The 241551-nt window shown below is 44.1% G+C and overlaps 8 protein-coding genes and 1 long non-coding RNA gene across 14 annotated transcripts; 7 read left to right on the top strand and 2 right to left on the bottom strand.

Moving 5' to 3' along the window:
• The first annotated feature begins 2284 nt into the window (after positions 1–2284).
• LOC4801461 (pollen-specific leucine-rich repeat extensin-like protein 2) lies at positions 2285–4510 on the top strand. The gene is made up of 3 exons (XM_001358516.4): positions 2285–2636; positions 2981–3133; positions 3216–4510. Exons 1-3 carry the CDS (start codon positions 2500–2502, stop codon positions 4384–4386), a joined length of 1461 nt encoding a protein of 486 aa, XP_001358553.3. The 5' UTR covers positions 2285–2499; the 3' UTR covers positions 4387–4510.
• Positions 4511–8209: 3699 nt separating this feature from the next.
• LOC26533525 (uncharacterized) lies at positions 8210–9018 on the top strand. Its single transcript, XR_001451688.2, has 2 exons — positions 8210–8666; positions 8742–9018. It is a non-coding gene; the product is annotated as an uncharacterized lncRNA (long non-coding RNA).
• Positions 9019–13472: 4454 nt separating this feature from the next.
• LOC4801462 (uncharacterized) lies at positions 13473–14868 on the top strand. The gene is made up of 2 exons (XM_033377275.1): positions 13473–14757; positions 14855–14868. The coding sequence occupies exons 1-2, from the start codon at positions 13473–13475 to the stop codon at positions 14866–14868; spliced, it is 1299 nt and encodes a 432-aa protein (XP_033233166.1).
• A 1150-nt stretch (positions 14869–16018) lies between these two features.
• LOC6897220 (uncharacterized) lies at positions 16019–18632 on the bottom strand. Its single transcript, XM_002137356.2, has one exon. The coding sequence runs from the start codon at positions 17837–17839 to the stop codon at positions 16019–16021; it is 1821 nt and encodes a 606-aa protein (XP_002137392.2). The 5' UTR covers positions 17840–18632.
• A 6391-nt stretch (positions 18633–25023) lies between these two features.
• On the top strand, positions 25024–34658 carry LOC6897221 (trichohyalin). 2 transcript variants are annotated; one of them, XM_002137357.3, is made up of 11 exons: positions 25025–27705; positions 31152–31303; positions 31359–31493; positions 31560–31817; positions 31880–32219; positions 32279–32365; positions 32434–32584; positions 32645–32954; positions 33018–33117; positions 33805–33948; positions 34072–34658. In XM_002137357.3, exons 1-11 carry the CDS (start codon positions 25070–25072, stop codon positions 34505–34507), a joined length of 4749 nt encoding a protein of 1582 aa, XP_002137393.2. In that variant the 5' UTR covers positions 25025–25069; the 3' UTR covers positions 34508–34658. The 2 variants fall into 2 exon arrangements, with proteins under 2 accessions (XP_033239996.1, XP_002137393.2); XM_033384105.1 differs by lacking the exons at positions 33805–33948; positions 34072–34658 and adding an exon at positions 33322–33611 and having other exon boundaries at positions 25024–27705.
• A 1839-nt stretch (positions 34659–36497) lies between these two features.
• Positions 36498–211244, top strand: SKIP (Shal K[+] channel interacting protein). Of its 5 annotated transcripts, none has more exons than XM_003736475.3 (18): positions 36500–37456; positions 85250–86097; positions 195284–195652; positions 196011–196315; positions 196676–196725; positions 196837–196943; positions 198397–198483; positions 200475–200531; positions 203897–203954; positions 204410–204606; positions 205930–206093; positions 207395–207476; positions 207903–208118; positions 208791–208983; positions 209898–210061; positions 210135–210439; positions 210514–210635; positions 210758–211244. In XM_003736475.3, the coding sequence occupies exons 2-18, from the start codon at positions 85738–85740 to the stop codon at positions 211216–211218; spliced, it is 3297 nt and encodes a 1098-aa protein (XP_003736523.3). In that variant the 5' UTR covers positions 36500–37456; positions 85250–85737; the 3' UTR covers positions 211219–211244. The 5 variants fall into 5 exon arrangements, with proteins under 5 accessions (XP_033232422.1, XP_003736523.3, XP_033232420.1 ...); XM_033376529.1 differs by having other exon boundaries at positions 210779–211244; XM_033376530.1 differs by lacking the exon at positions 195284–195652 and having other exon boundaries at positions 36502–37456; positions 210779–211244.
• A 9-nt stretch (positions 211245–211253) lies between these two features.
• LOC117183254 (uncharacterized) lies at positions 211254–213677 on the top strand. Its single transcript, XM_033376533.1, has one exon. The coding sequence runs from the start codon at positions 211270–211272 to the stop codon at positions 211591–211593; it is 324 nt and encodes a 107-aa protein (XP_033232424.1). The 5' UTR covers positions 211254–211269; the 3' UTR covers positions 211594–213677.
• Positions 213678–215401: 1724 nt separating this feature from the next.
• On the top strand, positions 215402–219469 carry LOC4801468 (carcinine transporter). Its single transcript, XM_001358518.4, has 10 exons — positions 215402–215750; positions 216209–216579; positions 216642–216760; positions 217107–217269; positions 217383–217559; positions 217666–217815; positions 217919–218143; positions 218289–218416; positions 218547–218968; positions 219179–219469. Exons 2-10 carry the CDS (start codon positions 216284–216286, stop codon positions 219284–219286), a joined length of 1788 nt encoding a protein of 595 aa, XP_001358555.3. The 5' UTR covers positions 215402–215750; positions 216209–216283; the 3' UTR covers positions 219287–219469.
• A 6642-nt stretch (positions 219470–226111) lies between these two features.
• LOC13036449 (uncharacterized) lies at positions 226112–238426 on the bottom strand. Its single transcript, XM_003736479.3, has 7 exons — positions 237470–238426; positions 232475–233064; positions 230210–230473; positions 229914–230091; positions 229517–229623; positions 227348–227425; positions 226112–227261 (listed from the first exon to the last, which is right to left on the bottom strand). The coding sequence occupies exons 2-7, from the start codon at positions 232844–232846 to the stop codon at positions 227121–227123; spliced, it is 1140 nt and encodes a 379-aa protein (XP_003736527.1). The 5' UTR covers positions 232847–233064; positions 237470–238426; the 3' UTR covers positions 226112–227120.
• Positions 238427–241551: the final 3125 nt, after the last annotated feature.

The raw sequence follows: 241551 nt of genomic DNA on the forward strand, positions 1-241551 counted from the left end.
TTAATGTAGCCAAATGATTTATGCACTCACACAGATACTCGTACGCACACACAGACACACAGAGAGAGAACGAGGCATGCATTGGTAGCTTCATATGCGATAATTGATGTGGCATTGCCCGGGTCTAGGCCTGGTTTTGATACCCTTTCGGGGCGGGGTACAAGCGCATCTTTAAGAAGCATCTTTTCACATCCATTTTCTTTCAATCTGTTCACATTTGAGCCATCATTCTATATATTTATTCATCTTTTCTCTCATCTTTTTGTACTCTCCCGAGTCCCTTTTAACATTTTAGCTTATTATTCCCCTATAAATCCATCAGTTAGGGTATTTACTCCTTCGACTGTCCTGGCTCTACCGTTTTCCTGTATAATTTAATGCGCCTACGTGTTAATCACGGCAATTAATGTATGCTCTCACACCCACCTCCACCTCCACCTCCAGCTCCAACCCTGGCCATGCCTCACGGGGCCCAGTCCACAGGCCTGGCTCCCCTCAGAGACAGAGACAGACACAGACACAGATACAGATACAGATACAGACAGAGACCGACTCGACCGAGATACAGATGCAGACCCATAAATATTAGCGGCTGACCGGGCACGTTTGCGAAAGGAACTTTCTTTGGCACTTGGCTTAAATGCCTCATTTTCCAGTCATTAAATTCTGGCCGGGGCGCGGGACTGACCAATTTTGCTGGCCATAAAAATCTTATAAAAATCTTGTAGGAATATACCATTTTCCCACCCTCCCCCAGCCCCGAAAATGTGAACTATGGGCACAATATGGGAGAAGTCGCGTTATTATTGACTCTCTGTCTGAGGCCCAGGCCGAGGCTCGCTTGAAATATGTTGACAATGGCGCCAGGCAACAAAAGCTAAATACAAATACTCCCACCCCTACACACTAAAACATGGGGGGGAAGGTCCCCCTACCCACCCCCACCCCCCTTATACACATTCCAGCCACTCTCAAATTTTGCAACCCCTCAAGGCATTTGACTTTTTGATTTGCTTTCCTTTCCTTTCCTTTTTTTTGCTATTTCTTTCTTCTTCTTTTTGGGAGCATCAGCAAAAGTTGTATAGTTTTTGTGTTTTTCTATTTTTCGCCGACATTTCCTGAGGGTTGGGCGTTGGGCGGTGGGCGGGGGGTTGGGCGACAAATCAAAGCCGAAAATGTGTGGAAAAGTTGCAGTGCAGCAGCATTTGACAATTTATTATATGCTTTTGATTCAGCAAATGTTGTTTTTTTGTTGCTGCTGCCACTGCGGAAATGTTAAATATTTGCCATTGCAGTGTAATGTTTCCTGTTTAGGGAAGACAACAGCCCCGGACTTGTTAGATGTTGTGGGTAATTGATCGAATGTGTAATACCATTTTGGGGTTGCAGTTTGCTGGCTAAAAAGTGAATGAAAGAGTCGAGATATTTTCTTAAAGATTTTCTGAGTTTTAGGGAGTGGAAAATCTATAGAAATCTAGGGAAATTCCTTCCAATTTGAAGTTATTCAGAAGCATCCACCAATGCCTTAATTCTTTCCAATTTATATCTCCTTTAAAACGCATATGCCCCGACAATACATACCATAAACATTTGCTGGCAATGAAAACTATTAGCCCAAGTCATAAATCTTCAACGGCAGAGAGATGGAATCTCCCTCCATAAACCAACCGGAGAACGTTCCGACTAACCACACAAAAGACCGCAAGAACTGAGCTCCATTTGGCAGCTAAAACCAAAGGCTGTGGCAGGGAGGCAGGGTGGCAGACTCAGTGCCAGACATGGCACAATTATGACAATTTCTGATGCATAACGCTGCAGCCCAGCCATAGAGCTTTAATGCAATAAACAAGCGACTGCAGCAGCGTCATTAACACTGACAGGAGGGGGGCACCGAGGGCCCCCAGAGGGAGAGAGTAGAGTGTGTAGAAGCATTACTGGGCCGCCTTTTATGTCGTGCACTAATTGTCTGCTGGCCAAAATGTGCAACGTGGGTTGGGACGTGGTAAAACGCTCCAGTTCAGGTGTGTGTCAGTTGGTCGATGTCACCGCAAAACACTTTACAGGCAATTGTCAGAGCCGGCAGTTTGCAGTAGATGCAGTTTGCAGTTTGCCGCTTCCCGCTTCCCGCTTGCCGCTTGCCACTTGCTGCTGCCTCATTCAGGTGCTAAGATCGTTGTTGTTGCCGTTGCAGCTCAAACTCACTTAACAGCTGACAATGACAGGCCCGGACCGGTGCCGGTGCCGTTGCCGGTGCCGGTGTTGCCCCTGTTAATAGCTGCCTGCCAAGTGTCTGGCAAAAGCCCAGTCGCCTAAGCGACATTGTCACTTGCGGTTTTGGGGCGCCCCTGCTGCCATCAGGCACTCCTTTTGTGGCCACTGCCTCTGGCAGTTGAGTGTATCCGCCGCTTTATGTGAAGTGAGGTGAAGTGATAAGCATACGCGCCGGAGAGAGAGAATCAATTAGCAATTAAATTTGCTGAAATTTCAAAAACCAACGGCATGTCTCTGGCAAATCACAGTCAAAATTTGCAACTTCAGCTGGAGCAGTTGCGAGAGTTGCAACAGCTACAGGAACAACAACAACAGCTGGAGGGACAACATCCACTGCTGTCAGCAATTGCGGAGAATAATTATGCGTAAGCCGAAATGACAGAAAGTGACACTCGCCGTGACCCCGCGATGAAGACCCCAACCCCTAAAAGCAGCCGCAGAGCTCAGGCACTTAACGAGGACATTCACAGGATAAAGGGTGTCCCGAAAGATGGAGGACATATGTGATTCAAGAGAAAGTGATAAGAGAAAGCCATGGGAGAAAGTACGATGAAGAAATGTGATTTTAAGTATGCAAAGAAAGTCCTTTTATTACAGGGCCAGGCAGATCCCGCACAAGTTTCGGGACACCCTCTAGTTTGAGTCTCATTTGCATCCATTCGGAGTACCTTTTTCCCAACTCCCTTTTCTCGCTTTCCATATTTTCCAGTCAAACGCAACGCGTGCATTATCCCAACCATTACTATCCGAGCAACCATTACCATTACCAGCAACAGGGACGACCGCTGCTGGCCGCCGCTGGCAGCAGCCACAACGGTGCTTATGCAGGCACTGCCCCGTACAGCGGACACTCCGGCCATGGGTAAGCAACGGGCCAGACCCCAAACCCCAACACACAGAGAGAAAGAGAGACCGAGAGGCTAATGCAAGTTTGAAATTAGCAGCCACATCGAGCCATCGGTGGAGTACGAACTGCAGCAGACGCCACCCTCGGGTGGGTTCACCTCGTACCATGCCAGTGCTGGGAGTGCGCCCGCACTGTCCATGGGCATGCCCCATCCGCCGCCCCATCCACCCCGACCGCCGCCCCATCCTCCAGCAATCCATTCGTACTCGTATCCAAAGCCACCGCCACCCACGAGGGGCTCCGCCGGCAAGAAATCGAAGAAGAACTCCAGCGGGGTGATGTCCGCGCTGACGCTGCTCTCGTTCTTCTTCTTCCTGAATCTGCTGCAGAACTGCATCAAGGATCACATGTCGGATATGAATCCCACCGTGATGGTGCTCACGGACACCGGCAGTCGCAATCGTTTCAATAAATTAGCCGAGATGAACTCACGCGAACAAACCTCATCGCCGACCCCATCTTGGCAGCAGGCTGCCTTGGTCCCAGTGCCGGACTCAGGACCCGGTTCCGTTCCCGTCTCTAGTCCGGCCCCCGTTATTGTTAAACCAACGGTGGTGCTGCAGTCGCCATATAGTGGAGCTGCTGCTTCTGCTGCTGCCGTGGTGACTAATAAGCCCCAGTATCACCAGAACCAGCACCATCCTCACCCGCACCCGCACCCTCACCCTCACCCCCACCCCCACCCCCACCAGCACCATAATCACAATCCAGCCACGGACTCACATCATTATCCACCACCCCCTGGTGATGATGATGACGATGTTGATTATAATTACGGACATCGCAGACCCCCACCAGGACCGCCCCAGACCAGCGCCGCGGACTTCTATCCTAATCGCACAACACACATTGACCACTCGTCCCGTCCCGACTTTGACTCCGATTCAGATTCCGATTACTATCAGCATCACTACTACCCCGAACGGCATCGCTACTCGGACTCCCGTTACAGCCATCCGCGGCGTCCTTGGTCTTACGTTGGCGCCGCCTCGCATGCCGGCAGCGGCAGCAGGCAGCGCTACTCATCCGCACCGTGGTCTTCAGCCTCGTTGGGCGCTCAGTCGGGCGTGAGCTCTTACTTGGATAATGCCCAGCGCCGTCAAGGTGATGATGATGATGCTGCTGCCGGCCATGGCTTTGACGCTGACGATGACGATGGTCGGCATCATCGGCGACGCGGCGATGCTTTCTATACACGCATTAATTGAATGCAAGAAGACCATGCCACGCGCCCACAATTGTGGGCTAGGCTATGGAAAAATATACACCAGCAGCACCAGCAGAGCGCACAAGAATTGCATGGACCTTAACCCATTGGCTGGCATTGGGGGTGGAAAACGGATTTGGAAATTAGAAAATTTTTAATTAAATAAAATCGTATTTATGACCTTAAAAATTTCTACATATTATAATTATAATATATTTTTAGTTCATTTAAATTAATTTATTAGTTTAATTTATTAATTACTTTAATTTATCCAAAGCACTTAAAATAAATTAATAAACACCATAATTACAAAAAAAATTTATATTAAAAATGTGAAAATCCAAATAAATTTTTAGAAATTATCTTTTTGTTTTTTTGAAAATATTAAACATTTCAAATATTTTATTGGAATTTTGTATTCTCGAGCATCAGTGTTAAAATTTTATTTAATTTAATTTTTTGTTTTATATATAGGACTTAAAGTAAAAAACTTAATACTATAATTTAAAAAAAAAAAAAAATATGAAAGAAAGAAGAAAGCAAGATTTGATACCAAAATGTGAAAAAATCTAAATTATTTTTAGAAATTATTGGTTTTTTTTTTTTAATTAAACATCTAAAAATTTGTATTGGAATTTTTATACTCGAGCATATATATTTAGCTTTATTTAAAGCACTCAAAGTAGAACACAGAATACTATATTTTAAATAAAAATATATATATAAGATTTGATAACAAAATTTGAAAATCGAAATAATTTTTAGAAACGATCGCTTTTTTTAAATATCAAAAATTGTATTAGCTGTTTGTAATCTCGAGAATCAGTTTTCCTTAGCATTTTTTTTTCTTGGGATCGACTGATGCACTTCGCCGAAAAGTAAGTATTTTCTGCACCCCACCGAGGACTGTTTGGTAGAGTTCTATGGCCGATTCTTTGTGTCGATCTTTGCTGATACTTTTACGAATTATATGAGGGAATATTTCTTTAAGACTTTTGCAATGCCATGGGTTAATATTGCTTGTAGCACATGTATTTATAATTAAAAGCAAACAAAGAGCAGACGAAAAAATGAATGGGTTGAACATGGGAGCATATGGGAGTGAAGGAGGAACAGCACTAAGCAGAAGTTGAAATCCTAATGAAAATAAATGCTAATTTGTTGCGCAACAAATTAAATGTGCCCCCAGTTTCTGGCTGTTGCATGGGAACTTGGCTAAGACTTTATTTTATTGCCTGCCACAGCAACTAAGTTGCAATTTCCCAGGATCCTTGCAGCTCCCTCTCCCTCCCTCTCTCTCTCTCTCTGGAGTATGCTACCCTGCTCCTTCTGTTGGCTGCCACTTTTCTAATTCAAATCTGTTGCATTTGTACCTGGGCTGCTTTGCTTATTTATTTATGGGGCGTTTTTTTTCTGGGGGGCCAATGAAACGCGAAAGCAAAGTCATGTAAGGGACGGAGCCGCTTTAATTAACACATTTAGCGCACTTTAAAATGCATTTTGCCATTTTGCCATTCGCCGGCGTGCACTACAAACAATGCTATCAATTTCAACAACTTTGATTAAACGTCATTTGCAGTTTTGCAGCTTGATGTGGCACGGACCGAGGCTGGGACTGCAGGATGGCAATTGGCATTGTCAGCGCTTTGGCTGGGTCTGCGTCTGGGTCTGGGTCTGGTTCTGGGTCTGCCGCTGTTGCCTCAACAGCTCTTGCTTCATTTGCAATTAAATGCATGCAACGAAAAGGGAATGATGCAGCTGCAGCTGCAGCTGCAGCTCTTCCACATTGCAGTTGCATTTCGGCCTCAACCGTCGACACTCAAAAGCGTAATTTAAAATTCTCTTGGCTGCCATTTTTCGAGGCAGCCTTTCTTCACTTTGTGTCGGTGATATGGCTGGCTGGCTGGCTGGCTGGCTGGAGTGGAGCGGCACGGAGCGCTTGCTGCCTGCCACGCACCGCGATTCACTCGGCACACGGTGCGTATGAGTTATGCAATGACTGCATGGCAGAGGCAGCCGTAGCCGTAGCCGTACCCGGGAGCACCCCGAAGCAGCAGCCGTGGCAAAATGAAGTTAATATAAATTTTGCTTTACAGCGGTGCCGTCCAGCCCCGTCCCCCCCTCTCTCTCTGAACGTGTGGGGCTTTCGCGTTTATACGTATGCAATGCATGTGAGGGGAACCCTCATATATTTAAATAAATTTATGACTTTAAGTGCAAACTGGCAGCTAATGCGTGATTTTTGGAGCCCCACCAGAAGCACGTGACTCGCTCAGATTGGGCTTGTGGCAGGGAGTGTAGGATTGGAACGTGAAAGGTGCTTGAAAATCAAAGCTTGATGGCAAACTTCGACGAATGAAATGTCCTGCCAGACATAAGGCTGGATTTGCTGATAGTTGCAGGTCTTTTACGACTCTCCTGTCCGGTGGCTAGCGGGGCAGATCGTAAAAGTGAAATTACCACGTTATTGCCTGCCTCCGGGTGGCAGTGGCAGCTTGTTGCTGCTGGCCTGCAACTGACGCATTATCCACAATTAAACATGCAATAAATTCACTTTAAACATGCATAAATTTATAATGTAAGAGACAGGTTTTTTATCCGCTTCTCTGTTTTTGTTTTTTTTTTTTGTAGTTCATTAAAAAATAATTAAAAATTGTAACCGAGGCAGTTTTGTGCTGCTACTACTGCTGCTGTTGCACAATTATTTATGCCCATATAAAGCACAAAATGAAAGGGCAATAATTTGCTATCGTGTCAACTATAAGTGTGCGGTAGATAAATTAAAAGTAAACAAGTAAATAAATTTTACAAAAATTGTTAAAGTTTTTACGGCACTCAAAAGAGAGAGAGAGAAGGGGAGAGGGAGATAGAGATGGTCCCACAGGGATATTTAAGTTTTTATTTACCATCAGGCGTAAAGCAAGCTAGAAATCCTTTTACGGCAGCTGCCAAAACATAAATGGCTCAAAGCAAATACCTAAAACAACAAGAATTTTCCTCTCAAAAGTTCCCACGAGACAGAGACATAGACAGAGACAGAGAGAGAGAGAGAGCTCAATGTTATTTGCTACAGTTTTATATGGCAAACAATTACGGTAAGTAATTTATTTCTGCTCAACTGAATTAGAAATCTCTTAGCACTAAGCCAGTTTCCTGGAGGGTTGTCCCTGCTCCCTCCTTTCCGACCTTCTTGCCACGTTTGTGTGCTTGTCTGTTTATGAAGATACAATAAGATATGCAAAGAAAATTAATAGTACTACATTTTTTACAACACTTTTGTCTCGACTGCTGCTAGTGCGATAATTCATTGCCTGCTCTGGCTCTTTGTCCCGTCTCTGTCTGCCACGCCACGCCACGCAATTCCTGCTCGACTTTCTTGCTCCAGCTCTGGCTCGCCCCCCACTCTCCACCCTCCACCCTCAACTCCCCCTCTCTCTATCTGTCTCTCAGACATTTGCCGTTACTTTCGTGCTATAATCGGCTTAGTCTACGCTTACGGTTTGCTTTTTGCATTGCCTGCGCATTTGTGTATGGCTGGAACTTTTGTTTGGGGGTATAGAGAGAGGGGGTACCCCTCCCCACCGCTCTCTGTCTATTCGGGCGCCAAAGGTGTTAAGTTGTTATTTTATTGCATTTTCTTTCATTTAGCTGGCTGTGTGAGGCTTTCTATACGCCGAAAGCGTATTATGACTTTATTGTTCAATTGGCAAAGGAGTATTTCAGAATGAAATGAGAGGGGTTTGCAAAGCCCTAACCGTATTTCATGTACAAATGTATAAGAAGAACTTTTCTGGGAATTTTTCCATTAAATATAAGGCCTAGATTTTTAAAGCAGCCACTTAAAGGCATCCCGGAATTGTCACGTGCCTGGACTTGGCTTTTCTTGGCAGGCTTCATTTATCACACACACACACAGACGCAGAGTCAGATGTGTCAACGTTGCATGCAACGGTTGCAGTTGCCGCTTGAAGAGCCATAACTCATAGACAACACTCGCTGCCTCTCTGTCTCTGTTCCGCACGGGTCCTGTGTCGGTCGAGTTGGTCACATAAATGTCACTGCATGTGGCACAATTGTGTCGCAATTGTTGTGGCAAATAAACACGTCATAAACCGTTGACTATCTTCAAGTGAACCCCCTCCCCCCCGACTGTAGGCTGCTGACCAACATTCAACATCCAAAATCGGATGTTACCGCCCACAAAACAAAAAAAAAACGCCACCCGAAAAAGAATCGAGACCCCAGCACTTGGCAATTCAATTACACTGCACGAAAATCGATGTATGTATAGCAGGAGAGAGGTATAAATATTTTTCCACACACACACAGAGATAAAATATCTATTAATGCCCATAGATTGCTCGAGTTTTAAGCTTGCTACAAATTCAATGTGCGCACACAATTCAGTGCCAAATGGGATTTTGGTCAGGAGCAGAGGCAGAGGCAAAGGCACAGCAACAGCCACACAAATGGGTGTAAGCCTTAGATGGAATAGTAACAAACGCAACAAGAACAACCTTAGAAAACTACACACATTCAGGCGATAAGCCGACTATGGCATACCCCTGAAAATTGAAATTCTACAGGCGGAATGTAAGCCATAAATAAAATAAAAACATAGCCAAAAAATTCACATTCAAATGGGTTATAAAAGAAATCAATTGCGATTTAGGGGAGTACATTTTTAGTATTAAGAATTCAGGTAAATATCAATAGGATTGTGACTTTTTGTGCCTTAAATATATGTAAATAAATAAATCCCTTGTACATATGTAAATATATATACTGCAAATCTTGTTAGCCAATTAATGAAAGCCACTGTCAATGCCTCTTGATTTGGAAACGGGTATACTTCCGGCCAGCTGCTAAAATAATCCAATACCACGAACAAATATTTATTTCCACTGTCACTGATTGCTATATCCATTATAAGCCTCTCTTTATATTAGACCGACATAGTTCTAGCTATTAGAGAATTTTCTAGAATTTTCCAGAATTATCTGGTATTTCCTGGAATTTTCTGGCCAAAAAACCCCCACAAGACTCTGAAGGCGATGTCCTCCTTCAGCCTTGGCCACGATAGACCTATATACCCGCTTCGGCCTACAGTTACAGGGTCTAAAAAACTGCACAGAATCGACTAAACTTTATGTTCATGCTAAGAAAAGTGGTGCAGGAGAGTCCGGAGTCCGTAGTCCGTAGTCCGTAGTCCGGAGGAGACTTGTCGGAGCTTGGTCGTTGGGCCAACGGCACCACACGGAAGTGAAAACGTTTCACACTCCAGTTGCTGTCCCAGTCTCTGTGCTACCCCTCTCCCTCTCTCTCACTCTCTCTCTCTGTGTGTGTACTTTCTATCGTTTTGGCAAACTTTACGCTGGGACAGCAGGCACATAAAATAGTTTTAAATAAGAAAAGGCGAAAGCAAATAAACAATTCCATTTTTCTGCCACAGAGAGAGAGTGAGAGGGAGGGGGGGGGGGGCAGGCAGGGCGTGTCAGAGGCAAGCAATGAATGTAAAGCCTTGGCGCATGAAACTGAAAATATTTCGTAGCATACTTCTTGCAACGCTGCGGCGCGCCGCCTGCATTGGCATACTAACACAGACACAGGCACAGGGGCAGCCATTTCCGTTTTAGCTGGCCGTGTGAACTATTTACACACACACACAGACGCACACAGGGAGCACACACACTCTTGTCTATCTGTGGTAGACATATTTAAAGTTTGCCTTTAAAGAGCTGTCGTCCCCCCTGCCTCCCCTCCCACCTAATGACATTGTAAATCAGAAATTCCCACACAGCCTGAAAGGAACAGAAACGTGGTTTTCGCTGACCAGTTGATTTAAATTTAAATGCGCGCCCGTTTGTAATTAAATTGACTTTTCCCAATGCATTTCCCGCTTTTTTGATGCTGATGCCCGACCGCTTTTGTTGCCCATTTTGTGGGCACAGCAAAGGCCAAAAATTATGCAACTGCAACGGCGAATGCAACGGCAACAGCTGTTGACACATGCCGCCAGCGGGCATTGTTGTATGGCCAACACCAATGCTGACAATGCCTGACAACGCGCACCAGCACCGCTCCCCCCAAGGCCCTCAATCAGCCGGCGCCACCACCTCTGCGCGTTGCCCCACGCATGCAGCACGTGGCGTCCGTATTAATGGTGGCGCCACAACAGCACATAAATGCCATTGAGATTTGCCTTCATGCAATGTTAACGCTTCAGGGCACATGCACACACACCCATAGAGAACGCGAGCGAGAAAGAGACCACAGCTGAAGCAAAAAAAGGGACACCAATGGCGCGGCAGTGGCACTGAAGAGGAGGCCTCCGCGCATAAAAGGAGATTTTTGGCCAATTTATGACTCCATTTTAATATAATGTCCAATGTTGTTTGCCTTTGGCCCCATGCACATTTTCAATTTCGTTTTCAATCTATGAAATATTTGGAAATGCATCATCGAAAAGGAAATCGGGCGAAATTTTTAGACGTCTCTTTTTTCTTTTTTGCTACCATTTTTGGCCACAAAATGGTTCATTATAACGCCGTCTGCCATTGCTGTTGCTGAATTTTGCGGTTGCTGAACGAACACCCCCCCGAACCCGCCCACACAGACCCAAAGAAAAATTTAAACAAATGTGTACTCGTATATGGCACATCGAAGGCAAGTGTCACGACTTTGGGGTATACCTTTATAAATTTCTGAATCGATTATGGGATTTCCCATAAGCCACTCAAAACTGATTTCCATTTAGTTTTGTCCTTAAATTTTTTTCAAAATTAATCGAAAAATTTATATCATTGACTTTAATCTGAAAAACAATTAAAGTTAACTTTTTCGGTAATTTTTTGGTATTTTTATGGTAATTTTTCCCTTTACTATTTTCTCCTGTAAGAAAGTTGACTTTTGATAAAAGTTTTTCCTGAAAGTCTTTTTTAAAAGCCAAATTAAGTTGTTAAGGAAATCATATTTCCTTCCTTCCTTGCTAACATTCGCTATGGGCGAATGTGAAGTAATAAAGTAAAAAAAACCACATGGAAAAATCGTACGTCCCCCACTGGTACTAAATTCAATTTAAAGAACACCAATAGATATATTTTTCTTATGTAAATTCTCGATAGAAACCTACATAAATCCTCTTTCAAAATAAATTTACTACTTTAGAATATTCAGTTCCGTTTTGCCGATTTTTCATTTTACCAGATCAAGCCAAAATGGACTTCTATTTAGCATACATTCGGGACCCCAAGTTTATTGCTTTCTTTATAAAAACTAACTATTATATGAACCCTATCTTTTGTACCAAACGTAAAGTTAATAAAAAATTCGATAGCAATCGATAAAAAAAATCGGAGGAAAATTTGTATTTTCTATATTTTTTGTACATCAAAATCTATATTTAATAAAGCAAAAAAATCTAAAAAAAATTTTTTAATGATAGTTTTTATGCCTCCTAATTTAAATTCATGGAAAAACTTTATATTTTAAATATAATTAGGGTTTAAAATAATTAGCTAAGAGCTGTTTTAAAAGCGTTGCTACCAAATATCCCATCTATACTCCCTTTTAATCCCGTAGCAATATACCAACGTAGATCCTTATAAACCCTTGAATTGATTCGCATGAGGGGTACAAAAATCTGATACATGGTCGAAATTGGAACTCTGGCGACAGGCTGCCATTTGCATTTGGTCCAGTCCATAGATGCCTGCCATCTAGGCATAAATTCTATTATAAATAACATTTAGAGCGAGAGCCGGAGCGCCGAGCGCGGCTTTTGCATTTGTCAGCAATGGAAATTGGACTGAGAATATATGTATGTGCCACTAAATGTTTGTGTGTGTGTGTGTTTGTGGAGGGAAAATACAAATTGTGGTTTTCTAAATTGAACAGCGAACACAGAGTCTGAGGAAAATTGAGAGTGGTCTCTGTATGCGATGCATAATCAGATTTGCTGATTTAATTTTTCATGAAATTTTCTTAATTTTTCTGCTGTGCGGTTTTTGAGGCTACCACAAATGATTGACAGTCCGGACAGCCGCACAGATTGGATATCCAGTACAGATTTTCCCCAGAAGCCTTGCACGATATATTTCAGTGTAATATTCAGCGTATAAACTGATTTATTGGCCCTTGACAAGCTGAAGATGTGGCTGCCACACTGTCTTCGGTTCAATCAGCATAATGAAAATGCTGTGCGTCAATTAACAGACACCCAAACAAGCCGACTGCCTGCCGGCAAATTACCGCCGCTAATTAACGTTTCATAAACTGTATTGCACATTACGTATACGACGTGTGTCCGTCAGTCAGTAGTCAGTGGATGCATCAGGGCAAAGGGAATTTAATGAAATTAGCAATGGTTGAGCCCAAGCGAACGACTTGTAAACGCGGCACCAACAATCGCTAAATGCAAACAATCATATGTGCGGCGGTAATAACCAACTGCCGACAACGAAAAAAAAAAAACAATTACGCAAAATTGTCATAATTACAGCATCACAAACACAGACAACAATTGCCACAAATTGTGACAATTTGCCGCCTGATTAATGACCGTCTGTGGCCATCCACCAGACACAATAGACACACACACACAGATGTGAGATTATTTGCGGTAATATTTTATGGCCATCAATTGAAAATGATATTCGTGGAACAGCGGAATCCAACCATCAAATCAAACATTAGCAAAAAACGATCTATTAGAATTGAAAATAAAGTACGTGCACAGATTAATGAATCAGTAGCTGCCACAGAGTATTTATTTATTCATTCATCGGAATTGGGCCTAACGCCTTGGCCAGTGATCGACGGGGGCAGCATTGATCCAATTTTAGATGCTTCAGCGCCTCAGCCACAAAAACAAGTATCGATTGACCCCACATTTCCACACAGAATTATAAAATTAGCGAAAGGCAAATAAACTTTCTGATTAAGCTAAGTGAACACCAACCTATCGGAAGCAGACAGCTGTCAATAACCATCTGCAGAGGGCTCCTTCAGATTGTGGTGCCACTGCCTCAGCACAAGCACGGGACATTCAGTTCATCGCTTACTCCAAGAGCTGAAAGTAATACCGAAATGATGCAGAAAATAAAAGTTGTGCTGCTGCTGCTCCTAGCTCAGGCAGTGCCTGGGAAAACCGAGCAGCCCCAGATTACTTTCCTCACCAATCTCATCCAAAGTATCCACAAAGAAGTACCGATTCGGACCTTGCTCATGCTGCAGCACCATCAGGACAAGGACTGCTCGATTCAGGATTGGAATCCCGATGGTATTCCCATCGTACGAGTCAACGAGCTGATAGAAATAGACATGAGGAAGCACTTCAATCACATGTCGGCGGCATTGGTCTGCCTAGAGGAAACCTCCCACATGAGTCTGCTCCTAGATGCTCTGGCCAAGTCATTCGATCATTTGCGGTATGTGCGAACCATACTGTGGACGCAAGGGAATCCAGCAGAGGAATTCCTCAAACAGATCTCCGACAAGGCCGAGGAGCATAAATTTCTTCAAATGATCGTTCTGGGCTGTCATCAAAGAGGGGAAGTTTCCCTCCATCGTTTACGTTCATTTCCCAGTCCTCAGTTTGAGCGGATTGAGAATATCTCGAGCATTGCAGGCTCCACATTCCACCCGCGTGAACTTAACTACCTAGGAAAAAAGGCACTTGTGTTTCCAAATCGGGACTCACCCGTAAATTACACCACCAAGTATGCACCAACGGGCGAGTTCCCCGTCACACGGGCGGAGGACAAGCAGATCATTGAGTTTGCTTTGAGATACAATTTGACACTGGTACTAACGGAGAAGCAGGACTCCGACGTGGCTGATCCGTATTCCGATATTCAGTTAAATCCTCGCCCAGTCTTGAGTAACGATCTTGTCGACCAAATTGAATGTGTTAATACTTTCTCTGTGTCCTCGCTGATGGTTGTGGTTCCCTGCGGCAGGGTGACGAACATCACAGATGTTTTCCATAAGCTGGACCTGAGGACTTGGTTCCTGTACATCCTATCCGTGTACGCCACCTTCGTGGTGGCGGAGAGCGTCATTTTGGTTGCAACCCATCGTATCTTAGGCCGTTCCTATCGTCTAACCAACCTGAATCCCTGTGTGAATATGCGCGCCTTCAGGGCCATCCTGGGACTCCCCTTTCCCATTGGCCCCAGACTGACCGTCTCGCTCCGCCTGCTTTTCCTGGCCATGAGCTTGTTCGGGATGATCTTCAGCAACTTCTTCAGCTGTAAGCTGAGCTCCCTGCTGACCAAGCATCCCCTGCAACCTCAGGTGGAGAGCTTCAAACAAATGGAGAACAGTGGTCTGACCGTAATTGGAGAGACATCCATGCAACCCTTCATCGAGAGTGAGGTTGATGAAGAGTTCATCAGGCGATGCTTACCAAATATAAAGTACCTAGACGCTCTGGACGTATTTAAATTGATAATTCATTCAAACGGCAGCTTCGCCTTTGTAGTTTTTACAGAGTTTTGGGGAATACTTGACTCTTTTCAGCAATCGATGGAACAGAAAACTGTATGCGTATCAAAGAACCTATCAATCATACGGAACCTACCGATGATGTACAAAATGCCGAAGAACTCCATATATAGGTGGCCAATGAACAAGTTCTTCATAACATTGTTCGAGTCCGGAATCCCTTCACATTGGCTACAATTTTTACCAACTATTATTCGAAAAAACCTCAATATCACTTTTCAACCGGATCTTAAGCCAGAGTTCGTTCCTTTATCCCTCCAACATTTGCGATGGCTGCTCTGGATCCTTGGCTGTGGCTACGGACTGGCCACTTTGGTCTTTCTCGTGGAAGTCTATATGGGAAATCGGAAGAGAAAAGTTGAAAGCAAGGTACCTGCTTCTCGAAGACACCAGGAGGGCCCTGCAGTCTAATTATCTGCTTAAAATTGTAAACATTGCAAGAAATTACTAACAAGAATGCACTCAAATCTCACTATATGAATCTCTTTGGCAGTCACAGATTGCACATTGCCTATTCTTAATGTATCTGAAATATATTTCAATAAATACGTGTATTTTGTTAATGCTTCTTTCATGGTTCCGAGTCTCGGTGTTTAGTCTCCGCCGTACAGTTGGCTCCACATATGGTATACCGGATTCTGTCTCTCCGTAATTGTGGTGGGACAGACAAGGCAGACCACGATCTCTCTCAGTTTTGCTTGCCCTTGACACGAGATAGCCTTTGGTATAAAGACGGTCGTCCAACGCCTTGAAAACGGTTCTATATCGGGTATATCCGTGAAAAGGACAAATAAATACATCGGTTTTCACTTTGAACTCCTTATCTATCAGCTTTTAAATTGACACAAGGACAATTCCTTATAGTTTTCATTACATTATCGGCTCCATCAATTGACATTCGACCACTAAAAGGTAGCTGTCATATGATGAACCTGCATTGACGTTTCGCTTAGAGAAAACCATTTGGAAATTAAGCTCAACCATTGCTAAATCTTTATTAAGAATGTGCCATTAGTAAATTTGAAGTATATACGAGTAAGATACATAATTGGGATTAATTTTTGCTAACTTTTTTGTGTGTTTCTGTAAGGTTTACAATGAGTATGTTGAAAATTTAAAGTGCACAATTAGACCGCGTCGATCTCCTGGTTTCCTAGAGGAGCAGGTACTTTGCTCTCCACTTTTCTCTTCCGATTTCCCATATAGACTTCCACAAGAAAGACCACAGTGGCCAAGCCGTAGCCACAGGCAAGAACCCAACCCAGCCATTTTAGGTGATGCAACGACAAAGGAACGAATTCTGGCTTAAGATTCCGTGGAATAGTGACATTGAGTCGTTCTCGGATATTATAATGAAAAGTGTTTTTCCAATAAGAGGGGATTCCGGACTCGAAGAACGTCATAAAGAATTTGGTCAGATGCCACTTATATATGGAACCCTTCTGCATTTTGTACATCTTCGGTAGGTTCTCTATGATGGATAGGTTTTGTGACTCGCAGAAAATCTTCCTTCCAATTATCTGCTGAAACCTTTCGAATCCTTTCCAGGTGTCTCTAACAACTATAAAGGCGAAACTTGTGTTCCCTGCGATCAGTGCGTCAGCGTACTTTAGAGTGTCCAGAAACTTCACATTGGATAAATACCGCCTGGTGAACTCTTCATCGATCTCGTGCTCGATGAAGGATTGTATGGTGGATAAGCCAATTACGGTCAGACCACTCGTCCGCAATTGCTCGAAGCTCTCCACCTGAGGTTGCAGTGGAAGCTTGGTCAGCAGGGAGCTCAGCTTACAGCTGAAGAAGTTGCTGAAGATCATTCCGAACAAGCTCATGGCCAGGAAGAGCAGGCGCAGTGAGACGGTCAGTCTGGGGCCAATGGGAAAAGGGAGTCCCAGGATGGCCCTGAAGGCGCGCATATTCACACAGGGATTCAGGTTGGTGAGACGATAGGAACGGCCTAAGATGCGATGGGTTGCTACCAAAATGACGCTCTCCGCCACCACGAACGTGGCATAGACGGATAGGATGTAGAGGAACCAAGTCCTCAAGTCCAGCAGACGATAGACCTTTGCAATGCTTCTCTCCTTGCCGCAGGGCACTACAACCATCAGCGAGGATAAAGTAAAGGCATTCACAGATTCAACTCGCTGGAGAAGGTCGCTCTTTGAAACAAAGTGCGGACTCAACTCAATATCGACGTACGGATCAGTCACATCGGAGTCCTTTTTCTGAGCCCTTGTCAGAGTCAAATTGTATTTCATGGCAAACTCAACGATCTGCATGTCCTCGATCCGCTTGATGGGAAAATCGACAGCCGGTGCATTCTTGATGGTAAAGGGAATATTCAGGTTTTGCAGCACGGTCGCCGTTCTTCCTTGGAAGTTGAGTGTAGGCCGGTCGAAAACGGATCCCTTTATGCACGAAACATTCTCGATCCTCTCAAAGCGGGGACTGGGAAATGGTTTCAATCGATGCATCGTTTCCCCCCTTTGATGAAGTCCCAGAACGATCATATGAAGAAACTTATGCTCCTCGGCCTTGTCGGAGATCTGTTTGAGAAACTCCTCTGTTGGATTCCCTTGCGTCCACAGTAGGATTCGCACATACCGCAAATGATCGAATGACTTGACCAGAGCATCTAGGAGCAGACTCAGGTGGGAGGGTTCCTCTAGGCAGACCAATGCCACCGACTTCTGATTGAAGTGCTTCCTCATGTCTATTTCTATCAGCTCGTTGGCTCGTAGGATGGGAATACCATCAGGATTCCAATCCTGAATCGAGCAGTCCTTGTCTTGGTGGTGCTGCAGCATGAGTAAGGTCCGAATCGGTACTTCTTTGTGGATACGTTGGATGAGTTTGGTGAGGAATGTCATCTGGGGCTGCTCGGTTTCCTCAGACACTGCCTGAGCTAGGAGCAGTATCAGCACTACTTTTATTTTGCCAAACATTGCAGCGATATCCTGTTTGATTCCTACAGCGGTTGGATTAAAGAATGAACTGAATTTGGTATCAGAAAATGGTTTTCCAATAGCTCTAAAGGGTCTCTCTCTCGTGTAAACTTAATCAGATGACAGCTGTCTTTGAGGCGATTGATATGATGGACATTCATTCACTTTACTGCTCAAAAGTAAATTAATGAAAGTTTTGCAGTTTGTCTCTTATTTTTCTTTCCCATCCTATAGCATGAACCAATCCTTGAGTCTTTTTAATTATTTTAAGATCTTCTAAGCTTCATATCTGCTCTTGTGCACCCCACAGCTGGCGTCAATTTCGTTTTGAAAGCCGAATATGTTCTCCTCTTTTTGTGCTGCTGATCGGTGGCATGTTTATGGGTCACTTGCTGAATTTATTTGTGCAACAATTGAGATTTCATTCGGAGAAGCCGTTTCCATTTGGTCGCTGATCGACGTCGAGAGCGACACATTTTCTCAGACAGACACCGCCGAGGCAAGGCAGCGGCGGCAGAGGCAGCGGCAGCAGCATTCTGGCCGTGGCAGTCGCGAACCGTTTGTTGTGCCGTTTGGAACGAGCGTTGTGCGCGTTTGATGAAAAGTGAAAAATGAATTTCCCCATCGCATTGGATGCGCCGGTGCCGCCTGTCAGCGACTAACAAGTGTTGCCCCCTACCGCTGCCCCTGCCACACGCCTCTGGGGCGTGGGCGAAGCGGAAATGAGAAATTTACGAAAACAATTATTAATTATCACGTTTTGTCAAATCAAATTGAAATAGTTCAGCGTTCCTGTGTGTTCCCTAAGAGTGTGTCTGTGTTGTGTGTAAATAAACCCAAAAAAGTCAAACAAAATCCGTGTAAGTTGTGCAGCATTAGCCGGAGCTCTTACGGATATGCAAATCAGACAGTCATCAGAAAGCATTTCCGATCCTAAAAAGTATATATATATACGAGTGTTCTTGACATTTCAACAAGAGTCAGAAAATCATCGAAAAAATAATAGATTTCTTCGTACCTTTTAAAATATTCTTAGTGCTTTCTCTTTTGTTTAAAAAAAATTGTATAATTTTTTATTAAATGTATATACTGTTTTGGTTAAATATATAGCAAACAAAAATTTTTTAAAAATCTTAAGTAGTGTAGCAAAAATAATTTCACTCAAATTTTGTACTTATTTTGGTTTTAAGAGGTTTGAAATGGAAGTATATTTAAACAAATTAAAAGCTAGACCATAAAATAAATTTTTTCAAAATTTTCCCACTTAAAGAAAGAGAATTTCAACAGTTTCTATGGGGTTTGCCATTTCCGGTCCACAAAAAGTGGTTAAAAATAGGTTCCTCCAGCACCAGTAGCCCCACCTATTGTAGGTATCTCCCAGTAGAAGTTGCCAGAATAATCTTAATCTATAGAATGTCTTAATCTATAGCAACAACAAATAATTTTTAAAAATTTTAGTTTACCAAAAATGTATTTTTTTATATTTTAGGCCTGGGAAGAAAATAGAAACACACTCAAATTTTGTACTTATTTGGCTTTAAGACGTTTAAAATGGAATTATTTAAGGAAATTAATTATTTCAAAAATTTTTTCCACTCAAAGAAGTTTCTATGGGGTTATCCATTGCCGATCCACAAAAAGTGGTCAAGAATAGGTTCCTCCACTACCAGTACCTCTACCTGTTATAGGTATCTGCCAGTCGCCACATACCATTATTATTTGTGTCTGTTGGTGGCAGCCTTTAGTGGCACACGCTCAATTAATTCGCTCAACACCTCACATGGGGCATGTGGCAATAATTTCAGCGTCGCCATTGCCTGTCGCACGCTTTAATAGTTCCACTAATTTTCAAATTTATAAGCGCTCCACGTTGTGTCTTACAAATCTGTTTTATGTATAGTCAAACATATGTATCACCTTCGATAGGGGAAAGGCCAGCGATGTTTGGAAACTCATAATCATCAGAAAAAATAGGTATACCCAGGGTCGGAGAGCAAACAAAGACCAGTTGAATCTCTGGTGTGCTCTCTGCCCTGCTGCCAGGTTCTGCCAGGTTCTGGCTGGTTCTGGCATCAGTCAATGTCAGTTGGCCCAGTGCCAGGTCGACCGCGTGGGCGTAGACACAACAAACAAACGAAAAGCAGAGCGGAAAAGCTGAAAAGCGCAAATGAAAAGGGAAAGTGTCCAACTGTTTCGGCCACAACGAGACCCAGCCAGGGGCCAGAGATGTCTACAAGAATTTCCTTCCTTCCAAAACAACTATTTTCAAGTGGTATTCAGCCTCCACGCGTCAAGTATCAAGTGTTTTTATGGCCAGAAATACAATGAGACATATGTACACAGTGCGTTCTATAACTATAGGCTATAAGGAAAAGGAAAATTCCCGGAAAAAACTGTTTTTTTATGAATTTTTGTAGCCATCGGCCACTCTTACATTTCTGCCCTGCACTGTATACTCTTTTATCTATAATGAACATAAATTTGGCCACATATATCCGCTCGATTGCAAACATATGTTTCAAAAAAAAAAAACAGCATGCCAAATATTCGTGGCATATTTTCTTTGTGGCATTTCTGGCGTATTATTTTAATTTCTATTAATTTTTCGCCGCCCCCATCAAAGCCACTCGCCAAAAAGAAAACCAAAAATTATAGCCACATTTTTTTATGAGAATTTTTTAAATGGCTTTTATCGAGCCTATTGTACCCTGGCCCAAGTGCAAAATTTATGATTTCATTTATCATTCAAATTGGTTTTTCCTCACGCTTTTTGGTTCTGTTTTGTTTCACCGATGAAAAACATATAGACTTGGAGGATTTCTGGACTTGTGCAATAATTGGCTTGATATGAAATGTAAATAACACAATGATATAATGTCTGATGCCATCTGGTTGAAGGCTGAAATCAGCTGTAAACTTGAACCAATTGGGAAGTGGGTCAGGGGGTTTTTCCATATCAAAAAGATTTTCTCTACTAATTATTAGCAGCTCTAAATGGATACCATACCAAATTGATCTTGATCTTTGTTAGGGAAATGTCGATTCCATTTTCTATTTTATGCCACTGCATCATTTCCGTTTTCAAATTTCGTGCCAAAAACGTAAACGTCATGCACTTGGCCAGACCCGAACCCCATCCGATCCCAGCCGATCTACTCCTCCCTGTGCCATATATTCCTTTTGTTGATTTTTTTATGTGTTTTGAAAATAAATTCAATTCAATGGAAGGCAAAATGTGTGCAAAATGCGCCGCTAAATTCGCGTTAATCTCCAAAATCACGAGCTGTTCCCTGGATCATCCATTTCTGTCTATCTATTTAGAGACTTTAGTGGATTCTTGGCTTTTGGGGGATCTGCTTAATGCAGTTGAATTAGATACACATTCATTATCTGTCGATCTGTTTGTATATCAAACAAATGTACCTTATCTGTCTGTATCTATTGGAGTCTTTGCATTCATCTATATTTATACCCGATACTCAAAGACTATAGAGATATACTAGTTCTGTGTAGATTTGTGTAACACACAGAAGAAAGCGTCTCCGATCCAATGAAGTACATATATACGTATATTCTTGATAAGTAGATGGGAGTAGAGTAGATCGGATCCTTGGTATAGCCATAAGGAAGAGCCAATAGTCAATGCAACAGGTAAAATATTATAATATTCGAATCAAATAGGTCATTAGGTGGTAAGAAGATAAACAAAGTGCAAGAATTAACATTAAAACATAGAACTAGAGGTTCGTGGTTCCAATATCTGTCTAGGTTTTTTCCATATCTCATGACAAGTCATGAACCCTGATGTTCTGGTTTAAAGTCTATGTTTAAAAAGCTAACTCCTTGAATCTAACTGGCTATAAATATTTTAAAATCTTTCCGTCTTTCCTTAAAGATATCCTTATGGTTGCCTCTAGATATTTTAACAAATACAAACTACACGATCTTGATCTAAATAATATATTTGTATTTATGTCTCTGCATTTCGATAAATCCATCACCTTTAAAACTCTATCTCTCTAGGGAACATCCACCTATCTTCTATCTATTGAATCTACTTAATCTGCTCAATCCATCAGTCTTCTCCTATACGATATATCTCTTACAATGATCCGGCGTCTGCCTTCGCCTCATTTAAGGTGACGTCAATGATCAGAGGGCCCTACGAGATCCACGTTTTTATACCCGATACTCAAAATGAGTATTGGGGTATATTAGATTTGTGGTAAAAGTGGATGTGTGTAACGTCCAGAAGGAATCGTTTCCGACCCTATAAAGTATAGATATTCTTGATCAGCATCAATAGCCGAGTCGATTGAGCCCTGTCTGTCTGTCCGTCCGTCCGTCTGTCCGTCCGTCCGTCTGTCCGTCTGTCCGTCTGTCCGTCCGTCCGTCTGTCCGTCTGTCCGTCCCCTTCAGCGCCTAATGCTCAAAGACTATAAGAGCTAGAGCAACGATGTTTTGGATCCAGACTTCTGTGATATGTCACTGCTACAAAAATATTTCAAAACTTTGCCCCGCCCACTTCCGCCTCCACAAAAAGCGAAAATCTGTGGCATCCACAATTTTAAAGATACGAGAAAATCAAAAACGCAGAATCGTAGAGAATGACCATATCTTTTAGACTGCGGAATCTGAATTGGATCGTATTATTATTATAGCCAGCATCATGTCACAGCTCGCGCACTTTGGTGACTCCAATTGAGTCCCATCGACTGCTTGAAGGTATTCTATTCAATTGAATGCTCTCACTGAAGGTAATTCTTCTGCGGACTTACCATAAAAAGAGTTCCATGTTATGATTGAGATGCTCAACAGACTTACTAGAACAAATTTAATAAACATCTCTGATGAAGAATTTTGTTATTTTTATTTGGTTTCTTTTTGGAAAGGAATCTCTCTGTGTATGTAGGTAGTTTGACTGCACTGGAAATTTCCTTTATTATACCCGATACTTAAAATGAGTATTGTGTGTAATGTCCAGAAGGAATCGTTTCCGACCCCATAAAGTATATATTCTTGATCAGCATCAATAGCCGAGTCGATTGAGCCCTGTCTGTCTGTCCGTCCGTCCGTCCGTCCGTCTGTCCGTCTGTCCGTCCCCTTGAGCGCCTAATGCTCAAAGACTATAAGAGCCAGAGCAACGATGTTTTGGATCCAGACTTCTGTGATATGTCACTGCTACAAAAATATTTCAAAACTTTGCCCCGCCCACTTCCGCCCCCACAAAGGGCGAAAATCTGTGGCATCCACAATATTAAAGATACGAGAAAACCAAAAACGCAGAATCGTAGAGAATTACCATATCTTTTAGACTGCGGAATCTGAATTGGATCGTATTATAATTATAGCCAGCATCAAGAAAACAATTTCATTTTGTCTCGCCCTGTCTCTCTCTAACACACAGGTAGCATAGGCGGCTTTGCTTAGAGTAAAACATTAGCGCCTAGATCTCAGAGACTATAAAAGCTAGAGCAACCAAATTTGGTATCCACACTCCTAATATATCGGACCGAGACGAGTTTGTTTCAAAACACATCCTGAACTTGAAATAGAACCATGGAACGAATGCTTGCGAGGGAAGGGTGGAAGGGTAGGAGCATGGTTGGGAGGCCCGAACTGCAATCGGATTATGATGTTGTGCTCGAGGGACCGTGATTGGTTTATTTTTGGCACGTTCCCTGCAATTTGAACTTTGCTTTGAATGGAAAAGTCTAATGACTGAGGAGTGGCGCTGACTCAAAAGGCGCACTGACTCCAAAGGTACACTGTAAAAAATGGAAAATGGAAAGGAAATATGTTTCTAGTGCGATATTTTCTGGATTTTATTTGGCATACTTTTGGGAGTTAACAAAAAGGAATATTCTAACCAAATTGTATCACATTTTCTTCAGAATTTGTGGTTTAAAAGGTTTTAATGTTTATTAAGATACAATCCCAGCTGGAAGTCTTAGCAAATAACGTATAAATTGAATATCTCTGAGACAACATTTAACAATCAAATCGGCGCATAATATTTACTTTCGGTTGGAGTATATTCCAGCTGTCAATAAGACCCCCAACAGAATTTTTGCGAGCAATACGTCATTGTTGTTGAGTGACACATAATGACGCATGGACAATGGTTGAACATGTTTATAGGACTAGCAGCAACAGCGGCTTTCCCTACCCATCAATTAATATTCATAAGCAATTATCCGGCTTACCCATAAGCATTGTCAATTTCTAGGCATTGAGTGTGTCTGTGTTTATGATAATTAAAACATTAATTAAAGAAGAGATTTGAAGGGTCGAATATTTAGATACCCTAGGCGATTGATGTTTTCTATGAAAGCAATATGGGAGAATAGGGATCTGATCTTTAGGAAAGATCATATGAAACATATGAGAGGGAAATTTATGAATAGAATCTTGGGGTACCTCTAAATTAGTTGGATTCCTCATTTCCACTTGGGAAAACTTGTGGAATGAAGCGAAAAATATCCCATAAGCGACAGGACTCATTCTTTATGGACGAGACGAACCTTCTAGATCTTAACCAATGAAATATTTAAGGTTAATTATAAAACATGCATCAGCTATATCCATATCCCAATTTTCAAAACTGTCTGAATGCCTTATCCAATCGGAAACATTTTCTGCTTTGTGTTGCAAGCTTCCCCTCGAACCGATCATACCCTCATCCAGGGCATAATAATGAATTATGCCATGTGTGTTTTTGTCGAGTGTACTCTCACACACTTGCACTTACAGGGCACACTTACACACTTACACACTTACACACTTGCATGCCGTTGCTCATATTTGTCCAGCATTGTCATCATCATCATGCATTGAGCGGAGCGGAGCAGAGCAGCGACTGAGCCCGCGCCGCCAGTCGCCGTTCAGCCGCCAGCAAAGTCGAAGCTGCCCCAATCCGCCGAAAATGTACGCTTGCACTGACTAACAGTAATTACAGCCAATTGAAGAGAGTCTTTATTGAGTGAACGGTAAACTAATGCATGTACTTTTTCTGCCAACAGGTTGAAGGCATTTAATCAACAATAACAATACTTATTTGACGCGAAATAACGATTTGTTTGTGAACGAAAAACGAACGCCAAGAAAAACCAAAACAAAATCTAATTAGAGGAAATTTAAAATAATTAATAGAAGAAAATAAAAGATTAAGCAAAGCAACGAAAAGCAAAGAGACTGTAAATTAAAACAAAAACAAAAACAACAACGATCATGTTTAATTTGCTGCGACGCTCGCGTCAGAGAAAGACGACGAACAAGAGCAAGAGCCACGACACGAGCGACGAGGAGGACAGAAGTAATAAAGAGAGCAGCCCTAGCAGTCTAAGCAGCTCTCTTAGGCAAAGAGAGAGCGAGAACAACAGACGGCAAGAAGAAGAGCGCAATGGAAGAGCACAACTCCCGGCCCACAGGCGGGCGGTGATCGAGGAGCTGGAGGACTTTGCCGATGACAGCGACGAAGAGCCGAAACGACGGCCGCCGTCGCTGTCGTCGTCGCTGCCGCCTTGTGTAAAATTAGCAAAAACAGCTGCTAATGGCCGCCACTCCGAAGCGGCAGCAGCACTCTCTCCGCTCCGCTCTGACAAACGGTATATAAATAACACAGCAGGACAGGAGGCGGTGGCAGGGGGAACTGCCGTTCTTGCTGTTGCTGCTGCTGCTGCTCTTGACGATGATCCAAATGCTGTGGCCGCCTCTGCGGACAGTCCAAACGAGACAGCAGCCAGCGCGAACGCGAATGCTAACGGTAACGGTAACGAGAGCGGCAGCCACTACACTGAAAAGGTGGCCAATCAGCTAATTGGCAATCGCCATAGCCCCCCGCAAATTGGGCCACTGATCGATGGCCGGCCAAACGACACAGTAGTCGCCCGTCGAGAGCGTGCCGCAACGAACGAACGACAATCATCGTCGCGTCTATCCCTGGGAAGCATTGTTGCCCTGCCACTGTCGGCCCTAAGTGGCAGTAACAAAAACGGTACAAACAAGGACCTTGACTGTGAGACGACAGCAACAGCAGACAGTGTGACCAAGAAACGAAAAACTCTGCAAAAGAGTCGCGATTTTCTCAGTGAAATTTTCATGGCGCGAGGACGTAATCATCAGCGCCAGCAGAAGCAGCAAAAACAACAGCAAGTGCAACACAGCAGCGGCAAGTGCAGCAACACTGCCGCAGAGAGCCAGAAGAGTAACGATAACGATAACAGTAACCACGTAATCGGTGAGGCAGCACTGGCCGCACGCCGTCTCGCACACCTTGAAACGAACTCCGACCCCGCCACTGCCACTGCCGCCGCAGCATCCACAAATAGTTATCAAATGACTATGTCTAATAATAGACCAGAGAAGAACGGCCAGAGAGCGGAGCAGCATCAGCATCAGCCAGAGAGCGAGCTGAAGCGAGAGCGTCGCAGTAATTCAGCTGGAGCAGCAGCACAACCACAGAATCCCCCAGAGAAACGAGAGCGCCAACGGCCAGAGAGTGGAGAGAGCAGTGGACGAGCGTTGGGGCGATCAAGCAGTGCCGAGCCGCGAGATGGCAGCGCCAACAGAGACTTCATTCAAGCGGCAAACGTCGTCGAGTGGCGGCGAACGGTGGCCCGGCACGCGGAAGCAGCAGAACAACGCCATCAGCCAGGCAATGCAACATTGCAGCAGCAGCAGCAACAGCAACAACAACAACAAACAAGTGACATAATCATGGGCCAAACCAGTGCCAAGCCCAACGAAACGGCATCGGCAGCGGCATCGGCGCACAGCTCACGAGCCAGCACGCCGCGTGAGTTCCGTGAGTCGATCGTGTCTCAGCCAGCGCCCCAGGCACCGCCGCGCCAGCACAAGTCCTCCCAGGATGTGCCACAAATAACCGTGGAGGACTGCAGCTTTGAGAGCTTCAGCAGCAACGAAGAGCAAGAGGAGCCGAAACCGGAACCGGAAGTCTACCATGACTTCGATAGCGGCCTGAACATCGAAGAACTCAACGAAGCAAACATCGAGACGCTCGAGGATGAGGTCTTTGCCGCGGATATACCCTCCACCATCTATCAGAATGCCAATGGCAGGCCCTGGACACGCCTCAGCCACGTCAAGCTGGAGAATGTCCAAGAGGAAGCAGAAGAAGAGGAGGATGAGGAGGAGGACGAGGACGAGGATGAAGTGGATGAGGCGGTGGATCTGGAGTATCACCACCACAGCCAGGCCACGCCCAGCGGCAACTCCAGGCAGTCGGCCAGCAGCGAACGGAGCGCCCTGAAAAGCGACTCCAATCTGAGCAGCAGCTATGCGGATTCCGGCATTGGGGTGCACGACGAGGAGCAACAGCAGCAGCAACAGCAGAAGGTGCAACCGCCACAGCCGCCGCCCCGCAGCTCATCGGCCACATCGGCGACCCAGCCGCTGCTGCAGCGTCGCGACAATCGCTCGCCCTTCGCCCGCGACGGCTACTCCACGGACTGCGAGGAGACGCTGCTGCAGTGCGACGAACTCGATGACGAGCGCGATCTCAGCGAGCGGCTGGTATGCATCGAGAGCATTAGCCTGCCGGATGTGGTGGTTGAGTCAACGACCGCCAGCACCACAACAGCCACAGCCTCGACCACAAATGGCAGCAGCAGCAGCGGCACAGAAGCACAGATCAATATCAATATTGCCAACGGGGCGGGGGCCAACAGTCTGGGGAATGTGCACTTTATACCCATCCACGTGGAAGGACGCAGTCGCAGCAACAGCCCCAAGCAGCGCAGCCGCGACGACAGCTGTCTGGGCGAGAGCCTGGAGATCACCGAGGATGGCAGTGTCCTGAACAAGCCGGCCCTAAAGGAGCACTCCTATGAGACACACGAGCTCAGGTAAGGCTTGATTGGATCCTAAAAGAGGGGGGAATACAAGATGATCTGTGGCGTATACGTGATGGAAGTGCATCGTGTGGGTCGTATACTTCGTGCCGCAGCTGTGTGGCAGCCATTGCGACGTATTTGAATCGAACCGATGCCAACAATTTCCCCAAAAACATCTGCTTGTTGTAGCCAATTTATCTTGATCTTCATGTCATGGAGCACGATCACTTTCAAGTGTGATTTTGCTCTCCCGAAACTATAGATAAAGTGCAGCAAATGATACGAATTTTTGGGTTAAAAGAGGATTACAAAAGCTATTAGTTTAATGCCAGGAAATGCGGAATTTTGGTCAAAGATGGCTCCATTAGATAGGAATCTTTATGCCAGCCTTGGTTGCATTTTCCTGTGTGAGAATTTCCCTCTACACTTTCCGGCATACGTTTGCAATTCTATACATTTTATTTCTGATTTAATTATGCATATATTCCGTAGATATTTTGGCATCTGTGAATGAAACGTACGATCTTTATGGAGCATTCTGCACATTAATATTTTCTCTCTGGGATTTTCATTCCCTTGAATTTCTCTTTTGATTGTCTCTCTCTCCCGCTCTCGTTTTTTGTTTTTCTAATTTTGATTTTCCAGCCAGGGCGCCATACCCTAGATATATATTTTTTAAATAGAACAAAACATATACAAAATTTGGGCAAATTTTTCGGAATAATTCTGTTGGCATCTGCCCATCAAAATCCCTATACAGAAAACGAGTCAAGTGATAGATGAAACGCCTTGAAGTGCTTGATGGATACAAGACACCCAAAAATTTCTGAGGAAAACCCACTTGTTCAACGCTACGTATACGCAATGGGAAAACAATCGTTTTGTGGCCATTGTTTGGCCTTCTCGGGGCATACGAAATATGACAGATTGTGACAGCCGTGCGGGCAAGTGGCGCAAATTATTCCTACAATTTATATTCATGTATAAATTGTTCAGTTTCAATATTTTAAAATTTTGACTTTTTTTTTATTTTTGGTCAAAAATAAATTCACTTCGTCATTTGCGTTGTTTTTGGCAACATGTTGGCCATTTCCCACGCTTGTTTACCCTTTTCGAAGGAGGGTATGGATGATCCATCATGAATATATAAATGTATCTTTGGCTGCACAGAAAGAGCATCGAAATCTTCGCTTTTCTTTCATATTTTCTCATGTGCATAGAACACGATCTGCCTGCTCTAGTTTTTCTAATTTTCCCCCGCTTATTTTCGTCTTGTTGCAAAAAGAAAAATCATAAAAGTGTACGATGTACGATGTACGGTGTACATAATTTAGAGCAGGGGTTGGGGACCTGCACTTGTGGAATTTTATTTGGGTTGTTCTTGATTCTGTTGGATAATTGATTCGGCGTTTCCGTGAGTAGTGGCTGGCCAAAGTACATGTCTGTTAGCATTGAAAGATTGTTTATAAAGGCGCAAGGCGCACATGCGGCGTATGCGTAATTTCCTCCCACTAACTTATGGGTAATACTTTGCCTCCTCCCCCTCCCAGGGGTTGTTTATCCAATCCAATTTGATGAGCAACTTGGGAATAAACAACAAAAGTATCCAAACACCCAACTATTTGCCGGGGAAAGTTCTCAGAGGCTGAGCCAGAACTAGAGGCAGATGCGGCGATGCCTTTGCCAAAAATAATTTAAATAACTTTCAATCTAAGTGCACGCGATGCATCTGTCTTGCTCTGTCCATACCCCTCTCTCTCTCACTCTCTCGCGCTCCCTCTCTCCCCCTCTCTGTCTTCATGTCTTTCTCTAGAGACAAGCCAAGACCGCGTGTCACAAAATTTTGATAAATTCACTGCCCATTGTCTATACTAGACATTTCGTACGTTTCGAATATTCTTCTACTTTGGCATACAGTGCGTGACGGTACAATAAGAACAGACTACATATAAAATTACACAGGAAATTATAATTCCATTCGATAGCTGGATTACTTATCAATTAAAATTATAATTACTCAACTTTTATCAGAGACCAAAAATAATAAAATTAAAATTAAAAAAAAAATTGTTCAAAAATACAAATTGAAAAAATGTGACCTTTATAAAATGGTTAGGATTAGCTTTTATTAGCAATTTTTTTTAAATTAATTTTTTTTTATTATTTTTACTATTATTTTTTTTTTTTTTTTTGAGAGTTGTATTTTTTTTATAAAATAATAATAGTAATAAAATTTATTGCTTGCTAGTACCAAGTTTTATTATTAAATTGTATACGTTATTTTTAAATTTGTATAATTCAATTCAAAAACATCTCATTATTTAAAATTTAAAAGTTTTTAATATGAAATTGCTTTTTTTATAGTCAAATAGCTTATATTATACTTTTTTTATAATGCATTATAAAAAATAAAAAAAATAAGAGTCACACCTGATTTTAGTCATACAAATTTAAAATATATTTTTTTTCGACATAAAAATGTACAAAAATAATTTTTTTTTTTTAATTTCAACATATAAGTATACAAAAATAATTTAATTTTTATTTTAAAATAAGACTAATTTTTTTTAACATACAAGTTTTGGTTTGTTTTTAACAGAAAATTTTTTATTATTTAATAATTTTTGTATTATAAAAATTAGAAATCTTCCGATATCGATAGGTTTCTAATACTCAATGTACTTCTATGACACTCTTGAGTGGCATCTTAACCTTTCGCTTATGGGATATTTGTACAGCAATTCAACATCAGGGGCCTCTATAAAAAGAAAGAACATCCCTCCATCATGGAATTTCCTAGGTTTTTATTAGCCCTATTGTCGCGAAACGCACCGTAGAGAATAGTAAGAGAGAGTGAGAGAAAGAGTTGGCAGAATGTACGTACCAGAAGAAGGCAAAAAAAAATACATATCGTGCGATTTAAAAATAAACTTTGCGCATTTTCGCAGCCACAGGAATCGACAAAGATAAATTCAATTAAAACGTATTTCATTCTGCGTTGAAAGCCAAAACAAAACAAAGCAAAGGCACAAGCCACAAGCCACAACAAACTACATATTATATAAAATTCTATAGCTGTATCTGACAGTCTGCGTATCTGGTATATATTGTATCTCAACAAATTATGGTTGAGGAAGACATTCCCCATACCCCAGTATTTTTTTACACCCCATTACGGATTTAACGACCGACTTTTCCATTCGAAATTGCGTCAATCAAATGTCAAGCGATAGGTGCAAAACGTGTGTCTCCATTAGAAATATTATTATTATTATTATTTAGATTTTTCTAAAATATATTTATATTATTTTTTTGTGGTGCTGGTGATCATCACGTTTGTGAATCATTTTGTTTTGTGTGCTGGGGATTATACTCAGACAAGATCTCTGTGACAGCTGATCTATTGCTTCCCTACCCAAACTATTAGTCACTCCTGATGGAACCATTGTTTTTTGCAGAAAGGAGATTAAACAGCAGAAGGCACGCTTCAGCAGCCAGCTGGACGAGGCCCACAAGAATGTCCATCAGCTGGAGGCCAAAGTGGGGGAAATGCATCTCAAGATACAGAAACTGGAGCAGGAGCTCTCCCTCAAGCAATGGAATGTGGAAAGTAAGTCAACGACACGCCTAAGATCTGTGGAAAATACTAACAAAATTCTTTAAAGGACTCCAGGGGGAGCTGAGTGCCGCCCATACGGATGATGAATATGTGCGCAAAAAGCTGAAATTTCTGGAGGATGAAAAGGTACACTTGAGGCACAAATACAGCGAAGATCAAGATGAATATCGGCTCAAATATGGTCTGTAGAAAAGCCCACACTTCTAGAGCTTTCTGTAAAAGTTAGTTGTATCTTTCCATTGGTTAGACGAACTCGAGGCTCAGTACAACGATCTGACCGAGAAGTACAAACAGACCCAGGGTCTGGCCAGCAGTCTGCAGACCCAGCTGGCGGGTGCCCAGGCCGAGGCCCAGGAGTGGCGCCAGCAGGTGGACACCATTCGCTCAGAGCTCGATGAACAGATACGCATACTGAAGAACGCCCTGGAGAACTCGGAGGCAGAGCGCAAGATATGCGAGGACAAGTGGCAGAAGGAGTTCGAGATGCTCAGGACACACAATCGAGGTGCGCCTCAGGCTTTACGCCATGCCAAAAATACTTTTATTCTTATTTGTATACCCTTTTAGAGCGCGAGGAGTCTCTGATGACGGACTGCGAGTGGCAGCTGCGGCAAATGCAGCGTCAGTGCAAGGACAAGATGGACAAATCCAATTACGAACGGAAACAGGCCTCAGCCAAGGCCGAGGAACTGGAACTGGAGCTGCAGTCGCGTCGCAAGGAGGCCGAACATTTGCGGGTGTGCCAGGCGCAGGTGAACTCCCTTCGAGGCGTTGTGGGCGAGCAGGAGCAGACCATTCAAACGCTCATGGATCGCATCGAGAGTCTCAAGACCGATCTGGTCACTGCCAACGAGAGTCTCGAGGCCCAGATCGAGGCTGTGCACAAGATCAAATATCAGTGTGATAAGTGAGTAAATCTTATATAGGAGATGGGTTCCATCCATAGATCTTGCCCCCTTTTTGCAGTGCCATCTATGACAAGGAACGTCAAATGATCTACAAAATCGATGAGGTACGCAATGAAGCTGCCGCCTTCTGGGAGAACAAACTTTAGTAAGCTCCAAAATCCATATAAAAAAACGATCCCCAGATCCTAACAGTCTCTACTTTCGGTACCTTAGCACAGAGATGACAAGACTGACAAATGAATTGGAGTCCGTTTATGTGGACGAGCGAAGGGATGCCCTGGATAAGCTGCAGAATGAGCATATAGAGGAGCTGCGAGCCCTGACCAATCGATACACGGCCAATGAGGACGAACTGCGAGCCGAGGCAAGCCCTAAACCAGCAAAATCTTCCCTTATACTTCTCTAGAGGGACTTTCTCTTCTAGATCGATGAGCTGCATGAAAATCTGGAGCTTAAGAAACAGGATTTCCTCACTCTGCGCGAACGTTCCGACAATGCCCTGCTGCAGACGCGCATGCATTTGGATCGGGCCGATCGCGAGTACCAGAATGCCATGTGTCGGGAGGAGGATCGTCGCGTGGAGCTCGAGGAGCGCCTCAAGAAGGAGTTCGAGGAGGAGAAAACCGAAATGGAGGAGAAGTTCCGCGAGCGGCTCGGCCAGGTCAAGGACGAGTTTGCCAAGGAACTGCAGCTGTCCACCCAGGACATGGTAGAATCTCATCGCAAGGAGTTGGGTATGTTCAAAGGACCCTAAACCACAATTGAGTGATCGATTAATCGATCCCTTTCGATAACAGACTCGCAAAAGGCCAAACTTCAAGCGGAAAGAGACGAGGCTCTGCAGGATCTTGTGGACCGACATCGCGCCAAAATAGCCGCTGCCGATGAGCGATTCAAGTGAGTGTGTGTGTGGCATGCAACACGTACAGCCCTACAACCTGCCTGCCTGACCTTTGGCTTGAATTGAATGCCTTTTTGCCTCTCACTGTCCATCACACTCGCACTCGTACTCGTATTCGCATTCATTTTCATCTCGACTCTCATGTTTTTTGTTTCTCTTTTTCCGCACTATTTGCACACCTTTGCTCGTGGATCGTGCAGCATGCTGCAGGGCATAGATGGTGCCACAGCGAGACGTACCGCCTTGTGGGTGCTGGCCAGGGGCGCGTGTCCGTACACGCCCACACTCTATGTGCTATATCTGACCATGTCGCCACTGATCGCCCTCGCATGCTTAGTGTTCAATATTCTGGCTGTGCTCTATATCAAATATCGACATCTGCTCAAGCGCCACTAACTTCGAAAAACCGTTCTCTTCAAAAAAAACTAACAATAGAAATTAAGTTTCGTTATGGTGTATGGAATACATAGATACCCTATAATATCGATTACTTTTACTTTCTCTTTCTCCTCGCTATATGTTACGTGTGTGTTGTGTGTGTGTGTGTGTGTGTCCTGCCAAACCACCAATCGAACCAATATACCTCTGCACACCCTCTAAAACGCTCCGAAACGTGCGAAAACATCCCGAAAACGCTTCGAATCCACTTCGAATCCGCTTCGACTCCACTTCGAATCCTGCAGCGATTTAGAGCTTCGGCACCAGCGCAATCTCAAGGACCTGAAGGCGGCATACGATGCCGAGAAGGCGGCGCTGGATAAGCGGGACATCAGCAATGCCAACGAGATCGAGCAGCTGCACCGCAAGTGCCGTTGTCTAACGAACCTGTAAGTCCACCTTTCTCACTCTCTCTCTCCCTCTTTCCGCTTAGCCGTGTTGTGGCTCCCTTGTCCCCTAATCTCTCTCCTTGCCCTTGCCTTTTTGTACTATCGTTTCTCTCTGTTTTGTAGATTCGAAGAGATGCGCATGCGCTATGAGCGTCGGGATCCTCGAGCCGAGGATCTGCGCGAAATCTCCGAGCTGCGAACGCGCTGCGAGAGCCAGGAGCGGGACCTTTATGTCCTGACAGATCGTTTGCGGGACATGCAGAACCAAATGTCGGAGATGCAGCAGAATGGCAAGGCAGGCGGCAAGTCCATCAAGAAGCCACCGCCCAAGACACTGCCCACCAGCTGTGACGTCATCTATGAGGAGAACGAAGAGCGGGAATCCCCCGAACAGGAGAGTGGCAACAGCCAGGAGGAGGATGACGAAAGGGAGGAGGACGAGGAGGAGGAGGAGCACGAGCAGGAGCCCAGCGACACGGAGTCGAACCACACGATCGAGGTCAACGGCAAGGGCCCGCGCCTCAACGAGGACGACGCCCACCTGATAACGGCTGTCTAAACGATCCCATCCGATCCGATCTGTCACTTCCAAAACCAAAAAATCTTTGGCTGTTTTTTCAAAAGAAGATTTGCCCCAGAGGGTCATTTGAACCATGCGACAAATACAAAAAAATTGAAAATAACTTTTTGAATTGGTTTTTGAAACCGCACCAAAAAAACTCAAACAAAACAAACCAGAACGAAATAAATGTAAATATTTTTAACAGAAACATCTCTTTTCTACATCATTTTTACACATTCAACGGATTCTACATCGTATTTACATCCTTATCAGTCCTTTGGCCCATCTTCATGGTGTGCTAGAAGTCGGGGTGGACTTTACTTTGCATTCGTTGAATTCGGCTGGGTGGTTTTGGCTGCTGTACATACCTTATTTTATTTTGCCGGCAGCCCATTTTCTAGCAACATGTGGCCGTTCTCTTCGAGGCCCGAAGCGAGCCGGCAGCAGGACCGAGGTCAGCCGAAGCTCATATTGGAACGCAAAATGAGCACGTCTACTCTCTTTTTCGAACCGAACTGTGGTGGGCTTTGGAAAGGTATGGACCACAGGCAAAATCGGCACAGCAACATTTCAGCGACTCACGGACATCACCTCATATAAGATTTTCAGGAAATATTTTTAGGTGCCTTAAGAACATGAATCCGAATTGTTGTACTAACATGCGATGCATCATGCGTTTGTTGCCGAGCAACATTTGAGCTCGGAACGATTAACCCATTGTAGACCAGTGACCAGATGATTTTTACCGTTTTACCGAAATTTTTGACATCTAAGGCTCCAATAAATACAGAAACTAGTCAGTTTCTGCCTATCACATTACAATTTTGCAATTGTAGGTCTTAGTAGAGAGATAAGAATAGGAATTGTGATCAAGATATTTATAAAACATATAAATTTGACAAAATCTTTTCGGCTCCGCTCTCACTCTCTGAGCCGGTTAAATTCGCTCTCAATGAGTGAAAATTCGACCTTTTGCTAAAACCCTTTTTTAAACAAAATCCAACAAATACAATTATTCTAATTAAACAAATCAAGTAGGAAATTGATTCACCTAAATGTTCCATATATGTAGATAGTATTATTCAACGGAACAAAGAATATGAGTAATTGGTCGTCGAATTTGAATTCGCCGCAGTTCGCCGAAGTTCGCCGCAGTTCGCTTTAGCAACAATGAGTCTCGTTCCAATGTTGCACATTCCATACACACTGTTGCGGCAACATTTACTTGAAACCCGTATTTTAGTCAAAATAAAATACATTAAGGTAATTAAAAGAAGCAATCTTGTAAAAAATGCATTTATCTATGGGATAAAGCTATGTGGGCATCTATATAGCTTGATATAGGCAATACCCGATTCGCCGCAGTTTCGCTTTAGCAACAATGAGTCTCACTCCATACACAAACATGTTGCTAATTCCATGCACACATACCCTGGGGCGAAATGGATGTTATAGAATTGCGGAAATGTGTGTCATCCCTGGCTCTAATTAATGCAGAAACTAGTCAGTATCTATGTTAAACGATATTTTGCAATTAGTGGTCTTCTTACAGAGACCAAGAACTGGTACTGGGATCAGGATTTATTTACAAACACCTAATCGAATACATGAATAGACCAAAAAAATGCAATCTAAGACAAGGTCTTTACTAATTAGATTTGAAAGCAAGTTGGAAAACAGTATCTTTATATAATATTCACGAAATAGGGTATACAACGGCCATACCCTGGTTGACAACAAAGAGTCTGCAAATGCCAGCAACATTGACGACACAACCTGCGACATCGAACATTTTTGTTGAAATCGTGTTTTTGTCAAAATAAGAAACTTGCAAGTACTTAAAAATAGTTAATCTTGTTCAAAATTGATTCAGCAATCATATAAAATTATCTGGGCAAAAATAAGATATCTATTTAGCTGGGAATATTCGACGGAAGAAAGAAAACGAAGAATTCGTCAATTGGTCGTCAACACATGCAAAGATGTTCGGCTCGCATAAGCACCCGAACGCCAGAGCCGACGTCACGATGCATGTCCAAACATGTCTCATTCGTGTTTCAAATTTTCGAGCAGCGCGGTTGCTGTGCTGCGCGTCGTCAAGAAATTTAAGAACGATATCGTACTAACGTATATTTCGCATTTACCGGAGCGCGCGGCTGAAAGAAACCTATAGTTCCGCCGAAATTCCGAAAACGGCCGAAGAATCCAATTTTTAAATCGAATGCAACGGTTATTTCGCGGGTTGGCTGAAATCGCGATAAAAAAGGAAACGCATCAAAAGCCGGTAAAAGAACGGAATTAAAAAATTAGAAACAAATCGAGATAATAACTATTCAAAAACAAGAAGCCGTTTAAGAAATTGTGATAATTTGTTGATTTTTTGTAAATATCTCGCTGCATCGTGGGTGGCAGAGCAATCATAAATTAGAATAACAAAAACGAACGGAGCTGCCGGCTGCAATTATGAAAAGGTAGAAAGCAACAAAAACGAAAAAACGAAGAGTAGCTGAAGAAGCGGAATCTGGATGGGGCAGAGATTTTGTGGCATTGTTGTTTGCATGTCCCATGTCCCTCCATTTATCTGCCGGCAGAGAGGTCGTTGGCGCTAAGGTCACGCCAGCAAAACCAACGGAGCAGCGGGCGTTTGTTTCGTGTGGAGTGCAAGTGACAAAAAGGAAAACGACAACAACATAAAACCAAAAAAAAACGTAGACGAGAACCAGAGTTCTAAGTTCTCTCCCCTTCCGGGCTCTAAACAACAGCGAAAAGAACGTGAGTGAGTGTGTGTGTGTGTGTGTCGCATGGCTCAAGCAAACGGTTAATCTTCATAGCCCCAGCTCCGCTCCGCTCCGGGTGTGTTTGTGTGCTGTGTTATATTTTGTGTGTGTGTGCTACCGCCACCGCGCTCTCTCCCGCGCAATTTAGCAAGGAGCGAAAATCGAAAATGTAAGTGCCGCTACTTTTATTGCTTTTCTACGTTTAAGATCTCTCCTCCTACCTCCTACCTCTACCTCTGCCCACGTTTCTTGTTCTCCTTTTGCCTTACTATTCGTTTGTACGTGTGTGAGTTGCTGCAGCCTCCACCAAGCGCCGCATTTAAAGGATATTCCTAATCCGTTTTATTGATTGCCGGTCGTACCAAAGCAGGGTGCCGGGTGCAGGGTGCAGGGCAAGGCAGGCAGAAACAGCGACAGCATCACAGCTGGAGTGCTTCGTCTCTGTCTGTTTCTCTCTGCCTGCGTGCGTGTGTGTTTCTGTGTGTGTGTGTGTGTTCTTGTTCGGGCAATCTGTGCTGCCCTCACCCCCGCCGCCATAACCATCTCTCTCTCTGCTGCTGTTTTTCTTTTTTTTTTTAATGTTTTTTATACCCTTTGCAGAGGTTGTTACGTTTTCGAGCAGATGCTCAAAAATTATATTTCAATCGGCATTATATTGATATATTCTTGATCAAAATCCACAGAAAGGTCTCTATAAAGATGCTTCTTGGCTTAGAAAAAAAAGTTTTCTGAAGGAGAAATTTCTTCCAACAAGAATTCGATTTTTTAGATGAGTTTTCTTTTCGAATATTCCTGTGCCTCAAAAATTATTCTTTTTCCGTAGGAAAAAAAGTTGAAAATTTTCAATGCCGCTTAAAAAAAAGTGTATTTTCAGTCTCGGACTCGACTGCCGCTTCGGGCATATTTTTCCTTTCCTTCCTTCCCTTTTATGCGCTGTCTTTGTTTCCCCCGGAGGCTTCTCCCTGGGGATTTGCTGACAAATGTTAATTATTTTGGCATTGCTGTTGTTCGATCTTCTTCTTCCCTTCTGCCTTTGCCTCTCTCTCTCTCCTTCCGTTGATCTTGCTTAATTCTGCTTCTTATCTTTTTGCTTAATTCCTGAGCATTTCTGGAAATAACTTTATTGTTGGGCAAAAATTAAGAGAAATATGTGCGGCACCTGCCACCGTGGGGCATAACTCAATAATCACATCAAATGTCATCCAGCCCCACCCCCCCTCTCCACCTCTCCCTCTCCCCTGGCATCACTCGTTTTGCTGTGCAACACCTCCTTGAGAGGTGTGTCCAGCGCCCCCCCCCGCCCCCGACCCCTCGCTGGGGCTAATGCCGCACAGCTGCGCGCCATTTAAGTCGCGGACAAGTGTTTTGCCGGCATTCGCGGAATGCGACGACGGAGGACCCCGAGCCCAGGGCCAGGGCCAGGGCCCGAACAGAAGCCGCAGCAAAAAAAAAAAAGTGGCAGGCAACATTGCCACCAATTATGCGATAAGCAAGTGGAGAGCCACTACAGATGCTTGCCCCGCCTAGCCCCTCCTCCTGCCTCTCTCTTAAAGTTTTGCCTGCTTAAAGCTTTAACGGTGGTTTCTGCCGCTCTTTAAAAGAAGAGCGTAAAGCCTTGAAAGAAAGCAAAAGTTGTACTCTTTCAGGACCCTTTGAATAAAGTAATTTAAATCCCACATTCCCCAAAAAAAAAAAGCACACCCATAATAATAATAATAATAATAATGATCAAAAATTGCGACTGGAAAAACTAACAAAAGGCCGCGTGCTTGGAGCTCTCAGGCCGCGGCGCTGTCTTCAAACGAAACGAAAAGCGTGCAACAAGAGGTGGAGGGGGGAGGGGCAAGAGGCAGGCAGAACCAGAGCAGAGGAATGACCTTATATTGCAACTGCAACGCAAACAAAGGTCCGCTAATGGGGAGGGAGAGCAGAAGAGAGAGAGAGAGAGGGAGAGAGAGAGAGAGGGAGAGATCAGCGCCGGCAAACCGGTCGATGGGTGCCCATTGGAGATGGCTACGGCTCTGGCTACTGCGGGGCAATTGGGCCAAAAGCATAAAAATCAGTCAAGAGTCGCCGTTGCAGCCCAGCGTCCAGTGCACGAGCATTAAAAGCGACAAACAAACAAACAAACAAACAAACAGAAACGGGACGACGGACCTGCGGACCTGCAGAATCCTCCTCCTCCTCCCGCTCCTCCCCGCTCCACCATGGCTGCCTCCCAAAGGCCTAGGCCCTGGCCACAGAAATCGATTTTCTCGCAAAACTTGGCCAGGGCTCAGGTCCGAGTCGGAGTCGGAGTCGGAGTCCGAGTCCAGTGCCGCAGGGCCCAGGGCCCGCCACTTCATGTTCCTGCCTGCTCCTCCATTGCTCCACTTCTTCCACGGCTCCACCTCCTCCTCCTCCTCCACCTCCTTCTTGCTGCCGCTCTCCTTCGCCTTCTCCTTCTCCTTCTCCTTGTGCTGTAATGGATATGGTTCAGGCGCGCGCGGTTTTTTGATGATGATACTCTTGATAATGATGATTGAAATGATGATGATGATGATGCCACGTTTCGGTTCGCTTCGGTTCTGTCGTCGCCGAGTTGTTTAGTTGTCTCTCTTTCTCTCTCTATCTCTGCTTCTCCTTCCTTCCTCCTCCCTTCCTGCTGTAATTGCAATTGCAATTTTCTCCGACTGCAACTTCCCTGCTGCTGCCGCTGCTGCTGCTGGAGGGTTAGTAAATCTGCAAATTGCATTCGCCCAGGAAATTTAGTAGCCTCATGGAACACCACATGGAACCACAGCCTCAGCCTCAGCCCCAGCATCGTCGTCCAGACTCGAGAGTTATTTAATTTGTGTTATAAATAAATTTGTTTAAAGCAATAATTGCCTCGAGGGGGACCAACTGTAAATGTTTGCTGAGAGCGGCATGCGAGAGCGAGAGAGAGAGAGAGAAAAGCTTAGAGCAGAGACCACTCTCTGACAGATCTTTTTACTAATTGAAAACCCATGCAAAGAGAGGGGGAAGGGGTGGAGGGGGGTGTGTAGGTGGAAGAGGATGAAAGGCCAAACCAATTCCCGAAAAGAACAACATAATTTGAGGGGCCTAGACACGCAACAACAACAACTACAGCAACAACAACAACATTTGCATGACCAAAGCAGCAATTACTGGCTCTGATGCTGCCCTCAAGCCTTTGCCACCTGCTCTCTCTCTATCGCTCCCTCTCTCTTTGCTCTGCTGCGTGTGTGTTCGCAGCAGCTAAACTGTCAATAGAAGGGGGGGGGGGGGGGGGGGGGAGAGTCCCCCTGCCTGTTTTTCAAGTTGTCTGCAAACGACACCCAACGATGACATCGTCCGTCGCCTTTTGCACTGATTTTTGCCCTGCCCTGGCTGGCTCATCAGCAAAAAAACAACAAATCAACGAAGAAGGGAAGAGCAAGAGGCTTCAATGACAACCAAAACAACAACAACAACAACGAGAGCGGAGTAGACCTTGGACTGATGGTTGCATCATCCCTCCTCTGAGTCCTACAACTGTTTATTGCATCCCTATCTAGGGTGAGAGGAAGGCCCGACCCGCAGCCGCCCATTGAAAGAGAGGAGCAGCCGAAGGAAGTAACAGAAGCAGAGGGAGGGGGAGGGGGAGAGCTTCAGTAGAAAAGATGCAGCGGCGACAGAGCTTTTGCATGCTGCATTTTTACGGTTGTTCCTCTCTTCCTGTTGTGCTTGTACTCTCCCTCTCACCCCGCCCCCCCCCCCCACTCTGGTGGACTCTTCTTCTTATTTGGGTGTTGTTGTTTTTGGCATTGCTTTAATTATTGTTCCGTTTCGTCTGCCATTTGCTGCTGCACTTTTTCTCGTCTCGTTTTTGTTTGTTTCTTGTTTGTTTTTGTTTTGCTTCCCGTTTTTGTTTTTGTTTTTATTTTGCTCGTCGTTGCATTGGATGAGGGGGGGTATGGATAGCATGCTGTGGGTAAAATAATACAATAGGCTCACCGAATCACTTAAATCATTCACTCACACACACACACACAGCTTGAGAGTAAGCAAACGGATATGGAGGTAATGGATATGGCTGATTGAAGAGGGAAATGTTGAGAGGGATCTCTTTGGTACAGAGTGGATTTACTTTAAGGCTTACATGTGGAACTTTTGTTAAGGCGCTGCCAATCACTTTTGTAGTTCTGCTTTTGATCGAAAGATCGCTGCCTCTGCCTCTGCTAATGGTCTGCTGCTGTTTAGCTTTTGTATGGCCGCTGCTCTGCTGCTGTTTAGCTTTTATAAGGCCGCTGCTCTGCTACTGTTAAGATTTTGTATGGCCACTGCTCTGCTGCTGTTAAGCTTCCGCCTCTGTTCTTTTCTCTCGTATGGCTACTGATCTCTGCTTCTGTTAATCTTCCGACTCTGTTCTTATCTCTCGTATGGCCGCTGCTCTGCTTCTGTTAAGCTTCCGCCTCTGTTCTTATCTCTCGTATGACCGCTGCTCTGCTTCTGTTAAGCTTCTGATTATGTTATTGCTCTCGTATGGGCTACTGGGCTCTACTGCTGTTAAGCTTCCGACTCTGTTCTTATCTTTCGCATGGCTACTGCTCTGCTGCTGTTAAGCTTCCGATTCTGTTCTTTTCTCTCTTATGGCTACTGGGCTCTGCTTCTGTTGAGGCGCTGCTGAAGCTCTGCCTCTGCTTATCTTCGAATTTGATCTTCGAATTTCAAGCTCAAGGGCATCTAGAACTAGCTCTTTCTCTCTCTCTCTCTCTTTCTCTTTCCCACAGCTCCTGAAGCACCTGCAAAATGAATTCGAATTGTAAATGATTTTCATGGCCCGATTCATCTCCAACATTTGTTGCATTCCTTGTTGCACTGCAAACGAGAGAATTCTCTTGCATGTAATTATTTTAAATCGTTTTTCCACTCTTTATTTTTTTCTTTCCTTTTGTTGTTGTGTCTGTGGAAATGCAATTGCATCCCGCCCCCCGCCCCCCGCTCCTCCTGCCCCCTGCCCCTCTGGCAACATTTCTAAAAAACCCAACCGCCGCCCCAAAAACATTTCACTTTTCTTTGTGCAAAACGAATCAAAACAAAACAGAAACAAAAATACAGAAAAATGAAAAAAAAAAAAACAAAAACAAAATGCAAAGTTCGAAGCCCCCGGAACGCTTTAACGGGAGTCTTGGTGGGGAGGGAGGGAGGGGGGAGGGAGTGGCAGCAACAAAAAATAAATAAAAAACAGAACAGAATTAAACGAATCAAAATAAAAGAGAATGAAATGCAGCCGAGGACTAGGACTAGGAAACCAGGAGGCGGCCAGGAACCGCCGCTGGCAGGAGGTCCTGACGTTGCAACGTGCCACAGCCCGCCGTACCCGTCCTCGTCCTCGTCCTCCTGATTCTGCTGTTGTTGGCCATTTTTGTGCGACTTAAATTGCATTTTATTTCTGCAACGTTGCAAAACATTTATTTACTTTCATGGTTTGTTGAGTATTTGCCAGGCCACAAGGAACTACTGCCACGGCAGGACGACAGCGCGCCAGGGATACGGCTAAGGATAAGGACGATGATGATGTGAGCCAGGGGCAGGGGCAGGAGGCAGGAGGCACGAGGCAGGAGGCAGGGAAAGAAGTCTGCAACGGAACTGTTGACTGCTTTTGAACTTGTGCGTCGTCGTCCTCGGCAATTGCATCCTTAGACAATGACACAGAAAGAGGCAGGAAGAGAGAGATGAACTGCAGACATTTTAGGGAATGGGTGGCATCCATGGGTTCCTCTGGGAAAGACCTTTGGATTCCGTACTTGCGGCACATGTGCTGGAATTTTTCTTTTTGTGAAAATATTCTATTTCCCTGATAGAAGCTTTGTTTCAATATGTTTTCAATCCTCAAAGATTGAAATTGATGGCGATGGCCCGAGGGTACGTCGGGCTGCTGCAATTATGCGCTAATTAAATGCTACATAATTTTTGGAATGCCGCGAAGACAGCTAAAAAATGCATAACATATGTTGAACAGGCCGAAAAATCGACCAAGATCGAAAGAAACCAAGAAACCAAGAGCCCAAGAACCGCTTTCTGTGGCCTCATGCCGCGGGCTCTTGGGGCACACAAGAAACAGCAGCAGCCATAACCATAACATGTTTTGTTATTAATTATAGTTTACGCAATGCAGGGGACAGGCCGAAGACAACAACAGTCACAGTCACTCAGAGGCAGAGCCAGAGCCTGCCACGGATCGAGGCAGGCAGGAAGCCCAGAAAAAAAAGAGTTCACTTAATTTGACGCACAAATGTCAGTCACAGTCGGTCGTTCCCCTGTTCCACCGTTCCTCTGTGCCACTCCTTCGTTCCTTTTTTTCCTGCTGCTCAGTGAACCGCCGCCGCCGCCGCCGCGCGTCAGTTGGCGGCTTCTCTCCGTCGTTCCTGTCGTTCCTGTCGTTACTTTAGTTGTGAAAATAACTCAATAACTAATCCTTTTTGATGCCATACCAAAAAAAGGGTTGTTTGCCCAAGGCATTCCGCACAAGAGAGAACATGTGGCAGAAGGCTCGGGACTGCCTTTCGTCTTTGACTTGACAATAAAAATTATCATAATTATATTTAAATTAATATGCAACAAGGCAGCGGCAATTTCCGTGCTCTCTCTCTCGACAAATTACAGGAAATGCCAAACACCAGAAATACCAGCGGCCATGCCCCCGTTGCCCCCGTTGCCGCTTCCCTTCTGTCTGCCACTCTTTCTGTTCACAAAACTGTTTATATTAATTAGGAGACTCACACCAGACTCAAAAGCAGAGCAGCATCGGACACGGGTCTCGGGTATTTATGACAGAACCCTAAAAAAGAAATAGGAGAAATGCCATCGTTTTTTATGACGTTTCATTTGAGTGAATTCAATTTCACACCTATCAATATTTAATAGAATGTTGGGCCATCAAGGGAGGGGGATAACAGAACGAAGAAGACTAAGCCACAGTGGGAAAGAGAGAGCCAGAAAGCGGGAGAGGGAGAACGAGCACAATCTGGACTCTAAACCACACTGGATGGAAAAGAAAGAGATAGAGCACACACGCAATGCTAAGCCACACTGGAAAAGAGAGCCAGAAAGGAGAGGGAGTACAGGCCGGATACTTGACGGCTAAGCCACACTGGAGGAAAAGGAGTAAAAGATCACACGCACTGCTAAGCCACACTGGAAGAAAAGGAGAGAAAGGGCCACACTGGAAGCAAAAGAGAGAAAGAGCACAAGCACTGCTAAGCCACACTGGAAGCAAAAAAGAGCGAAAGAGAGATGGAAACAGCTACCGCGGAACTAACGAAATGTTCGTGAAATTATATGGAAATTTCCAATGATAATTAAATAATTATCCACCCTAAAAAACACAGCAATTATTCTGGTATTATAATTATATAATTACCATAAAAAATACCAAATACCAAAATCAATATCGAGGCAAGCTTTGACCCAATTTTGAGCAACTAAATATCATTTTCTATGATAATCCCCCAGGCCCCCGACCAGCCCCAAATGTCATTAACAGTCCCTCAACTGCTGCTCCATCGAAGATTTGGAGCTGTTAAGCCCCCAGATTGAGAAGCGGGGTCTTAAGCGGAGCTGATTAATCTGAAGAGCCAGACAAATTCTGGCTAACAAATGTGTAGGACATTAATTATGCAAACAGAAATGGAAACAGAAAACAGAAAACCGACTGAAGACTAAAGACAGAACTAGATTGTTCTGCGTTTGTTTTTGTTTTTTCCTGAAGCATGGGTAACATTTTAAAAGTCATTTATCATCGGGCAGAATACACAAATTTGGATAATAAATTATGCAAGAAATTCGTATGAAATCATTAAAATCACATTGGAAGCGTATGTAAAATTAAGTTAATTATTTAATTTATGGCAACAAAATCGCTGTTGTCAATCGGAAATGCAATAAAATCGAATGGAAAACTGGCAAAACATTTGTCAAAGCCAGCATTTTCGCCAGTGCAATTAAGAATTTGCATAAATTTACAATTGTATCGCTGGGATGTGGCCTCGACAATATTAGTTTTTAATTGCCATATAAATTATAAATAAATTCAGCAAGCTCCCTCTCTCGCTCGCTCTCTCTGAGAGGCACTTGTCTCTAATGTGGAAAATAGTTTTGCATAAATTACGAGCATTTTGCCTGCTGACTGACACCTGGCGAAAGAATGGCCCCGAAAAACTGCAACACAATGTAAATTAATTAAAATATTTATAAGTCTGTGCGGCACGGCGTGTGTGTGTGGCGCTGTGTGTGTGGCACGGCTAATTGATAATTAAATGTCAAATGCATGCAAATATGGAATAATTAGGGGAAATACATTTCAGACGCGCATACCAGGTATTTTATCGATTATTAATCGATTACATTGCGAATTGAAGTTAATAAAGAGGGCAATCGGGCACAGAAATATGGAAATAAAATTGAATGAAGAGCAGGAGCATATATTGGACATCGATTATTTATCGATTTATATTTTTAGAGATTTTTCGAAAGGAAAATTAAGGGTATTTTGTGTATTTTTTGGGTGTGGAGAGCGCCATCAAGTAAAAAATATGGAATTATTAGTGTATAAGATTGAATTAAAAGCAGGAGCATTTATTGTAGTCATCGAACTCGTTTTTGTATCGATTATTAATCGGTAGGTAGAATATTTTGTGAATTAAAGGGAATGGGGAGTGCAATCAAATGCGAAAATATAAAATTAGAAGAGCAGAAGCATATATTGTATTAATCGAGTTAGTTTCTGTACCGATTATTAATCGATTTACTTTTGTAGATCTTTTTCCAGGGGAAAATGAAGGACATTTTGTGAATTTAAGTGAATTCCATTTAGTGCAAGTACAAAAGCATGGAATTAGAAGATCAGGAGCATTTCTTGTAGTTTCTGTATCGATTATTAATCGATTTTAATGCTTAGATCTTTTTGGAATGAAAAATGAAGGGCACTTTGTAAATTTAAGTGAAGTTTAAGCTTAAAATCTGTGAAAAATTAAGCAAGATAAATCATTACCGCCATCGAATCGCGTAATCGATCGATTATTTATCGATATACATTTGGCGTTCTTCTTTTAGTGAACAATAATGGGCACTAAATCTGATTTAACATTGACTTACAGCTCCGTAATCCCCGAAATTACCGGGGGGTTTTCGGTTCCCATCGTTTGAGCACTACCAAAATCCACTCCGCCATTCGCTGTGGAAAAGCTCATTAGCTTAAACACTGGACTAGGTTTATTATTTATGGCTTTCATTAGGCTTAGACTTCACTCCCCTCCCCTCCCCTTCGTCTCTGTCGTCATTATTATTTTAGTAGCATTCAAATAACACAAAAACTAAAAACAACAAATAAATTAAGCTTTTTGTTAAACATTACACAAATTCATGTTAGTTTTATATTTGTTTTTTTTTGTTATGTCTTTCTGTTTTTCTGTGGGGGGGGGGGGGGGGGGGATGGGTGGCTGGGTCTATAATTTATTTAATGATGCTTTTAATGTGGCTTTTTCGATTGGAGTTTCTGTGTTTATTGACAGCCAACCAGGAGCCAACCATAATAACAGTGTTTAGTGGGGCTTTGGGGCCATTTGAATAGCAATTGAATACATGAAAATCGGTTAGAACACAGATTTGCATGCAACGAGGGGAATTTTAGTAGCTCTTTCGTTTGTTGACTTTTCTCTCAGTGTAGGCAAGTGTGGCCTACAAGCCGCAACAGCAGCTTGTGACATTTAAGCCCCGTTTTCGTGTCAAATTAAAACCAAATAAAAATCGGAGACAGTTGTTGTTGGGTCTCTTTTTTTTGGTGGGGAGGGGGGGTGGGGGTTACATACACGTACATGGTCTGCCAGGAGTCACTGCGCGATTTAGATAGCAATAAAAATGCAGCAGCAGCAGTTCCCCCCTCCCCCTCCATTACACCATTACCGATTCAGAAATGTGTGTTCGGTGGCGGCATGATGTTGCCAGCAACCACGTCAACAACATGAGAGAAGTCACGAACTGCAACAGGAACAACGGCAGGCAGGAGAAAGACAGAGATAGAGGGAGAGAGAGAAGCAGCAGCAGCAGCAGCAGCTAAATTGTAAACATAAACAAAACATTTATGACTATTTACAGTTTGAGTCGAAAACTGAATTCGAATTCGGCTTCGGCTTCGAACTGCGAGCAAGATGTAGAGTTGAGGGTATATTAGCAGAAAAGGTAAGCGGCCGTCGGCACAAAGAGTAAACGAAAACAGCAGATGAACACACGAGAGGGAGATGGCCTTACCTTTCAATCGACTAGCAACGGAATAGACGAAGTGCGGGAGAGCGGTAGAGCTGGCGAGCCGAGCGAAAGAGCTGGAGAGCTGGCGAGCCGAGTGGCAGATCGGGAGAGCGGTGTAGCGGCCCAGCGGCAGAGCGGGAGAGCGGACCAGCGTTTGTTCTGGAGAGCGGAGTAGCGGCAGATCAGTATAGCGGGCGGGTGTGAGAGCGAGATGGAGGCTTCTGCCAGCTCATCTACGTGTGAGAGTGTCTCCCTACTGCCGTCCACTACCTACTTTTACTTCTATTCCCCCTCCCCCTCCTCCTCCTGCTACTTTTGCTACTCTTTGCTGTTGTTGCTGCCAGGGCAATGCTGTTCGAATGTTCAATGAGGAGGTTTTCGGGTGTGAAAGGGTCAATTGTGTAAATAATAACGAAAAAGTGTGAACAGCAAACAGCGCGGCAGCGGCAGCGGCAGCAACGAGAACGTGTATTGAGCGACAGCAGCAACTGAAATCGAAACTCCAGGGAGGGGGGCGAGGAGCGGCAGACAGAACTCATAAAAATATCACACGCATATAGAAAAAGCATTTCCGATAAGCAATGCACTAGACAAACACAAGCGCGAACAAATGTAAACAGGAGAGAGGGGGACAGATAGGTAGTGCGAGGGTGGGAGAAAGAGAGGTCTATGGAAGCATGGGCTGGCTTCGGGCAGCGCAGCAGACAGAACGTCGCGGTCGCTCAGTGATGCTCATTGATTGGAAGGGGTAGTATATGCATACCGTATGCACTGGAAATAATCTTATATTAAATTTAAAAAATATAATTATTATATAATGATTTTCCAGGGTATCTCAAGTGCCAGTGTGGCATTCCATCGCCTCTTCTTTTCCATTCTGTTTTTTGTGTGTGTGTGTTTTTATGGCTGCAATTAAATATTGTGTTTAATGCATTTGTAAATAATAATAAATAAAAAGCATTTACTACAGCAATCACGATAATGCTGCAGCTCCAACGAGGAGGTGGAGGTGGGAGGGGGTGGTGTGGCACGGCGATAAAGCGATAATGAAGTTTGAAGTTTTTGACTGCAACAGCCACCATATGTGGCACGGGTACGAGTATATCGGAGTTGTTTTATTTGCTGCCATAAAAATTGTCATGGCTGCCCCGACTGTCTCTCCGACTCATAAATGCATGTAAATAATGGGGCAAATCCATAGACACAGCGGCAGTGGCAGTGGCATGTTCTTGAGCCCGGCCTGAGCGCACTTAATGGGGCAGCAATTTGGTTTTATGGCAGCCGTCAATTGTCATTAGAATCGAGCATTTTCGAGGCTTCTCTTCTTTAAAAGCCTCTGCTAATTGATTATTAAGTATATGGGGGCACAAAACGGGCTTTAATCGGCCATCGACAAGGGATTATCGCATCACAAATACCGATCTATGGAAATTTTGGGGGGATTTTCATATTTTCTTGGCATTATTTTGTCAATCTTTTGTGCTGGTTGCCTCGGGGGGGCATGTGGCAAGCTGCAATGAAGAGAAAGTTTCGGCAATTCGAAGGAAGTTTTGCGCACAGGAAGAAAGTTTGTGGCATGCAAGTTTTTTCGGAGTTTAAGAAACTGTCAGCACACGATTTGTGGATAAAACGATGAAGGGTTTTCAATAGGGAATTCAGAAAATTTAAGAAAAGATATAAATAGATTAAGGAATTATGGAATATCGAGGGATTCTCTAGGTAATTCTCTTAGTTTTAGGAACCCATTTCATTCAGAATTTAAAACTTAATAAAAGATAAAGATAGATTAAGGAATTATGGAAAATATTTCCAAAGGATATCGAGGGATTCTCTAGGTAATTCTCTTAGTTTTAGAAACCCATTTCGTACAGAATTTAAGAATTTAAAGCTTAATAAAAGATAAAAATAGATTAAGGAATTATGGGAAATATTTCCAAAGGATATCGAGGGATTCTCTGGGTATTTCAAGCAAAATAAATGCCCCTCCTTCTTTGTTTTTACTGCATATTTTAAGTGCGTTGCATGCTGCACAATGGCGAGCTGTCAGAGATGCAAATGTTGAGGGTTTTTTTTGTGGCATGCGTAGCCCCAGAGGGTTTGTTGCCACAACAAAACCCTCTTTGATGCGTGAGCTGTTGACTCTCTCTCTCCCTCTCAATGGATGCCCTGCCCCCTGCCCCTCGGCCTGAGTGTCACATAATACTCAATCAAATTATGGGGCTCAAGTGGAGGCAAGTAATTAAATCGAAAACCAACAATTGCCCCACTTGAAACCCAAGGAGTCCGCAGACGCACAAGCAGAGCAAACTATCCCATAAATAGCAACAATTTTCGTATTAATTTTCATAATTTTCCAATGTTGACAGCAGGGTAAATATAAATACACGTAGGCAAACAACAACAACCCCCCCTAAGGAGGGGTGCTGTGTGCTGTGTGCCGACAAGAAACAAAACAAAACAAAAAAAACGTGAAAAGGATACACTTCTCTCTCTCTCTCTCTCCACACGGAGGCCGCAGCAGGGACCCTGGACTGGACTTGAACTTGTGGCGTGTACCCTTTCTCGTCCAACAGGGTAGGCTCTTTTCGTGGGGAAGCTTGTTCAAAAGAGGTGAAGAGAATGAAGAGGCAATGACAGGCAATGACCCCTCACGTGTGCCTCGAGAAAAACGTTTCGATTGGTCTTGGCCCTCAGGGAAGTTCTTTTAGGGCAGCTTTTGGGTGGCTGCGGGACTCGACACGCCCAATAGAATGTTGGAGAAAAGACTGCCCGAGAATCGGAAAAACAACATACATGACTGTGACATTATTATGTAAATATTTCTTAGAAATATATTTCATATAAATATTAACTATTTTCATACTTAAAATAAATATATTTCCTACAATGTGAATATATTATATTTCTTTAAATTTTTGTACGTAGAAAACAAATAAATTTTAAAAAAATATTTAAAAAAATAACAGCCATTTAATGTAGAAAAATATGAAAAAAATGAATAAAAAACCAAAAAAATAAAATAACAAAAATAAATAAAATCAATAAATAAAAAAAAAAAAAAAAAATAATTAAATTAATCAAATTAAAAATTTTTAATAAATAGTAAAGTTAAATAGATAAAAAAAAATTATAAAAAAACAGAATACAAAAAAAAACCATAAAAATTAAAACGAATCGAAAATAAAAGGATTAAAAGTAAAATAAATAAGAAATCAAATATACATGAAAAATCAAAATAAAATAAAAAAAAATTAAAAATAAATTAAAAAAAATTAAAAATAAATAAAAAAAAATTAAAAATAAATAAAAAAAATTAAAAAAAAATAAAAAAAATTAAAAAAAATTAAAAAAAAATAAAAAAAAATTAAAAATAAAAATAAATAAAAAATCAACAAAATGATTAAAAAGTAAATAAATTATAAATACAAAACAAAATAAAAATAACATATGGGTGGTAAACGAATTTTTAATACTTAATATGAGTGGTCCTTTTTTTCTCCGTCTCATGTTTTAGGGCATTACCCTGTTCAATGTTTTAGGGTATTACTCGTACCATCCTACTTCTTGTCGATGTTTGCTGTTGGTCAACGACAAAAAACAACAAAAGCAACAACAACCTGCCACATATATGTATCTATATCCATGTTGTGACAATTTCCTTAATAACCCCGCCCCAAAGAAGGGGGTTAAGGGGCGCGAGGGGGGGGCACATGCCTGTGCCTGGGCCTTGGGGCAAGGGGCAAGGGCCCCACTCTTTTGCGGTTCGTTGTTGAACTGTTGACTTTGCGGCAAGCACTTTAAATTGATTAAGTTGAAATTTGTCTAGCGGCGCCACCGCCTTGCGGTTTAAGGCCCGTCCTCCCCCAGCCATTAGCTCCCCCCACGCCCCCCCCCACCGTCTGCCGCAGAGCCACAGTGCCACAGTGCCACAGGTACTTAATGCCACATGAAAACTGCAGCTGCTCTTTGATTAATTCATTGCCTTTGAGGCACCACCGCGACTTGCAGCGACTTGCAGCGACTCGCAGCGACTCTCGAGTGATATGTGGAATAAAAGATACTGCGCTGCAGACAACTCGTGAGACATTAAAACACTTGAATGCCAAAAAACTTTGAAGCAATTTGTGTCGACGGTGGTCGTCGAAAAGGCCGCTGTCGGTGCTGCCGCCGCCTTCAACTTCAACTTTGTGTTGCACAAAAAGGAGTTCGACTCGGAGTCGCCTCGGCTCTTCCTTGTCTGTCTATGGGGCACAAAACTTTCCAAGTCAAGCGCTGAAATTAAACTTTCGAGCAGAACTCTCTCTGTATGTGTGTGTGTGTGTGTGCCTCTCTGCCTCAAGTGGCAGACAACACAGAAAAGTTACAAGTCACATGACAAAGCCAAAGGAGTAGTCGCGGCGGCGGAGGGTGGAGGGGGGGGGGCGCCGCCTGATGAGTTGAATGTCATCCGAAAATTAATTTTCCACCAGAGTTGAGCAAATGCTTTGTCATTTCTAGAAACAGTTGCTCCACTTGTAGGTTTTTTGCAGCCCTTTTAAAGGTGTGGCCGTCCCAAAAAGGAGGCTTAATTTGTGCCACATCATTTGCCCAGAAGTTTAAGACTTTTGGCGGTCAGTGTTGGAGGCGGTTGCAAGGAGAATAAATGAAATATTGGCAGCAGCAGCAGCGCTTGATCCTGAAATTTGTGCATTTCGAAGGAAAATCCACATTAAAGTGGAAGCTTATAAGGCCCTTAATTATTATTATTTTTTTTTTTTTTTGTTAATAATTTTGTTTGCATTTTAATTTTGTTCTAAACTTTTTTTGATTTTTTTTTATATCTGTTAATTGTTATTTTGAATTCTTTGTTTTATTTTAAGCGGTTAATTTAGTTAATTTGAGTTAATTCAATTTAAAGGAAATAAATTGTTAGCTTAAAAATAAAAATAATTAACCTTAATTTGAAATATTTTTATTTTAACTAAAAAATTAAAAATTAAAATATAACATAAGAATAAAAATATAACATACAAATTAAAATATAACATATAAATAAAATAATTTCATTTTTTTCAGTGATATTATTTTATAATGAAAAATTCAAAATACATTCCTAATTATAATAAAACTTTAACATTTTTATTAAAAAAAAAATAAAATAAAAAATAAACATAAACATAAAAAAAACAAATTAAAATGCAAGTATAAACTAAAAACAAATAAATTAAATATTTTATGAAATTAATGTTTTTCAAACATGAAATATGTATATATTTTTTAAAATATACAAAAATTTAATTTAAATATGTAATATATTGATATTAAATATTTTTCAAATATATTTCAAAATCTCAAAAGTGAACGCACTTCCTTTGTACAAATTTCACTCTGGAATAAAATCTGTTAAAAAAAATATTAAATATATATTTAGATTTCAGTTGATTTTTCCTTGGCTGTGGCACGTTTTGAGGCAGGTGGCACATTGAATGCTTATCATTCGCATGACGCTCTTGAGAGTTGAAGGCATTCTTTGGTTTTTTTTTCTGAGGCGAAACCTTTCCCCAATTTACATCATCATCAAGTGTTCACTGTACTTGTGTTCCCCTGTTGTTGTTGGTGGTGCCCCGCCATGTCTGGGGGCAAGTCCTACAGTTGGCGACGCCTCCACACACTCCACGCCACCCCCCCAGCCGTCTCTCTCTCTCTCTTTGGGTTTCTTGTCCTGATTCCCGCGCCCCAGCTACAATTGCAATTTGTGCACTTTACGCTGCCAGTGCCCCACACACACTGCCACAGGGAGGTGCCACAGAGCGGCGTAGAAGTGTTCATGCCTCCTCCGTGGCAGGAACCGAACTTCAGACTTCAGGACTGGCGGGGCATGGGGCATGGGGCATGGGGCACACAATTCTTGTATCTCGTGGAGTTTGCGCGCTGGCGAATGTTGCCTAGTCATTGTCGTTGGTTGTCGCCCGAAAGAGAGTTGTGGATGTGGCTGTGGCATGGGTGCACGTTGCAGCGTGCAGCATGCCACATAGTTGCTTCTCACTTCAGAGAAAAAGTTGCTCATTTTTACACACTTTACTTTTCGATGGAGTTTTTCGCTTCAGTTTTTGGGTTTCGGGTTTTCGGTTTTGTTGTTGCTGCTGTTGCACTTACAACTTGGAACATTGTTTCAGCACTTAAGCGACATCCATGGGGCAGGCAGCGAGTCGAGTCGAGTCGAGTCCAACGTTGCAGCCCCCCCACAGTGTGTGTGCGCCTCAAATGTTTAAACATTGTGGCAGCCACAGGGAAGGGGGGCACAGCAGTGCACACAAAGCAAAAGCAATCCCAAAAACCAATCCACACAGACACAGACACGGACACAAACAGATACAGATACATGCCACATCCAGTGGATGTGCAACAGCCGCCTTTTGTTTGAAGTTTGTCTTCGAATGGAAAACTTTTTGGGTGAAAATTAATTACGAATTCGTGAGGTCAATCGTTTTTCGGTGATAATCGAGTGGGTGCCAAACCAAAGGGTGGACTGGAGAGGGGGGGGCGGGCAGCAGGGGGTCCTGCACCCGCTCCCGGGAGCCTCTCGTTTTTTTATGGATCTCAAAGACCTCGCCTTTTGGAATGCATGCTGCTCGGGTGTTTAAAGGCAGACACTCATCATTTGGTATACACTTTAAGAGGGTATCTTGCAGATACCAAGAACCATTTAAATATTCCGTTGAGTAACGCCCAAACGTTTCGGTGGCACCAGCGAGTGGCTTCAGAGTGCTTTTAGGCTAACTTTTGCCCACCTTTGCTCTGGAATGAGTCTACAATCCCCTTCCATCGAAGAGTTCTTCAAGTTCCCTTTCACTTATGGCACATTTGTGCAGCGTATCAGACCCTCTTCAATGCCCACCATCTCTAGGTTTTCCTTCTTTGTTGTTTCTTCTGTGGCTCTTTGGGTAATTTGCAGTTTTGTCGTCCTCCTTCTTGCGTCGTGCCAAAGATTTTATAATTTTTAACTGAATTTTCGGTAGCTGCTGTTGTTGCTGCCTCCTACTGTTGCCTCCTGTTGCCTCCTGTTGCCTGCATTTTGCATAATTTTCCATTTGCTTGTTGCGTGTCTGCCATGGGAAGTCGTGAGGCGTAATTAAAGAGTTTATTTTATGATTTGCGGTTCGTTGCTGCTGCTGCTTGCTGCTGGGTGGCCCAAAAGTCGAAGTTGATTTTCCAGATGAGCGTCTTTTTTCCCAAAGGTGCCTCGCAGCTAGTTGAGCATGGCAACATGGCAGCATGCAGCATGAGGCAGCAACAGCAACAGAGCCTTTGACGTTGTCATCGCACTTGTCAGCAGCACGACATTGTCCCCCTCTCTGGGATGGTTTCGTGTCCTTTGCCAGGCCCTCGAGCGTTTAGAGGTTGCTTTTGGCTTGACTTGACTTGACTCTTTGCTTGACTTGGCTCTGGGTCTTGAGTCTTGAGTCTTGGCCGGGCCATGCCGGGCTTAGGAAGGGGCTAAGGGACTCCGGTACTCCGGTAGTCATCTTGTTTGCTTTGGCATATTGAAAAGACATCCTCGACAGGCACTAATTTTAACTAAATAACTTTGATGACTCGGTCTCTCTCTCTCGTCGGTCCACGGCCCACGGCCCCCAAGACCCTTTTTCTAAACCAGCTTAACCTTTGTTTAACCTTTTTCTACGGAAATGCAAAATGTGGCTTCCATCATAATGATACATAATCCAAAGAGAACTTCAATTAAAATCTCCTGTATTTGTATTTGTATTTGTATAGTGTGGTGGGAAAGGGTTTAGGCATGCAACTAATCGAAAAAAGGGAGTAGAATCACATAATTGGCAATTTTTGATTAGTTTTGAAAGATTCATAGCGATTGGATTATTTTTATATGTGGTAAGGCATTGAATTTAGGCATTTTTTTGAAAAAAATACCACAGGGGTCTTTAAAATTTTAAATATAAAATACCACAAAATATTACAAAAATACTAGACTTTGATAGAAAATAAAATGTACAAGAAAATATAAAAATAAACCAGGAACACTAGACTAGTAGAAAAATCGCCATAAAAAAATATAAAAATGCCAAAATACCAAGAATACTAGAACGTGGTAGCAAATACTAGAATGTACTGGAAAATACTAGAAAAAACAGAAAACACTTGAATATTAAAAATATAAAAATTACGAGACTATGGTAGAAAATAGACCGGACTTGAAAAAAATATACCAAAAATTCCAAAAACCGTAAAATATAAAAAAAATACGAAAATAACAAAAATACTAGACTGTGTTAGAAAAAAGAATGGACTAGGAAATACTGGAATAGACCAGAAAGCACTAGAATATTATAAAAATTAATGTTCTAGAAAATGCTGGAATAAATCAGAATACCCTAAAATATTATAATTGCAAAAAAAATTTGCATATACTTTCAAATATACCAAAAAATGCACTTACAAAATACCACAACACAATATAAATTGTTCTAGAAACCATAGTTCGACAGATATGCCACTCAAATTTGTAGAAATAACGTATAATACCACCATCTATCTGTTTCCCCAGTTTAATAACGAACGGTTTTGGATTAAGCGCTGAAAACGTTAAAATCCCTTACTTTCTTTTGGTATTTTTTATGTAAAAGAGGTGCTCCCATGTCTAGATGCTTGACTTTGGCTTGTTGCTGGTTTTTGGCCAATCTAACATGTTTGTTTAGGCGCTGGGATCCGTTTTAAAGGATTGTGTTTGTATATCTAATATATTCAGCGCACATATGGCGTCAAAACCAAAACCCGAAGCCGAGGCCGAGGCCGAGGACGAAAGACCGTTCCTAAATGCTTTAATTAAATGAAATCGCATGGTTTTTGTGTGACGGGCGGGACAGACAGACGGACAGACAGGAGGGAGGGGGGAAAGGACATTGGCCGGTCTTTCATGCGTGTTTTTTCCCTCCCTGGAACGAACACGTTTCACAGTTGCACGCACAACTATGCGGTGGCAGCCACCCCGAGCTCTGTGGCATTCAAAAATTGAAAAACCTAAATTTAAGCTACGGCCACAGCTTTTTGAATTTATGACCCACACAGACACACACACACGAGGACTCACACACGGACACGGGGAATACGCATGGGAATGCATGGGTTGTAAAAACTGTAAAGGATCCACGGGTTATGTGCGGCTTGATTAGGGGTTGGTAAAAGAAAGCATCTTCCGGATATGCCCAACTATTTGAATTTTGATAAATTATCCATAAACTGTGCTATTTATGAATTAAAAATGGGAATCAATGGGCGAAGGACATGGAAATATGCATGCTTCGCAATCCCAGATCGAGTGTCCCTTTTGCAGGAGGTTCCTGACCAGCAAAAGGACACCCAAAAGGAAAGGACTCTGTTGGCCTGCCCTGGCATAATGTGACACGTTTCCAGGGGGGTGGAAAGGGGGGGGGGAGGTTGTTCGTTCTCTAATCCCAAAACGTGGCACACAGGCAGCAAAAATTGCTGGGCTTACCTGAGGAGAAACGAGACCAGAACCAGAACCAGTGGCAGCTGTAGGACAGTCCACATGGGTCCACAAAAAGACAATTATTCATGTATGCATTGGACCATAATGCTCTCTCTCTCTCTCTCTGTCGTCGTCTCTTGAATGGAAATCGGAGATGGTGGAGGAGGAGGAGGCGGTGGTGGAGGTGGAAGATCCACATTTCACTTTGCATTATGTAAAACATTTTCACAGGCGACAAACATTTGCATGATTAACCATAATTGAAAATCTGAAAGAGAGAGAGAGAGAGAGAGAGAGGGAGAGAGAGAGTGGAGACAGGTAGCACATGCCACCTCCATTGCGTTGCAAGCAGTCCAATCAGTAGCGCTCCATTCAACTCAATTTATCTACGCATTTCAGGCAAGAGTTGACTTCACTGCGGCTATGGCTCTGGCTCCGGCTCTGGGATTTTCCAGCTTACAAAACGCTTTTGTGTTTTTGGGTTTTGCCCCCATTTCGGCTTTTGTGGAATTTTGGTCTGCTCTTGCCTGGGTTGAAGTCCAGGCCCAATCGCTCGACTATAAGACAGTTGTAATCTCTACAAAGAGACCCAAAAGTCTTTGAAGAAAGACCTCAGACGGTGCATCGGCAAATATCAGAATGGAATGAGAACATTTTGAGGTCCATAGTGGTTCCATTTCCAAGGGACAGAGGAATAAACCGAATATCGAAATAGATCAGGGATCTATAAACATAAAAAATCGATCAATTATCATTTATCAAATATATATTTACATCGAATTTGTTCGTAAATTCCAGATATAGGGAGAAATCAATCAATTATCGATGCTCTTTAATGATATATCATTTATCAAATATCGATATCGAATATGTCGATAAATGATCGATATATGTAGGTAGAAATTGATAAATTGTATTAATCATTGGAAAAATTGTATATATCATAGAAAAATTAATTTTCAATAATTTATCTATAAGTATTAATGATAAATCATTTATCGAATTCTTTTAGGGCTCTATAACCAGAAAATATCGAGCCATTATCGATAAGTCCTAATTATATAAAAATAATCAAATATCGATATCGACAAATTCTCGATATAGGGAAAATCGATAACTTATCGATGCGCTTTAATGATTTATCATTTATGACATATAGATATCGAATATGTAGATTAATTATCGATACGTTTTATTGATAAATCATATATCGAATATTTTTAGGGATCTATAAATATAAAAATCGATCAATTATCGATAGGTCCTAGTGTCCATAAATTCGCGATATAGGGAGAAATCGATCAATTATCGATAGGTACTAATGATTTATCATTTGTGAAATATCGATATAGAATATGTCGATAAATTCTCGATATATGACCAACATATTCATCGAAAAACACCCAAAATCCCTAATGGAAAACGTTCTTTCTTGCATACCACAAGTGTCCTTTCGTTTATGGGTAATTCTTAAGGCAATGAAACGTAACATGTCCCTTGGAAAACCGCAAATCATGCCCGTCATTCACTTATTTATCGATTATCGAGTGATCTATCGCTTCCACCTTTCCATCGCCCAATCACCATCATTTGAGCGAGCGAACCTCGTCCATTGTCAAAGCCAATGAGGAAGTGATTTTCGGTCTAAAATATTTCATGAGATGCCCAAGCAGAGACCGACCTACCGTTATGAGGCCGCACTGTGGTAATCATAACTGTAATTTTAAGCTCATTCATAATTGAATCTCTCTGTGGCTGGTCCAGGGGAAAATACTCGTATGTAATATGCTTCCTGCTCATTAATGCTGCAAGAAGAACGAAAGAACCTTGCAACAAGCCCGCCACAGAGGAGTGGTAATCAGTCAAGTGGTGGTGCAACTTGTTCTCTCCCCCTCTCTCTCTCTCTCTTTGTCTGTTTGTCTCTATTTCCATCTATCTGATCTGCTATATGTATCTCCTTTTGGTCGGTTTGGCTTTTGTTCTTTAGGGCTAATATGCGGCTTCCTGTTTAGAGAGGGTTTTTTGTTACTTTAATTAGTTGATCGCACGTGATACGGCGGACTTCTCTGCTACCTGGGTGCTCTCTCTCCCTCCCTCTCTGTCTATTGCCATCTCTTTTATCTCTCACTGCTGTTATATTAGCACTTGTCCGAGGCTTTAAATTGCTTGTAAAAGATTATCTCTATGGAAAACTCACACTCAATTTGCGCGTTCATTTTAGCATACTCCTCCTCGGACTCCGCCTCGGACTCGTATTCTCGTTTAAAACATAATCTGGGCAAAATCTTAAGTAGCTTACAATGACTGGGCGTTGCCTGAACCCAAGACAATGTGCTACACGGGAATACTTGACCATATATAGACATTCTCAGTCTATCTCATGTAAGCCAAAAGGATACATAAATTGCAGCCACGAGGACGAGCAGGCAGGCAGGGGCAGGAGGCAGGGGCAGGAGGCAGGGGCAGGAGGCAGGAGGCATGCGGCAGAGGAAGTAAGTCAGACAGAAATTGCTTGCTGGCAAATGGCACAGCTGTTGCCCGAACAAATCTACAAGCAATTCCGAGTCTCAACTGAAATAACAATAATATCCATATACACAGGATTCACACACACACACACACACACACACACACACACACACAAACACAAACACATCCATACTTAACAACAGTTGTTGCTTCCGCCTCCATGTCCTCGTCACTCCCCGTTTGTCTGTGTTTTCGGTGGGCATCCTTGTTGCTCTAGTTGTTGGCTTTTTGGATACCCTCATAATAGCGAGAGAGAGAGAGTCCAACAATGGTTGCACACATTTCGAAACCCTTTTAGGTATAGAGGAGAATATTCTTAACCATCCAAATTCTATGAAAATTGCGCAGAATGTCTTCTTTTTCGAGGTTCCATTTGCATTTGCCTCGCGGTTTGCAAGGTCTCCTTTTTTTAGACAGTGATTGAATATTCTTACCAAAAATCATATTCCATCGCTTGGCTATAGTTTTTCCTACAATATTGGCATATTCACAATCTATATTCATAGAAAAAACCAAAAATTTCGGTAATTTTTAAGGAATTTTAAATATTTTGTATCGATAAATTATCAATAAACGTGATAACTGACTGAAAGATTCGATAAATGATTTTGATAACATGCAACATAATTTTTTTAAATATAGTTTTTTGAATAATACCGATAAATAATTGTTAAAATATATAAATGATCTATAGATTCGAAAAATACCCAAAAAATAAACAGTTGATAATATACGATAAATTATCGATAATATATAAAAGATTGATAGCTTTGATAAATTTGATAAATATTGAGAAATATTGATAACATAAATCAATTTTTTCGACTAGAATTTTCCCGAAACTTCTATAAATGATCGCTATAATATGTAAATGATCGATAACACAATTTTTTTTGATTATAATTTTGTGATAAATTAGATTAAATATATAAAATATCAATAGCTTCGATCAATGGCCGAAAAATAATAAGCCATTGAATTCGGCATTTCCTTTTTTTCTCCAAAGAATTTTTCCATAAAAAAATATATAAACGTTCGCATTCGTTTCGTCATCGATAAGTTATCGAAAATGTTGATAAATGATTGCTAGCTTCGATAAATGATATTGATAACATACCACATTATATTTTTACTAATAGAATTTTTTCGATAGCCCCGATAAATGATCGATATATTATATGAATACATTTTTTTCCGATAACTCCGATAATTTATATAAATGATCGATTTCGTTTCAGTATTTGCTTTTTTCTATATAAAATCCATCGAATCAACCCTTTGGAAACGAACTCCCTGTGGCATGTCCCTCATAACGAATGCAGTCTTTCGCTTAAAAATCAAAGCCTTCTCCCTGGAAAGGGTATCAAATGCTTCAGTTTGCGTGGTCTCCTCCGTTCTTTGTTGTAATTTCTATGCTGCTCCGAGGAGTACAGTTTTGTCGTATTGTTTGTTTGTAATTTGATGCGCGCCTTTTAGTTAATTGTGGCATTCAGGACATGAACACAGGCAGGACTGTGTGTGCACAATGCAATAACTAAGCCTAGTGTCAGTGTCTCTATCCTTGCAGCACTTGCCAGTACAGTGCCCGGCAAAAGTGTAAGACACTCCCTGAGAGTGCAGAAGAGGCCATAGAGGGAGGTATGTGGCATGTGGCGCGCTGTCGCACTGTCCTGTGCCCTGGCTTTTGCTCGTTTAAGTGACATTTTGTCGCAGTTGTTGGGCTCTTGGTATTTCTCGGTTTTTGGACGGCTTTGTTCGGGGACTTCCCCTGTGTGTGTGTGCAGGAGGCTCTTTCTTGGCATATTTTAGTTAATTAATTTTATGGTCAAGTGCAGGCAAATTGTCTCTGCGGCATAGAGTTATAGAATGCCGAGCCATACGTGTCCTTTGATTGGCAAGTGATGGGCTTCCTTTGCTGCTAATTTTAATTGCAATTCGGTGAAAGGAGAAAGGAGAAAGCAGGCCTATCATCTATAATTATTGGACACAGGAAATTCTTCTAACGATTTGTGTGAATTTAAAACCAAACCAAAATCAAAACCAAAATATTCACCATTATTGCTTACACAATTGAATATAATTGAAAATTGTGGTTGAAATCGAAGGAGGAAATGGCAGCAAGAAATCTGGACTACAATCAATGTTTCATTGTGAAAACTTCATTTAAATTGCGAATGGAAACCTCTTAATTAAGGCATCCCCCCCCCCCTCCGCGCCCCCCTGGAAAAAGTCGCGTATTTACAGTTTTTTGGTCATCAAATATTAATGAACGAAATTTACGCTTGGCCTTGCCGCCGCGAATCAGGCCAAAATATCAAGTTCTCTTCAAACTACGAAACTTTGGCCTCCCCTCCCTCCGCACTCCCTCCGCCTCCAGCCAGTGTTTCCTCTTTTCCCCCTCATTACTTATTGAAGCACTTTCCGAAAAGTTACAAAATTTCACCAATTTTTTTTGTTTTGTTTCTTTTGCTGTAATTATGCCTGGCATATGCGCGTATTTCAACAAGTTTTGAAATTTCAACAACCCTCTCTCTCTCTCTCTCTCTCTCTCTCTCTAGGGGGCGGTTTCGATTGGGGGTTAAAGGGTTATATTTTCGCAATAAAGTGCACTTTCTGTCCATCAGAGCAAGACTTTACAATGCTTATCGATGCGGAAAATATATTTTTTAGAGATAAATATTTTGAAGATGTGTTTTGTGGCAAATGGAAAAAATTAACTCTTTATTTGGTGTTTTGTTGAAGAGATAAAGGCAGGTACTGGCTTACTTTAGTGATATTTATCGATTTTAAACCGATCACGATATTAGGAGAGATATCTTTATAGAAATGAGACTTTTCTAGGACTTTATTTATGGTATTTTTCCAAAAAAGTACTGAAAAGCATACGATTTATAGATATTTATCGATTTTTAAACCGATAACGATATTTAAGGAGATGTCATTACAGAAGTAAGACTTTTCTATAACTTTATTTATGGTATTTTTTAGAAAAAAATTCTGAAAAGTATATATTGTCTTGATATTTATCGATTTTTAAACCGATAATGATATAAGGTGAGATATCTTCACAATACTGAGACTTTTTTAGGAGTTAATTTATTGTATTTTGCAAAAAAACGTTCCGAAAAGCATATATTTCATTGATATTTATCGATTTTTAACCGATAACGATATTTAGAGAGATTTCATCACAGAACTAGGACTTTTCTATTACCTTATTTATGGTATTTTTCCAAAAAAGTACAGAAAAGTACAAAGTTTTGTCTATTAAAAATATTAACAAAATTAAGATCTCCCATAGTTATCGATTATTCATTATAAATTATCGATTTTTTCTTCGATATCGATTTAAAGACTCAAAGATTCAAAGACTTTTTGGATACAGCTATATCAAAGATCTTTCAGAATAGAAAAGTACAAATATTTTGCCTGATTAATCAGTAAATCGAATATTTAACCCCTCCCCACGGCCAAGTTTATCGATGCTTAAGCCTGGTATCGATATCATCTGGGGCTACTTGAGATTTCCATTAATCTCAAAATATCCCACATGCGAAAAAGAGAAACCCATGAATGGCTGTAGGAGTGGCGTGGAGCGTGGAGCCTGAAGCCGGAACCCACTTGACCACTTGGACAGCGTCCAAGCACATTAGTCATCTTTGGCTAAACGCTATTTGAGTTTTGTATTACCCACCAGACATGTGTGTGTGTGTGTGTGTGTGTGTGTGTGTGAGTGTGTGTGGATGCTGTGGGACGCCCTTTTTTTCCTCTCTTTCAGACGGCACGGCTAGTGGGCTGGGGTGGTGGTGGGGGGAGGGGGAGACTTATGGGGTCGCCATTCGCCGTTCCTTGGGTCCACTGATTAGCGTTTTGCATGCGAAATGCATAAATCACTTTGGAAGGCAACGAAAGAGACAGAGAGAGAGACAGAGAGAGAGAGAGAGAGAATTTCTGCAATTGCCATTTGGTCTGCGGCCACGCTGTTGACATTTTTATTGCCTGAGAAAATAGAATTCTTTTTACGCTCGAGACCCCCCTGCATCTGCCTCTGCCTCTGCCTCGGCACTCTCTATTTTTCGCTTTTATCGCAGCTAAATGGCCGCAAATGTCCAGCGGTTAAATAAAATAAATTGTCAATAAATAATAACATAAAATAAATTCAAGAAACGAATTAAATGCAAAATCCTTGGCTTTAATCCTTGGGCGTTGATCCCCTGGGTGGATCGTAAAAACTGAGTGGAGATCATGAATCATGTTCCACCCATAATAAAAAGAGTCCAAGAAATTAAGGCCTGAAATAAATAAATTCAAGAGAAGAGATTCGTGAGGAACATGTCATCGATTATGCTGGCCACAGTTATCGATAACATGCCACAAAGTCAATGATTTTTGGTACCAAAGTCAAGAAACAGAATCGATAAACATTTAATCGATATTTAATGCAATTATTCTGTTGATAAAATAAATTATAATTCAACCGAAAATAAAAATAAATAAATAATTATTTAATGCAATTATTCTTTTAATAAATTATATTAATATTTTATCGAATGGTATTAAATCGATAATTACTTATTTTATGCGTATCGATATCCATATAATCGATATTTATTGCAATTGTTTTTCCAAAAAATTAAATTAATATTTAATCGATCATTTAATCGATATTTATTGAAAATATTATTGCAATTAATATTAAATCGAAATTTATTAAATCGATACATCTTTATTTTATGGCTATCGGTAGCCATATAATCGATATTTAATACAATTATGCAATTAAATGAATATTTGATCGAACTCAATAATTATTTATATTATGGGTATAATCCATATTTTTTGCAATTATTATTTTAATAAATTAAATTAATATTTAATTTTAATTTATTAAATAGATAATTATTTTTGTGTTTATCGATGAATTGGACTCAAAAATCTAAAGGCACTACTTATTGCTTTGAAAGTCTTTCAAAAAATCGGTTATTGATCGAATTGCGAAGTTTATCGGTCCAACTCGATAGTTCTCTATCAAAATATATTGCTTCCATCCTATAAAACAGCTCTTTAATCTCTCGATTTCTCTGGACAACCTTTGAACTGCGCAGAATTTAAAACTAAAACTTAATATTATTTTTTTTCTGCCCATTTTATGTCCCCCCTCAACCTACCAATTAGTTGGGGCAATAATTTCAATATTTAGTAGTTGGCCCCGCCCTCAAATCTCTGTAGATTCTCTCCCTCTCCCTCCCCCTCTGTGTGGGTGGCTGCCACTAATATGCAACATAGAGTCGTAACTTAATTTACTGCTAGAGCCGAAACGGGGGGGTGGGGGGGCTGGAGTGGAGGCTGCTGGAGGCGCAAACTACTGGGCGAGAAAAGCTGTGGAAGCCAGGGCTAAGAATGTAATAAGGCAAAGAGGAAAAATCTTTTACTAATTGAGGGCAAAAGCTGAGAAGAAGAAGCCGGCAAGATGTGCGGGCCAGAGCTGGCGCAAAAAAAAAACAAAAAATCAGCGAAAATTATGAGCACGAAAAGAAAATAATAATTTTATTTTACGGCTTGCGTTTTGGCCTGAATTACGAGGTATTCCAGTGGGCGTTGAAGGGTATGCTGCGGGCCGCAAAAACGGAAGGAAGCGAACGCTTCGAGTGTAGCCTTTCGCTTAGGGGAATGATTTCTTCGCCGATTAATGGGTATGGAAATATCGACTCCTGTTGGCTCTCTTTTTTTGGATTTTTTTGCTGCTGGTTTTGTTTCTGTTTGTTCCTTAATAGCCGTCAAGATTCTTGGAAAGAAATAAAGCAAACGGCGCAAGGCACACACACTGCCCCTGCCTCTGCCACCGCCACCGCCACCGCCGCCTCCGCCTTCGAGGGCAAGACGACTCCTACTCGAACCCTTTTCTCAGGCTGCCTCCCCCCGCCCCCCCCCCCCCCCCATCACAAAATGTGCGCAAGCGTTGAGCTGTGAAAAGGCACAACAACAGCGGCGGCAGCGGCAGCAAGAAGTGGCAGCAACATTGGCGAGAGGCAGCCAAGTGAAGTGGCGTGTGGCGTCATCAGGTTGCAGATGCTGGGGCAAAAGCAAAGCAGAAAGTAAAAAAATGCGTTCTACTTAATGTTGCATGCATTTATAGCAAATATTTCCCATGCCCCATGCCCCAGAAGGAGACCCACGCCTGCCCCACAACTGCTAATGATGCAACAGCAGGAGCATCTCAGAGAGAGAGAGAGACAGAGAGAGAGAGAGAGATCCCAGTCCCTGGGACTGCGATGATGCTGAGGCTGCTCCCTTGTGCCTCCTGTTGGCGCTCTTGTCATTAAGCTGTGCAACATTTACAGTTCTTGCCCGTTGGCTGCTCCCTGGATGGCTTACTGCTTTTCGATTTAACTGCTGATAGCTTTTGAAGTTAGAGACTAACTTACGTACTGCACTTGGCGCACACTTATCTATCATTATCATCAGCAAGAAGCTGCAGCACACATCCACATCCACATCCCTGGCCGCTGCACGTTGTGGCAACTTTTCTATTACGCTACCAAACTGCACTTATCGTCATCATCAGGCAGCAGCAGCAGCAGCAGCAGCATCTGAAGCAGTTCCAGCTTCCTTTCTCCAAGACGAAGCTCTAGATACCCTCTAGAAGATACATATGTATCTAAATCCAAAAAATCCACTAAACCCTCTGCGAAAAAAGGGGAAAACGAAGAGGCCGCCTCCAGTTGGTGGGGGTACAACGTCCAGTCTAATCACTGTATGCATCAGGGCCTTGATGGCATTAGTTGGACTTCTGTCGGGCTGAAGCTGCTGCTGCTGCTGCCGCTGCCGCTGCCACTTGAGTTGTTGCTATCGCAGCTGATGACGATGAACGATGAACGATGATGATGATCATTATGTAGAAGAGAATGACTGGTTGGCAGCTGTTGATTCTCTCTTTCTACGACATTTGCTCACTCAAAGAACATACACACATACATATATAACAGTGCCTGGCAAAAGTGTATGGCACAAAAATAGCAGATTCATTGGCGTCCTGTTCTTCCCTTGACAATTTTTACACAACGTAATGCATGGGCACATATTTGCCTCTCCCTTGCACTCGGCAGCAGCAAGCAGAGCTCTTATCGGTTCTGTGATCTGCTCTCTGAGCGAAATACGCAACTTCGAAATATGCACTCTCTCCGTCATCTACAAAAACAACAATACGTCCAGAGAGCAATAGCTTGGGGTACAAGATGGACAGACAATTGCCTCTCCCTTGCATTCGTCAACACCAAGCAGAGTTCTTATCGTTCCCCGATCTGCCCGCCGAGCGAAATACGCACTCTCTGAAACAACAACAACAGCCACACGGTCAGAGCATTGGCAAATGCACAAGTTGGACCGAAATTTCCCTCTCGCTTGCACTTGGCAACACCTCGGCACTACTTTGCAAGACAAACAACAAACGACAAACGATTTCGCTTGCACTTCGGCTCTGCGTTTGACGACTGATTTTATCAGCTTGATCTTTTGATGCACTCGCCCGCCGTCGCTCAAATTACAAGAACAACGCAGTAGCGTAGAAAAGTAGCGGCATAAACAGAACACCGAAGCCAGCAGCAGCTCAGACACTGGGAAAAAAATTCATAGCCAATTGTCACGCACAGCAAAATATATGCACTGAAAATAATCTTATGTTTAGTTTTTTTCCAACTTATTGGAAGGAAATTTGAGACTTAAATATCTGTTAAAACCAGTCATAGACTTTCGTAACGCACTGTTTTCTGCTCTTTCTCCCGCTTTTGCTCTTCTATTTTTTTTGCCGCCATCTCCCTTTTCCGCCTGCGGCCTGATTTTGTATAATTTTTTGTTGTTATGAATTTGCTGGAAAATTGCAATTTCAGCGGCCCCTCCCCTTGCCTCCTCCTTGTCCCCCCCCTCGCGGCTTGCATTATTTCGAATAATTTAATTGCTTATTAAATCATCTTTTTCTTCTATTTTTCTCTCTCTTTTTAGGTAAGTTTCTTGCGGATCTACTGCGCCTCCTTCTGTGTGTGTGTGTGGACTAATTAGTTTTGTTGCCCCTGCCACTGCCACTACCACTGCCACTGCTGATGGTGCAACTTTATTAACCGCTGACCGCCGGGAGGTTGCAATCCGTGGGCCCCGGCCGTCAAATTAAATGAAATTTACACTTTACCGTTAAATTGGCAGGTAGGTTAGAAAATTACACGGCCAGATCCATAAATTTTGCCGCTTGCTGCCGATGGGGCACAGCCTTTTGTGTACATTTTAAAGTTGCTGCTGCAACCTGCTGCCCCCTCGAGGCAACATCCGATTTTGACACAATTTTTCCCGAACGAAGGAGGGGTGGGCAGGGGGGGGCGGCTCTATATATTATGCATTTTGCATTTCAACAACTCCGAATGGCGGCCATCATCAGCATCCCTTCCTGCCACTCCGTGATGCTGCAGCAACCCTTCTGCCGCTGCATGCCTCAATGCACTTTGCACTGAAATAGAGAAAAATTCCACTATTTGGTTTCTATTTTTCCACCCCCCTCCCCCCGCACCCGTTGCCGTTTTTCATGCAACTGGTTTTTGTTTGTGTGCCACACAGCAAAAAAAAAAGGGAGTAAAATGGAGTAAAAAAAAGTAATGCTTGCAGCAAATATAAACATGCCAGAAAAAACAAAAAAAAAAAGAAAAAAGTTGAACAAACTTTGGTTTTTTGAGAGACGGGAACCTCTGTCCATGGAAAATGGGAAATTTCATTGGAGGAGAAAGCAGAAAAAGCCGAGTCGATTCAAGGGATACACTTTCACTGCTGTTTGAGGGAAAGAAGGGGGGTTGCAGGGAGAGAATTGTGGGAAAGAAAAGTCCTTTTAGAGGAGAAGACGAAAAAAGGAAGCCTAAACCCAAAGAGGGATCTATAGATTGCCTATTTTGTGGTGTTTGCCAAACTCTTTCCAAAATCCATGAAACTCTCTTCGAAAGAGCAGATCTAAACCACGCACCGAATGAAGGAGGGAAGAGGGAAAAACCTCCACAGTCGAAAATATGAATCGAAAAACATGGCCCAGGCACGACCCAAAACCAAATGGACCAGAAGGCCAGAATCAGACCAAGAAGACTCCAGCCTCCAGCCTCCTTTCTGGCCAACTGGTTGGGGCCTGTCTGGTTTTCTCTCTGTGTGTGTCTTTTGCGGCTGTTGCATTGTCTTGTGGCATGACTGCTGCCGCTGCTGCACTTGGCGTTGCTTTTGGGGGGGGGGGCTCTTTTATTTGTGTTGCGTTTTTCCTTTCTACTTTTGCCGGCCCCCCCGCCTTTGACCAAGGTCCGATGGCGTGGTTCTGTTCTTGGCCATGTTTTGGTTTTACAAGAACATTTTTTACACAGCGACTGCCACATGTTGTACAATAGTTGCAACAAGGCTTTTCTCTCTCTCTCTCTCTCTCTCTTTCTCTCCCAATCAAAAATATCCTAAATCAACTAAAGTGTTGACAATAATATTTCCATTCCGCCTTAAAGTATTTCTGTAAATATTGTTTGATTTCTGTTGTGTTTTTGTGAGGCTGCTAATTTTCTAACCCCACGAAAAGTCTATAAATAAACAAGGGACCTCTAGAACACCAACCACCGTTATGGCGCATAAGGATATTATTTTGCTACCCCCGTATGTGATTGTGATTGTGATTTTCCCAAAGTCCCAGGGATCAGATCGCTGGTCGATCATCAATACTTGTCGCACAAATCCCTTACACCATTCCCCCTAATCGTCACCCCTCCGAATGGAGTTCATTTATTTTCTGTTTAACATCATTTTAGGGATTTTCCATGCATTGTCTTTATTTGCACGGCCCAACCCTCCCCCACCCCCCCCACGAAAAGCCAAGGGATGTTTCCTGCCCGCCTTCGGGGGGTGGGGGGGGGGGGTTTAATGCCTTTCAAGTGGTTTTGGTGCGTAAAGTCCTTTTGTGTCCAAAGGATTAATTTTGACCCTCAACCAGAGATCCTTCTTTAATTTATATATTTTTTTTTCGGGCTTTCAAAAATATTTAAAAAAAAAAGTCAATTTCGACTGTGGGGCAGGGTTTCTCCTGCCAATAAATCCGTAACGAATCCTTTACGGCAACGGGCAAGGATCTACGCTTCAGTGAATTTCTGATGGACGTATCCGAGCGTAGCATATTGATGGCAAGTTTTTCGCATTTTACGGATATTGCACAATTTCTTTTTTTCGATTTTTTGATTTTTGGGGGATTTTTCAGTCGCACTCGCAATCCCCGCAACAAAAGTGAAAGACGAACAAAAAATATATACAAAAAATGATTAATTATACAGGGGAAAATGGTGGGTGGTAGGGGGGCGGGGAGGGGGGGGGGTATTGTGTCGGTTGGAGGCGTGATTGAGGCAGACGGACGTTTGTGCGCGAGGCACTTTTAATTGGCTTTTGAGTCATCGACTAATAAAGATTAATTGTTTTTTAAAAGCAAAAAATGTTGACAATGCAGTCGGAATTTGTTCTTTGTCGCGCGGCGAGCGGGCAAATATGGCAAAGGATATTCGGAAGGACCTACCTCTCCCGGCCGTTTATCTATGTCAGCGCACAGGAGGCTTCATGGGGGGCTTCAGGGGGCTTCAGGGGGCTTCAGGGGGCTTCATGGGGCTGGGTACGAACTCAATTGGAAGATTAAATGCGAGACCAACGGACCAGTGCAGTCGTCTGGCATTCGGTAGTGGGAGTGGGTTGTGTTTTGGGGCGGGAGGCGGCGGTCCTACAGTGTATATCATGGACATAGGCGGGGGGCATTGGGAAGCGGGGAGACCCTGCGTCGGGCACTTTCTGCAAATACGGCGTAAAAAGTTGCCATGAGCGAAAGGACTCGACGAAAATTTGGTACCAGAGATTTGGAATGTTTTCGATAGGTTAATGGAGATTTTTCGATAGTTTATCTGTTATTGGTGATTTATCTATCTTTATCGACAATTTATATATTTGTATCGATAAAGTATATTTTTCTTTCGATCATTTGTATATTTTATCATTAATTAATTTATTTTTATCGACAATTCATCGATCAAATTGATAATTGATCTATTTTTATCGAAAGTCGATCTGTTTCATCGAGACTTTATCTATTTTCATCGAAATTGTTTATATTTGATCGATAATTGATCGATTTTTATCGATCACTGATGTATTACATGAAACATCGATCGATGGTATAAACATGCAGCTATGTTATCGATAATTTATCTACTTTTATCGATAATTGATATACATATCGATGATTTATATGTTTTGATCGATAACTTATCTTTTTTAACGATCGTTCATATATTTTTGATCGATAATTTATCTATTTTTAACGATCAGTAATGTATTTAAAGGATCATGGATCGATGGTATCAAACATGTAGCTATGTTATCGAGAATTTATCGATGATTTATGCATTTCATGGATTATGGATCGATTATATCAAACGTTTCGAGATATTATCGATTGCTTACTAGCGGAAATGATGTTATCGCTGATATGATATAATCTACCAACATTATTGTAGTTTTTGACTGCTATCGATTATTTATCGCTCAACTATTTTTCATTATTTCGATTTTACATGCCTTTAGATCGAAATTGTACCAAAATTTTGTATTTTTGGTCCGCTTTGATACCCTTTTCCATCTCTCGCAGGCATAAAAATCCTATAACTCCACCAATTTCTAGAAAATATCTCCCAAAGATGACAGTATCTGGTATTTAAACGTTATCGAATGATCTTATTAATTCTACAATAAATGAATCATTCATTCTTTGGTTCTTTTTCGATGAAAAACTGCTTCATATCTGTGGCAGATCTGTTTGTTCCTTGGCAGTCCCTTCCGTACGTCGTATAGTCTTTCGTTACGCACTGTATTCGCACCGCTCTCTGACCTGCCACTTGCCAATGTCGCCCCATTTTTGCCTCAGACAATGTGTTATTGTATCCCACTCTCCCTTCGCGTTGCATATGCGGCACAGAGAGTGGTGCGGCACGCGGAGTGTGGGGCGGAGTGCGGAGTGCTGTGGTGGTGGCTACTGTAGAGCCATTGGCAGGTCGAACGATTCAAATGGGCCGCCATCGTCGTCGTGGTCGTCCTTCTTCTCGTTGATGGCTGCGCTCCCTCATCCTGAAACCATTTTTGCGTATGAATTGCAAAACGCCGCACATATTTCACGTTATTGTTTGGGCTCTGGATGGGGCTCTGGGCCCGGGTCTGGACTCCCTGCCTTTGAGTTCTGGTTAAAGCAGGTAACCCTCTCTGTCTCCGTGAATGGCATTCCAAGTCGTGCCGTGCCACACATTTGATATATGTTTTTCGGTGTCCGAGAGCATGAGTTAACTGTGTCACAGGCATCGTAAATTTTCGCCACATTTTCCAAAAGGGGGCCGGGGGGGAGGGGGGGGGGGGGGCTAGAAATAATCGTAAAATGATGAAGTCGTTTCATGAACTTTGAAAAATATGAATGATTTGTGTGTGTGTCTCTGTTTCGGTTTTTGGGTGGCTGCAGTAAATTATGACGAGGGGGGGGGGGGGGGAGGTAGGGGGTCCTCGAAGTCACAACTAAATTAGTGGCATAATTAGTCGTCCTACTGTCCTTCTGCTCTGCTGTCCAGGCTGCACTTATACGCATGTACGCGACTGTCATGAAAAATGATATACCAAAAACTTGCCAGCAGCTGCCTGGCCCCTGGGTCTTGTCTGCCTTTTGGGTCCGGTTGAGGCCTCCTTTTGTTTTATGCCGCCGCTTCTCTCTCTCTCTCCCTCTCCCTCTCTCTTTCTCGGTGTCCCTTTGTCCCTTTCAAGCGCATTTCCAGAGTATAATTTCGTTGAATATTGTTCATTTTAGTTGTGTAATTGTGCGACGTTGTCAAATGACAACGAGAGCTGCCCTCCCCTGCCCTCCTCTCTGCCTTCACTTTCGTTTTTCAACTGCGAAGGATCGTCTTACAGTAGAACCCCTCGGTCGAAGGAAGGGTCGCCTCGCAGGTCGCGTGGGTATCTTTTTTTCTGTTTTTATACCTGAACGAAGCCTGGTCTGGTCTGGTCTTTGGCTTAAAGGCCAGCGCCACAATTTTTGACATTGACATTGTCTCTGTCTCTCTCGAAGATATATTTTTATCTGATCGTGTGCCGCCGCTGCGGCATTCAGTTGGAAAATTCAGTCTACTATTAATGGTTTCCGCGAGGGTTCTATGTGGCATCTGTCCCTCTGGCAGATAGACAGACGAAGAGCCAATCAAATTGATGAAATTTCAATTTTATTTCGTGGGTTTTTCGATATGAAATTTGAGCTAGTTCTTCGACGATGGGGTTTTAGGATAATTTGGTTTGACACTCATTTGGTGGCGCGTCGTTGAGTGGAAAGATTTGACAGGTTCGCTGAAAAGTAAGACCCACTTCGAAGGGATTCAAAGATGATCCAAGAGCTAGATAAAGCTGTGAATAAAGGCAGTTATGAGGTTGAATGGAGCTGGAACCCGAGTGGAGTTTAAAGAGGATTTTGTTTTAAAGTTTTCCGTGGTTTATGATGATCATAATTTGTTGTAAATCGAAGATCAACCATCGAGATGATGAGCCCAAAGATGTGGAATTTGGAAGACAAATTGTAGATGCCCGCATATGATTGAGGCCTTAAGATTTTGGGATCTGTAATGATCATCGAAGAGAGGCGCGTCTTGCCGCAGAGCCCCTCGGTCGGTTGGCGTTTCAGTCTGGGCCTCGGCTTGGGTGTTTATAAATAAAGATGAGCATCTCTTTCCAAACAATTAACCTTAAATAGTTTTTTTTTTGACAAACATTTTTTTGACACAACTTTTTTAATACAATTTTTTGTTTAATATAACTTTTTTACAAATTGAATTTTTGTATAATTTTTTATTTTATTTTCTTTAATATTTTAAAATTTTATTTATTTATAATTTCTTTATTTTGTAATATTTTTTTTTTATATTTTATTCTATTTTTAATATTTTATTTATTTTCTTTAATATTTTTTATATATTTTAATTTTTTTCTTAAATATTTTATCTAATTTTTGTGTGTTTAATTTTTTTTTAAATATTTTTATATATTGTTAGTTTTTATCTTTCTTATTTTATTCCATTTTTGTCTTTTTCTTTTTAATTTGGCAAGCAAATAAGTAGATAAATTATTTATAAAATGTTGATGAATCCCCCTAAAAACACTCTTATAATCCATTAAATTTATTTATGTTTCCAAAATCTTTAATGATCGACACATGGAAGGTTTTGCCAAAAACCAGATCTTGTTTGGAAAACCCTAAACACAAAGCCTCTAAATGATCTATTTGAGTATTCCGATTAGATTGAACGCTTTAATTGCTGGGGGTTGGGGGTTGGGGGCTGAGGGCCCCATAGATACGAAAGTTTGTTGAACAAATTGCTTCGATCATGATCCCCGCAGATGAGGATCGATAAGACCCTTAGTCAAGGCCAATTGAAAGGCCTTTTGTTTGGGGCAATGTTATCATAGTCACGCCTATCTGTGGAGCAAACCCCTGGTGATGCCCTGGCCGGAGGGAGCTCCCGCAGTGCGTGTGCCCAGAGACGATCATCAGGCCGTCGATCGACTCGCCGGAGAGTCATTAATCAAGGCCCACTTAAAGACATTTAAACGCTTACGAATTGTGATGCTCTTGGCCGATCGAGGCACGATTTTTCAACGATACATATATCAGCGATTTATTTTGCTGCCGCCTTTTATTTCTGGCTTTATTATTATTATTATTATTATTGATACAATGCCCCGTTTGTGTTTACCGTTGCCATAAATTGACTTTGACACACACTGAGAAAACAGGCGATGAAATCTCAATAAGAGAGGAGTCCCCAAGCAGTCCCCAAGCCCCGAAGACAGCGCCCACAGATCTGCCTGGGGATTGGATCGCATTGCAGCTCCCCCCGTGGGCTGTGGGGAATGTAAATTTTTGTCGCTTCTCGGGAATTGATTTATATCTGGAGGCAGCAGCAGCCGCAGCGGCACAAGTCGCTCTGGATACGTCTGTGGATTGGCTTCAATCTACTTTATTATTCATTGGAAAGACACACCACAAGGAGGCCCACAAGATGACGATCCAATCCGCAAGAAGTGAAATTAAACAGAACAACCAATGCTCATAAAAAAAAACGAATACGTACCCCCCAAAGGCCCCGAGACTTTGAATTTCAATTAATTTGTCTGATGGATGGCTTGGAGGAATCATCGTAAATGAGGGTATTTTCATTTTTATGGGCTAATTGCCATTGTTCGGAGACTCTCCTCTGCCGCTCTCTTCGGGCTCAATCAAAGAAACAAAATGGCAAAAGGGAAGACAAAGTTTATTTGCCTGCCGCCCCATAAGATTTTTTTCCGTTGTGTGTGTGATTTATGGGACACTTCTTTGGGGTTCACAAATCACAGAAAACCCACGACAAAAAAAGAAAAGGAAAAGACAGGCTGTGACAGAGTCGCTAAATTGGAAATTAATCAATGAAAATTGAATACCAAATTAATATTTATGGCCACTGTATTTCGTTGAAGCTCAATTAATGCAATCAAATTTGAATATTTCATAAAATGTTGTACAAAATGTAATTGAAAGACGGGGACAATGGCTGGAAAATGTGACAGGAAAATATATATATATTAATTACTGCCATCCAGGCTTCATTTCTGCATGTGGCAGGGCCTGCAGCGTTTTTCTGGTGACCCCGAAAAAAGGTGACCCAAATAAAAGTTTTTCTGGGAACATCGGAACCTTTTCCAGACCTCTTTAGGACCCTTTAGGTGGCGAAATCATATGGCATACACAATTTTATGATCTATAAAGATATACAGATCTAGACAGGAGGATACATTACCAAAAATCTAGACAATCGGATGAATATTTTTACAAAAAAGTAGGAAAAAATTACCCTACCTCCAATGAGCACCGAAAATGAGCACTGATTCATTCAGGATCCCCTCCAAGGGACTCCGTACCGATTTTAAAGCCTGCCTTGTGGACACACTCGACTTGAAAATAATAATCATAATAATTATAGTTGGAAATTCGTTGAAATAATAATAAAATTGTGAAAAATATGCAGACGAGTGGACGAGTAAATTGCCCTGGCTGGACTGCCTGTCCGACTGCCTACATCACAAATTATGGCTGCATTTAAGTAATTGTTGCAACCGATGACAGCGCTGTTGCATGCACCAGCAACTGTCTGTCTGCCTGTCCGACTGTCACTGGCACATGGTCAATGAGAGCGTTGAAATACGCAAAAAATGGCAACTTTAAAGGAAGAAAAGGGAGGAACAAACGGGAAATGGGAATTCATAAACTGCAGCGACGACAAATTGAAGAGGGAAATAGTGGGAGAGGAGGAGAGGAGGAGGGGAATGCCAGGCATATAAAATTTTATGAAACGCCATAAAAATATTTATAAAATTGTCACCCCGCTGAATCTTTACGAGCATTTTAAAAATAATGCATGCAATAATGGGAAAAATTAAAAAAATAAATGTTCAAGCAGATAAGAGTTGGAGAAAGCAACGGAAATAACGAGATCGGAATGATAGGAAACGTATTGAAAATATAATATTTACAAGGATATAACATTTGAGGGTTAACGAGAAGAGCATAGCGAGTATTAAGGGAAAAGGAATATAAAATAAAGATAATAACGAGAAGGGAATAACGAGAGGGTAGTAGTGAGAAATTAGTGAGGGGCATGGAAAAATGATTAAATAATAACTGTAGAGGAATACTGAGAATCAAATAACAGGATTTAAATAACTAGAAGGGCATAACGAGCAACGAGTAAAAAAAATAATGAAATAACGGGAAGAAATAATAATGTAAGAATGCAATAAAGAAAAATTAATACCAAAAATCTGGTAACGACAAAAAACAAAAACGAGAATAAAATAACGTGTAACTAGAATATTGATAATGTGAGAATGTAATAACGACAACAGAATGAAGAGATAGGAATTACGAGAAAGGAATAAGGAAAAGCGATTAAAGAGAAGGGAATAACGAGAAGCCAATAACGAGAGACGAATAAAGAGAAGCGAATAACGAGAAGCGAATAACGAGAAGCGAGTAACGAGAAGTGAATACCGAGAATCAGTAAACGAGGATCGAATAATGAGATAAAAATAACGAAAAGCGAATAGCGATATGGAAATAACGAGAATCGAATAACGAGCAGCGAATTACGCGAAGGGAATAACGAGAATCGAACAACGATAATCAAATAACAACATGAGAAAAACGAGTATGAAATAACGAGTGAGCACCATAAGTAGAGAGAAAATATAATAAAGAGAAATAGAAGAATAACGAGAGTGAAATAGATAGAATAATAATACAAATATTGCCAATGGAATAACGATTCTAAAATAACCATAATAGTGGATTTTTCCCATCAAGCGAGTCTCATGTCTGATTTCTCGCCATCTAATGTCCATTTCCATTTGGAGTAAGGGTTTTTTTTCTTCTAGATTTTCTTACGCTTCATTGATTTCCTACAGCTTTTGACAGTTGAATGCATTCCTGATGCTCATTTCCAGAGGGAGCGAGAGAGACGACTTGCAGACCAAGGCGTGAGTGTTGCACGTGTCAGAGACGAGGTCCAGGAGCCCTGCTGGCTGCTGCTGGCTGACCCAAAAGGCAATTCAATACACCACAAAATTTCGCATCGACTAATCCAAAAAGCATTTCTGACACTTTGCTCTCTCCCTCTCTCCTGCCTCTCTTCTGCCTCTCTGCCCCTCTCCTGCCTCACTAATGACTTGGCACTTCTTGGGTGTGTGTGTGTGTGTGTGTGTGCAACCTGTGTGCCACGCCCTTGGCTGTCAGGCATTTGTCATATTTCTGTCAAATAAGCGCTTTTAATATTGATAGCTGCCCCTGCCCCTGCCCCTGCCGCTGCTGCCCCACCGCCGACGACTGTCAACAGGATGTTGGCTTCAGCGCGCTTCAGCTTCAGCTTCAGCTTTCAGTTGCAGCTTGGGATGCAATCAGGCGTTTTATGTGAGCAGCTTAATGGGAATTTATTGCATTTCATACCCACCCCCCCCAGGCCCAGTCCCCCGACCCCGACCCCGCACCAGCCCCCTACCCAGTCCTTCCTTCCACCCGCTTGCCCTCAGATTTAATAAATTTCTTCTTACGTTTTCTTTTGTTGAAATCGCAATCAATAAGTGTTGCTTTTGTTGCCTATGAGGGTTAAACCCTCAATGGGTTAAGCATAATGATGATGATTTATAGCGATGGATCGTTGTTGGTTTTTGCATAACAAATGATGGCAACAAATGCTAAATTATCCAACATTAAAAGCATTAAGCTAGCCACCTGCGTCCCCCCACCCCCACCCCCCGGCTGGACCACCCGCAGAGCTTGAGTGCAAAAAAAAAACAAACAAAAAAATGATATAAATTTATTTATATTGCTGGGGGGGCATTCGCCTTCTCTCTCTCTCTCTCTCTCCCTCTCCCTCTGAATCATGTGCATAAAAAACAAATGCAAAATGCCAAAAGGTCAGCCAGGTTTCTTTTTCTGAGCCCCAGCATGAAGTCTTGGGCCTTTTAAGAGCACTTTTTTGGAGACTAAGGAACCTGTACGAATGTGGGATTTGTGGCACCGAAACTAAGGCTGAAAAGGGGTTTTCAGGGGGTTTTTTCAATCAAAGAAATGTGTATCTAAGAAACCAGAGCTCCATTTAGGAATTAATAGAGATTTTCTGAACAACCTCAAACCAATGAAGCTCTTTCTGGGAATTAGTAGAGATTTTTTGATTGTTTTTTGGCCCAAATTGCATTCAATTGAAATTCAAATCGAAGCCAGAGAATGGGGTCTCTCGAACTGGATTCTCCCCGGGATAGGCCTAGAAGTTCCCAGACTTCCCAGACAATAAACATTGGATTGCCATAACTTTCAATATTCATGTCCGAAGAGGCCTGGCCTGGGTCCACTTTTCGAGTCAATTGCCTGTTAATTGCCGGCCAACAGATTTTGTAGCTGCCGCTGTATATGTGTGTGTGTGTGTTGTGTGTGTGTGACAGTCGACAGACCTGTTTTTGGGCAATCAATTGCTTAAAGTTTACACAACAATTGTGGTTTAATTAGAGACTTGCATGCCATATATTATGGAGTGCAGAGCAGAGCGAAGTGGATTTCCAATATTTATTGTGGGGTGTGGCACCTGGAAAAAGGGGCTAGGTTCTAGGCTGGAAATTCTGGTAATTAATTTATTGTCCCCCCCCCCCCCCCCGCCCGGGGAGGTTGTAAAATTTTAATGTCCACTTTATTATCTCGACTTGAAAATCTAATTACCAAAAGTGACTGCAGTAATGTGTACCTCTGTACCTCTGTACCTCTGTACCTCTGTGCCTCTGTATCTTTGTATCTTTGTATCTCTGTGGGCTCTTCTGTTTGGGCAGGTCATTCTTGCAGCTGACGCACCACCAGATCGGCCAAAAGTCAACCATTTTTCGGGTTCGTTCCTCAATTAAAGAGGAGAAAGAACTTTTTTTGGTTGCCTTTATTATCTTGATGAGCTCGGCCAAACTATTTTACGAGCTCAACAACAAGTTAATTAGCCATTGGCATTAATGCCCCACACTGTGGCGACTCCAGCCCGGCTTTGGCTTCGTTTTGGAACAGCAATTTTATGTTGTCAAATGGATTTTGACGGTCTTTCCTCGCTGTCTCTCTGTCTCCCCGTTTCTTCCTCTCTCTTTGTTTGTCTCCGGCCTACTTCCTATCGTTAATGAAGACGCCCAATCATCCTCTCCCTCAGAGTCCCGCCATTTATTTGGTTTTCTTTGAATGCCCTTCCATTGGCCGGATTGCCTATAATTTTTCGCAACAAGGAAACATTTCCGTTGGCTATAAAGCATTTTTTTTTGTATTTATTTCTTTGATCTGCAATCAACAGGAAATGCATAAAGCAGATGTCCTTCCTTATTCCATGAAGAATATAGTTAGGGATCACTGGAAACCATAAAAGAGTTGATTACCTGTTATCGATAAGTATTGCCGATAAGCAATGTGGATATATTTTCCACTTTTGGATATAAATATTCATCTAAAAGTTACGAATTGTCTTATTTTGTTAAGGAAATTGAAAAAACATTGATCGATTAATTCGATAAAGTCGATAAATACTCCTTAAAGTCGATAAATACTCTATAACATCGATAAATGCACAATAGTATCGATAAAGTCGATAAATACTCGACAGAAACTCGATAAATAATCGATAACGTCGATAAATAATCGATAAGTGCAATAAAGATATCGATAAAGTCGATAAATAATCAATAAAGTCGATGAATGCTCAATAAATATTCGATAAAGCTGTTCAATGATAGTTAAAGTAGATATAATCGATAAAATATTGATACAATCGCTCTCTCTCTCTCCGATTATTTTTGTAATAGTTTAATTTGACATACATTTTTTAAATTATCCATAATATATCGATATATTTATTGGAGATTTCATGCATATGCAATACGGAAATATTTCCCACTTACAGAATAAATATTCTTTTAAAAGTTAAACATTTTCGTAATTGATTTATACATTTTTTCGATTGATTATCGATATCGTGAATACATGATATTTGAATTAGATAGAGTCCATAAATGCTCGATAAAATCACTTTATTTCCGATATATGATCTCTAAAATACTTGTATTTGCAGTAAATTATTTCCGAAAGTATCAATAATATATCGATATATTTTGGAGCTTTAATCGAAAGAAATTCGGAATCGCTTCAGACGAATGATCGCTGTTTTCTGGTTAACCGAAGCGGAATAGACTCCTTTCGCTTATGGGACAATGTCATTCGATCAGGTTTCTACCTTGATTACCATTATATTCTATAGTTTTTATAGAGCCCATGACCCTTTGAAGAGTATGTCATCTTTTTCCAATTCTCGAATCCCTATATCTGGCCCTTGGGCCTATGCAAAATATATGAATATCTCTCTGTTTGCTTGGGCTAATGATTATAATTAGACGTTCGTGTGCGTAGACCTGCCGCAGAGATGACTTCGTCGTCATCTTTATTCCCATCAACTCGGAGACAACACCAAAGCGGAGTCGAAGGAAGGGGCAGAGGCAGGGGCAGAGTCGGTGGCAGGGGCACAGTCACATCTAGAGAGCGTGTGAACATTTTATTTTCGGTGTCCGTTTCCGTCGTTGCGCACCTGCACGCCAGTAAAAAATAAAAAATAAAAACGAAAACGAAAATGATAAATGAAATCAACGAAAAATTGTTCGCTCAATGTGCAAATAATTTTTAATTAAATGGCAATTGCGCATACGCCGCGTGTCCCCAAAATGGGGGTGTGGGGAGCAGACAGGACGGAGTGACAGTCCACGATGGTAGATAAATAAATGGCCAGACAGCCGCCGCGACACAGCTGTTGGCGACGTGTTGCAATCGCTGGATGGGTGGGGAGGGGGGAGTGGCGGGCTGAGGGAGTACGAGTAATTTGCCTGCGCCGCTTATTGAGCCGCGATGTGATTTGCCAGGCAACACCTCTCACAATTGTTGCGCTTGGGGCCTAGAGGCCAAGAGTCAAGCACGATCCGCGGGCGATGGAGGCGGGGGGCGCGTGGGGGCGGTAGGGGACGGACGGACGGCAGATGGGGAGACAAAGCAGTCGATCGATTGAAATGACAGCTTTTAAAACAAACGGCGGGCCATCCAACAAATTAAACTTGCCCCAAACAAAAAGAGGCACCAACAAAAAGAGAGAGAGAAGGAAACCCCCACCCCCAAAAGAGGGGCAGAGGCGACTAGAAGGTACCCATTATTGGGGAATTAAGGGGCGGGAAATTATAGAGGAGACATAAAGCAAAGAAAATTTCAACCAAAAAAGCAAATAAATCGATAACAAATCGATTAAATAACGATAAAAGACATAAAAGCGATAATAAAACTTACCAAAAGTGATCGATAAATTAACGATTTATTATATACAACCTTTGAACCCTCCTCCACACCCTGGGCATTCACAAAAACGTACTAAGAGTTATCGATAAATTATCTATATATTATTGAAAAAGCAAAAGCAATTCCCTCGCGTCGAAAGGCATTCAAAAGTCTTAAATTGTGGCCTTTCGCTTATGGGAAATACTTAAGTGTTGCCTAGCCGTTGATCGATAAACCGATACACCCTTTGTACCCTCCTCCAACTGCCTGGGCATTACAAAAACTTACTACAAGTTATCAATAAATTATTGACATATTTTTATAATATTTTAGGAAAGACAATCCCCATTCCCTCGCGTCGAAAGGCATTCAAAAGTTTTAAATCCAAATGATTGTGGCCTTTCGCTTATGGGAAATACTTAAGTGCTGCCTAGCCGTTGATCGATAAACCGATACACCCTTCGCATCCTCCCTAATCCAATGCCCTGGGCATTCAAATCTTTATATAAAATGCGTTACGACAACGCCCCCGCAATATCAATTTGTGTGTGTTGTCCCTTGTCTCTGATTGAAGCCAACAACTGCTCTCCAGCGAGCGGCAACAAGTCCGTTTCTTGTTGTTGTTATTGTGGCCGTCGCTTTCGATGATGTTGCATTAAATTGTGGCGTGCCCCGCTGTGTGCCCTGCGTGGGCGGAAGATACGAGAAATTAAACAGAAACAGAAACAAAAACCAAAAACCCAAAAGCAAAAGCAAAACAAATCAAGCCCCCCGACAAACTTTGACCCGAAAATAAATGCAGCCAACCAATTGGTTGGGAAGTGAAAGGGTTTGGCCTAGAAGAGGTGAAGCGCCTAGAGAGGGGCAGGGAGTCGTGGCAGCAGTGGCAGCAACGTTTATTGCCGGCATTTAAGTTGCTTATAAAAATGTTATACGTTTCTTTGACGAATTTGTTGGGCAAGTTCTTTAATTTTAAGGAAGATTTAAATACATGAGAAATTTTGGAAATTGGTTGTAAAATTTTGGTAGTAATTTTGAAGAGTTTTTCAGGCTTTTGAAAATAAACAAATGGGGATTTTAGTGAACCGAAAATTTTGGGAAATTTAAAATGAATTTTAGAAATTATTTAAACGATTAATAGTCGATAACATGGCTTAAAAATAATTGATACTATCGAAACATAGCTGAAAAAAATTGATAAATGAAAGATAGCCTCTATAAAATAATTATAGCTTCATGAATTGTGTAGAAAATCGATAAACCATCATGTAAAAATTATCGATTTACGATAAAAACCTATTCTAAGCTATCGATAAATTTTTTGATATATTTTTGTGATTTAATTCGTACAAATTCCCCATGGATTGGTGTTTTTGGGCATTCAAAATTGTTAATTCCAAACGATTATTGTGTCCTTTCGCTTATGGGAAATCCCTAAGCCCACTCAACGGCATTCGAAGGTGCAACACAGTGGAAAAGGGGAAAACAAGACTCGTATCTCACGGAAAAAAATGCAACAGGTAAAAGTACATCTATCTATTTTTATCGAGGACTCAATTAGGGACTGGGGGAATATGCTTTTGCCTATTCCTGTCTCTGCCTCTGCCTGTCCCTAATTGATTCCTCGAACTTTCGAAATTCACTTTCCCAGCAAATTACGATTGAATTTCGATTTGCAGCGTAAAAGCCAGTAAAAGTTCAATTCATGACATTTGGCCGACAGTTTTATTGGTGAATAATTGGTCATCATTGGGGCCGTACCATCGACAAAAAAAGAAAGAAAACAAACAGCCATCCATGATTGATCTATTCAATGCCAATGAAAATGAAAATGGAAACAAAACAGCTGCCGGCCCAGACAACAGACAACAGCCGGGGAGAGAGATATGTAGAAGAAAAAAAGAAAAAAAAGAAAACAAGAAATCAGCTTAGTCACATGGTTGGGGGCAGGGCCATGAGGCATGTGGCATGGATGGGAGACTGACGGCAGCAGAGCACATAAATTATATGATATTGGTGTCCTCTTCTGGAAAGGTGTGTGGTGTGGGGAGGGGCCGCTTTTGGTAAAGATTGGGTTGGGCTTTGAGAGGATTATGGGAACGATTATGCCCCGCGGTGGAAGGGCATGTTGGGATCTAGCAGATCTGCCGGAAACTAGCAGGAAAAGTGTTGTGTATTCCTAGGACTAAGAGTGCTTTGATGAATAATCGATAGCGTCGGTAAATTGTCGTTGGAATGGCGAGAAGCTATCGATAATTTATAGATTACATCGATAAATAATATATAGCATCAATAAATAATAAAATATTGATATATTATCGATCAAGGCAATACATTTTCGATGAAATATTTATCAATTATCGATAAGTTATAGATACAACCGATAAATAATATAAAAAATTATAATAAATTAAATAATGATAAATTATCGATAATTTTTATATAAATAATATAATAAAAATAATGAAATATTGATAAATAATCGAAAACGACGATACATTGTCCAGGAAATATTGATAAATTATCGATAAGTTGTAGATAAATCGATAAATAATATAATATAAATAATCAAATATTTGTAAAAAAATAAATAAGGACGATTTATGTCGATAAAATATTGAGTTATCGATAAAAACGATAAATAATACATAGCTTCAATCAATAATGAAATATTGGTTAATTATCGATACATTATGGTTAAAATCGATCAATAATAAAATCAAAATAATAGATAAAATCGCTCATCCATCGATAACAGTGATAAAAGATCCCTGAAAGGCAAAAGATCGATGACAACGATACATTACCGATAAAAATCCATAAGTTATCGTTTAAAAAGAGGCAGAATGTGGCTTCTGGCTGTGTCTTCTACTCTTTGCTGGAGGAGTATCCCTCTGGTCGAGCATCTCTTTTGTTGTGTGGCACTCGTTTGGCGCTCGTTGACGGGTCGAAGCCACCACTAAAATAATCCATTAAAGATAAACTAAAAGCAAACACTAAACTTTTGTGCTAAGCCAAGAAGAACCGCAGCAACCGCACACCACACCGCACCACACCCATTCACCCACCCACGCACTCATGTACCCACTCGGGGGGGGGGATTGATAATCAATCATTTATCAATGAGCAAAAGCGCGGCACACGCCTCACTAGAAAAACTACATGTGGGGGCAGGCGGCAGGGGCATGGTGGATGTGTGTGCATAAGCTTTTAGTTTGCGTTTAACGCCTCATGGATTCTCTAAAGCGGAAACGGAAGCAAACGGCAGGGCGGGGGCGGGGGCGGGGGCTTGGGGTGTGGGGCTTATATGATAAAGTGCATGTCTATATGGCTGGCACGCATTACGAGGCGCATTGGCAAGCCGCAAGGCAGCGATAGCTACAGCGACAGCCCTTACCTCCTGATAAGAAACCTCCCCTCCCTCCCTTCTCCTACCCCGCAGAGGCATGTGGCATGGAACAAACCGCAGCTGCCTGTGGGCCCAGCCCTGCCCCGCCCCGCCCTTCGATGAGTTTAATTAATTTTCTAGCATTTTGGAGTTTGATTTGAATCTCAGTTCTCACTGCGTCATCAATTGTGGCCAGAGGCCAGACAGCCCTCAGATTATGGTGGGAAAAATCTTCGAATGCGGGTCGAAACATATGCTGTAATATTTGCTGACTTCTAAATAATAATATTCTGAATATTCTGAATATTTTTTGCAGGCGGTGGAGAGACAACAAAGGAATGTGAGGAGCGTCCTGTACCGCTGATGGCCCGCTAGAAATGTGCGTTATAAATTTTTACGACTCTACGCAGGGCATTGAATTTTTACGAGACGACGACCCGGAGGAGCAGCATGATGTGCCGAGGCAGCAGCAATTTAAAACAATTCAGGCAGGAAAATAATGCTTAAAGTAAGGCCAAGGAAATTGCATGCTTGGCATTAGAAGAAAACCCAACAAAACAAAGAAAATAAGGGAGAAAGGCGAAAGAAAAGCTGCAGCACGTGACATTCGGAGAAAACTCCTTGCACACGACGCCATTTTGTAACGGTAATTGGCAGACGGCGTCACACGTGAAGCTAAACGTCCGCCAACACGCCCCCCCCCCCAACAACACTCCAGCCTCCACCCTCCAACCTCCACCCCCCAATCATCATCATCATCATCATCGTCGTCGTCGTCGTCGTCCTCGTCAGGCTCTCAGGACGATGGCCGTTAGCAACATTGTCTGCGAATGGCTACGTGCCCTGGGACTGGCCCAGTATGCCGAAAGTTTCCTCGACAATGGCTACGATGACCTGGAGATATGCAAACAGGTCGGTGATCCCGATCTGGATGCCATTGGCGTTGAGAATCCATCGCATCGGCACAAGCTCCTCAAGAGCATTCGCTCGCTGCGGGAGAAGGGCGCCGCCTCTGTCTATTTTATGCTCAACGATCCCAATTCCCTGTCGGGCAGCATGGAGATACTCTGCGAAACGCCGCCCAGCAACGACCTCGAGATGGTGCTCGGCGAACAGCTGGAGACGGACGGAGTGCGTCTGACAGCGCATCCATATTCAACACCGGTAAGTCTTTTTTTCCCCCCCTTTTTACTATAGTTGTAGATTTAATGAGTGGCAGTTAATGGAAGCAGTTACCCGCTGTTTAGGGCTAAAGGGGAATATTTTGTATCACAAGTTGTGGTCGGTATTGCTATTATCGCAATTTTTGTTGTTTTTGAGTGGTATTCCTTGAAGATTTGAAAATTTCGATTAATTTTAATCTAAAGTCGAAAAGTGTTAAAGAAAAGTGATCGATAAATGTTCGATATCTGCGATTGAGAAGATTGAGAAAATTTCGATCCATTTTAATCTAAAGTCAAATATCGTCGATAAATGTGGAGAATGAAAAATGTCGATTAATTGCAATCTAGCGTCAGCATTTTGTGTTAATATGTTATCGATAAATGATCAATGTATTCGATAACATTCTATATTGAGACAATTTTGATTTATTTTAATCTAAAGTCCAAAAAGCGTGCAAATATGCTATCGATAATTATCACTGGCTTCGATGAATTTCGAGCATTCGACAACTTCGATATATTGTAAGCTGAAATTCAAAAATTTTGCAAATACGGTATCGAAAAACTATCAAAAAATGATCGAAAGTTTAAAGAATGAGAAAATTTTGATATATCTTAATCTAAAGTCCGAATTTTTTGCGAATATACTATCGATAAATCATCAATAGCTTCGATACATTTCGATAATGAGCAAATTTCGAGTAATTTCAATTTAAAGTTCAATTTGTTTGCTAATATTTGATCGATAAATCTCACGAACGAGAACATTTTGATCCAATTTAATCTAAGGCCAAAAAACCCTTATAAATATGTAATAGAAAAATTATCTGTGGCTTAGATAAATTTCGAGAATGGTCTATATTCATGGAAAGCCCTAAAATTTGCTTAATTTTAAACTCATTCTACAAGTACGTTATCGATAAATTATCGAAACCTTTACAACATTTCTATAAAATAGATAAATTCAAGATATATCGTTGAAAACTGTATTACATAATCGTTATACCAATATATGATCGATAAAGTCGAAAAATTATCGTTAAAATCGGTAGCATTTCGATACAATATCGATATTTTAGCTGAAATTCACTGCGGAGTCAATGGTTTCAGTTTCATTGCCTTTTGCGGATCCTTTTGTTTATGGGAACAGCGAATCAACATGCGATGAACAGTGGCTCAGTGACGCTACAGGGTATCAGGGGTAAGCTCTGCTTTGTTCAAACTAAATAACACCCTTAAATAACCCCCCATTGAGAGCTCTCTCTCTCTTTGCCTCTGTGGATTCGAAACTCAATGAAACTGTCACGAACAGAGGACTTCGAGGGGTGGGGTGACTGGAGGGGGGGGGGGGGTCACTGAAGTATCTTTTAAATGTATCCGAACACACACACACACACACACACACACACACACACACACACACACACACACATAGAACTTTCAGGCAAAAGTTTAACTAAAACTGAAGCTTTTTATTACGAAATCCAATTGCAAACAAAATCTAAAATTGCACTTTTCCTACCATGTAGCTAACCCCCCCATCCCCCCTTGCCCCCCTTGCCCGCCACCCCCCTCTAACACTTTTCCAAGCCAGAGTTTCGAGTGGAAGGAAAAGAGAGTCCCTGGTCCCTGGTCCCTGGGTCTCTGGTGGAAGACTATTCAATGTCAGTTTACATACTTAAATTAAAATTCTGGACATGCGAAGTGGTTCAAGGGGGGGTGAGGCAGGGGGGGGGGATGTGTGTCCCAGGGGCAGGTTGCAACGTTGGAAAATGTCAAACCCGAGGTCCGAGATCTCCGCACTTGACAGTAAAATGGAGAACATTTTAAACAGAGAAGCAAAGGCACTGCCCTTCCTGCCTCCCTCCCTGCCTCCCTCCTCCTCTCTTCCTGTAACCTGCAACTGCTACTCTTTCCCCTTCCCTGGTGCCCCCCTTCCAGTGATAATCCTCTGTGCCCCTCCATCGAGTGTCGTGTTTGGGTTCTCCTCCATTGTTCTGTGCCGCCTCTCCACTCCAGGTAGGCGACATATCATGTGGCAGCACCGAAAAATGTTTCCGTTTAAAAAAATACCCACCTTTTCGGCCTTTTGGGGGGCTCTGAAGTAATTAAAATAATTCCTTCAAAAGAGCAGATTTTGATTTTGATTTTTTAGCAAAAATTTTGTGATTTATTATGCAAAAATATTTTTCTCAACCTTTTATATTTTTCGCGTGGATTTTTCTCATAGCTCAAGAATTTGTTGCACATCAGTTGATGTGATTTATATACGGGGGGCATGCCCCAGTCTCGTCTCGTCTCGTCTTTCAGTCTCTTCTCGACATCGTTGGCGGCACAAATCACGTCATTGAGTTGTTTTCATCAAAAGGGCAGGCATGCAGAAGACACAGAGAGGCCCAAAAGAGAGACCCACAGAAAGAAGCCACTGCCCCAGCCCCTGCCCCTGCCCCTGCCCCTATCCCTGCCCCATTCCCCCCTTTCCCCTTTTCCGCCTTGCCTTTCATTCATGGCCTTTTGGTGGCTCCTTCTCTGGGGCTTTGTTTTTTTTGTTTTTTGTGCCGTGTGTATATTTTTATCCCAAAAACTATCGTCTCGAAGGCAGGCTGACAGGCGAACCGGACAACCGTCGACGTCTTTTGCAGCAGTTTTGTCCGGGAGTATCTGCGTATCTTCAACGGCGGCTGTGGCTGTGGCATACAATTTTTATTTATTACTCATTCAGCTGCAAAATTGTTCCTTAATTGCCCATATCAGCTGAGAAATGAAATTTATTACCTGGCGTGTGTATATCGCGCACTGTCCCCCCCTCCCCATCTCTGGCTGTCTGCCTGCCGCATCATTATCAGAGGCATGCCCCTCGCTGCACAGTCCTGAGCCACCGACATCATCGACATCATTAGTTTTGTGCGCCGTGCCGACAACGTTTTGTATATTTACTTAATATTGCATTGGTCCGAGACGAGACGAGACGAGAGCCAGGCCCAAGTCCAGGCCCAGTCCATGACCATTTATCTCCGAGTAGAGCCCGAGACCGACCTTCTGTGATTTCTGATTTCTTATGCCAATTTACTTGGGGATCTGCCCTGGCAGAGGCTGCTCTACTTTGCGGCTCATCCCCATCATCATCATCGTCCAGCCAGCCAGCCAGCCAGCCAGCCAGCCATAGATCAAAAGACAGTTTGCTTTAGTTTTGCTCCTTCTTCATTCCCTTCCTTTCTGTTGTATAATTTTATTTTTATGTGCCTTTAGCCTTGACCAGGTCAACCGACAGTCCCGTGTTTTTGGGGTCGTCTTCCTTGGAGCTTGACTCTTGGCTTTTGCTGCCTCCCTTGCCTCCCTTGCTTCCCTGCCTCCCTGAGGCCTCCCCGAGGCAGGCAATGACTGACTGAACTTTAAGTTATTTCTGCGCTTTGGTTCTTCTTTTATTGATTTGTCCTCTCTTTGATCTTCTGCCTGAGCTCTGCTCTCTGGCATGATTTCATTTTTTATGAACTTGACTTTTTTTTGTTTTTTTCTGCTGGGCCTGGCGTTGTTGCCCCTTTCTTGTGCCGCCTCATTTTGCGTAGCGTTGCAAGTAATTGCCGCAATTCAATTTGTTCATTTTTGACTACGTGCCATGTGGCTTTATTGTTGTAGATTTTTCAGTCTACACCCAGTCTACGGCCCATTATGTGGGGCAGACACGTTGAATTTCTGTGCAACTTGTGGCAGGAAATTGCTGCGAATAACAGTAGATTTGTGCCTCTGAAAGGGCATGTTTTTAAACGGTTTTTAGGGTATGAATTTTGAATTTTTAAATGTAGATAAAAAATATATAAAATATAAAAATATATTAAAAAATAAAAATATATTAAAAAATAAAAATATATTAAAAAATAAAAATATATTAAAAAATAAAATGAAAACCTTCGGTTTTTATTGGAAATTATTTTAAGTAAATTAAACAAAAAAGAGAACTAAATAAATAAAAAAGAGAAATAAATAAAACAAAGAGAAATAAAAAAATTACAATTAAAAAAATCTTTTAAAAGTAATAAAAAAATATTGATAAAAAATAAACGTAAAAAATTAATAAAATAAAATAAATAAAAAGTATTCAAAAATAAATAAAATAAAATAAAAAAACTTTTTAATATTTTTTAATAATATTTTATATATAGTTTATATTTTCGATTAAATAATAATTTAATAATTTTATTCTTTTAAATATCTGTAATATTTCTATAAAATAGCAGGAAATTCACGAAAGTATCCGTTCGCTTAGGGGAATTTTTTTTCCATTTATTTTCTACACTGAAAAATAACCACTTTATGGACTTTCTACTGCCTGCCAACCATCGAAATATCCGCTAGAACTTGCAGTTTGAGACGCAATCTCCTCTCCAAAATCTTTGACAGATTTCCACTAAATTTCCATTAGCCTCCACCAGAAACCCCCGTGCCGAGAACCCGGGCCAATTAACGCTGGGCGGGTGTGTGGAAAATCCGGCAGCTTGAGTGAGTTTTCTTTCGTTTACCCGCATTTCCTTTGCCCTGTGTTCGACATCTTTTGCCTGCATTTACCATCTTTCAGCTAGAAATAAACTTTTTGTCATTGCACTAATTAAGAATTGTTCTTCAGTCCGTCCCCTGCCCTCTAGCCGCCCATCCGCCCCCCGTTTTCCCGACATCAAAGCAGGCGATTTCCCCGCCCTAACCCTAACCCTTGGCCGGGAAATTTGCATAGCCTTCCGCCCCGCGCGCCTTTCATTCAACTTAATCAAGTATTTAACACCAAAAAGTAAAACTGCGAAACCATTCATTGCTCATAAAAAATTAAAGCCTAATTGTACGCGAGCGGCAGGGAAATTGAGGGGGGAAAATGGAGGGGGTGGCGGAGCAAAAAGGGAATCCATGTCCTGGGCAACATTGTGTTTTTTGTTTTGTTTTCCTTTCGCACCGCCCCTAAAAACGGAACGGAAAACCCCGCTACTCGAAAAAATCGACTCTACAAAAGGCGTTGGTCGGGAGACGGGCCCCAGGACCCGGGACCCAGGACCCCGGACCCGGGACCAGGAGCTAACGTGCTGCGGCAGTGTGCTTTTTAATTAATTTAATTGCAATTTAATTACGCTTGCTATTTAATTAAACACATTGAACAAGCACGGAACAAGTTAGAGCGAGAGAGAGCCATAGGGAGTCCTGTCTGCTCGAGGGTCCTGCCACGAAACGCTCAATTGCATGTTGCCAAAAATTTTCGAAGGGTGGAGAGGGGGGGGGAATAGTTATTTTTGTGGCTCAATTAGAACTGCCCCAAAAGTTGAATTGATTTGAAGAGGAACTCCTGAGAGGGTCTGCTCGGGGGGGTTTATTATTTGAAGGGAGTTCTCATCCAGCCAGAGAAAAAAGAGCCCTGAGAATCGAATATTTACCTCCGGGAGAAAAAGTTGTGAAGGTTGAGACTGGGATTTAAAAACTATGAAAAAATATATTTCTAAAAAATATTAAAAAAATATAAATATAAATATAAAAGGAATATTTATATAAAAAAAAATTAAAAGCATATACAAAAATACATACAAAATAAAAATAGTAATAAATAAAAATTTATTGATTTATTTAAAGTTTAATTTAAACAAAACTAAAAAAAATGAAATTATTACAAATAAAATTAAATGAAAATGTTAAAAGAATATGTATAAAAAATAAATATTCATAAAATAATATTCACAAAATTACATACAAAATAAAAATTATAAAAAGTAATTCATAAAAATTAAAAAAAAATAAAAAAATTTATAAAATAGAATAAAAATAATAAAATATACATAGAAAATTAAAATAATGACAAATTATGAAAAATAGTTTATAAAAGTTAAATGAAAATATAAAACATAAAAAAAATATAAACCTACAATATACGCTAAAAAATAAAAATAATGACAAATTATGAAAAATAATTAATAAAAGTTAAATGAAAATATAAATAATGACAAATAATAAGAAATAATAAAATAAAAAATTATGGGTCGTATTTGAAAGATCTTTTAATATTTTTTCGTTTAAATATAATATAATTTTATTTCACCACCGAATATTTAACATAAAGTTGGGCCTGCTTCCTTTTACTATACGACTTTTCTCCGAGTGCAGTTATAGTTTCCGTTTCGTTTTCGAGTGATGTTTGAAGTGTCTTTGGGTTTAATTTGCTTCGTGGTTGAGTTTCTTGCAAACAGAATGTATGGCGGAAAACAAGTTCCTATATCATCCACTCTTTTATACGATCTATCCTTTGGGGGGTTTGTGTGCTTTCTGTTGTGCTTTCTCTTTTGTGGTGGCGGCCAAAAGGTGTTTGTCGCAGCTTCCTGATGCTGCATCGCGTGATGGTGCTCCCCATAGGCAAAGATAATTTGCAGGCTCCGTTGATAATTGACGATTAATTTAATAGAATGCCCAAGTTGGGAGTTGTTTCACTCTTTCGACTGCGACTGGGACTCCTTCTCTGAGTTGGACTTGGACTGGGAGTCCGACTCCGAGCCATGGCCGACTGTCGGCATGCTCAATTGTGCGAAGTTATTTCGCATTCAGCCGCAAAGTGGCACCAAAATGCTGTCGTCGCCTGTCGCCTGCCTGTCGTATAGTTCCCCTGGCTTGGCTGCTAGTTGGTTAGTTCTAAACAACTTGCCACATGCTTTGAGGCAGCCGTTGCGGCCTCTAGCTGTAGCTGGACTTGGCCTTACTTGGAGTTTATCTCATATTTCACATGCCGCCGCAATTACTGCCGACAGAGAGGAGCAGCAGCATCAGAAGCTACTTACCAGCCACCAGCCACCAGAATCCCCCTAAACCCAACTCTAGTGTCAACTGGCAGCAGCAGCCTACACAAAGAGCAGAGCCCCCCCCCCAGTCCCCCAGTCCCCAGTCCCCAGTCCCCAGTCCTTGCCTTGAAATGTTTCATAAATACTTGAGCAACGCGGCAAACATTTTGCTTATAAATCAAAAAGTGACCACGACGGCGGCAACTTGCGGCATGGCCTGGGATGGCCATGCCTCCCTCTCAGACCTCTCGGCCCGTCTCTGGGATCGTTGACAGGCGCTTATAAATCTTGTCGCGCACTTCTCGACCAGGTCCCCAGCTCTGACCGGGGCTGCAGCTCCTTCCCGGGGCACGGGAGCCGCAGACTGCCTGCCTACGCCACAGCCCCAGTACTCGTAGCACCGTACCATCGTACCACTTGTGCGTTTCATATAACCAATTACAGAAAACAGTAAGAGACAGCAGCAGCAGCGGAATGGAGAGCGGTTGAGCGGAAGAGCGGTAGAGAGCTGCTGCTTCGGCCGGAGGATGAGCGGGAAATTCATCTTGTCCTTTATTCAATTTGTTGCAAAAGTCTTGTTGGGCTTTTTTTACCCGCCGAATACCCTTGCAGCCAGAGAGGGTATTGTGGCACTAAGTGGAAGTCTCGGAGCATTGAAAGGGGTAGTATTTTTGGGTTGTACAGGAATCGAAAGGATTATCGGAAAGAGATTAATCTTTCCAAAACATTTTGAAATATTTTCTTATAATAATGGTATATTTCCTATAGTAGGGATCATCTAAAGTTAATTGTTTGTATAATTTAAACATAATTTGGAAGAATTTTTTGTGGGTAAAATATCGATAAAGCCAATAAATTATCGATAACATCTGCAAATGATCGACAGAATCTAGAAATAAATTTTTAAAATCCATAAATGTTCGATAAAATTATCGACGAATTATCGATAACATCGATATATTGCTAATTATCGCCATTTATGCTATATTCTTAATAAAAGGTGGTACAATATTGTTGTATATATATAAAGGATCAATAACACCGATAAATTATCGATAATATTTGATAATGTTTGCAAATGACCGATAGCATCTATAAATAGGATCAACAAGTCCATAAATATTCGATACAACTATTGATTATTTACCGATAACATCCATATATTTTTGATAGCTGTATGTATGCCCTATATCTACAAATTCTCGATTATAATTGAATATATCTATAAATTCTCAATTATAATGAATGATCGATAACATTGATATAGTCTCGATTAAATCGATTTATTCTTAGCAAAATCTATATAATATCGATAAAATCGATTCTCGGTCATGGCAATATCCCCATGGTTTCGATGGTCGCTGTTCTTGTAGAAACCAATGTATCCTTTCACTTATGGGCATTTATGGGCAACAGCATTTAACGAATGATTGGGCATTTGTTGGGTTTTGAAGTATATATTCCATGTTGTGCCACAAAATATAAAGTATTTGCCTCATAATTCGCTGCATTTGAGGCCACAATATTTTGCTCCACTGCCTGTCAGGGCATTGATCTGCAGACTGTACCCCGCCTGCACCGAGAGCCTTTCTCTGGCTCTTGTGTTGCTTGTATTTATGTTTTTTTGCGATATAAATTTCTCATTGCCAGCATCGGCAGCAGCCACTGATGGACAGAGACTTCAACGGGGAGGGAAAAGAATGGGAAACGATGGCTAAACAAATCGCATTCGAGTTGACATAACTCGCTGTCAATGTGTCGTCTGTGTGTCTCATAGTTGTTGCCACTGGCTCTAGCTCTGGCTCTGCCTCATGGATGTTGCAGCAATTACACATTTCACAATTGTGCCACGCTAATGATGGGAGTCCCACGTCCAAAGCGCCGTTGACAACTGCCTGTAGATTTTTGTGACATTAGCCAATTGTACAATTGCGTGGAGTGGATTGTAGGATTGTAGGATTCGAGTCGGTAGTCGGTAGTCGGTAGACGGGAGTGAAAGGCGGCATGGCCTAGGCCATACAGACTTCATTCGCTTGGATGGACTTGTTCCTCCTTTACTGCCTCGAGGGGGAGGCGGCCTGCCTGCCTCCGACTCCAACTTGGAGTCCATTCGGTTCCGACTTTGGGGTGATTGTGCTGTCCGGCTCATTGATATGCCCGTCGCTGCTAAATGTCAATTAATGTCATCAACTTAGTAGTTGGCTCTTTCTTTCTTCCTTTTCCTCCCTCTAGTCTTGCTAGTCTTTGTTGTTGTTCCCCCTTTTCGCTTTTAATTGGCGTTTGCAACTGGTAGATCCAGCCTAGATTTTTCTAGAATTTCTTGTGGGCGTTTCACACTGCTCTTGACTTCGGAGGCGGGAGCTCTTGCCGCAAGTGAAAGTTGTTTGCTTTCTTGCCTCCTGCCATGCTGACACATTTACCAGCCATCCCATCTCTGCTCTCTAGTCCATTGAAAAAGGCCTGCTCTAGTTAGAGCCTGGCACGGTAGCTAATTAGAGCAGTCCCTGCATGCTGCGTGCTCCATGGGCCAGGGCATAAATCAAACATCATCAGGTGGCATGAGAGGCAGGTGGCATGAGAGGCAGGAGGCATTGCAATTTGTGTTTGCTGTAATTAACAAGCAGCGCCAGCGATTAGGAAAGAGTTGCCAAAAAGAAACAGAGCGAGTGAATCCATAACGACGGCAGAGATACCTGCCACAGCGGCCTAGCAGCAGTGAGCCGTTCGCTTAGGGGAACATTTTTGAAGGGAATCAACAAAAAGGGGCTTAAAAGAGTTTTCTCTATGATTTTTTGCCTCTTAATCGAGGACGAAGCTCCAGTCAAGCCCTTTCCCTGGCCCAACAGCACTGAGCCGTTCGCTTAGGGGAACTTTTTTAAAGGAAACCAACGAGTGGGCAGATTTATGTACGATTTTATGGACTTTCCATCGAAATAGAAGCTCCATATACCTCCCCTCGTCTGCTGGTGCCCTTTCCTCTGCCTTTAAAGGGTATTTGCCTCATCAGATGAGCCATAGAGATACCCTAGAAAGGAGGGGACTCCCCCAAAACATCAGGGCCCGTGGAAATGTTGTGCAAATAGTCACAGAAAATGGTGCAAACGGACGCCGCGGGGCCTCAAGTCGGTCGGGGTACAGGGGGCTCCCACTTTCGCTGCACTCTGACCCCCACACCCCCCCACCCCGCACTCTTGGATTTTGGTTTTTCGTTTTTGGATGTCATATTTGTGCCCCCCTCTGGAGCGGTGATGGAGGATACGGACGCTTCACGTAGCGAGATGTTGTTTGGCTTACACTAAACGACATGAGCATAAATCTCACTTACCTACAACTTGATTTACTTACTTCATGGCATGGCCATACATATATGAGGTCTCGTCTCACTCTTCACTCTGGGTCTTTGCCTCTTTCTCTCCCTCTTCCAGTGGATCTGAGCTTCTCCCTCTCTCTCCCAGTGGGTCTGTGCCGCTCCTCCTCTCTCCCAGTGGGTCTTGGCTGCTCTCTCTCCCTCTCGAACTCTCTTTTGTCTCCTTCTGTGGGACGTCATAACGAATGTGGCCCTGTCAACATTTCAACTTTGCGCCATTTATGTTGGTCAGTCGCCTGCAGAGCCAGAGCCAGAGCCTGAGCTTTAGCTCCAAGAAATCGTGGACACTGTGGAGGGATGGATGGATGTGTGTGTGTGGGTGCTTCACGTTTATTTTTGCATGTGGCAGACATTGCTGTGTGCAACGTGTAGGCGTACCATGGGGTTTTCTGTGCCATTATAAATATATTTCCTGTTTTATGGTGGTCCAGCGCTCTCTTTCTACTCTCTTATGATTCATTTGGCAATTTGGGGTCGTCTGACATTTGATATAAATGTGTGCTGAAGATGATGATGATGATGCTTAGACCTCAAAGGGGAAGGCAGAGAGCGAGAGAGAGAGAGAGAGAGTGTCTGTATCTGCATCTGCATCTGCTTGAAATCTGTCAGCTTCTTTTGCCCATAAATTTGGAATTCCCTCGAATTGGTTTTGTGGTTCCAGGCTGCACCTTCATTTTGGAAGGGAGGCATCAGGGGGAGGGGGGGAGGATGGGGGGGAGGGGGTGTCGTCTGGTCAACACCACCTGCAAAACCTGCAACACTTTTATCACCTCAAAACCAATTTAGAGCACCCACACACCACAGAGAAGCCACCTCCGACTCCAATGTGGAGGCAAAAATGCAGTTGTTAAAAGTCTCTCTCACTCGTTGACATTGTTGCAACATTCAGTTGCATCCGTTGTTGCAACTGTCGCGCTGTTGTTGCTGCTGCTGCTCCCCCTTTTTCGTGACTTTTGCTTTGGGGGTCATAAATTTTCGACTGCCGTGAGGGAGTGCTGCGAGGCGGTCTCCCGATGCCTGTTGTTGCAAGTGAATTATGTTGCACAGACAGCAGCAGCAGCGGCAGCGGCAGCGGCATTTCCCCTTGAGCTTTGTTTTAATTACGGAATGATATGACAGTCCCTTCAAATAATATCTACACCAAAAATAAAAGAAAAATAAATAAATAATAAATTATAATAAAAAAAAAAATAGTAAAAAAAAATTAAATACAATAAAATAAAATAAAATTTATAAAAATAAAATAAATAAACAAAAATAAAAAAAAGAATAAGCAAAAAAAAAAAATAAAATAAATCTTAAAAAATAAATGAATAAAAATAAATAATAAATTATAATACAAAAAAATAAAACAGTAAAAAAATTTAATAAAAATAAATACAAATAAAATAAATAAAGTAAAAATATAATGATTAAATAAAAATAAAACAAATAAATATTAAAAAAATAATGATTAAATAAATATAAAACAAATAAATATTACACAAAAAAAATAAAATAAATGAAACATTTTTTATATATATAAAACAAAGCAAATAAATAAAAATAAATGTTAAAAAATAATAATAATGATATAAATATAAATACAAAAAATAAATCCAAATAGGAAAAATATACATATTACAAAACCCCCTTGAAAGCAGCCTCCTTCTAGCTAAAATTTCCTAAATCATGCACACGACATGTATTGGAATACTCTAGTGGGTTCTCCCCTCCATCAGGCGGTCGTGCAGCAGTGTGCCTCCTCGTGCGCCAGCGAAGGATTAGCGAACGCCCCCCACAATCGATTTGGAATGCCCAGACAGACAATCGAAAACGCATCGAAATGCTCGATAATATTACATTTTCATTAGCCATCCGTCCGGGGCCCAGCCCCTTGGCTGCTTAATTAATTTTAGTTGATTGTTGCCACACGCGTGTGGCAAGGCATGGCATGGTGTGGCATGTGTAGTGTCCGTATGGAGTGTCCAATAACCGGGGCACATGTGCGCTTCCAAAAGGGATCCAAGGGATTCTCGAAGCGCCTTCCAGCCCTGCGTTATCCGTCCGTCTGTCTGCCACAATTCGCTTTGCTTTGAAGCTCAGTGGAAGGGAGCAATGGAGTGGGGGGTGGGGTGGGGGGTTGCATGAAGCCTGCTCATCAACGGGTTTTCGCAAGCATATCAGTTTTCATAATTGGCTCTGCCCCAGAGTTTGTCCTCCAATGGTTGTGGCTGTTGGCTGTTGCTGCGCAAACATTTCATGTTCATGCCGCTTCCCACTCAAGTGGACATTTGAGGAGGCTCCTTTTCGGATCAGACTCCTCTGTTCGTTTCCGTGCCCCCACCTCTGTCCCCACCTTCCTCCGCTGTCCATTGCCATGGCAATGTTGTTGATGTTTGTTGTTGCCTTTGTATCTCTGCTGATATGTGCAGCATCATCACCTCATTTAGATATGCGATATGCAAACGCTTTGGCTACGCTTTACGACTGCCGTGTGTTGCCACATCTCTGGGTCCTCTCCTCTCCTCTCCGCCTCGCTCTCTGTGTGTATCTGTATCTTCTTTTCTGTTCGTTGTCGTTGAACTTGACCCTGAGGCTAAGCCAATGAAGAACATGCGCCTTAAATGCCACAAAAACCTCCACACAGCCCCAGACTCAGACGCAGACTCGGGCTCAGACTCAGACTCGGACTCGGACTCTGCCCCGGACATGGGCCTCTTCTGGAGCTCCTCCTCCTCCACCTCCTCCTCTGCAACGTCTGGCCTTTGTGGTGGCAATGCATGGCACTCAATGAAATGAATTGGTTGACATTAGTAAGCATACGAGCTGCAAGTTTCAGGCCTGAAACTCTAAACGAGTCGCAGACTCCTCGAGTCCTCCAGTCCTCCGGTCCCATGAGGTGTGAGGACTGTTCCATGGTTCTGAGCTGCCTTTAAATGGGGTATATATGTCGGATTGTTTAAGCGAAAATTGAGATGGAGTCAGATCGCTTAAGTCGTCGCTCGTTGCCGATAAGATACGGGAAATTGAATGTTCCCCCGGTGCTGGCGCATCTGGCATCGTTATGTGGGAATGTGTGCTTATAGAGATACGGCAGATACGGGCTTAGTGCTACCACATGCACTGCAAATTAATCAGAATAATGGAAAATCAACACAAAATGGTAGCGTTTTCGAGTGGGGCAAACAAAGGGAGATTTCAGTGAAGGGAAGGTACAACTTTTTGGGGGCCCAGTAGGTTTTGGAACTAGAGATTACAACTACTCTAGGGGTTCTCTTTACTCTCTCTTTTCTGGAGAGTGTGGCTGCCTATACGAACCTCAGTATAATCAGGGTGTTACAAGATTTCTGGAGACGATTGGTACATCCGTATCTATGAAATGGCTAGGACCTCGGACACAAGCTCTAGTACTACCAGTGGACATGACGCCATCAGCCTGTCCTGGCTCCAATCTTCGAGTCGAAAGATGCAAAATCAGGCGTAGACTGGCCCATACCATTCCCTCAGACCCCTACAGAAAGATATTATTTGCTCCCCACAAGCCGTCCCTGACCCCCCATAATATTAATTTTATTAATAATAATAATAAATAAAATAAATAATTAAATAAAAATAAAAACAAAATAATAATAATAATAAATTTAAAAAAATAATAATAATTATAAATACAATAATAAAAAAAAAATATTAATAATAATTATAAATTAAATAAAAATAATAATAATAGAATAAAAATAATAATAATAGAATAAAAATAATAATATTTATAATTAATTATTATTATTATTCTTATTATTATTCTTATTCTTATATTAAATAATAAAAATAATAAAATAATAATAATAATATTAAAATTAAGAATTATTATTCTTATTATTATTACATATCTCCAAACGTAACAGTAGACAAAAAATTTGTATATTTGTTTCCTGTCTGTGATCATTTTTGTTTCTAAATTAAAAACACTTTAAAAATGTAAACTTAAACAAAAAAAATTAATAAAAATTAATAATAATTTCCGCGTTTGATTACCTCCATCTGCTACATCTATTACGATAAACTCTAGTCTTTTATACCCATAAAACCCCTTGAAATCTATTATGGGAAAATATAAAACATCAAATATCTCTTCAGCTCGATTATTTCAATTATTTCCAAACTTCTGTCACTCAAAAATCGATTTATTTTTATAAAAATACAAAAAAAAAACCTCTACCAAATGCATTTCCCTTTTAAATACTGGCCATTTAAAACCGATTTAGGATGTAACACAAGTGGGTTTCATGCGACCAATTAACGAGGAATTTTCAGTTCATTTAAATTGGGTTCTCCATCTGTCATGGCCTATCAGAAGTGGTGACACTTCCCACAGCAGCTGCTGCTGCCGCTGCTCTCCGACGGAATTCATATCAATTTTCCCAGAGACCCATCCAGAGACCCAGAGACATTCCCGAACATATTCCACTTTCAGCGGCAACTAATTTCGCATGCCCCGGCTCCCCATGAGCCGCGGAGGAGGGCACTTCAATCCCGGGCCTCCAGACAAGACAAAATGCATAATAATTTCCACTGAAAGAGTGGCAGGAGCGGGGGAACGTGGGGCCGAAAGGGGACTCTCAACCCAATTCCATAAAGCGAAAAATCTCAATGGGTTTCCCGGGAGAGGGAGACGAGGAGGTCTTTCCCTCTCTCTCTCTCTGGCACTTGTCTAAAATGACATAATTTACGGCGTAGCGCAGTGCCGCAGTTACCGCCCACCCGAACGGCAGGGAAATTTTATAAATAATATTTCACTTGTATGAAAATTACCCCCAACACACACACACACACACACACGCGCGCGACATGTGGAATATGCCACCAAAAACCCCAAGGCCTGGCACAAAAATACCATTTCTTGACTCTCCATCTCCATCTCCATCGCCATCGCCATCGCCGTCTGTCTCTCTGCTGTGTCTGCCTGCTCTTATTGCCAAATAAATTCGTGCAGCAATGAAAATGAAATGTGTAAAATATGTGTTGCACGGCTCTGAGCCGCAAGCAACAGCCCGAAGGAGGCCTTGCCCCAAACTTACGACAACTGGGCCTGCAGTCAGTCCGTCAGTCCAGGGGCAAAAGGCACTTCTATATGGTTTTTCACTTTTTTTTATGGCCGCTATAAGACTGACGGGAATGATGGGTATATGAGGCGGACCTGGAAGTCGGAGAACTACGAGACAGGGGGTTACAAATAAAGCTGGGGAATTTGGTACAGTGCTGTACTTGGGAACTATCTTTCTGCCCATCTTTTTTGGATGGAAATAGCTAGAAAAAATATATATTTTGGGGTAGTATTTTTTTAGTTATATTAATTCTAGGACGTGCTAAAAATGTCAGTTTTTATATAAAAATACGATGATCTATCGTAAAGCTTTATAAATATTTATTATCCACCTATTTTTTGTATTCTCATTAAAAGGGTTTATTTTTTTTAAATTTAATTTTTTGTTTAATTTATTTTTAAAAATATATTTCATTTTTTTACCGGTCAAGGAAAATGTCGGGATTATTTCAGTAAACCTTTTTGTATAGCCCCTGGCGATTGATCTTTCTGTTTTAAGAGGCCTTTCACTTATGGGACATTTAGGCAGCGAAACCATATGATTCCCAGTGTGCCACCAGTGGAATAGGGTCACCAAATGATGATCAGAATAAATCCGATAGCGAAATATCTTTTGTAGATATCTTTTGTATCTGAATACTGGGTATCCTTTGGTCGCCATACTCATTATGCAGCCTTCTCATTTGTTTCGGTTTCGGTCTCTGCTTGTTGATTGCAGTTGTAGATGTTTGTGTTTGTGTTTGTGCTGCCCGTGTCCATGCCACAATCCCAGATCCGCAGAACCCCATGCCCATTCCCACTCCCAATTCCCATTTGCAGATCCCACTTTTGCAGTTTCAGTTTCAGTTCCAGATGCGACTTCGGTCGCTCCCGTGGCCCGGGTTCGGCCTTAATTAACTGCTTATGAATCTGCATATGCAGAGGCAGTCCTCCTCCAACGACTCGGCCTCTGTCTCTGTCTCTGCCCCCAACTCTGGCTCGGTTCCTGCCACTATCTGTAGACACCCGCGCTCTCTTTGTGTAGGTGCTGTAGGTTGTTGCAAACTACAAAAAAAAAGAACAGAAAAGAAAACCAGAAAAGAGAAAACAGGATGCTCATTTAAATATTTAATGAAGTGCCTGTGTTGCTGCCTGCCACTGCTGCTGCCTGCTGTTGGCTGTGGCAAGTAAGATCTAGGCTGCCAGCGGGCAGAGAGGCTAATCATGCCACTGCCTCATCTACATGGCCCACATGTAACAGTTTTTTCTTCCCTACTTTGCATACACTTTTAGTTTTCATCTTTTCGGTTCCTCTTTTTTTTTTTTTTTGGGCACCTCTTGACCCATTTCCCTGGTCTCCATGTCTGGCGCTCTGGTCTCTCGGTTCGTTCCTTCTCTGGCGGGGCACGTCTTTAATTAGAAATTAATTGCAACAAAAATCAGTTGGAGATCTGAAAGAGAGAATCATGAGGCGCCTGCAGCGCATTGATGGACATGTGGCAGGACACAGAGAGACTCGCAGACAGGGCACTCGGTTTGTCTTGCTGCAAAGACCCCGGACTCTTGACACATGCCAAAACAGGCAACAAACTATGAGCCCGAGACCGAGCCCCAGCCCGAGTTCCAGGGCTTCAGATCTTTTCTTCATGTCTGCCTGTTGGTCCTCTACCCTAACCTTGAAACGAAGGAGTTTAGTGACTTTTTAAAGGTGAATGCAGCGAAGAGAAGGCTGCATTTTAGAGGCTTACAAATGTATACTGAGTATATGGGCTGAAATCCGATCAATTCCTGTTCTTATGGTAGTTATTATTAATATTTGTTATCGATAAATTATCGATAAATACCTATAAATTATCGAAAAAACTGATTTGCTATTGATAAAATGCCTTAATCACCAATATAACGCTGTAAATAATCGATAATGTCGATAAATTATCGATAAGTAATCGATAGACTATTTATTTATAAGTCTAATCAATGAATATTTTTCTTATAGTTGTTTCTTCGAATTTTTGATATCGATAAATTATCGATAAGCCCCTCAATTTGATAAATTATCGCTTAAAACTATTTACTATTAATGAAATGGCATAACTCCCTATAAATAATCGATAATGTCGATAAATGATCGATCAAAAATGCATTAATAAATCTAAAATCGATACCATCGTTGAATATTTTTCTTATGGTAGTTTCTGTAAACATTTGTTATCGATAAATTATCGATATACCCATAACTTAAAAAAATTATCGATCAAATGTATTCTTTATTGATAACATCTTGTCATACCCGATATAAATCTATAAATAGTCATCAAAGTCGATAAATAACCGATAAAATATTCATTTAGAGATCGACAATCAATAAAAAACAGAAAATTATCGCTTTTTTTCGATATTTAATCGTGCAAATTACCCATTTGATCGTTTTAACCCCCCTCTTTTCGTGTCATTCTAACCGAAAGTATCCTTTTGCTTAGGGAAACCTTAAACAACTCTTGGAAACCCCTGTTTTTTCCCTCTGGCAGTGTATTTAAAGCCTCGGCCCTTCGCTGACAGACAGCATTTGTTGCTTTTGTGTGTGTTTTTTTGCTGTGGCTTGCATTACATGGACATGCCTTCATTTCATTTGGCAACACCTTTCAGTCAAGTCAAGTCAAGTCAAGTCATGGTCTCGGGGAGTCTGGGGGTGCCCCCGGTCCGTTGTCTCTGGCTGTCTGGTGGCTGGCGACCGCCTACACAGGCCTTGGGTGATTTTTGCTTAAATTTATATTTACTTTTTTCTTCGCGCTGTACTGCGGCGGATGGACCTCATGTTGTTATCATGTGACATATGTGCATCAACGCCCCATGTTCGGGGCCACGGATCGGAGGGCCTGTCAACGCGACAAAGACAGACACCCAGTGGCAGGCAGGGGGCCTGGGGCCCGGGACCAGACCTCAAAGATTTATGCTGACAACTCGGTGTTTGATTGGCAAATGGATTGGCTATGGCCTCTCCTGGATGGAAGGAAGGATGGAAGGAGCGGAGGCAACGCGTCGTATGCGTAATTTGACAAGTCTTAAAGTTGCCCAGTGATTTAATGGTGGAAGTGGCATCGAGAAGTGGCAGCTTCCGCATGCCGCTAATTGGCAGACCGTGGGGGTAGGGCAGTGAGGGGGGGGGGGGGGCAGTGGGGGGCAATTAACCTGCATTGCCCGACGGGTAGTTGAACCCCAAGTCAGGCTTTTGTTTTGTCTTTTTGGGCAATAAACTAATGAGCGACAAAATGCAAAAGCCACAAAGAGACAGAGAGAGAGACAGGGAGACAGAGAGAGAGGGAGACAGGGAGACAGAGAGAGAGATGCTGAGACAGAGACGAGGGGCATTCACACTTGGCATGCCATGTCGTCCTGGGCCTTAATTAGAAGGCACTACTGGCACTGCCACTGCCACTGCCACTCCTCGGCTTAGACGATGACGACAACTTGCAACTATGCACTATTAACCCTTTGTGCCTCATGTGGCTGCTACTGTCTGTGTATGCGGGTGTCCTCGGCAAATCTCATTTAGCAATTTAGCCGCACACCCACTCACATGCCCTCCGCCCTGCCCTGCACTCACGTCCATCAGTCTCTCGTTTGCTCGTTTGCCTGCTCGCTCATTTAATTAACAGTCGCGCGCCACGCCATATAGAAGGAGGCAGGCTTCAGAGGCGCAACCTCCAAAGGAGGCTGGCCCCGAAACGGGTCTGGACCCGCGACGTGGCTCAGGGAAGTACACTGCCCAAAAAGGAGGCACCTTTGACTACAGGAACTTCCTTCGAAAGGTAATACCTGCATAAACCTATCAAATATATCTCCACCTTCTAGCCCAGAGTATCTTTCGCTTCGGCTAGCCCTGGCTCGACTTTTGGCTTCCTTTTTCTTTCTGTCTGGGTCTCGCATCTTTGAGATGAGCAATGTGGCATGTTTTTAATTATGAATTATCATCGTACTCCCTGACTGACTGCCAGAGCTTGTTGCATTTAAATGACATAATTATGGCGCACAAAGAAACTCCCACACAATGTGGGCGGCGGCTGTTCAAAGAGATCTATCCATCCATCCATCCATCCATCCCGCACCGTACCGTAAATGAATATTTCCCGAATCTCTCTTGTGCCGCAGACAACTTGAAAAACTTTATTTCTATTTATATTGTATGCGATTTTTATTTTTTTGGTATTTTGCAACGGTGTGTGGCAGCCACTTAACTGCCATAGCCATGGAGCCTCTGGCCCTCCACCAGACTCGCCCACCGCCCCCCCTCCCTCGGAAATATATGTATATTTCGGACAATTGAGAGCGTATTTGAGCGTTAAGGCGCATATTATGTGTGCAAATATCAAAAGCAAACAAAAGGGAAAATAAATTTCTTTTATTTTGATTTTTATTTCAATTTTATTTGGAATTTTTTATCGGTGCTTCTATTTTTTTTTTGTTGCCGAATTGAAGGGCACTTGTGGAAAGCCATTTTCATTATGAGTGGGTGGCCAGCCACCAAATAAAAATTATAATAAAAAAAAATAGGCAAGCAAATTTTATATCGATTTGCGCCAACAATCCTCCACACACACACACAGACAGAGAGAGATGAAATGGCCTAAACAAATAAAATGATGAACGCCAATGAAGCGAATGCTAAAATGTTTGACTCTCCAGGGGAGAGAAGCCACCAGGAGCAGTGGCAGTCGACTAAATGAAGAGACAGAGAGAGAGCGAATGGGAGCAGTGGGTGGGTGGGTGGGTGTGTTCAGTCATCAAGTACAGTGGAGATTCGAACTAGAGGGATCTGCGAGATAAAGTAACTCAAAAGAGAAAAGGATAGAATTCTTATAGATTCCACAATTTTTAAGATTAATTCCGCATACTATATCGATATATTATCGATTAATTTATCGTATTCTTTTTTAAAATAGATTCGATAATTCTTATAATTAAATTCACCAGCAATATGATTCGATAGATACATCAATTGTATCGATAAGTTATCGATAACTTATAAAAGGTCATCGAAAAAATTATGGTACGCTGCTTATATAAAAAATTCGTTATTGCTGACTAAAAAATCCACAAACCACAAGCAAATATCGGTGCTATCGATAATTTATCGATGAAAAAATTAGTGAGTGTTTACTAAAATAAAAAATAATCCACAAAACACAATACAAATCGATGCTATCGATAATTTATCGATACAAAAATTTGTTATTGTTTACTAAAAAATCCACAAACCACAAACAAATATCGATGCTATCGATAAGTTGGCAATAGCAATTATAATTTCGCTTAAAATTTACGATAAATATCCAAAAGTATATCGATAATTTATCATGCTGCTGTCGACCATTTATCGGCACTTTTAACATTTCTAATTTCGCTTACAATTTACGAACCCAAAATAAGAGCTTTCTATCATTTATCGGCACTTTTCATAGATTACCCATCAAATATTTTTCAATCTGGCCTAAAATGAAGCAAATTTTGGATGAATATAGAACCAAAATAGACCCAACAGAAAACCAGATAGACCATCCGCACGACAACTTCTATACGATTTCCCCCCTTTATGGTTATTCCTGCCCTCCATCAGCGTCCTGTTGCCACTGTACCCAAATCGATACAGATAGATTGCAATTTGAAGTGCAATGAGCCCTGATGACGCTTCATCGTTGCTTTGTATTGCATTTTAGTTCAATTTTAGTTGAAGTATTTAACTTAATTGAAATTCTATTTGACTTTCGAGAGCTACAAAGAAAAATGGGCGAAAAAAAACACGAGAATAAATGCCACTGCCAATGGCCAAATGAAGCCGTCGAAAAGGGTTTTTGCCAAAGGATGAAATGTAAATGAACACGCGGCTTAATGAGAAACAGGGCGTCCGGCTTAACTATACGATATATATTGGGCTGCATAGAATTATGCTTTCTATTACGCATATTATTACTCAATTATAAATAATACTCTAAAAATGCAGATGCGAAATTTTCAATTGCAATTAAAATGGCTGCAAAAAAAAAAAAGTGTGCAAAACCTCAAAAACAAGAACAATAGGGCTTTGCTTTCACACAAAGGCTAATTAACTATCGATTGCATTTTACCGCGTTTCAGTTTTTGCTTATGGCACGAGGTACTCGAAGAGAGTAGAGGTGTATTAGACTTGTGGAAATGAGGAATCATGAGGAATAAGCGTAGAGAGATATAGATGGAGTAAAACACTCTTTTGGCTCTATGAACACCTGGCTTTGGGGCACTCTTAAGGCCAGAGAGCACTTCCTTGTGCCCAGCTTCTAGATAAAGGTATTCCCTGACAACCGATGGCTAGATGCTTATGTGAAAAGTGCCCAAAGAGAAAGACCGAGTCTGCAAAAACAAAATACATGTCATGAGCGTGATGCTCGACGCCACACTGGCCCGCGAGTGCAAAAACAAAGTACACCCTGACGATTCCATGGCTCGACTCCCCACTGCCATCGAAGCTAACTCCAACCCGCGATTGCAAAAACAAAATACATGACCTGCACCCGGAGGTATCTTCGTTTCGAGCCCCGTTTGCTGCCACTTTAAACGTTTTTCGTTTGGGTATTTCTTTTATGAAAAAAATTTTACTACATTGCAATTATAAATTGTTTGGAAATTAACGCATGCATGAGACCACACAATTTGCATTAAAATAGCCCGCGATATTAGCAGCAGAATCGAAACGAATCTATTTTTTTTTGTTTTTTTTTTTCGTTTTTAACCAAAAAATGTATGGAAATAAATATTTAAGCTGATTAATAGAAAATTGTGCGAATATTGAGCGCAGGCTTATTCCTGCTATTCCTTTGGTTAAATTACTAATTAAAAGGGGAAATTAATGCAGCGAAGGCGGGGGGCAGGACGGGGCAGGGGCGTGGCACGAGCTAGAGGACGTGCCAGGGCATAACAAATGATTTTATCAGGCAGCGGGCGAGAGGCCATTGTGCGGGAATTATAATATGATAATGATATCGGTAATCTGGAGCTTTGCTTGGCCCCAACTAATAATTAATTTTATTGATCGAGTGGCCAGGCCAACCATTCATCAAAGAGGCTACATAACTATATATGTTTCTTTTTTTTGGAGGACTAATGAGCACTTGGAGGGACATTTGAGGCACGCACACAGCGGGAGAGTCCAGAGCCCAACACCTAACGGCTTTGGAGGATGTGTCCCCAAGCCAGAAATCTGCAGCCAGTGTTGCTCCTCCTCCATCCGGCTGTGGCAATGCATAAAAACGCACTTAAATGTTCCCACGCAATTAATTCAGTGCCTTCGTCTTCGCCTCTGCTCCCGGCTTTGTTTGCTTAATTGGTAAACATTTTGTTACACTTTTACGAGCGCCAAGGTGGAAGGTAGTGCCAAATCAGCCATCGGCCATCAGGAGGAGCCTCTCTCTCTCGCTCTCCCGCTTCGTCTGTCAAATTAATGGAACAACTTTTAAGAGCCACATTTACCCAGAAGCAAAAGCACACACATTCAATTTAATATAGCATTTTTTATTGTTTTGTGCCACTGCCGCCGCGATACTTGTTAATTAAAACACAAACACGTGCAGTGCGCATTAAATATACAGCACCCTGAATGGTGTCCCAGTAGCAAAGGCAGGCCATGATATCATACCATTTTCCCGGTAAAATTCATATGTATGTAAATTCAAACAGCAACGTATCACAGATGGGGATTTTATTTTGGGAAATGTTGGCATTTGACAAACGAATTTTATGGATTTGAAGGATTTCTAATTATTCTGGTTTGGCAGCTACATTTCATTCAATAAAGGGGTTTGGAATATTAGAGATAGAGAGATATAGAGATAGATTTTAATGGATTACCATACAATTTGTTGGATTGGATTGCCTGAAAGGGAATAATCTTGCAGATAGTTTGATTGAATGATTATTAAAATTTATGTAAATATTCATAAAAATATGATGATTAGGCAGAGCTTCAATTTGAAATAGGATAGATGCAAAGAGAACGTGATATTTGTCAATAGTTAGTTCTAGAACGAGTTGGCAGCACTTGTAATAGTTTCTTTAAGAAGTAATAGGTAGCACTGTCAATGGATGTTGCTTGGAAATGAGCTGACAGCTCTTTCCTAGCTTTCTTGCCGAAAGAATGGGCACCACTTTAACTAGTTTCTTTGCAAATGAGTTGGCTGAACTGTCAGTAAGTTCTTTAAGTAAGAATTTGGCGAATGAGTCAACCAAATGGCAGCACTGTCAATCTATTGTTGTAGAAGAAATTGGCAGCACTTTTAATAATTTTTGATGGCCTGGAAATGAGTTTCTTTCATAGAGAATGGGTAGCACTGTCAAAAGTTTTTTTTAGAAAGAATGGGCAGGACTGTCGATGCTTTCTCTAAGAATAAATCGTATGCAATGTCCATAGTTTTCATCAAAAATTAGTTGACACCATTTTTAATAGTTTCTTGAATAATGAATTGGCAGCACTGTCAATGGAAATTAGTTGGCGCACTGTCAATAGTTTATTTTAGAAAGAATGGATAGCACTGTCATAATTAATTGGCAGCACTGTCAATAGTTTTTTGTAGCACTTTCAGTGGATTGCTTAGAAATTATTTGGCATCACTGTTAACAGTTTGTCCTAGAAGAATTGGTAGCACTGTGAATAGATCGTTTGGAATTAAGTTGACAGCACTTTCGGTTGTGCTTCTAAGAATGAATGGGCAGCCCTGCCAATAGCTTCTGTTGCTCATAGATCAATAAGATGGCAGCACTTTCAAAGGATTGCTTGCAAAGGAGCTGGCAGCATTGCAAAGGGCAATCATTTCATTCATACTGAATTGAAACTACTGTCAGTCGATGGTCGATGGAAGGAATTGGCAGCACTTTTAATCGTTTTTTAGGGAAATAATGGACAGCACTGGTCCAACCGGAAATTCTGAAACGCTTAAACTCCTATTTGGCAGAGGTTAAAGTTGTTTGCAACTCTTTTTTCAGCCATGCAAAAGGCCTCCCTCCATCCATCCATCCATCCATCCCATATCCATCCCACACAACTCTTTTGGCCTTTATTTTTTCTTTATGCCCATAAATGCAATGCAAATTTAATACTTTTAGCACATCGTTTTCATTACATTAACAAAAGACAGCACCAAAAATAAAGAAAATATAATTTTAAAACCTACAAAAAAACAACGAAGGAAAACCCCTTGAACAGAAACAGAAATTTTGTTCGCTCTTTTTTTTTTGGCGAGAAATTTCAGTTATGCTTTTGCACTCGTGTCCATATCCATATCCATATCCTTTTTCATGTTTGTTTGTTTGTCGTTATGTGCAAAACAATTTCATGTCCTGTTTGTGCACACAGCCACCCGCTGGGGGGCCTGGCTATTTGTTGGTAATGGTGCAACATTTTGTGGCTGCCAAAAATATGCGTATGAAAAAAGGAAAAGACCATTCGCCCAATAGGGTGTGTCAGGTTGGAGAAAAAAGGGAGATTTTTCAGGCATAAAAAGTAGCTTAAGGGAAAGGCATCACCATGTGGGAAATCGTTGTGAATCGAAACCCTGGAAGATCTCATCTGCCATTGTGCGGCTCTCTCAAGGGCAAGGAGGAAGTACCTGGGCCTCCAAGATGCCTCCAAAAGGAAGCCCCAGGAACTGTTGATCTAGGCCAAAAACACCTCGATTCTGGAGGACCTTTATACCACCTAAGCAACCCCCGCGATGGTTCATACCCCCCGCTATCCGAACACCTAAAGGCCACACTCCCTTGAGATGAAATTCTCCCCTTTTTTGAGCCCAATTGGTGTGGTGGACCTTTTCGGTGAGTCACCCTGCTGCTAAAATGTTTGCCAAATAAAAATGGAAAAAAAAGGGTTAATGTAAGCCCTTGGCCCCGCCTCCCCCGCCCCTTGCTCTGTGCCCGTCTTGGACCGCATTCAATGCCAAAAATATGTACAAAAACAGAGCTGCTACCAAAAAATGTTGTTTGTGTGTTTCGTCATAAAAGATGCAAAAAGCTTCGACATGCCAAAGGATAACCAAAGCAATTTCCAAGGGGGTGGGGGGGGTGGCAGCCACAAAGGCAAATTTCATAAACGCATAAGCAGCATGCATGTGGCATGCAACAAGCAGCAACAACAATGTGAGTGCCTTAAAATTAAATACAAATTTTTTTAAAGCCAAGGAAACGGGAATTAAAATTGAATTGAGATTCGGTTTGGGTTTAATTTTTTTCCTTGTTTTTGGGGCATTTGTGGCATTCATGGTGGTCGGCGGTCGGCGGTCGGCGGCCGCATGTCACGTCGTCTGCGGTTGCAAGGCAACTGGAAAATTCACCTTGAAACAGCACAGCAGCTGTGCAAAGGAGGAGGATTTCCAGATGCAATTATTCATATAAAAACGAAACGAAACGAAACACGCACTCTGCCGCTCGAATGCAAAAATGTTGGGACTGGGACTGGGACTCAGACTCGGACTTGGACTTGGAAGGTGTGTGCCCAGCGGCAACAGCTGCCACTGCAACGTGGAGTCGATCTCAGGTACACCATGCCACTGATCCTCCACTGACTGACAGTTTTTCCTGGGAACAAGAGGACTCTACTCGACTCCTCTCGACTCCACTCGACTCCACTCGACTCCTCTCGACTCCACTCGATGCGAAATTCATTTGTCATGCTTATAATTGTCTCACTCCGTTTCGTTGTTGGGCAAATTGCAATTTTACGGCGCACTCTTTGCGGCCGGCAAGGTATTCCCCTTTGGTCCACCCTTAAGAACTGGCAGCATCCGAAAGGGCATATAATTTTCGGTGCCACAAACTGGCCAAGGCAGCAATTTTAATGAAAACGTTTTGGCCCAGCCCCAGATCTACATCCAGATCCAATGGAGGCTCCTTGGTGGATGCTGCCTTCACGTATTTGCCCTGTGTGGGGCCTGCCTCGATTGCTGTCAGTAATTATGCTTAATTTTATTTTTTTGTTTGTTGTTCTTGGCTGAAAGGAAGTGAAAGGGCATTTGAAACATTTATTTGGCAGGGCCCGGGAATTTCGGCAGGCATCTCTCGAAGTATCTCTCCGCTGCCTGTTGGCTCCTCACGGGGATATTAAGTTGTTTGGCAGCAGCTGCCTCTGCCTCTGTCTCTGCCTCCGATGTGGCTTCTGCTTTCGCGGAATGGAATGATGATGATGATGCCTGGGTCGTTGTTTAAAATTGAATAATGCCCGCTCATTTGGTTTTATGACATTTCGATAATGATGATTGTTTGTGCCTTTGTTCTGGCATTATCTTTATAAGGCAAACAAATTGTTGTAATTTCCGAAAGACCTGACAATGACTGACAGACAGAGACAGACAGAGAGGGAGAGACAGAGAGGAAGAGTGGATAACTTGGCCAAGAAGAGACCGCAAAAATCGTACAATTCCGCCACAGACAGAAGAGATCAAAACGAAGCTGAAAATGAAATCGATCATGATTGAAATCGAGCAGCAGGCAGGCATTCAGGCAGCACCAGAGCGTATCTGCAACCTGCCTGCCCCAGCCCCTTGCCCCTACCCCTTGCCCCTGCCCCTGCCGCTGGTGTTTTGTGAAACATCAACATTTTGACAGGCACACACAAATCCTCTTGAAATCAGATTTTATAAAACACAGAAACAGAAAAGAACAAAAAAAAGAGGCAAAGTCATTGTCGGCGTTGCGCTTGGCTGCAAAAATCTCAAAGGCAAAGAAAAAAAGGTAAAATAAAGTAGAAAAAAGGCCAAAGGCAGAGGGCAAAGGGATCTCTCGATGTGGTTTAATGTGTAACATGTAGCCCCCACGGTTGTTGCCTTGTCTCGCGGTCTTCAAAACCCTACCTCTGGGCTCTCGCTCTGTACTCGTATTTATTTTCATTTTCAAGACATTGTAGTGTCATTTCAACGACCACGGAGACGACAGAAACTTGACCGCAGCATGAAAAGTAAATAAAAAGCTACAACGACGCACATCTCCAGGTCTCCCCCCCCCCCAACCATGCCCCATGCCCCATGCCCATGCCGATCCGATCCAATTCGATTCGATGCGATTCAATTCCGAATCCGTGGAACAATCCATGGGGCTTGATGCAGCTTTTAATTAAGCCAAAACTTGTTGCTGTGTCTCGGGATGGACTTGAGGGAGAGAGAGAGGGACAGTGAGGGGGAAGGGGGGGTGCGAGGGGGAGAAAAAAATAATTTATCTGCCGCCGCCGACGCCGCCACAGCGCGTGTATCTGTATCTGTATCTGTATCGCCGCGGTATCTGTATCTGTCTCTGTCTGTGGCCCTCTGCCCCTCTGCCCCTCTGCCCCTGCCCCTGCCTCTTGTTGCATTTGGCTTTGTTTGCTCAGGTCTCAGGTCTGCTGCTTCTCGGCTGCGGCTGCCGCCCCGCTGAGCCTGGCAACACCCCAGCCATGGAGCCTCTGTCTTTTTTTTTTGCTTTCCCCCTGTGGTACCCCTTGAGAGGAGTGGGGGAAGGGTATGATTGGTTGAAGGGAGATTTAGGCAATAGCTGGAAAGAAGTGTGGGTCGGAACGGAGAGTTATGGAGTCCTTGTGTAAAAACAAAAGAGAATCACGCCTATATTTCAATTAAATATTCGGTTTTAAAGAACAAACTAAGTGAAATTAAATAGCATCCACTTTGATTTAAATTTAAATGGATTAAGAAAGGGTTAATTCAAGCTTAAAACACTTTAAATAAATAAAATGTGTTAAGTTTGTAGGTACTATATTTAATTTGAATATTAAAATATTTAATTAATTCAATTTGAATATTAAAATATTTAATTTAAATATGAAATATATTTATTTAAAAAATATGAAATAAATATATACATTTTTTTCAATTTTTTTGTTTATCTATTTATTACTATTATTTATTTTTATTTTTTTTATCATAAATTAATGTTTTTTTTAAATTTATTTTTTTAATTAGGAATTGTATTTTTGATTCTTTGTATTTATTATATGAAATATCTTGAAATGAAATAATATTCTATCTATTTTATATATAAAATAAGTATATTAATTTAAAAATAATAATTTTTTTTACCTTAGTATTATTATTATATTTATATTTATTTTATGAAGAATTTTTAAATCAAATATTTTCAAATATGTTTTAAACATGAAATATGTATATATTAGGTTAGGTTGACCCGGACGGCCCTCAGAGGGGGCCCCACATAGGCCAGTATGGCCCTTAGTTATATATATTAATTTGTTTACAATTTTGTTTTAAATTATTTTATTTTATTATTATTTTTTTTTTTTGTGAAATATCTTAAAATTATATATGTAATTATTTCCATATGAATGTAAATATTCGCATTCTAGTCCCTATTTTCTCTGGCCGCGGAAGTCCTCAAGGGGACATATGTAGTGCCCATTAGTGGAGGGTATGCCTGAGTCGTATTGCAGCTCTGGCTTAATTTTTTGTTCGCTGCTGAGTTGTGGCCAAAGCCGAAGCCAAGCCCAAAGCTTCAGCAGCCGGCAGCCGGCAGCGGCAGCGGCAGCCAGCATCGCATCTCACGTTCATGCGTGGCCACATTTTTTGCAGTGCTGGCTGCCTGCGTTTTGTTCGTTTTTATGGCAATAATTGCAACTTGATGACTTAATTGCGGATGCAACTTGTTTTCCAGCAGCTCCACGAGCAGCTCCCGCAGCAGCGGGAGGCAGGAGGCAGAAGGCAGGAGGCAGAAGCCAGGAGGCAGCCTTCATATGACTGGAAATTGAATTTTTCCACCTGGTCTGCTTTTTTCCAACCTCTGGGTGCATATACAATTTTTTTTTCTGTTTTTGAAGCAGGATATGCTTTCATTATGTATAGATAGTAGACAGATATGTAGATGGGAGCGATTCAGAGAGAGGGAGGGAGAGGGGCAGGGAGGTGCAGGGTGGAGCATGCAATTTTCCCCAGCCATTGCATAAGCAAATAAAAATTCATTAATTTATGACTGCCAAGGGGGGGGGGGGGGGTACAGCATCTCGCAGCTCTCCTTCGATGTTCGGAGTTTGAAGTTATTTCGAGTTATTTTTATAATCGCGGCAACGTGACATTTATGCGGAGTGTTCATGTAAATGATTATTACGTGCCGCAGACGGAGACGGCAACGGCGACGGCGACTCCCCGCGTGGACTCTTCCTCTGCCACTGCCACTTGCCACTTCACAAAGTTGTTTACCCAAGTAGATTTCATTTGATTTATTTGCCTCAGCTCTGTGCGATCTGTCTGGCAGCGCCAAAGTAATTTTATGTTTAATTAAAAAAGAATTCTGCGTCATTTGCTTGCAGAGCAGAAAGCAAAAAGCAAAAAGCAGAAAGCAGAGTATAGACCTTTTTGATGGACACTTTTGCCTGCCATTCACGCTGTTGTTGTTGCTGTTGCCTATTTATGTTTAATTATAGTTAACATGTTTTGTGTGTCTACAATGCTGAATAGAGCGAGTATGGGACCTCTGTGTCTATGTCTATGCACGACTTTGATGTTCGTTTTGTAATTACATTGCGTGGGCCCATATTCAAATGGAGTTTGAGAGCTGACTGGAGGCTGTAGACAGTGCGTCGCGGCGCTATAAGACGCGTCAAGGCGGCCCAAGGGCTCTAGCAAGTCACTGAAATGGGTGCTCGAGGAATGTGTGTCATGTGGGAGCTCGAGATATGGGGGGGAAATGGATCTTCCACAGCCTCTCAAAAGTCAAAGAAGTATTTCTTCTCACAATATTTGAATTTCTAGGATCTATTTTTAACTAAAAACCTACAAATTTGTGTAATTTTAAAGGAATTTCAAAAAACGTGTATCGATAAATAATCGATAATATTTATTGATGATCGATAAATGCTCTAATATTTGTATCAAGCTTATAAAGGCTCACTGATACCGATAAATGATCGAAATCGTATCTAGAGTTTAACCCAAAATATATAAAATCGTCAAAAAAATTATTGATAATACATAAATAATACATATCTATAAATTCTCAATAAATCTATAAATAATCAATAAATTCCACAGATTATCGACAACTTGGTTGATGAGCGAAAAATGCTATAACATTTTGCCCAAGTGTATAAATGCTCACTGATACCGATAAATTATCGCAATCGCAACGATAGAATTTTAAAGATAGGTTCATTAATAAATTATCGATACAAGTTATTTATGATCGATGAATTTTATAGCCTTTGCTTAAGTTTATAAAGGAGTTTGTCCCAAAATATTTCGAATCACAAAATAAGTCATCGGTAATACTTAAAAAAAAATATCTATAAATCGAGAAATTATCGAAATAGTAATGATATTTTATACCAAAATATATAAAATCAAACAATATCAATAATAATAAATACATCACAAATACATTAAAAAAAAAAAAATAAATAAATGTCTATAAATTCTCAATATATTTATAAATAATAAATAAAATAAGAAACATATCTATAAATTCATAATAGATCCATAAATAATCGATACATTTCATAAATGATCGATATCGTTTCGGTATTTCATATCTAAAATATTCCGAATCGTTCGTGGCGAATGGTCACTGTAGTGAGACTCTAGCCGTTCGCTTAGGGGAATTCATGCAGGTTATACACTTTAGTATCTCATTTGAATAAGAGATTCCACTCTTTCGACTTCAACAATTTATCGTTTAGAATAAATGTTTTTTGTCTTTGAAAAGATTTAATCTCCTTCATTCATCAGTCCTTTTTGCCAGGCACTGTACCGAAAATAAACGGATTAAATTGCCTTTTAGTGGGTTGTGCAAAGGTGGGTTTTAGGCACAAGAAAATCCCGAAAGAGTGCCAATAAATTCGAACTCCTTTATGGGGGAATAAACTCGTGGAATCCTTAAGCTTTAATCCACAATCAAATGAAATCGCTTTCAAATGGTAAAGTGATTTATTCCTATACGATTCTCCACCCACGGAGATCCCCATTGGGAAGCACACTTTCCCCCCCAGTGATTGATCGCTCGACAGCCAAATAAATCCCCCGACCAAAAGAGTGTTTACATTTAATTGCAATTAAGGCGACCACAAAAAGACTCTACGATAAATTTAATTAACATTTCTCTTACTCTTTTTCGTTTCAGGTAAGTTCTTGAGACCTTCCTTCGTAACCGAAACGTTTTGTACCGACATTAAACCGAAAAAAACGTGGCTTAAATGTAAAACGTAAGTGACTTAAACTTCCAACGAATAAATGTACATACATATGTACTGTATCTGTATCTGTATCTGAAGGGAAACTTCCAATAAAAAAAAGAGTGAGGGGGAAAAAATTGATAAGAGCCCGGCCTGGTCCGGCCCATTCGTTTGGGAGTTTAAAAACTCATTTAGTGTCCAATCAAGGGGCCATAAAATAAAGTCAATAAATCAAGCATAAAAGTAAGAAATTCAGGGGGCAGCTTTCAGATAACACACGCACACGGATACTCCCCAACCCAAGCCATGCCCCAAGGGGGGGTACCCTCTCCTTATCAAGGTGTGATGATCACTTGCGTGCCACTCGGCGCCTGACTGGCATTTCAGAGCATCACCTGGCACCGAGCCCCCATGGCCACCGACGAATCAATAAAAATAAATCGAAATGTCACCGAGCGGCGGTCAAAAAAAAAGTGTGAGGTCCCCGCAGGTTTTGAACAAAAATCACATATTAGTTTCAGCATTCGAATTCGGAAATTAGCCGGCCTTAAAACGTATTGAATTACCCACAGAGAGAGGGAGTGGTCTTGGCCCTGCCCTGCCTTCGATCTTCATTCAACAATCAATTGTCTGGGGTCTCAACATAAATTCTGGAAATGAGAAATGTGTGGCACAGCATCGTGCCGGATCATCAGGGGGTCTCTCTCTCTGTCTCTGTGCCCCAAAGACTATCCACAAATTGGTCGTGTTCAGCTTTAAATCGTTTTACGTAGAGTCCCCCCTTTCCGCCCCCCTTTGAAATGGTTTTTGCCAAATGTGGCGCTGTTTGTAAATCACGCATGCCTCTTTTTGCCTCTCAGGCTCTGTGGCACGCAATCCGGCTCCGACTGGATCGATTGGAGTCTACTCGCTGCTCGGTTTTAGCCAGTATGTTAATCTTGGCCAGGCCGTGACTGGGCTCTGGGCCTTAAAATTTATGCGCTGTTCAAACGGCGCGTAATAAATTTGTTTGCTCTTCAACTGTGTGCGAGCATGTTCATTGAAATTGTGGCAACACACAGAGACACAGAGAGAGATACAGAGAGAGCAGGAGTCGCAGAGTCCCTCCTCAGGGTTCGATGGTGGACCCTATATGCCCCATTGCCACTGCCGCCACTTCATTTTGTTGCCTTTTAACAGCATTTCAGCATTTCAGCATTCTTCTGTATTTGTTTATCTAAACGTTTTTGGAGCCTGTTCTTCTTCTGTTGTGGCATTGCTTTATCTTTGGATGCCGGCTGGAGAGTTCGTGCTGCTGTTCCGTTCCGTTTCGTTCCTAATTGATGCGCACTTGGTTCGTGGCGACTCCGCGCATGCGCAACATTCACACTTCTTCTGGGGTATTGCCCAGGCCACGCCATCTCCACGTTGATTGCACATTTTATTTGCGCATTTATTTGCATTTTTTTTTTTTGTTTTTTTCTCACACACCGCCGTGGCTTCCCCCCTTTCCCCCCTTCTGGCAATGCAATTCAATTGTCTTGGGATCCCTTCTTCATTTGTTTGTTTGTCTTTCGGTGTTTCTCATGTTTTGCCGACTCTGTCTCTCCCTCTCTTTGGCTGCCTCCTTTAATAGTTCATTTAGTTTGCATTTTTATGAAGTCTTTGTGTGGGTTGTGTAATAAATTTAACTCAAGTTTATTTATGTGCCATCTTCAAGACATTTATCACTCAATTTGAAGGCGTAATTGGGCGCAAAGCGACAGGAGGCTGCCACAGGAGTCTGCCACAGGAGGAGTCTCCACCACTGTCTGTCCTCTTTGCCTTTTGACTCTCTGACAACTGACAGCCGATATGGCATCTGTGTTGCATATTTTGCATATCGTTATGCAGTTGTTGCCGCCGTTGCAGTTGCTGTTGCAGTTGCAGTTGCATCTTCTTGATTGGCAAAGCCTTTGTCAGTGTTGACCAAAATTGGATGAGCCATGTGTCTCTGTGTCTCTGTGTGTGTGTGTGTGGGGGGGGGGAGGACATGATCTTAACGGTTCGTGTCGAATGGAGACAATTTCATTTGCATATGATTTTTACGTCCAGTCAGCTCCTCCTTGAGCCTTGAGGCTCTGTTGAGAGCCAATCTTACACCAACTTTAATTGAGTTCTTGTTCTGTTGGATGATCTGGAGATGTTTTAAGGCCAAGAAGTGTCTTGGAGTGGAGTAAAGTGGATGCCACATGCATTTATTTGATATCTTGCCCAAAAGAGCTCGAATTTTGGGGTGTTTAACCCCAATTTGGAAGATACAAAAGCCTGGAAAGAACAATTATTATCCCATCTGCCAGATTGCCAAATTTGGTAACAATCGGATCATAATTATGGCCTGCAGGCTGGTTTTTCTCTCTCCCAGAGCAGCTTAGCAGTAGCTTTTCTCTTAGTTTAACCCCCTTTCGTGGCAGATTGGCGCCTGCTTGAAGATTTATGATTATAAAGCCCTAAACCAGGGCATAATCATCAGTTATTCACTTGGAAAATCATAAATTACTTTTAAGCGCTGCCAAAAATATGCAAATTTCAAGGAAATGCCAATCGAATGATGCCGAAAATTAGCTCAAATATTTTAGTGCTTGATCAAGCAGCAATTTTGGCATTTCCCCAACCAAAAAGCTGTCCAGCAAATGGTCATTCGAACACGTAAATTTTGGCACCTGGCGGTGAGAAGGAGAGAGCGACGAAACCATTTTAAACAATAAATAAGCAATTTATGCCACAATGGAGAAAAAAAAAAAAAAAACGAGCAAAAGGACTGCAGTGGAATGAATGGATATGCAAAAATGTTACAAAACATTCGAAGGGAAGAGCCAGCATTCAGCACATTTTGTAATTTCATTTCATTACGCTTCTGCTACTGATGGATGGATGGATGGATGGATGGATGGACAGTTGTTGGACACTTGGCAGCTTGGAGTCCGAAACAGCACAGACTTTTTGGGGGTAGACTATTGAATGCCCTTCTTTTAGAGACTCCACTCAAAGGAGGCTTCAAAAAGTGTCCTTAGAGGTCTAAATACCAAACGATCCCTGATCTATCTTTCTCTCTCCCACAGTGGCTTAGCAGCTATAGCAAGCTTGCAGATAGAGCTTTTCTGGTAGATTTCTCAGTAATTCCTCGAGGGTATTTGTGTTTTTGGCTCCTTTTTAAGTGATTTTTGCGAGTAGCTTTGTTTTTGGGTTGTTGCCGCCTTTAGCAACAGTCTGTTTTGACCGAAAAACTTTTGCCTCGAAATTGCTTTGCTTTGCCCGGTATCCCGGGCATTTGTTGCTGTCTGATTGCCCGCAAAAGACTAGTAGCTTTTGGAGTCGTCTCCTCTCCAGCGCTGCAATGAACAAAAAATCGAATTTCCCGTGCGGACTGATTCGATTTGGCGTTGCAATTTCACGCTGTGTTATTGCAAAGTGGCTGCAACTGTCGGCGCCAGGCGCATGCCGCCTGCCGCATGCCCCCACCCCAAGCCTCGCGCTATTCCTAAACTCCTGTACACTTCAGCTATGCGGCAAAGCCACAGCACGAGCACTGGCTTCCAAAATAGCAATTTCGATGGCGCACAACAATGGCCAAAAACGAACGAGGCAACAGTGGAAAAAAAAAAAAAAAATCTCATTTAGTGACGAATTAAGCGCCAAAACAGACAGGCGATTCAGTTTGTCAGACAAGCGCTAGACACAGATACACAGATACATGGATACACAGATACATGGATACACAGATACAGTTCCGGGTGCTCCTCCAGCAGCAGCAGGTTCATGTTCAGGTTGAGGTTGAGGTTAGGTCCCCCTACCCCCACCCCTTCCCCCCTCCACAGTAGATGACTCTGCAGTATCTATGGTCGGACATCGATTGGTTTGCCTGGCTGGACCCTGGCTGGCAGCTCCTGCTCGCTGTTTATGGCCTTAAACGCCATTTTGTGCGCGCTCATTCACGCCAGGGTTTGACATTGCCCCCTCCCTGCACCCCCCCCAGGCATTCCCATTGTCCGTCAGGTCCTTCAGTCCAGGCTATTGTCTGCGCCATTGCCATCCTCTCCGCTCCTCTCCACTCCTCTCGCGCTCTGCACTTCCGACTGACTCGTGGGTGGTGTTGATGCCACTGCTGCTGCTACTCCTCTGACAGATTGTTGCAAGGGCAAGTGCAATATTAGAACATGATTTATTTATGCAATTTTTACCATAAAGCGAGCAATTTTCCCGCCCAAAACTGAAATTTTCCCTGGCATTGGCAGTTTTCGTCTATCGTTTTCGAGCAATTTGTTCGTTTTTCGGGGGTTCTGTTCTCCCCATTGGCAGTGCAGCCGTCGTGTCCATTAGTCGATGTGTCGGCACGTCAATTTGTTTGTGTCTATTCCGCCAGTCCTCCATTCTGTCTATCTGTCTATCTATCGCTGACTTGCAATGTTTCAGGTTGGTGTTGAAATTATGATATGAAATGGAAAATGGAGAGTGTGAGAGAGAGAGAGAGCTCAGAGGTGGAAAGGGGGTCGGGGGGTCGGGGGGCACTGTGTGCCTGCCTAATACGTTCTTAGTGCCGCTGCTGTAGTGGCAATTAGCTGTTGCTGTGGCACACTCTACTGACTGTAATTAGGAGTGCTACTAATGGATTCGAAGGGGGAGGTTGCTGATGGAAAGCTGATTTGCATCTCAGGTGGAAATTTCGTTTATGATTTTAGGCTATGGGTTTGCTTTAAAAGGATTGAACTCTACAAATATGTATCTGATATGAAACCCGAATTCCCAGCTCTCTTGACTGGCATTTGCCTCTCGCTTGCACTCGGCTAAACCAAGCAGAGATGTTATCGCTGCTAAGATCTGCCGACGAGCGAAATTCGCACCAACAAAACAGCCAAATGGGCAGAGGATAGGCAAAGGCAGAAGCTGGATAGACATTTACCTCTCGCTCGCACTCGGCTGCACCTGGGATTATTTTGCACGTCAGTTCTTGTCGCCTTTTGCGCTCCGATGATCCTCTCTGAGCGAGCTGTTCGCAAGACGAATTGTGTCTAGCAACAACAACAACCACACGAGTACAAAGACAAAACGTTTTCGCTGGCACTTCGGCTCTACAAAGACCTTCGTCCGCCCTCGTTACGCACTGTTTTTTCGGGTCGGATTTTTCTTCGTTCTTCTCTCTCTCATCAAACTTGCCGTCAAAGCGCTGTCAGGGCTGGGATTTTTGTTGCTACAATCCTCTCTCCTTCGCTGGCAAGCAATAAAATCGGCAAATTACAAGAACAACGCAGTGGCAAAGCAAAGAAAATCAAAGCCAGCAGAAGAGTTTACAGTGAGAATAATTACATGGCATATAAAAATGTAATGCCAGAGCTAGCAACACACCAAAATACATTGAGAAACAAACATTTTGTGGTGCAAATCGATTTGGAAAATGTAAATTAAGGAAATACAGAATACACTCATTCATCACTTTGGCAGTTTTGGTGTGCATAAACGAAGCTATCATTCCTCAAAGCAACTTTTCATTAGCACCTTGAAAATATGCACCCCCAACCAATACTCACACATTTTTTCAACACCTACCGCCCCCGCAACCCCACGAGCCAGGAGCCCACGCAATCAACTGCAATCAACACCAAAAGCCAAAAGCAATAAAATGAAAGAAAAAAACGAGAAATGCATAATCAACATTTTTATCATTAGCGATAGAGAAAGAGAGAGAGAGGGAGAGAAATATGCAAAGCAGAAAGCAACCAAAAAACACGGAACCAAGAGAAGTATTTCAAAAGGGGGGGGGGGGGGGGGGGGGGGGAATAGATGAAGCACATTATAAATGCCAGAGTACATGCTAACTACAACAATTATCCTTAATGTTGCCAGCCAAAACTGCCATTACCGGAGGGGCGGGGGGAGGGGGACGGAGGGGACCGCCGTCGTTCCGATCACTTGCTGTGAAGAAATTCAAATTAAAATACTTGCCAAATGGTATGCAGAATAGTTTCAATTTGTGCCAGAACGTGGTCCAAGGAATGCTCATTATTCATCCATGGCGCAGGACACAGAAGGACCCGCACTCCACAGGGGAGTGCCCGAGATACAGATAAGACAATTTTATAAAATACTGAGAAAAAGAGAAGAGAAAGAGAGAGAGAAATCGAAGAATGCCCGATGCGAATCAATATCCCCTGATGGGCATTCCATTTAGCGATTGCTTGGAAATTGCAGTTAATTATAGCAGACATGCCGCTCCGTCCCGCTCCGCTCCGTCCCGCTCCGTCCCGCTCCTTACACCGTTTTGTGCTTATTGATTTACGGTAATCAAGTTGACCATTATTAACCTTTTGTTCTTGTGTGTGTGTGTGTTTTTTTTTCTCTCCTGTTTTGTTTTGCTGGAAGGAGCTGCTAAACAGTTCCAAAGGACAAACGGTTGTTAACAAGGCAGTCGGAACACGCGATCGACACCATTACCAAACACCCAGGAACTGTAACCAGAGGGTTATGTGGCACCCAGGGAAGGGAAGGGGTGCAACATGCCGTTGACCAACCCCCTATATGCCACTTGGTGGTGTAATCAAAGCCAGCTGCTGTTTTCCGTCTGCATTCCATTTACCTTGCTCACACACACAAGGGGAGGGGGGGGGAGAGAGGGAGGGGAGAGAGCCCTTTGCTTATCCTCGTTCCGTAGCACTTTTTTCAATTATGTTATTAAAACAAGGAGCAAAGGAGTAAAAGGACTTGACTGGCCTGGCTAACATTGCGTGTTCCGTTCGCGCTCTCTTTCTTGTTATTGTACTTGTTGTTGGTTTTTTTTTTAAACACTCTATTTTTATATCAGCCATAAATGTAGGGTATACGGGGGATATGGGTTGGCGGTGATGAGACCACAAGGAGTTCTGTGTAAGGCCATGAATGTGGAAGTCTTTGAGGGCTAGAGCAAGGAAGAGGTAGTGAGGGATCTATTGTTTGCCAGATACAGCTGTCTTATGGCAGTGCTCCACAGGAAAATAGATTTTAGTTACGTAGAAAATGTCCCATAAGCGAGAGGATCAAATGGTTTCAAAGAACTTGGTCCTATGCCACTGTTGAACTGGGAACAAAAAAATTCCCCTAAGCAAAAGAGGAACACGATAAAGTATTCCTATGCCACCATTCCACTAGAGCACACCATTTTCCCTAAGCGAAAGGACACATTGCTGTGGATGAACACGATCATTGTGTTCCTATGCCACTGTTCCCCTTTAGCACCACATTTTCGCTAAGCGAAAGGACTCATTGCCGTGGAAGAACACGATAAATGTGTTCCTATGCCATCATTCCACTAGAGCAAAACATTTTCCCTAAGCGAAAGGACACTTTTCTATGAAAGAACACGATCAATGGTTTCCTATTCCATTATTCCACTACAGCCAAAAAATTCCCCCAAGCGAAAGGACACATTGCTGTGGAAATACACGATCAAAGTGTTCCTATGTCACAGTTCCCCTGGACACACTTCGGTGGAAGAAAACGATAACCGCGTTCCTATGCCAGAAATTGTTACACTAGAGCGAAAAATGTCCCCTAAGCGAAAGTTCGTATTCCCGTTGTTCCCATGCCACTGTTCCTATGAAGCACACAATTTCCCCTAAGCGAAAGGACACCTTTCTGTGGAATAACATCCCTCCGCTAGCGTTTATAGATGATCCACAATGAAATCCCTTTATTGTAGGAGAATTTTTCTCTAGAGATTGCACTACAGGGTATCCAGAAGTTCCATTTTACTGTCTCTAATCCATTCATTTGCATTTGCATTTGATATATGTGTGTGTTTTTTAGTAGTAAGTACTCGTATTCCTTGACGCAAAACTAACTCATAAATGTTGTAGGAATTGCAAATGGCAGTGGCAAACATGAAAATTCAATTATGAATACTTGGTTTAAGGTTGACGCCCCGTAATTTCCCGTTTTCCGTACCGAAGCCGACCAAACGTCTGTGGCCCAAGGCAATTTCCCAGAGTAAATATTGTAAATCTATGACGAGAGAGAGAGCGGGAGAGAGAGAGTCGTCTCATTTGCAATCGGAGCGACCGCAGATACAGATATCGGGGGATATACAGATACACAGATACACAGATACAGATACACAGTTGGATTGAGACTCGCACAGACATCGTCTAATTATGTCGAGTAGCAAGCATGCATTCGGATGCAAATAAAAATAAATATTTACATTCAATTTGGCAAACGCGCGGAGCGCAAACTTTGCCAAAGGAAAATTGTGCGTAAAAAGGAGGCAGGAGGCAGGGGGGGGGCAGGAGGCAGGGGGCAGGGGACGGGGGGCAGCATATTTGTTAACCTCAAGCAACGGATAGACCGACCAGAGAACGATTTCGTTGCAGACAAAATCGATTACCAACTGATTGAGTGAATGCTGCGTATCCAGGGATCCCGGTATCCCGGTATCCAGGGATCCCTCTCTTTGGCCAAACTGTCAGTTCAAATGGTAATTGACTTTTGCGCGAGACCGCAATGTGTTTTGGTAAACTTGTTGCCATGCCGCGCCCCCCCATCCCCTATGTGTATCCCCAAAGCGAATGCAATTTCCACAAAAGCCAAGGCTGCGCGCTCCCATAATGTCATATTAGAGTTTTATCAACTGTAAGAGGGGGGTGGGGGGGTTGCAGGAAGGACCAACGACAGCAGCCTGCAGTTTTCAATTTCGCGCACACTTTGCACAGATAATAGAAATTTCTTTCTTCTTTCCCCAGAAGTCCCGGGCTGCCACTGCTGCTCCTCCGTTTATTGACACAAATCGCAAACGCATTTGGCATAAGTACCGGCCAACAAGCTGCCTCTTTCATACCCCTCCCCCCCTCTCTTGAGTCGTGTCTGTGCTTATTGTTTTTCCCTAGATTCCAAGCTCCTACTCCTGCCTGTCTTCCATTTCGAGTATCTGGGTTATGAGTGGTTTAATGGCAAACTCACTCTCTCTCTTCAGCCTTTGTACTCCTCGGAATAACTTCAGAGGCAAAAAGAGGGGAAAAAACTATGTCCTAAGCTCCTTAGAAAGATGTAATCCTGTGCTTTAGAGAATTGGCAAATCAACTAAGGGAACTTATGTACAGACATTCCTTAAACCATGGGCTATGGCTTGAAGGAATCGATAAAAGCTAAGAAAAATCAGGTATTCTTTTGTTCAGATGAAATGGAGGAATTTTTAAAGCAGGTATGGAAATAAAGTGAGGCACTTCTATAGAATAATGGAATATAATATAATATATATGTAGGGATCATCAGTGAGCTCCCTACAAGTGAGTGGGAAGCCGCTCCGGAAACTACATAAAATATGCGCCACACGCTCCTGAAGTAGAACTCCCCTTCCTCGTCCTCTCCTATCGATATACCCTTCCTACCCTTGACTCTTCCTAGCAATAGATCGATACTCATACATATATAATCTATAAGATTCTATGGAAGAAAGATATACCACACATCGTCTTGGCTCTCTCTTGTGGTCTCCCATTGTGGCTGCATCGAAGACAACCAGGAGCAAACCTTCAAAATCCAACCTGAAAAAATCCTCTACCATTGAAATTTCCCCAAACTGCGGATATAAGCCAAGCGATGGGCATGCTATACAAGACACTAATAGACACTACTAGGCACTACCACTAGGCATACTATTACTACATTAAAAGGCAACACCTGAGCTCTCCAAACCATCCCTTAATACCCCTACCGATAGACCGATATTAGCCCTTAGCCAATAAGTCTTATGCGATAGTCTTAAGCGATGATTTAGAGAGAAGATTCATTCAATGATCGACGGGAAGAGTGGGTAGAATCGTGAAAGAAAGCTCAAGAGAGAAAGAAAAAGAGACCTGCACTACTATCTATTGTCTCTTGTTCGCCCTTGCTCTCTCTACCTCTCCCACAGTGGCTTAGCACTAAGTTTTCATTCCCCTGAGTGCTTAGATATTTGATATAATTACAGGATTTTATTGATTCATGGCCTGTTTAATGATGGGGCCAGGCCAGGCCGGGTCAGGACAGTGCTTTCCCGCCTCAGGATACATTACTCAATGACAGCTGTGTCCAGTCCTAATGGATTCACCTTCTAGCAGAAAACTGTGCCACATTTGGCTGATTAGCTTCTCAGCCTGCCACTTGCCACATCTCTCGACAATGAAATATATTTTTAATCAAGCTAAATCGAATTCAAAGCAATACACCGGTGCCTCATTATTTAGGCAAATGTACGGCCATTAACTACACAAAAACAAAAACAAAAACAAAACCCCCAAAACGGTCCACTATCGAGTGCGAGAGCGAGAGAGAGAGAGAGTTTGACCCAAAAGTGGGACCCCCAAAAAATTACAAACGAAAAACAACAAATTGACAAATGTTGCCACTTAATGTGTGTGCCTTGTGGGCAGGGGCAGGGGCAGGGGCAGGAGGGCTGGCTGGCTGTGTGTGTGTGTGCCAAAAATATACGAAACTAATTAATAAGGGAACAACCATCGAGGGAGTTGACTGACTGACTGCCACGCATTTGGATTTTATTTGATTTTGTGTAAAAATTTAATTTCAACAAGAGGCAGTCGGCAGGCGGCAATTTTTTACAGACTCGAAGACCCCCAGAGCCACTCAGAATGAGTGAATGACTGGGGGGGGGGGGAAGCCACTTCCTACAGTTTGTTAAGGGAATTTTGCATTTTATTTGAATTATTGCCTTCATTAAGATTGCGTTGTTGATTTTCTCCGCCCGGTACCCCTCTGTCAGAAGTGAGCGACAGCGTGACTCCTCCTCCATTTCGCATTACCATTCCCATTCCCATTCCCATCTTTACCAGGAGTTTCTTTTGGCCTTTGTTAAAAGTATATCCCACCTAGACGAGCGGCTGGCTGGCCTCCCTGCTGGCTCCGTTGTGACTGTGACTGTGACTGTGACTGTTACACATCTTGAATGTTGTGACTGCACTTGACAATAAATTGTGTAGGTAGGGGGCTGCCACGCAGACAGATTCGTATTTTTAGCTTAATTGTGAATGAAGTTGGATCTTTCAGGCCCACCATCATCGTCACTGCCTCATGTGCTGACATGTGCCTCCCCCTGCTGCCTGCCTGCCACGACGACTCTGTGTAATTGTGCGAAAATCATTCATATGGAAAATGTAACAGACTGTGACCATTGAAATCATAATTATGCGAATATTTTCCCTTATTTCGTCCGAGGTTTTCGGTAGGCATTTGATTGGCCTGCGAGGTGCAGAAAAGGGGAACACCGCTTGATGGCTTACTCCAAACAGTGTTGGTTAGTCATTAAGTGTTGATTAACGTTTGGGGCAGTGTTGGCTAGCGCTTGGAGAGGCAAAGAGTCCCGTCTTCATTCCCTGATTGCCTATTCCAAAAGGTTTTGCTTAAACATCGAGTTTTTGACAGTGTTGTAGTAAAAAGTACAGTCTACACTTTTATTTTTAGTTTTAGAGAAAGCCAATTTCATGATTGCTTATTCCAAATAGTGTGGGTTAACCATTGAGTGTTGATAAACGTTGGAGAATTTGCAAACAATTTGGGATAGCACTTGGACAGGTAAAAAGTACAGCCTAAAATGTTTTTTATTGTTAGAAAATTCTTATTTTATGATTGCTTTTTTTAAACGGTGTTGGTTAATCATTCAGTGTTGACTAACAGTGTAAAATAGCCCTTAATGGGGCTACAATTTTATTTTTAGCTATGGAAAATTCAAATTCATGATTGTTTATGCCAAACAGTGTTGATTAACAGTGTTGCATATGATTACTTATTTCAAACATTGTTGTTTAATCATTCAGTGTTGACTAACCGTGTAAAATATCCTTTAATGGTTCTGTAAAGAGTACAGTCTGTATTTTTATTTGTAGTGTTGCCAAATGCTCATATTTCCCAGAGCCTCGACTTCGTATAATTCCCACCACCATTTCCACGCTGTTTACTTCAAGTCTCTGCATAATTAAAAGTAAAAAAAAAATAAAAATACGAAAAGAAAATGAAAATTCTTTCCTATTTCCTGGCCTGCATTTCACTTTTTTTTCCCCCCCATTTTGTCAAATAGCCGGCGGGCACGGCGGGCAAACTTTCGAAATTTAACGCTGAGCACAATGGGAGGGCAGAAACAGGAGCAGGACAGCGACAGGGGCACATAGAACAATTATAACTAGGAAAAGGAACAGGAACAAGGAATGGGACTGGTTCTGGGACAGGGACTGGTTCTGCTTCTGGTTGTGGCGTGTATTTTTGAGTCTTATGCAAACAGGAAACGCATAATGAACAAAGTCCGAACGTGGCGCCAGGAAGAGTCTCCAGGAGTACGGCATGGCATTCATTCATTCATTCATTCATATTTTTTGTTGAGCGTTTTCGTGGTTAACAACCGTTTCCTTATCCTTATTATTTTAATGCCTGCGGCACCATTTTCATCTTACTTACATTTTTGCGCCCCAACTCTCCGTCTCACTCTCTCTCTCCCTCCCTCTCTCCGGCGGTGTCTGTCTCCGTCGTCTTTGTGGGCCCTTAATTGGGGTTAACTGCGGCTTCCACCAGGTGAGGTAGTGGGGCATTGTGTGCTGTGCCCCAAAGTGTGCCAAAAGGAAAAGTGCAACTTTTTGCCGCACTTATAAATTGTCTGGAGTTTCTAGGGTTGGCGCTGCGAGTGGCATGGTTTGGGGGCATGCAATTAACAACAATTGAAAGTGAAAATTGAAAAGCGCGACAAAAAATGATGGCAATGCTTTTGACATTTTCCCAGTGATTGAATTGTCACAGAGAGCGAGCGAGAGAGAGATAGAGAGCTGCCAGAGTTGACACGCACATTGAGAAATTCAATTAAAAAGCTGTATCTCTGTCTCTCTCTCTCTCTCTCTCGCTCTGTGTCTCTCAGGTATTCTCTCTCATCGTCGATTCAGTTGATAATTATTTTTGCGCTCAAAAGGAGCGGCTTCGGTGGGGATTGGGGATTGGGGGGGAAAAAGTGCATTAAAAATGCAAATGGCAACACTTTGCCACTTTGATGGCAGTGTTGCCAGTTGCCAGTTGCCAGTGTTGTCACGTTTGTCGTTTTATTAATTTATTAAATTAAAAACAACGCGAAAAACGTGTAAAAGGGAGACCCTCTCCGGTCCTGCGTGCCCCTCTCTCTGTCCCTTTCCGTGTGGCATGTGTAATTGTAAATTTATGAGCATGCCACAAATAAAAAGCAAGCAAAAGGAAGCCAGCCGGTAGAGGCCAAGGATGGGCAGGACGAAAAAGAGTTCAACTGGGGCGCACTGTCAATCGTGTTGCATGAATTATTAATTATTTACTTTTCACACACACACACACACACACGTCAGTGTTGCAATGCGGCATTTGGTTGCCACTGCCGTTGCGGACTAATGAAATTATTAACCACAAAAAAACGAAAAAAATTGGTCACACTCTTGCGAATAAAAAGCCAAAAATTAGTTTAATCCAATTACCTGTCATGCATCGAAAGAGAGTCCCGGATTGCCATTCCTCCCTTTCAGTAAAATCCAGAAAAATATATTGGAGGGTAACCGGAGAGGCCTAACCAACCCTGAGGCTCAGTCTCAGTCCCAGGCCTTATCCTGCGTCCTCCTCCCTTGTGCTGGCTTTTGCCCTGGGGACACGGTCCACGGCATCATTTTCTCTGAGCCTTTTTTTTCTGTGAATTATTCAGGGGCTGCGAGACCCCATCGATGGCTGCTGACAGTTTATTTGCCAAATTGCTTGCATGTAATACGAAACTTTCCTTCCTTCGATCCTTCGAGCCTTACTTTATTTTTCGGGCTAATTTTTAGTTGAGAAAAAAAAATGCGAGCACGCGTCGCACACAGAGCGGATCGGAGGGCAGGATTCACTGATTTTCCACGTAGATTTGTTGGAAAATATCCAACCATACGGCCATAATTCAAGCAAAACCAAAAATTGTAAATCCCAAAAGCAGGCAGCCATTATTATTGCATTATAAATCTAATTAGAAAATGTGTAGACCCGTATCTGAATATGCACGTAGTCTGGCCACAATTCAACCCCCTTCCAGCCCCCTCCTGCCCCTTCCTCCTGGCCGCATCTCTTGCGTCTGGGACTCTGTGGCAATAAATTTGATTTGTTTCAAATATTTCCCTCCTATTATTTGGCTTTTTTCTTCTTCTTTTTCGGCCCGCAATCCAGAGACCGCCTGCTTTGTGGTTACTCCTTTGGTGGGGGATAATAATAATTTACATAAGCAAATCAAATTGGAAGACAACACAAGGCATGCCTTCGAAATGGGGGGCGCCCCAGAGATTGGAACTATGTTGAGTGGATGCCTGCCGCAGACTAAAAATTGTGTCAAGCCAAAGCCTTTTTTTCACTCGCTTTTGTGGCTCCTTTTGTGGCCGCCTCAATGCGTCAAAAGAATTTAGCTCAAGTGGCAGGCACGCCACAAGAAGATGCTGTTTGAAAGGATACAAAAACGGGAATAAGTTTTTTTTCTTTCATTTAGTTGGAAACTCTTTTATCGCACTGCAGACTCAACCTCAAGCTATCGATGATAAGAGTGAGAGACGTTGTCTAACACTTAAAGGTGTGCAAAAGTGTCACGAAGAGAGAGAGGGAGTGGAAGAGAGTTCAATGAAAAAAATACGAATAGGATGGCCAAAGGCATGCGATTTCACTGTTAGTTTAAGCTTTAGTTTAATTTAAAAAATCAAATAAATTATGGTTACACATTCTGATTGGGGATTATATTTTTTATGGATTTTCTAACCATTTTAATTGCAAAAAATTCCATTTTAAACAACATTTTAGCCACGATTAGGGTTTGAAATGGTTCTTTGGCACAGATATCCATCTACAGTCGAGCCATATAGCGTCCATATAGCGAATCCCAAGGGGACCAACAAAAAACTTGACGGCAAAAAAGCATTGGTTAAAGGGAGATCGAAAGCGCAATATTCTCTATAAGGAATAGAGCAAAAAGTACTGAAAATTGAACGAAAAAATTGCAGTGCTCGGAAAATAAATTCGTTGTATGGAAAGTTCGACTGTATGGATTTTCTAGCAATTTGAAAAGCAAACAAATTTCCTTTCCAAGCAAATGTATCAATATTAATATTTAATTATTTTATTTTACATTTTATTAATTTATTTCAAATTAATTTATTTCAAATTTATTTTCTATATAATGACATCTCCTAGAATATATCGCACAATTGGTCGAATAAATTTCGAGAGCATAAAAAATGGTGCCTTGACACAGTTATCAATATAATATCAATATTAATATTTACCTATTTTTTACCCACCTACATTTTATTTTACATTTTTTTTTTACATCTATTTACTATATAATATTCCATATTTTCGCATAAAATCTCCTCGAATATATGGCAAAATGGGTTAGAAATATTTTTGACAGCTTTCCAAATGGTTTTTTCCTATAGATAGATGGAATATATGGATAATTATCCATTAATATCAATACTAATACTTACCTCTGGCATTTTATTTATAATTTATGTATTTAAAATGTATTTATTATAGAATATTGAATAATTTGGCTTGAAATCTTCTCGATTTATGCAATGAAAGTGCACTGTGAAATGAAATAGTGTTGGCAAAGTGTTTTATCGCAGCTTTCATCGCGCGTGCATCGGAAAAAATGCAATGGGGCAGTGCCGAATGGGGCAACGGGACCCCTAGCCCCCACAGTACACCTGTCCTTAACCAGAGATAAATAAATAAAAGAATAAATACAAAAAAAAAACCACCGCCGAACAAATGTCAGATGTTCTTTGGCGTTGACCAACACTGCTGGCCATGACTGGCCAACTTTCACTGACATTTCAGGGCCGTGTGCAAGTATGTGTGTGTGTGTCGCAGCCTGGTGAAAATTTGTGTGAAAACTCATGTGATTGTGCAAAAAACCGAAACGCAGAGGCGGAAAACACAGCGGAACACAGCGTGAGTGCCACAAGGAGCCGGAAAACAAAGGTGCCACCAAAGAGGGCCAGAAAGACTTGTAATATGCGATGTTTTATTCCGTTTTCAGGACAGCCAATAATGAAAATTTTGGAAAGAGCAATCTGAAGGCACATTTCAATACGAGAAACACATTTTCCGATCTGAGAACCGAGATCCGAGTGGCATTTGGTTTTTCCGTTCAGTGTCTGTATATCGTTTGGCTTGCCTTTTGTTGAAGTGTCGGGGCAAACAGTTTGGGACTGGATATATCTGTGCAGCTATGTCGACAGCCGCCATGGCCGCCAAGGGTCGAAGGACAGCCCCAGCCACAACGGCAGCAAAGTCCGGACTGGGTGCCCAAGGAGAAGGATCGATGGTGACGGCGATGGCGAACGGTGGCGAAGGCAACCAAATTGTGGCCGAAAAGGACGAAGAGGCCATGAGATCTGTGGCCGCCATGGGCGATGCCGGAGCGGGAACCGAAACGGAGGCGGCCGGCCAGGGCTTTGCCGAGGAGCCCTCATCCTCCGAAGCAATCCCCGAGGTGCCGGCTCCCGTCGTAGGGCTGGAGTTGAACCTCCGTCCGAAGCGAAAATTCAAGACAACAATCATGCCACGTCCGCCCGGGGGCTACCAGTACTCGATGGACTTCCTGTACAACATTGGCAGCACAATGGCCGGCGTTGTGCTGGACATACCCACGCCGGCCTCCATAACGCCCCGAAATTTGCGCACCTCACCGCCGCCGCCGGCGGCGTCGCCACCGGGCGCCCCACCGCTGCTCTCCGGCTCGCCACGAGGCGGCAACATGTCGCCCGGCGGTCGCTACGGCGGCGGTGGCGTACCCGCCGCCGTGGCAGTGGCAGCAGCCACAGCCGCCGCCACACCCGGACAGTTTATGTATCCCGGATACGTGCACAATGCACCGCAGCAGCGGCGACTGTGGCACACGGAGAACGCCGTGTGGCAGTTCGATCGCAACTATCCGTTCAATCAGGGCTACGGCCAGCAGTACGGCATACCCATGCTGCCGATGGGCTTCGAGCACAGCTACGGGGGGGGACAGCGGCTGTACTATCAGAACTACATGAATCAGTCGCCGGGCGGCACCAACCGCATCGGCAATCGTCACGGCAACATGCAACAGCAGCAGCAGCACATGCAGCACCAGCAAATGCATCAGCAACAGCAACAGCACATGCAGCAGCAACAAATGCAGCAGCAGCAGCAACACATGCAGCAACAACAGCAGCAACAACAGCAGCAGCAACAACAGCAGCAACAGCAGCAGCAGCAGCAGCAGCAACAGCAGCAGCAGCGCACCCAGCAAACGCAGACGAGCAGCTTCCAGCAGCAACAGCAGCCCTTGAGCGCCACAGAGAACCTGCAGATGGAGGAGTCCGGGCCAGGACCTGCCCTCGACAATGGCAGCGTTAATGTGCCCACCTGGCGGTATGGCCGAGTGGCACAGCAGCGATACATCAGTGCCATCCGTGGCCAGACACCCAATTCGGGCTACAGCCAGCAGGGATTCCATGGCGAATCAAAGACCTTTTACAACAGTGCCGCAGGAGCGGGAGGATCCCGCTTCAAGCAGCCGTACAGCCAGCGGAACATGTATTCCCCACCCAACGGGGAAGAGGAGCAACAGCAGCAGCAGCAACAGCAGCAACAGCAGCAGCAACAGCAGCAGCAACACGAGTTGCAGTTGCAGGAACAGTATCCACGTGTGCCGCCATTGTCCCGCTGGAGGGCCAAGGTCAAGAAGTACAATTTGGGCCAGAAACGGATCACCAACTCCTCGGATTCGCTGTCCAGCTCCTCCTCAAAGTCCAACCTGGAGGACAGCACTTCCTTGACCTCCGTGACGAAGCACCCGAAGCGTTCGTATCGCAATCAGACGCACTATTTGCAGCCCACGGACACGGACAGTGGAGGCAGCGGCTATCAGCAGCAGCAGCAGCAACAGCAGCAACAGCAGCAGCAGCAGCAGCAGCAACAGCAGCAGCAGCAGCAGCAGCAGCAGCAACAGCAGCAGCAGCAGCAGCAGTACAATGCCAGCCAATCGATGCGTCGCCACAAGTTCAGCAGCAACAACTACCACTCCATGGAGTACAATAAATCCATGGGCCACAGGAGCCAGCAGTCGCGATACTATCATGCCCGGAATTTGGAGGAATACGGCTACCAAAACTATGGCCAGAATCAGGGCCTTGGCGAGAACCAATCGGGCGGTGGCATGGCCAGCAGTCCGGGGTCCCAGCAGCAGCTCGACTCGGAGCTGGACTCGCTGTGGAACACACTCCGTTCTGACTACGATGCCCCCGATGGCAGGCCGGACAACTCCGAGCAGGAGCACGAGCACGAGCACGAGCAGGACGGCGGACAGAAGAGCTCCTGGGAGGACGATGATGGCCAGTCGTTTGCCAGCTGGGCGCCCAGCCTCGAGAGCGACGAGTCGGATGCCGACCTCAGCGATGCCTCCATCGAGTCTTTTGTGCGGAAAATCACCATCGAGTGCCTGGCGCGGGCCACGGGCACGGAGCCGCCCGATTTGGGGGGCGCCAATCTGGTGCCGTACGGCGACATGAATCACCTGAATGCCATGGAGTACGGCGGATCGAATGGCTACCGATACCCCAGGTCCACGCTCCGGACGATACCCGAGCACGCAGAACTCAAGCTGGAACCGTTCCCAGGGGAATACTCATTGTCTGCGATCTATATGGTATGTCTTTTGTGTGTGTTTTTGCCTTGGGGATTGGCCCGTTTTCAATGTCCTCAATTGCCAGGATTTCAGCCAGGGCGATCTGCTGCCCTTCAACCTACAGAATCGCTACTGGCGTGAGTTCTACGGCTACACCCCGGCGGATCGCTTCATGCTGCGCTGCCGGCACGTGGAAATGAAGCGTCCGCCGCGCTCGGTGCCCAGTCGCTCACGCTGGGAGCCCCTGTCGGTGGCCATTTGGAACAAGTTCCTGGATGCCCAGCAGACGAGCAGCATCTACAAGACAAAGATGCGACTGTGGCGCTACATCTACAAGCTGGCGGTGGTAAGTTTTTTAGAAGGCAACCCAGAGACCAAACCCTATACCGTAAACGTCTCTTAAGCAGAGCCAGTATCCCCGATATGGTCTGTATTTGGTGGGCTCCTCCATCTCGAACTTTGGCTCCAAGTGCTCGGACATGGACATGTGCATGGTGGGCTACTCGAATCCCAGCCTCGATCCGCGCACGGAGGCCGTTCTGCATCTGCAAATGATGCGCAGCCTGTTGAGCGGCACCAATCGGTTCCAGGACTTTCATCTGATCGAGGCCAGGGTGCCGATACTCCGCTTCACCGACAGCCAGCACAAGGTCGAGATCGATATCAATTTCAACAACTCCGTGGGCATACGGAACACCCATCTGCTGTACTGCTACTCGCAGCTGGAGTGGCGTGTCCGCCCGATGGCCTTGGCCGTGAAGCAGTGGGCCCAGCATCATAATATCAACAATGCCAAGAACATGACCATCTCCAGCTACTCCCTCATGCTGATGGTCATCCACTTTCTCCAGGCGGGCTGCAGTCCCCCGGTGATACCGTGCCTTCATTCGCTGTATCCGCAAAAGTTCGAGCTGCTCGACAACTCGAGCAGCGGCTACGTGGACATGAACGAGGTGATGGCCCCGTACGAGTCGCAGAACACCCAGAATCTCGGCGAACTGATGCTCCAATTCCTGCATTATTATAGTACTTTTGAGTTCCGGAAGCATGCCATCTCCATTCGAACGGGCGGACTGCTGCCCATCGAACTGTGCCGTGCCGCCACGGCGCCCAAGAACGATATCCACCAGTGGATCGAGCTCTGCATCGAAGAGCCCTTCGATCAGACGAACACCGCCCGATCGGTCTACGATCCGGACACGTTTGAGCGCGTGCGCGCCATCTTTTTGTGCAGCTTCCGGCGCCTGGAGTCCACCCGGAATCTCCGGTCGATCTTCGAGGACTATGAGGGGCCCACCATTGCGATGCGACCCCCAATCCAGATGGAACCGGAGTACAAGTTCCCCTCCTCGGGATCGAGCAGTGAGGCGGTCTCCCCCCGTCTGCCCAAGATGATGGTGGACAAGTGCACCACCGCCGTGTGGGGCGACATCAAAGAGAAATTGGCCCTGCCCATGTCCATGGAACCGCCCAGCAACACAGTAACTATTAACCAACTACAAACGGGTCTAGCCCCTCAGATGGACAGATCCGATCCTTAGCTTTGACCTCTCTATAAAATAGACAGAAAACCTCTCCAGGACCAAGTCCTTTCGAGGGCGGAAAAAAATTTCCCTATTTACAATAGTTAATTTTTTTTTCATGATTTCGGAATAATTGCTTAAAGCATTTAACCCTTAAAAAAAAAAATGATTGAAATTTAACGTTGCATTTGATAGGAAATTTCCCAGCTTCGAGCCCCCGGTTAAAAAAAAAACCATAAATGACAGATCGGTCACAAAAACTTGTTTGCCGGATTATTATTTGGGAAATTCCCAAAACAAAAAATCTAAAAAAAAAAATCGTAGCCCAAAACCACTTCAAAAAAGGTAAAAAAAATTAAAAAATAAAAAAAAATTAAAAAATAAAAAAAATTTTAAATCAAAAGTATAAAAATTTAAATGTAAAAAAAAGTTTTAAAAAAATCAAAAAAAGTACAAAAAAAAAGTTTAAAAAAAATCAAAAAAAGTACAAAAAAAATATTAAAATTAGAAAATCGTAAAAAAATAAGACACAATTAAACTCCTTAAAAAAGATAGGAAAATGCCAAAAAAAAACCTTTATTTTTAAAGGCAAGAACAAATATTTTTTATATTTATTCGAAAGAATTCGCCACAAACGAAAGACAACTTACACTTTGACACATAAAAAACACTTTGGACAGCCCCCAACAAAGTGGCTAAGAAAAAACAGACACAGAAAAATGTAACACCAAAAACTTTTTATATTTCTTTATCTTTTGTAAAAAATATGTAAAATGTCCGAAGGCGCTGCTGAAAAAACCTGCCAAAAGCAAGGGAGACAAAATAATAATGTTCGGAAATTATTTTGAACATTTTTATGATAAACTCGAATAATAAAGACAGCGCCAAAGACAAAAAAAAAATATATTAAATAAAAAAAAAATGTATATACAGAAAGCAGTCTGTTAATTTTTGTAATTAGGATTGTAATTTGTATTCCCCTTTTTATTGGAGTTTTAAATAGTGTAGAAGGAACTCCAGAGTTATTTTTTAATATTTTGAATATCACTGATACCCTAAAGGTAAAAAAAAAATAGTCACAGGAAAATTTAAGATATTTAAAAAAAACAATAATTTTTTTTTAATTAAAAAAAATACTTCTCATCAAGGTGAAAGAATTTGGAGCGGTATAATTTTTGGTTCAGTTAACAAAAAGCAGTCGGAACAGTTTCTATAGAACGCTAGGTTTTATTATATTTATATAAGATTTTACTATTATTTTATTTAATATTTGATACAATTACAAGGGTCGCTCTGATTTAAGTTTAATTTAGTTAATTTATTAATTAATTAATTAAAATAATTGCGCTCGTGATTTTCGCTCACCGATCGTTGAGCCTGGGTTCTCTCTTCTCTTTGTTCGACGGTCGCCTCTAGTCTTTGTCTCTCTCTCTCTCTCTCTGTTAGTTGCTCTTTTGATTGCTCTGTTCTTTGCTCCGTTACTTGCTCTGTTAATTGGTCTGTTACTGTTTCTGCTAATTGCTCTGTTAGTAGCTCTGTTCCTTGCCCTGTTACTTACTCTGTGATCTCTATACACTCTGTTACTCCCTGTGGCTTCCTACCAAATCCCACATATATTGAAACTCGGTCTTTGTAGGCATCATAAATGTCTGCTCATTGCTTTTAACAATGATCCGCTTTGCCGATTTCCCACATTCGAATCTGCTCATCCGATCCCTGAGCAATCAACAGTTCATCAATCAACTATCCAATAATGTCCAGAAATGGTTTCTTCATTTCAACACTTGGCGGTGCCTCTCCTGGGTTCCTGCATTCGAATGAAGTTATGTACGTTGCTCAATTTGATATTCCGCTCTGATTAATTCCTAGTGGTTGGCCCATCCCCATCCCCATGCCCATGCCCGTCCTCGCTGCATCAAATATCACCCTCTTGGGACTAACAAATAGCCCAAAATTCTCGCACATGTTTCAGTTTGAGCAATTATCTAAGGAAATCAAATCAAATCATTGATGCAACAGCGGCAGCAGTGTAGCAGCTGTGTTACGTAAGGGTGGGTGTGGGGAGGGGCGGGGCGTGGCGCCCCACTGTCGAGCCGGTATTGGGTATCAATGGCAACCAAAAATGTCAGTGCAGCAAATTATTTCATCAATTGCAATGCTCAATTTCAGTGCATCATCGAACACAGATCGAGCGCAGGACACGCACACGGGCAACGGTGGCGGTGGGGGGTGTGGGTGCCCCTCGTCCTAGGTGGTGGTGGTGGTGGTTGCAAGAGGGTGCTGACTGATGGCGGAGTGTTGTCCTGTGTCCTGTGTCCTCTGTCCTGTGTCCTGTTGAGTAATTGATATAATGTCGATGTGCCATTTGGAGTGGCAGCCCAGCGGCTGTCGTCGCCCACCTAATGGCCCAAAATTGGGCTTTGGATTTCGATTTTGGATTTGGGATTTTGGATTTTGGATTTTGGGATTGGGCCTTTTGTACATCTGCCTGAAACGTGTGCTGTAATGCAGTATCGTGGCCATCATCATCATTATCATTAACGCCGAGTCCCCATGGCCGTACAATTGTCACACTAATTTTCGCATATGTGCGGATAAAATTGCTGCCAATTAAATGGGACACGTAGCCACCCTGCCACCCTGCCACACTGGCACCCTGCCACACTGGCATCCTGGCACCCTGGAATAGAAGCATTTTGTCAGTCAATTGCTGCCAGGACTAAAAAGTAATTAATGCCTTTTGTTAATGGTAAATGCATTTGCATTTGCATTTCGAATTTATTCCACAATTCCAGGCACAAAAATTTCCACAACAAAGGCGCCAAAAGATAATCTTCATTAAAATTTTTCATCCAGCTGCCTGGAAAAATCGACTGAAGGGAAAGCTGCTGCTGCCGCTGCATCTCGTGGTGTCATTAAAATTCCTTTTTCCGTGATTTGGTCTTTGGTCTTGAATAATTATTCATTGTCATTGTAATTGGCGGGGCAGGTCCCCCACGTTTTTCCATTTTCCACATTTCTGAGGAGTCTTATAGGGGCGGGGGAGGAAGACCGATGGCTCCCCAATGGTTTGCGTTTGTTTTGGAACACGTACGGGTATAAAAAAGGGTTCAATCGGTGAAAAGATGAAGCATACCTGTGTGTTGTCCTTTGTTGCTGCAAAAAGAGTTCCATAAATGATTGAGTGGCCTGGAAATGGAGTGTGTAGTGAAAAGCAGCAGCAAATATCAGAGAGAGAGAGAGAGAGAGAGAGAGGCGCGACATCCAAATTGCAAGTGCCGCTTGCCGACGGCCGCTCCGATCGCCAAGCGCAGCTTCGCTCGTCAGCTTCGCTCGGCAGCTTCGCTCGTCAGCCGCTGCGTAGGCAAACGCAAATGTGAGCTAGCGAAGAGCGTGCTTGCAGAGAAAGCTTAGCTAGGCGCAAAGCTTTGGCAAACAGCTAATCGGCTGGCATTTAAAATAAGTTGATTTTTCGATATCTATTTGAAATAAACAAATAAATACATGAATAAATTATGACTGCATAAATGACTAAACGAAAGACCCTACGCGAGTGTTTTGCCTCTAATGAACTGCAAATACCCTTTCCACTCGACAAACTGATTAAATTTTTGCATGTATTTGTTCTTCTAATTGCAGGTAAGCTCATTAGCCCACACTTTTTAGCAGCGGCCACAAACACACTGCAAACAACAGCAACAACAACAACCACCACCACTACAGTTCGTATAACAATCATAATGAATAATGTTAGCATAAGTGCTTGTATACAATTTTAATTAGTTTTAAATGCAATTTAATGCATTAACATTTGTTTTTTTTTTTTTTTTTTGTTTTCGGTTTGCCAAAAACTGCTGCTAAAGCACTTAGCATAATTTAGAGAAAGAGATACAGCAATGGTGAGAGAGAGAGAGGGAGAGCGTATTTTCGGTTAAACAATAAATCATTTCCCGCTCGTTGCGATAAATATTGTGCATAATTTTGTGGCCATGTTTATGCCCATCGAATGCCTGTTAGATATACATACATAATATATTTTGTGACCAGAGGACATGTGTCGAGACTGTGTATGTGTGTGTGTGTGGGTGTGTGCCTCCCGCACAATTAGAAACGCATTAAATATTTAATATCCTGTGCGGAAATGTTTCCGGTGCTTAACAAACATTTCCATGTGTTTACCTGCAACCGATTTGCATAAGCTCTAACTCACTCTCTCGGTGTCTCTTTCTCTGGCGAAAACGAGCAAGTTTGATGGCAAAATAAAGCATGTTCGATCCTGTCTGCGCGAAAGCGTAGGCGTTCTAACACAGCTTCTGTCCGAACCAAAGCGCTCGATCCACGATCCTCTTTGTTTTAACCAACGCGTTCCATACACTCTCTCTATCTGAACGAACGCCTTCGATCCACTCTCTCTGTCGCAAGCAGCGCTTTTGATCACTCTCTCTGTCTCAAGCAGCGCTTTCGATCCACTCTTTCTGTCGAACGCAATGCGTTCGATCCACTCTCTCCGCCAGTACCAACGCGTTCCACCCACTCTCTTTGCCTCAAGCAGCGCTTTCAATCCACTCTCTGTCTCAACCAAAGCGTTCGATCATTCCGTTGCAGTTCGAACCTGCCTCAATCCCTTTTTGACCGTGTGTTTTCCCTAAAAATAAAACCCTTTTTCTGATTCTTTTCTATTTTTTGTTGTATTCTTCTGCTTTTTCTGTTTATTCCTAAAGTCAAAGTCAAACTTTATTTGTTTTTCTCTGCCTTCGACCCACGAAAAACTACTCAATTTCGTGCTTGAACCACGCCCACTTGATGACTAAACGCCTTCGCGATACCAAACAAATAAAGAAGAAATCATAAAAACTGGGGGACAAAAATCAATCAGCGACTGTGAAGCGGCGGCGAAATATCCTCCGAAAAAAAATATGTAGAAACCTTTAAGGCGTATTCGTCGGGTACACGCCACAGACACGCCCATCTACCACCCCCAAGCCCCCTCTTTTTGGACCGCCAATCAAGCTCATTTATTATGCATTTTTCATATGACAATTTTTTTTTGAGGCGCGTGGGGTGGGATAACCCTTTTTTGTAGGTGCATGTGAGTACATCCCCCCCCCCCCCCCCCTCGTGTGTCTCTCTGTCTCTTTGGGGCAGACAATTTAAATTCAACCGCAGAAAAACCAGCAGGAGGGGGGAGGGGGGGGGGGTGTAGAGGGAGCCGGTGACACATACGCTGGGCCAGGGTTGCCTTTGTGTCCCGTGGGAATATTTTGCGGATGCTGAACGGAGTGACAGGGCAAAAATTCAACACCCCCTCCCCCCCACAACCAAAAAATACAAATTACCCGCAGAATTGAACATTTTCCAACCCTACATCCCACATATCTCTCTCTCTCTCTTACCCTCTCTGGGTTCTGGCCATAATCCTGCAGGGCATGAGAATGCAGCCTTTTGTGATCCGATCCCTGTCATATCGCTGTCATCGATTGCCCTCTAAACAATCTATCGATAACAATTTTTTGCTTCTTTTTTGTTTATTTGGAGGGGAACAAAACAGCTAAAAAGGGTTGCCCGTTGCCACATGCAACATTTGCATATCGTTTCAAGTACAGTCGCCGCTCGAGGGCTTGAGGCGTGGCTTGGTTTTGCTTATCGCCGCCAAACACTTGGCAGGTCCAGGACCTCCCCCCCCCCCCCACCAAGTATTTCCGTTGCCTGGGCACGCTTGTTAGTCCACGGAAAAACGTGTGGCAGGGGGGGCAGGGAGGACTGTTGCAAGTGTCAGGCGGAGGCAGAGTTCAAGTCGAAGTCGCTTAACGATTCCGTGTCATTTTTTGCATTTCCTTTCGTTCTTCAGTTTTATTTTCTTTTTGCCCGGTCCACACCCCCCACACCCCCCCTCCACCCGCAACATTTTGCGGTTGCCGGTTTCAAGTGTGCTGCGGCCTTATCGCGTGCTACGTTGTGGCACCTTCAGACAGGGACAGGGACACAGAGAGAGAGACAGAATTAAAGCTAGAAGGAAAATTCATACTTCTTTTCAGCAAAAAACGAAAATAAATCACAAGCGAAAATGCGAGGCAGGACTCGTAAATTTGTGTGCCGTCTACGTGTACGTGTTAAAAACTTCTCACGTGTCTGTCGTTAGTGTGGGCCTTGGTCCAAGGACTCGCCATCTGCAATGCAGAAAGATAACTTTTGCAAGTGTCTTGCATATCATTTGCATTTCCTTTTGCCTTGATTATGAATCCCATACAGCCCAAGTTTGGTTTCCATTTTCGGTTAAGTTCCCCGCTCCACTTCCGGCCAAAAGTGTCTGCAATTAGTGGCCAAAAGCAGGAGCAGGAAGTCGCAGATGCCAGAAGGATGTTGGGAGGGATCTTGAGGTGTAGTCGTCGCTGGCAAGAGCCGCGAATCCGATCAATTAAAAAGTAACTTGCAGATGGCCACACTCTCTCTCTCTGTCTCTCTCTCTGGTATCCTTCCAGTCCTTCCTGTGCCTGTCCTTTAGTTCCTGTCAACTGCTTGGCGCTCAGCGTGATTAATTTCAATGCCCATTTGCATGCGCCATGGTGAATGATGCCATAATCCTTGCTCGTTGTCCCCCTGCTTACAACTGGCTCCTGCCACGGCTACTGCTACATGCTGCTGCTGTTTTAAGTAATTTGCTACCCTCTGGTGTGGCATTATGGGTGTTTTTTTTGGTGATGGAACAGGCACATAGGGCAAGGATTTTCCATAGGAGAATTTGTGGAAGCTGGTTCGGACCACAAGTTCGATGGCAAACAGTACTTTCGATCCACCACACGTTCGATCCAATCTGCGCCAGAGCTGTCGCGCTCTATCACAGCTTCGAGCGCCTTCGATCCACTCTCTCTGCCGCTGGATTCACTCTTTCTGTCACAACAAACGCTTTCGGTCCACTTCTTCTCATCCAACGCGTTCCATCCATCCACTCGCTCTGTCTGAACCAACGCGTTCGATCCGGTCTCTCTATATCAAGCAACGCCTTCGATCCACTGCACTCTCCCTGTCGCAAGCAAAGCGTTCGATCCATTATTTCTGCCTAAACCAATGCGTTCCATCCACGCTCTCTGTCTCAAGCAACGCTTTTGATCCACTCCTCAACCAAAGCGTTCAATCCACTCTCTCTGCCTGAACGAACGCGTTCCTCTTTCTGTTGGAACGAACTCGCTTGCTCTCTCTCTGCCTGAACCAACGCGATCCTCTTTCTGTTGGAACGATGGCGCAAATCCCTCTCTCTGCCTGAACCAACGCGTTCCTCTTTCTGATAAAACGAAGGCGCTTGCTCTCTCTCTCTCGCTACATGAACGAACGCGATCGTTCCGTGGGAACAAAAGCGAACATGCACGAGCATGCAACTTCGAGGAAGTGATTTTCTGACTTCAGACTTCAGATTTTTCCAAAGACAAGTTATGGAAGGTTGCCCGAAGGATACATTTCTTTTCCAAAAATACTTTTAGTGCCTCCTCCAGGGTATTTAATCCTTCGTTTCCCATTGCCACTGCCCTTCACTTCACTTTACTTTACTTTTCTTTCCATTTTTTTTTTCTGCGGCTCTTCATTCTGAAAGTAGAGGAAAGAAATTAAAAAAGCACGCAGCTCAGTCTGAGTTGCTGCAAAAGGATAAGGCTTAAGTGTCTACCGCCAGCTACCTGGACGGCAAGGACGACTGGCAGGACCAAGAAAGCAGGACGTGGACGGCATCGCCTCGCAGTGCGGGCTTCCACAAAGAGGAACGAAAAAATATTACAAAAAACGTGCCAAACGTTTATTTAAAAGGATTTATGTGCGTTACGTGCTAAATGTGAAATAATAATTTTTTTTACTCATTCCCGGGGGGTTTTTTTTTTTTTTAATACCTTTTGGATGCTGCAGAATGCAGTTAGAGGGATATATAGCTCTCTCTCTCTCTCTTTCATTCTCCCTCTTTCTCCTCTCTCTCTCTCTCTCTCTCCTCTCTCTCTGTTTCCCTTTTGTTCTGTGTGTGGTATTAACTCAAGTCCTTTTTGCAATTTTTATTGAGACTCCCGAGAGTCTGGGCCAAACGCATGAAAATTGTTGCGGCAGGAAGGAGCTTTTGGCCAACTGAGATTTTCCACCCCCAACCCCTCCCCACCACCCCCCGAACTGCGAGACTTAATTGCATTCTGTTGGCCATCTCTTGCCACTTCTTGTGGCTTTTAAGTGCTGGCCTGAAAGGAAAAGTTTTTCCTGTTTCTGCGGCTGCCATTCTGCCAATTTTCTAGCTTTCTTCGGGCCATTTCTGTATTTGTATTGAAATCGAAAATGCGTGGCAAGGGACAGAGAGAGAGAGAGAGCCACAACAATGGCCAAAAAGAACCATCAGGACTCGGAACTCAAGTCCAAGTCCCAGTTGTCCTCCGGGGTTCCTTTTTCTCGACTTATTGTTATGTCCATCTCGCTCTCTCACTCATGCTGTCCTTTTCCAGTCCCGTCTGTGCATTTGTTTTGGGACCCCGCACGCATATAGCATAATAATTAGATGGCCCCTGCCAATAATGCCACAGACTCCAGTCGTCGTCTGGCACTCGACGAAGGGGAGGAAACAGCGACAGAGGGAGAGGGAGAGAAACAGCGCTCGGTCACACTCTCCACAGTTCATTTTGCGGCGCAGAAAGTTTCTTAATTCCTTGCCCCCCTCCCCCCATGCCGTTGCTCCTTTGTCTCTGGGCAGAAAAAATATAGAAAAAAAAGAAGCAAACTTTTAATATGATTTGCAGTCAGACATTTTCCCGCAGTCAGTCAGTCAGCGCCAGAGAGAGAGAGAGAGCCAAACATAATTAAAGAGAACGCCCCGGAATCATTAAAGATGTGAGTCTCAGGCATCTTGGCCTCCAGACATCAGGATAAGGTGGGACACTGACAGTCCTGTGTACCTGCCTGGAGTGCCAGTGTGTGCCGAAGAGCCGAGAGCCAAGAGCCAGGCTGAATAGTTTGCAGGGGGACACCCTGGACACTGAGAGAAATTTACACAAGATTTGCGGGGGCCAAGAGTGGCTTTGAAAGTCGAAGAATGCCTTGAGATGGATTCGAAGAAGCGTTCTAACAGGTTCCATTCAGCTTTCCATTCTTTTCTATAGTCTCTCCCTCTCCTTAGAGGTTATGGGAGGCACCCTATACTGCTAAGACACACTGGGAGGGAAATATAGGCATAGAAGCAGATTTCTACAACATTTATATCTATCAATATCTCTCGCTCTTGCTCTCTTACTCCATTAGGGGCATCGCCTATACTGCTAAGCCACACTGGGAGAGAAGGACATGTTCTAGCAGATTTCCCTTACATTTATCACTCTCTCTTAGTCCCTTTCTCACTCTCTCTTCCTCTCTCACTCCATTAGAGGTATTGTACTGCTTCCAAGCCTGTCTTGCTAAGCCACACTGCGAGAGAAAGACATTTTACAGAAGATTTCGATTACATTTATCACTATCAATCTCTCTCTCCCTCTCTGTTACTCTCTCACTCCATTAGGGGCATCGCCTATATTGCTAAGCCACACTGGGGGAGAAAGACATGCTCTAGCGGATTTCCCTTACATTTATCACTCTCTCTTAGTCCCTCTCTCACTCTTTCTTGCTCTCTCACTCCATCAGGGTCACGGTGCTGCCGCTAAGCCTATACTGCTAAGCCACACTGGGAGAGAAAACCATTTTCTAGTTGATTTCTTATATCCATCGCTCTCTATAACTTAATCTCTCTCTCTCTCTCTCTCTCTCTCCCTCTTACGCTCTCCTTCAGGGACCTTGTAAGCCACCCTTAACTGCTGCTAAGCCACTCTGGGAAAAGCAGCTTTTTTCTCAGTTTATCGAATAATTTCCACAGTTTGTCAGATAAGTTTTTCCTTTCCTTTCCTTTTACTTTATTCTTATTCTCTCTTTGGGATTACTTTGCTGCTTCTTTTCTTAATTTTCTTCCGTTTTCTTTTCAAAGTGTAGACAATGTGTCCTGTTTTGTGTCCCCCCCCCCCCCCTCCCGACCCCTCCCCCTGCCCTCCTTGCCGCTTTCTTGGGTGTGTGTTTTGTGCGCAACTTATTACCTTAAACTTGGCAAAAAGGTTGTTGACTGGCTGCAATTTGTTGACACAGACATCAGCGGCAGAGCGACAGAGAGAGAGAGAGAGAGGGAGATATGGCAGGGCAGGACGTGTGTGAGGCTGTTGTCCTGGCACAGGACTCTTAGGCATGTGCAGCAGCAGCAGCAAATTGAGATTCATATGCAGAAAGTGTTCGCCCTCTTTCCCTCCTTCCCCCTTTTCTCTGGGTTTTTCTCTGGGTTTTTCTCTGACCATTTTACTGCATTTTCTGGAGTGCATTAGGGACGCACTTTGCTTCAGTTTTGGTTTTGGTTTTCTTTTTGTAATTTTCATTAGCAAAAATCGTCAAAGTTCTTTTCTTGACCAAGAGCTTACCACCCCCCCTCCTCTCGCTCCCTCCCCCTCTCTTTTTATCGCCGTCTCTGTCTCCCTCTCTGTCTCTGAGAGTGTCGAAAGCCTTAAAGGCGCTCAAGTGAAAGTAATCGCCTTGGCTCTCGGCCACTGCACTCACAGCATTTTATGTTTGTCTAATTCAATTAGATCTGCAAAAAAAAATACCGAGAAAACTGTGTGGAAAACTGTGTGGAAAACTGTTGGGGCAGCCTTTAAAGATTTTCTTTAAGGCCACCAGGATGGCTGCAGCGGCAATAAAACTTCAATTAAATTAAATAAATCTCGGATAAAAATGCGCAACTTTTCCATCTTCGAAATGTGGCTCGGAGAGAGAGAAAGAGAGAGAGAGAGAGACAGAGCAATCAGCAGACAGCCTGCGGTCATCATTAAATGTCTAATTTATTTCACAAAAACAACAACTACAACAGGAGGCAGGCAGGCAGTCATCGCAGAGAAAATTCAGTTTTTACAAGCAAGATTCTTCCATTTTCCATTTTCCATTTTCCATTTGGCATTTTGCCGCCTCCGCTGGCCGTAAAAATTGATTTAATAAAACAGGCACGTTTCCATTTTAAGTGCTGTAAATTTTAATTTAGTTGTAGCAGCTGTGGCATGCCCCACGAAGGACACCACGGACATGGGACACCTCATCATCAAAGCTTTTTGAAGGAAAACTTTGATAGAGATCACCTTCATTAACAACAATGGAGGAGGAAACAACTGGTAAATGGAAATGGAAATGGCAACGGGATGTGGCAGGGGTTGGGGCAGGGGAAGGGGATGGGGGCAGGGGAACTGACTTGTAAACCAACGCAACTTTGGTTGTCATTTCTGTTTTGTTTATTATCTCTTATCACTCGGAAGAAAGTTCCACTTTAATGAGTTTTATCGAGGAACCACCGCGGGCTGTACGCCAAAAAAAAAGGAAGCAGGACTCCGACTGCGACTCCGACTTTTGAAGGCAATCAAATGGAAAACGTACTTCAGCTGCTACTTACTTTTGTTGCATGAATATTTATGAATGTGACGGAAAGTTTCTGTTTCGTCGTTGTTTAGTTTCGGTTTGCTGTTTATTTTATTTAAATGCCCCTTCAGACCCTTCTGCCCCTGCAATTGTATATTAATTCCATTCCAGCCAGAGACAGCGACAAATGCGACAACTGACAAGACAATTTCTCGTGTTTCGGGGGTAAAAAACTTTTGTGTGCCACAGCCAGAGACAACAGCCAACAGAATAGAAGAACAGCCCCCCCCCCCACCCCCCCACACACACACAGCATAGGATATGGCAGGGCCTGTGGCAACAACAGCAACAGAACTTGCCACGTTGACACACGTTGACATCGAATTATGCAAAAACCCCGACAAAATGTGAATTAAAAATGCAAATTCCTCAAAAGACACCACAACCCCCCCAACCCCTCCCCCCCGCAACCCGCCCCAAAAGAAACATTCAAATACTGTCCTTGGGTCCAACAACTAATGAAGTCTGGCTGTCCTGGCTCGTCCTGTCTAGGCAGCATTTCGTTGATGCTTGAATGGGCCACAGGAATTCGAGTGGAAATATTACTCTTCGCAGATATTCTTTGAAAGGGGGGGAAGAGGCCAGGGAAGGGCCTCCAGAATAGGCTTTTGAGCTAAGCCACACTGTGAGAGCAGAGACAATGTACATATGAAACGATTTTGTCAACGTCGATTTTAAATTACAATTTTATTGAATTAAATAACTAATACTATAAAAAAAAAAAAATTAACTAATTAAAATATTAATAAAATGTTTTTTTGAAGACACTAGAGAGGTGAGAGGGGGAACAACATTTTTCAAATCGATTAAATTGAAATTTTAATGAATTAAATAACTAATAACATAAAAAAAAAAAATAATTTATTAATACAATTTTTGCTTAAAAGATACAAGAGAGGTGAGAGGGAGAAACAAATTTGTCTGAAACGATTTTAAACTAAAGTTTTAATTAATTAAATAAAAAAATAATTCATTAATTAAAAAATTAACACAAATTTGGTTTAAAAGACACAAGAGCGGTGAGAGGGAGAAACAAAATCTGCAAACTTAATAAAAAAAATTACTAATTGAAAAAGAATAAAAAATAATTTTAAAAAAATAATAAAATAAAAAAATATATATATTTAATATTTTAATTCTATTGAATATTAAATATAAATAAAATATAAATTCAAAAGAAAAATATTTAATATTTAAATAAAATAAAATATTTATATGGAATATTAAATCTAAACAAAATAAATAAATAATACAATAAATATAAAATAAAACAATAATAAAAATTAAATAAAATAAATAATTTAAAATAAAATATGTAGTATTTAAATTAAATTAAATATTTATTTTAAATATATTTCCCACAAATTGAATATAATTTATAGATATGTATATAATTTATTCAAATAATTTGTGATGTATGTTTTGAAATTAGCAATTAATTTCAGTGTAAAACCGCATATTTAATTTAAGTACAGTCTGCTTTAATTTCACAACAAATCCGCATTGAGAGGGCATCGCAATTTCGCTGTGGGTCTGGCACGGCCTTGATTATTTCTATTTATTTGCCACTCACGCCTCCACTTCCAGCCTCCTTCCTTCCGCCTGCGTGGTTCTCCGCCTCGAATTGAATTTTCTTCATTGCGGAACCCACCGGAGGAGGAGGAGGAGCCGTATTCATGTGATTTCTCGGGGCAATGTCATTCTTACGCATGAAAATGTGCGGAAAGTAAATTGAAAAAAATTCCTTTTCTGGTTTCTTGCCCCCTTTCTGTTCTGTGGAGCAGTGGCTGTGGCAGTGGCAGTGGCTCAGCCGACAGTCAATCTGTCGCTTTTCATATTTTCCGCATTTTCCCCTACAAAATAGCTCCAGTGGTTGTGTGTGTGTCGTCGGCTGCATGTCCCAGAACCCCAATAAGTATGCAGCCAGGGTTTTGCCATTGTCAACTTCCTTTGATTGCTCCTGCTCCTGCGGCTCCTGCTCCTGAGGCTCCTGCTCCTGAGGCTCCTGCTCCCGCTGCATACTCTCGTCTCTGTACCTGGCCGCATTACGTATACGCCATGCCGTGCCGTGCCGTGTCGTGGGGAGTTTTTATTGCTTTCGATTTTCATTTTGACTGCTCGCACGTGCGACGACAACGTTCCGTCCTTGGATGAGTCCTCGATGTCCTGTCCTAAAACTTTCCAGTTCGATGGCGTAAATTTTCTTTAAGCATTATTTTATTACATATTTCCCAGGCAGGGAATGGCAACCGGTTTGGGCTTTCCCTTGGCTGGGTTTTTGTTTTCGCTTGGCGTGAAATTCAATTTCCCATTTGCCACACATACATCCAGTTCTACCTGTCCTTGCCCCTGTCCCTGCCTCTGCCCCCTGCCCCCTGTCCCTGCCCCTTGCTGGCTCTCTCCTTTGGTGACACTCGTGTCTCTCGATATAAAGATATTCATTCTGCTGTGGGACTTCATTTTTGCATACGTATGAAGTCGAAGAACTCAGGCAATAAGCCACATGACGGGTGCAGTGCGTTTCGCGACAATCAGGCAATGATTTCGGGTTTGATTCTCAGGAGGGAGAAGCAGGGAATTGCGATTATGTTTTTCCATTCACTTGGAAACGTTGCATGACAGCTCCTTCTATTGCAAAAATGCGAATAAAGAGATTTGATGGAAAGAAAAACATTTTCCATGACCGAAACTTTTCATTTCATTCGAATTGTAAAGCATTTAAGACATTTAGTCTTATTCTAGGTCACAAATCAGCTGTTTGACTAATTGCCATTCACTTGTAAGCGTTGCATTAAGCCACTATTTCTTGAAAAAATTTGATTGAAGAGATTTTATAGGAAGAAAGCATCTATAAACGGAAGAAGCGCATTTAATTGATACAAAAATCAACAGAAAAACATATTGCCATTCACTTGTCAACGTTGCATATTTCTTCCTGAAGAGAGAATGAAGGGATTTGATTTACAGAAACATCATTCATAACCGATGAATTTCCTTTGCATTTTTCAAGGAATTTTCAGTCAGAATTCAACTGTTTTACATATTGCCATTCACTTGTTAGCGAAGAATGAGAATTAAGAGATTTTATCGGAAGAAAACATCTTCCATGATTGAAACAATCCCATTTAATGATAACTTTTGAGTTTTAGATGGACGAATCATATTTAATAGAGTCGCAAATCACTAGGAAAACATGTTGCCATTCACTTGTAAGCGTTGCTTGACCCCACTTTCCCTTGGAAGAATTAGAATTCAGAAATTTGATCTAAAGAAAACATTTTCCATCAGTTAATGAGCATTTTTTAGGTGTAGATGGAAGCATCGTATTCAATAGAGTCGCCAATCACTATAAAAGCTTCTTGCCATTCACTTGTAAACGTTGCATGGAAGAATCAGTCTTGGAAGAATCAGAATGCAGATATTTTGTCTGAAGGAAGGATGTGCCATCATTTAATGAGAATTTTGTGGTTCTAGATGGAAGCATAGTACTCGTATAGAGTCGCCAATCACTAGGAAAGCAAGTTGCCATTCACTTGTAAGCGTTGCATGAAGTCTCAGGTGGGAATGAGAAAGCAGGGATTTACTGAAAGACAACATCTTCCATCCGATAGAAACAGGTCCACGGGAAGGAGTGCTTCCTTTCAACTAAAGTCCTTTCTTATTCCCTGGATTTTACCCACTTGAGCTCTTGAGTTGTGTGCACCTTATGGCAATGAAACACACTGTAGGTTAATCGTTTTTTCTGCTACACTTTTTGTGTGTTTTATTTTTGCTATCCTTTCGTGTGTGTTTCAATGGCTTCCCGCCTCCTTTGGTGGTGTCCTTCGTGTTTATCTGCAGACGCCATCGCTGCCGCCGATTTACTTTTCCGCTTTCTTCATTGCATGCAGAGTCGTAGTGGCAGGAGGGGGGAGGGGGGAAGCAAGGGGGGGGGGGGGGGTCTTCCTTTAACTGCTGGAAATTCATTGAAAAATATTCTTGATTTTTATTGCGTTCGCTCACAAGTGAAATTGCCTTAAAATCTATTTGAGTTTTGCTTTCTTTTCCTTCTTTCTTTTTTATTATTTCTGCAGAATGGCAGACATTTCTGGCAGCTCCTTTCCCCCCTCCTTCACCCCCTTCTCTGGTATTCCTGGGCCCCTTTTTTTGTTGTCTGACTTTTTCGGCCATTTTCTGTGTGTGCTTTTTTATGGAATTCCTTGCGGGTTTATTACTTTGTTTATTTGGCCCGAACATGCAAACATTCCCCCCCCCCCCAGGCTTTGTGTCCTTTTTTTTCCCCAGGATTTCTCACATATTTCATGTGCATTATCTTAACCGATTCTCACATGTAATTTATGTGGACAATTTTCGGTTTTTCGGTGATCAAAATTGAGCAAAAAATGTGCATTTAATTGTGACTCATTTACATTTCTTTCTGCCACGCTACGCCAAGAAAAAGGTCCTTCAAATGGAAACCCTGGAAACAGCAAAAAATAAAATATAAATCATACGCACCATTAAACAATGGCTGCCAGAGGGGGGGGGGGGGGGGGCTGCTGCTGGCCCACATAGAGCCCGAGAGGGCTTTCAATAACACTTATAAAAGTCCTGGCCCATACAGTGCCATGTCCTTGCAACGCCATTTGCCATTTGCAACGGAAACCGAGTCGCACATGCGAAAGTAGAAAAAAATCAAACAATTGCGAGCAACATTCAACCCGAGGGGAAAGAGGGGGAGAGCAAAGGGGGGGGGGGAAGGCGAGAAAGGTCACAGAAGGAATAGGAAAATCATCGACTTCTAATGAAAGATGAAAATCAATTACAAAAAGCAAGCGAAACAAAAGCCAAAAGCGAACAAAGGAAAAGGCAGAAGGAAAAACTCTGTTGAAGAGAAAATGGAAAATTGAAAGTGAACATGGTAAAGGTAACCCCCGCCCCTCCCCCGCCACCCCAACCGATGAGGATGATGATGTGGAAAACCCATAGCCATCCCCTCCCCCCCCCATTGGTTTTCCCCTTCATTGATGATTTTTCCCGCCCAATGCCGGTATCCGGCCATAAAAAGCAACTTTAATTCAAGGCTCGGGGTCTCATGTGCAACAAAATGTTGCATGGTACTTGCAGGCCTTTTCAATAAGCATAAAATAAGGCGGAAAAGGGGGGTGGGGCAAGCATGGGGCAGCCTGGGTTTAATATAATGACACATTTTATGATTGCATTTTCCCACTAAAGGCAGGACCCTTGCAGCTGGTCAATCTCACGTCTGGCTGGGGGGCATGGCCAGGAGGCGTGGGCGTAACCCGAGAACCAAGGAGTCAGCAAAATGTGCAAAAATACAGGGGAAAAGAAGGCAAGGAAGGCGTTGCCTAACGAGGAGCTTGAAGACTCGGTCCTTGGTCCTTGGTCCTCGGTCCTGTCTGCCCCGTTCGATGGCTGATTTTCTTGGGTCCTTGGGGGGGGGGGGGGGGGGGGACCACTCCACTTTCTCCTACTTCTCCTCTGTTGTTGTTTGCTGTTCATATACACAATTACCAGCTAAGGCGATTTGCAAAGACCCCACCGCCATGCCGTTGTCTGTCAATGTCCCCCCGCCGCCCATCCCCCCCCCCCCGCCCTGCCGCTGATTGTTTGACAATGTTTACAGGTGCAAATTTCAAAGTGAATTGCTTTTCTATCGTTCGGAAAAGTGCTTGCAACACGCAGGCGAACTTAAGTAGCTTCCCCACCAAGGAAAAGCGTTGGAAAAGCGTTGGGCAAACTGTGGAAAAACGTTTGGGGAAAACTGTGGAAAAGCATTGGGGAAAACTGTGTAGAGCTAAGCGGATTTGTTTATGGCTGGTCGTGACAGTTTTTGTCATACGAAACGAGAGGGCCTTTAGGCCCGGGTTTTTCCCCATCAATTGACAGGTTGTGCTTTTCCGAGTGTCTCGGTTTTAATTGAATTTTCTTTGCACTGCGAAAAACAGACAAAAGACAAAGGCATTTATTAAACAATAAATGCAATTTGCTTTTTACAGAACAATAAATAAAATGGAAATGGAAATGGAAACAGAGACCAAAACTGTCGACAAATGTCGGAAAACTAATTTATCAATAAATAAGAGAGGCGGCCAGGGCGGGGCTTTGGCCTGGCCATAAATGGTCAAGTGTTTTGGCCAACACACACACACACACACACACACACACACACACACACACAAGGAAATGCCTTCACATTTAAGTAAAAAGTTTTTGCAAAAATAATGAAGCATAGCTTGAGGCACGCACACGCACACACACACACACGCACTCCAGGGAGACTCCAGGATGGAAAATGCAAATTGCAAACAGTCGAGACAAACAAAACCCCGAAAACCCCCCCCCCACCCCCCACACAGACCGACCACCCCGACCTTAACCAGGCCCAGGACAGGCCCAGGACAGGCCCTGGACAGGCCATCTGTCTGTGTCTATGTCCTTTTTTGGATCATCCCCGACCTGGGGGCACACAATGAAATTTTTGCTAAATTTGTGCACTGCTCCTTGTGTCATGTACCCAAAGGATTACCTGGAGCTTTGACTGGTTCCGGTGCATGGGGGGGGGGGGGAGGCATGGGGGCGCCTGTCTGTGGTGGCGTGCCACGACGCACTTGCGTTGGCCTGTCAATCACAGTCCAGCTCCTTCTGGATGCACTTGCCGCCTAAAAAGGGAGCTTTTCAATTTGAGTTCCAGCTGTAGCTTCCCCGTCCCCCTCCCCGCCCCCGCACAGGAGTGGATTTGGTGCTCCATTGCTTGGGCGAAAAGTTTGCACAACTTGTTTTCAATAGTTTCCATTGAATATACATGGACAGCCACTCCTGGCTGCTGGCTGCTGCGTGCACCTGCTTCTGGCTTGGTCCAGGCGCTATTGATTTCTCTGCCAACTACAGTGTGTGTCAAAAGTATAAGACTTTCAGTTTAGGAATACAACAAAGAAATGTATTGGAGATGGAAAGAGTTTTGCTCAATGCGATCAATGCTGCGCTAATAGCAACAAAATCTAAGCACAGCCGATCTCTTATCTCTTACGAAAAGAAACAGCTTCGGCTTACCTTTGCTTACCTTCGCTGTCTTGGGCTCTGCTTCGTGGGCTTTGCTTCGTCTGCTCTGCTTCGTGGGCTTTGCTGCGTCTGCTCTGCTTCGTGGGCTTTGCTTCGTCTGCTCTGCTTCGTTCTTTCGGCTGAGCACGATTGAACACGTCTGTCTTGCAATAACAACTTTGCTTGTGCGTTGTGTGGGAGAGTGAGAAAGGCAAAAAACGGAGCGATCTCTGGAGAGTAAGCACAAAAGCACACATGCATACCAAGCATATACATATGTAACATGCGTAAATACCCACAAAAACAACAAACATGTGAGAGGCTAGAGTCCCGCTCGCAAGCGAGAACAAAAAAATTAGTGTATCGCGAAAAGCTCGCACAACGAGATGGCAAGATATTGCAAAAGTCTCGCAAAATATACATAAATGACTCGACACAAGTATCATATTTCTCCCATTTGCGTGTCCAAATGCGAGCGTTTTGTCGGTTTAAGTCTCGCATTTTACTCGTATGCGATTTAATTTGTGAGCGTTTGGTTTGCTGTGTATGCTGTGATCGGCCCAAGCCTCAGCGAAGAACAGATTCAGGAAGAAGACGACAAAAAAGTCCCGTTGCTCGGGCGCAGACTGAAGCGAATCATGGGGTCTATAAAAGTGAGAGAGTGAAACGATGGATGTGGATGGACTTGGATGTACTTTTCCTTTATCTTTATTTCTCCTAACACGACTTTCGATCTTTGAATAATCGAGCGTCCATCTGCATACCTTTTTCCGTGGCCGTATATTCGACATTATTCTAGGGGCCGTACATTTAAGTATTATTTGGTAGTTAAGATTATTATTAATAGAATATACTTTTATCCTACGACAAAAGAACGGGTTATTTCAGCCATTAGGGAGCTGTGAATATGGCTGATAAAAACCAGACAAAGGGAGGAAAAAAAATTGTAAAATATTTAATGGTTTATTCGAAAACGGAATTCTGAAAAACGGAATTCTAAATATGACCTAAAGAGGAACAAAATGTATCTAAAATTCTTTATAAATTAATAGTAAAATATTAATATTATTAAAAATAAAATATAAATATTATTAATAAGAAAATTGTAATATTATTACAAATAAAATACAATATTCAATGCCAAATGTGACTGAAGGCCCGAGCCGCCAATTTTCCAGTAAAAAAGAGATGATTTTTTATAAAAATATATAAAATTAATAAATAAATATAAGTTCACCTGCCGCACAATTATGAACCCCACTGTACTAGCTGTACCTTGAAATCCGCATTCTGATGCACAAAATTGTTTTAGCCCCAAGTTTTGCTCTCAATCTCTAGAGAAATTATCCATTTTTCCATTTTATTGATGAATATCTTAATTTGGTTATTGTGCGAGAGAGAGAGAGAAGTTATTGCAGTGTTGTTGATTGCCCATAGATTTTGAATTGCAAATACGAATTTAGAAGCAAATTTTAATCAAATTTTCCCCCACTTTCTTTTGTCTTTTTGCAGGTAAGTTTCCCGATCAATATTTATTGGAAAATGCCTTCGACGGCCAGGAGAGACAGATAAGTAATTTGAACGAACAGAACACTCATCATCTGGCTAAGCCCCACGGCGGTGTCAAGTGCAAGGTTAAAGGTCATAAATCAGGGAATTTTTGTAGCTATTTTCGGGGAAACTGAAAATATAAATGTCCAATTTGCGACAAAGTTTCGCCTTTGCGCCACGAAAATGATTAACTTGATTTATGCGTGCGGCGAAGAAAAGTTTCCAAAAAGGAAAACCTCCTGAAATTGGTACATAAAAAACAGGCGAAAACTCGGGCCAAAACTCGGGCCAAGGCGTTAATTTCTTGGGCCAAAAGTGTCCTGCATCTGGTCCTCGCCAGAACTATAACAAGCTCCATTAGTTGTCGTCGCCGTTTCGCCCTTTCATGTGGCACTGTGGCAATGTGGCACTGTGTGTGTGTGGCAGCCTTCGACAGCTGCTGCTTGTCCTGGCAGTGGCCTCATTTGTTTTAATGTGTCAATTTGTTGACTTTTCCTGGGCCCTCCTGGGGGGGGGGGGGGGGGGAGTGTGTGTGTTGCACACCTGTAATCTGTCATCTGTCGCTTTAATAAACGTTTAATGCTCGTTTGGGGGCGTGGCCTGGGCCACAAACTTGACTAACTTTTGATTTGGCTGTAGCCAGAGGGTCTCTCATTCTGTTTTTGATGTTATGTGGTAGAAAGAGAAGGGTGAATGGTTTTTATGGGCAGGAGAAGGTCTAGCATTCAAGGAGATACGCTTTGGGGCGCTCCCAGTGTGGCTTAGCAGTGAAGGGGGCTTGAAGGGTGTCTAGCATTGACTTAAAGAGAGCTCATCACCTCTTTCGCTCACTCTAGGGGTTTTTACTCGTCTTTCCTGCTCTCGTGTTTGTTCTCTCTCGCTTCGATCTCTCTTCCAGTGTGGCTTAGCAGAGAAGGGTGTCTAGCATAGACTCAAAGAGAGCGCCTCACCTCTTACGCTCTCTCTGGTGTGTTTTTTCGGCTTTGCTCTCGTATTTGCTCTCTCCGTCTAGCTTTATATTTTCTCTAGCTCTCTCCCAGCGTGGCTTAGCAGTGAAGGCAGCCTAGCATTGACTTAAAGAGAGCGCTCAGCCTCTTTCGCTCGATCTCTCGCCCGTTTGGGCCTCCCGCCTCCCGCTTCGCTTGCTCTAGCTCTCTCTCTCCCCCTCCAGCTCTCTCTTCCAGCGTGTCTTAGCTGTGAATCTTGTTTATCGCTTCGCTTTGTTGTTCATCTCCATTTAAAGCTCACTTAAGGCAACAATTTTGCCTGATTTACAGGTCATATATTTTCCCTATGTGGGCTCGGAGCTCCATTAAATTTTTATTAAGTGCAAAATGAAATTGCCTCACTTTTTCGCTCTCTCTCTCTATCCCGCTCTCTCTCTTTGCCATGTCTGTCTCTGTGGCTCTGTCTTTTGTTTCTGTGTTGGGGACTTAATGCGCTTTAAGCTCGTTGGAACTTTGGTGGCCATTTAAAATTTGTGCCGACATAAAGCATAAATTATGGCCCTCCCCCTCCTGCTCCCTCTCCCCCTCTCTCTCCCTCTCTCTTTTCCCCCACTTAAGCGTTAAACAAGCTCATGCACACACACGCACACTCATGCGTGCTCTTAAAACCTGTGTGTGGGGGTGTGTGTGTGTGTGTGTGTGTGTCGAGCATATGGCAAACATTTCCTTGCATTTTTATACACGATAATTGAGGGGTATCCACAAAGGGTATATGCGTCTGCACAGAGAATCGAAGAGAATAAAGAATCCTTTAAGTTTAGTGTTGGATAATGGTGTTATCTTTTATAGACACCCCCTTGTGGCGGTGCCCCCTCTAGCCCCCCCTTAGAGGGTATCTTTCAGTCTCAATTGCCGTCATCTGAATCCTTTTTCTAGTTAGCTTTTGTTTATGTGAAACTAGCGCATTGAAATTGCATTTTTAATGCGCTTATTAAAATGATAAAGTGGCTGGTGGATACGTCGGACCCTCCCCTCACCACTGGACATCAGAGTGTGTTGCACGTTACCCCGTGGTCATTATAGTTGTTCTTTCTGGTTGTACAACAAGCACCTCCTATCGTTCTGGCTCTAAGTAGTTGTTTTTTTTTTTTTTGGGGCAGAGGCAAAAGTTAATTAAGTTGCAAATGCCCGAGCGGTAAGTACATTAAAAACTAATTGCTGCTATCGTTATCGTTACGGTTACGGTGTACAGACCGTTACCATTACGTAACGTAACGTACAGCTCTCATTACGTTTCGCTTGGGCACACACACACACACAGGAAATAATCGTGGCATCGTGGAGTGCTTCGAGGAAGGAAAGCCTCTGCAGATGGAAGGAAGCTTTCAGCTTAATGTTTGAGGGGGAATTTTAGGGGAATTATGGAATGAAACGGGTAGTTTTCTTTCACAGAGGGGCTTAGCGGGGGGGAGGAAGGTGGATATTGAGGGAATTGGCGGAGTCAAGGATGGAAGCAGCTTCCTTACACTCTCCCGGCCTGCGTGCTCTCTTGAACTCTTTCCCGGCGTGGCTTAGCAGTACAGGGTGAGTACAAATCAAAGGTTTTGGGCTAGCTAAGGAGTAATTCTTGTTACTCTCTAGTTTTAGAGTGGAATTATGGAATGAAACGGGTAGTTTTCTTCCAAAGAGTGGCTTAGCAGTGAGGAGAGAGGCTAGATATCGAGGGTTTTGGCATAGCAGAGGGGAATTTCCTATAAAATACACTCTCCCTTACACTCTACCGCCTTGATACATTCTTGAACTCTCTCCCAGTGTGGCTTAGCAAGACAGAGGGAGCAAAAATCAAAGGAAATCAGATAATGAAGGAGTAATCCCTAATACTGAACCTTTTCAAGGGGAATTGTGGAATGAAACCAGTTGTTCTCTGTTACAGAGTGGCTTAGCAGTGAGAAGGCAGGTAGATATCGAGGGAATTGGCATAGCAGAGGGGTATTTCTTATAAAATACACTCGCCCCTGCCCTCTACCGCCTTTGGTGCTCTCTCTTGCTCTCTTTTACTCTCTCCCAGCGTGGCTTAGCAGTACAGGTGGAGTAAAAAGCTAATTATCTCACGAAATGTGCTCTTTTTTATATCATTTTTATGCCTAATTGAAACAATATCAAACGTAATTTATTTATACGTACGGCACTCATCTCTGGCCCTGGAATCTGCCGTCTCCCATCTGCCAGCTGTCTTCTCTTCCCCTCCTTTCCTCCTCTCTTCCTCCCCTCCTCTCTTCCTCTCTCAACCTTTCAGCCCTTCGCCTCTCTTGACGCTTTGGCTGATTGTTCCCGTATCCCTGCTCAAAAAAAAGCCGTGTGTGTTGTTTTCATTTTCGACCTTAATTTCATTGACGCGCCCACATTTTGGCTAGTCATTCACACACACACACACACACCCAGAGAAGAGAGAGGGAGAGAGAGTGTGGAAGGTAAAAAATTTGTTTGTGCTCACACTTGAGTGCCATCCGCAGAGCCGCAGAGCCGTAGAGCCGCAGCCTCTTCTGCTGCACCTCCTCCTCCTCCTCTCCCTCCTCCTCTCCCTCCTCCTCCCTGTTTTCCGCCCACTTTCCGTTTGTTTAGTTTTTTGTGGGTTCTCTCCGTGTCCGTGTCCGTGTCCGTGTCTCCCGTGTCTCCTTTTTTCCCTGAGTCGTTTACATTGTCTAAACACCCGGGCGCCCAACAAGTGTACGGGTCTTTGGGTCTTTTGGCCATAAAGGTGTACATACACTCCCCCTGCCACCCCCCCTGTATCCTATTCCCAGTTGGGTTTCACCTCCCCCCCCCCCCCTGCTTTCATCACACTCTCTCTCTCTCTTTTCGCAGCTTCTCATATTTCAGGCAATGAAGGGGGCGGGGCGGGAGTAGGGGAAAACTTTTTGCTGCTTTTATTTTGTTGCGCACTTTTTTATGATTTTCGGTTACAGACGTGTAGGTGTTTATACACTCTCCTCACCCCCTCCCCCCTCCTCCTGCCAGATGTCTGGGTGGGACGGATGCTGCCTCTTGCCCCTTGCCCCTTGCTGCTGCCACGCGTTGTACATTTAATGGCGTTGATATGGTTTTATGACCTTTGTGGCCTGTTACACATACGCCACCGAAAATTGCATTGTTGGCTTTATTTTCTACCCCACATCCTTACCCTCTCTCCGTCCCTCTCTCCCACCCTCTGGCCTTCCTCTTTGCCTTCCTCGTTCCTTGTTTTTTATTACATTTATTTTATGTTTTTTATGATTCTGTGCTTTTGTTTCTCGCTCTCTTTCGCTGTGTTTAATTTTCCTCGTTTTTTTTTCTGTATCCCAAGGAGTCATAATTTCTAAGTTGATTTTCTTGTTTGCTGTCTGCCTCCTCCCCGCCTGCCCCTGCGCCCTGCTGCGCAAGGACATCCCTCTGAGGCTGGGCCTGGGGCTGGGGGTTAGGCCGTTTTTTTTAAAAGCATTTGCTTTCCCTTCAAGTACCAAAATGCATTTCTGTAAATAAAAATGCAATTTGATTGCTTTTCGCTTTTACTTTTTTGCCCACCCCCCACCACCCCCACCCCTGTATCTGTGTGTGGGTCTTCCTCTGTGTGTGTGTGTGTGTGTGCCTCTGTCATCGTATTTCAAATGTGACAAATTGAGTGGTTGCATCGACAAGAGCCACGCCCAGCACACCTGTCACCCCTTCCTCCCCCCACCCCCCTTTGGCTGCATGAAAGTGCGAAATTTTGTTTGCATTTTTATATATATAGAAAATTGAGGGGGGGGGGGATATTCGGAGGATTTATTGATGCCAGACGGCGGTAACCGCAAAACGAGTGCCACAGACCACTTGAACCGTGTGTCTGCCACAGAGAAAGGGGTTGCAAGGGGTGCTGCTGTATCTTTAATAAAATAAACATAGAAACGGTTTCTTGGAGGGGGGGTGGGGAGGGGGGGGGGGCACTGGTGCCAGTTGGTACCAAAAAGAATTAAACGCCCCACAAGGAAAGACGAGTCAATATTATTTGATTTATGGCTCAAGGGGCAGACAATACGAGAAGGAAATTGCGTGACTGTTTAATTGAAATGGCTACAAGGAGCAAAAGGAGGAGGAGGAGCAGAAGGAGGAGGAGGAGTAGAAGGAGGAGCAAAGGGAGGAGGAGGCGCTGCAATAATATGCTAAAACGAAGGCCACTTGGCTCTGGCCAGACAGTTTATGGCTCGCCGAGCATGCTCCAAAATTCATGAGCCACAAAAACGCATAAATATCCACGTTGTTGTGCCCACCCCCCTCCCCCCTAACCACCCCTCGACCCACCCTTTGCCCCTGCAGACACGAAAGAACTAGGACTCTAGGCAATTTTGATGAAAATTATGACAATAATTGTCATTAAATCAAAAATTCTCAGTAATTGTCTCATAAATTTACTATGCAAATTGTTGGGGGGGCGTGCACGTAGGCGGAGCCACGTTTCGTGTGTTTTTCTTCTTTTTTTTTTGGACTTTGCCAGGACCCAGGGCCCGTCCTTGTTGTTATTTTTTTTTTCGGTTGGGCATTAAATTTGTATAGCATATTTCTAGGCGCACGTTTGGTTTTAGTTTCTTGAGTCCCTGCCCGAGTCCTGCACGAGTCCTGGCCGAGTCCTGCACGAGTCCTGCTTGAGTCCTGCCTGCTGTTTAGAGGTAGCCACAAAACTTTTTACGATGCCTCATAAAAGCCTCGGCACGGCAGCCTAGCACTGCAAAGGATTAGATAAGCGGGCATAAACCGAGTCCTTCGAGTCCTTCTAGTCCTTCTAGTCCTTCGTTCGTTGTTACCTTTTTATAACCCCCTCCCCCACCGCCCCGCATGCACTGCAGGCCGATCCTAGGTGGAGGGGCATTAAAAACGAAAACAAAAATATAACAACAAAAATAAAAAACCGATTCCCTGCCCCATTGGCGATTTAAAGTTTCAACGCCCACAAATTTGCACACAGCGAAGGTGGGGGTGGGTGGGGGCGGCTGTGGGGTGACCACAGGAAGCCGCAAAGTGGCTTTTTAATGCACAGCAGGCGGCAGGCAGCAACAGGGGCATTAACAACAGGAGCAAGTGCAGCAGGGGCAGCCAGGAGGAGCAGCCTGGAGGAGCAGCCAGGAGGAGCAGCCAGGAGGGGCAGCCAGGAGGGGCAGCCAGGAGGGGCACGTGCAAGGACCAGCAACGGCTAGAAGGCAAAGCTGCACTGACAGCATCATTAAATACACGACTGATGCCTGAACAAGCAACAAAAGTGCCACAGAAGCCAACAAACTATTGCTTGCAACATCAGAAGAAACAATGGCCACACTAAGTGCCACAGAAGCACAGCAGAGGCTTCAACAGAAGCCCCGCAGAAGTGTTGCACCATCCAAAATGATGATACAAGAAGCTGCCACACGCACATGCCACGTATCAGTCACAATAGAAACCTAAAAAAAAAAGCCAAAAGCAAAAAAAATAAACTTACTATTTTATTTATTTTTATTTACTTATTTTATTTATTATTTTTATTTATTTAATTTTTTATTTGTGGACTATTTTTTGTTATTTTTTTTTCCCAAAAGTTATTGAAGTTTTCGACAAATATTTAATCTTTTCTCGTTTAAAAAAATTATACAAAAAATTTAATGAAGTTACGAAGTTTTTTCATTAGGAAAGGCTTTGTATTTGATTATATAATAATAATACAATTTGTTGTTGCTTATTAAAATGAAGCAATGATATAGAAAGTCGATTATTTGTTTGGGATAAAATTAATTTTCTTTTAAAAATTGACTTGGAAAAGTTCTTTAAACCTGCTGTTTATGAGTGTTTACTCTAAAATTCTTAATTTAAAAAATATTTTTTTGTGTCAATTCTGAATTATTTATTTAAAAATTAAAAAAAAAAATTTTATTTCAAATATTGCTACCAAAATTAATTTTTAATTCATATTTTTTGTTTATAAAAATTAAAAAGGTCTTTTACTTATTATACAGAAATTATTGTAGAAATTAAAAACCAGCAAATTTTTTATTAAATTTTTTGTCTTATAAAAATTAAAAAAGAACTCTCAAATATTTGTATAAAAATGAAAAATAAGCGAAATTTATTTTTGATTTAATATTTATTTGTATAAATTTCTTAACGGAAGAAAAAGCCGAAACATCGGATATTGCCACAGCAGCACAACATGTGGCAACAACTTGCAGCATCCGCCTCATTAGCGGCAGCAACGACATGCAATAATTATGTGGAAAAAAACACATATGTATTTGCGTTGGAAAATTGCTTACTTTGCAGGCCACAAAAACAGGCCCCAAAGGGTGTGCTTCCTTCGTCCTTCCTGGCAGGATGTGTGCGTGTGTGTGTGTGTGTGTGCGGTCTGTTGTGTTAATTAAATTAAGGCTTGTTTGTGTGGCAGACATAAAAATTAAAGCCAAAAGGACGCACAGGCTTCCATCTCAAGGTCAAAAACAGCAACAAGGGAATGACATATGGGCGTTGAAGGGGCAGCAACAGCCACAGCAACAAAGTGTTGAAAGTAGTTCTGGTTGGGTGAGGGGTGGGGGGAGGGGGGTGGCTTCATTAATAATTCAACAAGAGCCGCCACACATGAACCTTTTTTTTCCATCAATACACAAAATGTTGCATATATTTCGGGGAAGGTCAAACCCGAGATGGTGCCCCACGCCCCACACCCCCCACCCCCCCAGAGGAAGTGTAACCCATGAATCGAAGTACCCCTCAGGGGAGATCCTTTCAAGGCACACATAAAAAATCCCGAGTAAATTAAAGTGTTTTTTTTGAGACAAGCAAAAATCCCAATGATTTATGAATTGAGGCGGAGGGGGGCCTAGGTGTGTGTGTGTGTGTGTGTGTGTGTGTGTGGATTTACACTGAAAGAAACTCCAGGGCGGTGGGGGCTGCTCGATTATTTCCCGCTTTCCCAGGGACCCTCGCTAGCCCGCTTTTTGGACAGCTTGGAGAAATTATTATGCTTTGCTTTTAGCGTGATTGAAATGAAATTAAACTCCTGTACGTCCTGCCAAGGACATGTGTTGACACAAACAAAAAAAAACCAAAAAAAATGAATATAAACTAGAGAGACTCGTGTGCGTGGGGGGGGCGTGAGGGGGCGTGCGGCTGTGCCTCTGAAGAGAAAAAATTTCATTTACAAAATGAAAATTTACTAAGCCAAATTCGGCGGGGGGGGGGGCATCCACTGTTGATAAACATATTTCTTCATGTCTATATATGGAGGGCTGTCTCTTAAGGATCTTAATCGTGTGCGCGATTTTTCTGCCTCCATTGCGGCACATCCTTGCTGGAATATCCTCCGTGTGTGTGTGGCTGACAGCGAAAACCTTTTAAATCCTTGTTAAGGTCTCTCCTTTCGCTCTCGGGGGCTCCTTCGTGTGTGTCATCAGCAGCTCAAGTAAAATATAAATTGAAAAGCATTTGAAATGGCATTTTTTCGTCGTATTTTTTTTTTTTTGTTGTTCCTTAAACTGAAATTATGCTGATTGTTTGACTTGGGCTGGAATGGCCCGGGAATCGAGGCTGAAAGAAAGTGAGAGTTATTGGTTTTTGAGCAGCTAACGGGGGAATTATTGTGCAGACGAGTACTATGTGGAGAGCAGTGCCAGAAAGGAATTGAAAGGATATCTTACTGGGTGGAAGGAGTGGAGAAGCCTAATGGCGATGCCAGAGCTGTGGATAGGCTTCTATAGCCATACCACGAGTAGGTTTTATAGATCTAAAGAGGTGCATAGAGGTATTTAGATGGATTTTGAGGAAGAGAGGCAGATTTGCAAGCCATTTGAGTCGCTTTCTCTCACAGAATGGCTTAGCTAAAGAGTGTATATCCCCAAATGGATACCAAATAGATCTCTGCATCACTCTTTCCCAGTGTATCTTAGCAGAGAGTATATCCGTTTTCCTTTCTTCTCACAGAGAAGCTTAACAGCAGAGTGTATAGATCTCTCTCTTTCTCTCTTTCACAGTGTATCTTAGCCGCAGAGAGGTACTCCTTTTTAACTTCCTCTTACAGAGCAGCCTAGCAGAAGAGAGTAAACATCCTAAATATATATATATCTCTCTCTCTCTCTGTCTCTCTTTTACGGCATAGCTTAGCCACAGAGAATAACTTCTTACTCTTTTCTTCTCCCACTGTGGCTTAGCAGAATGGGCTGAATCCCAATATCTCCTGTTGCTCTCATTCTCTCCCAGAGTAGCTTAGTACAAGACAGTAAATCCTAAATAGATCTCTATCTCTCTCTCACAGTGTATCTTAACAGCAGAGAGTAGCTACTTTGCTCTCATTCTCTCACAGAGCAGCTTAGCAGAAGACTCGTAACTCATTGTACTCTTTCTATCTTTCTCTCTTCCTCTCCCAGAGTAGCTTAGCAGCTAATCCCAATAGCTCCTTTACCCAATACCCTCCTTATTAGCAGAAGAGGGTAAATACTTGTGGCTTGCTCTACTCCCTTGGTATTTCTCTCCCAGAGTTGCTTAGCTGTCACTCCTTCTCTCCCAGAGTTGCTTATCACCAGAGTCTAAATTCATTATATAACTCTTTCTCACTCCCTCTCTCACAGTATATGTAGCTTAGCAGATAAGAGTAAATTCTATAGAGATCTTTCTCTCTTTCACAGTATGGCTTATCAGAAAAGAGTAGCTTCTCTCTCTCTCCTCCTATCCCAGATTCTCTCACAGAGTAGCTTAGCAGCAAAGTGTTAATCCCCTTAGCTCCCTTTTGCCTTCTGTCTCTCACACAGTAGCTTAGCACATCAGGGGTGTCTTAGCTGTCTCTCTTTCTCGCCCTATCCCCCTCTCTCTTTAACTAATTCTCTGCCATTGGGACTTGTACTCAGAAAACGTCTCTTTTATCGCCTCCAAGAAAATCTAAATCTTATTTTCTCATTTATTTTGCATTAAATAAAAAATAATCTATGCAAATTAGCGAAAAAAAATTCGCACAAAGAAACCGCAGATCCGAAAAAAGAGAACCATACTTAGAGAGAATTAAAAAATAGTTAGTGGGGGTTGGAGGAGTGGGGATTAGGTGGGTGGTGGGCGGTGGCCGGTGGGCGTTCCCCGAAAGCCGCATAAGTGTCAGATGCGGCATTTAAATGAACTCATTAAAAGACGTCCAGAGAGGCGGTAAGGGGTGCCTGAGAAAATATTTTTGCTATTTGAGAAATGTATTTTTCATTAATTTGGAAACATTTAAATATTTACACAGTCCCGCCCCGTGCCCCCCGTGCCCCCCACCGTGCCACATAATAATTAATTGTATGGCCAAAAAATGTTGCTTATTCGAGGAGAGGTGCCGCATTTCACACTTTAAGCTGACAGATGAAGAAGGCAGGCCCCACGGCACGGCGCGGAGCGGCGCGGCACGGCCAAAGGAGTGGCAAGGATACTCTCTGGCCTGCCCCTTCGGAAGGTGAAAATTTATGCAATGAAATTAATTCCATGCAAAAACAATTAAGTTAATTTAGCAAAAAACGTGAGAGGGGGGGGGGGGGGTGAAAGGGGGAAGGAAAAGCGCAGCTACCGGGAAAAATCAGTCTCAAACTGGAAATATAATAAACTTTTGGAGGAGGAGGAGCGGGGGAGGGGGGAGTGGGGTGGGTGGCAGAATAACTCAAGCGTTGAAGGGGAAATGCTTTAAATTTCCATTGCCTTCTGTGTGTGTGTGTGTGTGTGTGTGTTGTGTGTGTGTGTGTGTGTGTCTGTGTTGTGTAATACAAACGCAATTAAAACCCGCTGAAGAGGCGCAAACAACGGACTGGCCTCTAGGGTGGTTGAAAGGGGGTGGCAGGGGGGTGGAAGGGGCGGTGTGAAGCCCCACAAATGAAATGAATGAACAGAAAAGGGAGAAGCACAGAAGCACAGAACGAGAGCAGCGAAACGACACCGTAAAACATTTAAATGCCGAAAACAACAAAAAAATAGACAACAAAATACAAGGCGGCCGAAAAAAGGCAACGCCACGAAGCGGGAAATACCCTAGGAATATGCGTTTTTTATACCCGATTTGTTGAAATATCCTTGACTGGCAGGCTTATCGAAAATACTCCCAATCCCCGATGAAAATTCGTCTATTCCTGGGGCAAAGAACAACAAAAAAAAAGGGTACAAAGGGTAGCCAGGGCGGGTGTGGCGGGGGAGGCTGGAATTTCGCTTTCAAATTTGCGTTGGCGCGTGAAATATACTTGTATCTGTGTGTGGGTGGGGGGTGTGTGTGTGTGCGTGAAAGGATTGCGAATTTCACAGTCAATGCATTTAAGGTTCGAGCTGGTTGCAAAGAGGCAGCAATAAAAATGTTGTGTAATTTAGCAGCTGAGGCTCAGAGGCCCAGCGGAAAGAGGCGACACGTAGCAGGGGAAGGCAGGGGGAAAGGGGGGCGAGAGGGAGCGAAGGAAAGGGGGGAAGGGGCGAGAGAGAGAGGCATCGAAAGACAGTGGGGGAAAGAGGCAAAGGGAATCGGTGCAAAGCAGGGGAAAGAGGCAAAGGGAAACGGTTGAAAGCGGTGGAAAGCGGCGGAAAAGGGGCGAGAGGGACCGAAAGACAGTGGATGGAAAGAGGCAAAGGGAATTGGTGGAAAGCGGTGGAAACAGGTTGAAAGCGGTGAAAAGCGGTTGAAAGCGGTGGAGAAGGGGTGAGAGGGATCGAAAGACAGGATTAGGAAAGAGGCAAAGGGAATCGGTGGAAAGCGGTGGAAAGCAGTGGAAAGCGGCTGAAAGCGGCTGCAAAGCGGCTGAAAGCGGTGGAAAGTGGTTGAATGCGGTTGAAAGCGGTGGAAAGCGTTGGGAAGCGGTGGAGAAGGGTCGAGAGGGGGCGAAAGACAGTGGAGTAAAAGCCGCTGAAATCGGTGGAAAGCGGTTGAAAGCGGTGGAAAAGGGGCGAGAGGGATCGAAAGCCTTGGGAAAAAGGCAAAGGGAATCGCTGGAAAGCGGTTGAAAGCGGTGTAAAAGGGCCGAGAGGTTTCGAAAGACAGTGGGAGGGAAAGCAAGGGGGAAAGTGGCGAGAGAGAAAGCGGAGAAAGCTGAGGGGGGGGTGTGGAAGTGGCGTGCAACTAGAGAGCAAAGTTTTATCTCATCTGCTGATTGTTGTTTCATTTATCACGCAAATGTCAAGAGCTCAACATGGAAAAAAAAAATACTTTTTAATTGCATTTCAGACTGGAATACCAACCCCCACCACCCACCCCTCGAAGCCCAACCCTCTTTGAGGTGTTAAATGGAAAGAAAAAAACGCCAGGGATATACATAGAAAGAGAGAGCGAGAAACCAACCCCTCGGGGGTGCGCCTGGGCATTGACATTGGCACAACCCCTAGACGCAGCCACCTTACACGCCTCTCTCTCTCCCACTCTACCCCTCTCTCTCTCTCCCTCTCTCAAGCGTGCAATAAATTGTTCAATGTCATGTTGGGAAAAAAAAGCAACAAGCAACTTTCACAGCTTCTCGAAGAAGCAGCCACCGCACAACAGTATCCTCGTATCATATGGTATCTCGTATAAAAAAAAAACCCTTGCCCGCCAACCTTGCTGAAAAAAAAAACAAACTTCCAATCAGGCAGCCGGCAAGGACCCCGGGACTTTGTGATAAATGTGGCTCTGGCTTTTTGTCTTTACTTCATTTGAAGTTTTGGCTTTGGCCAGATGGCAGCCCCCAAAAACTGAAGGGAAAGTTGCTGCCGGAAAGTGTTGAAGCAGCACTTTGGCAGGGCATCAATGCCACAACAAGGCTGCAACCGGTTTGGGGCAGGATTCGGGGGGGTGGGTGATGGTGAGGCTACTCCTCCTGAGGCTCCTCCTCCTGGTGCTGCTCCTCCTGGTGCTCCTCCTGAAGCTCTTCCTGATGCTCCTCCTGGTCCACTGCTTCTCTCCTGCTCCTCCTCGTGGTCTTCTCCCTGCTCCTCCTCCTCCTCCTCCTGATGGTCCTCCAGCACCTCCTCCTTCTCCTCCCTTGCCTTTTTATCTGCTTTTTTGCATGTCTTCTTTAAAGTAGTTGTTTTTTGTCTTTCTTTCTGTTTTGTTTGTGGCACTCTCCACCCTCCACTCTCCACAGGCCATTCCTTGGGTGATTCTCCGCATTGAAAGTGTATCTCCAGCAGTATATCGTTTTTCTTGCGCCCAAGTTACATTTTTAATCGCGCCTTTGAGACTTCATTAGTGCCACGAAAAAGGAAAGCAAATGCACAGAAGGAGGGGGAGAGAGGGGAGGCAAGGGAGGTGGCACAAGAGTCTAAAACATGTGCGATGCTCCAACCCGCTGATGGCCCTCCTCGGTGCCCCTGCCCGCCCCCTGCCTCTGTGCCCCTTGTTGTCTGCCAAATGGCGCATGAAGCACCATCAGAGACCAACGCTAGCCCCCCCCTCCACCCCCTCCACGCCCCTCTACCGTGTTGCTCTCAGCTCAAGTGTTGTCTGCTGTTTGGAACCCTTTCTCTCTCTCTGAGACATGAAGTGTGTTTGTCTTGGGCTTCAAGTGTGGCAGGTTGTGATTTTTGTTTAAAAATAAAAACTAAGTAAATAAATCAACAAAAATACGATTCAATACGATTGCGAGGCATTTATGGCAGGCACTTGACAGCGAAAAAAAAACACCATGTCGTATGCGTGTTACGTGCCCCCCTTCCCCCCTTGTGCCCCCCTTTGTTCGCAAAACATAAAATATGCATAAATTCCAGCATATTTCAGCTTTCGTTACGCTCTCTCTTTTTTTGCCCTGCTTTTTTGCTTCGTAAAGAATTTTCCACAGAAAATATTTTCATTTCATTGACAATTGACATGAAATTGCCACACGACACACGACACACGGATGGAGACTTTTATGTTGCAAATAAAGTAATAAAAAAAAGCAAAGAAAAACTCAAGTAATGAAAGCCAAGAACATGCAACCAGCCACAAAAAAAAAGGATATAGTGCATATTTTTGACATTTCTTTGGCTGGGATTTCGAGTGACACATGCCCTCTGCTTGTGACTCATTTGCCGCAAAAAGAGGCAAGCAAATGTGGCTGGTAAACCCCCAGCTAATTGGAGGATCTCTGGGCTAAGGATTCACCTTTTTTTTATCGAGGCAAAATCCCTTAAGACACCCAAAAATCCCAGCAATCTGTCTGGGGCAGATTTATGGCCAAAAAAAAGGTGTCAAATGTCGCCATAATAAATTGTAAATTATTATAGATTTTTTGCCATGGAAATACAAGACGTCGAAAGTCCCTAGAGAGAGGGAGAGAGAGAGGGAGGGGGGAGAGGAGATTTTCAATCAGGAGTCTTGACTGTGGCGCGTGTCCTGTGGCTGGCTGGCAAGATGTCCAGCCAGTGACTAACTAGCTGGCTGAAGACATAATTAATTGGCTTTTAATGCAGCCAAGACAAAGGGGGAGGGCCAGGAAGGAGCCCAAGGAATGCCGCTGGCAGAAAGAGAGAGAGAGAGAGAGAGAGAGAGAGAGAGTGTGCATTTAGTCAAACGGAAAATGATGCCGGGGAATGCTGTGCTCTGCTGTGATTCTGACAGACAGACGGAGAGCTCCCTCCCCTCCCCCACCCCCACACACATACATCCTGCTCCTGCGGGACATACTGCTTGATCCTTTGTAGACATTTCGTTAAAAGTTAGCACAGAGCACACTGCCAACAATCAAATCAAAAGCAAACAATGGGCAAAAATGTAAGAAAACATAACCAGAGATAAGCGGCTTGGGCCAAAAAAAAAAAGATGGCGACGCTGGCCCGCGTTAACGGAAACGCAGACATGGCAAATGCAAAAAAAAAAAAGGAAAAGGAAAGAAAGAAGTAAAAGGAAGCGAAGGAAGGACCCACCACGGTCTGGCAGTGGCAGTGGCAGTGGCACTGGGAGTGCAAATGTCGGCGTGTCCTTGTCCTTGCCACAGCCACAGTGCTGTCCCTGCGGCTGGCTGGGTGGCTGGCTGGGTGGCTGGGTGTGTCTGTTGTCTGCTGCAAATACCGCAACATGTACTCAAGCAGATAATGTTAAATACCACTCGAGAGGCAGAGAGACAGAGCGACAGAGCCAGTAAAAGGAAGCCAGCAAATCCTGGCAACAACAAAAGACATAAGCGCTACTGCCACAGCTTCAGCTGGGGACTTGGACTGGGACTGGGACTGGTCAGGACACTAGCAGTTAAAAGGACACCAAAGCCGGCGGAGAGGCGAAACAAAAAAAAACACAGAGAAACCGAAAGGCATCTCCTGTCGGAGACAAAAGTTCAAAGACATTGCTCCCTCTCTCCACCCTCTACCCCCTACCCCCCTCCCAGTTAGCCTTTGGTGCTGCCGGAAAATTTAAGCGTAACATTAAATAATTTACAAACAAATGGCGACGCCGGCTTAATCGCCGGAAATACGCAAAAAAGCTCGAAGGCTGGAGGACGCATGTGCATGTGGCATGCGGCATGTGGCATGCGGCTTGAAAGAAGGAAAATCAATAAAACGTGTGCGAGGATGCGGCGGTTTTGCTTTTGCCACTTTTACTTTTTCCTACCTCCCCCTCCCCCCCAGCAGCCAGGACTCCAGTCAGGGCGAGCTTCCGATGTCGTCGTTGCTTTGTCATTTGTTTGGCCTGCAGCTAAATTTGCCTCTGCCTCTGCCTCTGCCTCTGTGTCTGTGTGGCAGAGGATACTACCGCTTTTAGACACATGGCAGGACTTAGGTGTGGCTCCTGGCAGCTGTTTCGCTCTCTCTCTCTCGCTCTCCCTCTCTCTCTCTCTCTTGCTGTCTACAAAGTGCAACAAACCGAATTGTGCGACGCCACTCACGATTTTTGCATTTATAAAAGAAAGGAAAGAGGGAGAGGGGGACTGGGGGACCGGGGGGGGACTCCTGACAAGCGTTAATCTTGAAATAAAATATTTGTGTATTCCAGAGGCAGGCACCCATGGAACCCTGTTCAACCACCAAATAAGAAAAAAAATACATGGCATACTTAAGGGCGCCACGAATACCCTTTCTGTTAGAGTACCCTTACTGTGAGCTTAGAGCATACCCATATCATTATTTTTGGGTGCGGCAGGAGGTTTTTTCCTGTGCCGCTGATTATCTTTCGGGCGGCAGTGACTTTTCCCATAGATTTAGCATAAAATCTTCCCCCAAAAACTGAAGGCAAAAGTTTTTCAAAGCTCAACCAAGGGGTGGGCGGAGGGGGGGGGGATATCTTTTACGTCTAAGCTCTGGAAAGCACTTCACTGGATTTTTTTTCTGTGGGGGGAGGGGAGGGAGGGGGTTGGGGTCTGTTCCAGGTGTTTGCTTACCCTGTCAATGTCTCGCAGTCGTCCCGTTATTTGCATATCCCCACTATGTGCGAGCGAGAGAGGGAGGGGGAGAGTGTGGGTGTGGGTGTGTGCGCCTCCTGTGTGGCATGCTAACATTGTGTTTGTATTTCATTAATATTTCAGAGGTGGCGCGTTGTTTGAAATCAAAACATAAATATTAACATACACGAATTGAAACTCTGTATCGCCGCCAGCGCATTTCCTGCCACAAACACACACACACACACCCAAAAAAAAAAAAACCGATATAAATGCTGGCCGCAGAAACCACAAACAAATACAGCCCCTCCCCCCCCTCCCCCACCCAGCCCAACGCCAAATAATAAAAATGTTCCAAAAACTTTCGAAAAACGAACAGATTGTAAAAAAAAAAGAAGAAGAAGAAGGAGCAAAATGAAACGAAATTAAACTGGCAGAAATGCAAGGCAAATATTTTTGTGTCTAGCACGAATTGGATTTCGGATTGGAAAATTCACGAGTTTTCCATGCGGTTTTCCACTGGCCCGTTGCCCGGCTGTGATTTTGCTTTTTGCTTGTTTTTCATTTAACACGCAAATATTTTGTGGCATGCACAACTGGTTTGTTTCATAATTTTAAGCAAATACCAAAATTGTTGTCGGCCGGAGAGAGTGGAGCACAAAAGAGTTAATTATAAAAGCCATATTTATTGTTTATCGGTGGAAAAGATAAGGCCAATTATATGGCCTGGCAGATTTATGCTCCAGGTGAACAATTACCTTTGATATTGTCAATTTATGGTCTTTATTTTTTGTCTGTCTTGTTGCCTTCGACTTCCATTTCCATTTAGCTGCAAATAAATGTTCGTTTTTTGTGTATTTAAAAACATTTTAGGCAGGCTTTGGCATTAGTTTTCATCAGAGAATGCATTTGCCGTCGGCTTTCAGTTTTACTTTATGTCCAAGCTCAAAAGTTCACTTTGTGAAGCTTGCTCTCTTTTTTATTTGCCAATGCATGGGCTGGCACTTGCATCTCCCTTGCACTCGGCTACGCTAAGCATAGCTTTTATCGCTGCTACGATCTGCTCTCTGGACGAAATACGTACTCTCTCTGCAGCAGAAGGGCAGAAAGCAATAGCCTAGGCAAATGGAGAAGATGGATACATATGTATTTGCCTTTCGCTCGCACTCGGCAACGCCAAGCAGAGTTCTTATCGCTGCTAAGATCTGCCGACGAGCGAAAAACGCGCCAACAACAGCCACACGGGCAGAGAATAGGCAAATGTAGAAGCTGGAGAGACATTTGCCTCTCGCTCGCACTAGGGATTTCAACACCTGGGATTGCTGTGCACGACAGTTCTTGTCGCCTCTCGAGCTCCGTTGATCGTCACCGAGCGAGCTGCAACAACACGAGTGCCAGATGGACAAACGATTTCGGCTTCGGCTGGCTTCGACGTCGACTTTTATCTGCTTGATCTTTTGATGCGCATTTTCTCAGTCGCTGGCAAGCAATAAAATGGGCAAATTACAGGAACAAAGTTGCTGTAGCAAAGGAACGATGACGAAGGCACAGAAGAAAAAGAGAGGCAACCAGCGGAAGATCGTACACTGAGAATAATTTCACAGTCAAAAGTCTTGCAAAATAACCTGCAAATATTTCCCGATTCTCGACCACAACATATTAAAAGACTCTCAATAGAATTTTCTTAAATGTTTTATATTTATTTTGCATAGAGTCTTGTTTGTTCAATGGACTTACAAGCCACCTTCTGGACTTAGGAAATGATTTCCTTTTGAACCACTTGAAAATACTAGCCCATAAAATATACATAATATTTATTGTAATTAAATTAACTTATGCTATATTTCCTCTCAACTAATTCCCCCTTTCTGTACTTTCTCTTCTCTTTCTAGGTAAGTGTGATCAGCCGCTGGCCCAGACGTTTTCCTCAATCCGTTTCAATCGATGTTCCATCAATGTATTCCTCTGTCTCTCTCTTTGCACACCCCTCACCACCCCAACCCCTCATTCATTATTCCCTTGCATACTTTCATAATTTTCATCATTTTTAAATGTAGTTTACATAGATATTTCCACTAACAAAATTTGCAAAAACCCAAAAACTAAACCGTAAACTTAACTCTGCTATGCCTCTATCTATCTCTTTCTATCTATGTATTTGTGTATCAGTGTGTGTGGGTGTGCGTGTGTGTGTGTCTGCTTTGATTGTCGTTACAAATTGTGGTAAATATTTAAACATTTTCATTATCATTTCGCATACAGAGCGAAATTTATGCCCAAAAACGCGTTGACAGCCGGCGAGTAGAAATCTGTCAGAGATTTGCCGAAAAACCACCGAAAAACAATTTGCGTGCTTAATTAAAAATTTAAATTACATCAAATAGAATGCAGTTTTGGGGCCCAAAACCAGGGGGTGGGGGGGGGGCAGGAAGGATCAACAATTTGTGCGTGTGACAAATTTCCATCGCAACTTTCCAGAGCAGGAAATGCATAGAAAAGAGAGAGAGAGAGAGAGAGAGAGAGAGAGAAGCAGAGAGAGGCCCCTTGCCATTATGACATGCATTATGGTTAGAAGCAGCAGCAGGAGCCAGGAGCCAGGAGCCAGGAACCAGGCGGCAGGATCCAGAGCCTTGCCACATGCTGCTACTGCCGCTGCTGCACTAATTTGTGCGTTGCGCCCCAAGTTGCCAGCCGAAAAACATAGAACGAAGGCGCCCCCAAAAAACTTTTCCTCACAGTCTTGGGACACATTTTATGCCCCTCCCCCCCTGCCCCCTGGCCCCCCGCATAGCCCCTGTTGAGTGCAGGAATTAATTGCATTAGAAAAGTTGCAGAGCCCCAGCGAGTGGCACATGTGGCACGGGCGCACAAGTTGCGCTTATTTAAGTTTAGAAATGTTGCAAACCCCCAGGCCCACCCCCACCCCCCTCGTTGAACAAACGTTTGTCAGCAAACTTAATTTCTGAACTTTTGGCCCCCTCCCCCCGCCACCCCCCCTCCATACGGGCTCTTACAAAATACTCTCGTCACCAAACTTGGGTTTCCTTTTGGCAAAGAAAGTTGCCCCAACCCCAAGCCTCCCACCGCCCCCTCCCCCTCTCCATGGAATGTTTGTGCATATTTTAAAGGCGAAACTTGCCAGACGCACATTTTACATAAATGTTGCACTTAAATGCACATTTTGTCATAATGTCCACCCCGTCCCGCCCCCCTGAAGCCCCTCTGGGACTTGCCAAAGGGGAATTCCTGCTTTCTTTTTTCCTGGAAGCACCAAAGGAACTTGCGTTGGAAATTAAGATTCCTGCCAGGGGGGCAGGGGCAGGTCTATAACAATTTTCAATAAATAACATTTTGTTTATCCTTTTGGCAGCTATAGAGGGGAAGGGGGAAGGGGGGGTGGAGGGTGGGTGGAATGCATTGAACGCAAAGGAACCCTTGGACCGTGTCTTTCGAAAAGTGCCTTCAAACTGTTGGGCAGGGTCTACCTTTTCCTTATTTTTGTGCCCTTTATTATTCTGCTTGGAAAAATATACCCCCACACCCCCTTTCTCCCCTCTTGCTTGCACCTTTTGTGCATTGAAATGGAAATGAAAACTGTTGCCAAATGAAGGTAATGCATGCCTGACTATTTGAGTGTTTCCACTGGGTAGATGTGTGTGTGTGTGTGTGTGTGTCGCTTGTTAGTGCAATTTGCACAAAGACAAACGAAGAATTGTGTGTGTCTGCGTGTGTGTGTGTGTGTGCGTCTGTGCCCCACACGTGCGCACACTGTCTGCCAAAGTCACTTTGTATTGAAATTAGACACATTTCCGTTCATGCAAAATGCCAAAACCCCCCCCCAAGCCCCCTTCTATAAGGTGGTGGGGGTGGGTGCTAACGGATGCAGTCGGGCAGCTGCAAAGTATGCTATAGATTTTTGCTCGAGCGCCTCGCACCTTCTGCATGGGGGGGGGGAGACACTGAAGAGTGCGTGTCTCGTGTCTCGTGTCTCGTGTCTGTCTGTGTGACGACGACACTCGTTGACATTGGGGGCGACAATGCGTCAAGGCAGGAAAGGCAGGCAGCCAGCCCCCTGCCCCTCCCCCTGCCCCTACCCCACTCGTTTCGCTCACTAATTTGCATATTTATGCAATTATACGCTACCTTTTGTTCCAGCCAACGTTTTTGTACAATGTCAACCCTTTGCTTTTTTCGAAAGGGCTGACTGCCCCCCCCTCAGACCTCAACAGTTGGTCGGCCGTCAGGTTGTCGCTGGCGCAGCATGTCACTTGTCACGCCAAACACGAACACGTTAAATGTCAACAATGAAGTGACGCGGTGCAGGGTAGCAGAGGGTAGCAGAGGGTGTGACGCGAAGATGGGGGCTACGGGGGGCACGGTCATTGTCCCCTGTGCGCCTACCAACTGAGACAACATCCGATGGTGTTTGGAGTCCCTTTTTTTGGCCCAATCTCACACCACTTCAGTGGAAGAACACCCCCCCCTTCATTACCCCTTCCGCAGGGCTGCTCCTCCTCCTCCTCCTGGTCCTGGTTTTTCGGCTCTGGTCCTGTCCTGGCCGGCTGTGACCGGGCTCTTCCGCTTCTCCTTTCCTGACATTTGACACTGTCACAGCGTTTAGTGATTTATTTGATGGTGACATGCGTGTGCTGGCTGGCTGGCTGGCTGGCTGGCTGTTGCCATGACACACTGCAAAAATGTGAATAGAATACAACCAAAGCGGCACAGAAGGTGACCCCGACCCACCCCACCTGCCAGCGTACACCCTTCCGGCCATAAACACAAATTTCCGAACTTCCCAGTTTTTTTTTCTCCCTTCCAGATCGGGAATCTCCCTTCTATTAAATGCAAATGAAGTTATGAAAATTGCTCAGCAGCCCCCCACCCCTCCTGCTCTCCCTGCAACCGCACACTTGGCATGTGGCAGTGCCGCGTGCCACAAAAGGGTCGCCGTGCGGTATCTACAACAAATGATCTCAATCATGGGGCGAGCATTATGAAAATTGCATAATTTTACCCGGTGCTTGGGGGCACTTCAATTAGAGTAGCAAATGAAAATAAAAACAAATACAAACAGGGCCCCTCTGAGACCTTCATTCTGAGAGAATCTGACAAGTTTATAATCCGCCGACTTATCGACCACAATCCCTGGCCTCGGCCCAGACTCCACGAAGAGTGTCAACAGCTTTAAGTCGCTCTCCTTTCACTCCTTGGCTGCTATTGTTGATATATCCTGAAATGCTGTTCGCTTTTCAATTACCAGCTCAATGGCTTCTGGGTTGCCATCAATGGATGGCTGGCTGGCTGGATGCTGCCGCTGTGGCAGCCAAATAGTTGCACTTCAACAACACGTCTGCAGCTCCTTTCAGCTCCTTACCAAAATCAGCTTCAGCATCAGCTTTGGCTTCGACATCAGCTCCTGCTTCTACAGCTGCCTTTCAACTTTCAGCTTCATTGAGCATTGGACATTTATTGTTGCTGCGCATTAAGGCATTAGCAGTAGATGGAGCGGGTCCTGGGGCAGGTCCTGGGGCTGTGGCAGTGGCAGTGGCAGTGTTGCTGTGCCACGAATTATGAACGTATTTTTCTCGACTTTGTTCGACACTTTTATTGGCAAAGTGCTGCTACCAGCGCTGGGCATTAAAGTCAATAAGCTTTCATGGCCTGGCAGAAGGGAGCTCCATGGATTTTCAATCAGATTTTACTGAAGATTAGAATTAATATGTTTAATAGCAGGGAAATCTGATTTAAGGTTTACAATTTACAAGTGCTCATCTTTAAAACATCTAAAACATGCAAAAATCTCTTTTCACGCTCATCCGAAAGTGCTGATTAAAGCTATGGACAAGGTATATCCTCATTTTCATGCACTCAAACATTCGACAGATGACGGGTATATCTATAAAACATCTTAGACATATACAAATCTCATTTCACCCTCATCCGAAAGTGATGATTGGTGCTCTGGACAAGGAATATCCCCATTTTCATTAACTTAAATACAAACATACGTCCGATGATGATATCTATATCTATAAAACCTCTAAAACATACAAAAATCTCATGTCACACTCATTCGAAAGTGCTGATTGTTTGCCAAGGTCAGGGAATATCCCCATTATCATGGACTCAAATACAAACAAATGTCAGCTGATCAAATCTATATCTATAAAACCTCTAAAACATACATAAATCTCGTGTCACACTCATCCGAAAGTGCCGATTGGTGCTCTGGACAGGGAATATCCCCATTGTCATGCACTTAAATTCAAAGATGAGTCAGAAAAAGTGAAATTGAGTCACCATCAGAAGCAATGAAGGTCCCTTTCATGCATTTCCTTGCGCAAATTCAATTCACGAAGCCACAAAAATAGTTGAAAATACAGCAGAAAACTATATTTCCCATTGCCCATATTTGTGATAATTTTCTTTGTTGTTTTATTCATTCATTCTCTCTGGTTGATCGGAACTGTCTGCCGAAACTTTGGCAACAGCAAATTCCCTTATGTTGCCTTTGACTGACATGATTATAAGTTTGTCTGAATCGGAATCGGAGTGGGAGTCGGAGTCTGATCCAGAGGCAGAGTCTGGGGCTGAGTCCTGTTTATGTCCTGCCTTGTCTGGGTCTCGTCTCGGCACGTTAACTCAAACGAAACTAATTTAATGCGCTGCAAAAGTATTCAAACAATTGCACCAGGCGACGCCCAAAGTGAAAGCAGCCAAAGGAAAAAAAAGCGAAAAAAAAACTGAATTCAGACTTCCTTGGAAATGGAGTTTGGGTCGTGCCTCACATCAAACGAGCGAATTTCATTTGCCATCCAACGAAAAGGAAAAAGTTTTGCGTTTTTCCTCTCTTATTTTTAGATACATTCTTATAGTCGTCTATATATATATACACAGAAATTTTTGTATCTCTCTCTCTGGCAAAAGCACAATTCAATTGTTGGGGCGTGTGCGTGATGATGATGGGGCAGGAGAGCAAATGGGGTGGCATGGGGCCCGCTAGAGACAAGAATGTTAACAATTTTATTTATGTTTGCTTTGAACTTGTCTTCATTATTTGCCAGCGAGACAACAACAAAAAGAATCTCCTGTATTTGGGAGCGGGGGGGGCGGAGGGGATATTCATTTGCCACACTTCAAAACTGGAATTAAAATTAGCTTAAAATGTGAGGGAGCGACAGCCATTAGAGCACCTTTAAAACACAACCCAAACCCCTGTTAATTTCCAGGACACACACCCACACAGAGAGAGAGGCAGGCTTAGACAGAAGCCTAACCCTTTTTTGGGGAAAAATTTGCATATGTGCGGCTGCCGAAAGAAGGACGTAGTCGTACATCAAACTATTAAAAGCCTCATAGTAAGGCCTCCAGGGGTTCTAACAGACGCAGCCACAACCACCACCACCCCTCTGTGTGTGTGTGTCTGTCTGTGTGTGTGTGTGTGTGTGTGAGAGGTCCTTGTGTCTTGTGCCAACATTTGTCAAGCGAGGCTTCGGCGCCTGGCAAAATAGCAACAGTTTTTCCTCCTCACAAAAAGGGGATGCCAAAAACTTACCGCAAACCACGCCCACCCCCTGCCCCTCCCCCCTGGGGCCACCAGAGGCAGGTGCATATATTTCCATATATTTTTATGTACAACAATTTCGAATGAATGCCAGCTTAAGGGATGCCCTCACCTAAAAACCCATCAGAATTCCAACGAAAATCCTGTGAAAGGGTATCTGCCTTGAGAGGACTTCCTTCGAGGCTGGATGAAATGATTTTAAGCCTTTGCCTTTTGTTTAGATTGTTTGCCCAGCCACAGGACACTCGAAGAGCACCTTCACTAAATTAGTTTCATTTATTTGTGGAAGAGGACCAGGACCAAGGCTCTGCCTCGTTCACGTAAATTTTCCGGGGCAAAACGAGGGCCAGACATCATAAACAATCCATGTGGCTATCATAAATTGATTTTCCTTTTCCGAAATAATGTCTGGGTCATTTTTTATGGCAGCCAGACGGGAGGAGAGGCGGCGGGGGGGTAGGGGCCTGGAGACGGTCTTAGTGGCAATTAAAATAAATTATGATGTGCAGATTTACGAAAATTAAGAGATTGCCAAGTGCCACGCCCACCCACAAAGAGAGGAAGAAAACTATAAAATTACGTAATAAAAGCAGGAGAGAGGAGAGAGGAGGAGGAGGAGGAGGCAAAAGAAAAGGCGAAAAGGGATAAGTGAAAATCAAGTTGCAGGTTAACCTGTGCTCCACCTATCTATGCCACATCCTTGATCCCTGGAATGGAGGGCAACACGTGCTGCGGCCTCATCAGCAGTCAGGACACCTGACGGGCACATCCCCACCGCCCCCACATCCCCACCGCCCCATTCGTAAAGGATTTCAGGGGATCTCTGGGGGCTTTGGGTGTGGGTGTGCCATCAGGAATTCAGGTCATGTGCATGTGAACTCAATTAAGCAGCACATAACTTACAAACCGGATTACAATCATCATCATCAACAACATTCTGTGCGGAACCTTGAGACGACTCACAGGAGGAGGACTGGTTGGCCAGGACTCGTTTGGCATGCAAAGCAGCAGCAGCAGCAGCAGCAGTCGGCCCTCGGTAGCCTTTTGACTTTTCAACGAGCTACCAAATATGTTACTCATCCGTGGCGCCCCCTCCTCCCCCCCCGCCCATTTTAACCTTTTTTGGGGTGCAAAACAATTTGCAAACCATAAATTTTCCAGGGAGGGAGGGCTGGAGGGTCCTTTAACCAATTTGAGGTAAGGTCAACAACAGCTGTCGAACTTATTTCGCATGTAGTGGTGCCCGGCCGATACACAGGATATGAAACATTTTCGCCTGAATAATTAATTGAACGTCGAAGAGGCAGGCGGTTGTATCTCCTTCGAGAAGCCGCCTCCCCCACTCCTGGCTGTCGATTTTGCCCTCCTTTTGCGGTTGGGCGCTTCATTTCAGTTCCTGTTCGTTGGGCTCCCCTTTTGCCCCTCCCCACCCCTCGGGCCTTTGTCCAATTTGCGGTGTTGTCTTCTGTCTTGTAGTGCGGCTGTCTCTCTCTCTCTCTCTCTCCTGCTCCTCCTGACTCTTGCCTCCTGGCAGTACCTTTAATTAAGCCATACATGACTCGGTCTTAGCCAGTCATGCACTGCAGTGCGGAAGGGGTAGTGTGGAGGGGTAGGAGGGGGGTTTTTTAGACGGTTAGATTCATTTTTTCCATAAGCCGCTTTTCCACCACAACAACAACATTTAAGCCTTTCGTGATAAGCATTTAAATAAATTAAATCCAAATCCTCTTTGCCTCAAGCCCTTCCCTCCTCTCCCCCCCTCCTCACCGGTTCTAACCGCAGGAAATGGCTCTAATGAAAAATAGCAAGCGAGAGCGAGAGGGAGAGAGGGAGAGGGAGAGAGTGCCGGGCATAAACCAACAAACAAACCAGACAAAAAAATATTGCAGGCGACATAAAGATTTGTCAACGTTGATAAAACAACAACAAAAGCCAGGCACAAATGCCGCCAAAGAGGGGGCGGCGGAGGGCTCTGTTTTGTGGTATATTTTCACCGTTAAGGGTTAAAAAAAAGAAAGTGGGTGTGGGTGTGGGAGGGGGTAGGGGGGTGACTGTACAAACAAAACCAAATCAAATGTGCAACTGTTGCGGCCGCCTGCTGTCGCTTTGATGGAAAGTGTCAATCCGCTGTCGAATGGAAAACAAAAACAGGATAAAACCCAACACCAACACCAACACCACACACACATTTTCCAGCTAAAAGCAACGCCCCGCCCGTGCGGTAATCCTCCACTGAGTGGAATAGTATCCATCCATAAAGGGTGTATTTGGCAGTCCAGCTTGGAGTCCGAAAGGCTCTTATGTGCAAACTAATTTTTGTTTTTATAATCCATAAAAATGGTGTGATTTTTTTCTGAAATTACAATTTAAAATCAAAATTTAGTTTAATTTTTATTTTCATAATATTTTCATTTTTTGGTAAATTTTAAAATAAAAACAGTTTGAATTTTCGTTTTAAATATTTTTAATTTCAAAATGATTTTTTTTTGATATATTCAAAATTTCTAATTTGTACAATACAAAAAAAAAACTTAAATCTTTTTCAAATTTCCTAAATTAATATTGAATTTAATTGTTATATAAAAAAGAATTTAAATAGATTTATAAATTTTTGAGATTTAAAAACTATTTTTATTGCGAATATTTAATTTTAATAGTAAAAATTAAAAATAAATAAATTAAAATAAATATTGAATTTATTTGTTATGCCAAAAATAAATTGAATTTTCTTAAAATTCAAAATTTTTATTTTCATTTTTTAATTTTCAAATTTTATAATACAAACCCCAAAAAAATGAAATAATATTTCAATTTCTAAAATGTTTAAATCAAAAAGATTTGATATTCAATTTATATTTTAATGATATTTTTTTACAATTTTTAATTCAAAAAGATTTGGTATTAAATTTTAATATTTTTGTAATGCGAAAATTTGATTTGATTTTAATTTTTGAATTTTTGCTCTAAAAATAAGAGCTTAAAATTATAAATTTGTATCAAATGGATAGTATAATTGGTAGTATATCCTTTTCCTGGATATCTGTTGTGCCTGTATTTCGATGTGGTTTTTTGTAAGCAACTAAACTCCTCTTTGTGTTCCCTGTTTACCAGCGATAGATCCCTAGATAGCCTAGATAGATAGATAGATAAACTCTCCCATATATCCCCGCTTTACAGGGTATGCATCCATTCATTTGCTAGCCACAAAATGGTGGCCCTCTCGCACTGTCGGCCTGTTAAGTACGCTATATTAATTTCCATTGTGCGCGGATTTGCATTCCCAACAAGGCGGGGAAGCTCTTGTTGTCCCATCCATCTGTCTGCGGCTAAATGAATGGAAAGAACTCCATAGCCCAAAGTGAGAATGAGTGGAGTCAATAGAAGTGGGGATTGGGAGTGGGGGGAGTGGGGGGGAGTGCCAATGATTGATATGAAATTGATGCCATTTTTGTGGCTAAACTGAAATCGTTTGTTGTTTAGTAGACGACTCCAGACTCCACGAATCGATTCAATCAGAGAGGGAATCAGTGTCAGGCAGGAGGTGGGCCACTCCTCCTGCATACGTTCCCATTAGAGATAATCACTTTTGCATTTTTAATGTCCTGCCAACAGGGGTGGGAGGGAGAGGGGGAGGGGCACATAAAATGAAATTGCAATTGCCAGAGCGCCAATGGCTTTGATAAGCCATAATCAACAGTTGGTGGAGTGGGAAATTAGCATAATAAATGCAAGTGGCGCGGGGGGGAGGGACTATGGCTTCATAAAATTTTATTAATTTGTTGGCCACAACAGGACAGCAGAGGAGAGTGGGGGGGAGATACCCGTGGGGCACTCAAGAGCTTAACAGATTTGCAGAGCCATAAAAAATCCCGCGAAAACAAGTCTTTTTTTTGCCGAAAAGTGCACTGGAAAACCATGCAAAAGTCAGGACTAAAACAAGGACTTTCCGAGGCTTTAGATACCCCCGCGTTGGGGGGCTGTTTCCAGGGTAGACAGTCGTGGTGGCATGCCACTTTCTAGGTCAGGCAATTGGCAAGTGCACTAAAAGCGGACACTCAACGGACGGAGACAGACGGTTGTCAAGGCACATTGCCTGCCCTGCCAAGTGGGCGTGGCAACCATGTTGGATGTGCACCTTGTGCTGCGGCTGTCAACAGTGTCTGCCGTGGCAAGCGACTGGCTGACAAGTGTGCACGCCTCACAGATGGCTGGCAGATTGCGCATGTAAGGGGGGAGGGGGTGGGGACGGGGGGAGGGGGGGGGCAGACATATGCACTTTTCGGCTCGCACACAAAAACACGGCGCAGACATTGTGTCTGGTGGGGCACCGGGGGGTGGGGTGCTGTTTTTGGCTGGCTTCATTAGGGAAGAAAGGGCTCTGGCACTTGTCGAGGGAAAACAGGGGCCTAAAGAACCTTTTAAACTCTTCCTTGAAGGATTTTAATTTATGAAATTAAATGGGAATCCTTAGGGCAGTGAAGGATCTCCCAGGCCTCTGCTGGGTTTTCCCTGATTTCAAGGCCATAATTGGCAGGGCTTTTCTCTCAGTGTAGCTGTCTTTCCACCGACACGCCCACTTGGACAGTTTTTGCTAAGGCCTACACTGCACTGCCTCCCCTCCCTCCCTCTCTGCCGCACTCCCTGCCTCCCTCTCTGCCCCCCTCCCTGCCTCCCTCCATGCCCCCCTCCCTGCCTCCCTTCTTTTCCCTCTTTTTATAGTTTTCCTTCTGGCTTTTTTTTTGTTGCTGGCGAAAGTTCATTGGCCGCCCTTTTGTTTTAAGGCGGGGGCTGGCGAAGGGGGGGCTGGGCGGAGGCGGGCGGGTCGGCCGTGTTGTAGGCCAAATGTTGCCATTTTCTTTTCTCATTTTCCGCGGCTTTCACCGCAGCACACAATCTGCGTTGTCACGGCTCCTGCCTCCTGCCTCCCGCCTCCTTCTCTCTTCTTTTTTTGGCCCAAAGCCAGAGCAAAACTTGGTCTTTGGGTCGACTTGCAGTTGATAAAAAATTAAGCATAGTTTTAGGCGCCTCCACTGCCGCCGCTGTTGCTGTTGACTTGATGAAGAAAGTTTTATTGCCCCCAAGGAGGGGCCACAGAGAGAGAGAGGGAGAGCAGCCTTGGTCCTGGCTTTTTTTTAATTTTAAACAAATATTTTGCCTGCTTGTTGACAGCTTGTTTGCCGGCCTTTCTTTTTCGACTTAATGACAATGGAATTAAGGCCCGATCTGCGTCTGCCTCCTAATTGGAAACCGCCAACTTATTGGTTATCCGAAGAGCGCCAGAGACAATGCAAATTGATTGTGGGCCCGCAGAAAGGACACGAAAAATTGGTAGGCTAATGCCTTGCCAAGTTCTTGCCACATGCCGGCGCATACCAAGTGGCAGCTGGGCCATATGTGCGGCATAATGAGGAGCAAGTCGTGCATGCAGCCGCGCGTCTGACAGCAAATCAATTCATATGGCAGCCCAAAAACAACCCCCCAACGGTGGGTAGCAGGGGGTGGGAGGGGGTGGGAGTGAGTGGAATGAATTCATCAAAACGCTGGGCCCTGGGCCCTGGTTGCCCCATTGTTATGTGCGGTTAACTGCAAATATGACTCCAGGGTGCCACAGAGCCATTATCCTTCTTACGAGTGGAACCCCCACCCCCGCCCCCCAGGCTGGACAATGGCCAGAGTTTTGTGGGGGGGCAGGGGGTGCACTTAATCCATTTTGTCTTATGCTTTCCAGTTGGACAAATGAAGTCAATTGGATTGCGCTGTGGCAGGCAGCCAGACGGTCGTGGGGCAGCATCAAAGTAAATTGTTTTAAGCATTCAAAGCTGCCGCTGCCGTTGCTCCTGCCACGGATTAGCATCGGTTTACGGTTGCCACAAAAGGGGGGGGCGGGCAAATGATAAAGAACTTTGCGCCTTAACAAGCAACGTGCCACCACTCCATCTCCATCAGATAGTTGCCTCTCACTCTCACTCTCACTCCCCGTGTGTGTGCAGTTCTCTTTGGCTGAACTTTGAACCCTGTGCCCGTGTGGCAGCAGCTGTCATATTAAGCAACTTTCGGCCATTCGAGTGGGCCGCTCCAGATAGAAATCTTTTTTGTTCATTTCATTTCATTTTATGTCTAGTTTTCCCCAGGAAAAACCCAACCACACGCACACGCACACATGTGCATTTTTTTTGGCAATTTCCTGGCTTTCATTTGTGTGCGTGTGTCTGCTGTCTGACCAATGCCTCAATTTGACATTGATGTGCCAAATGTGGAAATTTTCCCTTCACTGGCCGAAAAAAAAGGAGCCAGAAGCAAAGGCTAATTCGGCAAGGAGGCTGAGACCTGAAATACCCCACAAGGGGCACTAAATTCCAGGATTTCAGCCACAAAAATTCCTAAAAATAGGGAAAATCTTGGCGCAGAAGTTTCCCAGGTAAACTGCGCTTCCAAGGCACCTCCTAGTGCCGCATACCCTAACGAAAGAACAGGGTATCAAATGGCCAAGCTAGAAGGTAGCCAGGGGGTAGCCAGGGGGTAGCCAGGGGGGAGGGAGAGGGCGTTGGGGGTGTGTAACAGCAAAAGGCTGTTGAAATGTAATTTGGCAAAATATTTGCTGCTCCTCGTTTGACTTTGGTTTCGTTTCGTTTTCGTTGCTTTCCACCCAAATGAAACTCAATCTGTCAGGGGCCTCCTGCCAGTCATGCTCTACCACCCTCCCCCCCCCCCCCCAACCCTCCACCCACCCTCCACTTCGTCCGTTAGTCATTTTGGCACTTTCTCATGCTGTTGTCAGTCGCTTTTGCCCTCCCTTTTGCTCATTCACACACGCCAAGACATGAATGGACATGTCCCTCACGTTACTCCCTCCCTCTCTCCCTCTCCCTCTCCCCCTCTCTCTCTCTAAGTCTCTTGCTCTTTGTGTTGTTGTTGTTGTTGGCAGATTAGTCTATGTATTTTGCTGTTGTTGCCTTCTTTTTTTTTCCTCTCCTGTTCGATTGTGCATTTAATGTCAATTTTAACGTGTTCTCTCCTCTCGTATGACTAATGTTTCTCCAGCAAACCCCAAAAAGGAAATCAATCATGATTGATGGGCAGGAATGGCTGCCAAGAGGTAGATTTTTGTGCAATTAGCCAGTAATTACGATGAGAAATGGCCTAAACAAGACGTTTAAGAGGGTGAAAGAAAAAGACAGAGAAAAAGAAAAATATAGGAAAAAATAAATATAAAAAATGGAAAAGAGGTGGAAAATTTGTAGAATTAACAAAAGACGATTTAAAAAAAAAAGACAATTCTGTTCACTTTTTCTTCATTTTTTATATTTTTTCTTAAATAAAACACTAAAAAAAGTACATAACTTTCTTCAGGCTCATTTTCTGCCAAATTTTCTTAAATAATATTCGTTAAAGAGGGTAAAAAAGTAAAAAAAAAATAAAAATGAAAGAAAAAAAAATAGTTTGAAGGAAAGCTAAAACAAAAAAGTTGAAAAAAATAATGGACAACAAAATTGTAGATAAAAAAAAAAAAAGATTTAATAAAAGGAAAATTCTGTTCACATTTTCTTAAAATCTTAATTTCTTAAAAAAATTAGTGAATAAAAATAAATTAAAGAAAAAAAATAGTTTGAAAGAAAAATAGAAAAAATATAAAAAAAAATTAAAATAAGTAGAAAAAAATATTGGAAACATTTGTAGATTTAGCAAAAAATGAGATTTAGACAATACAAAATTCGGTTCACATTTCCTTTTTTTTAATTTTTTTCTATTTATTTTTTCCTACAATAAAACCCTAAAAAAATTACATATTTATAGCCAAAGCCACATGCTCTTCTTCAGGCTGCTTTTTCACACCTAATTTCAAACATTCGGCCAAAAAACCTCAAATAATATTCTCATTTTAAATATTTAATGATATTTCATAGCCAAAATAGCCCATAAATAAACCCCAGTAAAGTCGAGGACTTGCCCAGAACCCATAAACATCAATCTTAAGGGCAAACCATCTTTATGCCCCCACTCGAGATCCCCGAATGTCTAGACATTAGAAGAAATAACCCACGCTTTGGCCAACTCTTTGTTCATTTGCGAAACTCATTTACAATTAAAACAACATTAATTTTCCTTTAATATGACCTCAAGCATGTCCCTGCTGTTGCTGGCCAAAAAGTGAAACAGAACAGCCCCCAACAAACGATTGTCCTTGAGCTTCTCCACCCTTCTCCCCCCCCCCCCCCCCCCCCCCCCCCCTTCCTGATCATCCCCATCATTCGCCATCATTATTGTCTATAAATGCCGCAAAAAAGTAATTAAATTACGCTGCCCACACGCAAAAAGCCAAAACCCCGACAAAACTTAAAACGTTACGCCCCTGCAACAAGCGTTTAGCCACGCCCCGGCCACTGTCAAACCGCCCTTTTTTGGTGGATCGTAGGGGGGGGGAATCGATCCAGCTGTGTGTGCGAAAATTTCGCATAATTGCGTCAGGGCTAACGCATAAATTGGCAAAGACAAACCCGCCTGAGGGCACGACGTGCGTGGCACAAACAGAGTCCTGTGTGTGGGGGGGGGGGGGGGGCATAGAAAAACCTGACAGGGAGGGCGTGGCAATCAAACGTTGCACTTTGCGTGTGGCAGGAACTGGCATTGTCCTGGCTGCCATGCATGGCTGTCACTCTGCCCGAAAGGAGTCCCTGGCGCAAAGGACTGTCGTGCATTTTGCCAACTTAAATTATATTAAGTATGAAATATAATGCTAATTATGGCTGATTTCATTTCATTTGTTGCAAGAAACAAAAGAACACAGAGAGAGTGAGAGAGAGAGAGAGATAGAGAGAGAGGAAAGAAAAGACAATGGAAAATGAATTAAAATTAAATGGCAGGAAAAATGGAAATGAAAATGAAAATTGAAATGTAATGCAGTCCCCCTTGCCCCCCTTGCCCCTCCGCCGCAAGACCCCGGGGGCTGTCTGTGACGTTGACTCCTCGTGACTTTAACGCAGGCTCCAGGACGAGTCTCCACAGTCTTCAGCTGCCACAGCGTGCCCGTCATTATGCGCAATTTTATGTCAAACGTGGCGTATGCGTAATTTTTCCCATTGCTTCTTTGGGAGGGGTGAAACAACCCTTTTTAATGCCCCCCCACTCTCTCTCTGTCGCTGTTTCAAATGATTTTTCCATCACTTTACAAATGAGAAATTAAATTATTTGCTGCTAATGTATGTGAGAGAGAGCGCAGCATGCCACATGCCACATGCCACCCCCTTTTCAGCGGAAATGATATAGCAAAAAGAGTGGCTGAAGATGAAATGTGTTGTGTGTGTGCGTCGTCGTCGCAAAACTAAAACTCATTTCTGGCAAATTAAACTCAAAATGTGCCAACCCTGTGCCCCCCCTCCCTGTGTGCCCCCCACCCCTGTGCCACATGTGCCCATGAGCATCTCAAATGTGGAAATTAAAAGGCATTTCCGCAGAATGTCAGCGCCATATTGTAAAACATGAGTATTTAATTAGAAAATACTTTTAGGCAGCAGACACACCGAGGAGGCATCCTGTCTGTCGATACTCCTGGCCTCCTGGCCTCCTGGCCGCCTGGCTAATGAATTCCTTGAGCAGCACCGAGTGTGGAAGTGTAGTAAACGCCTCAAGTTTTGTGCTTTTTAACAAGTTAACATAGTTTCGTTTCGGTCTTGAGTTTGCCGCTCCTCCATGCTCATGTAGGAGGATGTAAAGTACAAAATAGCATTTTCCTTAATGGAAAGCCTCTGTAGAGGGTGGCAGGGGGCGGCAGGGGGGCAGGGGGGGGCAGGAACTTTGCATGTATGCGGGATATTAGCACCGAAAAAGCAACAACCAGCTGGCATTATGGTGTTGCCTGAAATTGCCAGGGAAAAGAACAAGGACTACAGGACAAGGACTACAGGACTACAACGATGATGATGACGATGGAAACGATGACGATGATGATTGTGTTAATGGCCAGGCATTATTCAGGGCCTCATTCCCAGATTGTCACACAGCGATAAGCAGTGGAGGCGTGTGTGTGAGGGGGGGGGAGGGGAGGGCTGTCCACTGGCCATGTCAAAACTCATTTGCCGTTAACGAGCAGCCATTGTGCTTATAAAAGGATTATTTACAAATCACTGACTTTCAAAAATTGTCAACTGCAGGGCAAGCCCCTTCGCCCCTCCGCCGCCCCCATCTGTTGCCGCTTTGATGTACAATTTATGAAATTAACCCTTAAGTGCTCGCTGTTGCTGCTGACATCCGACATGGACATCGCTTGAGTGAACGCTTTGGCCTCCAAGTTGATTTCTTTCAGCTGATTACAGCCAACGGAAACGGATCTGTCTCCCAGCCAGAGGGCCTGCTAGCCATCATCGATTGTGTTGTGACTTGCAAATAGATTTTGCGATTTACAATTTGCAATTGATGGATGCTTCAATGGTTCAATGGTTGACTGCCCATCCCGATCCGCTGATGAGAAATGCAAACTCAAGGAGTCCGAGGGCTAAGCTCTGTCCCCTTAATTGATGCCCCTTTGTTTGCTTTGTGGTCACTCTAATTGGTGTTTGTGCATGTGGCGGCTGCTCTCACTCCCTCGAAGACTTGTGTAAATACAGACCCCCCCCCCCACCGCCCGGACTGACCAGCTACCCCTGAACCCCCCCCCCCCCCCCTTTCTTAATGCCACTTTCACTGCCCAGTTCTTTTGTAATTCTTGCGTGCGTTTTGTTTGCTCATTAAACGGATTTTGCCAGCGAATGGAATCGAGTGGAATATGTATTTCGTTCACACACTTTTGCTGGAGATAAACGAATGCTCTATCTTTCTGGGGGGCATAAAAGCAGCGCCAGTTTGTTCCACCATCTCTCATTCGAGTACCAGGCAGATAAGGAAAATTCCACTCATCCGAAAGTACTGATTGCTGCAAAAGGCTCCCATTTTCGATGGAATGTCGATGGATTGCTGCAAAAGAATCCCATAATCAATGATATTTTCAGGCTTTAAGCAGCATCCTGATCATTTTGAATGTTCCGCTCATCCGAAAGTGCTGATTGCTGCAAAATACTCCCATAAGTATCTATTTTTTCGTGATTCAAGCAGCCACCTGCTCGCCACAGTCCAAGTACCCTCTGTCATTGGAGCTGCCGTCTTTCGCTGAGGCTGCGGCCACGTCATCAATTAGCGGGTCGCAAGTCGAGTGCCAAGACAAGTTTGCGCAAAAAATTGACAGCCCCGGGCGAGGGCAGGGCAGGGCAGGGATGGGCACTGGGCCCCCATCCGTGTCCGGGGCTAATGAGCAAACGTAGCCCGAATAGGCAGTAAACCCAATGCCACTTGCAGAATCACATGTCAAAAGTTATTAGCCTGTTGTCTTAGTGCAGTTGTAATTTGTTTTTGCCAGGAGCCAGGAGCCAGAGCCAGGAGCTGATTACCAGAATGGAATACGAGTGTACGTACGAAATAAACAAAGTCGTTTGGCCAGAAGCAGAGAACCAGAAATAACAGAATTCGTTGCCAAAAAGTTTTTGGCTTCTGCCAAAAATTCTCCTCCCCCCCCTGCTATCCAGCTAACCCCTCTCTGATTCATTCTGTCAATATCGTGGCAACACATTTCCACGCTTAATATTTTTTTCGTGCTTAGACAAGTTTTTGCAACAGCTACCAGGAAGGTCCTGTCGCTGTCGCTGTCGCTGTTGCTGTCTGCGCGATACGTGAGGGCGTTAAACTCATACATCACTTTATCCTTTATCCTGGCACCCATTCCCAGATCCTCAGATGCTGCTCTTGCCCCTGCCGCTGGTCCCCGCCCTTAACTAACTGCCGCGCTGCCTGCTGTTTGTCTTGGTCTGCCGCGTTTCCACGCTTTTTTCCCCCCTCACTCACACGCGGATGTGTGTCAAGAGTTGCCAATAAACCCCAGCCTGCTCAGATGATGCTACTGCTAGCTCCTGCTAGCTCCTTCTGGTTCCGGGGCAGAGTCCTGCAGTGCTATTGAAAATAAATTTATAACGCATACGTCATGTGAGCCGGGAAGCCATGGATGGAGAGAGAGGCAGGAGAGAGGCAGGGACCCAAGATAGAGTCGAGTTCGTTCGCAGTTTATTGCATTTGTCGCTGGCATTGCAAAACTTCAATAAATTATTTTATTGCGACAGTTATTTTGCTTGCTTTGCTCTTGCCAGCGAATGTGCCGGCCATAACTATAAGCACTGGCTGTCCGCCCTGCTCCTTTGACAGCACAAATTGCAAATGACTTTATGAATTTGCTGTTACGACTGATGAGGCCAGTAAGGAGGGGCACATCCAATCCAATCCAGAGATGAAATTGATTCCGTACTCCTAGATGAGACATAAACAAGGAATTGCATAATAAACTTGTGCAAAGGATCGTAATGAGGCGAGAGTACATCATATGAAGAGAAGAGCTGGGAAAATTGAAAAGGGGAGAGGTCCCCCCGCTCCTTTTCTCCTCGATCCTTCATCAAAAGTTGACACTTGCCGAGTTAACCTTTAATGAAAAGGCCAAACAAGGCCAATAACAGCAGGCCAGCGCCTCAAGGGCTCATTGTGAAATTACCCAAAGCGTAAAAGGGCGAAGAAAAAAAACGTGGCAGGAAGCGGGGGTACGAAAAGGAGCTCTCTCGCCTAGTCAAAGAGGCAATAAGTAGCAAAAATTACGCTAAACGCGGCAATTTCCTAGCAAATTGCACACAGGCCCCCTGCCTGCCGCTCCACTGGTGGCGGGGCGACCCCAAGGATACCCTCTAAGAAGGATGTAACGCCATATACCCTTGGTTCTCTGTGGCCCGCCACGTCACGCCAGGCAGGTGAAAAGACTGTCAATTTGCAGGGGCAACCCATGACGGGGCACGGGGCACGGGGCACACGCATGCGATATTTTAATGCGTGTCATATTTGATTGATGCCACATTGCGCGGCACCAATGAAGGTTGGGCTGGCAATGGCCGTGGAACAATGTCAAGAGTTTAACATGGCCCCGAGCGCCACTCAAAGTGTCACGGCCTGCCCCCATAGCCTCCCCCATAGCCTCCGCCCCCCATAGCTTCCCCCATGGCCTCCCCCTCATAGCCTCCCCCTTCCCCACCGAAATTACCTCAGTTTCCTGGCAGACACATTAATTTTTCCACCTCTGGATTGTCTGTAAAAACTGCCCCTGCAGGTATGCAATGAAAAAGTGCGTGGCTTTCTCCCCTTTGTGTGTGTGTGTATCCCTCCCTTTATGTGTGTGTCTCTCTCTCTTGCAGGCAGAGGAGGGGCGCCCCAACTGTAAATAAGATGCGTGTACAGATACCTTAATGGGGCGCCATAATTTATGCCCCTTGTAAGTGCATTAGGGGCCCTCTGGGGGGACTCCTTATGTGCACCTTTTCGATAATTTTAATGTGTGTTTTTTTCCTAATTTTGAATGTAGTCCAGTAAAAGCTGGTGCCGGTCCTAATTGAATTATTAATTAACCCCCATCCAACGCCAACATCAATCTCTAACCTCATGCTCCTCTCAAGACACACAGAGAGAGAGAGAGAGAGGCAGCTATCATCCATTGCTCTCTCTCTCGCTCTCTCTTTTAACCACTGCACATTAGCATTCATAACTCTACTGCTCACACATCTCTCTCTCTACCTCTCTCTGTCATTCCATGCCCCTTTGCCCCCGTTGACCCTTGTGGAACGAAAAACGTAAACTTTGATTTTCTTTGGTGCTATTCTATCGTCGTGTTTTGCAGGATGGACAACGCGGCCATTTAGAGGGCCTGGCATCCGTCTATTGTGAGTTGTTAATGGCTCCCTTTGGAGATATTTTAAGTGCTTTAGAGAGTGCCAGGCAGGCGGCCTGGGCGGATCACAGTCCGCTCCACAATGCCAGCGCCAGCGCCAGCGCCAGCGCCAGCGGCGGTGCTGGCGGCAGTGGCAGTGCCAGCGGCGCCAGCGGTGCCAGCGGCAGTGGCGGCAGCAATCGTAGCGGCATCGGCAGCGGCAGCGTCGGCATGGGAATCCATCACCGTCAGAAGCACGGCCATCGGGGGCATTCGATGCACGGCGCCGGTCTGCCCAATAGTCATAGTCAGCCCATTTATGTGCCCGGAAAGTATTCGGTATGTATGACCCCACCCACTCGAAGGAGCACGCCCCCACCCCCAACACACACCCAAAAAGAGACCAATTAGAGACCCCACCACCCCCCACAGCCCGCCCCCCGCTAGTAGTTGCAAGGAAAATATTTACAGAATCTATCAAGAAAGAAAGACAAATTTTGGTTGATGTTGGCGTGGATTTGGCTTGAAAAAAACACACAAAGAAAAACCATCGGAAAAATTCCTTTTAGATCTCTCTATAATTGTGTAAATATTTGTATTGCCTGTGCCGCATGTTGCATGTTTCTGCCGCTCTATATATACTCCTATATTCCGCTATAAATTTCCTCTAGTAATTTCGTAAACCTCTCTTTTGTAGCCCTCCAGCTGCTTGTCCGACAAGGAGGAGGACGAAATCTATGGCTTCGGTTATGGCGTGTTTGCGCCGCGTGTGGCACGCGGCGGCCTGACGCAACAGCAGCAGCTGCTGCAACAGCAAACGCTGCAGACGCAACAGAGCATACAGCAGCAGCAGCAGATGCAACAGCAACTGCAACAGCAGCAGCAGCAACTGCCACTCGTGCCCGGCCAGCAGCAGGCAGGAGGCGGACAGCCCGGCGTGGGACCGCAACATCATCAGACACTGCCACCGAATGTGGCACATCTGAATTTTGTGCAACAAAAGTGAGTGGCAGCCACAGAAATATACTATTTTAACAACTACAAAAAATACTAAAAACAGTACTACAAATTACTATTAAAATACAAAAAAAATACTATAAAATACTAAAGTAAATACTTAAAAAAATTCAAGAACAAAATACTACAAAAAAAAACAAAATAATACTAAAAAATACTCCAAATACTAAAAATACTGAAAAAATATTGCAAAATACTTAAAAAATACTGAAAAAATACTTAAAAATGTAGAAATTTTCCTCTATAAAAATCGCGATAAATCCTGTGAAAATCAAATGTTTTCGGAAGTACTGAAGCCTACTTATATGCCCTCTCTCCCTCCCTCTCTCTTTCTCTCCCTCATAGCTGCCTGAGTCCCCGTTCTGCATATTTCTACGAATTTCCACCGACTGCTGGTAAGTGGTGGAACGACTGATGGAATATTTATAGTCTTTTCTTGAATTCCCTTTACTAATTCAATTTTTATTTCTCTGTTTCTCGTTCTTTCTCCACTCTCAACTCTCCAGAGGGACGCGAGACAAAGAAACGCACCACTTTGGCCCGACTGTTGAAAGGCTTGAAAACTGTCAATCGACGGGATCGCAACAATCAACAAAATGGCGCCCAGGCTAGGGTAAGTACAAAACATACATTCCCCCCCCTGGCCCTTTTGCCCTACTGAGGGTGGGGGAAACTCATTTTCGCGCTTCGTTTTATGACCGCAAGCAAATTGTTTGTCCTCTACCCAGATCCCTTGCCCTTGCCCATGCCCCTGCCCCTGCCCCTGCCTCTGCCCGTGCCCCTGTCCCTGCTCCCGCCTTTCATTTGAATCAACTGCTGCGGTAATTCTTTCAATTTATTTGCTCGCATTTCGCATTGGGTTTTCGCAGCATTTTCCTTTCCGGCATTGCTGCTTCTAGGCAGCCATTTTATGACTTTCTGCGTCTTGACTTTGACTTGGGCCTCGCCCCCTCGTCCTGTGCCTGGGACCCCGTACCGTGGCCATACTTAATCTTGGCCCTGGGGACATGTAAATTTTTATGTCCGCTGCTTCTTCTTTGCTGCCGTTGCTGCTGCCGTTGCTTTCCACTGAAAAGGTTAAAAATGTTTTGCCAGCGGCCATGTCTACATTGCCACTTCTCATTCTTGGCCGTCGTCGTCGTCGTCGTCGCCGCTGCAGCATCCTCCCTAATGTTGTACTCGCTTTATCTGCGCCGCTCACAAAGGATTCATTCAGCGCCTTTGATTAGAGCTCCTCGGCTGCTGCTTTGGGGAGCAGAAGTGGCAGCAGGGCGGTCTATTCTTGGGGGCATGGCAGTGAAACTGTGGCCAAAGATAACGCGGCCAGGACGACGACGACGCTGCTCATAAATAAGCAAGGACATGCATAAATTTTTCACAAGCAGCACCAACGGAGCACCGGGCGAAAGAAAAGAATAAATAAAAGAAGAGCACAGCAACACGAAGCCAAAGAGAAAGATGTGGGGGGGGGGGGGGAAAGAAATATAAATAATAAACTGCGGGGGAGAGCAGCAGATGGAGTCGAGTGGGGGAGTGGCCTGCCACGGCTAGGACCTGCTGCAGATAAGCGCAGGAAATGACTAAGGATATGTGCCTAAGTAGCAGCATCCTCTAGCCCAGATCCAGGGCCCTTTCAAAATATAATTAAACAGGCACTCACCTGGTCCTGGGCCTGGTCCATGTGTTCCAGCCCCCACCTGATTTGCTATTCATGATAAGAAAACAAACGCATTAAACACAGAGGCCCAGAGAGAGGCTCCGAAGGCCGGCACGACCCTCACCTGACCCTTGACTCGTTATTAATTAAAAATTAAAACCCCGCCGAAAGGTGTTAAATAGAAAATGGCGTCCCTAATGGCGATAAAGCACGACGCAATGCCCGCCGCCCCATCAAGTAGTCGGAGTCCTTGATTTATGAGCAGACCAGAAAGTTCTCGGCCAAAAGCCAAGAAGGTTAATAAGCCACAACAGAACCAGCAATAGAGAAACCCTTAACAGAAATTGCATTTAAAAGTTTTTTCCTTTTCCTTTAAATTTAAATTGATTTTTTCTGGTTCTCTTTTCAGGCCGCCAACGATCGTCTGCGGCACTTTCAAATGATAAACGGCGGTGCGGGCGGACAGCAGCACAGTTTCGAGGAGACAATCCATAGGGTAAGCCATTACACAAGGGTATCTTGAGGGCCACAAGCTACAGCAGAGGTGGGAATCTTAGGGGTGTTCCAACAGGAGAGATGATATGAGAGGATGGGGAATACTTAATGGTTTAGGGGATAGAGAGTATAACTGTGGTAGGAGAACACCTATACGCCAACATGTCATCCCTGGTGTACATTAATAATCCATAAGTGTACGGCCACACTGGAAAAATACCAAAAATATGGCCAACCAGAATAGGGAGGGAGATCGACGCTCGATGGATCATTCCATCACAGAAAGGAATTCGTGTTTGGAGAAATATAGATATAAAAGTACATCCAAGTAATTTAGAAATGAAATAGTTACAGTAATCAATAATAGTACACAGTGCTCCTTGGTATCTACCACACCATACCATACCATACACTCTGTGGGAGTTACCAATGGTATATATCGCCTACAAACATCGTTAAGGTTGCTAAGAGAGGGCCGATCATTTCCGATTTACTTTTGGAATCGTTGTGAGGGAAAGAAGTTTGAGTCAAAGAATAAATAATAAAGATATACCTAAAACTATCGGCAGCGTGTCTTACATACGGTCTCATCGCAGCCCAAAGCCGTTCATAACAGATTTTGTAGACGTCCTCACACAACAGATCTTGAGACATTCTCGAAATGTCTGCTCTGCCTAGAGAACTTTCATTCAATCCTTCAAAAACCTATTTGCGAGGCGTCTTGCGAGAACCAGGTACCGGTGAAGGCTGGCCAAAATACATCCAGTCGACCTGCCCAAAGGGATGATCTAAGAGGACCTTCACCCCAGAAACCTGGACAGATAATTGAACCAAATAATATCTCCCTCCAAATTCTTCGACCTTGATGACACAAAAAAACACCTATATATTCGATCCTTCATTCGATCAACTCAAAAATAAATGTAAAATTTAAGAAAGGTTTCAACAAAAGGCCTTTGTAGCACAGTGCTCTGCAGTTACTCGAGCCATCACGGCATTCCCGCTTCTAGATTGTCAAACCCTTCAAGGAGGAGGCGGAATCCATCCCCCCTTCCCTGCTACCGCCATAACCTACCCTAACCTCCAGCAAAAGTATTTTTATTGAAACCAAGGCACTCACCCCTACTTTGTTGACCGCAAGTGTATGTAATTTTGTATATTTTATGCATATACCTATGTATATATATATACCTATGTCTATGTGCGTATCTATGTGCACAGCAGTGGGTGGAATGCTTATTGGCTTGGTTAAATGTTGGCATAGTCGCATAAATATTTATGCAGCAAATTTAACAAGCTGCTGTTGCCACTGCCACTGCTGCTGCTGCTGCTGTTGCAACAGCTGCGACAGCCAACAAATTTTACCTCAACAGAGAAAAATTTGCACAAACAACAAGAAGAAAGTTTCGCCCCAATCAACCCCAACCCGAGCCCCAGTCCCTACCCCCAAACGAACAGCAGCCCCCTTTGCGACTGCATTTGCAATGCAATTTCAACACGAAAGCTGCGGCTGTTGCTTTTGAGCACGTTTACCTGTAATGGCATGCCACCAGCAGCGGCAACAGCAGAGGAAGCGTGTAGATGCATGCAACATTTAAAAGTTCATTGCCGTCAACATTCATTATTAATGACAGCGCGCACGGCGCCCAACTAAAAACAAGCAGCAGAATGCAATCAGCGGCGACAACAACACAAAACAGACAGCGACACCTGCAGTGGCAGCAACAGCGGCAGCGGCAGCAACAGAAAACATTTGGAAAATGCATAATGCAAAGGCCGCCATGCCCCCACCCTCTAAGACCCACCCAGGACACGCCTAAAAGCAAACTCCAACGGTTTTCGTCCTGTCAACGTCTGTTGCTTGTTGCTGCTGCTGTTGCCAAGGCCTGGGCCTGGGCCTCGGCTTGGGCCAACAAAATTAGTTCCACTGCCATTCATAAATAAACAAAATCACTCAGCAATAACTACGACTACAAATTATTCCAATTTCAGTTGAAAGTCCAGGAGGCCATGCGGAAAAAGGAAAAATTTCAACGGGAGCACGAGGAGGTAAGCAAAACACACACACACACATCTTTCAACACATCCTTGAGTATCCTTTAAGGCAAACGGATAAATGCGAATGGCAAACATTTGCCAATTGCTGCGAATAAATCAAGCGTGTATTTGTTTTGGGCACTTTTCGCAAATTAAATAAACATAAACCTTGGGCGGTAAGCATGGGTGGGGCGGCATATGCCACATGCCACTTGCCACATGCCACACTATTAATTTCACAGTTTCGGAGGCTGTAGTTTTCTTGAATAAAATACCCAGCAGAAAACGCATATCGAGGCCGAATGCAGAAAGCCTTTCTTAACGGGGCTACAGTGCGGTTCGATAGTGTAGTGTCACGCTGTAGACAGGGAAAAGGTTTTAATTTGTATGGCATTATTTCGCGAGAAGGGAAATATTTGATTAAAATAAATTGCATATAATATATTTGAATTAAATATATTTTATATTTTAATTAAATATTTTTCGCATTTAGATGAAAAATATTTTTCATATTTAAATTAAATATATTTCTTTTTTGAATATATTTTTATTAAATAAAATTCATATTGCAATCAAATATATTTTTTAGTTACATTAAATATTTTGTATATACTTAAATCACACATATGTATGTGTATGTATGTATATTAATTATTTCAATTGAGTATATTGCATATTTAAATAAAATATTTAAATTAAATATATTTCACATTTAAATTAAAAATATTCCATAAATAAATTAAAATTATTTCTCAATAAAATTAATAATATTTACTTATTAATTTAATTAACAATTATCTGCTAATAATGTTACTTAATTACAAAAGGAGTAATATTTAATTAAATATATTTTATACTTAAATTAAATATAAATATTTTATATATTGAATTCTTACAAACAAGTTTTTATATATTTATATATTTAGTTTAATTATGGGCCATATCAAAATTACTTTCGAATATATTTAAATGTAAATAAGAGTTATTTATATTTACTTAAAATATTTAATTAAAATATGGTTCTGTTTATTTTTACCATGCCAATTTTCTCTCCATATTCAGTGGCAAATAAATATAATTTTCTGTAGTTATTGCAGCCCAACTTTTTCTGCTGTGAAAGTCCACTTAAAAATGGTTTTATAGTTGCGAAACTCACTGTTACTGTTTCTTATGCTTGAGGACATGCAATATAAATGCTACAACTCTTACATGCACAAGCCAATTAAAAAAGCTATTAAAAATATTTGATATAAAAACAGCAATTATTTCAGGGCATAAAAGCCCGAGTTTGAGTCCGACTCCGAGTCCAGCCCCAAGTCCAAGTCCAAAGACAAGCTTCTCCTACCAAAAAACATGCAAAACAGACACGGACCAAATGTTAAGCACACAGATACATCACACACACACACAGAGAAACAACAACAAAAACAATGAAGTGCAACGTGCCAGATGATAAACTTTTGTCTGTCATACAGTCCCAAAAAAAGGGAGAAAGAATTACTTGCCACACTCTCGGACAAGAAAGTGCCTGATAAAGGGCTAGAGAGAGTGTATCTATGTGTTTGCACAGCTCTAACTGTGTGTGCGTGAAGTGTGAATGAAAGAGCAGCTTATTTATTTATATGCCAAGAGAATTAAAAACGAGCCAGAACGTAAAACTCAACAGGAAAACTCCTTGTCTTGTCCTGTTGATTGCCTGATTCTACGGGCATTACTGGGGATTCCCTGGCTGACTACGATTTCCATTCCGATTCCCATTCCGTATCTGATTGATTGTGTAAGCCGTGAGGGGCTTTAAGAATGTCCAGGCCGAGATTCTTCTTCAAACGATTAAGGAAATCATTTCTATGCTAGTCTCCTGTCTGGCCCAATCAACTGTGGAGCCTCTGGCCCCCAGTTAATTATGGCAGTTATCAGCTTTCAGTGATAGATACAGATACAGATACATGGACAAAAAGAGATGGCAGGGACACACACACACACACACACACAGAAATTGCGTTGCTGTTTGCTCAGAGACCCTGCATCCGCCTGAAAATGTGTCCAGGCCTAAGCAAGGGCAATAATTTTTGTGCATAAATGAAAAGCACACAACAGGAGGAGGAGGAGGGGCAGGAGCAGGTCCAGGACGAGGCTATGGGGGGAATTGTTGTTAGTGCTGCTGCTTAACTTGGCCAAACAACTTTCTGTTTGTCTAATTGTAATTGCTGTTTTTGTAGTAGTCTTCACAAGGCATGGGGTCCTCAGTCCCCTCCTCCTGCCCTGCCCTGCCCCGCCCCAGAAGCTGGTAAAAGCCATGCACATGAAATATTTATGACGAGAGTAGAGCAAAAGTCCGCAGAATGGGGATCTCTGTTTGGCCTGGCCATGCTACTATTTCTTTCCCCAAAAAGGGGCTCGGGGGGGGGTTTGCATTGGCCCAGGCAATTAAGCAGAGCAATGTGATTACAATTGTAAGACAGGTCTCGGTGTCTTGGCCACGTAAATTTCAATTTGGTAACTGGCGCAGCACATGTGTGTGTGTGTGTGTGTGGGGGGGGGGAGCAGCCCCAAGTAAAATGCCATTTGAATGCATTTTTAATGGGCCAAGTGGCAGGGGGGGTGCGGGGGCGGTGGGGTTGCTGGCCAAAAAAGCTTTTAGCTAATTTTTCAGCGCGAGAGAGCGAGCTCGCTTTAGTGTTGCTTTTACTACTACTTTAAGTAGTTTTTTTATACTATTTTTAGTAGTATTTTTTGTAGATTTTTTTGTTTTTTTAAGTTTTCTTTTTTAGTTTTTTTTTGTATTTTTTGTGTACTTTTTTTGTATTTTTTGGTGTATTTTTTTGTATTTTTTTCTGTGCTTTTTTCGCACTATTTTCTGTACATTTTGCTGTCCCTCTTTCGTACTTTTGTCCGTCCTTTTTGGGTACTTTTTCTATTGCCATTTCTGTTTGCGGCCCTGGCATGCTTTCTGCTCTCCGCCCAGCATTCTCCATATACATATTACCGAGTACTATGCGCTTTTAGAATTAGTATTCCGAGCACACGGAACGGAGAAAATAAAGAAAAAGTCACATTCAAGTAGTTTTCCTTTCGCTGGCAGGAAAATTGTATCACTTTTCAAATGGAATTTTGTAATTTTAACATCTTTGCTGCTGCCTGGGCTCTAGAGCTAATAAGATGGAGGGCGGGGAGTGGGGGGAGGGGTTTCCCCTTTGTTGTCATCGCCTTCAAAAAGTTGACGGCATTCCGTACGGCAGTCACGTCTGGGGTCCGGCGGCAGACAAAGTGCTGCCCGAAATATGTACACAAAAAATACTTTAATATTCGCCTCGATCGAATCAGCCCCCCAAAATCCAAAAAAAAACTAATGCAACTTTGTTTTTGGTCTTTTGCAGATTCTGCGTGACATACGTCAGGGTCTGTTGCAAATGAGTCGCGGCGAGGGACGCATGGGTAAGTCCCCCCCACAGACTGGTGGGGGGAGGGAGTGGGGAGACCTTTTAAAGAGCAGCTGCTGGCCCCCACCGAAAGTATGCAGTGGCGAATTTTACACTTGAAATGCTTTTGCTTTTGCTGTCGTCTGGCGAGCGTCACATGCATAAGCGAGCATAAAATCTTATGTCCGTTTCCGGAGCTGCATCCGACCATAAGCCGAGCCACGACCAGGCCCAAAGCTGCAGCAACTTCTGGGCGCCTCGCATGTGGCAAATGGCATTTCAAGTTTTGTGTGCAACGTTCCGTATAATAATATTGTGTTGCCATCTCCTCTCCTCCTCTCTCTGCACATTTTTCGGGGCGCTTAAAAAGTTTTTAAAGTTCTCCCCCCTTGCACCCTCCCCTCCCACTGTCTGTGGACTCCACATAATCTCGAAACTTGCGGCTGCTAAACACAGTCTATCCCGTTGCAGACGACACCTATATGTACGACGAGGCCCTCAGAACTGGGGCAGGCGTGGCCATGGGCATGGGCATTGGAGGCGGCGCCCACTATGCGGTGAGTGCGCTGCACCATCAAGGTCATTGGTACGACGAGCCGCCCTACGAAAGCGATCCCGATGACTTCCTGATGGCCGGCCTCAACTGCGGACCAGCAGCCACCATTCAGGTGAGTCTCGGCCTCCCAGGCCCTGGCCATAACCGGATGTTTTCTATAGGTTCTTCGATGGTTTTTGGGGGACAGTTCCTGCCTTATAGACAGTGGAATCCACCCTCTAGCCAGGCGCAAACGAAGGGGCAACATTGTCGCAGTTGCAATCACATTTTGGATTTATATTCCCTGCCGCCTTCTCTCTCTCTCTCTCTCTCTCTCTCTGTCTGTGCCGTTAATCCTGCTTACTTGGTGGCTCCCTTTTCCAATCCCGAACCCAAACCCAATCCCAATTCCAGCTTTGATTTCTCTACGGAATTTGCCAGCCACAAAAGTTGCAAGGGAGTTTTCCCGTTCAGCTTTTCCTCTCTCTCTGTCTCTCTCTCTCTCTCTCTTTTATTTGCTTTATTAAATTATACGCTGAATATATTTTTGTGCTGGCGCATTGATTTCTACCAACTTCGATTTGTATGTCCTTTGGCATTGGCTCCACCCCCTTCCCCTAGTGCCACTCCTTTTGCTGAGTGCCACTGCCACTGCGACTCGAACTCACTTTATTTTTATTGACAGTCAAAAAGTGCATAATTCTTGTTGACTTGCTCGACTTTGACTCTCCTTTCAGCCAGATTGTGTATTGTGTGCGGCTCTCTCTGGCGTCTTGAGACTTTTCCTTTTGCATAATTTTCCTTTTGGTTTGTTTTCCTTTTTTTCCCCGTTTTCTTCTTCTTCTGTGAGTTGCGCTTTTGTGGTAACGCATTAGGCAAGTTATCGGCATTTGGGCTTCTTTCTGGTTGGTTTGCGAATTTGTTTTCTTAGTCAATTGAAATCACTCAACGGAATCGGAATCGGAATGGAAGTGGAAGTCGAAGAAGGAGCGGGAGTCGTCCCAGCGGAGACGATGTTTCCCTTTGATGTGGCAAACGAAATTTGTTTAAAATTGAAATGAAACTTTGCCAAAAAAAAAAAAGGTTAAGGGGTTTATCTAGAGGGGGTTGGAGGGGTGGAAATTGTATTGTTTGGTTCGGCCTTTGATCAGGCCAGTGCCCCTTCTAGGCCACGTTTCTCTATAAGCCAGATTCCATTCGAAATTAACGAGAAAAAACGACAAAACTTTGCAATTTCCGAAAATTTAAAATTCCACTGCCGCAGCGGCAAAAGTGTGGCATGCCCCACCACCGCGCACCCGCAACGGTGGTGTCGCTTTACCATCATAAACTTTTATAACTTTGTTAATTTTTCATAATTTTGTTGCTCCACGGCGGCCAACAAATTCCACTTGAATGCTAATCCCCATGTCTGACTCTCCCTCTCTCTCTTTCTTTCCTTCTCTTTTTGTTGCAGGGTGGCCGTGTACGCTTCTCGAACAACCGCGAGAGCACGGGCGTAATTTCATTAAGATCCGCCGGAGATATTTCACTACCGCAACGAGGGCCGCCGCGTCGAGGTCTTATCGTGCCACAACAGCCGCCAAATCCACCGACAATAATACCCTTAACGCATGCCAGGTGAGTGGCCCTCCCCTCTATACAGGGGCGGTGGGCGGTGGGCTGTATTGTTGATTGCCATTATTATTTGCAGTTGAGTTTATGGCCGAAGGGCCGACACTAAAGGTGGCGCATTAATAAATAAAATGAAACCAGAGTCGATGAGGGGGGGGCGGGGACAGAGCAGGGATTGATTGTGATGGAGTGGAATGGGGGGCATGGGGGTCATGGAGGCATGGACAGTTATGATATGACCCCTTTTTGGGTTGGACTTCAAAGGGGCAAAGGGACAGGACAGGGCAGCCATCGAATGATCATTGAACCATAAAACTGTGCCACAAAATGCCTGCTCAGTCGGCCATGCAAAAGGCCAAACATTTTTGGACCAGTAAGCAGCCAGCCCAAAAGCCCTCAAAGGTGGCCCAAAGAAAGCAAAGCAATCAAAGGTGCGGCAAAGGATTGACCCAACAGACAGGAAGACAGACAGGAAAAAGGGTAGACTAGTCTTCACTTCATTAGTGCGGTTATCAATGCTCTGCAGCCACATGAATGAATCAGCCAAACGAATGAACGAATGAATGGGGGAATGAATGAACGAATGAATGGGGGAATGAATGTGGGAATTAGTGACTGAGTGACGGAGTGGCAGACCAACATATCGAAACGTATTGAAGCGAAAGTCATCAATTTCATATTGTTACGCATGCCACAATAATGGGGCAAGGGCCGAGGGCCAAGGGCAGGTGGCAGGCAGTCAAAACCAATAAGAAGACGAAACGAAGACGAAAAGTCAGTGGCTGTGGCAGTGGCAGTGGCAGAGACAGCACGACACTTGAATGAAATGGCATTATTGCTACTTCAACGCCAATCCACCAGATGGAGCTCTGCTCTCAATCAACCGGGTGGCAGCCGGCTGGCCCCCGCCCCCGCCCCCAGTGAAGCGTTTTCCACACGTACGCATACAAAAGGACTTGCTGAAATAACGTATACGCCCTGTGCGCCTCTGGGGCGGACGAAAACGAACGAAAAGAAAGGTGGAAAGTAAAGAAACAACAACAACAAAAAAATAGCCAGGAAAACGATATCAAGTATTTATTTATATGACCTTTGTTTGCCTCACGACCTCTGGCCACCTCTGGCCACGGCCTCTGCCTCAGCCTCAGCCCCTGGCCGGCTGTAGACCTTCGCCCACAATTATTGTTTGCCATCAAAATGTTTGCCCAATAGGATTTTAAAGTTGCTTTGCAGGACTCAGCTTCACACTTACAGTTTTTTTTGGAAAGAAATTCCCCATAATAATTGTTTTCTTTGTGCTTTTTCAGATCCCATGATCGTGAGAGCGGCGACTATGCGGGTTCCATTTCAGATCTACAAAGCGTTACCTCCCGGCTCAGTGCCGTATCGGTGAGTCCTTTTTTGCAATGGGGCACGGGCTCATTTAAGTTGCAGGCTCCAAGCTCCCACCCGTCGAACTGCATCTGCAACTGCGTCTAAATTGATTAAGTGCTCTTTGTGACAAACAAACTTCGCATTTGGCCAAATGTCGTCTCGTTTCGTCTCGTCTCGTCTGGCCGAAATGCACAACGAGGGCGCATAAAAACTTGAAAAGCTTTTTAGCCAAGTTTTTGCTGTGTCCGCCCGGTCCTGGCACTTAAGCCGGCTAAACGTTGCCGGAATACCAACAAAGTTGTGCATGGAGCAGGGGTGGAGCAGGGGGTGGAGCCTGCAGCCAGGACATCAGCATTTCATTTGACAAAGTTGACTCGCCTTAACTTGGCTAATACGGCAACGCACTCAACCTCTTTTTTGCGTCTTTTCTCTACCCGACAGATCGGCACCAACAATTGCACGGCCCGATACCGGACGCTGAGCGGCGGCATCGGGGAGTCGCCGTCGCTGTCGCCCAGCCCCTCGTCGGACTACGAGGACATTGGGGCCACGCGGATGCACGGCCTGGCCCCCAGTCTGCTGGCCGCCAAGGCCAAAAAGAATGGCCTGCCGCACGGCAAGGCGAACACCATTTGCCAGAAGGCCACAGTGCATCATGTAAGTTAATTAATCGCTGGGGTAGCGAGGCAGGTGTGGAGCGAATGTTGACACATTCTGTGGCCTGCAAAACGTAATTAGCCTGGTCATTGGCTGGATTTGCATATGCAATCGGCGGCGGGGGGCGGTGTAGACCCCTCATAATGATGTTGGCCTAAACTCTTTGGCTTAGAAAGCGAGACACACGGCCCAGCAACATGCACTCTAAATGCAAATGCCAGTTTAATGAGTTTTCTGGCCCATCCTCGGAGCGAAAGCGAAAGTTCATTTCGCAGAAACTTTAAATGTTTTTGAGCCCAACAACAACAAAAATATATATATTTATATGAGCAAAGGCAAACCCTTTCTGTGAGATGAGCTGCAGGTCCTTTAATCGCTCTGGCATGTCATTAGCCTACGGTGGTCAAGAGGTCAATTGTGAGAGCCAGAGCCAGAGGCAAAGCCACAGGCAAAGCGGAAGCCAGGCCAGACATCGCTCCCCCTCCCCCTCTCTGCCTGTGTATTGGAATGTTCGTTTTAAACTTTTTAATGATTTAACTAACAAAACTTTCCCTGCCTTTTTTGTTCTTTCTCCACCCTGCAACATGGAATTTATTGCACAACGATGACGACTCCGGCGACTCATCCAACTTTCACTTGGGGGGATCTGGGATTCGGTTTCGGTTACGGCAGTCGAGCGAGATGCGTAGCTCGCCAAAGGAAATTGGCACTTTTAATGAGAATGGAAGGAACTTTGTTGCCACAAAGGATACGTCGAGGGATTTCAGCAACTCCCAAGACAATACCGACCGTGGCAGCATGAGCGATCAGGCGTTTGCCTGTTCGGCCAGCTCCGTTGAAAGTTTGCCCAGTGCTTCCGGTTCGAGTAAGTATACAACAAATTGCACTCGTATCTATCTATGTATCTATGTATGTATCTATGTATCTGTTTGGGCATCTCCCTCTTGCAATTTGAGAGTTTTTCAGGGTTTGATTTTGTCTGTTGCTTCCTGGCTCCTGGCTCCGCCTCTGCCTGGGCTCTGCGGGGCATGTGGCAGATGGTGTGGATGTTGCATAGAAAAATTCCCAGACTGCCTCGCTTGCATATTGGTCTATTAACAGTTGTAGTTCTTGTTGCGGCTTTTGCCGCTGCTGTTGCTGCACGAAAATTTTTGCCAAAACTTAATGAATTTTTAATGCAGTTGCTGGTTTGGCGCGTTGTCTGGGGCGTGGTTAAATGAAGGGCAACCGCTTCCCTTTTTTAATGAACAAAACTTTCTGCCCAAAAAATAAACGCCAGCAACAACACCCCCCCGAAAAGGCAGAGCCGCAAGTGGGCGGTGGGTGGATGGGGGGGGAGGGGCACTTTGAAAAGTGCAAGGAAAAATACCAGGACACACAAAGCAAGGATTAGCCCAAAAGCTTTGGCCAGCCCAAAACCAAACAGCAAGAAAAGGCACAAAAAATAATGGAAAACTTCAAGTGCATATTTGAATATTTTTGGGAGTCCAGGACCCTGCCTAGGTCTTTGTCTTTGCCTCAGTGTGTGTGTGTGTGTGTGTGGGAAAATATTTGAAAAGTTTTTAATTAACCAAACGATTCCTCTATGTGTGTGTGTGTGTGTGTGTGTGTGTGTGAGGGCATGTTTGTCTAGGGGAAAAATTCCTTGAGGTCCTCTGCTGCCGGCGGCTAATTGGCTGTGGGCCCATTAATTGGAAATTTTCCCCAGACAAACTTTGATCCAAAGGGGCCCAGAATAATAGTAAATATTTATCAAACTTCTAAATCCTTTCGCTGCAGGCACCCAGGCTCTGGTGCGTCCCGGCAGTCCGCACAGCTCCATATCGGCGGAGGATCGCACCTCGATGGCGGTCCACAGCAGCAGCGGCAGCAGCATCTGCAAGGCCAAGGCCCTGGTGGACAGTCTGCCCAATCCCTACGACAAGGAGGCCCTGAAATTTAAGGTAAAATATACACCCAACCAAATAGAAGACGCCCTCTCTGATGTCTGATGTTTGATTTCTGGTTTGCCTGCAGAAGGGAGAGCTCATCGATGTCCTGTCGATGAACGCCTCGGGCATCTGGAAGGGTCGCTGCCACGGCCGGGTGGGACACTTCAAGTTCATCAACGTGGAAGTGCTGCCCGAGCAGCGCCTGAAGAACTCCAGCAGCAAGACCCTGGCCCCCGGCTCCCGGCTGGGCGGCGGCAACAACGGCAGTGCCGGTAGCAGCAGCGCCAACGGCAGCAACAACGGCGGCGGCGGCGGCGGACCCAGCTCGGTGGAGGATCTGCTGGTGCGCATCGGCCTCAAGGAGTACACGTCCGTGTTCGTGCTCAACGGGTAAGTGGTGTAGATGAAACAAATTAACCAACCTTTATTGTGTTGGATTGTTTCACCTATCGTTCCATTTGCAGGTACGAGGATCTCGAGCTCTTCAAGGAGCTGGAACCGGCCGATCTCGACTATCTGGGCATACTCAATCAGGAGCATCGGGCCAAGCTGCTGACGGCTGTGCAGCTGCTGCATGACATTGAATGTAAGTGCCAGACCCCAGCCCACCCCAGCCCCACTGTAATCCATTTGTAGACCTTCTTTTGGGGACTTTCCATCTAACCCACACTCTCACCACACACCCACACACACATGCCACAACTACAGCTACAAATTTCACCCGTACAGGCTCCGACGTGGACATAGCCGGCTCCAGCTCGGAGAACGATGAGGCCCGCCTGAACAACATCAACAAGAAGCACGGGGCCTCGCCCTTCGGCCGGCGGCACTTTCCGCGCGACTCGGGCTGCTACGAGGGCTCGCCGCTGCCCAGCTCCCAGACACCGACGCAGACGGTCAACTCGACGGACGAGTCGAACAGCCTGGACGACGTGGTGACCAAGTGCTCCAGCGAGATCATGAAGCGTGTGGAGAGTGCGCGACGGTGCAAGGACAATCCGTTCAAGGCGACGCTGCCGGGCGGCCGGGTGGGCAAGAAGTCATTTCTCGGCGGCGGCGGACTTATGGCTGACGATACGCTCACACGTGGCGGACTCAGTGAGAAGTCGAGCGACTCGGGCGTCAGCAGCAGTTCGCTATCGTCGGGTCCGCTGAAGAGCAGCACTTAACATTTGCCCACCATCCTGGCCCACGAGCTGCTGCTGGGCGTGGGCGCTGGCATGGGCCTGGGCCTGGGCCACGGTCACGGTCACGGCCTGAGCGTGGGCGCCACATCGCCCACCACCTCGGTGGCCTCGGCCAGCCTCATTGGGGCCCATTGCAGTGCCGTGGGCAGCGGGGCGATGGCCGCCGCTCCGCTGGGCAACATTTGCAACACTCTGCCGCATGCCCCCTCCAGCAATGTGCCCCTCAACCGGAATCTCGTGATGCTGCGCAACCATCTGCGCAAGAATACGAGCGGCAGCAGCAACAGCGGCGGCGGCGGCGGCGGCAGTGGCGGCGTCCAGCAGCTGCTGCAGGATCAGGACGACAAGGATCAATAACCCATTTACTACATCAAATTCTTAGTCTAGGTCTTAGTCTTGGATTAACTGTAAACTGTATTTGAGTTAAGTGTATTTCAATTGCTGTGATTCGATAGTGAAAACAAAAGGCCAACACGCGTCTTTCAGTTCAAATGTATAGTGTATAGAGAGAGATAGACAGACAGGAGTAGCAGGAGTTGCAGGAGTAGCAGGAGCAGAGGCAGAGTGTAGCAGGCTTTGGCCTCAGTCAGAGTTAGTCAGTCAGTCAATCCTTCCTCCGATAATGTTGGCATTTACACAAATATATAACACACACACACTTATACTTATACCTACACTTAAGTAAGCTAGAGGGAAAGAGATATTCTATATATACTTGGTAAAGTACTGAACATGTTTTGACTATTTTTAGTTGGCTCTTTCACAGCAGGCTTCGTATCGGTATGTGTATGAGACTCGTGTCCTTCCAACCCGTTTGCTTTCCTGTTCAATTGCTTTGCATAGGCATATGTATAATTCTCAACGTGATATTGTGAAACGTCCAATTTGAATTGCATTTTACACACACACACACACACAGACACAGACACAGAAAGACTCCTTTCTAATGTCTTTTGATTAACAAGAACAGACCACACACGCAGACAACCCTCGAGTTGAATGATTCCTATTTTAAAGCACTCACTTGGAGTGCAATCAATAGACCAATTCAATTTTAATAAACCAACGACGAACCACAAACGAAATATTTATAGACACAAACACACACCAAACTGCCATTCGATACTAATTTTAATTGTTTTATACTCGTATAAGTAACAAATAATGTAAAGGAAATGGAAATGCTATCGGGAGACCATGAGAATCCGTCAGAAACTTGTAAAAACATAAAAAATTGCCAAAAAAAAAACAAAAACAAAATTTAAAGGAGAAATGTAATGTACGCTAAGCAATATTTTCAAATCGTAGCGAATCGTGTGCGGATCGTGTGTACATATGGCCCGTGGGGCGGGGATAGGGAGGTACGATCCAGTTTATGCCATTTATGGAAAATATATCAAAATGTAACCAATAAGAGCGATTTAGCGATAATCAAAAGCAGACAATGAAATTAGTCAGGCAGCGCAAATGTTTTTAATCAGTTTCCATGAATTAGTTAAATAAATGAACGACGACGAACGGCACAACAACTACGTATAAAACCCCATTAAATATACTTACACCCACAACATGAATAAACTGATTCGAATACATATTGAAGCATAGCATAGCATAGCCTAGCATAGAGCATATAAAATATATGGCAATTATTGTAAATGGATGGAGGACGGACGGGGAGAATGCTTTGACTTTTACTCGAAACATAATTAAACCTGAACATAAGATAGTATCGATAATCGTATGGATAATTCATCTACTCTAAAACTAAATCTAAATCTATCCAAATAAATTAAATCAAATTTAAACCACAAACAAAACGCACGTGTTACAGCCAGATAAAGATAAAGATACAGATACAGCTACAAATTTAAGATAGAAAGTTCGAGGCAATAGACAGAGTAAAGAATTCTGGATTATAGGCATTTTTAAATTTAACTATCCAAATAACGTTTAAGTGTTTCAACTGTAAATTGTATCAAAGTTAAATTAAAACAAACCAGATTATTTATATATTAGAGAGAACCCAAGAAACCAAGAAACAACCACACGGCAAGTGCTAGCATCTTCTAATTATCACTGTAAAATGATGTAATTTAAAGAAAGAATATATAAGCAATATTAAAGTTTAACCTTAAAAAGAGCAACAAAATTGATTTTTAAGTCAGCCCACACACACACACACACACACACACACCATTACACACCGACAGCCATAAAACAAAAAGCCAGTAAAATTCCATTAGTACACCGTAAAAAGTGAGCGAAAATTACGAGTCACGAGTAAATTTTAGAAGAAATTTTCAAACAAAACTAAAAACCAAAACGAATTCGAAATCGAAAGCAAAAAAAGATACAAAGAAAATGGCAAGCGATGATTCGTGTTTACGCATAAATCAAAGTAAAATTCTTTAAATAAAAGTGAACATATCTAAAAAGTAAAACATCAACAAAAGACTTTTATCTCGGGTTTGGTTCAATCAAAATTGTGATGCACACTTTTGGGCTCGCCGGCTGGACCAGCCACGTGTGGAGATCTTTGCCTCCAATGATCAAGCCCATCATTAACATCTATTGGCTTTCATTGGCATTGACCTGCCCTCACCCTTGGCCGTGCGCCCAACCTCCATCTGGTCCCCCATTTGATCGGACAAAAGAGACCGCCTCAATGACTTTCGGAGGTAGCAATTTCGACGACGCTCAAGGAGAGCAATTGGGCGCAGGGCAGAGCAACAGCCACGGCCTCGGCAGCCCATGTGATTCACCTAACCCTCCGACTGGACTGAGTCGATGATTGCTGCAAATGTCAAAGAATATATGTATAGACCAGGAACACTCGCCACGCTCAGATGGGCACGACGGGGTCGGTGTCGGTGACGGTGTCGGTGTTGGTGACGGTGCCGCTGACAGTCAATAGATTAGCGACAGCGCCTCCGTAATCTGCGCTGATTAAATCTGAGATCTACTTCTTATCCCAGATCTATACTGCTTGGGGATGATGATGTTTATTCATAGAGGGACAGTCGCTCAGTGCCTTGGGGGGCTTACGTTTTACAGCGTCTAGTAAGTAGTCGCGTCTCGCGGCTCGGATTCCAGTATCAGCACGGGCGGGATCTAAATTTGCGCTTAAGTGCTTTAGTAAATTGTTAAATTGCTTTGTCTTTCGTTCGTAGGTTCGCTGGTACTATATGAAAATATGAAAATTGATATTATTGCATTTGCACATACCCAGCTAAGTAGACTTTATCTCATTTGCTGCTACAGTTTCTCAGTTCTCAGTTCTCATTTCTCAAGATCTCAACATCTCAGCTCAGTGTCAGTCACAGTCGATGCGCGTCCGCGTTCCCAGTCACAGTCGTCTGGCAGCAGCATCTCCGAAGATAAAGAACAAAAACAAAGTTAAATCATATCTATAATCTAATAAGTAAATAAAAACATACATATGCTCGTAAGGTGTTTGAGTGTGCCTCGAAAAACGCTCAAACCCAAAGTGCAAGTGCAGCGGAAGTGGGCCTGGATGGGTCTCCTGGTGGGACGGGTCATGCCCGCTGATCCGCTATAATTCAACTGGTTCTAATCGAGCTTAAGCTCTTTTGTCTAGCCTCCCGAAATGTGTCTTTATCTCCGACATCCGTATCTGCGAGTACCTTATCTTTTTTGAGGCATATGAGCGCCGAGCTCTGTCTCTGCTTCTGTCTGACAGCCCCCAATAAAGTTCAAGATGCATGTGCAATCGCAATTAAAGATCTGCTTGTGTATGGGAAATGTAAACATTTTAACGATTAAGTGTTATATAATGCCCTGTGATTCTTGTCCATCAGGCCAATCCATCAAATACTTCCACCCATTTGCCGTCCCACTGCCCGACACCCGGCGACTGATTAGCATGTTGACCCATAAGGCTCTTATCTGCACATTTCGTGATAACACTTGCCGTGGCAGCCGAAAATAGTGGTAGCCATAACCTGCTCAATTCGGGCTTATATAAAAGAAGTCTCATAAATTTGTCAGGTGCAGTGCCGTCGCGCCATCAGCACCGCTCCGTGTGGAGCGTGGGACCTCTCGTAATTGTTAGACGTTTACCAGTTTAATCGTGTACATTAAAAAGACAATCTCTGTTATCAGCTATTCACTTTATAATGCCGTATACCCGTATGCTCCATCTTGGCCTGATAAGTGGCCACAGACCCGACCAGCCGTTCAAAGCAACACCGTCGGGTGTTGGTAACAGTTGATGAGCTCTCGTGCCAGCCCTAAAAAGTTTCACCATTTCGAGGCGGGATGTGAACAGTGCCCTCGAACCGTGAAAAACCATTTACATTTTCAAATTTCCCTCAGATTGGGATGAATTTATAGGAGTGCAACGTGCATCCTGCAACGCCTTCAAAGCACAAATTGTTAAACCAAATGCAGGACAAATTCAAAAGTGCAAAATAAACTAAAAGTTGCTCAGAACTTTATCAAAATTCCTGACTTTGGCCAAGTAAAACAAAACAATCTTCTGTGCCGGCCATAAGGTAAGTTTCTGAGTTTAAGATTAAACATTTTTGGACTGCGATTGATATTTAAAGCGTTTATCAGATAAGTCCCATAAGGTGTTGAGTAGTTTTAGGTGTTTGTGCACTGGATCCATTTGCTTTTATCAATCAACTCACGAGATATCTGGGCACTAGATTCATTCTCTCTTTCAAAGGTTTGATAAATATTTCATCATCAAATGGTTGAAAGTTTTATTGATAGCAAACAAATTCGTCAGTTTTAAACAAACAAACTCGAGTCGTTTTTCCGTTTCAATATCAAAAATTATGACAAGCAATTGTGCGAGTGATTGTAGACATAGCTTAAAGATTTTTACAACTGCTCCGGCGCCAAAAATTTTCATAAGAGCTCTTTAGGAATTGGCGAGAAAGCACTGCTTCTCGTTTAGTGCGAAGTTCTTAAGCTGCGATGCCATAAAGATTACTCTCGTTATCAGGGCCCTATAACCGACTGAGTGCTATCCACACCAGAGCCAGAGCAGGAGCAGCGGCCACTCCAACAACAGTGCAAAATGAATGAGAGACTGGAGAAGGCGAACAGCCGGAAGGCCTCCCGCGTCTCCCACATGGACATCGATGAGTCGGAGCTGAACGATCCCTTCCAGGCGCTCATGGAGAAGGCCGGCAACCATGGCCGCTACCAGACCCTCTACAACTTTCTGTTCGTCGGCGGCCTGGCCTTCAGCGGTGCCATGATCTACATGAACATCATTCTGGCCCTCAACATACCCGATCACTGGTGCACCGTTCACGGGCGGGAAAACACAAACTTCACGCTGGACCAATGGCGCGACATAACGCTGCCCAAGTAAGTGCGGAAAGGTACCATACCATCCTTGTGCCCCTGTACGATACCTTCTGTTCGACTAGACAGGCGGACAACCGTGGCAGGGAGACGTTCAGCAATTGTGAGATGTTCCAAATGAACTTCACCGAGATCCAGGACTGGTCCACCTGGAACACGAGCCTGCGAACCAATCAAACACAAGGTGCGTAAGAGAGGAGCGTGTTCCAGCTTACACTCTATCTTCGGAGGCATTAGAAACGGCTTAGATGTTGACAAAGAGGCGAGGATTACAGCTCAATTCAATCCGAGCTGCGAAAACTTGCCGTACTTCGATTCAGCGTTTTTCCCTAAGAAAGTGTACGCTGGAATACGAGCAGAACTTTGGCCAGATTAGTGGTGAAATTACTTGGCATTTCGTTGTTCTGTTCTCCCTGCTGTCTTATAAATTTTTGCAACTTTGCACTCGAATGCATTTTACGACCGTTTCCATTACCATTTCCATTCCCGTTTGCCATTCCCGTTTGCCATTTGCCATGCCCATTGCGCAGCTTGCCAGAACGGCTGGAGCTATGACAAGACCTGGTACGAGAGCACGATTCCCACGGACCACAATTGGGTGTGTGCCAAGGATTTGTTCGTGACAAATGTGTTCGTTGTGGGTCGTGTGACGGAGGTGGCTGGCTCATTTATATTGGGACAAATGGGAGACTCGTAAGTACAGGAGCAACTACGAAACTTCTCCACTCCACTCCACCAAAAAACTAAGTTATGAGAAGGCAAGTAATTGAATTCCTCCAATGTCTCTGTCCTGTGTCCGCGTCCAGCTATGGTCGCAGGTTGGTCTACTACATTAGCGTTGTGTTCTGCTCCCTGGGACGCATCGGGTCCATCATGTGCACCAGCTCGTATACGTGGTTCCTCATCATGTCCGGCATCGTGGGCCTCACCGTCAACAGTCTCTTCCAGTCGCCCCAAATCATTGGCATGGAAATCTCACGGGAGTAAGTTTGACAGTTGAACAAAGTTTCTCTTTCGCTCCCCTGGCTGGCTGGCTGGCTGAACTAACTAACTTTTTGTCTATACCGTCCCCGCTCCACTCGACTCCAGGGAGGATCGCAGTCGCATTGCCTTCTTCCAGAGCTGCGGCTGGTCCATTGGCACCACGTTCATGCCGCTGCTTTATTGGTGGCTGGGGCACTGGGACTCCTTTATGTGGCTCACATCGTTGCCCACGGCTACGGTTTTAATTTTCTCCAAGTAAGTCAGACAAAAGCATTCCCATTCCCATCTGTTAGCCGGCCAATCCTCCATTCCCAATCCCCAATCCCCAATTGAATCATCATCAATTCTTTGGCCGTAGATACGTCATCGAATCGCCGCGCTGGTTGATTAGCAAACGGCGCTTCCGCGACGCCATTGTGCAGCTGAGGAAGATAGCCAAAATTAATGGCCGCCATTTCGATGTGACCGAGAAAGAGCTGGCGGAAATCTACAGCCAGGACAAGCAGGATGTAACCTACGGCATTGCCTCGCTCTTTGCCGGCTGGCGCCTGGCCCGCAACACCACAATCATGGGCTTTAGCTGGTGAGCTGGTAACACGCATTCAGAGTCGGACGAGGACGAGGACAAGAACCCGCCTTGCCTTGCTGTCCCGACCCCGTCCGACGAAAAGCAATTTGCATGTCTAACTGCTGACCACTCTCTGGCTCTCTGGCTCTCTGGCTTTCAGGTGCGTGGTGGCTGTCTCCTATTTCACGCTGGTCCTCTTCAGCTCCCGCATGGCCGGCAATCCCTTTTTGAACTTTTTGTATCAGAGCATTGTCGAAATTCCCGCCTACATTGTGGGTCGTTATCTGGGTGAGTGTGCAGCCAGCCAAGACCTGACGCTGACGCTGATTGAGAAACGGGGCAATGGCCGCCCCATCATCTCGCTCTCTTTGTTCTCCACTGTACGGTGCCTTTTGCCTTCTGCCTTTTGCCATCACAGGTGATACGTATGGACGACGCTTCACCAACTCGGTGTCCTTTCTCGTCTCGTTCGTCACCTGCGTGCCCATCATTGTGTATGCGACGGACGAGCGGTACGAGTACTTGATGATCTACCTGGCGACGTTCGTCAAGTTCCTGAACGCGCTCACCTTCTTCACCGTCAACCTGCAGTGCCTGGAGATCTATCCCACGTGCATGCGGCAGACGGGAGTGGCGCTGGGCACCATCCTGGCCAATGCCATCGGTGTGCTGGCCCCGTATCTGGTCTATCTGGGCACCACGGTGAACATCCGTGCGCCCTACTACATTCTGGGCACCCTTTTCCTGCTGGGTGGGATTGGAGCCCTGTTCCTGCCCGAGACGCTGCACAAGAAGCTGCCAGACACCATGGAGGAGGCTGGAAACTTTGGCAGGCACGATGTAAGCAAACAGAGTCTCCTTTTCATAATTACTTCCTTCGATACCTTGAGTCGAAGTCCTTGGAGACGGAGTTCGTTCACCTCTCACCAGATACGTACAGTCCCAAAAGGCTCTTTTTCCATCTGGATTCCCGTGGCTCATCTAATTTATAATCTAAATTATGCAAAGCAGCCGTAGCCTAATTTCATTTTTCACAAATTTAATTTACAGAAATTCTTCAGTCTGCCGAAGCCGCCGCTGGCGCCAGAGCCCAACCAGTCGCTGTCCGCCCATCCGGAGCTAACCAAGCTCACCCAGACTCAGGAGGTTTCGCCTTGAAGGCAGACACTGACAGGGCCACGAATCGATTCCCGTCACCGTCACCGTTACTGATACTATTACTGATACTGTTACTGTTACCAATCTCTCGTTCACGTTGTTCCCTTTGTGATGTTACATTAAGTATGGCCCAAAGTATTGCGAATAAAGTATTGTTATGTAGGCAGCCAAGCCGTAATAAGACCCACATAAATCACAAATCACCCACCACCACATACACCCACCGACGGTAGCCCAAAGAAATCTCTGCAATGAGTTTATCAGCGCATCTGTCAGAAATTTACAAATTACCTGACGCGCCCTTGGCAGCCATTTCCAGGGCTGTGCGAGAAGAGAGAAGCTAATGCTGTGGCTAATTTAATAAATGACGCGCCACCAGCCAGCAACCGCCAGCCACCATCCACCAGCCACCATCCAATGCGGCAACGCACACACACGGCGTATACGTAATGCGTGGCAGGCGCCTGATTTATGCAAGTTATGTATCAATTTTTATCACCAGTTGCAAGAATTGAGCCAAGTTCTGTCTCTGCCTGGGAGTGGGAGTTGGCAAAGTGTTAAACTGTAAGCGAGAACTAAGACCAAGCCAACGACAGACAACAGCAACAAGAATTACAATAAATATGGGAAATTCAGAGTACGGCAGAGTCGAAGTTGTGTATACACTCATCGCAAGAGAGAAAGGCAAGAATCGGTCTTCATTGATTACTTCTTCATACATTTTAAACTTCTCCGAATGCCAACTTTCTTTTCCAAAAGCTCCACTTTGCTGGTGTGGCCCGCCCTTACCCTATCCCAAGGAACCAACTTCTGGCTGCAAAAACTTCTACATACACAGTACTAGATGCCACGGCATGAGGCAAGTAACAGGACGTGCAACTTTTGTGCGGAAAGGTGTTTCGTTTTTCAAGTTATTTATTATGATTTATTTGCCAATGTGGCGCGCTGATGTGGCAGCCCCGTCTTCCGTCTCTCGTCTGCCTCTGGTTCAGGTTCTGAGACGGAACCCCATCTCTGGCCAGGCTGCAGCAGCGATAAGTAAATTGTTTATCCTACTTGTGAGTTATGTGTCCAGGGCAGACCCAGGCCAGGCCAAGTCCGGAGCAGCCATTCAGTTTGATGATCGTGTTGATGTTGGTCCTGGCTTGGGGTTGTAGCTGGAGCCCTGAAGATGGAGCGGAGCTGTAATGGCCAAGGCAGCTAACATTGTTATGCTTTCATAAACAGCTGAGCGCAATTTTCTGATAAGCCAAGCCGCCTCTCCCTGTAGGTGTGGGTGAGGCGAGTGTTGGTGGCTATTTGTTTCAATTTATCATAAAAGGCAGCCAAGGTACCGGAAGTCAGCCAAGCTGCAGTTGAATGAACGATGAACGACGAAGAGGGACCTGGCTAGGACTGCGACTAGGACTACGAGGAGAAGGCTTCAGGCGGCTTAACCTTAAGATGTAGCCCGGTCCAAGTCCTTGGCAGCTGGCATTAGCAGGGATTCCTGGCGGGCGAGCTCTTTAAGGACCACTCCACTGCATAAATGTGGCTCACAATTATCATTGTCGCCTTCGGGGAAGGCAAATGTCCTTCACCAAAGCTCCTACGGCAGTAATGAAAACAAATTCCTGGCCATTTGCAGCAAGAGGGACAATTATAGGGTACAAACAAGGGGGGGGTGGAGAGAAGGAAGTGCAATGAAAAGTAAATCTGAGTTGCATTCCTCCGAAGGGACTCGACTGGCTTTACTTGCACATTTTCCTTTTGGGGTTTGGGGTTTTTTTTTTTCATATTTCACGCAATCGAGAATGAACGAAACTATTTGCAATATTTCAAGCAGCTGCATCAGGCTGCCACATGAACGGAATCCAGACATGAAAAATGCAATACTTGCGGGAGTGAGGTGCGGCGGAGCCGAAGTGCGGCAAGTAGCGGGTGCCACAACAGTGATTGCGCTTTATTTGTGATAATAAAACACACCATCGCGCCCAGACGACGACGACGACGACGACTACTGGATGCTTGCAAGAATGTGGCAAGGCGGTGTGGTAGCAAGGCAGAGGCAGAGGCAGGGGTGGCAAAGCCAAATCGAACCGCGAAATTGCAACAAACTGCGCGTGCACTGGCGGGCTGGTGGGCTGGTGGGTTGGAGGTTGCAGCGAGACAGAGCAGAAGTCAGGACCTCGTGGCAGGGTAAGAATATTTAAGCTGCAACAACGTTGCAGCAAATATTAAAGGAAAACACAACGGGCCGGGCTGTGCCGTTCGTTCTGGGGCGGAGGGGGGTGCCAAAGGATTTACTGCATATTTCATGTTCACAACGAACCAATTTTACGCTCTTCAAATCCTATTAGTCAATGGCCCTGTGGGGATGCAACGGCAACGCCATCAGGAGCACCACCAGCCACTGCCTCTATCAAGGCAGCTGTTCGCCAGCAAAGGGTTGAGATTCGGGCCCTGCCGTGCTGCGGGGTGGGTAAGGGTGCTGCTGCTGCTGCTGCTGGTGCTGGGTGATTGGTGATGCCTCAGCTCAGATACTGCGATTTACTTGTACACCCGTGCACCCCTACCCCCCAAAATATATCTCTATGTATATCTCTATGTGGGTGTGGGCACACACATATACACTCACATATAAGTAAGACTCTCTGGGCAACTTCCCGGAGCCGAGTACGAGTCGGTTCAGGTCAGCTTAGTGTGTCTGGCATTTCCGCACGATTATGCATGTGAGTGGCGGTGTTGGTACCCCCTCTGTTGGCCCTCTGCCTCTGCTGCTGGTAGCGGGTTGCGGGTGGGGATAAGCCCAGTGGACAGCCCGAAAAGCCCGACTGGAAACGGTCCTCATCAATCTAGCTGCTTGGAGAGCATGAATTATGAAAAACGTGCAAAATGCAAACGGAAATTAAAATTTATCAAAAAAAAAAAACCGGAGAAAGGAAAGGGAAGGGAAGACAAGAAATGAACCCCTCGAAACCACACACACACACACGCACACACACATGTAGGAAAGGAGTAAGGGGTAGAGAAGTTTACAGTCCGTTAGACAAATACGGATGCGGGTACGGGTGTGGGTGTGGGTGGGGGTGCGGATGCGGGATGGGGCCTCATCAAATCAAAGAAAATAAAAGCTGAAGCTGAAACAGAAGCTGAATCTAAGGCTGCGGAAAGTCCCCAAAAACAACCACTGGACCAAAAAAATATGAAACCATAAGAGAGCAGGGGGGTTTGGTATATGTAAGGGAAAATTAAACATATTATCCCTGTCCTGCTCTATCCTACTGGGGCTCCAGGCCCCTTCCCCCTCTTCCTCGGACAGCTGGCAGCTTTGACAGGACGTCTCCTGCACAGCTGTTGGAAAACAAACCTCAACTTTGGCCGCATACAAATTTTTGTCAGGGTCCTGCCGGCGTGTCCTTTATTAATTTAACAGGCTCTACGGCTGTGTGCTGCTACTTTGACTACAACTTGAACTGCAATGGGGGGAGGGGGGAGCGAGGCACTGGCGGGGCAGCAACGGAATTCAACAAGCCATAAAACATATGAGCCAGCCGAGTGGCATGCATTTTTCATGAGCCGTTGGCTTTTGTGCCCATCACAATCGTCACAGACCAGACCAGACCAGGCCCGAAAAGTCCCACTACCAGTGGCAGTCCCAGTCCCAGTCACAGTCCCAGTCCGATCCCCCCTCTTCATTGCGATGCCAACAATCATCATCAGCACTCATCCAGGTCCGCTCCAGAGCTGGAGTCAGCTGGAGGACTTCTGCTCCAGCTCCTGCTGCTGCTCCCGATCCCACTCCAGCTGCTGCGAGTGCCGCTGCAGGATGCCGATGCTCTTGGCTACACTTGAACTTACAATGACACGTTCGAAGTTCGAACTGTGAGAGCAGGGGTGGGGAGGGGCATGCGGCAGTGTGGCACAGAGGAGACCTGCATATTTGTTTGGGAATATTCGAGTAGGAGCCCGGCACTGCATTTCTTTCTGCCCCGCACTCTCCACACAAATTGCTTTCATTTGTTTTAATGGGATACGGCAGGCGTCTACTTCGACCCTTCCTTCTCTAGCCTCGATTTGGGCCGAGTGTGGATTTGCATACGTACGAGTATATTTTAATAGAAACCAAATAATTGGTAAGTTGATCGACCTGCAGAATAAATACTGATGGCAGCTGAATGCTGGGCATCCTTCAAGCTCGAAAGTGGAGGGGATAACTTTTTTAACCCTTTTCTCGTTACAAGCAAGGAGTTCTCGAGGAGTCTGAACCACTTTAAAGAGGTCTCTCGTTCATCTCATGTCAGTCTCGAGATGTGCAGTCTCGACATATATGTTTTGGTATAGTATAATGATGGTTATATTGATTCATTGCAGTGTCCTAAATTACTCTGTGCCTTCTATCTTAATAGTTGTTCTTTATCTTTTGGACTACAATCCTAAGGATTGTAATAGTCTTCATACTGCCTGATAACTTTGTTAATTTGTGTTATATTCACATGCCATAGTCTCCCTGCCATCTAGAGCTCCTTTTTCTATACCTACCTTAAGTGCCTAGGGTTCCGCTTGCTTCCTCTCGAAGGTGTGGATGTAAGAGCAATCACAATATCAGCTCCCTTCACCCAGAGAGGGATAGAGAGAGAGAGAGAGAGAGGACGCTTCAAAAGCAATCATCAATCATCTACGGCCCGGGGCTGGGGATAAAATGATTTACTGATGGAATACTTTAAAGGGGGATGACACCCTCCTCCCTCTAGCCAAACACCTCTCCCATTGAGCAACTTTGGTGTGGAAAAACTCTCTTTATTTCTGTTAGAACTTAAAAAATGCAGGATTCAATTGACTGTAAAAGTTTCCACATAACATATGCAGATTTTCTACACTTTTTGTTGCTTTGCGATTACAATTGCAACATATTCCATACGTTTGCTAAATATTTATTTAAAGTACATATGGGCCTGGTTGGTGTATACATAGATAGCACAACTACACACATACATCTGTAAATATATGAATATATTTGAACGATTACATGGGATGGGTTCGGATGGGTTGGGTTGGGTTGGGATCGGATGGGATGGGTGTGTTGTGTGTGTGTGGAAGTCAAATAATTTTGACACGCTTTCACGCGTGCTCTATTTTCATAAATATTATTTATTTGTTTTGCAATCAATTTGTATGTATATGTATGTATATATTCGCATATATATTTGCATTTTTTCATGACTTACTCGTGTACATTTTTCTCCATTTGCATTTGAAATGCTTTTGGCATTTTGCTTAAACACTTACGTATGTAAATTGAAATTTGTTGACCATCGTCCATAGACTTTAATTGTAAATATATGTAGCTACCAGTAAATATATGTATATTCGTGTATATCTATATATTGTATATGGTAAAAGTCATCAATATTCATGGTAAACTAATAAATATATATGGCTATTTATTGATTTTTCGCCTAATTGCTTAACTGAACACATTTCCAAGGGAAGGAAGTCTCCTACGGGGCCCTCTCTGTGGGCTACTTCTTCTCCATTATGATTTGTGGCACTCCCGAGTGCACTTGGCCATTAGTCTGTTCTGTCGTTTGGCTGAGCAGCTCCTGATTGCCGAGATTCTCTCCACTGCCCAAAACTATGTCATACGATTGATTTGTGGGGGGCTGCTTAATTTAAATTGTGATTGGGGCTTACGCACAAGTGATTCCTTCGCCTGATTTAGTTAATATATTACCTATAGTCCGGGGACTGTATTCGTTTTTCGTTTGCGATTAAAGGGAGCGTGGAATACGAAAATTTGACTTTGTTTTTAACCATTTTACACATAAAAGGTGCTGATGTATCTATATGTATGTATCTGCTGATGGGGCTCTCATTGTTTCGAGCCATTTATATGTATCTGTATCTGTAGCTGTATCTGTTTATGTGTATGTATATTTATATGTAGTTAAACAATTATATGTATATTAAACTGGCGCACCATTTTACACTTGACTGCACGGCACCGGCCAGAGTTTTGTTGCTTTGTTTTCACTTTGCCTATATTTAATTTCACCATTTTTCACTGTTTGCATTTGTTTGTTTGTTTGTCTATACTATTTTCACTATTGCTGGATGGCTGGATGGCTGGGTGGATGGCTGGCTGGGTGGCTGTGGGGTGGCTGTGGGGTGGGGGCCGGGGACCGGGACGCCTCTCTGCGGAGGCTCTGTTGCACTTAATTTAATTTAAATAAAATGATCATCGAGGCCTGGCAGAGTTAATTGCACGTTAACACAAGCTAAAAACCAATTGAAACAAATCAAAGAAAAAAACCTATTCTATCAATTAAACGAATATTTATATACGAGTACTCGGAGGACGAGTGTTGTTCAATGGAAATGCTGACAAAAAACCTTTAAGACTGCGACAAACTGTTTCCAACTTTCCACGGGAGACCGGCTCGGGCCTTAAGTGCTTGAGCTAATTGCAGTTTCGGCGACAAGCGGAACCGGAAATGAGCATCGTTGGCACGCACTGGCGCTGGCGCTGGCGCTGGCACTGGCACTCGCTCACGTAGCCACTAAATGTTTCAATTTCGTGGCAGCCCCAGACATTTAATAACACGAGCACGGGTGGTGCCAGGGAGTTTTGGCAAATGGCAAAGACAACCGCGAGCCGATGGCTCCATCGAATGGTCGGTCAGTCGGTCGGTCGGGCGGTCGGTGAATGCCTCTTGGCCAAAAAGCAAACAAAATTAAAAACGAATTTCAAATGCCTTTGCACGGCTCAAAAATGCAAATCGCATTCTCTGTCGCAGCAGGACAGATCAGAAACATGCAACACTCCTCTGCACACGGATGCCTGTGTGTCTATGTGGGTCCGGGGCAAGTTCGTTGCATACTTTCGGGCGCAACATGCAATTAAAATGCAAAAAAGGCAAATGGCAAAGGCCGCCTGCAGCTGCAGCTGCAACCCGCAGGAGCAACCCGCTCCCTGGAAGCCGGTGCGGCATGGTGCATGTGCCACGCACCCGAAAAACCAAAGACCAAAATCGATGCAATGCCAAGTTGAAACGGAAATGCCACACAGTCAGAGCCGTCCGTCTGCTCCGTCAGTGTCTGTCTGTGCAACGTCTGCGGTTAGGACAAGTTTGCCGGGCCGGGATCGGGTTCGGGCCCGGGCTCCCTATCTGTGGGAGAGTATGTATCCCCGCCTCTCCCTCCCTCCCTGCGTGCGTGCGTGTGTGTGTGTGTGTGTCCCCTCTCGGTCTGTATGGGTGTTGATTTAGCGTTAAGCTTGTTGGATTTTTGCGTTGTGTCAACATTTCCCAGTGGAGTTTGGTGCCGCATTCGCAGACTGTGTTTCTGTGTGTTTCTGTGTGTTTTCGGGGTGTTCGAAATAATTGTTGATAGACTTCGGGGCAAGAGCCTGTCCTGATTGATTCTGTATGGCGATTTTGAGTGGGAGTCTGTGGGGAGGCATCAATGGAGAGGGTGCAAACGAAACAAAGTGAGAGTTATATATAGAGGAGCTATAGAGGGTGCTATCCTAGGTGGTGACTATACACGAGAGAGAGTTCAGGTGGCGATCAGGTAAGGTTCTAGGTAATTCAATTAGTTCTAGAGGTAAGTCAAACTCCACTAAATCTATGGCTACATATATGTACGTATTGCTATATTGCTTCGTTGATCCTTAACTATCCCTAAGTCTCTAAGCCTCTTCGAGTAATACGAGTAGACTATGCTCCGATTCCTGCTTGCCTAACATGTGTATCACCTGATTGAAAGATTGAATTGATTGAAATGCCTGTGTGTTGATTGGGGGTTCGATTGTTTAGCGTTGATCTTAAGCAGCAGCGCTGCTTAGGGCCGTGTCCTAGGGATGCTTCGTGTAGTTGTTCAGCGGCATCTCGTTGACGTGGGCATGGGCCAGGGCCACCTCCTTGTTCCGTTCGTGACACGCAATGTCCATGGGCGCGCTGGCGGGCTTCTTCTGGGCCGCCTTTTGTGTCTTGAGCTGGGTACAAAAAGGCCAAAGATACATTAGTCGGTCTTGGAATGCCGGGGTGGGGCTGGGGGCTGGGGGTGGACTCTCATATTTACTCTCTGAATGGTCTTCTCAAAGTCCTGGTGCGGCTCAGGTCGCTTCATCGTGCTGCAGGCCCTCAGTCGCTCGTTTGTCTGGAATGGCAAATGGCAGATAGATGTTACTCGTACTTCTGTCCTCCCGCCCATGATTACTTCATTAACTTGCGAAAAAAGACCACACCAACAAATCGACACCTCCCAACAGAAAGGACCGCAGCCCCCAGAACTTCAAAATGGAAATGTCAAATGAAAAGCGGCGAATACGAATAAGTATAATGAAAGGCCAACGCCAGCGACAGCCCCAACTGAATTTCCCCAAAGCAACATTTCCGCAGCAGACCGCATAATGAGAGCGTGGCCAGGCCCAGAGCCAGGACCAGGGCCAGGGCCAGGCCCGGAACCGAGCAGCAGAGTTTGCGAAGCAGTTTAGACATACGCTCCGTGTGACCTTTGGCATCCCTCCTGCTGCTCCTCCTCCAAGTGGCAGATGTTGCCGGGGGGCTGCCGGGGAGGGAAAGGTAATGAGTGCCAAAGGACACACAGCACAGCACAGCACTGCCCAAAAAACACAAAAGAAGTTGTCCCGAGAACTGAAACACGGAGTCGGAGCACAATTGTCGCCAGTGCTTAGCCCAAGTCATTTTCAAAATTGACCGCAAAACTCGCCAGGAGGGAAGCAGGGTAGGGGGCCCAAGAAGAGTCCTTGGCGTGGTCCTGGTCCGGTCCTGGACGGCGGCAAATTGTGCTTAAATATTAAATGAACAGCGCCGGCAGCAGCAGCAGCAGCAGCTCCCGAGAAGCAGCAAAGGAGCAAAGAGTAAAGGACACAAAAGGAAAACCGGACAACAGCCGTAAAACACGAAAAGTTATAAACTCTCTCAGGAGCCGAAATACACAAAAAAAAAGAATGAAAATTGAGGGTGGAAAACCGCCCTCTCCGCCCCGCCCCCAAATGAAGAGAGAACATACCGAACAAAACACTTTGGCACGCCTGAAATAATAAAAACAAATGCGCACGGAAAAAAAGGACAATCGTGTGTAGGGAATCCAGTTACCTGTGGACCATCCAAGCCGCTAGATGCCCCTCTGTCCATCTCCATCTCCATCTAGATACCCAATGGCAACCGCAAAAAAAGGCGGAACGCGCAAAGGTGCAAATGACCCGGAGGCCGGAGAAGGCCCCAGGAACGTGCTCCAGGCCCTTGACAATCCCAGTGGTCCCAGTAGCCTGTTGGCCTCTTACCAGTGCTGCTGCTCGGCCCTCCTCTGTCCTGGGCATTTGTATCTGTATCTGTAGCTGGCACTTGCACTTGCAGCTGCGGCTGTCCACTCCCTGCCAGTGCCGCTGCCACTTGCCCTGCCTCTGTATCTGCAACTGCCTCTTCATCATACTCCTCCTGCTCCTCCCATCGGCAGTTCATATCTGCGAGGCTGGCATTTGCATCCGGCACATGTCCTGTCCTGCTGTCCTGCTGTCCTCCTGCCTGTGCTCTTTGCTCTGCCAGTGTTGTCATTGTCTGGTTTTGGTCCGCTTGCCTTGGCCAAGTCAACGCAATTAACGGTAATTGCCTTTTATCGGCTTAGCCTTGATAAAGTTTTCTACTCCCCCCCCCCCGCACGCCGTTCCCACTGTTCGCCCCGTTAGCAGGGGACTTTTCCCCCCACTTCCCTTTGTTGTTGCTGCTGTCGTTGTTATTTGTAGGTTTACGCGGTTTTTCTATTTTAATTTAATTTTATAAGTAGCCCCCGTGGCCACCCACCCACGCCCTGTCCACGGAAGCGATGGCCAAAGTTGTCCATTGCTAAAATTCGACATTAAACAGAAGGGGGATAGCAGCGACAGAGACCAGGGAAAGTTTTTGTTTTGAATGTGGCAAGGAAATGCTTTGAAGTTGCCTCCAAATTATAGAACTTTTCATGGCTTCCCGGGAGAGTGGAATCAGTACTGAGGAAGCGGGAAATGTGCAAAACTCTCACCATATTCATAAGTCTTAAGGAGATTATAGAGTGGTGTATGTTTAGCCGACGAATGTCAAGACGGAAATGCCGCTCTCTTGACGGAAATGCAATGAAAATGGCAGCAAATCGCGCCATTCGGTGAAAGAACACTTACGGAAGCGGAAGCGGAAGCTCCCCATGCCAGCCACGCAATGAAGCCCTGAATTTTTTCCCATTTCCACTCACCTTCAGCTGCATTCCCTCGGTGGCGTTCAGCTCGTCGCCGCTCTGCCGCAGGCCCTGCAGGAAGCGGGCAAAGACCGTGCGCCGCTGCTTGTTCTTGTTGCGGCCCTCTGGTGGGAGGCAGATCCAAATAGAGCCGATTCCAGATTGAGAGATCCCGGAAAGAAGGCAAAAACAAACAATCAAAACCGAGAATCAAACAAACAGGCAAACCAGACCGACCGACAGACAGAGGAGTTCATTTGATTAACCAGACAGACAAAGTTTAAGCGCAAACCAATTTAATTGAATTAAAAGCCATAAAAACCAAAGAGCCGCCAAAGTGTCTCTAACCTCTGGCAGGAGCCCCGTCCTGCTCCTGCTCCTGCTCCTCCTCCTCCTCCTCCCTCTCGTCCCTTACCTGTTGCGGAAAAGTCGTAAAAGAAATTGGTGCGCGCCCCCGGATAGCTGTGCTGCATCCCGTTCAGATTGAGGGCCGACTTGGAGTCGATGGCGTTGCGGGCCATCCGATTGGCCAAATCGTTCTGCGTGTAGCTGTAGATCTCGTTCTCCTCGCGATTCGAGAGGCAGCTGGAGGGCTGGAGGTCCACACATGCGGCACACACATGCATAATGAACGAGATGAATTAGGGTCTGATTAGCCGGGAGTCGTAAAAGCACTCGGGCCGTAAAAAGCCAAGAGTTCGTTCCGCTTACCAAATACTTGCCGGGCACATACAGCGGCTGGCTGTGGCTGGTGGGCATCACCGAGGAGCTAACCAGTCCTCCGCCGGAACTGCTGGAGCCCGGAACGCCGGCGAGGCGGCGGGTGAGCGTGTGCCCCGTGGAGATGCGCACATGCCGCTCCTTCCACTTGGATAGGCGCACCTGTTCGATGGCATCCAGCACGTCCTCGTACGGCATGTTGATCTGCTTGCTGTAGTGGGCGGCCAGTCCCTCCAGATATCCACGTTTGCCCTCCTGCGAAAGAGAGAGACGGAAAGACAGAGAGTTGGCTGAGACTCAACCGCAATGCAATCCACTAAGGCCAGGGTCAAAAGCAGCTCCTTGAAGACAGACAGACTGGAGCAGGAGCCACACAAGTGTTAATATCTTCCGGTAATTAGCGTGAGGCTGCCACTTAAATGTGTCCTGTTTGACATTCAAAGCGGTCATTGAAGCATCCCCTAGCTCCATCGTGCCCCCGGCAGCAGTATCTGTGTCTGTATCTGTATCTGCATCTGCAGTATCTGTGTGCATCTTTCTATTCCAGAGAGCTCTCTACGAGTTAGAGGAGGGTTGGCTGGAAAATTCATTTAGCGTCGCATTCATGTAATGCACATGCAAACATTTGTGCTCAACTGCAACTTGTCTGCAGCTGTCAGACAGACAAACACACAGACAAAGATACAAACAAACACACACACACACACACACACACACTCACAGATAGATGTCTGTCTCATCAGCGCAAAGTGCAATTAGTTGAAGTTGCAGCCCGCGCGTCAACATGGCTCAGACGGAGTGCAGAGCAGCTCTGCCCGGCTCGTGCCAGAAGCCAAGAAGTCTGGCAGCCAGCTCCTGCTTTCCCCGAATCTGGAGGGACTCCGCGGTCGGAGCCCCCACAGACACCTGTCGTCTAGCCATCCATTTGGTATAATTTCATTTCGGTCTTAAAGTTGCGTTCCGATTTGAGCCAACAATCGTAAATATTTAACCACATCTCGCCAGAAAAACTATGTTAAATACTCGGCGGAGGAATACAGAGAGCCGCTAATTAAAATGCAAAGCAGCAGAGGCCGATGCAGGCACAAGCCTATGACAAAGTTTTCACACATTCAACGAGGAGTCGACTCCGCAGACTGCACACTTTTTGGGCTCTTTGCGTGGAAGTGGAAGTGGCAGCGTGGCCTGCATATTAAGCAGCTGCAACATCATCGACAACATCAGCATCTGACGAGTCTCGGTTGGGTCTGGCAACTGTCAACACTCTATGCGTGCTCGATATTGCCACGCCCTTAAATGAAGTCCTCCTCCTGCGCCTCCTCCTCCTTCTTCTTCTTCGTGGGGCCCTAGCAGAGGCACTTTAAATGGAGGCAGCCTCGCTTTGCATCTATTTGCCTTTGCATTGCATTGGATTTCTTTGGCGGAATGCAGGCGGCGGCCCTGAACCAGTGACATGTTTTCCACACACACACAAGCATACAAAGATACACGTAACCAAACACAGATACGAGTACAGAACGAACATTCATGAAAAAATAAACTACAGACAAAGGGAAGCAATCCCAAGCCCAAGGGGCTTTCAATATGCATTTCTGCTCCTCTAAAAACAGTGGGGCATGCGACAGGGAGACACGGAGAGAGGGAGAGTTCTCCTTGAGAGCACTCTCGTGGGCATAGCTGATACTGGTGCAGTCTGCACTGTACTTCGGTGCTGGGCTGTCCAATTTGCTGGTCTGGCCGTTTTAGCCGATCGTTTAATTGTTCCGCTGCCACACAATACACATTCACCTCCTTCCCCTCTGCAGACCCCGGCCACAATGTACAGTTTTATCTGTAAGCCAACAGCATTGACCAAAAAATACGCGAGTGCCAAAAATAAACAAAATTAACGCAATGCAAAATCATTTTGGTCTCCGACCTGGGACCAGAATGCTGGCTGGCTGGCTGTTGGCTCGAATAATAAAATAAACAGGCTACAGAAAGGCTAAACCCAGCGGGTGGGCGGGGGTCGGGAGGCCCTCGGTGTCGGTTGGCCACTCGGTTTAACTAAATTAAAATCGTGTTAATTTCACATTAGAGCGCACACAGCGCACCGGCGACTGTCACACGTTGCTTCCCGTGGGGCAGGAGGCGGAGGATCCAGCAAATTGCCGGGCCCCAAACAGAATTGCCAAGATAAGAGAGCCATCGCTTGGACGACTGGCTAGTTTCCAGGATAGTTGGGGGGGCTGGATGCTGGGGGCTGGGAGTACTTACCGGTGTGGAGTACGGGTGGGCGGTGAGGCGGATGCCGTCGGCCTCGAGGTGCCGCTTCATGACCGCCTCCAGCTCCTTCATGGTCACGGGCGTATCACAGTCGGAGGCCAGGATCTCGTTGCTGTTGCTGAGCGCCTTCGGATCGTTGATGAGCACATAGACAATGGCCGCCCCCTTCTCGCGCAGCATGCGGACGCTCTTCAAGAGCTTGCCGCGATGCGACAGATTGTCCACGCCGATGGCATCCAGATCGATCTCGCCGATCTGCTTGCAGATCTCCAGCTCGTCGTAGCCGTTCTCCAGGAAGCTCTCCCCGTACTGGGCCAGCCCGATGGTGCGCAGCCACTCGCACACGATGTTGTGGTTGGGCATCGTGTTCGCGTATCACGTGGCCACCGTCGGCACGCCGATGTCCAGCGGTGCGAACGATACCTTGGCCAGCCGGTGGGGCTTCGAGGTGCTCGCCCCCGCAGTGGTGGCCGCCGTCCCCGCCAGGGATGGCTCCTGGGGATGGCTGCTGCTGCTGGCGGCGCTGCTGCTGCTGCTGGTGGTGGTGGGCGGGGTGCTGCTGGACGTTGCCTTCATAGCAGCTGCAAAAGAAAAGTGCAACACATAGAGTGAGAGCGAGAGAGACGGCGACAGGCTTAGTGCAAAAGTGCGTATGCGTAATGTTGTTTGGGATACTTCCGGCCAGGGCCAGGGTCAGGGTATGGCCGTTAAAGCCTTAGTACCCCAACCAGGTGGTGGTCGGAGCGGGAGCAGGAGCAGGAGCAGGGCCTGGCATATCAATTTGTGTTAATAACAGTCATTGTTCACCCACGCAGACAGATGGTCAGAGGAAGCCAGGGTTGTGCTCCTGCCTATAAGCACTTAATGATAATGCTCGGTCATGTACACGAGCCACTAAAACACTTGAATATGTTTAGCCCCGGAAGCCACTTGCATATGAATAAGCCACTTAAAATGACAGATGGACCGGACCGGACCGGACCGACCAACACACCCAAACACTCAGGGAGTACACAAACAGAGAGGCACACAGACAGACAGAGAGACAGAGAGAAATCTCCCTTAGAGAGGGAACGGGAACCGACTGCGCCCTCGGGTCACAGACAAAAGACAAAGGCAAAGTCGTCCTCCAAGAGGGCCTTGCCCCCCGTTTGCACCCCTCTACAATGCCGTTGGAGAAGGAATTTTGATTTTAACCATTTGTTTTGGAACTCGTTTAAGAAAGCATACTCCTGCACCCAATAAATACCCCTCTTGGCCTCAATTTGAATGCTATCTAGGAACACACCAGATCGGATCAAATTACTTTATAGTTCGGATCACCATTCCATCGAGGGTATGTAAAGGATTGGGAGCCCAAAACTATGCTTGTTTGTTGTTTTGTTTGGAGTGTGTCGAAAAATGAAATGCAAATGTCTGCCGCCCGAGGAAATAATGCCCAGCCAAACATTGCCCACTCCGCTCCAGGTGTTCTTCCTCTCCAGAAACGAAAGAAAAGTATACGTATGCGTAAATGTCCAAGACACCAGACAAACAATGGCCTAATGAAAATAATGTGGCTACTGTTTTCTCTGCCTCACACACACACACACACACACACACACACAGCAGGCTGCAGTTGTCATTGAGTGTGGCTGCGGTGCCATCAAGTGGTTGGGTTCCTGGATGGTGGACTGATTTATATACTCGTCCTTGCAGACAGAACAAATTTGAATTTGTCTTTGATTTGGGTGTGTGGAAGTGGCTGGGGAATACCTTTCATATTGATAAATAAACGCCAGATGAAATTCCCGAAATGCTGGACAATGGGGCGTATGATGATTGCTTTTTAGCAAATGAACAAGTGGCTCTCAAGTATGCGAGTATCACAAGAAATTCCATGAGTGCAGAAGGAGACATTCCGATATAGAATTTGTGTAAAAGATGCTCTGTGAGGGTTCGAAGGACCTTCTGCCCCGGCAAACTTTCGGCACATTGTTAGCATAATAAACACGTAATAAAATGCACAGGGGGAGGGGGGGATGGAAAATCAGTTAAGTCAATTTTGGGAAGCTGCAGATGCTGCCCGTACTTGGCCAAAGTTTATTTACTGCAGTTGCCGCCTCGAAAGGTTGCCACTGTCAACGTTTATTTGCTGCAGCTGCCTCGAAAGGTTGCCACTGCCACTGTTAATGAATGTCAGTGGCACATGCCACAGGCCCGGCAACCAGCCCCAGCCCCATCCCCAGCCAGATATATGCATATACTCGTGCAATAATGCCATATACCATTTATATCAGAGTGTAATTACATGCATGTAAATGCTCGAAATTTGCATATGCCGCAAGCCGACTCCGATAGGCGTCTTAAATTTTCAATTTTGTTGTTTATTAAGTGCTAAATAATTGTTTACGTTTGTGCCCCCGGGGGGAAAGGAGTCCGAGACCTGATCAAAGGTGTTTTCGGCCTGCACACGATTTCCGTTTGTAATTATTGTTGAAATTTTGTGCAATTTCCTCTGCTCATCGCACACTCACTCCTGCCTCCAATGTGATTTCCTGCACTTTATGCGACCCTGCAATTACCGGGGCATTTCGTGTTGTGTGTGTGTGCGTGAGGCCTTTGAGGCGTGTGAAATTTCCAAAATGTGCAACGCACTTTCTCTAATTACCCCCGCAACTGCTCGCCTTCGCACTCTAATTACGAAAGCCCTAGAAATTGCAGGGAATCGGATCTGGGTCTTTGCTTAAATTACGCCAAAACAACACTCGGACGGACAGTCACAGTCACAGGACGTTGCACACAATCAAATGTGCTCGCAGGTACGAGTGTATAAACACACATGACAATGGCCCCATTGTTTATGGCCTTTCACGGCACATTTTTATATGCAAAAATTCAGCCAGAGTAATTAATTTTAATATGAAAGCCAAACATGAGCGCGCTCTAACAATTGTCATATAATTTGCCGTCTAGACAGTGGAAATTTAGTATTTTCAATTAACTGCAATGGCAACTCCGCTGCAGTCGCCCCAGCACTCAGCCACGGCCACAGCCACAGCACCAGCCCCCACCCCCAGCACCCACAACAACAATGCACACAAAAAGGCGCACAATAATGATGGGGAGGGAAGTACAGGAACTGGAGCTGGAGCTGGAGCCGGATCTGGCTGGCTGGCTGCCATGTTGACATAGCTAGCCGTGAATAAAAAAAACCCAAAAGCAATACAAGAAAAACAAAAAATTAAGGCTACATTTTGGTGAAACGAAGTTGAAAATACCCTGGCAGAGGCATCTGAAATTCGTTCAACCAATGATAGCATTTTGGCAGAATTATCTATGGTTCTAGAGAACTTTGCCTAGTTTCATTAGAGTCTCCAAAGATAATATGGTAGGAGTTGCAACCCATCTGTTTCTCTAACATTTTGGGGGCCTCTTTTGCATCCAAAATCCAATATCTTCGAAGCTGTGCCAACCTGATTTTCTTACTAGCTACTAGATACTAGATTACTAGCCTCGAAGTCAGGCGTTACGGGTTCAACTGTTTGGCTTATAGATTTTGCTTTCCCTCGCCTTCGGGGCTTTGCATAATTTTGCTCCCCATTAGAATGCTCTCTAAAACAGTGTAGTTCAGTCGGGATCTGGGAGTTTGGAGTGGGGAGAGCTCTCCCCCCCATCGCCCTTGACTCTGGGCTGTGAGCAGGAGCTCGGGTAACGGGCTTACCGACGCCCTCAAGGTTGGCAACAAAATTGCACGGCCAGTCACTTGAGGAGTGATGGGGAAAGCTGTGAGGGCAGGGGCAGGGGCAGGGAGTGAGCAGCTTGATTCGTGTGCCAATGTCACTGCATCTGACGGTGCACTTGCCACATGGCATTCACTTTGAGTCGCAACTCGACTGGTTCCCTTTCCCCGACTGACTGACTGGATGGATGGATGGCTACGCACTTGCAACTCGCTGCGACTGTGACTGTGACTGGGAAGCCCTCCAAGTGGAGGTTGGAGTGGATGCACATGCACGCAGTGCCTGTACCAACCCCCAACCAGCTGATGGTCCGCCAACAACAAAGCGTGTGATGTCGACGGCTTCGATTTCACTTTTTGTACCCCCCCATTCGCTTGGATTTTTAATTGAAATTTCATTTGCTGCGTTTGTTTGCACATAATTACGGTGGGTGTGATATGGCAGCTAGATCCGCTTGTTATGCAAATTTAAGATGAATCCAGACCGGAGATACCAGCGCGTATGTGTGTGACAAAGTGCAGGGAGAAACGGCCATAAGACGAGCCACAGATGACTGAATAGATGGAGGTGGGTTGCAGATCAAATGAGTACTGGGGTATGTCTGGAGCTGCCACAGAGTTGAAGTGTCCTCATATTTTTCTTTATTTTTTTTTGCTGTGGTTTTTGTGGTTGCATTGTGGTTTGGGAACGGCTCGAAAAGGATTCGAAATCCAATGCGAAAGTTGAGATGAGTTGAGCTCAGCTGAAAAGGAGCTTTGCCTTCCGCCTGCGGGCGGCTAAACTCCGAGCAGCTCCATTCTCCATTCAGCTCCGAGTCTGAAAACAAACGGAGAAAGAGCTCAGATCTATTCAAATAGTGAGCTGTATTAAATGGGATTTTCGCAGCGGGGGGGGTGATAGTAGTTTTGCTCTCGGCTTAAGACCCAAATAAGTTGGGGAAAATGTCAGCACTTGGACTCTGCTCTTTGCAGCACGGAATAAATGCTACAAATTAAGAGCAACACATTCAAAGGAAATTACTATTTAAATGAAATGAATAAAATGTTATTTTTTTTTGTAATAGCTGTCGAAACACTTGGCTTTAAGTGGCTTTAAGAGTGCTCTCAGGGGTCACTCAGGGGTCTCACCCCACATACCCCGGAATTGACCCTAATCCATGATTATGAACCCCATTCAGCGATATTCTATCGTTGATTGAATAATCACTCAGTGGAAAGGGCAACAAGCTGCCACAGACAACAGGCAGCTCGATTAATTTACTTACATGGTGTATTGTGGCAATCGATACAGGTGATACAACGCCGTTGTTGCTGCCCCAAACGCAAGACACACTCACACGGACACTGGACACAAATTAAGCGGCTTTGGGGGCGTTGAGTAGTCGTTGTTTCTAATCAAATGCCACGGCACTTCATTTGGTTCGGGGATTTGTTGACTCTGGCGGGCCTATAAAGACATAATCCGCCAAACTTCCCCTCCTCAGACAGGTGGCCCACCGTCTGTCCACTTGTTGTGGTCCAGAGAGTCCTCGAGGCTCGGTGGCACGCAACGCTGGAGCACTGCCGGATGGACGATGCAGGATGCCCGTTAGACGCTGGTCACACACGCACAATTATGCCATTTGATTTATGGCATTGGTATCGAAGGATTTTAGCCGCAAATCTGTCGGTCTCTCTCTCTCGCTCGCTCTGCCAATACCGGAGGCCGGCAAAAAACTGGCGCCAAAATGGCCAACTTTGGGCGCGGAAAAATTCGAGGCCGGAAACACAAAAACACACGCACACGGAGACGGGACGAGACGCGGAAAATGGCAAGCAAATTACGACTGACAAAGGGAGGAGCGAACGCGAACGCGAACCCCGAAAAAAAGGCACAGTTTGCTGCCTCGAAGCCAACGATCCAACGATTCGACGATGATTACCAGCAACAAAAGGATGCCAAAAAAGCGGCCAGTTCAAACTGGGAATCCCCCCAAGCTCCTGCCGACTGGAAATCACTCACTCGCTCGCTCGCACGGACAAATCGCGCGCTACCGTGTTGCAGCCGGTCCGGTGCGCGGGTCGGAACAGAGCGGAACGTGGCGGAGCAGCGCTGGAAAAAATGCAACCAAAGTATGCAAAGCACGCGAACGTACTGCGGACTCCTCCCTGGCTGGGCTGGCTGTGCTGGCTGGCTGGCTGGCAGCAATGCAGCCGTGCCTCAGCTGCCTCTGGGCCTCAGTTGCCTCCTCAGTCGAGACGAGGCACAGAACTCGGGGAACTTCTCGAGCCGGGCCGCACCGTAAACATTAACGCTAACGTTAACGTTAACGCTAACGTCGCTGCCAGCCCATATGGGGGCGGGGGGGCCAAGAGTTGAGGAGGAGCTTTGCCCACGTTGCAAGTGTTTGTTGTAAGCGATACCCAGGACTCGGGCCGCGAGGGAGCAGCAGTGGTGGCAGCGTAGCTGGGGAGGTTTTTTTTTCAATATTTTTTCCACTTTTTTGCAGAGTTTTTTTGTTGTTGCAGCCACCCCGCTGTAGCTGAGGTTGAGGCACAGTCACAGGCAGAGACTGAAGCCGGCAAATGCCCAAGTGCAGAAAGTAGGTGAGGCAAGGCAGCAGCAGGCTGCCACATGAGGCGAAGCGAGACAGCGTGGCAGACGCAGACGAGAAGAGGCAGGCAGAGCAGAGCAGAGCAGAGAGTGTTTACCTCAGCTTAGGGCTCTATCAGCCAGTCTGGCTCTCTTCTATACACAGCCTATGCCGTGCCACAAAACATGAATGAGTTGTGAAGCAAATGAAGTGCCACACAGCTTGCCTCGTGCACCGTGCACCGTGCACCGTGCTCATTGCAACCCGCAGCGTATTTAAATATAGCAGAGCACCAGAATAACAGAGGAGCTGCGAGCAAGCAGCAACAGCAGCAGCAGGAGCTGTGGCTGTGGCAGTGGCAAGTGCAACGCATGCAGCAGCAGTCGGCGAGCGTGGAAAGCGTCTCCCACATCTGCAGCCCCAGCGACGCCAGCAGCGAAGCCGGCGCAGACCAACGCGCAGACAGGACGGGCGGCAGACAGCAGCGTTCACAGGCTATCATGTCACCGCCGCCGTCCTCATTTGTCTGTTTGCTGTGTATCCGAATACCCTCCATTTCAGAGGGTACTCTGACTAGGAGCAGAAGCATGCCACTTACAGGAGAAAAGGCTTAGCCTATAGAGAGTTTATCAAGTGATATTCGAGGCTTCCAGGAAGGCATAGCCATGCCGCTGAGAAAAGAGTATGTATTGTTTTATAGACTGAGTTGGTAGATAGAATATGGTACTTCTTCTAGTACGAAAACAATCTCAAGAGAATGTTGATTTAGGAAGAAATTAGGGCGGTACTTGAGCCATGTTTTGCAAGAGTGTCCACAAAGGCGACCCTTAAAACCAAGTCTTTCTCCATGCTTTATTTTAATTTCTTTTTTTGTGTGAGTCAAACAGACAGACAGACAGAGAGTCTGACTGGCTGGCTGGCAAGTTGGATGGCTGTATGGCTGGATGGCTGGCAGGCAGTTTAGTTTCGACTGAGCCTGGGCATATTTTGCGCCTCATCATCTCGGCCGCTGAGGATGACACATGCGAATGACTGCAAAACAAAATGAGTGGAGCAGGAGCCGCCTCTGATGCTTGCTGCTGTTGCTGCCACTGATGATATTGTTGCTGTCATCAGCAACATTTTGCCGTGCAGCAGCAGCAGGAGGAACTTTCTAGTGGACTCCCATTCCGGCAGAGAGACAGAGACTATTTGCTGATGCAGCTGAATGAAGGGTTACAGACAGACCCGACCTTGGTGGGGGATTTGGTGTCGGTCCAAGCCCAGGAGGCTCAATCAACAAATTGCCAGATCGTTGGGTGTTAATAACGAATATCTATGGGAAGCAAAGTAATTTGCTGGCTTGGACAGGTCAGGCTTCAGATATCCTACCTTGGGTATATTTCTATGACGATCATAGGCATGCATCACTGTGAATAGGCCGAAAACGAGAAACACAGAAGTTAGTAAAGAATAGAAAAACTTTAATCAAAAGAAAATTACACAACAAAGGCAGCACCACCCCCTCGCACTCTGGAGGGAGGAGGAAGTAAGTCTGAGACTGGAACTGGAGTCTGAATTAGGGGCTGTGTAGGAGAGAGTATGTATGGTCTGGTTATAGGCTGGCCGGGGCACGTACTTGCGGTGGCATGCACATAATGAGAGCTGGCTCCGGCATAAACGTGCCATAAACAGTGGCACATCCCCAGCCAGCCCCTGTGTCCCTGTCCCCCATAAATATTCCATGTGGCATGCGTTGACAAAGCCTCAGCTTGGGCTTCGACTGCGGCATCTGGGGCATGAGAGAGCATATCATATCATATCGTATACATAGGTAAAGTAAAGTTTTCCATGTGCCCCCCCACGTGTGGCAGATACATATATAAAAGTATCCCGGCATAATGCTGGACTGACGAACCGTGCAGAGTGCGGAGGCTTCTAACTTTTATCGGTCCTGTTGTGATAGTTGACTCGCTGCTAAGCCTATTAAGGCGCTTGAGTCGTCCAACAAGCCAACGGCTTTTGCACCGACCAGGTTTCGCCGTTGCCGCTGCATGCCGCCCCTTCGTTTGGGGGCACTGCTTTTTGCTGTTCGTTGCAACAAATGATAGGCCCCACAGGGGAGCTAAGCACTCGTCTGTTCCTATGGCTCCTGCTCCTCCTGCTGCTCCTGCTCCTGCTCCTCCTGCTCCTGCTGTTAATTATGGGCAGGTTTGAGGCGGACACGGCACTGAGACAGAGGACGTTCGTTGCTCGTTAGTGACGCTCCACATCTCTGTCTGCCTCTCTATATCTATCTCCATCTCTCTCTCTCTCTCTCTCGCTATGTCTCTGTCTCACTGGCTCTTTCTGTATCCGCTCTGGCTGCAATTTTCTCAAGAAGCCGCACTTAAATGGCTTCCCCATGCGGGTGCAAACAAAAGCTGCCACACACACACACACATGACTACCCTTCTCTTTACTCTTGCCCCCTGCATCTCTACCCCCTCTCACTCCATTTCTTTGCGACAGTTAAAAAAGAAAAAGAAAATATGGCTAAAATCGCTGCTGCAAGACGGCTGAAGTGGTGGTTGAATTTGTATTTTTTGTTGTTTTTTTGCTGTGTCTTGCAACGTGCAAATGGAAAAAGAGTTGCAAATTTGCGATGCTGCTGCCTACGCTGCCGCTGTTGCTGCCACTGTTGCTGCCACTGTTCTGCGCAACACATGCGCCATTATGCAATTGATTTTTGTTCGTTTTTTTGTGGAAGTTTCTGCTGCAGGTTTTATTTGTTGTTGCATTGTTTGCTGGCTGAC

This window comes from Drosophila pseudoobscura, chromosome 2 (assembly GCF_009870125.1).
Source record: "Drosophila pseudoobscura strain MV-25-SWS-2005 chromosome 2, UCI_Dpse_MV25, whole genome shotgun sequence".
Classification (NCBI taxonomy): domain Eukaryota; kingdom Metazoa; phylum Arthropoda; class Insecta; order Diptera; family Drosophilidae; genus Drosophila; species Drosophila pseudoobscura.

Bases quoted from the DNA above. Each gene is read 5' to 3' on its own strand.
- LOC4801462 (XM_033377275.1), top strand. From the start codon at position 13,473: ATGATGCAGAAAATAAAAGTTGTGCTGCTGCTGCTCCTAGCTCAGGCA.
- LOC117183254 (XM_033376533.1), top strand. From the start codon at position 211,270: ATGGGCCTGGGCCTGGGCCACGGTCACGGTCACGGCCTGAGCGTGGGC.
- SKIP (XM_003736475.3), top strand. From the start codon at position 85,738: ATGGCCGTTAGCAACATTGTCTGCGAATGGCTACGTGCCCTGGGACTG. The intron at 196,726-196,836 runs GTAAGTGGTGGA...TCAACTCTCCAG, and splicing joins CGAATTTCCACCGACTGCTG to AGGGACGCGAGACAAAGAAA. The intron at 204,607-205,929 runs GTGAGTCTCGGC...TTTTTGTTGCAG, and splicing joins GACCAGCAGCCACCATTCAG to GGTGGCCGTGTACGCTTCTC.
- LOC13036449 (XM_003736479.3), bottom strand. From the start codon at position 232,846: ATGCCCAACCACAACATCGTGTGCGAGTGGCTGCGCACCATCGGGCTG. The intron at 229,624-229,913 runs GTAAGGGACGAG...GCCTCCCACCAG, and splicing joins TTACGACTTTTCCGCAACAG to AGGGCCGCAACAAGAACAAG. The intron at 227,426-229,516 runs GTGAGTGGAAAT...TTGCCATTCCAG, and splicing joins CCGAGGGAATGCAGCTGAAG to ACAAACGAGCGACTGAGGGC.
- LOC4801461 (XM_001358516.4), top strand. From the start codon at position 2,500: ATGTCTCTGGCAAATCACAGTCAAAATTTGCAACTTCAGCTGGAGCAG. The intron at 2,637-2,980 runs GTAAGCCGAAAT...CATATTTTCCAG, and splicing joins ATTGCGGAGAATAATTATGC to TCAAACGCAACGCGTGCATT. The intron at 3,134-3,215 runs GTAAGCAACGGG...TGAAATTAGCAG, and splicing joins AGCGGACACTCCGGCCATGG to CCACATCGAGCCATCGGTGG.
- LOC4801468 (XM_001358518.4), top strand. From the start codon at position 216,284: ATGAATGAGAGACTGGAGAAGGCGAACAGCCGGAAGGCCTCCCGCGTC. The intron at 216,761-217,106 runs GTGCGTAAGAGA...CCCATTGCGCAG, and splicing joins GCGAACCAATCAAACACAAG to CTTGCCAGAACGGCTGGAGC. The intron at 218,417-218,546 runs GTGAGTGTGCAG...TTGCCATCACAG, and splicing joins CATTGTGGGTCGTTATCTGG to GTGATACGTATGGACGACGC.
- LOC6897221 (XM_002137357.3), top strand. From the start codon at position 25,070: ATGTTTAATTTGCTGCGACGCTCGCGTCAGAGAAAGACGACGAACAAG. The intron at 31,304-31,358 runs GTAAGTCAACGA...AATTCTTTAAAG, and splicing joins CAAGCAATGGAATGTGGAAA to GACTCCAGGGGGAGCTGAGT. The intron at 31,818-31,879 runs GTGCGCCTCAGG...ATACCCTTTTAG, and splicing joins GCTCAGGACACACAATCGAG to AGCGCGAGGAGTCTCTGATG.
- LOC6897220 (XM_002137356.2), bottom strand. From the start codon at position 17,839: ATGTTTGGCAAAATAAAAGTAGTGCTGATACTGCTCCTAGCTCAGGCA.